The sequence below is a fragment of the Pomacea canaliculata genome, linkage group LG9, assembly GCF_003073045.1.
Source record: "Pomacea canaliculata isolate SZHN2017 linkage group LG9, ASM307304v1, whole genome shotgun sequence".
Taxonomy (NCBI): domain Eukaryota; kingdom Metazoa; phylum Mollusca; class Gastropoda; order Architaenioglossa; family Ampullariidae; genus Pomacea; species Pomacea canaliculata.
The window spans coordinates 9,040,315-9,326,883 of record NC_037598.1 but is presented as its reverse complement, the minus strand read 5'-3'; the positions used below and the strand labels follow the sequence as shown (position 1 = coordinate 9,326,883).

The 286,569-nt window shown below is 39.4% G+C and overlaps 18 protein-coding genes and 1 long non-coding RNA gene across 62 annotated transcripts in view; 8 read left to right on the top strand and 11 right to left on the bottom strand.

Moving 5' to 3' along the window:
• Positions 1-7,563, bottom strand: part of LOC112571981 (deoxyribonuclease-1-like) — a 15,654-nt gene extending 8,091 nt beyond the window's left edge. For 3 of the 10 annotated variants that reach the window (XM_025251432.1, XM_025251442.1, XM_025251436.1), the window contains exons 1-3: positions 6,454-6,640; positions 5,125-5,296; positions 3,305-3,393 (exon numbers count right to left, since the gene is read on the bottom strand). In XM_025251432.1, the coding sequence (XP_025107217.1) occupies positions 3,305-3,393; positions 5,125-5,274 (239 nt within the window). In that variant the 5' untranslated portion in view covers positions 5,275-5,296; positions 6,454-6,640. The other 7 variants (XM_025251435.1, XM_025251433.1, XM_025251434.1 and 4 more) reach the window with 7 other exon arrangements.
• A 726-nt stretch (positions 7,564-8,289) lies between these two features.
• Positions 8,290-37,890, bottom strand: LOC112571635 (transmembrane protein 209-like). 7 transcript variants are annotated; one of them, XM_025250778.1, is made up of 16 exons: positions 37,195-37,890; positions 17,816-17,974; positions 17,576-17,634; positions 16,765-16,905; positions 16,137-16,384; positions 15,016-15,127; positions 14,464-14,556; positions 13,954-14,123; positions 13,428-13,490; positions 13,076-13,172; positions 11,699-11,824; positions 11,426-11,517; positions 10,667-10,781; positions 10,018-10,115; positions 9,744-9,817; positions 8,290-9,566 (listed from the first exon to the last, which is right to left on the bottom strand). In XM_025250778.1, the coding sequence occupies exons 2-16, from the start codon at positions 17,950-17,952 to the stop codon at positions 9,515-9,517; spliced, it is 1,677 nt and encodes a 558-aa protein (XP_025106563.1). In that variant the 5' UTR covers positions 17,953-17,974; positions 37,195-37,890; the 3' UTR covers positions 8,290-9,514. The 7 variants fall into 7 exon arrangements, with proteins under 7 accessions (XP_025106563.1, XP_025106562.1, XP_025106560.1 ...); XM_025250777.1 differs by lacking the exon at positions 37,195-37,890 and adding an exon at positions 18,512-18,571 and having other exon boundaries at positions 17,816-17,983; XM_025250775.1 differs by lacking the exon at positions 37,195-37,890 and adding an exon at positions 18,512-18,568.
• LOC112571634 (TBC1 domain family member 30-like) lies at positions 22,147-61,949 on the top strand. 2 transcript variants are annotated; one of them, XM_025250772.1, is made up of 12 exons: positions 22,147-22,944; positions 28,379-28,543; positions 51,878-52,005; positions 53,041-53,166; positions 53,712-53,897; positions 54,027-54,195; positions 54,646-54,817; positions 55,022-55,127; positions 55,504-55,729; positions 57,210-57,407; positions 57,777-57,880; positions 58,141-61,949. In XM_025250772.1, the coding sequence occupies exons 1-12, from the start codon at positions 22,368-22,370 to the stop codon at positions 59,359-59,361; spliced, it is 3,378 nt and encodes a 1,125-aa protein (XP_025106557.1). In that variant the 5' UTR covers positions 22,147-22,367; the 3' UTR covers positions 59,362-61,949. The 2 variants fall into 2 exon arrangements, with proteins under 2 accessions (XP_025106557.1, XP_025106558.1); XM_025250773.1 differs by lacking the exons at positions 22,147-22,944; positions 28,379-28,543 and adding an exon at positions 37,939-38,572.
• A 406-nt stretch (positions 61,950-62,355) lies between these two features.
• LOC112571637 (gem-associated protein 2-like) lies at positions 62,356-69,683 on the bottom strand. The gene is made up of 8 exons (XM_025250781.1): positions 69,296-69,683; positions 68,876-68,960; positions 68,028-68,117; positions 67,459-67,521; positions 66,628-66,804; positions 64,999-65,067; positions 64,554-64,664; positions 62,356-62,710 (listed from the first exon to the last, which is right to left on the bottom strand). Exons 1-8 carry the CDS (start codon positions 69,448-69,450, stop codon positions 62,615-62,617), a joined length of 846 nt encoding a protein of 281 aa, XP_025106566.1. The 5' UTR covers positions 69,451-69,683; the 3' UTR covers positions 62,356-62,614.
• A 1,545-nt stretch (positions 69,684-71,228) lies between these two features.
• Positions 71,229-79,917, top strand: LOC112571845 (PRA1 family protein 2-like). Its single transcript, XM_025251178.1, has 3 exons — positions 71,229-71,424; positions 72,752-72,969; positions 73,489-79,917. Exons 1-3 carry the CDS (start codon positions 71,246-71,248, stop codon positions 73,626-73,628), a joined length of 537 nt encoding a protein of 178 aa, XP_025106963.1. The 5' UTR covers positions 71,229-71,245; the 3' UTR covers positions 73,629-79,917.
• Positions 79,838-84,562, bottom strand: LOC112571844 (pre-rRNA-processing protein TSR2 homolog). Its single transcript, XM_025251177.1, has 6 exons — positions 84,469-84,562; positions 83,987-84,077; positions 83,351-83,445; positions 82,890-83,027; positions 82,075-82,204; positions 79,838-81,136 (listed from the first exon to the last, which is right to left on the bottom strand). The coding sequence occupies exons 1-6, from the start codon at positions 84,541-84,543 to the stop codon at positions 81,069-81,071; spliced, it is 597 nt and encodes a 198-aa protein (XP_025106962.1). The 5' UTR covers positions 84,544-84,562; the 3' UTR covers positions 79,838-81,068.
• A 2,050-nt stretch (positions 84,563-86,612) lies between these two features.
• Positions 86,613-104,665, bottom strand: LOC112572566 (CXXC-type zinc finger protein 1-like). Of its 4 annotated transcripts, XM_025252304.1 has the most exons (16): positions 104,472-104,665; positions 103,381-103,634; positions 92,588-92,751; positions 92,244-92,344; positions 91,629-91,750; positions 91,384-91,470; positions 90,985-91,053; positions 90,228-90,319; positions 89,909-89,945; positions 89,349-89,435; positions 88,835-89,007; positions 88,273-88,480; positions 87,958-88,065; positions 87,567-87,710; positions 87,249-87,401; positions 86,613-87,027 (listed from the first exon to the last, which is right to left on the bottom strand). In XM_025252304.1, exons 3-16 carry the CDS (start codon positions 92,680-92,682, stop codon positions 86,887-86,889), a joined length of 1,617 nt encoding a protein of 538 aa, XP_025108089.1. In that variant the 5' UTR covers positions 92,683-92,751; positions 103,381-103,634; positions 104,472-104,665; the 3' UTR covers positions 86,613-86,886. The 4 variants fall into 4 exon arrangements, with proteins under 4 accessions (XP_025108089.1, XP_025108090.1, XP_025108087.1 ...); XM_025252305.1 differs by lacking the exon at positions 103,381-103,634; XM_025252302.1 differs by lacking the exons at positions 103,381-103,634; positions 104,472-104,665 and adding an exon at positions 93,046-93,236.
• Positions 104,666-105,962: 1,297 nt separating this feature from the next.
• Positions 105,963-158,167, top strand: LOC112571653 (protein kinase C delta type-like). Of its 7 annotated transcripts, none has more exons than XM_025250814.1 (17): positions 105,963-106,112; positions 147,340-147,562; positions 147,937-148,133; positions 148,404-148,464; positions 149,285-149,447; positions 150,044-150,075; positions 150,565-150,650; positions 150,841-150,970; positions 151,368-151,516; positions 151,774-151,950; positions 152,485-152,658; positions 152,902-152,993; positions 154,035-154,097; positions 154,292-154,430; positions 154,675-154,863; positions 155,402-155,542; positions 155,814-158,167. In XM_025250814.1, the coding sequence occupies exons 2-17, from the start codon at positions 147,445-147,447 to the stop codon at positions 155,964-155,966; spliced, it is 2,064 nt and encodes a 687-aa protein (XP_025106599.1). In that variant the 5' UTR covers positions 105,963-106,112; positions 147,340-147,444; the 3' UTR covers positions 155,967-158,167. The 7 variants fall into 7 exon arrangements, with proteins under 7 accessions (XP_025106599.1, XP_025106600.1, XP_025106604.1 ...); XM_025250815.1 differs by lacking the exon at positions 105,963-106,112 and adding an exon at positions 115,792-115,944; XM_025250819.1 differs by lacking the exon at positions 105,963-106,112 and adding an exon at positions 119,364-119,387.
• A 24-nt stretch (positions 158,168-158,191) lies between these two features.
• Positions 158,192-174,456, bottom strand: LOC112571655 (ubiquitin-like modifier-activating enzyme ATG7). 3 transcript variants are annotated; one of them, XM_025250820.1, is made up of 19 exons: positions 174,242-174,456; positions 174,038-174,092; positions 173,416-173,536; positions 173,011-173,088; positions 170,705-170,821; positions 170,074-170,217; positions 169,102-169,190; positions 168,619-168,740; positions 167,671-167,761; positions 167,262-167,406; positions 166,687-166,845; positions 166,368-166,419; positions 166,052-166,188; positions 165,336-165,506; positions 162,616-162,731; positions 162,398-162,482; positions 162,067-162,147; positions 161,478-161,597; positions 158,192-161,219 (listed from the first exon to the last, which is right to left on the bottom strand). In XM_025250820.1, exons 1-19 carry the CDS (start codon positions 174,375-174,377, stop codon positions 161,169-161,171), a joined length of 2,070 nt encoding a protein of 689 aa, XP_025106605.1. In that variant the 5' UTR covers positions 174,378-174,456; the 3' UTR covers positions 158,192-161,168. The 3 variants fall into 3 exon arrangements, with proteins under 3 accessions (XP_025106605.1, XP_025106606.1, XP_025106607.1); XM_025250821.1 differs by having other exon boundaries at positions 173,416-173,533; XM_025250822.1 differs by lacking the exons at positions 173,011-173,088; positions 173,416-173,536; positions 174,038-174,092; positions 174,242-174,456 and adding an exon at positions 171,441-171,500.
• Positions 174,457-174,576: 120 nt separating this feature from the next.
• LOC112572478 lies at positions 174,577-179,937 on the top strand. 2 transcript variants are annotated; one of them, XM_025252181.1, is made up of 5 exons: positions 174,577-175,641; positions 177,151-177,316; positions 177,524-177,589; positions 177,849-178,160; positions 178,506-179,937. In XM_025252181.1, the coding sequence occupies exons 1-5, from the start codon at positions 174,736-174,738 to the stop codon at positions 178,697-178,699; spliced, it is 1,644 nt and encodes a 547-aa protein (XP_025107966.1). In that variant the 5' UTR covers positions 174,577-174,735; the 3' UTR covers positions 178,700-179,937. The 2 variants fall into 2 exon arrangements, with proteins under 2 accessions (XP_025107966.1, XP_025107965.1); XM_025252180.1 differs by having other exon boundaries at positions 177,849-178,165; positions 178,508-179,937.
• An 814-nt stretch (positions 179,938-180,751) lies between these two features.
• LOC112572279 (host cell factor 1-like) lies at positions 180,752-206,415 on the bottom strand. Of its 3 annotated transcripts, none has more exons than XM_025251867.1 (23): positions 206,217-206,415; positions 205,047-205,268; positions 204,681-204,768; positions 204,080-204,288; positions 203,444-203,635; positions 202,841-202,986; positions 202,426-202,459; positions 201,886-202,146; positions 200,072-200,146; positions 196,269-196,393; positions 195,826-196,012; positions 195,278-195,462; positions 194,556-194,702; positions 194,089-194,347; positions 193,799-193,897; positions 193,343-193,573; positions 191,682-193,076; positions 191,004-191,125; positions 190,532-190,663; positions 189,228-189,416; positions 185,330-185,624; positions 184,478-184,544; positions 180,752-184,342 (listed from the first exon to the last, which is right to left on the bottom strand). In XM_025251867.1, the coding sequence occupies exons 1-23, from the start codon at positions 206,374-206,376 to the stop codon at positions 184,282-184,284; spliced, it is 4,881 nt and encodes a 1,626-aa protein (XP_025107652.1). In that variant the 5' UTR covers positions 206,377-206,415; the 3' UTR covers positions 180,752-184,281. The 3 variants fall into 3 exon arrangements, with proteins under 3 accessions (XP_025107652.1, XP_025107654.1, XP_025107655.1); XM_025251869.1 differs by having other exon boundaries at positions 195,278-195,456; XM_025251870.1 differs by lacking the exon at positions 200,072-200,146.
• On the top strand, positions 205,778-209,606 carry LOC112572282 (transmembrane protein 187-like). 4 transcript variants are annotated; one of them, XM_025251883.1, is made up of 2 exons: positions 205,778-205,856; positions 207,171-209,606. In XM_025251883.1, the coding sequence occupies exon 2, from the start codon at positions 207,185-207,187 to the stop codon at positions 208,043-208,045; it is 861 nt and encodes a 286-aa protein (XP_025107668.1). In that variant the 5' UTR covers positions 205,778-205,856; positions 207,171-207,184; the 3' UTR covers positions 208,046-209,606. The 4 variants fall into 4 exon arrangements, with proteins under 4 accessions (XP_025107668.1, XP_025107666.1, XP_025107667.1 ...); XM_025251881.1 differs by having other exon boundaries at positions 205,780-205,837; XM_025251882.1 differs by lacking the exon at positions 205,778-205,856 and adding an exon at positions 206,621-206,701.
• On the bottom strand, positions 209,057-236,908 carry LOC112572280 (solute carrier family 26 member 6-like). Of its 9 annotated transcripts, none has more exons than XM_025251872.1 (21): positions 236,120-236,908; positions 231,130-231,486; positions 227,886-228,098; positions 223,148-223,459; positions 222,084-222,194; positions 221,124-221,326; positions 220,454-220,618; positions 219,974-220,135; positions 219,723-219,805; positions 218,999-219,146; positions 218,603-218,716; positions 217,474-217,551; positions 216,939-217,034; positions 215,937-216,043; positions 215,698-215,767; positions 215,199-215,390; positions 214,583-214,777; positions 214,054-214,108; positions 213,171-213,292; positions 212,067-212,210; positions 209,057-211,519 (listed from the first exon to the last, which is right to left on the bottom strand). In XM_025251872.1, the coding sequence occupies exons 2-21, from the start codon at positions 231,458-231,460 to the stop codon at positions 211,514-211,516; spliced, it is 2,907 nt and encodes a 968-aa protein (XP_025107657.1). In that variant the 5' UTR covers positions 231,461-231,486; positions 236,120-236,908; the 3' UTR covers positions 209,057-211,513. The 9 variants fall into 9 exon arrangements, with proteins under 9 accessions (XP_025107657.1, XP_025107658.1, XP_025107662.1 ...); XM_025251873.1 differs by having other exon boundaries at positions 236,124-236,908; XM_025251877.1 differs by lacking the exon at positions 236,120-236,908 and adding an exon at positions 232,109-232,237.
• A 3,276-nt stretch (positions 236,909-240,184) lies between these two features.
• On the top strand, positions 240,185-248,560 carry LOC112572283. 3 transcript variants are annotated; one of them, XM_025251886.1, is made up of 7 exons: positions 240,185-240,466; positions 240,932-241,189; positions 244,110-244,242; positions 244,520-244,647; positions 245,264-245,366; positions 245,702-245,850; positions 246,571-248,560. In XM_025251886.1, exons 2-7 carry the CDS (start codon positions 241,150-241,152, stop codon positions 246,870-246,872), a joined length of 855 nt encoding a protein of 284 aa, XP_025107671.1. In that variant the 5' UTR covers positions 240,185-240,466; positions 240,932-241,149; the 3' UTR covers positions 246,873-248,560. The 3 variants fall into 3 exon arrangements, with proteins under 3 accessions (XP_025107671.1, XP_025107672.1, XP_025107670.1); XM_025251887.1 differs by having other exon boundaries at positions 240,885-241,189; XM_025251885.1 differs by having other exon boundaries at positions 240,864-241,189.
• A 406-nt stretch (positions 248,561-248,966) lies between these two features.
• On the top strand, positions 248,967-253,720 carry LOC112572284. Its single transcript, XM_025251889.1, has 6 exons — positions 248,967-249,359; positions 250,351-250,488; positions 250,779-250,906; positions 251,259-251,361; positions 251,669-251,817; positions 253,182-253,720. Exons 3-6 carry the CDS (start codon positions 250,804-250,806, stop codon positions 253,379-253,381), a joined length of 555 nt encoding a protein of 184 aa, XP_025107674.1. The 5' UTR covers positions 248,967-249,359; positions 250,351-250,488; positions 250,779-250,803; the 3' UTR covers positions 253,382-253,720.
• Positions 253,721-253,936: 216 nt separating this feature from the next.
• Positions 253,937-255,055, top strand: LOC112572286. Its single transcript, XR_003100965.1, has 3 exons — positions 253,937-254,243; positions 254,460-254,705; positions 254,996-255,055. It is a non-coding gene; the product is annotated as an uncharacterized LOC112572286 (long non-coding RNA).
• Positions 255,056-257,385: 2,330 nt separating this feature from the next.
• Positions 257,386-267,629, bottom strand: LOC112572285 (interferon-related developmental regulator 1-like). The gene is given in 13 exon segments (XM_025251890.1): positions 257,386-258,402; positions 258,871-258,960; positions 259,235-259,363; positions 260,630-260,770; positions 261,213-261,321; positions 262,465-262,514; positions 262,517-262,645; positions 263,150-263,200; positions 263,453-263,648; positions 263,944-264,024; positions 264,784-264,874; positions 265,425-265,562; positions 267,422-267,629. Coding segments are annotated over 13 exon segments (1,317 nt in total). The 5' UTR covers positions 267,447-267,629; the 3' UTR covers positions 257,386-258,315.
• A 2,040-nt stretch (positions 267,630-269,669) lies between these two features.
• Positions 269,670-274,978, bottom strand: LOC112572278. Its single transcript, XM_025251866.1, has 10 exons — positions 274,722-274,978; positions 273,964-274,070; positions 273,649-273,725; positions 272,954-273,015; positions 272,327-272,448; positions 271,898-272,041; positions 271,458-271,557; positions 270,638-270,838; positions 270,327-270,426; positions 269,670-269,922 (listed from the first exon to the last, which is right to left on the bottom strand). The coding sequence occupies exons 1-10, from the start codon at positions 274,773-274,775 to the stop codon at positions 269,801-269,803; spliced, it is 1,089 nt and encodes a 362-aa protein (XP_025107651.1). The 5' UTR covers positions 274,776-274,978; the 3' UTR covers positions 269,670-269,800.
• Positions 274,979-275,879: 901 nt separating this feature from the next.
• Positions 275,880-286,569, bottom strand: part of LOC112572350 (amiloride-sensitive amine oxidase [copper-containing]-like) — a 17,125-nt gene continuing 6,435 nt past the window's right edge. Inside the window, 8 exon segments of the mRNA XM_025251978.1 lie at positions 275,880-279,178; positions 279,361-280,052; positions 280,054-280,095; positions 280,672-280,905; positions 281,056-281,223; positions 281,225-281,405; positions 281,637-281,836; positions 282,566-282,904. Coding sequence (XP_025107763.1) covers positions 278,653-279,178; positions 279,361-280,052; positions 280,054-280,095; positions 280,672-280,905; positions 281,056-281,223; positions 281,225-281,405; positions 281,637-281,836; positions 282,566-282,904 — 2,382 coding nt within the window. The 3' untranslated portion in view covers positions 275,880-278,652.

Sequence of the window (286,569 nt, the reverse complement as noted above, 5' to 3'; positions counted from 1 at the left end):
ATACACAACTATACTGTATCTATCCTAACCTACCTAGCACCTAACTCCCAGGGGTGGGGAAAGAGGCTGAGTGACGTGGGTGGAAGGGGATGCTGGGTGGAGGGAACAATTATTAAGCAGTATCCAGCAGTACACACTGACCTTAACAAACCCTCCCACTACACTACAAATCAAAGACATTAAAGAAAATGCATGGGTTTTCGTGGATTTTTTTGTCACACAGACTGGCAAACCTGTGATTATTGAAATTGAAAGTGATTGATATGATCATGTTTATCGTATTCTGAATAATTACGTACTTTCGTGTGATTGCAATAATAGAATGAGTAATTTTAAGTGCGTTTTGTTTCTTGTTCAGTGTTGCTTTGTCGTTTAACATGTGCATGTCCTGATGCTATCACCATGTATGTGTATATGTGTGCATGGCTGCACTCACGCACCCCCTTAATTTTTTTTAAAATATGTGAGTGCAAGCGTCATTCACTGTCAGCAAGGAGTTTGTCCCTCCAAATCCATGCATTTTCCTTACACCCCTTCGCCTGTCAACTCCCTGGGCCCTTAAGTTGTTGGTGTGAGCTTTTGATGTCACTTCCTGTTATGAGTGCCCCTCTAGAATCACAACACTAGGCAAAACTTTAAAGCCTTTTATCGCCCCAACCTCATGACATTTCTGTCTTGGCAATAGATAACAGTCCCAGTTCAGTTCAAAACCAGCATTACAACAATTGAACTGTATTTACTCTTCATTCTTACCAAGTGATCAGTTTCTCAAGCTTTTTTATTGCTCATCCCCTATCCTAGTTAATCTGTTCAGAATTTTATTTTCTGTTCCAGGTCTGTCTTCAGATTTCCCCCTCCTCAGGATGGAGACTTTCTCAAGGGTCATTCAAAAAGTTCTAAGCCTCACCCACAAGGAATTGCAGAAACAAGACAGTTTTTCACAATTTTTATATATAGTCCCCAATCAATGTACTTGCTCAAGCATTACAATCCCATTGCGGAAGAAGGTGGCATCCTGGACCATCAAAAACTCCTTTATAGCATATGACCTCATCATTGTTTCCAAAATGGCGACCACGTAGGTGGAATTTGAGTTTAGGAGAGTTTAAGAGCTAATTCTGGTGAGAAAGGGGGATGAGGTAGCAATTCAAACCACAGTTCGCTGTTTCAGCTACTGCAACCCAAGCTGAAGCAGAGAAGCAGAGTGAACAAGCACATATCCTGGAGTATGTGCGCATCTGCCCTCAGCTTCTCTCTGCGTTTAAACTTGACTACTTCCTTCAGTCATGTTAATTCTGATGCAAAGTACTGCATGTCCATTGATAGTTTTTACCTTTTCCAGATAGTTTATCATGATTACGCCTTCAGAATCTCAAAAAACAGAAGCTATCACCTTGCCAACATACACTGCCTAATTGAATTAGGATGGAGAACAACAGTGTTTCCATTGTTTGCTTTGAATCTTTGATTCAGGTTCAAAGTGATGAACCCAGGTTTCATTTTAAGTTACAAATCTGTGATGGAAATTCTCAGGGTCAACCTGGAAGCGAGTCAGAAGTGTCCAGGAAATGTCAACCCTTTGCAGCTTCTTCTCTGACATTAGCATTCTTAGGATTCATCTTGCAGACAACTTGCTCATCCCCAATATCTCAGGTAAAACTGTGCAGACTGAATCAGAACTAATGTTTATGGACTTGGCTATCTGCTGGACAGTAAGACATCTATCATCCTAAACCATGAGCTGATTGACATAAATTTGAGCATCACTGGTTGAGGTTTTTGGATGACCTTACCCTATACCTTGCTTGAATTCAGCAGCCCACTTCTTCACAATTGCAAGGAAGGGGAATCCTCAGCAAGTGTCTGTACCATGTCCTCATGTATTACCTTGAATGTCATATCTTTTTTGCAGATACTTTATGACTGCACAGGCCTCTGTTTTGTCCAGTTTTAGATTTGTCAAACTATCCTTCACCTTTATATTAAAACAGAAATTTGTATTAGTTTTTCTTGTTTTATAAGAAGTGGTAGTGTGTTACAACAACAAAAATGTTCAGCTATAGCTCTTCTCTCTAGGTGAGGCTTAGAACTCTTTGAATGACCCTTATATCCATGCTTATGGCCACACAAAAAATTGTTTGACCTGGGGAAGGGAGGGTAGAAGCACACAGGGTGCCACTTCCCTTATTGTAGTTGTGCTTTGCTAGTAGCTTCAATCTACATGGCCTATCAAGTATCATCACTTCCCTCCCTTGAGTGGAAGTTTGGGCTTTAAAAACAATACATGTAGCTATATGGCCTACAGATTCTGGATTATTTTTTATGGGTTTTTTAACTGTGCAGCATAAAAGGAATATATCAATATATTTTAACACAAAAAACACTAATCAACACAAAAACACAAAGAAACCTCTCTTTTTTATAAGGTCCTGACTGCAATTTATAGGACCTGTTAGCTAAAAAATAAACACTTTAAGAGCTTATATTACCCCCTCCCTCAACTTATATACAGTAAGTACTTACGAACTCTGTAAACACTCTCACAGTACATCCATTACAAAGTGATTGTAATCCCAGGGCTTCTGCTTACGCAAAAAATTGCGTACAGTATGCATTAAAAGTTCGGAGGCCCCTTCAATTTTTGTCAATGGAGTCCCCTTCAAAGTTGGGCAAAGAACAGGGACCCCTTAAAAATCTGAAGAAGGGGTCCCTGGGACCCAAAAGAATTTAGCCTTAGCAGAAGCCCTGAATCCACTAAAATATCTCTCTCTCCCTGAATTATTACTTGTGATTACTTTCAAACAATTCACATGTAAGGGGAAACTAAGGGAAACATGTAAGTTATCGACCTTATTTGGTCATCTGTATCCTAATAATTGCCTGACAGTTATGTCCCTCAATTCAGGAAATGTGGTTAAATGTGACTAATAATGCCAGTGATGAGAGTTACAGCCTAGAATGACCTATGGTTGCTACGAGCTACAGATCGAGGCTGGGATAGAAATCATATCTCTTTTGAGTCATATGTTCACAACTGCCAGCATGAGTAAGGCATTCTGTCTGCTACATCTACATGAGAAAACAGGATACCAACATACATTAAACTACTGCATGTTGTAGCAATGAAACACTTGCATATATATGACATTACTTTTGGACATTTTTTCAGTGTTGGATTTTAAATTTGTCATTATACTCTCTTTTGCTTCCTGTAATTTGTAGAAAGGCTCCTTAGTAATAAATAAACTCAAACTGCTATAATAAGATGCACTGCACAACTTTATTCAGTCCCTCTTTCGCTTACTTTTTAATACGGTTCAAGAGTTTATTGACAGCAGTTTCTGTAGCATCACGGACCTCCTGAAGGAGCAAAATGTCGTAGCAAACTGCAATCTGTTTTTTTAAAGAAACCACCAGAACTCAGATTTTTTACACCTTGTACAGTACAGAATTTAACATCCTGTTCCACAACAAAATGATAAACAAAGCAAATAAAGTTTTGTAAGGGTCAGCAAATGAACACTGTTCTAGTGCTGACTGAAAAACATGATCACACATATAGTCCATGCATTTGCTAAAGAATGATTATCAAATGTAGACCTATATATATTGCATTCTGAAGATCACTATTCATTGTCATTATCTTTCATTTGTTTTTAAATGAGGGCAGAATGTACCATATTCTGAATTTGTTTAAAAGTTTTCTAAAACTTATCATATTTGCTTTGTGTTGATTTTGGTGCCATTGTATTGACCTACACTTTTTGATGGTGTCCTCAGCCTATAGAGGTGTCGATGATGCTAAGCTGTTTATACTAAATACACTGTAAAACATCTGGAGAAACCTAGAGCTTACACCAGGCTTCTCTTTGCTGAATTTTCTTCTGCATTTAACCCTGTGCAACCTCACTTGTGAGCGAAGAGTCTAGTTTCAAAGATCCATCTATTCCCCAATCTCTCTGGATCCTGGACTTTTTATATACTAACAGTTGTAGAAGCACTATGGATAGCTTTCTTACAAAATTTGCTGACACTGCCTTGCTGTCATTTTTGTATAACACGTTCACAGTGGCGTTCTTCCTTTGCATTCTGGTGTGATGAACACTTTCTTGTCCCGAATGCCTCAAAGACTAAGGAAATGATCTTCGACTTTCTGATGACCAATCCTGAGGCAGTCATCAGTACTACCATGATGATGCCATCGAGGTAGTTGACTCATAAATATTTAAATAACAAGCATAAATGGGACATCAACACTGACATGATCCTCCATAAAAGCCAGCAATGCCTGTACCTCCTATGCAAACTGTCAGCTCTGTCATTGTCACTTGGTTCTATCAGTCCTTCATTGAAGTCTCATCACTTTTTCTTTCATATCTTGGTTCCATAGCCTCTCCCTAAGAACAGGAACACTCTTATCTCCCTTGTTAACATCTGTTCCAAGATCACCAGAATCAGCAAATCCTTAGGAAAGCATCCATCATCCTATTTCTGACTATGTATTATCACTCTTGTGGTCTGGCTGTATGGAGAACCAATGATCACTGCAGTTCATTCACTCCATGAGCCATTTACTTGATCAAGCTCTACTGACTGTGACCTTGTACTAGCCAGAGGTGACCTAAGGTCATCAACTGTATCTACTGTTGCTGAGAATGCGTATGTGTATATGTGTTGTGTGATAGAAATTATTTCAACATATATATGTATTTATCTCTATATATTGCTAGTATGAGCACTATCGGGAATTGCCCTTGTGGATTAATAAAGTTGTGTGGTATTGTGCTAAACTGTTTACTTGCCTATGGCCTTTAGTTTTTCATCTACTGGTTTCAACTTTCTTTGGCCAGTCATCTTTAACTAAAACCATGACAATTTGTTCATGTCTTCACTATGACGGACTTCACATCATTGCCAAAAAGTCATCTTAACATTTTACTGCAATTTCACTCTGCTTAGTAATCATGTGGATACATTTTCAGGTTCACAACAGAAGACCGCAGGCTCTGCCATAAATGCAAGTGTTATGAGAAACAGTTCTGTTTGGACATCAACAATTATATGAATAAATCTCAGTCATAGCAGTTTTCAAAATGAGTAAAACTAAGATTTCATAGCATATACCTTCGCAATAATACCCAATACACGTTGTTTTCTTGCTTTTTGTTGTCCAAAGACTGCAGCATTGAAGGCACCAATTTTCAGATTATGAACTGCAAGGATTGAGCAATAAATTGCTAATAAGAAAGTTGCAATCCATCTGAACGTGATCATTGTCTTTCATTCCATAGCTTGCCTGCAAAATAAAATCAAAATAAGTTTCTCACACACACAAAAGCGCAAGAGAGACTGGAGGCACTCTGAATAATAACCTTCAATCAACTGTATTTGTTGCTTACCTGTGGTGTTCCCGTCAAAACCTGCTTGTTTTAAAAAAAATGAATGAGAACGAAAAACATGGGCAGATGGCAAAGTGTTTTGTGATGGTGTGTGTGTGGGTGTGAGCATCTCATGACTGCCACTTTTTTCTTTGATATGATGGCTTCATTGAGGAAATTCACTAAATGGTGAAGATAAGTTTAGTGATTTTTGCTGCCTGTCATATATCCTTGGCTGCTACGTACAGAGGAAGAACCTGACCATTATATTTTCTTCTGTGCTGCATGTGAAATCTTGTGAAGTCACATTTATTATGTTCAAATTATTTCTGTGATGCCTGTTGATTTGAGTCTCAGTTTTGTTCCTTTAAACCTGTCTAAATTTGTTTATTGAATTAGTATTAGAGAATATTCAATTAGAAGTGGAGTGTATTTAAATCTAAATAATTGCTATATATTACAAAATGTGGTCTTCTGTTTTTTGTTCTTTTGTTTGTCACTGGGTGCATGGTGTGCCAGAATTACTGAGCTTCAAGAGGAGTGGCAGGTGGAAAAAGACTGTGGCAGAAAAGTAGACTTGCTACAAAGTAAACTGTAATGAAAGACTTTTGTTGTGTAAGAAGGGAACAATTAGCAGTTTAATTATGTGTTTAAATGTATGTTGTGAATTAGTTAAATTATTTTTTGTTGATAATTTTTCTAATTTTATTTTTATTTCTAAAATTCTTTTTTTTGTTGATGTTTGTGTCTGTAGTAGGAACATAGCTCTAGAGATGCAAGTGATCTATATCCCTTAAATAATAAATATCACAAATGAGCTTTCTTTTGAAACTCTGTCAAATAAATCGATGTAAATATATAACTCTCTAAAACACAGGGACTGGAGAATAATAATTATACTTGCTATCAGCTGTATATATACTTGCTGCTTGCCTGTGTTTGTTACCCGAAATAACAAACATCACAAATTTTAAATCATCCTGAGCTTTTCCAATGTTGATATCACCGATGATTAAAATTTAAAATAACAACAAAAAACTCGCAGTATAGCAAAGAGTTTATAAAGTTAAAATACCTCAGTAAATGGAGTTTGTTTACTGTTAATGCTGTCTGCACATCATGCACCTCAAGGGTTCTGCCATCACTATTGGTTTTTCAAACACGGTATGTTATCTAGCCTTAATGATTATTACCATGACCATGAACGTATATCCCCAAACACGTTCATGCCATGACGAAAGATTCCTATGGGGCTATAAATAACTTACATTGACGTTCTCATCTCTTGAATGTTTGCAAACACGACCTGCATTTTGCGGGCGATATTTATAATATATACATGTAAAGGCCGACACAAGGTGTGCAAAGACTGTATATATACTTATATAATTATTTCACGAAAGATGAAGTTCTTTATTTTCCTCTTGAAATAGAAACTGGTCTCAAAGCATAGGTCTCTAGTTCTTTACGTGCCGTCGTAGCATGAATGTGTATTTATATACATTTATTTATATACATTATATACGTTCATGGTCGTAGCGTATCGACTACTCATGGCGAATGTCAGCATAGATGCGGTCTGCAGCTTTGCCACTGGAATCTTATAAGTCAATAAAATAATAACTGCTTCAAAAAGTAGCTAAAAATTATTATCACGTATGCATGGAGGTTCAACTCACAATCTTTGGTGCAGTGGCCTGACTTTTGCTGACAGAAATATCATTCCATAAACACAACTTTTTTTTTTAAACAGCATGCCCGCAGTCGTTACAATTAAACTTCCTGGAAAGATGAACAGCGTCAGACCATGGACGTGTATTTAAGTGTATGGGGATATAAGTTCGTGGTCAGACCATGGACGTGTAACAAAAATCATCTGCCAGCTGTCCAGGGGATACAAGTTTATTCGTGATCATGCTTTGAGCGTTGGCGGAGAGAATTCGTTTGTCGGCTGTTATCGTCAACGCCTTTTCTGTGTGTTGGCACAAATACTTTATTTACTTGAATGATCGTATATCGTATCACATCTCTCAGTGCTAGGAAAATTGTTTCTTCTGTTTGTAAGTGATTTACCTACTTGCCGTCTGGCCCCATATATATATATAGTGGTTCTTACCTTTTAACGACCTGCGCTTACATCCCCCACCCCCTGACAAATGCTACGCGTTAGGTCATGTGGAACCGTGTCTACTCAAATGTTTTCGCTGCGATTTGTGGGCAAGGAATGAATAGTGTGTGGAAGGAGCTAGATGACGTACATTATCTGCGGCGTCTTTTTCGATAACAAGGATAAATATTGTCATAGTCCAAGAATCGCGCTAACAGTACACCAGGGATAAAACAGACGATTTTTTTTTCCAAACTAGCTCTTTAGACAGCGGTAATCTACGGGAATTTGATCTAAGTATGAGGACCGCCTGTACTTCCACCAGAACACATTATCAGAGATCAGCGGTACATATATGTACAAGGTATTAGGTCTTGTCGATTATGTGGCGATGTGTACGTTTCTGGCGGGCGACGCATGGGGGAGCAAGTCACACACACAGAGTGTTTCACTCCTTTACCAGATTAATGCTGTGCATGAGTAAGCTTGCCTCACATGAAGTGATCGAGAAATCACAGGTGGCACAGTCATCAACTGGAGCGAAACCAGACACCTGTGTTAGTGCACTGTAGTACAAGGTAATTTTAGCAGTATGGGACTTATTATGAGGTAGTGCTGTGGACTGCTTAATTTTTTAACCATTTTGTTTAAAATTTGCATGTCTTACACTGCACTGCCTTAAATACTTTCTAGCTTTTTTTCGTTTTCATCGTTATTGAGAAAGATTAAAGACATAAATAACTGACACCTTTCACAACAAGCACCATCACATTTACAACATCAGTTCTTCATACACGCCAAACAGCAGAGGTAACCCATCAATTTATTACACAATGAAAAGTATTATATGAACTGCTGCCAGACTTCTCAGTTACAAAAGATGTTTTTATTTTTTGAATGTGCTGAAGCTGAAGCCCAGTCATATTTATAGCAAATGATTAGACAACTCATGCTCCTTGCAACATTTCAAATGAACGATAACTTTTCACTCAGCTTCACACAATCTTAATTAAAAGCATAAAACTAGCTTACCCTACCTATTTCTGTAAATTCAACCATCAAGCATGGATGCATGCCATCAAAGCCTGATATTTCAGCTGGATCTTAATTTTAAATTGGATTAGAACAAATCTCAGCAATAAGTACTAAGCTATTATAATACTTCCTTTAGCAAGATTTTATATTTCTGAACTTCATCCCGTTTCTTGCCAGCAACAGCAAAAAAGGGAAGAGTTCAATTTAAGTCAGTTCTTCAAATCTCCCCTGTCCGTACACAACCGCAATCATCTTGCACACGACATATTGATGCTCTAAATCACAGAAGACGCTCTAAGCTGTGAAAAATCATTGTATCAAAAACGTATCCAGAACATTCTTTGGAAATTCTCAAATATAATTCAAAAATCATTCAAAGATCATTCTAAGATAGTATACATTTAATTAATCTTAAGAGAGCAACTAGCCTGTAACACCTGATATGTGGCATGGTCCAGACCAGGACTAAATGTTGAAGACCCCTTTGATTTTAAACATATAAGTACCACTTATTTTCCATCTTTACCCTAAAATCCTTGTCTCCATCATTCATTATAAAAGCTCTGTTGATTAAAGCAGGCTGCAGAATTACATTCTGACAGCATAAAAATAAGTAAAGTCAAACTATGTGCATGTGTACTTTTTTGGAAGGTTCTCTCTCTCCTTTAAAAGCTGCCATACACTTCACTCATTTCTTCTTTTCCCAGCTTAAGAACTTTACAGGCCATTCGTGGACTTTTTAGATTACTTTTACTTTTAGACTTTTCTTCTTATATTTAAGATCTTGTGATCTCTGACATATGCTTAAATATCAACCTGTTAATAACAGTGGCAACTTCATCAATGCAGAACATATCGAGATCACCTGAGCCATAATCAACCTCACTCATTGCAGCTTTCAGGTCCAACTTTTTAATCCCACACTAGCAGTGGAGGACATGTCTCTCAATGGCAAGGGGTAAGGCATTAACACAGATGATAAAAGTAAACATCTTCAGTCAAAGATCCACAGAATGTTCAATCCTGACATACCAAGGTTGACACGCCTGAAAAAGACATCAGTGCATTTTAGGATAATAATGAAAGCTTTATGTCAGGAAAAAAAATAATGCACTCCTTCTCAAATTACCCAGTGCCTATTACTTTTCTGTAAAATTTGCTTTTAAGAGTGCTAAAAAAGAAACCAACTTAATTTTCCTCATAAAAAAATGCTCTTGACTCACCCTAGCATTCCACCCTCTCTGGTCTTGATGTGATAGAAAAACAGAAGAATGGCTTGGAAGAGGTTGTTTCGACCCTGTGAAAAAAAGAATTTTGAAAAGAATTTATACTGCCAAATATGCTTGATAAAATCTTTTATATTCCTTTTAAAATTACCAGACTGTCACAAAACAGCTGAATTTATGGAAATTATTTTTAATGGATGCATGTACACAAAAAGGCACAGAGAAAATCCCGAATAACTCAGCACACTTTGGAAAACTCCAGTCTTCGAACCTTAGGTAAATTGAATGTTTCTGTTCCAATGACCACCTGGAAGTGTGGTGGATTAATACTGGTTTGGTATATTAGTAAATTCTCTTTGCGCTGCATGTCTGTAACAACAAACAGATTTCAAGGTGATGTATACAATTACAGGCAGCAAGGGTAAAAAAATAAAGGAAACGAAAGGCAGCCTTAATAACTTTAGCTTAAAAGCCACAGATCCCAGCTTAACCAATTTGTTTCTCTGTGTCTCATGTGGTTAGTCTGCTCTGCCAAGAAAAGATGATGAAAGCTACTTTAGCAACATTCCAACTTAAAAAGAATTTTTTTGTTATTGTTCAAGAATGACAATGTTCATGGGAACTGTCAGAGGTATTCAAGTTATTCACACACAAGCTCTGTGTAAACATATCAATATTATCATGTGACCTGATCCGACAACATTTAGATACCATTCATCATATTCTTATAATGGCATGATCTGGTCTGGGTAGTGCCAGCCATATAAATGTTTTAAATTTCTTTTGACCTGAATTAAGTACCTACTGCATTTGTTCAGGCTTGCATGTTTATTATCTGTGATGCACCACATACATGTATTAATTATGTGTGATGTATCACTTGCATAAAATAAAAAAGCAGCAGTTGCATGCTTCTATACCAGGTTTCTCTGGAGTCTTGACAAAATGTTGAGCTGTGAACACCCTGCCATCCATGTAACGCGGCTGAGCAGGTAGGCGAGAGTCCAGGTATGTGCACAGCAGGTGCATCACCAACTATGCAAGCACAAATTCAAAACTAAAAAGGTCAACTTCTAATTTCAAGAATTGAAAGCGTATTCTAAAATAATTATCTTGCAAGCTTAAAGCCCAAATTTCTGCCTTATGATGGAGAAGAATGATTCGAGGTGAGAGGAGCACACACAGCACCGGCTACTTGATCAACTCTAATGGCCATAATCTTGTATTAGCCTGAGGTGACCTAAGGTCATTAACTGTACCTACTGTGTATGTGTGAGAAAAATTATTTCAACATGTTTATGTATTATCTCTATATATTACTAGCACAAGAACTATCACTAATTGCCCTTGTGGATTAATAAAGCTGCATTGTATAATAACAAAAGACAGATATAGAAGACACAAAGACGAATCAGGGAACAAGACTAAGACCTGAGGAAATCTGAAGAGGAGGACAAGCAGGCAGACTAGTCAAAAGACAAAAAAAGGTGAAGGGTTCGAAAAGAGACCAGCATTATGTGGACTGATTAAAAAATTGTTGGATAAGATGATGTACATGAGATTATTGTGGAAATGAAAATGAAATGCTTCCTGTACACAAATTTCAAAAAAAAAAAAAACAAAAAAAAAACCCAAAAAAAAAAACAGTTGTCTGGATTTGAAAGACTGAAAATACTCACTGCTGCATCTGTTATAAGATGCTCTCCCCAAGGCTTTCCATAATTGCCACCCTTGTTCCAGGTATATTCACTCATGCTACCTGTGCTAAGATCTGCAATGATGCCGTTGCTTTTGATGTGATAACTGATATATATATACATCATAAACAAAATAATTCCATAATAATGTATAAATGTTGTTCCATATAACTGATTATAATAAAATTCTATCCAAGTCTGTGAAAACATACAAACAAGCATATGACCATATCCAATTTTATGAAACGTGCATACCAAGTATTCTATGGACAAGGTATTCTTGGTTGGGGCAACACTCAAGATAAGGAACCACTTTGTTAAGAGACGGTACCATGCTGCCCTTGCTTAACGCCAGCTGTTTAACTGTTGCAAGACCAATTTCTGAGGCAGAAAATGAAAAGAAGATCATTATCTTCATAAGCACATCACACTACACTGATTAAAAATACTTACACATATAAAATTATTCCTAACATTTTGTTACAGTCACACAATATATGATGATCCTACAACAGACACTCACTAAGCCTTTCGTAATGGAGACTGGAGTAAAACAGGGTTGCATATTATCACCAACAATCTTCCTCAAGACCATAGACTGGATTATGCACAAGACGACCCAAGACAACTAGACCAGTATCCAGTGGGCCTTCCCCAAACAGCTAGAGAACCTGCACTTTGCAGATGACATCAGTCTCCTAGCTCATCGGCAGCAGCATGCACAAACTAAACTGGGTAAACTTACAATGGAAGCAGAGAAGACTGGCTTAAAGGTCAACAGAAAGAAGACCGAAGTGATGAGAATCAACAAGCAGGAACTCCCGGAAACAAACTGCTTTACCTATCTGGGAAGCATTGACAATAAGAACAGTGAAGTGAATGATGACAATAAAAACTGCATCAACAAGGCCAGGCATGCTTTTAACAACATACAACCCCATCTGTAAGTCCTGAGTGTTATCCTTCCACAGTAAGACCCGCATCTTCAAAATGTAAAGGTAGTTCTACTGTATGGTTCTGAAACCTGGAGAGTGACTAACACCATCAACAAGCTCCAGACCTTTACCAACATTGCCTATGCCATATTCTGGGAATAAGATGGCCTGAAAAGATCTCCAACAGTAGCCTGTGGAAAAGAACCAACCACCACTAGCCAAGACATCAAGAAGTGCAAATGAGGCTGGATATGACATACCCTGCGCAAACCAACTGACACCATTGCTAGTCATGCACTTGATTGGAACCCTCAGGGGAAGAGGAGAGTTGGGAGACCAAAGAAGACTTGGAAAAGAACAGTAAAGAGCGACGCAAAGGATGTCGGAACCATATAGACCCGACTGAGGGAGGCTGCCCAAAAATGGGTCCGCTGGTGAGGTGTTGTTGCGGCCCTATACTCCTCTAGGAGTAACAAGAAATAAACAAAACAACAGATACTTATGTGGTATTTCAATATTTTAATACTGTAAGGACTGCAAATATGACAAAAAGATTTCAATTTTTTTAAATATCGAAGTTCATGTAAATTTCTATTTAAATTTGTTTCCTAGTGTTGTTTGTAAGAAAACAAACTTATGGAGTAAATAAAACATTGCTAAAATCCTTCTCTCTGATGTTTAAATTTAAGAAACTGACCTCCAATCTGCATATCTTCACATCCTATCTTTTGCAGTTGTTTATTAATTTCAACAATCTTTCTGCTGAGTCGAGACACAATGGTTGAGCTCAGCCACTAAAAAAGATCCACAAACATATAAACACATAAATATACACAAAATGGTAGTCATGGCTTTCAGTACAAGATACAACAAAAATAAATAGCACCATTATATGAAAATAACTGAAACCCCTTCAATAAATTCTATCCATCATCATTCTAGATTAAATTTTAAAATGTGGAAAGCAAAAGCAAGTAATGAACCTAGGAAATACTAACTATACTGACTGAATGTCAATACCTGTACACAGGTGCACAAATTATACAAACCTTTCTCAATTTTTCTATCCAAGTATACAAAGCATCTTCTGTGACTCCATAACTGTTCCACACCTGTTAACAATACATACTACCATGATTAAAATAGAAAAGCCACGTCATGACTGCAATCTATGTGTAAATCTATTTAAGCACAGCACCTTTCATATAATGATAAACTGTTGTTGTTGCTACTGAAGAAGAATAATAATGTGCAAATTTGGAGGCTTTCACTGGTTTACAAAATACCATTTTTGTCATCTGGGAAAATATGAAGAAGAAATGACAGGACTTCTGAATAAGAAAAATTAAGAGTTAACTGAAAATAAGGATTAGTTTAGTCCTTGTCACTCCTCAAGGTGCATAAGGCTGCAAAAATAAGGATTAATAGCAAGTAATATATGTTTTGAAAGTAAAATAGCTTTTTTCTATCAGTTGGTATCGGCAATTTTAGTTCTCTAATAAATCACATATTTCTTTACAAATACTTTGAAAATAAACATAAGCATGCTGCCTAAAATGGGTTGTCTTAACATACTTCATCAAACCCAGACAAGGAAGTCTGGTCTGCAGCTGTGGCCTTGGTAGTGGTCTGAGGTGAAGGTGTAGCCAACTGGTATGCATATTTTCTCAGCGTGTATGTCAGGTCAAGAGCACTTGCACCAAATGACCAGAACGACGAACTAGTGTTGAGATTATCAAGTGTTGCTATTGAAAATAAAAATCAGCAAATGACAAGAATGTGACATTAATGTTAATTAAGATTCACTTGCTACTATCGACATGCATGTCACACTATGTATGAATAGGTTTCTCTTAAGATGTTAGGCGTTAAGCAGTTTTCTTTCACATTCTTTGAAATGTATTAAATTGTATGCACAAACATCACTACTTAAATCTATAAAGACAGAGAAGTAGTTCAGCATAAGCTACATAAATATTATCTGCCTCTATTTCTCCTTTCTCCCCAACCCCTCTCCTTAAATTTAAAAAAAAAAATGCAACATGTATAATAACCCCATCTTCAAAATCAGTACAGAATGTTTACACTGTTTGCAACGAAGTTCCTTCTCCTCTTCCCCCTGAAGAAAACTTTTTAACTTGTTTACATCTGTAATGTGTTCATAGGGTGAGGCTGTTACTGCAGTGCAAAGTACAAAGCAAGTAAGTAATCAAGCAAGCACACAAGCAATACAGCATCCCACCCACCATCCCAACACACATATATATGCACATACATGTAGTAGCAATGAAATCTTTCAAAAATTTTATTGGATTTTTATGATTTACACATACCTAGATTTACTACAGCATACAAAATTTGTTTCCTTGCCTATAGCATTGTAAAGCATATTTTTTTTAATATATCAAGTAACTTTCATTTGGTTTGAAATGGGAAAAATCATTACTTGTTACTAATAACATCCAATATATCAAACAATAATCTATTAATTTTCCCAACAACTAATACTTTAAAAAGCAAAAGCAACATCTACAATTTTGCTCACTTAAGCAAAAGCAATTGTCCTCCATTTTGTTATCAGGAGGCTGAAAAAAAATTATTTATATATTTAAAAATTGTAATACAGCAACAACCTACCTGAGGGGCTGTAGCGCTTAGCGTAAGCAAGATGAGATCTTGTACTGCTGTTACCTCCACTATAGAAACTTACAGGCTCTGAAGATGCAGATGTACTGAAGGACTGATAATTCTGAAATTGAACACAAACAGTACCAAGCACAATCAGCACTTCCTAGAAGTAGGTTTTGAAAAACACACACATGTATATCACATGGTTCATACTACTATGACAACAACAAAATACTGACTTTCCCTGACTTTTTCCAGGATGAACTTCATTCACCCACTCCACACACTGATACCATATATCTCGGAACGTTAATGAGTAATCAATACATACTTCTATTTGTCCAAAAATATAAAATTATTCAAGTGTTCTTCTTAGCATCACTACAGAACACCACACAAAATAATAAAAGTGAAAGCTAGCTAGCTATAGTCATTGTCATCAATAATTTTCGTGAGTCTTTCTTGTCTGATGTTTTCCCGTGTGACTACACACGGCATTTATCCCCATATTTGAGTTCCCCTTTCTTGCTGCAAAGATCACACTTATATTTGGCTTTCTCATTCTTAACTTCTTGAAGCCACAGCCAAAATTTTTTTTTTATTCGTAAGCCACAGCTTATTAAAGTCTGCTTTTTCAACATTGTAAGAGGATGAAGATGGTGACAGTTAAATCAGCAGGGGAAGTTATTCTGCAGCCATGTGTCAACTTTCGGTATAGAGAAACGAATGACCACATCAATCTAAAAAGAATGTAATGCTTCAAAACTTTCGCATAATCAATTTTTAGCAAATATGTTTCACTTTTCCATGATCTTTCCCAGACATTTTATGAATATCTTCAAATGCTGACTTTCCAGGTTGTGGAAATAATTTTTCAAAATACGTTGACTTTTCAAGTTTTTCCTGACCCTTACGGACACCGATATATACACACACATTCAGGCAATAAACTGTCAACTGAAAAAAAAAAAAAATATCAAAATATACAAATAAGCTATGATGAAAAGGTTGAGGTAAGTTATAATACAATAGAAAGTTATATGCACAAATCTTCATGCACACATGGTCTTTTCACTGTCATTCACCCTTTTGCTCACAAAGAAACACTCTCTCTCACACATTTACCTTACCCCATCAAAGGAATGATTACGTGGAGTACCATATGAGGAAGGCGAGGAAAAGTATGGGCTACGATAACGTGTCGTATAGGGTGAAGAAGTGGACATAAACCCTGGTGAAAATGACAAGGGTCGCATCAAATTGTGAGGAGAGCCCTCTCCACTGGAGAAGCTTCCATGAGGTGTAGAGAAAATCAGTCTGTTTTCTGGAGACTGCCTGACTGGTGACTGTTGCTGTGGAGGTGTGCGAAATCCATGCTCTGCACACAAATTATGTAAAGATGTCTCATGTGTATCATGACTGATTTTATCACAGGGCTTCCCACCCTTTCAGCAACTAGTAACATCACCTATTGTCAATGTTTGACTGTTCTTAAAAACAGTTTTATGAAAATGAAAAATAAACAATGGATGACTTCCTAAAACTGATTTAGTCTTTATTACATACCTGTAATACAAGCCACATTTCTAGAAAACTAGCAGGAAGGATTGAAAGAGTTAAAGGGTTTATTGTATTTAACTATACAGCCTTGTGATGACTGAATACCTCTGTAGCTCTAAAAGTACAATACTTTTCAAAAACTAATGGCCATAAGTGAATCAAGTCTCCAACTTCTTTCTTTTAAACATATTAACTTGCCACTTTCTTGAACACCAAGAAGAATCCGCTGCTGCTCAGTCAAGTCAACTGGTCTCCCAAATACAAATGTCCACAAGTACCCGATGAGGATGAAGACATTCAGGCTTATTTTAATCATCAACAGCAACCCCAGACATACTTCTGAGAACAAATGTGTATAAAATTATGGCAAAAAGTGCTTAAGAATAAAGACATTTTCAAAGATTTTTTTGCAAAAGAAAAAAAAAACATTTTTCAAAAACTTTCTAAGTCAGGGTGGAGAACCTTTTTTCTGCCAAAGATGCCATATTGGATATTGATAACATCAGTCGTGAGATGTACAAAATTACCAACTTAAAAAGTAGCCTACTATATTTGGTCAACCCATAGTTTTGCCAGAGCGTGTTAGCACCTTCACAACATGTACACTGCCAGTTTGCCCGGCGCTTACAGTCCTCTAAGTCAATGCAATACAGGCAGACAGGCTGCAAGTTGTCAATGAAAAGCGTGTGTCTGTTTTGTCATGCATTTTTATGATTCCTATCTAGTAATGGATGTTCCTTGCTTATCCCTTAAAATTTATTATGAGTCGCTTAATGTTAATTTAGTGCTATAAAGCATTCTCCTAGGTATATTGAATTTTGAGTCCCACTTGCAATTGGCTTGCCCAGGCCAGACTAAATGATTTCACAGCTGGATGTTCTCCACCCCTAAGCTATCCCAATTAGTTACTATTACAAGTCATATAATCAATCAAAACTGAAAATTTGAGACTATAATGTGTCCTCAGCTGTTATTAATAACAAGATTCTCCCACAACATTGAAGCTTACCAAACAGAAACCAGAGATGGTAGTCAAAGCCAGACCAGCTTGATACTACTTTTGAATTTCTGAAAGAAGACATTAGGAGAATGATTAAAATTCCCAACAATGAATAGGTATTGCTACTTTCATGTAACAAAATATGAATATTGCCTATATCTAACTTTTAATCCTTTAAAAATCTTAAAATTTCTAGAAAAATATCTAGGAAACACCAATATAAACTTGATTTACACTGTGTTAACTTACATGTCAAAATAAATCAAAAGAAGAAAAACAACAATTAGCGCTGATGAAAGGAGTGCTCTCCGTGCAACCATCAGCTGTCGGCGTTGCTGCCAGGTAGCATCTACAACAGGGGTGGTGCTCTGTTCAAATGACTTCATTTTTTTAGTCTTGCCCTGGTACCTGGTATCGCTGGAAAAATTCCAACATAAATATATTTCTGTTTATCACTCAATGCACAAAACGTATGCATGATTACTGGGCCTCTTTCTTCACTTAGGTATGTGTCTCTACCTGTTTGTGACCATTTTCACTCACAAAACCACGCATGCACAAAATGTCTCGACAACTACTTTATAATTTTCTTTCCTTGTGTATATAAAAATTATGTACAACTAACATAACGTAAGCAATATTTCAAACATCTTGAGGAAACTGACTTAGTTCAATAACTTAAAAAAACTGATATTATCTGCGCACAGATTAATTAACAGCAAGTCAACGACCGATTTGCAAGATATTTTCAAAAATCGTCTTTCTCATCCGACTTTCTGAGTAGTAGTTCCGGAGTCTCAATACGATAATAATAAAATTCTACTAATTATACCTCAAACACAAAGCTCCAAACTGTGTTTAAAATGTTTTATTTTAGGCCGCAATCATATCCTATAGTACTAAATAATCATCACCAGATTCCAGACGGAAAACTGATCAACTCACGTTGTCTAACAAATAACACATATCAAAAAGATGGCGCCATAAAGGGAGACTACAATCAATGATGAAGTTTAAAGAGTTATAACCCTTGGACAAAACCCAGGTTGGATTCGTGAAAAGTACTAAACATCGAAATATTGGATGAAATGATATCGATGATTGAAGACGATGACAAACAACATATGTGCAAAAATAAAGAGATGGAGAGCTTTGAGAAAGATCTGTCAAGCCTCAAACGGGCAGAAAATGATCGAAGAACTGCGCTCTGTGAAGCGTGCAAAATCACGAACGGCATATGACATCGCGCGCACAGGTGTGTGCTTTAGGGTACGTTTTTGGTGAAGGTGGCTGATCTACCTGTGAGCAATTGATTGATAGCAGTTGTTTGCATGCTTCACAAATATATTGACTTCAAATACGCCTACCGTTAGAAATGTGCGTTGAACCCGCACACATTACCCGGTACAACGCTATATATAGCTCTCTGCAAGCAATTCGTGTCTGAAGCAGAATTAACTTATCAGCGTACCATATTTTTTCATTGACATTTTTATTATCAATTTTATATGCTACTACTAGATAATAAAATGTGATAAAACTACACGACAGCAAAAAAATGTTAATTATTACGAGCGTTGATGTCGATGTTTATTCTGATAAAGCTCGGCGCTATCAGATTTTCTGTCTTCTCAGCGTGCGGTGTGCAGGAAAACATCACAGTCCATGAACAAGTTGCCACAATTTGCTGAAGTTGTCTGCTATAATTTGTTTATTTGTTGTCTGCTTATTTGTTACAGAAGGGAAATAAAGGCATGCATATTTATGAAAAGATAGAAAGACAGATTGACAGAAATATATCCAGTTATTATCGCACACACACGCAATTAATAAGGAAAATAAGTATATATAAAAAAATTAAACACACTAATTGTTTGAAATGTATATAATAGGGTAAAATAATTTTTTCTTTCAAATAAAAGGGTATGAACTTAAAAAAAAATTATTTTAAACTTTTTAGTCCGTTTGAATTTTGCTAGATTTTAAAATTTCGTTTTACTTTATTAATGGCGTATTCTATTTTTAAAAATTAATATGAACTACTTGTTCCTAATTACCCCCATTGGAGCATATAGGGCCGCAACTACACCAAATATGAACAAATTATTATTAAATATTTAAATGATGACACTAAATCTGTCAAAATTTAAATATTTATTTATATTTTTAACAGATTACACCATGCACGTGTAGGTGAAGATCGGCACTTGAAAGTAAAAGGCTTACTTAAAACTTTAAGACTTTAAAATGTCTGTGTTTCTTCAGTTCTTGTACATTATTCTCCAAGTATATCAGCGTCTCCTAAAATATGCTAAGTGTTCTGTAAAGCTGTAACCACGGACGTGTAATATTAATTCGTGCTTCAAAGACCAACACCATAATTAAGTACAAGAACTCGCGACGGGTAAGATCTCGAACGAGTTATCTCATACAGTTACAAGTACTATACATGCGACCAATAAAAATTTCAATAAATTTTATTACTACTTTAGACTGCTGGAAATTATTTGATATTGAATTTTCACCAGAAATGAGTAGCTGGTGGCAGAGAGAGAGGGAAAAAAAAGTGAAAGAATGGACTGACGAGTGGAAAGAAGGATCGAAGAGAAGAAAAAAAAGGAAAGAAAAAATTAAGAGCGGGAAGAGAAAAAGAACGAGGGACTGGAGTTTTGCTGACTTTTAATAGGATTTGCTTGCCCGACCGCCTTACTTGGGCACATTTTGTCTAGAGATTATTTAAAGTCAATAAAGAGTTTGCTTCAGTGGAGCCGCAATATGTCCTCCATCGCTTTTTCTGTCACGCCTAGGCACAAACGCACATGCTGTAGCCTCGCTTTTTTTTTTTTTTTTTTTTTAGTTATTTGGCATGAATATATCAGGTTTCTGCATGGTTGTCTTATACGTACATGTATGTATCATGTGTTGCGGGAGCGCTAGGCGGCATTTTGTGTGTGCGTATGAGAGAGGGAGATCGAGCGATTTTCACAAGGGCCGGGCTTCAGTTAATTAAGAAGTAAACTTGAGATTCTAAGCAAAGATTAATTTAGATATTCTGATAACGGCTTATGCCGAACACGGCGGATATTCGTCTTTGCATTTCCTCTATAGGACCCAAATGTGATTTAATTCAAATGACATCGACAAACATGCGTTCTTCTCTGACTTATTAATAGCACTAGTGGACGATCAAAAGGCCGGGCAGTTCCAAAGGACACTATAGCTGTTGTTCTAATAAAGATTTTCTTCCTCCCATAGAGTAATACAGTATATTAGAATGCACTTCCCAATAACATTAAATTTTCACGAAATATTAACACTTTCAAGAATAATCTGAATAATTTACCTTATGTTAATTAAAGGGTTAGATTGACGACGAGGTGTGAGGTCTGTTCACAAGAGTATACAAATGTAGCCTTTTATAATTGTTGTTTCTCCCACCCCCTTTCATATGTATTCTGGTTCCCACCTCTTATCTTAATCGATCACTTCTCCAAAAACTGCACAAAAGTTAAAGTACTTTTTTCTACCAAATACATAAACTATGCAACCAGTCACACCGAATTCCATATATTTGTATAGGTTGTCATCACATCTGCACGGTCGAGGTATGCATGCACTTGACGTGCCTACTAACATGTTAAAGCTGACGATGAGCTATAAACAGTGGGAGGCAAATCAATCGCACTGAAAGGACACTTTGGAGGCTGAACTTATTAATGCCTGTCGCTTAATTTTAAGAGCATGCGAAAGCTGGCTGCAATAGGATACTATAGGCCAGCGGCAGGCAACGATCGAGTTTTCCAAACGGGCTGCTCGAGACTGCCAGGTGTGCGCCAAATTAAATGGCTCCGGTGACCCCACAATATAAAAGCCGTGGATGGGAACCGAAACTATAGTAGCTATATGTCAGATTATTTTTGTTGTCTATATAGTCCCGCGCGGTACGTCCTCACTGCCCCCGAACTTCGGCGATCTCTTCTTCGGTAGTGGTTGCCGTCTGTCTGTACGACTTCAACGATCTAAGTTTGCTTGATCAAAAACGTGGACTTGACGGTTTGTCACCTGCAAAAGTGTTGTGACAAAAAGCTATAAATTTGCTGAATACTTGAGCAATGTACGTTATTGATTAATCTTCTGAGCAGCGTCGTTTATTTGCATCATACTTATATATTTGCTTTTCTGGTAGGACGTTTTAGGCACACGTGCGTAGCTTATATTATACTGAAAATGGTTATATGTCGTACGTGGGATTGTGAAGGTGTGTGACGTAAGCCCGGGTTTCATCAGTTGCACCTGTAAGTTAGCGTGAGTAAAAATAAGCTAAACTTCTGAAATATTGATACTGGTTGCAAAAAAGGAAGGTTTTACTGCATAGACTATTAACATAAATCTCAGCATGAACATCTGCAGTACGTCTGATATATCCTACTCAAAAAACAACAAAAATAAAAAATCAAACTCATACAGTAGCAGACGAAACATTCAAAACTTTTTATTATTATTATTGTGGTACAAAATCCTATTCGCTGCGATTAGAACAGGATTTCCTTTTTTTTCTTTTTTTCAATTTTATTTATTGATTTTGTAACAGTGCGACGGGGAGGACACACGTTTTGAAAGTTGTGATATCGCGCGACACGAAACGTGGCGTGTGCAAGTAAAGCTGGTACAGACGAGTGAGCAGCAGTGGTTTCGCACGCGCAGTTTCTCTTAGTCCTGAGGCAGACGACAACGTCCGTTCAGGTCACTGACGGAATCTGCGCGGCCACGTCCTAGTCAGCATGTCGTTCCATTGCATAAAATGACTTCAGGTGTTGTTAGAAGTAACTGGATGTCTCCGAACTCTTCCGACGACGAAATTTTCCTTCCGAATCCCCAGAGTTCTGTTCAAAACGGCCCACCGTTGCAGAAGTATGGTGACAGTTCTGCAGACGTAAACTGGGGAGCTGCTCAGTTCCCTCAACTTTATCAACTTCAGTCCCATAATCTGCCGCCTGAAAACGAAAAGAGTACCTGGAACGATTCCCAGTCTTTTTTACATGCCGACGTAACCTCTGCCAACAGTTACAACAATCGTCCCGAAGTACAGCATAGCTTTAGCAGCCGTTTGAGTTCGCGGAGTCACGACAGTGATTGTGTAGTGTCAGAAAACGCAAAACACGCTGGTCGTGGTCGAGAACGGCAGGCATCCATCGTAGACGGACTTCTGCATGAGATCTACGACAGGTGGCACGGCACACGTGCGGACAGTTTTGACAGCGACACTTTCACAGAATGCTCCAGCACCTCAGAAGTTTTTCTATCTCGATGGGATTCGTATGAGGCTGACGAACAGCGTCATTCGAGCCAGCTTAGCAGGACATTTCTGGAAAGCCAAAGTAAATATATTATTTTACAATCATAATAATCTTCGATATCGTCTTCATTATAGAATAATTATTGCTGTTTGATAAACTGCAACCACAAACACAATAACATCAATACTGCAATTAGATAGGTTACTGAGAGAGAGCAACTTTTCGTCTGATCTATGTAGCTACAAATATAGAAGATACCAAAGATAAACATAAAATTAATGGCTGCGTGGAAGACGAAGGCTTAACATTAAGAAACCGTTTTGAAAGAATTGGTTATTATTTTACTTCACAAGAAATGTTAGTGTGTAGGGTAGAGAGTTACTATATATTATTGCAAAGAGAAAAGTAGAATGTATATAAGAGGAAGACAAATTATTTACTCTTTGTTGACTTTTGAAAACTTAATACACTTTAGAAGTTTTTGCAGTTCTGTATTTAATCTTTAAAGGCACCTGAGTTTTATTTTTCTGGTTAAAGCTATTGATTCCTAGTGGTTCGTGAGTGTTAATTGTATGAAAATGGAGTTCCACGATATCTCTTTCCACACCATGTATTGTAAGAAATTTAAAAATAATTTGATTATTAGACATGGATGGCTTTCACTTTCTTCTCAAGGCATGCAATGAGCATTTTGCTTTGAAACCCATTATTATATTATTAATACAAAATACATGTACCTTTGTTCTTTTCAGGAAATTGTATTGTCTTCTAACAGTAACATGAGAACATCACTTATTAACACATTTATTAACACAGGCCATAAAAAAATTTAACTGAATATATCCAATTCATTTCTCTTGCAATTATTAAAAATCTGTACACATCCATATTACCACTCAAAATAGGAACACAGAGACAGTTATAGTCATCTGTAACATCAGTTCAAACATATATAAAATATACACCCCAGAAAGGAGTCAAGTTGTATGGCCATCTGAATTGGTGTGTATGTCCATAGGTCAATGCTATATCTATATATTATTTTTATATCTGTATGTTTTTATTTTGCTTTTAGTCTGCTTTTGCTGATGGGATAAAGCACTACATAAATCTACATCATCATCATCACTATAATACAGGGAGGGATAAATACTATTTATGTACATTTATTTATGTATATATTTATATTTTTATATAGTTGAAATTATATCAAAACTACAATTATTTATGTGCTTTAAATATGTAATGTCTTGTTTGCTTCCTTATTAAATCTATTAATAATTAATAGTTGAATGTGCATAGATTATACATCCTAAATTATTATTTTTAATTATGGCATTTGGTTAGACTTCATTTGTGGTGAACATAAAAGCACTCTGGCAAAAAGTGAGAAGAATTAACAACAGTACATTTGCTGTGTAATGGGCAGCCTGTTGAGAATCTGAGAATGGATCATGGGTGTATACAGAGAGTATACTGAATTCATTTCCAAAAACTGCTTTAGTACTTGAGCTCTGTTATGATTGATAGATCAAAATAAGAATAGGATATTGACATGTAGACACACCTGCCAGTTCTTATTAGTTATCACTGGAACTTCTACATCATAGATTTGTGTGTATATATATATAAGGCAGTTCATTGCTCATTTATGTTTCCAGTCAGCAGCTTCTGCAAAATGATTACCAGAGGATTAGTTTGGAAATGACAAAAATTTATTCACTGACTGGCAATGTAAAAAAGATAGCTGAATAAATAGAAAGTCAGCACTACATACAGTTGAACTTCTGTAAGTCAAAGGTTCAAGGGATCGATGAACAAAATTGAGTTACAGAAGGTTCAAGTTTCACTGCAGATGTTTAATTTTAACCAAATGTTAATTTCTTGTCATTCTTTTAAAGACACTCTGGCACCTTGTGGAGACAGAGTTGCACTTATCGCACACTTGTTTCCTATACAGAAAGGAGAATATGACAGTGCAGGGTTGATTGGGGAGGAGTACATGATTTTACACTTTCCGAAGTATTTTCAAATGGTTTCAACATGCTGACCAACTTAAAATTATTCGAGTTGTGGAAGGTTTGGCTAGGTTTTGAAAGTTGAACATGCATTGCTTTCACGTTCATGGTCAGGAATAGAGGGTCACAGTGAAGTCGCTTGATATTAACAAAAATAAGCATTGTTGCATTTAAATACATTTTTGTCATTTATCATTAATATTTATATTAATATTGTAACTTTGTTACTCAGTAAATTTGTATCATACAAGTAGTTCCTTGTATTATTCAGTGCCCTTGAAGTAGCTCTCAGTGTCAAAAAGGTTGGTGACCCCTGCATTATAGTGATAAGATTTATAAGTTGTAGTTAAACATAAATTGCTAGTTTAGAATCCAGGCAAAATTTCTGCATGGTATTCTGCTCTGGAATGTGAGAGCATTGAGCATGTAAGGGAGATTCAGTATGTGCTGATAATGAGTTACTTGAAAAGTACGTATGTAATGGTATATGTGCACATGATGTGTTGGTCGAAGCATGCATTTGATAGATTGATAGGTGATACAATTATTTAGCATGCTTTGCTAGGGGTTAGGGATGCAGTAATTGTTTGGAATAGTACCTTTGGAGCCCAGATGCAGTTTAGTCTAAAGTCTAATTTACTTTAAGTTGTTGTCCAAGTTATACATTTTTGAAATTTTTTCTGACTGCCTAAACAGTAATCATTCGGCCAGCTGGGATATTCAGATATTTGTTAAGTTGTTTGAATTCATAGTGTTTGTTTTATACCTTTAAATATATTTGTTTAGTGCTGCAGGATATTGCGTTTTCTTTATTGTAAAAGTAAGTGCTACCTGTAGTCTCTTTGTTTCTAACTCTAGCTGGCTTCAGATTTTCTGCAGGCCATTGTTGGCTTGAACCTGATTTATTGGGTTTTGTAGTACCATTTACAATAAGGGTTAATCAGTGTCAGCATCAAGGCATTAATGCAGTTAGTTCACTACAGCTGGCAAGTATTTATAGCTGATGGATGTAATGTAAGCAGATGATACCTTTGAGGCCCTTTCCTTTAGTTGTGTACACAATACATACATAGTAGGTATTAATAAGACACAAACATATGCTTATAATATAGTATATATATACAGCATCACATACACAGATTCATTGAAGTTGGATCTGGAGGCAACTTGGTGACAAATCACCATCACAGAAAGTAAAGTTCTTGTGTAGGAAATGAACATCTGTTGTACACTTTGTCACATTGTCTAGGATACTTAAACATTTTATCTTAGACATTTACAAGCAGAGAAAAGTTATACTATTTCAGATCTGCATTGCACTGTAATAAATGCTGTTTGATCAATTTGCTACAACACTGGCACTTGATTCAGAACAAATGCTCTCTGATGTACTTTATTGATGTGTGTGCTAGCCAGCTATGGAGGGAAGCACATGCTTACTTTACACTGTTTGTGTATGCATGTACATTCTTATGCTTATTCACGTGTGCTTATGGATTTGTGCATATCATATTCATAGATGTATAATGTGTATCTGTGTACACGCATGCAAATGCACATTGTTTTTGCATTCCAAGATAGTTTTTTTTTTTTAATTCTATGCGTATGCAAACTCTTTCTTGTTCTGTGGGAACCAGCATTTGGCAGATGTGTTTCTGCTGCTTAATCGTTTTTATAATAGCGGTTATTGCACACGTACAAGAGAGTTAAAAGTAGACATAACATCAGCTCCTTCAGTTAATGGCAGCCAGCCTCCTGGCGTAGAAGCAGGTGAAAATATTGCACACCTGCGTACAGATATGAATCAGCCTGTCAGTCCAGCTCCCTCACTACCACGCGCTATCAGTCCGTCTAAGCATGAGACATACATCGGCTTGTCACGGTGTTGCCAAAGCGAGGGATGAAGGGGAGTGGGGAACTGCACCACCTTGTGGCAAAACAAACATAACAAACTAAAAAAAAAATTAAAAAAATCGAAATCAATAGTGTGTGTGGTCGGATAGAGGTTTAAGAAAAAGGGGACATGAGTCATCGCCACATTGAACACCTGAGTGACGCTCTAGCCGTATTCGGTTTTCCTTTTTGTTTGTTTGTTATTAATTTTTTTAGGAAGGGGGTGGTGTTTTTGTTGATAGTTTTACTATACATCTATATACATGCTAAAACGTGGCTCATACAGCGTTCAACAGTTTGTTAATTTGCGGAAGAATTACATCTGTTTCAAACTCTTGTTGGAGTTTATCGGAGTAAGAGTAGCTTGTAAGTGTTTAAAGATATTATATATCGAATCTGTTAAAAAGAGGAAAGATGTGCGTGGAATCAGAAAAACAAAACAGAAAATTGCAACACAAAGAGAGCGACGTTAAATATGTTAAACATAAAATGTATTTTAAAGTTCATCGCCAATTTGGTACGTGTACAGGACACGCCGCAACAACGTGAGAGAGAGAGAGACAAAGAGAGAACGTATAAGTGCCTAAATGGTTGTACGAATTCTGGTCACGTCTAATCCCTTTTCCATTTCCGTCTCAGTGGGATCTTAGGCAAGACTAGCCGGTCATCCTGCGACTCACTCTGAGACGCTGGTATTACTGTGCATGCATACACGCGTGTGCAGTAAGTGTCCCTGTGTGTTCACGTAAAAACAACGTTAAGTGGAAAATGGGTGGAATTTTTTTCTGTACAAATGAACCAGTATCCGCTTTCGTTGCTTCATTTCGAAGGATACTTAAGCGTACTGAAACTTTCAGTCCCCTTATTTCGGCAGAACAATAGACATGTGAAAAAAAAAAAAAAGCAAAAAAACCCCACGTTTCCAAAGGCAACGTCTAAGGCAATATTATGTTGTGTGTAATATGTAAACGTGATTTGATATAATTTTCTTCACTGGGGTCGTGTCGTTCACACGGCGTGCTGCCAGATCCCACCCCACTTGCACACCAAACCTTTGAGGACCAAGGTAACAACCACACCTTTCTATATGTGATTAGGACTCGTGTATTCAGTGGCTGTCTTTTACGCGTGCATTATACAACTACATATAACACATTTCCACAGAACTTCCATGTCTCTCTTAATTTGATTCACTTCCAACCCCCAACAGGTAAAGGTAAGTGCACGTCTGTTTAACTGCATCACATCTGTACAGCAAGACCGTCTAGTGTTTCGATAGTTGCCCACGCAGTGTTAATGCATCGAAAGATGACACGGATTGCTGGACACTGGATGCTGATATACAAATCTTATTTTCTTGCTTGCTTGGAAGTGAACTTAAGTTGCCGCTAAAACCTGCTCGACGTTTTCTAAAGTTCCTTCATCATATGCACGTCTTTACACGGGGACGATCATTAGTGGGTAGACCTCTTTATTCTGAAGCGATTCTGTCTAAAGCTTACAAGATCATTAGGTGGTGCTCGACTTTCGACCATTAGTTTTTTTGGCAGATATTTTCCCCCACTTGTAACGACGACTATCAGCTTCCTTGTGGTTGTGTGCAGGTACGGTCCAGCTAAAAAAGATGGTGGCCGACATGCAGCGCAGCATCAGCCAGACCTCCGGACGGCTTGTGCGGCAACTCCGGCGGCGAGACCGACGGCTGGCCAAACTGCAGAGAAACTGTGACGTGGTGACCGCCATCCTGCAGGCTGCATCTCTCAAGCGGCGTGAGTGAGCGGTTTTCAGTCTCGCGCTATCGGCGTTTCTCTTTTCGTCCGTCTTGCCCTTGCGGGGACGAGTCTGGGTCGCAGAAGCCAGGCGGTCACTGTTTGGATGATTAGTAAAGCGTGATTGTCGGAGAGGGGCGATTTCTGCGTGGGTGGTAATGATGGCGATAGGATGTGGAGTGGGAAAGCAGCTGCAGACTGGTGGGTCGGGTGGTCCTGGGTGCCTGGTTTATTCAGGTCAAGGAAAAGGAAACGAAAGGAACGGGTTGGACTCAATCTTCCACATGCCGTGCCTAAGACTCGACAAATCGCTTATGATATACAATACTGCTCGTGCCGCCAGCCTGTTTTTATGGTGGTGATAGTCGTGGTTTGATGATGAGGATGATAATAGTGGCCATAGATTATGCTAGACGGTAGAATGGTAGACATCCAGACGCATGCTAAGAAGTTGTAGGTCCAGCATGAGGACTACGGAAGCCATGTAGCCAAGGTCTGTTTATGCATGGTTCATAGTGATGCACGGTCCGTTGTCTTTAATATACCAGCTGATGCACGTTTCGTGGTCCGTAATATACTAATTGTCTGAGGCAAAAGAGAAACGATGTGGCAGCTCAGGAAAAAGAGCGAAACCACAAACCCCAAGTGGTGCGTCGTTTTGGACTCCCTGGACGGCAGTCATGTCGGCAGAAAGGCCTCTGCCTCCATCACCCACCTCCCGTCTCTTGTACACCACACCACAGCATCCCCGATACTGATACTATTTTAGGCTTGAATTTGTATCATTGCTCGGGCAATTATTTCAATCCACCGGTATGCAGTAATTGCATGATGGCATTGAAAGTGTGGAAGGGAAAAAGACAACTAGGCAATCTTCCTCAATCTTTCTCGCTCAGTTTCGCGTAAGTGGCTAGGGCCATCTGCCTTGTACTGACTACAATGACAACGCGCGAGTACAGAGAACCGCCTAGGAGGCATGCACTATTTGTCATTAGATTCGGCTGTCTACCACATCTGGCTTTAAAGGCGGTCGTTGGTCGCAGCCAGCTTAGATTGAGCAAAATTATAACTGCATTTTTTAAAAATAAAAATACCCAACACAGAATCCATTCCACATAACATTATTTAAGGTCTTTTATTTTCTTTCACAAAAATTACGCATATTTTGCAGTATGTACGCATATTTGATAAGTATACTTGTGTTCTAAAATTACGGAGAGAACGTTGACTGCACAATTTTTAACGATAGCTGTAAATTACCACCCTGTAAATGGCGTGAATTAGCTCTGAAGAAAAAAATATAAAAAAAAATCGGATGTTTATGTAAAGAGAACCACTGCGGATTCACGTGTTGATGCTTTTAAAGCAGTGGTTCTTAACCTTGTTTGAGGTACCATTTTGAACATTTTATTTAATGGCTATAAGCCCACAAGTTTCATATGCACATTAACCGAACCCTTCTTTAGTGTCATCACGAATTGCGGATGTGTCTTGACTTCCGTGGCGGAGGCTCCGCCGAACCCCTGAGACCGACTCACCGAACCCCTAGGGTTCGATCGAACCCCGGTTTAGAACCACTGTTTTAAAGGGTCTTTGTCGTTGGCATCCATCAAGACGTTGCTGAAAAATCAATCGAAACAATAACTTAAACGGGATGTCTATAAACCAAGAATGAGCACCATTTGTTAAGCGAAACTATGAAAGCATTAGTGGGTGCTATTTGTTTCTTGCATTTAAAAAAATGTTTTTCTTCTAAAACATTCGAAGTTTTCACCTTTGTAGCTGTAGTTGAAAGACAGTGTCGATAGCAGTATTATAGGAAAACTTAAGTTTTAGTGTTCTCCGTCGGCTCTTTCTTTTTCTCTCTCTCACACACACATGCACTACCCATATACACAGAAATCTTTAAATTTAATACATGCCAACATTGTTGAGGTAGCCGAACTAGCTAGCTGCCGCCATTAATCCTGCAGCATCTGCAACACCATCTGCGCAATAATTTTCGCACGAGAGCTAGTGTCTTAAAGAGAGGTCGTCATTGTGGCGTCAGTTGTTTCCCTTGAACTGACGAGCTAATCCCAGGATGCTCTATAACGATTTCAAGCAGCCGTTTTCTTTAGAGATCACATTTGAAAAATATTTTGTAGTACATTTTAGTTTGCGTGATAATACCAGAAAGTATATGTGCTAAAGAATACTTTACAACACATCGTTTTGCTATCATCAAAGTGGACACAGTGGCCCTCATCAGTTTACTATAATCTTCGTTTTTCGATACCTTTTATGAGAAAATAGAACAGCTTTGGAAAGATGTGTTTGTGCAGTTCCACTACGAGGTCTAGAGAAATGTAATCCTTTTTAAGGTTTAAGAGTCAAAGCTCCGGAGTGTCTCAAAGCGCCATTGTATGGACAAACGCAAGCTGTCGTGTCTCCACGTCAGACTTGAGCTCTGCTGACATCGACTAGTTCACTGGGTGAATCTGAGTGAGTGATGACACCTTGAAGGTCCCCGCCATCTCATAACTTTTTTTATTTGGCGGGATGAGGTGGCGGGGAGTTGAAGCAATTGAATAATGAATCAGCACTGCGCTTGACCTCGCGCTAAAACTTCGATTCTTTACTTTATTACCTATATTCAAGCTATTGGTACAGTGATTCTTCTTTCCCCAGTACGCTTTGTTCTAGCTAGACACTTCTCACCGCACGCAAAACACACACACACGTAAGGGGTTAATGCGTTAATCTGTTAAAGACCTACCCGACTGGTGACATATCACGCTCAATAGACTCTTTCCACATTAATGGCCACGAACATAAAATCGCAAGGAGAAACACGAATATGGAGAAATTAAATAAAAACGATTTTCTCGCCTGTTGAAATCTCCCTTTGGACCAGAAGCCATGTGTGTCGCACTGGAAAACATAGGGACGGAATAAGTGGGCGCGCGTAAATTGTAATGGTCACCTGCAGTTTACAAAAGTTAACAAACATCAGCGATGTGGTTTCGTGAGGTCGTTCTGTTGGAGCATTTTGGGTTTTGGGTTTTGAACCTTCACAATTATCAGGTTCAAACACGTATGGTTTAATACCTTCCAAACTAGATAGCAGCATTTCACACTCGTCTTTGCTTCTAGCTGAAGATCGTCTAATGAACCTGATGTATTTCTCCACCTTCTAGCCATTAAAAGCTTACCGAGACACAGCGTGGACGTGATGTCGCACGTTATTCACGCGCAGCAGCGAGATTTTGTAGGACTTGCTGATTATATGTACACATCGCTAACTTTGAGATTAGATCATAAATAAACGGCGTTGTTTCAGGCGCTGAAATTTACAGAATAAATTTATATTATCTGTACTTACCAGAATCTGTTTATAGCTCGGACCAGTTGAGTAGGTCGTATAGTATTTTAAGAATATAAACACGAGAGGGATGGAGGGCTTTGGGAAGGAGAGGTAAGGAAGTGGAGGAGGACTGCTACGATTGCACTGTTTGCACACGTGCTATATAGGAAGGGTACTCTTTTTATCGAGTCGTCTAGTATAGTCTTACTTGTATGTATTGCCTTTTTCTCAATTTCGAAAGATTTTTGGTTTATTTGTTTGTTTGCGTGTTGTTTTGCAACTGATGTTAATGATGCCAAATCCCAGGGTTTGGCACACCAATATATATTGAATATAAAACAAATAGAAAATAACGACACAGAGACTGCGATGTTGTAGAAAAACATTGTGTTTCTTGTTTATTAGTACGCTGTATTTACTAATGTTGCTGGAGTCGGAACAGTAAGCTATATGCAGTATTATAATGTTCTGCCGTAATGAGAATATCATGAGATGCCACTTGGTTTTATTGACATTGATAGGCGAAGGGCCCACCGATTCGTTCTCTGCTCAGGGCTGTCATGAGCCTAGAGCCGCCCTTGGTGCGTGTATGCGTTGGGGTGAGGGTATGATGGCAATTCTGTACACATAAACAGGATGTACGTATACACTGCGACTTTCAGCGTTCTAAAGGACCTTAATTGAACACATTTATGTGATTGTGAGCGGGACATTTTTACAAGTTTGAAAGAAGCTACCAGCCTGTTCAGCCTTTAGTTTATCAGCGGACCACTTAGGTCCGAGCTCGTTACAAGACTCTCAGCAATAACGGCCCATAACTCTCCCTGAGGTAATCTTATTTTGGCCTCATCATTACTTCCCCTGGACTGTATGCCATTGCTTCCTCCTGGTTCACGCACGCACCGTTAGTAAGTGAACGCCATTATATATTCATTTGTTGTCCATTCCCTTTTCACTAGGTTTGGTATTTTACCGGCCTGCCGTATAAATTTTGAGACCGTCCCGCAAAAAGAAAATGGTTTAGATCGTCTTCACATATGTGCGATACGCTTCACGCCAGCACAGCTTGGTCATTTAATTTTTCCCCTCATCTTTCCATCTCTCTCTCCCACCTCCCTCTTGTACAAGTTGGAGACTGGAAGTACCTGTAATTTTTTTAAAGCTCATATTCTTTAGCTGGGACACGTTCTGCGTCCTATGCTGTTCTTGATTTTTGAAGGGGAAGATAAAGGAAAAGAAAGATCCTTCGTGAAGTAATTGTAGTATAGAGTTTTTGCACACCTTATGTCGGTCTTCACGTGTAAATATTGCTCCACAGCCTAAGTCAGTTCGTCCAAGCTATGTCCATTTCGTCCCAAGACCGAAAAGTCAAATTGTCCCAGGCCCGATCAGCGACGTCACCGCCACCCCATTTCGATTGCTTCCTTTCTCGCACTCCCCCCACCAGCCCCTTGTTCTGTTCACTCGGTACTGGACTAGCGGACAGGTCTGGAAATGTTGGATCCACGCCAGCTGCATGTCGTGCAATCCCTAGTAGTAAAGTAATGCTTATTGTTTCACTGTTGCAAATTGTGTCTTAATCATTTATTGATAAGTCAGAACATTGTACCCAAATCGCAGTCTAACAACCGAGATCGAGGAGAAATAACACACGTATGGCACCTTACAGGCACACAGTAACATCAATACTAATTTATATTGTGGGCAGACGCGCGCGCATTTTAGGTTTTCTTATTTTCTTTAGTTTATCTGCCAGTACTACCAGCTTTGACTATTAATCAATGATGCAATTTGCTATATGGAATTAGATAAAATACATGTTTTGATATGATACATTACATGGCATGGTCCTCTCTCTTTCAAGTAAAATACCAGCGTTGCATCCTAAATTCCATATTGCATGCACATAGATACATGCACATATAGACTACGGATCTACTGATTACATAATGCAGTCCACTTTTTAAAACTTAAAATTCATCAAGCAACAAACTTTAGATATCAGATATCGTCGTCTGTGTATAAACATGCTACTGCCAGCGTGGTTTGTGAATGAGCACCTGATCATTGATCTTCATGCATGTCCTGCGCGACTAAACCTTTGTACCTATAGGTGCTATTCAGACCGTCTCAGCAAAGAAAATTGAAGGATGCCATAAAATTCCCTTCTTTTATTTTCCTCCCTCAACCTTCCATTCGAAACCCAGACGTATGCCCAATCAGCATCTCTGGCCCTTCTGTCTCCGCCGGTGCATAAGCCCAGAGACTACTGCGTGGGAGATGGTAATACGCCAGGCTTCATGTAGATCCGCGTCTGGCTCGATGCTTCCAAAAACTCGCACAACGCACTGATAGGAAACTAATGGATAGACCAGGGCTCTGCTGGAGGTCGACTAGCCGACATAATGGTGCTCGTAAAACGATACCGCATCTGTGTTTTAGTACTATATATAACTGTCAATGTTGTGTGCTTTTTTTGTGTGTGTTCTCTCGAACTTATTTTAGTTTGTTGGTTTCAAAACAGAGGAGGTGTGTCAGTCTGTTTCTGTCTGCATTCTGGTTTATTACGTGTTGTTACGGGTTATACTTGTAATACAAGCTTTAGCGTGCACAGAATCTGTCAGGTAGTTTCAGATCAGTGATACAACGGCAAGGGTCGGACTTCAATAGACCTTACTTCACAACGTCGATGATTGTACATCCGGGAAACTCGTCTGACACAAACGACCTGCGCTTCGCTAATCGAATTCTGATGCGATGGGAAGAAAGAACAGCTTACCGTCTGGTAAACTTGATGGAAAATGGAGAGACGATAATAGAGGTTGGAGGAGGGGGTAAAGATCGTGCTGCCGTTGAAGAAAAAAAAATCCGAATTGCTGAGCAGAATTGATGTCTGACCCTAGGTACAGAGCAACCTAACTTTTCAAATCAAAAAAGTGTTTGGAGCAAACTGTGGAGTCGTTTGAGGCTGACCTGATTGTAAATTATATTTTCAGAATAAGCGAAGTTCTTTTTTTTTTGTCCGTATGCTATATTAATTACCAGAGTCTAAGCGAAGAACTTGAATCATATCACGCGATACATCGGGCTTAGTTACTGACCGCCAGATATGGACTGTGCCGTTCACTGATGTCAACTGGCTGCGGTACAAGAGCATCCTGAGCGGCATGAGGTTACCTGGCATTACCCAAACAGCTCTACTTCAGAACTACGGCGGAGATTAGTCTACTTAAGCATCATAAGCATAGCATTATCTTTCCTTTTGTGTCTTACCAGCAATGGTACTGTCTGGGACATTTCAAGGCACAACGCAGGTGCTATAGAGCAGACATAGCTGAGCTGCTGACACGTGATGGCCAACGCTCCTTTGCGCAGCTGAAAATAGCCGATAATAAATACGGGTTGTCGACAAGTCAATTTCCCTTCATCTTAAAGAGTTTTTTTTTTAAATGAGAAGAATAAGATGGGAGTGGAGGAGACAAGGAAAAAAATTGTTTCGGCATATGAGTTTATTTGCACGTGTGCACACATGTCTGGGTGTGTAGCATGTGTTTAGAGGCTTTGTAAAGGCCATGAACTCCTTCATGGAGGAGAGTGGTGTGTGTATATACTAAATAGTCGTGGTTATTATTATTGTTTGTGATGTACTTCACTGCACAGCCACAAACAGATAATTGTGCATATTAAAAGGGGTTTGTTACTACATATTTTGTCTCCTTTGGGAATTTTCTAATTATAAACGTATATATTTTACACTCACAGACTCCAAAGAGCTCCTTCGCTGTGCTTTTCATAGACACAAAGCATATTTTTCGCGCATCCAGTTACAAAAGGGCATTGTGGTGAATCAAAGGACAGCCGTACCAATTTTGTAACACCTTACAAAAGTGTTGACACTGTGGTGAAACTACAGTGTAACCAAATATGCCAGGCTAATGTTTACGTAGATAATTTTGTCTGGCCCGCGAATGATGTTAAAAATATCAAAATGGCCCTTGAATGAAAAAGGGTTCCCCACCTTGTAACACATGTATACATTTTTATTGAAGGGTATGCGAAGGGCGTATTGTATAACACGCATACATTTTTAGTTGATGATATAAGAAGGGTGTGTTATGATACACTTATTTTAGTTTAGGGGAATTGAGGAGAATTTTGTAATGCACATATAAACTATATATAGTTTACGAGGATAAAAATCGTTTGATTCGCTGTCTGCGACCTCTCGTTTTTCTAGACCAGGCGTTTTGAACCCCCCTCGGCCATCCATCTCTGTCCTGCCTTCGACCCTGGCATTCTAATGACACCCGTGGTAATGGCAACGTGTTTGGTCGTATTGTGACATACACCCTACCCATCCACTCCCGGTCCCCCGCTGGAAGTTGCTGGGCTGGTAATGAGAGTAGAAGTTGTGTTTCCTACTCCCTGACTGTGAGGGATTCTCTGCGGGTGCTGACCGCTAATTGAGGTAAATTTTGCACAACATTAGATTACGCTCTGAGCTTTGTTCGCACCTTTTTTCTGCCCCGCTACCCCCTACCCCTTTCACGCAGAAACGCACACCCATATACACGGAGAACGCTTCGCGACGGGCTGATGTGCCCTTACCGTCCACAGGCGGATTGATGGGTTTAGCGATCGAGGGCACTGCGAACCCTCCGCTACTGCTCTCTTTCTGTGGCAGATCGGTCCCAACGATTCGACTGTTTAGTAAGGCTACTCAGAGGCTAGTGACAGTGAAACGGCTGGCGTATGAAGTCACAACAGTCACAACTTAGCCAATTTCAAAAATGTGAAAGTCTTTACCACGTTCACCCAGCCTTAACCAAAAATTGGTTGCGGTCCGTATATGCACGAGTGTTGCATCTTTTTTGTTTGTTCCTCAGTTTTTTTTCCAAATTTCAAATTTGATTTATTTTCTATAAGTTCTTTTTGGCCTTTTCTTGCACGCACTCAGTGAGTGACTGACGAGAGACTCTGTGGTTCAGTCTTTGAACAAAAGATTAATATATATATATAAAACGTTTATTGTTGTGTGCGCGCGTACGTGCGAGATTAGAAAGATGGGGTGGGGTGAGGTTGTTGGATACAGGCCTTAGTCAAGATAAATCTAGTTTTCTGCGGGTGCCACAACACTAGATAATGCACAACTTATCAAACCCCACCACCACCACCACCAGATAGAGCAGGGGGAAGGAAAGAGATCCATACATACAGGTAGTCAAACCATTTTCTTGCATTAGAAGACAAGCTCAACTTGAGACTGGCAGCGGATAGTTGCTTTGAACATAAAAAAAATACTTACTATTTTGTAGTTTTAATGGATCGCCTTGTCTGTCATCACCCTGGCCTCGGAGGGTTCGCTCAACGTCGTGCTCGCTGATGACGGTAGGTCTACGGTGCACGGTCATTCCTAGCAGTCGCTGGGCTCTGTGTCGAGGCATTGAAAGGAAACAACAACAGCAAAAAAATCACAGTTCTGATTTTTCTTTTGCATTTGAAAAACTTGCGAGGTTTATTTTGGTCTTGCGTGTGGCGCAGAATAATTTGCGCCATATTCTACTACTCCGCTTTGCTGGAGAGGGGTCAAAAATAGCTTGCGCTGTCCCTCCCATTGAGGTAGAACACTTAGCGAGCAGCTGATGAGCTTGTGACATTGGTGTTTCTGTCGAGGTCTTTTTTTTTTTTTTTTGAAGTGTGGCTATGTATTGCTAGTTATAAGTCAGACACATCAAGGGAGCAGTGCAGGAAATATCCGATTTGCAAGTAGAATCAGCCAGATCGATGACACCCTGCTGACGTCACAGGCAGGCTGGCGGGGTGGCAGGCTGGCTAAAGGCAAAGTTCATGTAGGCCTGAAATAATCAGCGGTAACAATGACACCGCGTGAAAATAAATCCATGGATGACTCTGTCAGACGCCCTCAGGAAATGATTTTTCATATCGGGCAGGAGTATTTGAAAAGCGTCGACAGTTGATGCATTTGACATTTTCACTTCAGTTTGGCTTTTTTTTTTTTTTTAAAAAAAATTCTTGCCTACATCTTTTTTTCTCTGAAGAAATTGATAAATTCTCGAGTCTGATAATCGTCTTCTCAGGTCCGGTTTTTTTGTGAAAAGGTTCGCACAGAAGACAGGCATAGTCTAACTGTTCACTGTAACGTATTTCCAGCTAAGGCTGTTAACGTGGTTGAGACTTTTTAACATTTTTGAAATTTGGCAAAGTTGTACGCCTTCTTTGTTGTGACTACAAACGCCGCCCGTTCCACTGCCACCAGCCACCGACTAGTCTCGCTCCCAGTCGCAGTAAAAGGCAGATCGTTGGGACAAAGTTGTCTCAGAAAGAGACCAATCGCAAAGGGTTTGCAGTCCGTTCGATCGCCAGCAGCCATCATTCAGCAGCTGTCGGTGGATGGAGTGGGAGGGGGAAAATCGTGTAACAGAATAATGCCGGCAGTAGAGGAGCCAGCAACGTCACTCCAGGCAGCGGCCCTTGCAGGAAACATCTGACGTCAGAGGGGCTCTCATCTTGGCAGCAGCGGAGAAACTGTCGTGACGTCAATGGAGCCGTCATCGACTGGCTGGTAAACCTCGCAGACGAGGCTGGCAGTGGCATCATTCTATCTCTGGATTGTGTGGGAGTAGGCTGAGCAGTTTCAGGAGGATTTTAACGGCACGTTGCAGGTAAGTGGCTAGAGACAGTTAAGAATCAACTCTGATATATCACGTAGTTGGAAATAGGCCTAGATAACCGTCTTTTGCTATATCTTCATCTTCTTGTGGATTAAAACAGCCCAGATGGGTTCCGGAAGATAAAGGTTTTCGCCCGTCCGAGAAAGAGCATATGTGTCTGATATGGTTGCGGGTGATCAAGTAATGTTACAATGTGTAAGTTTTGTAGGTTTACTGCTTTTGCTTATTAGTTTTTTTTTAGTTTTGAACCGTTTCTTTGAGATAATGACGAGAAACTTAAAGTCCTCGCAAAATCATCAACTTCGTGAATCATAAGTTAACAGACTAGATAGTCTGCCCTGTAGTTGTTTTCGCACGTCTTATAAGTGACTTTTAGCTGCTGTGTTAATACTTGTACGGTTGTTAATAGAACTGAAAACAGTAGAAAGCGTGTCCACAGAAGGACACCGACAAATGTACTTACATGGTCACGTGCTGCCCTGAATAAAACACCTAAATTAAAAAAAAATGTTTTATAACTTTCCTCTCTACGCATAATCATTGAATTTGGAGTTTGGTCCCAGCAGTTTACAGACAACTGAATACCACTTTTCAGATGAAAGAACGCTACACCATCACACAACAGTATATTTCACAATAACGCTTCCAGATTCAGTGGGGTAATGAAGGGTATGGGCAAGGGATTGGCAAACTACAGAAAGCCTTATTAAAGGGTTTCATGCGATCGAGGCTGACGCCATCTTATGTTCGGAGAGTGGTAGCGGTGGGGAGGTGGGGTGAGAGGGTTTGATGTCAGACGGCTTCTGGCACTGTTCTTGAAACAGCAGTGAGCCTTTCTTGCGCTACTTGTCAGGCCGTTCTACTGGCTTGTGTTGTGTCAATGTCTGTCCCTGTTGCTGGCACTTTCCACGGACGGGCCAGCTGATCGATAGGCAACCACTCCTATTGGCTCTCCCCTCCTCTCTTTCTCTCCCTTCTCTGCTAGGGATCGAAATAGCTCTGCGATGAGGACGACCCCCTACTCCTTTCCTCCCTCTTCCCCCACTCGTGCTCCTCCATGTCCATTGTACTTGTAAGCAGAAGGGCATACGTTCATGAACTTCGCCCAGTTCTTAAGCCTTCGGTCAGGAGCAACCCTCGGGCTGTTCAATAGGCGCATTATCTCAGGCTCGAAGGTCTTAAGGTTTTCCCAGTTGACCTGTGTGTGTGTGTTGGTATTATTAATGTTGTAACAAGTTTGTTCCTCTACACTGATTTCTAGCAGCGAGCAGGAATGAAATAAGTGAAAAGTATATCAATCATTGTACTAAAAAAAAATGTTAATTTGAACACTGCAAGGACTCTGTCAGTAGAACGACAACAGCTTGACGAATGAGATTAGCTGGAAAAGTCGGTGAAAGTGAATTGTGGTAGCGGCGATGGAGGTAAGAGGATGAAGGAACGCGTCCAGACAATTTCCATAGAAATTATGAAAGGTCTTGGGTTATATCGGACACCCCATCGATTCCGAACACATGAAGTAAATCAATTTTAAACGGAATGAGAGTGGATTGGGTGTGTGGGTTGGCGGGGGGGGGGGGGGCTTACACATTTCAATGTCTACTGGATGGTTAGACGGGTGGACTCGGATAACTTGATCATTGGTGAATGCGAAGATAAATCTTAGCAAGACGATTGGTGAAGTACGGTGGTGTGCTAAACTTGGGACCTTACTGCGCATATCTCCATGCTGCTGGTCCCGTGCTTCGGCAGCTGAAGGGAAACGGAGCAAGTAGGCAATTAAATATTTTTATGAACCTTGGGTCTTCTTAACACGTTATCAAGTATGTGACTATAGTGGGCAGAACTATTGTCACATAAAACAATTGTCAACATGATCATTTGTTAAGAAGACACTGACGTGTTTATTCATCCGTGCGAATAAGCCAAATGACTGGAGACAACGTATGACCTATTCTGTGACAAGTACAGCTAGGTTTTACGAAGGAAGCTAGTTCGCAGTTTCATCCTTTAGCTCTGCTGCCACCAGTGGACAGGCAAATGAACTATTGGTATTAAAGCCCCCACTGCCCCCATAAACGACTCCATGATCCTACGTGATTGGGCGTGGGCTGACGGTATCCATGGTTACGTCTTCGACCCAGAAAAGTACTCCACCATCACACAGTGAGGGAGTTACGCGTGCGTGCTTCTTTGTCTTCGTCTGTTCGATATTAATACCATCGGATTGTAGACTCTCTAGCGCCTCTTCTCTTTCTCTCAATGGTTTACGTTTCCTCTCGAGCCGCACTCCCACCTCTCTCTCTAGCAGTCTCGCTAGCGTGAATTCTCTCGCTTTCTGATTGGTGACTACGCTTGTTCACCATCGTTATTTATGTAGATAACCTTTTTTTTCAAAACTACAGTTTTAAAAAAAAAAACAGAACTCGATGAGCTGTAAAATGAGGTTTTCAGCTAGTTCGTGGCGGTACCAGATCTCTTAATGTGATCGGGGTAGCGAGGGGGCAGAACGAACGTGGGCTTCACGTGCAGAGATGCAATCCAGCTATAAATAGCATCGCCACTGTCACACCTAGGGCACAAAACAGATCGTAGGCAGACGGCAGAAGTGTCGCAAGACTCAGCGCCTGGTTTACAGACGAAAGCAGTGCCATCGTCGTTTAGAGCACTGTACGAGATTTTTCTTCGCCATCTCACCCCCATAACATGCCTCACTTATAAAAATATCAAATGTCGACTGCTCGTTCTTGCTATATGAACATTATTCTTTTCCTGTTGACAGTATACATTCTTCTGAAGTCAGTTTTCGAATCAGCCCATCAAGACTTTTTTCAAACCACATTTTGATTTTGTCTTGCTGGTACCGTTTGTATGGGTTTGCGGTGTCCCTGTGTTGACTCTTCTTTGCACGAGTAGCATTGTGGGTGCGCCTTGTACCTTGAGTTGGGAGTCGTACAATTCCAACTAGTTATCTCGCGACCGTGCCTGTTGGACGACAGGTGAAAATTGTGTCATAAAGAGAGTATATAATCCATAACTTGGCGGTAGGGGGATTTGGGGGGAAATCCGTCCTACCACAAGGTGGGCGAGAGGCGGGGGCTGGCGAGATAACGAGTTGATATTATTATAATAATAAATTGCAAATTATTGTGGAAAAGATTCTAGTATTGAGGTGGACCAGGGACTACCGCTTATGCCTTGAAGACCGAGCGCATATTTTCTGTTTTAAAAAATGTAAAATGTCCACATTAGTAAGTAACAAAAAAATCTGAAACTAAAATACAAAACTTTTGACAAGGACTTCGCTGAACGATGACGCCATTCGACATTTGTTATGGAGATGGCTGGCATCGAGGCTGGCACAGAAATGGCAGCACAGTCAGCTCCCTAGTTGATAACGATTACGACAGTACCACTAAAATATCTTGACTTTTCCCCCTGTCGATAGAGCAGTTTATTATCAGTTTCTTCATCCAGAACACCCGGCATCTCCAGGTTCAAATAGTTTCAGTAGTAGTTTTCGTAGCAGCATCGTCACCAGCGTGATTTTCTGTGTCGGTTATTATTCCCTATTACTTACGCTTGTTAATACGGTTTCACATTTTCATTATACAGAATTTAGTGATAAGTTTCAATGCAAGATGCTGGCTGTCATTAAAGACCCAGTGGACCACATGGCTTCCTTGAATGACTCGGAGATGCAGAGATAGAAATTTTTCCCCCAAAAAGAATGTAATATTTCTTATTCGCGATCGATGTCTTCGTTGCTCTGCTCATCTTCAGGCACCATGCTTAAAGCACACAAAGGATATCATAGATGCTAATTAGCAACACTTTTTGACGGTAATTAAAACTGATTCTTCCTGTATGATTAGAAAAGATCGCGAAACTGAGATGCTCAGGGTGCAAAAATTTCCGAGCAGAGCTTGATTTACGCTCATCATGCCCCCACCCTATTTTTAACTTTTTCTTTTTTGTAGGGTTGGTGGTGGTATTTTCTTACTAACTCATAAGCTAACAAAAGGAAGACCTATGCAGGGTTGCATTTGGAAGCACGGTGCTTATTCACAAATGAGCCTCGCTGGCCTTCCCTTGCACCTGAGTGATCCGTTGTGACGTAGACCATACGCACCTAGTACTTTATTGAATCACAACTAGGCACTAACCAGCAGCATATGGTGTCACTGATCATAACTTCACTAGTCCTGTTGATGTCATCGACCTTCATTTCAACATCGGAGCTGTACTATTGACGAATGATTCCATCGAGCTTAATTTCAGTCTTTTTGATGACCCTGGCCTTCATTTTAGCTGTCTGGGTGACTTCATTGGCATCACTTTCACCAATCATGTAGGTATCATCAACCATACTTTCCCGCATTCCTGCGAAGTTCTGTATGTACAAGTGGCCTGTCTTCTTCTGGAACAGCTCTGGAGTCGAAGCTAATGGAAGGCTAGCGTCACGTCGAAAATATTCCTGGGGACTATGTCTGGAGAGAAGTCTGGAGACCAACAGTGGACACTTTTCTCCTGTACTTAACGATTTACCTCTAAGCCGTCTGGATTCTTTGGTTTAATTTGGCAAGATAAAAGTTGTTGTCATTATTGTGATCATTCTGTATTTTTCGCCTGCCGTTGCCGTACCACGTCAATAATGCATTTTCTGACAGTCGTGGTATTATCACACCCCTTTAAGAGCTTCGGCTGAAGATGAAGAATTAATGTTTGGCTCAGTAATAGTTCTTGAGAGGTTTCTCGTGGGTATATCAGTTGATGTATCGCATTTTAGAGCGTTTGACTGGCCACAGCGAGATTTTATATGGTTAGTTAATCTGTATTCACCGTGTTATGTATGCCTCGAGATCGAAGTGTTAATAAAATGCTTCAGAAAGCAACGTTATCTTGCTTGTCTTTGAATATATTTTCCCTGATAAGGTTATTGCAGCTTGTTTGCTTTTTCATTATTGATAAACCTCGACATACTGCTTTTTTTCTCCAATGTCTCTTTTTTTTTTAAAGAGATAAGCAATCTAGAAGTGTGTTTTGCTTTAGGCATAATCTCTGCATCAGTCTGAAGGGAGGAAAAATATTTTGACAACAGTTAGAAAGATCAGGCTACTAGACAAGACGCATCTGATCCTTGGGGAATCGCTTTCTCTTTTAAATGTTTCACAAACTGCAGGCTTTTTTTATTCCTTCAGCAGCTCGCCAATCCATCTTTAACCAACCCCACCGCCACAAAAAAGTTTGGAATGTTGCTGCTCATCAAGTCTTCGAGATTTCTCGTTCGTCTCAACAAAGTTGCTTTTTTTTTCAATCCTCCATTGTCTCGTAAGCAGCGCAGACCCAAAGATCCACCTTTTTCTGTTCACGCCTGCAGGAGGATAATGTTTAAAGTGCGTGGGCACGTCGCGGAATCGCTTTCGCTCGCCACCGATGCTGACGTGGACATCCGATCGGAAAGAGCTTGGCACGCTGCCATTTTACTTTTCTGCTCTCATGATCGGACGCGAGGGAGAGTTGAGTAGATGAGATTTGGCGGAGAGGGGGATGGAGCCCGAATCTCAAGACGATTTACCATATTTGTCTGAGAGGAGGGGGGCTGGATTTACTTGTTTCTTGGCATTGCGCATGTCTTTAATATGTTTCTCCTCTATCTAGCGCACTTCTCCCAGTTTATCCAGCTGAGAAATGGATTCCTGGCTCCTTAGAGTTGGGGTGGGAACCTATTTTCTTTCAAGGCCCAACAGGTTTAAGTGGGGGACTGAAAACACTTTGCATTTTATGGATGGGAAGGACGGAGTTGCTATTGGACCAACTCAGATTTATGCTAGTCAGCTGGGCTGTTCCCGAAGTCTTGGGATAAAAATGCTTTGTGAAAGCGTTGGATTATTAAGAGTGACCATGGCACCCCGCATTCCTACTGCGACACGGTTTCCTTTTCACAGACCTAAGGGCAGAGATGTTGCGTCCCGAATGTTTTGTGTCCTACAGCTTCAAGTTTAAGACCACTAGTACTTGTACATGCATCATTCTCGAAAGGGCGGTCCATTGGCGCCATGGTTAGCGCCTGTCACCAGTACAGTGAAGGTTGGCTATCATGGGTTCAGCTCTTGAGAGGGCACGGTGTTCTTTCTCTGCACGTGGAATCTGTCTTCACGGCTGGCTGCCTTGCCGTGATACAGCCTTAGTTACTGGCTTGGCGTAAAACAATTTTCTCCCCCCCCCCCTTTCTGTGCTCGAGACCAGCTAGTTCTCTTCCTAAAATTCTACCAGACTACATACAATGCAGCTCTGTGCTCTCATAGTTGTGAAGATACCTTCTTCAGTTTAAAAAAAAAATTATATTCATTACTACTACAAATAATCATATATAATAATTCAGTGTCCCTAGAAGACGAACTTTCTCTGAAAATTGCAGTATTATCTTAGACTACAAGTCACACTGAAAAGGTAGCTTTGTTATGGTTAAAGACGTTACTAGACTGAACGCTCCTGCGTTTCACATACTTATCACCACCCCACTTACAGTTGATTGACTAGGTTGCTATTCTATCTCATCCAAGTGTGTTGCTGGTGCTGGACATGTGTTCCTTAACTTTTTTAATCAGGCGGAGATTGCGTGATTGCACTTTTTTTCTTTTCTTTTTTATTTTTTCATCACGGTGCGCACGTAGTACGAAACAAAAACGACTGAATGTTGGATCTGTGAGAGACCCAGAGATGCACTCCCTCCGTCCTCACACACCCAGCCCTGCAAGTTTCTAATGAGACGGTGAGTGCAGTCCGATCCCCGTAAGCCGATAGCATCGGTAGCGCCAAGGCTTCAGTCGGTGTCTGTAAACTAGCGACATCACACCGCAGCATACACCATGCAAGCTGTGCGTTATCGTTCATCTTCGCAGTGTTTGTTTTCATTCTTTACAGATATTGTTCTTCCGTTCTATTCCGTATGATTGTGTCGCTTTTTCTCATTACTTCCTTATCTTCTTTCCGTATATTGACAATCTCTCACACACAAACACGAAGCAAACAAAGAAACGCACAAACGCGCGCATTCTCAAGCGCAAGCACAAACCACTTTCTGCGTATTTGTAGGTTGTTGGTGTTCCGAGATGCAATCGAGCTATAAGCAGCATTTCCACATTTCAAAAAACCTGCGATTTTGAAAAAAAAAAACCTAGCTAAATAATCACGTGGCATATTGTTGTTGTTGTTGTTGGAATGTTCATAATCTGTAAACTTTCATCAAAGCCACGTGAGGCAGGTGCAGAGTGAGAGGGGTGTCACTTACATCTGTCGCAGCTGGTTGTCGTCTTGTTAACTCAGATAGGATGCTACTTATTTTTAACTTCTACGTTGTTGTTCTCACTTTGAGCAGTGTGTGTCAGTTGTAGTACGGACGTGTAGAGGTGGACTGCTGTCTGTCTGCCGAGACCAACGCTTGGCCTCTTGGGAAGTTTCTCCTCTGTTAGTCTCGGCGAGCCCAAACAATGAATGTGACTAAACCGGAAGCTTTATATACATCATCGTTTTAGTAAATCCCAATAAACCAAAAAGTAAACATACATTGTCAAATGACTTGTAAACAAGATATCAGGTTTGCATAATTATTGGAAAAGGAAATCAGGCCACGACATAATGCATGAATTATTAAATGAACGCTATTAATAGCAGCGATTTTTTTTTAATCTGGCGTTTATTAGCCTAGAATCTGAACCTGTTAGCGACGGACTAAGAGTTAATTGCTTAGCGTGGTAGTAAACGTCGAGCCGCACAAACCGCATCTACCTAAGCATTGTCTCTGTAAGTCAAATCTGAATAAGGAGGTTCATAATTTGGCCAGGGCTCATCGCCATCTGTGTTTGTGATGGAGTGCGAATCAAACACTGGTGGGGCGCGGCACGCAATAACGCGCAGCTTTAACGTTTGGCTTGAACTTCATCGACTGAAGGCACGTGCCGGCTCCAGGTGACAGTTGCTCGTGCACATCAGCGTGTCCTTACCCGCCCCAAGGATGCACATCAGAAGACGCCCCTTCCTTCCCCATCCCTCCCTAGCGTCAGACTGACTAGCTCAGCGTTATTACCTTCATCGTCGTATGAGTTGACGCTGTCGCGTGTTCGTCGGAGGTTGGAGACGGGCTTGGTGTATGCAGCACCGGATAGATGTGGGCGAATGTAGCTTGGCAGATCTTCTGTAAGACAATTTTATACGATGTTTATGTCTTTGTCACTGTGGTTGTTGCAGTAGATTATTTTATCTGTAGTTATTTTCCTTTAACCGTGTTCTTCTGTTTCTGCAAAGTAAGTTGATCTTATCACCATCCCGCTTTACGCTTTCTCTCCTTTCTCATCTGTTTCTTTGTTTGTTTTCTGCTCTCGAGTCCTTTTGTTAGACCTCTTTCTATTCTTCTGCTTTCTTCCTGTTTTTTCTCTCTTTCTTTCGTGCTGTGTATTTGGAGACGGCCTTTCTCAGTGAAGGAGGGCCACCAAAAGCGCTGGAAGCAAGACGTGGTGGCACCTGGCCATGGCAGATAATCGATCTCCACGATACATAAAGCGACCATCCCTGTAAAACCCTTTTCTCCACTTGACTGGCACTGTGCCACACACAAGAGATCCACAAATATTCTTTGGTAAATCACATGTTGGAAGTATCCCGTCTTTTAGTGCAGTACCAGCGTGTTCGCGTTTTCAGTCCAGACCCGTAGTGTTCACTTCTGTTAATCTTGAGCTGGCGCTTCGTAATCCACTACTAAAAATGTTTGCCTCTTTTACTTTAGAAAAGATTCTGTATCCGCCCCTTGTATAATTGTAGTGATCCTTTGCCTGCTGATTTCTAGCATGGAACCCTTGTGACGCTCGGGGTTTAAGGCTTCCACTTGGCAATCCGTTTGGAATAGCTTTTCGTAGATATGTGCGGTTTTAACGACGAGCTTTGACAATCCTTTATACCTGCATTGTGTGTGAGAGAGAGAGTGTGTGCACACGCATGTACACGAGAGGAAAGAATGTAGGGGGAAGAGAATGAGTGCGCGTGTGCCTGCCTTCGTGGAATAGACAGACGCAGAAAAACAAAGACATGTTTCTAGTCCCTTCGTGTCATTATTCAGCATTAATGTAACTGCAATAACTATGTTGACGAAAGTACAAAAATACGCAATCAGTGTCATCGGTGCTAATGCGTATTATCGGCGCTCGGCATCACATCTTTTGAATTTGTCGGCTGTTTACAGATTTGTTGATTTTTCTCAAACACTAGTATGACTTCTTCCGTATAACGCCATCCATATTTTAAACATTATAAACGATTTTTGCTTGCAGTAATATTGGTAGAATTTGTTCGGATACGTGGGGTTTTTTCGTTAGTTTTTTTTTAATTACATAAATTTTTCTTTTGATTATGGATTTGTTGTAACTTTATTCTTTTGTTAAAAAATTTTAAACGGGTTTCATGGGATTCGAGTATCGATAACTTACAAAAAAAGTATGTTTGATTTGATTTCTCAGTCTGAAAGCCCGCGGTTCAAATAGTAAATGGAGAAATTCTATTTTTTTTTTTTTTTTTTTATTGGAGACGATTTGTCGCAATCCTCTCTGCCTGTAATGCTGCTTGTACTTTCAATCTTAGTTTTAGTTCACTGACGTGGCTGCTTGTTCCGGCTAATGCACGGGTTTTTTTTTTTTTTTTATTCTTGTTTCGAAAACGTTTCGTCGATGCTGCAGGCAAGCTAGACATTCGAAGGAGGCCATATGGTCCGGTCTTTTGCGCTCACACAGCATTTCCATTTACCATGATCATCCGTCTGGCTGCTGAATGGTTAGTAAGTCTGAAGAGACTGGAAGACCTTGTCTTTTGTTCCCACCCCACCCAAAAAAACAAAAAAACAAAACAACGACAAGCAACCTGTTGTGTTCGCTGTAGCGAACTGTGTGTCGACTGTTTAGAACGTCTGAACAGACCGACAAGTCTTATCTTTCGCTTGCAAGAAGTAGTTGGCTCTGTTGTCTGTGGCCAACTGTCTGGCTGTCGACTGGTGCCTACACTCCAGGAGTAATCGATTGCAGCCCACCTCTTTCCCTTTCCTTCTTTCTCCCTCCTTCTATCTCCCTCTCTTACTTGCCATTTCTTTTTGTGTGAGAAGGGAGGGTAGACGCTGCTTTTGTTAGATATATCGGTTTGGCTATTCTGGCCCGCGGGCGAGGTTTTTTTTTTTTTTCAGAATTGTTCTTTGAAGATTTTTCCGGCGTAATGCTCATGAAGCGATTAAGTCTTTACGGACATTTGCGACCACTTACGACTGATTATTTCTGGTTGTCTTTTTTTTTTTTGGGGGGGGGAGGGGGGAGGACGAGGGCACAAGAAAAGACGTCCAGAAACTTTGTTGGTAAAGATGACACGCGCCCCAATTGTCTGCTTGCTGCTGTGCTTTTGCAGACAGACTTTGTTTCTTTGCCTTGCTACGCTACCACTGGGATTATGTTCTCCTTCAGCCACGTAGATACCATCAGTATTATAGACACAGCTGATATAAAACAGACCGAAATGTTGGTAGTACTCAAGTAGAACATTATTACGGGGTATGAGAGAGCTGCGGAACTACAATTGTGTTGTGTGCAGGGTTAGGCATTCACTTGAAATAGACTATTCAAGACAACTGGATCCGCTCACGTAGTCACCTTTCGCCACCATTCGTGAAAAGCTTCCGTGCAGCACGTTCCACTTTCCATTAGATTACATACCAGCATCCACTGATATCATAGAAATATCATAGAAAGGAGCTGCCATGGGTACCCAAGTGCAGTGGGAAACTCTACACCACAGCATGCTGTCTTCTAAACTCATCATAGCGTGTATCGTTGGCAGCCATAGCAATCCCAACTGCAGTAAAAAGGTAAACGTAGTCCCGTGACTTTACACTACGGTCGTTGGGGACTGAGGCGCCAATAGACCGCTAGAGATTTTGTGAGGGCAGAGCCCGTCTCCTCGCTGATTTACCTTCTCCATCCCTCTGAGGAGTAGGTACCCATCACACAGCTGGGTCAGCTTGGGAAAAATATGCTTTATTCGTCGGGTATCGAACCGTCTAGTGTGCGCTTCTTCAGGTTGGATCCTTTAGACTGCTCCTATAACTCTTGTGCTATCCGCTTTCCCCACCCCTATTGTATTATAATGACGGGCTCGCCTCAAGTACCCGCTGCTATGCACCTCGAGTGGCAGATGTTTCGCTCTTCCCGAGTAACAAGAGAAGATTGACAATCTCATTCTGGAGTACACAGTACACTGGTCATTTTCTTGTACGTAGCAATTTTTCGTCAGCAAGCCTAGCGTGTTGAAGTCTTACTTAGCTTCACAGCGATGACTGATATAATTAAATATTTTCATTTTAATAATGTGAATGGACAAACAGTTCTGCTTGTAGCTTGAGTGCATCTTTCCCTCCTCCCTCTCTCTCCCTCTCTCTATCAAACATATGCGCGTCTCATACAAGCTGCATTAGGAATTTTTTACCTTATAAGCTGCAGCTGTTCGCCCAAGATAAATTTGGTTTTTAATATACCGTTGCGCGCCAGTACACACACACACACTTGCACACGCGCGTGTATACATGCACAACCCTCTCCTAATAATAATTATAGTATGTAGAGATACATCTGGGTCTAAGATGCCGGTCTGGGTTTCAACTGACTGGTTATTGTGAGTGTACTTGAATGCTTTCCTGCAACTTAGGGTAACATCTGGCGCAGAGAGAGAGATGGGGGATAAAGAGAGAAGGATAGAGAGAAAGAAACTGGAGTGGGGTGAGAAATAAAAAGTTGGCGTTGTAACTGATTACATTTTGTTCGTGATTTTTGTGCGCACGTTAACACATTTCTTGTCTGTGCTATTTGGAGAAAGGCCAAGACAATATGAGAAAATGCAAGAAGAGAACTAAGATAATGGAAAACAATTTTTTGAAAAAGAAAAATTCAGTTATTGTCAACTGATTGAAGACCACTTCCAAAACCAACTTCATTATTTCGTGTTTGTCGAACCTCTGTTATGGACTGGATAAACTTAGAGCCTATTAATCGGAAATTCGTCGTGTTTGTTTAGCGGCTGGTTCCGATTGCACTGTTTGTGGAGTGCTGCGTGTACGGATGGTAGCATTGAAATGTGTGTGTTGGTGGTTGTGGTGGTGTGGGAGTGGGGAGACTGGACGCAGGATCATCACAAGTCTAAAAACTAGCAGCATTTTAGTACTGAAACTGCCCCATACACCTCAGCAGTAATATATGGCAGGAAACTAGTGTGTTTGAGGATAAACCTGTAGTGCTTATGAATTCCTTCATTTGCTATAATGTAAATAATGTAAGCATATATCATGATAATGTATTACGTCATTGGAAACATACTGTAGAAAAGACGTTATAAACAACATAGAAACAACAACCCGTGTAAATAACCCAATTAAAGGTGATTTAATGCTCTGGATGAAGTAAGATGGGGGTAGTCAGTTGGGAGGGGGAGGAGTAGTGGAGAGTATAAGGCTGCTCCTTTCCATTTCGCTGTGATTTCCAAGTTTGGCTGCCACTCTGTTGTCCAGATCATAACAGACACTGACTCCTTACTATCTTTCTGGTGGTTTTACGGCAGTAAAATCAACATACGTGATCTTGTGGCCATGCGGTTGCCATGGCGACGCTGACACGAGTACAGGTGGAAATGGAAAGTGGCCGACTGCAAGCGGGTGTTTGAATGGTTGAGGGGCGTGGGTACACATGCTGGAGGGTTGTTGTGGATGAAGAGGATACAACATCCGCATTGAAAATGGGAGTGTCAGAAAATGCAAAAATAGACGAACACTCGCATCTACGTTAAGGATGGGTGTGTGTGTGAGAGAGAGATAAAGAGAGAGGTGAATTAAAAAAAATGTTACATCTACGTTAAAGATGTTAGTGTAAGAGAATGCAAAAACAGAGAACGCTTGCATCCTCGTTAAGAATGGGAATGTGAGAGGAAGAAGGACGCTTGCGCTCACGACGTCCGTGACTAGAAAGACTGCGTCTTGTGTGCTTCGTCGACTTGGGGACAGTCTGGTCTGTTAATATAACAAAATGTAAGAGTGAATGAAGTGCCAGACAACACTGCCATTTGCTATGCTGCAGTATCAGGAGAGACTTTGCACTGGCAAAAAAAAAATGTATTTGCTGTGTGCATGCTGTAGAGAGGTGCACAGCAAGCTCTGTATGTGTATGTGTCAGAGAGATAGAGATGGATACTAAATAAATTATACATGTTTTTGTTTGACAGAGGTGGACACCAAGATGAAGTTCAGCCTCGAGCCGCCGCCGGGCCAGAGTGCCTTCGAGCAGTGGAAGGACGCCATGAAAGCGGTGGGGCGCCTACCTATGGGCATTCCACCCGAGTTCCGCAGAAAGGTCAGTAAGGCGGCCCTCCTACGCGCTTTCCGCCTGTGTACAGCGTGTACTGCTTGTGATGATGCTCGCTTGTAATCGATGATGTCGAGGTGCGCTGACTGGAGCCTAATACTTGTGCGTGTGTAGATGTGTCTGCGTACAAAGGACGATGATCGGGCAGACAGACTGACCGACAGAGAGGCTGAACTCGTCTTTTAGAAGGCATTAAACAAAACTCGCCATCATCACACCTATGATTTCCATTGGAAGGAAGAGGGATAGTGTGTTCAGCTCTTGGGATATCGATTATTTATGACATTCGCCGAGCAATAACAACAAATGATGATAGACTATCCTGTTCGGTTTGCAAGCTGTTGCTTTGCTAACCGCTCAGCATTTTCTTAATTCATGTTTTGGAACATTTGTATTGCCCTAATGCTATTGTGAAAATTGAAACGGCCTTTGCCTCCCACTTCCCCGAAGTAGCCCAACCCTTCCTTCTTTGAGAGAGCACTTCCAATTTTCGTAAACTAATACGACAAATAGCTAATTACTTTGGGTTTGAAGATCGTAACAGTGATTTGATGTAAATAATCACTTGTTCACATGCAGTCCCTTTGTTGCTAAGCGTGAGTCGTCCTAAATATTTAATTGAGAAGTTTTGTTTGGAATTGTCTCTTTCATTTTGGCTGTTTTCGGTCGTTTCTCGGCTTTCCTTATCTTGATAAAAATGTCACAGCTAAAGACTTCGTAGTTGTGAGATAGTAAATGGATATGCGTTCTTCCCTCCCCCAACAGTTTATGTTGTTGATCCTACTTATTTCTCTTGGCAGTCAAGGCGGCTATTATGTAGTGTTTTATATCTTGGTTAGAAGAATTCTCTACAAGCTCTGCTGCCTACATACATTGTTCCTTTCTGTCCCAAATTATACAACCGGCGACAGTGACAAGTGCATCGTGAGCGTGAAAGTTCTTTCGTGAGCTTTTTATTATCCTTGGCGAAATTATCGGATTGCTACAAACCAAAATTTGTGATCGTGTCTGTCTGTGGCGTAGGTGTGGCTGAGCCTGGCTGACCACTACATCGGCCAGCTGAAGCTGGACTGGCACAAGACTGTCCGCTTTGCCTTCAATGAACGCAGCAACCCGGACGATGATAAGCTGGGCCTACAGATTGTTAAGGTATCATAAGGCTAATGTCCCTTTGTAATAGCTGCATTCTCCTCAAATAAGAGCCCACAGTTCACTTTCTTTCTCTCTCCATCACCAGACGTTCTCGCATACACACATCTTTCGCTTTCTCTCTGCTCTTTTTTCTCTCTCACACTCTCTCTCTCTTCCCCATTCTTCTAAGCCTCTTCTCATGCAAGAGGAATAATAAAACTGCGTTGTTTATCAACTAGGGCAAAGATGTCTTTCTCTTTTTTATATAAAAAAAATCTCTATAGTGTATAGGGTCATAGCAAATAACCATAGATCCAATGTCGAACCGTCATGTCTAGTGCAGAACTTTTCTCATGGGAAGGGAGACTAGGAGACTTGATTCTCCGTTATGTAAAGCAAATTTGAATCGATTCCTTCTTGTTTTTCAAATGTTTCTATGGGGTCAACGATATCTTTAAGTCCAGTGAGCTGAGTTGAAAATTTAACTGTCCCATCTTTTTCGTGCGTTCCTGGTGGGCAGTTTAGATCCTTTTTAGTGAATGACTACCACATCTGTGGCGCAGGACCTGCACAGAACTGGCTGCAGTAGCTTTTCGGGGCAGGACAACGAGGAAGATCGTGCTGTGCTGAAGCGTGTGCTGCTGGCGTATGCACGCTGGAACAAGCGAGTCGGCTACTGTCAAGGCTTCAACGTCATAGCCGCCCTGCTTCTTGATGTCACAGACCGCAAGGAGGACGATGCCCTCAAGGTAACAATGTCTTGCCTAGCATGTCTGCCCTATCTTCCTCTCTGGCCGGGTGTGTGTGTATGTGTGTGTGTGTGAGAGAGAGAGAATCACATTTCAATCCAGGCTATTAGAAGTGTTGCTCATTTGCAGGTAATGATTTACCTGATTGACCGGGTTCTGCCAGAGAGTTACTTTGACAACAATCTGCGAGCACTGTCTGTGGACATGGCGGTCTTCAGGGACCTCTTGCACCTGACCTTTCCTACACTTTCCAAACATCTTGATCGCCTGCAGCATGCAGCTCAGGATGTGGCAACTGGTATTTTAGTTTTGTAACATCATTTGCAGGAACTTTTGTTGTATTATCGCTTGCAGAGATGCTTAACATTATGTATGTCAGGGTTGGTTATTTTTGCAAAATATAAAAATTCATGGCAGTACAATTAATTACACAAATGCCAAATATGATTGAGAGCAAAATGTTTTGGAAAATATTTTTTTTTTGCCTTATTTATTCTGGATTTCTTCCTTACTGTACTATAACTTTAAAAAAAAAACAACAACAAACAAACCACTAACAGCATAAATCCACTCGTTAGAATTACAAAAGTAATCATAATGGATTTCACTGACACAGAATAGTCTGCATGGTGTTATTAAATCATTACCATTGTAAAAGTTACTATGCAGACGGCTGGATGACGAGTGTACATGTTTTGAAAATAAGCATATTTTTAACAGGTGTTAGAGTTATATTGCTATTTTTCAGGTGCAAACTATGAGCCGCCTCTTACCAATGTGTTCACTATGCAGTGGTTCCTCACACTGTTTGCTACATGTCTGCCTAAGGATGTGGTGCTGCGTGTCTGGGATGCAATACTGCTAGAAGGGTCAGAGGTCCTTCTAAGGACTGCCCTCTGCATTTGGGGCAAGTTAGCTAGGTAGGCACCTTTTATTTATGTCCTAGTGATAGAGCAACAGCCTGAATTTAATGTTTAGATTCATCCTTCTTTATTGTTGAATGTTAAAGTTGTATACATGCATGAGTGATCATGTTGTGTTTCAACTTCAATGACTATTTCTATGGTTTTCCAAACAAAAGTAGTAATACTCCATAGTAAATGATACTTGCTTAAATTATGCAGGAGGATAATGACTGTGACAAGTGCAGATGAGTTCTACTCACTAATGGGCGAATTGTCGTCTGATATGATGCAGGGGGGTGTCTTCAATGGAGATGATATTGTCAAGGTGAGTTCAGATGGTTAGTGACAATATTAAAATGTAACAGCTGTATAGCCAACAATTTGCTGCTGCTTTGCAGATGGTTCTGAAATTCTGTTACCTGTGTATTATAATTCCTAAATAGCTGCCTGCAGTCAATCATCATCGCCCACTTTCCCCATCCTCTTAAAAAAAAAAAGTTTCAGTGGTTCAGCTCAAGACCTAATAATGATACAAAATATCAGAACATGTGAGGGTTTCACAGATTCTCAGGTGCACCAGTGAAGTGTTATGTAGATGAGCACACAAAGCTTCAGATAGCTAATTAGAAGAGCACTTCAAAGCATCTTCAGCAAAATGTTTATTTAATTAACATGTCTTTATGATTGTTCACTTTTTTCAGGCAGTCTACACCCTAGCACCATTTCCTTTTCCTCAAATGACAGATCTTAGAGAGAAGTACACCTATAACATCCGGCCTTTCTCCAACCAACCGACACCAAGCAAGCAGGCTTCACGTATAGCAAAGTCTGTACTTTACAGTGATGAGGATGACATGGATGATGACGAGATCAGGGCCATTGCATGTATTCCTGGCATGGGACCTGTGCAGGCTGGCAAAGGCAAAGGTCAGTAAAGGTCTAATGCCTTCCTGGCATGGAATCTGTATAGGCAGGCAAAAACGCTAGTATGACTTGAGATCAAGTTAATGCTCCATGTTTCATTTCATTCAAAAATAGTTTTGATAAAACGGTGTGAATATTGTTGTGTGATGTAGTTGATGATGATGATGTAGTTTTGTAGCGCGCTAGTATCCACATCACAAAGATGCGCTCAATGCGCGGTGATCCCAGCAGCCACCAAACTGCAGGTCAAATGAAAAACTTCAAAAAAGTTTAAACAAGTGAGTCTTAAGATTTTTCTTGAAAGATGCAATACTATCAGACTCCTTGGTCGAGAGGGGAAGCGAGTTCCACAAAAGCGGGCTACATTGGATCTGAAACCCGCAGTCTTCTTATTAGCATTCCCTGACTGAACACTCGGTCGTTCAAGTCTGAAGTGTGCTGCTGAACGAAGGTTCCGCTGGGGTTGGTAACAGCGAATGAGTTCTTGCTGATAGACAGGCGCAAGGTCGTGAAGACAGCCATATGTTAAGGTTAACAATTTATGCTCAATTCGCTTCTCCACAGGAAGCCAATGTAGGTCACGAAGTACAGGAGTAATATGGTCAGTTGTTTTCTTTCCTGCAACTATCCTCACAGCCGTATTCTGCACTCGCTGTAGCCTCGACAACTCGCTCTTTGAAATCCCCCAGAGGCAGCTGTTGGCATAGTCTAATGTAGAACCGATGAGGGACACAGCAACTGCATTTGCAGTCTTCTTATTAAGACTGGGTCGGAGTCGTCCAAGAGTGCGGATATGGAAATAACATGCCTTGACTACAGAACTGTTCACTATGCAGTGGTTCCTCACACTGTTTGCTACATGTCTGCCTAAGGATGTGGTGCTGCGTGTCTGGGATGCAATACTGCTAGAAGGGTCAGAGGTTCTTCTAAGGACTGCCCTCTGTGTCAAATAGCAAATTGCTGTGTGTCAAATAGCACATTCATTTTTTTTCTATACATGCCAAGTGCCTCTCGAGGTCTTCAGAACTCAGGAGTAATTTATTAAATCTTATGACTTTCTAGAAGATAAAACAGAATATTTTTGTGATGGAGATATTTACTTTTTGAGAGGTCCTCACCTAACTTCTTTTAACCATAGGGAGCACTTAGACTACTTGATGTAAAAGCTGCAAGATAAACCTTGGTGGTGGTTTTGTTTTGTTTTGTTTTTAAGAGAACTAAGCATGTTTGATTTTAAAATATGGACAGATAATTATTTCAAAATTGGAGAACTTTGTATGTTATGAAAGTAAAGATACTTGATGTTGTCAATAACAAATTGGTTTCCCTAATCCAAGCATGTATGACTAGAAAGTATAACTTCCATATTTGTAGATTTAGATTTTGATTCAAAAATAAAGTGAAAGAATGCACAAAAATTATACAGTTTAGTGTTGAATAATGGTTTCACTTATACAAATTTAATCAGCTCTTTGTCCTGCAGGTGAAATGATTGGAGGATCAGCAGGCGATATTTCATTAGTTGGACCAGGTGTTTATGGTAGCGGCGAACCTGAGATAAACAGTGGTGTTGGACGTGATGCAGTTTGCCTAGAGCGTATGAGCACTGACATCACAGCACTGAAACTGCAGTATGAAAAACTGCGGCAGAGGCAGAGGCAGGCACATATCATCATTGCTGGTATGCCGTTTAGTTATTCAGTCATTGTCTAATTAGTTAATAGCTTATAAGTAGAGAGAATAGCACATCCCCATCTTTGAGACATTAAGATGTTAATTTTATGGCTTAAGATAAAGTACTACTTTTATAAACACATAAAATCTATTAGATCTATTTTTATAATTTGTTCCACAATAGCTCACCTTGGACCTTTTTCTTGAAGGACTTGATACTGTATATGTATAAATGCTTGCTTAGATAACTGGGCTGGTGAAATATTAATAGGCTTTTTTTTTCTTTGCTTCCTATTTTTTCTGTTAGGTCTGCTAAATATCTACTCAGATAATTGGGCTGGCATACTATTAACACATTTTTTTTCATTCCTGATAGCTGCAGCTTCAGCAAAGAAAAAAGTAGAGGAAAGACAAAAGGTTAATGTCCTGGTTCCACACATTGAGACCCCTACTGCTATGAACCATCTCTTTGTGGGCAAGGTAAGCAATGGAGGATTTTTCAATGTTTGAAACATCACAGATATCTAACAATTGACACACCACTGACATCTTTGTTCAGAAATACAAATCACCTCACAGGTGTATTAATTTTACATGCTGCTTTCAAACACAAGCTCTTTCAGTCAAAATGTTGACACAAATAAGGCCACCTGAGTAGCAAACTATTCCAAGTTGTGATTTATTTTAAAAAATTTTTGTGCACAGTGACCATTCATTGTTGTTTGCTTTGTATTCACTAGGCATTGTCAGGACGTAATCGAATGGTCACTGACGGGCCTCGTATTGCTGCTAGCAGCCTTGCAACTCACAACAGTCTTCCAACAAAACAGCTGCATACTGAGGCGACAGTAAGGACCTTCTCCAAAGAGAGACTAAAAGCCTGCGGCAGGACAAAGGGATGTCACATGCCCAATAGTTCATCTTTTCAGACAGACAGACAAATATCTTCAGTTGTTCAGGATCTAGCAGCTCCTGCCAATACTGAGGATGATTGCAAAAACGACAGGCTTCCTGAGCTGGTGGGAGATGAGGATTCAACTATTCGGTGTCTTAAAACTGATGCATCTATGGGTAGGGAAGAAAGCAGTGCAGCTGCAAGCAGCACTGGTGTGCAACAGGCACCTATGAGAAAAGCTGCTGACACAATCTGTCCAAGCTCTGGCAGCGAGGATACAGCAGGTACCAGCACTTGCAGCATGTTTGGGAATGATGACCTTGAAGCTACTGCTCAGCACCCAGAAGCCAGTCTAGGCTGCCAGCATTCACCTGCAGAGTATGAAGAGCAAATTGAAATGAAAGACTCTTGTCTGCATCAGGATAGGTTGAACATCACAGAGGTATGCTGGCAGGAAACCACTAGTCTGCAACAGATATCAGAAGATGACTCTGGTGTTATTTTATCTAGTCCCACTCAGGGGTCAGCCACCTCCAGCCCAGACAAAAGGGCAGGTAACTGCAAGGACAGTTGTCAGCAGCTGAGTGAGACTGACCTACAGAAGGCTCAGTCTCAAAATGAAAAAGAGGATGCAAACCTTTCTTGTCGAGCTTTACCTGACAGCCATGTCAATGCTGGCAGTTGTGACAGCAATCAGCAGGACTGCAACTACCGCAACCAGAATATTGCTCGCTCCCTCTCGGCACCGCAAGGGATTTCCAATCCCATGGTTCGACCGTCTACATTGCCAGTTAGCAGCAGTACTGCTTCTTTGTGTGTGCAGCAGGCATCGTCGATCCTGCTTGCTCGGCAGTATCATCCCTCTGCACAATCTTGCCAGCTTCCATCCTCTTCACCCGTTAAGACTTCACGGCCGTTTGACCCTTTTCCTGTGAAACATGTCAACACCAATCGTGCTAAAACAGGCCTCAAACTTGGTCTGTACACACCGTCAATGCTCGAGCAGATTCAGGGACAGATGTTGGGTGGACTGCAAGTGAGGAAATCTCGCAATGCCTCATCCTAGCATACCTTACATGGAAAGTAACTCAGAAAGTAAGCTTTAAGCAAGAAGAGGTGGTTGAGGATTAACATAGCAGATGATGTCAACACCCATGTTGATAGAATTCTTTTCCATTATTCCTGAAAAATTGGATAAGAGATTCCACAGCTGGGCTTTGGCTTGTGTGAAAAGTAATTTCTCATCAGCATGAGTGAGGGCAAAGTTGTTTTGGATTTGTTTTTACATATACTGTATGCGAAATAGTGCCATATTATCACCAGTCATTATCTACCAACATGAATGATCAGGAATAATACATTAAAATAGTTTTTCTGAAGTAGAAAGGTTTAGTAAAACATTTTTATCTAATCCAGTAATCAATGAATGTGTGTGATTGCAAGGGCATGAGTGATGAGGGGATTTATAACATTTCTTTTTATAAATTCCTGATATGACAAATTTGAAGTTATATAAGATGAAATGACTTGTGTGATATCAGGGATCTCCTGAAGTTTATGGTCCAAGTGTTGCAATACTTTGAAGGATAAGTCTTAGCCAACGGCGGAAAGTTTCTTTTGTTAAATGCTAATCGAGTGGTGAATTGTCACACGTTTCTTCTGTAGTGACAAGAACATTTAAAGGAAAGTGAACATTTGTAAACTAATTAATAATTTTAAAATTTTAGTGATCAGTACAGTATAAAATATAAAGGGATATTGTGGTGTTTTGTCATCTTCTGATTAAATTACCCATCTTAACATTTTTTGTATATAAGCCATTGAAAATATCAGTATTATAGCTGATATCTGACATTTCTAAATGGGTTTGTGCATATTTGCAGTCAAGCATAATTATGTGCTCATTATCACGCCATCTACTTTGTCAATTATCACAGCAGATTTGCGATTTTTAAAACTTGCAAGCACAGTTTTGAGCATCCCCAAGAAAGATAAATCACTGATTAAAGGCTACTAAAATTAGAGGATTCAAATCATAGAAGACATATAATGTGATATATGGGCTTTGGGGGAAAAAGGTTGCATGCTTGAATAATAAAGGCCCCAGTATCCTGAAGGGTGTGGTGTAGTTTTGATTTGAACAGTTTTGCCCGTGTTGTGTAATTTGTTTAAAAATCTGAAATCTTTTCATGATGTTCCAATCCCTTTTTGTGCAACTAGATTCAATCAGCTGGGGTTTTTTTTCCATCATAGTATTTTATCTTTTTTTCCAAGGCATAATTTACTATCTTTATTTATGAGTCACGTTCACTGTTAGAACTTGTCTGGAATTAACAGGGTATGGAAGATACATATAGTCGTATATTTTATGTTGGTTATCCTTGTTTGGTAGAGTGCTTGTTAATTTCTGCTGATTTCATCACATCATTGTTTAATCTGATGATGACTAGATGTCACAGACTGTATCACTAATTCTCAGTCTTCAACACTGTAGCATTATAATTCTACTTTAATATATACCATTACCATTAACTGCTGTACTACATAGCTTGAGGAATGAGTTTACAATGGTGTTACTGTGTTTGTTTTCCTTTTTCCTACATTGCCTGATTTTACCAAACCAGAAAGATGCTACAAAACGTATCCTCACAAATACCTTCGCCACACAAGATACAGGACAAACTATGCATCACTAAAATTTGCATGTCAAATGCTTCTACCATGCCTCTTTGTGTTGCATTGTGCTCTAACAATATGAGACCAGCTATTCCTGCTTGATTTCATCATTGTCTTGTAAATTTCCACTCACAATTCTAAATTTTCTGATAGGAAAATGAAGTATTATACAAGAAGTTACAAGAAAACCAAGTCCCCACATGCTCTAGATCAAGGGTGGGCAAAGTTTTCTTTTTGCGGGCTGGTGTTGAAATTCAAAGCTATGCAGCAGGCCATTAAAATACCAAAACCCCACACCAGGTGAGTACCTAATGGTTTTCACTTACCGAATTTATTGTGTAAAGTGAAGCTGTTTGAATTCACTCACAATAAAACTTTAAAACCAGCCATTCCTTTGAAGGCGGCCACCCCGAGTGCGCTAATGACGTGAATGTCAGCCATGTTATTTGTTATCTTTGTACTTTGTGTTAGAATGTTACAGATTGTCAACATTTCTAACACTGTTGTACTTGATAAATTTAATTTCAATCAAATTAACCTACGCTGAATGAAAAAAAAGAAAATAAGTGCACTTCGCATTTTGACAGACAGGCCAGTCTAAAGATGTCCGCAGACCATACTTTGCCCACCTCTGCTCTAGATAATAATGAATATCTAGCTTTACTAGCTTTCTCCTTTAGCCATGACCCATATCTTCAGTCTTTTGTACCCTCTTGTTTGCTAGTCATTTGACCAAAGCTCTATATCATAATGAATTCAAGCTTACATTGGAAAAAATAGGGTTAGTAAAACAACTTTTCAAGATTCTGTACTTTTATGTAATTGGTAGGACACAAACTATATTGCCACTGTAATGTAGTGTTTGAAATGCATTTGTTTGTGCTTTGTGGTCTAATGCAATGTTGGAAATATTTCAGAATCCTTCACACCAAAATATTTTTAACTTAATAAGCAATAAAGATGTTATCAAAGATAACAGTTGACTCTTTTAGATTCCTCAGATTAGGTGGTTGGAAAGACTGGGAAGGATGGCATGTAATTTATTTTGGTCCACAGTGTCCCAGTGGCATTTCACAGGGTCCATTCTACTAGAGGCTCACTCTTGTTGCTTGTACATGTAAGTATGAAACAATGCATATAAACTTCTGCAATTCATTTTCATGGTCTTAAGAGGTGGTCTGCCAGACTTTATGGTAATTCAAACATCAGGCTGACCAACATCTTGGGACCTGTGGTTTGCTTGACTTAATGGTAATTATCCCCAGTAGGAATGTGTATGTGTTCATGGTGCTTTCAGGTTCATCACATACATATTTTCCTTTGTTTTTAGATTATGGTGTCAATTGTACAGATGAACATTTCCTTCCTGACATGAACATTTGGAGTGAGTCCATAAACACAGTTTATTATCAGAATTGTTAAGAAGTTTTACCATTTCATCACTGTTAAACAGTTCATTACACAGATGAAATACGGCCACCTCAAACCTCCCTTTACAAAATTTTTAACAACACAAAGCCAATAAAACTTGGTATGAATTTTAAAATATGCTATATAAAGATTTTAAAATTAGATATGAAATTTAAATGAAAAAGATGATGGCTGTAAAAATTCCACTGAAGTTTGTGTAGTTATGAGGAGTGTCACGTTTTGTCTGCAAGGTCTCCCTGGTCAAAGTATCTGGCCACTATGCAGATAAGTAAATTAAGCTGATGTACTGCCTCATCCTCTGTTGACACCTGCACAGGAACAGTAACATCACCACCTCATGCAAAAACAAAAGATTTAATAGTCAACATCACTTTTCTGCGCTAAATTAATAAAGAATGCCACATCAAAGTACTATCAAAGTCAAAAGACCCTTCTCAACAGAGCAAATGTCCTCACAAACATTTCATCCAATTTGACAAAGATGTGTGTTACAGTCACAGAAAACCAATGGTTTTGGGATGTATGTTTGACATATTAAACTGATCAATATACTGTGCTTTGCCCAAATTTGTTTGTTATTTGCCAATACAATGGGCTTTTGGGGAACTAAAGGTTTGATGCTTTGTCACTTAGCCTAGTTAGAAATGGCCTTGAGATGATTGCATCATTTTTTTAACTGCCAGAAAAGCACCAATATTTGAGTGGATTGGGAGAAAAAGATTCAGAGAAATTTTTTATAAGTTATTACTAATGCCATGAACAGATTAAAATGCAATCATTAAAAAAAAACCTATGTTAAGTGTCCACCAAGGGAAGATAATCAAGCATTAATCAAAAATGACTTCCCTTTTCTAATCCTCAGCAATTTTCGTCTCTCACACACACACACACACACAGAAATTAGTCATATTCCCATTAGAGGGATTGTGGCCCTATGCTCCTCAAGGAGTAACAAGGAATAAACTTAACTAACCATTAGAGGGACATAGTAAAATGTTTGTAGTGAACATCTTCAGCATGTATACAAGTTGTGTCCAGTCAATCATCTTTAGACATCATCTTTGAAAAAAAAGTAACCTAGTCTTTTGTCACACTAAGCTGGTGTCAACATGCTAGCAGATCCGGTTTTGGGCAGCCTCCTTCAGTTGGGCCCATGTGGTTCCGACGTCCTTTGCCTCGCTCTCTACTGTTCTTTTCCAAGTCTGCTTTTGCCTCCCAACTCTCCTCTTCTCCTGAGGGTTCCAGTTAAGTGCATGCCTGGCATTGGTGTCAGCTGGTTTGTCCAGGGTGTGCCATATCCAACCCCATTTGCGCATTTTGATGTCTTGGCTGGTGGTATTCTGCGTTTGCTCTTTTCCACAGGCTGCTGTTGGAGATTTTTTCAGGCCGTCTTATTCCCAGAATATCGCGTAGGCATCGGTTAGTAAAAGTCTGGAGCTTGTTGTTGATGGTGTTTGTCACTCTCCATGTTTCAGAACCATACAGTACAGCTTTCAAATTTGTGTTGAAGATGTGGGTCTTACTGCGGAAGGATAATGCTTGGGAGTTCCAGATAGGGTGTATACTGTTGAAAGCATGCCTGACCTTATTGATGTGGCTTTTGATGTCATTGTCCACTCCACCATCCCTGCTCCCAGGTACAAAAAGCGATGTTTCCAGGATGTTCTCGCCTGGGTTGGATTAGGAGTTCCTGCTTGTTGATTCTCATCACTTCAGTCTTCTTTCTGTTGACCTTTAAGCCAGTCTTTAGGGTTAGGTTTCTGCTTCCTCCGCTATCTTGCTCAGCTTTGTTTGTGCATGCTGCTGCTGATGAGATAGGAGACTGATGTCATCTGCAAAGTCCAGGTCCTCTAGCTGTTTGGTGAAGGTCCACTGAATACTGGTGTTGTTGTCTTGGGTCATCTTGCACATAATCCACTCTATGACCATCAGTAAGATTGTTGGTAATAATATGCAACCTTGTCTTATGCCAGTCTTCATTACAAAAGGTTTAGTGAGTTTGCTGTGGTAGATAATTTAGAGGGACGAGTCTTCATACAACCCCTGGATAATGTTTATGAGTTTAAAGGTCAGGTATACTCAGACTATTCTGTCTCCTGCCAAAAGCGCATAGCTTCAAATTATTCTGCCTCTGAACTTGAACCAACTTACCAGCGAGGCTCGTATGATTGAGCACAGACGAGCAAGCTGCCGTAGCCATGAGCATGCTTCTGGCGTAAGAGGTTTCTGCAGTACTGAGAGTAATGCATAGAACCATTGGCCCTGGAACACATAAATACATGCAGAAAACATTTGAAATACACTTTTGCATGCACACTCACAAACAAAATATAGGCAGATATTTCAATCCTTCCCAAACATTTTCATCCTCATAACTGACCCACTTCTCTCTGTGATGGCATAGTCATCACACTTAGTGACAGAATTAATAACAATCCATCATTCTTGTAAAAGTCATTGCTTTTATATATGTCTTTTGGTCAATTTTTTGGTTCTAAAATTTAGAATGCAACATGAATAGAAGTCTTTCTTTATCATTTCTGCTTCAAGACACAATTTTTTTTCTTGTTTGGACTTGCAAGAAACTTAGAGCTACCTGCTTGCGGGTAAATCCTGTAGCCTCCAACCAGTTGGTGTGATATTCAAGGACTCGCTCAATCTGTTGCTATGTTCAAAGAAAGAAATCTTTTGTAAAGCATACATGTTGAGGATATCAACAATCTTTACTGAATTTAAGATAAAACTGTGATATAAGAATTTAATCTAAAAGTAAAGATTTGATATTAGGAAGTGGAGCAGTTACTTCCAAAAACATGTTTCATAGTATGGTAGTGTGCTCAACATTGAAGGGAGCTAAGCCCTGTTCACCCAGTAGCAATCAGTTTCTGACTGATCAGAAAATTAAAGTGAAAGAAGAGGAAAAGGAAGACTTTTATAACTCCCTTCAAGCGGTGGTTGATTGTACTCTAAAACGAGACCTGAAGATCATAATGGGCAACATGAATCCCAAAGCTGGAAATGACAACACAGATAAAAGACATATAATTGGAAAGCAAGGTGTGGTAATTTGCAATGAAAATGGTGAGTTGCTCACAGACCTGCTTGTTCAATGACCTTTTAGTTGTAGGCAGAGTTTTTCCACACAAAACCATTCACAAGACCACCTAGACTTCACCAGATGGACATACAGAAAACCAGATCAACCACATCACCATTTATTGCCAGTTTAGGAGGAGTCTGCTGGATGTCATGGTAAGGCGTGGCACAGATGCAACCACAGATCACCATCTGCTTGTGGCAACCATGAAGATAAAGCTGAGGTCCTTCCATGACTCATCAGACAGACCGCACCACAAATTCAACATGCAGTTTCTTAGAGACCGCAGAAAGCAAGAGGAGTTCAACTGCGAAGTTAAAAACAGGTTTGCGGCGCTGGAGGGGCTCCTGGAAGAAACAGTGGCCAACCACTGGACAGGATTACAAGAGATGTGGAAGACTGCCTTCATGTGTGTTCTGGGAAAGAAAGAGAAACAGCACAAGGAATTGACTTTAGGGACCTGGCAAAAGATAGAAAAAAAAAAAAAAAAAGAATGAGCTGAAGCAGAACATTAACCAAAGTCAAGACCAGCAGGAAAAAGAAGAGCTCAGAGCAAAATACTGGGAGATGAGCCTGCAGAGGCACTCAAGGCAGACCCAAAAGCCACAGCGGAGATGCTACACCCCCTGCTGCATAAAATTTGGGAGAAGGAGCAAGTTCCAGCCTCCAATACAGACCTGTGGGAGAGAACCAACCAAAAATCTGCCAGCCAAGACATCAAGAAGCAGAAAGGGCTGGATCAGTCACACCTTGGGAAAGCCGGCCAACAATTTAGCGAGACAAGCTCTGGGATGGAATCCACAGAGGAGACGCAGGGTTGGGAGACCCAAACAGACATGGCATGGAGGAGATCAGTCCACAATGAGGTGGAGGCAGCTGGCATGACATGGTTCCAACTAGAAAGGGATGCCAAGAACCGGATCCGATGGCGTGGTGTAGTTGTGGTCCTATGCTCCACTGGGGGTGAAAAGGAATAAGAAGTGGTATATAAGCTTTCTCATCTTCACCCTAAGGCTATACCAAATGTTTTTTTTTTTACAAAATTTCATTTTTGAAAAGACTTTCCACTCAAGAGAATGAATGGGTATCAAATATACATTAAAGTGCATTACTATGACAAATACCTACCTGGTCCATGCGTGCTATAATGCTTAGGAGTGGTGGTGTGCCAGTTCCATCATTCTGGAGCTGCGTCTCACCATGAATACCTCCAGTGGCATCACTCTCTTCCTGGCGTGCTGATGTCTTCAGTTGCAGTCGCCCAAAGCTCAGACGACACCAGCTTTCTGCATCATTTGCCAGGGGCTAATAAACAAAAGTTACAAACATAGTGACTTGTAATTACTGTTTTGTTATTCAGCATAACCTTAATTTCATAATTAAAGTAACTGAAACATTTTCCTAATGTAACCTGTACTATGAAATAAGGCTAAACTTTTTGCCAAAGTGTGGCTACATATGTGTTGCTAGACTTGATTAGTAATCAATCACAGGAAACTATTAAAGAAAAACCAGTATTTCAAAATACCTTTAACCACAAAGAACTGACAATTGTTCAACAGCAGCAAAACCATAAAATGTAAATATGATGCCTTCCACAGGTACAACTCTCTTTCTTTTTAACACATGAACTACATTAAAAAGATTAAAAAGAAACACTCATCATTCTGATTGCACAACTTTGCATGTATGGGTGCAAGAGGGTTACACTTACAACAACAATGGTAAGTAAAAATAAAAATACCAGGGTGAAGTGTGAAAAGTGGGATTCAAAGAATCAGAAGAGCATACAAAAAGTCCAGATTAGATCTTGTAAACACAAACAATCTCCCAGCAAATTAAACATCAATAGAAGAAAACAAGAACTTGAGAAGTTACTTTTAAATAAAGCACTCATAAGCCCCTTTCAGAACTACATCTTTAAAGTAAACAGCATGATAAAGTCTAACTCTTACTTACAAGACATACTGCTGGTAGTGTGACTTTTTTCTTGGTCAGCAGGGCTTTGAAATGGGCAATTTTCTGGAATATGCAACATTGTTTTATTAAGCTTGGTCTTCTTTCTTTTGAGTGTAGTACATTTAGCATTCCACCTTTTCATATAAGATATAGTATTCTTAACTATCCAGCAGACTGGACAACCACTGAACTGTATCAAATTTTAAAAAAGGATTGAAGTGTAAGTATGTAAATTTAAATTTGTTCAACATCCACAGAAGAGGAATGAAATATTTTGCATGTTGATATAAAATAAATCAACACACTTCATATCCTTGCACAATTCAAGGATGCCGATGGCAGAACATTATCAAAGACGTGTTTCGGAATATGCATTAAAATGTTAAAGTTTTAGACAATCTGTCCAAAATTCGTTTTTTTCTCAACCCTGCCATTGCTCTCATTTTTTTACGTTTGTGTGCTTATTTTCAAAATAGGAAAGATTTTACACAAAAAAGTGACATTAAGCCATTCCACCTTTAAAGTAGTAATGTTTTACTGTTGTATACAGTGAATCAAGGCCCACTTACTTGTCTCAGTTGTACAAAGTCTTCTATCTGCATCTTAACCCAGTCTGGTCTTGGACCAAAGCCATGTGGTGCAGGCATGCAGTCCTTAGTCTGAAACAGAGCAGGATACATTGCTAAATTAGACTGCCAGCTCTTTTTTTTCCATATATGTAAAATGTTTCTGATCAATACTTCTGAAGTTTCTAAAATAACTGCTGCAAAAGTTTGTTGTATGTGGAATAAAAAGTTGATAGTGATCATGACTGTTGCCTCTTCTCCACCATCAATACTGTAGCCAGACTGACCCTCGCTAAATGGCCAAAACCCGCGCGGCCCCTTACCTTAGCGCCAAATCAGTCTGTTCCTCTTTGGAGTTCCACGGAAGAGGACGGAAGTTCCCAAGGAGAATTTTCCACTAAAAATTCTAGCTCTTGTTAGTCGAGTGTGTCGTCTAATATTTACCTTGCAAGTGTTCTTTTTCATTCCTATCCACCATGCACCCGCGCTCAGCTGACCTTGTTTACCTTGTGAGTCCAGGACCAGTTCCCGTGCCGGGAAAACAGGTGCAAGCACTGATCTTTGCCTGCTATTTGTACCGGACAGTTTGGGTGCTATATCACCCGATGTTGCTGTCCATCTTGTGCTGCGCTCCTCGCGCGACCAAGCGTAGGGTGGAAGGGGATGCAGGGTGGAGGGAACAAGCACTGTCAGTGGTACACATTGCCCTAACAACACTCCCGCTACAATACATTGTGATGATCACAATAAATATCTACACAGACTGGCAAAAAAATACATTATGTGTGCTTTAATTATCAGTGCTTGCATCTATACTGCTCTTTAAAAAAAATAATAAAATTTTTTCTTACCTGGATTTTGACTGTCTGTCTGTTGTTGAATATTTTTGTATCCAAATTTGCCACTACCACTTTGGGACAGTTTTGAGCCTCCTGTCTAACAGCACAAACAAAACTCATATAAATATACTTAACATGTTAGAAAAGCTGAGAAATAGATATCAGTTATTAGAAATAAAAAATCACAAATCATTTTCTTTTTGATGTTCCACAACGTGGAGAGACTGAATCTGGATCTTACCAAACAAAAAAAAGTCTGAATATACAGAGGATTTTGTAAGAAAGTGTAGTATAATGCAAAAGCTAAAAATGCAATACAAACTCATACTGGCAGACTATTCTCTTTGCACACGCCTATATATATCAACGAAAAATTTCTTTCGATTAACCAAAGTTACATATAAGTTAACCATCCTCCCTCGTACTATTTACCTTACTCTTCGCAGATATTCGTTACCAGTTGTCGGAGGAATATTTAAATCGAAATCGGTGTCTTCATATTCATTAACAACAAGAGCGGGTTCCAGTAAGCTGTTATCCTCATCATCTAGATCTGATGAAACTTGGTTGGCATGTGCTTTTAACATTTTAAAGACAACGTACTATCAGACACGTCAGAACTGCACCTCTTTGTCCTTTTTTCAAGGATACGTCAACACATAGCGGATACAGCCCTGATCTGAAACTTATTATTTTAAGTGGGTTGGAATGATCCTCGGTAACTGTGTTCTATGTACGCACAAACTTATTTCATACACGTCCGTGATGTAGTTTACACGGTATCCTTTGGAGTTGTGTCCCCTTCGAAACTAAGCGCTGTAACTACAGTCAGCAACTCTCTAGCTGTAACTATCGGAAAGCTATTTAACTCCCTTGAAATTTAGGTCTTCTGGCCTTTTGTTTTTATTATTTGTATTTCATAATGTAATCTGTCTCTTAAGTGTATAGAAAATTTCTTACAGCGGACCTGCATTCTTAGCTCAGAACAATTTCTGACAGAAAGACTAGATCACATTGGAACACGGAACGATCGTGCAATTTCATAACTATGGACGATATTATTAAAGTTCGTGCTAAATCGATGAGACTTCATAATGTTCTCCGAGAAATGGAAAAGCACTTTAAAATTTTGGGAAAAAAATTGGATTTTTAAACATTTTTTTAAATTTCGTGAATATTAAAATTTTATGTATTAAAAAAATCGAAGATGTCTAATTTTTCACACAAAAAACTCATCTAAATCAAGAACATTCCGTTGTGTATTTTCTAATTCAGTGAAATTTTACAACAATGTCGAAATGCAAAATATTGTTTATCTTTTATATATCACCTGATATACGTTAAATATATTACTTCGCAGTATATATTATAATTATATAGTCGGTATATAATTTCTGGTGCGGCAGAAAGAGGATCGAGGGTGTTAGAGAGGATCGAGTGGTGTTTTATGCCGGCGCAATTAAGGCTATATTACAGCAAGGCAGCTACACGAAGAGAAAAAACAGCGTGCCTAATAAACGATCGAGCTGAACCCAGGAAACCCATTAACGTTCTGTGTATTGGTGTCAGGCACTTATTAACAGGTATACTAGTTATACATCGGGATTTTTTTTCAAATAAAAAACGTTTTAAACATTTTACTGATCGTTTATTTGTCAAATATCGCTCTCTTTTGGTCGGGTATTGTAACCTAACCACAGTTAAATATATCCACTCTCCTTTTTTCTGAAATATCACCAACTACTTTAGTGAGGTCATGTGTAATTAGAGCCTTCTAATTTCTGCATTAATTGGAGTGGTAACTCTTGGAAAAATACGGAGTTGTGGTTCTTATTAGTCTATGTGACCACAAGAAAAGTATGAATCGTGTTTTTTCTAAACAAGTTTGAAAGCCTCCATAGACAATAAACACCATATGGTTTAAAAAAAATCGATAGTTCTATTCGCTTAAATCCGGAATATCGTACCAAATTTAGTACCTTGTGATGCAGATATTTCACTTTTAATACGCCGCTGTATGAATTTCCCTTTGATATCTTAAAATTGCTAGCGCCTCAAGTATTTTGTGGTCGGTCCTGAATTAAGTTTATATTAGTACATCATTATTTTGCAAGAGAAAAAAAAACGTCTTGGCTAAAAAAAAAACACTAAAACATCGTGACATTAAAAATAGCAAGAAAAAAAATCGAGCAGACGATGTATTATGAAGCCAATAATAAATGAAAATAAAAAAGTTATAGGTCTAACTGTTCACTAATTTAGTTACCAATAAAATAGTTGTATCGACAACAGAGTTGCTCTAAAGTATTTAATAGATCTTTGTTCCAATTATAATATTAACTATTTTCGTTAGCGATCTGAGCGACTGACCATTTTGAGAGCATGGCTGAAATACAATTAGCGCCGTTGCGATCTCTCGGGGATTTTTTGCTGGAGTCAGCACGATTCCAGATTCCACAAGTTAAAGATCCAGACAAATGGGCCAATAGAGTACTGAACAATTTGTTGTATTATCAGACCAATTATTTCTTGTCTGCACTCATCATGTTTTTGGTGATAGGGTGAGTTAGCACAGTTTGTCTGCATAGTCTTGTGACGTTGCGTCTGCAGTCAGTTCGACCAAGTGTTGTGTGTTTGCGCATTATTGTGTGTATTAGTGTGTGTATGCGCGCCTGCGTGCTTGTGTGAGAGAGAAAGAGAAGAAAAACAGATTTTTGAGAAAAGTAAACCCTCCAAATATTATGATTATAATATGAATCGCATATTTTTAATTCTTAATTGCTGTGGAAGGAATAGAAAGAGATGTGTTTATTTTTTTCTATTCCAAACTATGAATCAGTTTTCATTTAATTAGAAGTAATTAATGTGGTAATTTAGCTAACTTGGTATTAAGTCTTCATTCCCTTGTTGCTTATAATGATACTTTCAGGAAAACTGGAAAATTCACACACCCCTCGCTGTAGACTTTTTTTGTGGGGTCAATTGCATCACACATAAAGAGTTAATTAATTATGCATATAGAGAAAATGAGGCTAAATATTAAGTTTTTTACCTGTATCCTTGTATGACAAACTTTACTTCTCTGTATTCTGATTGATAAGTTCTTGGTTAAAAAAAAATGGGCTGTGATTATTTGTTTAAATGGTGATCTCTGTGGATAGTTCTATTTCCTGTAGATTTTGTTTCTTTTACTAAACACTCCTAACAAAATTATCCTTTGATCACTTCAGTCACTGTGAGTCAGTATTCTGTATCTGAAATGTGTGCTGTTCTGCATGCTTAAGTCTATCCACACAAGCATGAACCATGGTACTCCAGCATTTGTGTGAAGCTGCATAGCACTAAGGTAGTACATCAGCAAGCTGAGGGATTGTGGTGTAAGATTATTGGTTTTGGTCATATCTCACTGACTGGACTTGGTGAATCATGTAGATGGAAATGTGTTTGCACTGATCCCCATTTGCTCTGGTGTTCCTTAAGGCTCTGTACGTTGTCCTATCTTTTTTCATCCTTTATACCAAGCTACTCTCTGCTCATATTCAAACTCACTCTTCTTGTTCTTATTCGCCCCCATTGGAGCATAGGGCCGCAACCACACCCCGCCATCGGACCTGGTTCTGGGCATCCCTTTCCAGTTGGGACTCAAACTTACTCTGCTTCTGATCAATCTTTCACTAACAATAACATATGTCAGCTGTTCTCCCACTCACAAACACATTGCTATCCAGAGCATTCAAGATTATATTTCAGATGTTAGCATGTTATTGTTAGCCAGTGTTTTTATGTCATTTCTTTATAGTCATTGGTCAGTGCAAAGAGTGTGACATGCTTTGGTGCTGATGCTGCATGATAAAAGTACTCTATTAATAATAATATTTTCCCTTGTAGGTTGATGCACCCAGTGAAAATGGTGTTGGGCTTTACAGCAATTTCAGTTGCCTTTGGTGGTTATGTATATTGCACCAACAACCAGTGGCGGGCTCGGCAGTTTAAAAGAAACCATCCATTGGTCAGCGTGATCATCATTCTGGCGGCTGGGTACCTTGTGGTCTACATGTTGGGAGCAGTCATTGTTTTTATGTTTGGGATCGCATTCCCACTTTTGTGTAAGTTTGATGTCTTTGCATAATAATAGCATTTTTATTTAGAATGTAGCACAGTCTGTGAAAGCTATTTCTAATGTGCAAAAAGTTTCCTGGAAGCTCAGTTGAAAAGTAGTACCATTTGAGCTGTTAAGTCCAACAGCATGTGCAACTGGACCAACATGCAGGATACTGACAAATCTTTAATGATTTTTGTGCAGTGTAAATTATTGTGTTTAACAAATTAATTTTTGGACGTGGCAGAATGGTTGTATTCTTTGTCTGACAAATGTACTTAATATTCTGTCGAGATTAATAGATATGCATTTTTTCTGTCTGTAGAGTTATAAAATGGGTTATCTTTGGAAAAAAAATCAAACTGAATTCTGTTACATTTTAAATAGTCATCATGTGTGAAAGTAATGTTTAAATTTATAAAGCTTTAAAAAATAACAGAAATTACTAATGTCATTTTTTTCATATTCCTTCTATTCTAGGAGTTGCAAGACTTTGATGTTGTTTAACACTTTCCCTTTCTTGCAGTGATTTTGATTCATGCATCTCTAAGAATGCGCAGCATCAAGAACAAGTTCACCAATAAAATGGAATATGTAGGACTAAAACGCACCCCAATGGGTATTATTTTGGAGGGCCTTGGGCAAGAGCAGGAGGCAGGGTCCTAGATATCTGCAAGTTCCATGTGTCAGGTTTTCCTTCTGAATCTGCCTTTCTCCAATATTTCTCATTTTTTTTTTTTTATTTATTTATTTGTTTGTTTATATCTTTTGCTGCAGTTCATGTCAGATAGAATCAGATTTTTTTGGTGGAGATTTTTTTGTGGTGTAATCAGAGGCTAAGTGGAAATGGTGCTGTTGTAAGCTTTGATGTATTGAAATAGTTGGAATTGTCCTATCAGAAAACATTTTTTTGTGAAACATTAGTATTCATTTGATCATGTTTGACCACCGTTAAAATGTTTACAGCTCCAAAAACAGTGGGATTGATTGAAGATTTTATTTGCCCTGGAGTAATGGGTTAGCTGCATGTTGTTTTGCAAGATAAGGATATAAGCTTATTCAGGAGTCAATGAAGAAATTGTCGACCAGCTGACTGATTGCAAATTAATTGCTTTTTACATGGTGCCACCCATGATAAAGATTTTTAAAATATGAATTTTGTCTTCCAGTTGAAAGTGGATAGCATGCTTTTTAACTTTATCTGGGATGTAATTTGTTGTGCTCTGCCTTGTTTGAATGGGTTTTTTTTTTTTTCTTTCTTTTTTAAACTTTTGTCTTTCAGATACCAACAAGAATGATGTATTCCAAGTGAAATGGGATGTTGTTGATGTTTACAGAATTTTGATATCCTTTCTGCAAATGTACATTGTGTCCATATGTGTGTGTGTCTCCGCACGTGTATGTTTGTGTGTGTGAGTGCACACATGTGCATGCATTTGCATATGTGTTTGATTTCCTTTTATAATCTAATATTTCACTATTTTTGAAGAGCACAGGGGCCAGAACAGTGCTCTGCTTACCTTCCTCAACAATTGTGATTGTTCTACTGTATTTGTTTTTATTACTGTGCTGAGCAAGGCTTATCAGACAGTACAGTACCCATTTGTATTTTGAGCATGGCCTGAAAACATTTTATGACTTATTTTTTGCCCCCACCACTTCTAATGACCTCCAGAAGTAATTGTACGTTGTTCACATGGGATTTGTATTCAAATTTTGATGTTAAGCACAGTAATTGTGTACTGTGCTAACACTGTTTGATCTGCAGACATCTAGTCTTCCTGTTTGCAATAACGCATCTTGTCTTTTCAAGAGCCTTCTTAGTAGCATCTTATTCAGGTTGGGCAACTCATTCCTTAAAGAACAATGTTTATTGTTGTGATTTGTTTATACTGTTACAAACAAGCTTTTATTTCCATTATGTCAAAGGATGATGACATATGCAGAGGCTGTTCTTTTATTCTTTGAGGTGGGCATTTTTGCTTTGGTGGAGGGGGAATAGGCAGTGCTATTTAACTCTCTTTTTCACAAAAGTATGTCTTATTAAGACTGGATTGGGTAATTTCTGAACCAGCATTTTTTAGTTCCTTTGTGCTAAAGGTGCAATGATTTTGTTCTGAAATGTCACAACATCACAGGCAGTGTTGAATTTTTTAGGCCACAATGATATTTTTCAACATTTAAGTAAAAAAAAGTAAGATTGCAACAAAATGGTGAATTGATATTAAGGGCATTATTGATGACCAGAACAGCATGTGCTTTTCCTCGGTGTTTGGATTGTTGATCATTTCTTTGGGTGTTGGCCAGAAGTGATTAGAAACTTTGTTGCATAATGATGTGATTGATTAGCATCTTGTTATTGGTTGCCTGTGTTTACCCTTTTTTTCCATTGTTATTTATATTAATATTATCAGATGTCAGGTTGTCTAGTAGAAACACATTTGCTAATGCCATTGCATTATCAACAGGCTTATTCAGTTGTAAAATAAAAATAACCTTGAATTTAACCACAGGTTTTTTTCAGTTCATTAGGGGAGGAAAAGGTTCAAGCTCAAGTGCTTTGTACAGTTATGATGTAATTCCTTGTGTCATGTCCACATATTTGGTTTTGCTCAAATTTTTCGTCTGAAAGGTAATGGCCTGAATTTGTTATGTGGTACATCACAATGATGTCCAGATCACGAAGATGATTAAGTCTAGTTCTTTCAGTCTCATGCCACATTGAAATCGGAATGGCTAAATATGTGGTGTTTTGTCTCATAGGTAGCGCTGTTAATCTCAACAACAATTATTTATAAAGTTGCTGAGGCTGCTGCAAGCCTTGATGAAGATACAAATCAAAATGCTTATGAAAGAGCTGGTGCCGTTTGAGTCAGGATCCAGGTCATCTTTTAACATAGAGAACAATAAAATTAAGACATTCTTTTTTGATCACTTTCGTTTAGTCAGGGATACACCTGACGATAAGAGAGGATATGTTTGTGAATATGCAAATTGTGCTGCTAGTACCAACTACATAACTAAATAAACAATTAAAATGTTAAGCAAGATTCAAGCTATTGATGTTGATTTTTTAATTGAGAGCATTTATTGTTTTCACATTAGTCTCTGTAGATGTTCCAGAGGATATGATGCTGAAATCAGAAGTAGCTGTATACTTTATCATAGAAAGTAGCAGTTAATGTTGATGACTATTAAGAATTTGGTATATAGATACACTGTGCAAATAATCAGACCTAATAAGTTTTTTTTAAAGCTTCACAGCCATGCCTTAAAAATATAAAATGTTTACAATTTTTAAACTGTTAGCATTATAAGTTTGTAGGTATAAATAGATGAAAGCATTTTTAGTGTGATAAATTATGAAAACATTTCATGTTTTTTTGATTTAAAAATCTGTTAGACTTGTTTACCAAGAGCCTGAACTAGTCAGTTGTCACATTAACTATCCTACCTTTATTTTAAAACTGGATTACTGATTGGGTATTTGTGTGTGTGTATATACACACATTTAAATGTGTGCCATTGAATGGTAGTATTTGTAAACAAAACTGCAAATCTGTTTATTTTTTTACCCCATTTTCTTTTTGCACTTTGTGTATTTAGTGATTTTGTTTTGTGTGCGTTTTTTAGTCAGTGTGTTAAATTTTGTTCATTTCTTTTATTTCTTTTTTATGTAATTGTTGTTGAGTTAGATAATTACGTGCATGCTTGTCTTTTAGCCTACTTTAAACTGTACCTCTAGAAGTGCATTTGAATTTTACTTGTGTTAATGAAATGGTTTTTCCAATAACTAGATATTCTTTGCCAGTATTTCTATTTGTACCGGATACTGTGTGACATGAAAAGATATCAATGTCAATACAGATCCTGTTACTTTTTTGTTAGATCTGTATGAGTGTGGATTCTAGATTTCTATTCAAACCCATCAGCTTAGGTTATGGTGCTAAAGTTGCATTCTAATTATGAGCAAATGGGATTTATTTCCCATTCTTTTCTAACAGCTTCCTCCTTGCTTCATACCCACAAAGCTAAGCATCAGCAGTAATCGTTAGTCTTTCCATTTTCTCAGAAATTGTAATTATTTCATGATTCTTTAAACAATGGCCCAAATTTATTACTTTGGCTGCAGGTTACAGTCATTTTTGAGGAATATTGGAAAATTAGAAAAGGACCTTCTCAGTTTCTGATGGTGACAGTCTTTCATAACTGAAGGTTACAATGGTTTTCTGAACAAATATTTAACAAACTATAGTAAGACCAAAGTGAAGTATCAAAGAGCATGTTAATGTTTTGCATAAAAGAGTTAAACTGCTAGTGACTGTCAAAGCATCTTTTATACTCTTGATTTTTTATTCTTTGCTAATCTAAGCGTTGATGTCAATTAATTTTGGAGAGTTGATGACAAGGCTGAATTCATGCTAGACACATTCATGCCAAATTTAAAAAAATGTATTACCAAAGACTGTATGCATACATAGTTGCTAATCTCTATTTCATGATGCTTAAAAAACTTTGCTTGAAGCTTCTGCATTGAGAATTCATGTCTATCAGAAAAGATGTAACAAGTAGTTTCGAACAAATAAATCTGATTATGTGCAATATGCTTTTCACCTTGCCCCCATATTCTTCCTTCACTCACTTCTGTGATGCTGATTTGTCACTGCTTTAAAAAAAAACTTTTTTTAAATTAATGCCCTAATATCTAGTACCCTTTTTTGATTGACTTATATCGTACAAATGTTCTTTCGGATTATGAGGTTTTTAACCAGCACAAATACTATTCTGCTAATTTCAGGATGTAGGTCAGGAGTGGGGAACTGCTGTTTGAATATTTATAAGATCATTTACAGGCTGTACAAAATTATCAACTAAAAAATTAGCCTGCTATATTTGGTCAAGCTGTAGTTTCGCTGCCTTGGCAGAGCCAAACCAAACGATTGCATGGACCGAATGTTTCCCACCCCTGATGTAGGTAAACATAAAAATTGCTAACGTTTTTACAAAAAATTGCCAGAATTTCTGAGCTCTTTTTTTTTTATTATTATTATATAGTAACAGCCAAGGGAGGTACTATGGTTTTCACCCAACACATTAATAAAGGATATGAACTAAAAAGCTTCATTTTTTTCCCCAGATAACATTTCATTCTTGTCTCCTTGAAAGTACCAACCAGTTTTGAGTGGAAAATTTGCTGTCACCTAAGCTACTGTCCAGAAACTATGAGGTGGTGTTGGGTTCAGGGAAATATATTTAGATATCTTATATTGCCAGATGGTATACTTGGCTACTTAATTCAGAATCATTGTCGCTATGTCCATAAGTCATGGGTAGGAGAGAGAGGAGAGGCTAGTGTAGCTGGCAGCAGTCCTTTGTTGGAAGAGGGGGAGGTAAATGTGATGTGTCATGAGAGGGAGCAGACAGCAAAATTCTTATTCTCCCCAACACACACACTTTACCGCCTGTTTAAAAGGTCTTGTTTTTAATTTGTCTTACTTGAGATCATGAAAGGATGGAGGACTTCCAGTGAGCTTCTTGTTTAATCTATAGCTGTTTACATTTCGAGAATAAGAATAGTGCTGGAAAAGAGTGAGGAGTATCCAGAATTCAAGATCACAACCTCTCTGGTTGTGCCATTGAAAAATTATTTACTAACCCTACACTAGCCAATACATAATTGATCAGGCTTCAGTGGTAATATATTCAAGCCTAAAGATGTTAAGTTCTAAAGAAACTGCCATATTCAGTTATTTGCACGCGCATTACATTACACTTTAAAATGTGTATCTATATATTCAGGTTATTTTGACATTTACATTGTGGGCTTGCAAAAAATAATATAAAAAAGGAATCATGCGTGTTAACTTTATGTAAACAAAGGAAAGAGTCGTTCATCATCTGTCCAAAGAAAAAAAATGCAGTTGTTGCATTCCTAAGGTTGAGAGAAAGATTTTTGTCTTCAATCCCCCTTTCCCCCACCTCCTCTCCCCAAAAAATCCCATTTGAATATATGTAAGATTTTTTGTCTTTTGCTACCTACATTTGCTTTGTTGCTAAGGATATGCCATGGCTCAAAAGTTCTCAGACCAATGCTGTATCTCCTCATTCAGCCTTTGGTATTTATGGTATGTTGTTTTCTAGGGATTGGGAAACATTATTATGAGCTGATTTTTGTTTGGTTATTTATATCACTGCATTTGCATTTCTTTGATCATTATTGTGCAGATTCCTGTTTAATTTTTATGTTGTCGCATAGCATGCTTGTCGAACTGATCAAAAATTCTAAAAGCATTTCAGTTGTGCTTCATTTCATAAGGTAAAGTAATATGCCTTCATGCTGAATTATGAAAACATGTTGGAATTCCACCCCCATCACCTCAGACCACTGTCTTTTTGCATGCTATGAAGCTATAATTAGTAACCAAAGGCACCATCAAATTTTTACAATCACTTTTTCAGCATGTACAACAGAATTGTTCAGTCAGCGACTGTTTTTCTCCCACACAATGCACCCTATGACATATTATAAGTCATCTAGACTGAAATCAAGCTACTGTGCATTTTGTTGCTGTAAATATTAGTGATCTGCCTAGTTTTCCTGAGCCAAAAAGTATTTTCACATTTAAATTTTTTTTCTAAACAAACCAGCTTTTTTATGTTTGAACTCCTGATTAGACAACTGTTGTCATTGATTGAGACCAAACATAATACCATATCACCCTAAATTGCTGCCTTTCCAAACAGATGCACACAGAGGCCTGTAAAGATTTTGAAAAAAAATCAGTTCAAGCTTCTTTTTTTAGCATGAATACGTTAGTGGATAATACCAGCCCTTTGATGGCAATCATATAAACTCTAAAATAATGAATAAAAAATGCAAGTTCATCTAGTTTATTTTACTGCACCCAAATTATGTATATGGCAAATATCAATAAAAACATGGTGTCTGCCATAAGCAAAGATGTTTGTTTATTCTTAATTATTACCTGTACTTGTGTGAAATGGTCTGAAGAATACATCTTTTTTAAAGTTCTTCAGGAATCTGTTAAATATTCTCATTTTCTACTCCACTCCAAATAATGAATTTGATGGGGAAAATAATGTAAATGCAATAAATTTAAATTACTATTCATTATTTGTGGACATTTCATAACATTTTGCTCACACAAGACAAGTCAGTTACTTTTAAAAACAGGATTTGGCACAGATTTCAATCTAAACCAGTCACAGCCAGATTTTCAGGGCAAAACATTCATCTATGACGAGCAGTTATGGTGGTCTGATGGTACTGGTCATCGAGAGAACTGGACAGATGCAGTGGCTGACAAGACTGGCCACTTAGGCCTGTGGTGTGAAGATCCTGCATGGAATGACCAGTCCACTCCTTCACTTGTAAGCCAGTTCTTCGTCTCTCTTGGTGGTGACATTCCTCAAGTTTTCCTGAAGAACAATTTTGCTTGCCATTAGAGTGATTTGCTGGGTCACATGGCTGAACCAGACCAACTTGTGCCGCTTGACTGTTGCAAGGAGTAACCCACGAGGGTGGCAACCTTGCTCTGTACAAAGTCACTGGTTTAGTGCATCATGTAGGATTTAAATTTATTTAGAAGGAGCGAGCTTTCTCAGTTTTCATAATGTCTGTTGAACAGTCATTAAGGGCTGAAATTACTACTAACACTCTGCAGTTGAGAGCTTACACATCCATTGAATAAACTTTATTTGACTAAACAGACTACTATATAGTCTGAACTGTAATGAGTACATTATCAGCCCATTTTGTAACACTGCATGGTACCAGGTTGGACAACAGAGCTGCAAAAAGCAAACTCAGTGCAAGGGTAGTTTGACTCTTACACATGTCCTAATTTTACTGTCCAACAAACATTGGGGTGTGGGGGGGGGGAAGAGGAACCACTTTGTACAGGCCAACAGAAGCACAAAAACTGCTGACAACAAACTTGTTCTTTGACTATGCAACAAGCAACACTTGCACACCAATCCAAAGGATGCTCAAAGAGTGGCAGCTTGTGCACACAACATGGTAGCAAATCAGACTCCAAGCTTTTTATGAAGCTTTTGTTTTCTCAAGTGGTCTTTTAATTTTCATTACTTTTTCTTCTTTCCCCGCTGTACCACTTCCCATCCTTCTTCTTCTACATCCATTGCCGAGTCTCCTGCAATCCACATTGTACATGAGAATATAACATGCACAGGCATACACATGCTTGCATACTTTTTAGATCTAACATAATCTGTTCTCATTTTGCAAAACTGCCAACTGCATCAGTCTTGACAAAGTAGAATTAACTGTTTTTTTCAACCATCTAAAATACATTCTAATACAAGACTAAAAAATGTCTCCCATCCCCAAATTAGAAATTCAAATTTATAGACCAATGTTTGATATTGCATTTGGATTTTCCTATGATTTAAATGCTGCTAAATTTGAGAGTAGCATTAAAGCATTCACTAATGTACAGTACAGCAGAGGTTATTCTAAGATTTCAAAAAGAGGAATCCAGGGGGCCATTCAAATGAAACATGGGAGCCCATTGAAATCAACACTTTCACTGTTTTTTTTCACACAAATATTTGAATAGAACCCAAAATATTTTATCAAATGAAACAAGATTAATCACACTCAGATTTTTTTTCTTTTATTGATAAATCATCTTCCTTCATCTGTAGTCTGATCAGAGCATCCTAAATTTGCAAACCAGTTAATCTCTGTGTCAGTCTCACTGGTGCTATAAGCTAACATTTACACATGGGGTGCAGGTACATAGTTTTTTTTATACTTCTGGTCTCAGTCTCTGACTGTCTCCGATTTGTTGCTTACATTTACAATTCCACACATGATTTCTGTGATGCACTCTGACTCACAAGACAAAGTTTTTGTTTCTTCTAGTTTTTGTCAATAACTGCTTTCTGAGGCCATGAATGAAAAAAATCAAACAGTTGCTTTTACTTCTTTTTTTGGCTCGCTTACAATACTCTTAGAGCAATCCCCTTCAATTCAAATTATTTCCTCTGTGTGGGTTTCTCTTAAACTCTGTAACCCTTTTTGCAGGAATCTCACAAGGCTGCAGCCTAGAATAACTTCTGAACTCACCTGCATCACCTTCTCCATGCTCGTCATTACTGAGGGAGTCCTCCGCTGTGCCTTTAGGTAGTGAGCCTTGTGGGTGTGATGCAAAAGAAGACCCCTGCACATCACTAGCTGCCACCAGGTCATCTGGCATCTGCAGACATGAAGACTGTCATTTACATGTCACTCTAATCACCCTCAAACCCTAGGATGGGGCAGCCATTAGAGTAGTACTAAAAAAGAAAACACTCCTTTGTCACCACTTCAGTGAGGATAGTAGATGTTCTCAGTTCAGATCTCATTTCAGGACACATGCACTTTCTCGAGTATTTACTGGGCTGATTATCAATGGGTTTTTTTATAGATACTCTCATACCCTATACACACACTCCATTATTCTTCCCCCTTTCAGAGTGAGATCACCTCGAGGTGGAATCAGAACCATTTCTACACCAAAGAAACCAACCACAGACCAGGTGCTCATGCTAATTCACTACACTATACATTCATTTATAGTCAGGAAACTGCAGGAACTACTGAAAAAATTCTTCAAAGATTGTTACTGACACCCAGACATTGGAAAAGGTCATTATGTATGACAGGTGACTATTATTTTGGGGACATTGCTTAAGCATTTATGTCACCTTTCCATTCATAAAAATACACATTTTTCATATAAATTTATGGGCACTTTCAGGTATGACATTGCCTAGCACATAACTTCATATGCTTTAAACGGAAAACCAGATTTTCTTGACATTCTTACATTTACAGAAGACTACAAACACCCAGAGCATATGCACTAAGTTAATATGTGAAACAAAAAGATCTACACTCACTTCTACTTCCTCATTAGAAGTTTCAGCCTTGCGACACTGTGCAGCATTGACTGAAGGCAGCCGCTGCAGTATCCCTAAAACTTCTGATGCATGACCAGTACCAATTAGGTTGTAGCTTTGACAGATGTGGCTTGCAACCTGTGGAGCAGGGTAATGAGTTATATATACTAAACCTCATTTTTTCCTGATAATTAACATAATTACACTTTTCATCTGAGGATCTATTCAGCAACAATACTGTGAAAAGCAAAAGCCATGTCGAGGAATAATCAGACTGCTGTTTAGTGTTTAGAGAAGACTAGATGGAAGCTACATAGAACTCTAAATCCAACAACCTGGTTTACATTATGGGTTTAAGTACAAATCTCATAATGCCATGGATGTACTGGTAACAGATTACACTTAATAATACAAAATCCAAGTCCATAAAGCGACATCTCTCAAAGAGTTTTACAACCAACCATTTGTATGCTGTCATCTTCAATATGTAAATCTTCAAATACATCACCAAGCACATCCTCCAAAAAATCTACCAGTTCATCTGGTTTAATGTCTCCTGAAAAAAATGGTACAAAAGTGGTATATACCTCAGACCATCTTTAGTTTATGTGCAACACCAACACAAGCAATACCCATTCTCACTACCTCACTGTGTGACAATCGCACAGTCTATTACCCCTATGTCACACTCACACAGTCTATTTCCCAACCAGTTAAGTAACACTGAACATTCTTCAGCAAAATATCAAGATTAAGTAAGCGATTCTTATTTGATTTATCCACATAACTAATTCTTATTCATAAATGAAGTTCAGTTAGAACGATATTAGTTTCTTTCTACTGACATTTATATAAGTACTCAATTATATTTAATTTGTTCAATTACTTAAAAAATGCAGGAATCAAATCATGTCAATTGGATTTGTTTTTAAACGTGTATAACAGCATATAGTTCACACAGATGTGCCACCGATAATGAACCAGTTGTTTCGAGAATAATATAATCTTCATTCCCAAAATTTTGAATGAAAGATATCATATAATAATCAAGAAAATGCACTGCCCTCAACAGTAAAGTAATTTCTTAAAAATCCTACTGTTTTCGTTGAACCACGTGCATATCGCTGTTACCATCCATTCCGCTTTCTCTCTGCTTTCGGGTCCTCCTATTCCGTGATTGACTGCGAACTGTGGCAGACACAGAAACAAGATGAGTTTGACATTAAAGATTAAAAAAAAAAATAAAGAGTTTATTAACTCGAACTCTGAAAAATAAAAATCTACCCTATAAAAATCACACTACTGACTACACGGATGTGGAACTGAACAATGAGTAAAGTCGTTCTCTTGACTAAAGCAAATTTCTTAATCTTACCTAAATTAAAAAAAATTTACAAAGACTGCCTATATAGAAAAAATATTAATAAGCAGCTTCTACGAATTAAAAAAAATATTAGCCAATGCACCTGTTGTCCTACATTTTCACACGAACAACCTGCGAGAAGGTAGTTATGGGCGATCTTACTGTCGTCTGAAACATGTACTATAAGATCTGTGAACAGTTGAAAATCTAAACTACCTGCAATGCTGTCCAACTGTTCAGTATTTTCGAAACTGCTTGTGTAAACGGCGTGGACTCGAAGGAGGCAGCCATTTTAATGTGGTAGTAATGTCCCTTGAACTATGTCGCCGATGTAATTATAAGATTAAGATAAAGTTTTGTTGAAGTACTTATAGTACAATTTTAAGAAAATGCAAATATTAATATAACCGTATCAATCTACAACTCCTCTTTGTCAAAACGATGCTTTCATACAAAATAATAATAATAATAATTTTAGAATGGGAGATAAGGATGCAAATCCCTTCGCATTCGAAGAGTTTTGTACCTTTAGTAAGTACAAAGGGGATGCCTGAAATCTGGAGTCATTACAAACTCTTTTATAGGGGGTGGGCGATATGGTAAAATTGCAGGCATGATACATTTTTTTAACTGTATTGTCATACAGCCTTTTTTCCCCATTACCTTGGAAAAATTAATATAAAATCTAGAATGAGAATAGGAAGATGTGATATATGCCTGTATTGAAAACCATTTTGAATTTAAAGATATGAGTGAAGCTTTTAATAATAATAGTAATAAATTTATATAGCGCTTTTCCCCAACATTAAAGGTGGGATCAAAACGCTTTATTTAAAAGAAAAACACACAAACACAATAGCCAGCTGATTCCGTTCAAAAAATACTGGAGGCAACCATTAGCATGTTGGGGTAGTCAGACTGTTCACAAGCGCTGGCCGCCTACGACTGGGGAGAGAGTTGAGGAGGCCAGTGAGACATACCTGTCCGCTAGCTGATATTAAAACATGGCTAGCCTTCACATCCCTTTATGATACCTCTGCTAAGCAAGTATTCCAGATCGAGCCTGCAGTATATATAGCAAGATATCTATATATGACTGCTAGCTCCGTCAGATAACGCGTGAAGTAGGCATTCAGCGGATCATCACTAAACGACATCGCTACAGAAGCAACGTGCGTGGTTCGTAAACCGGCCTTTCAGGAATAATAAAAATGGGTACTTGTAATGCGCAGCACCACTACCAAGCTAGATCACACTTGCTGCGCAAACCAGGAATGATAAATGACCAGATAGTGGACGGTGAGATATGTATAAGAGGCACAGAACGTAAAGCAATGGATGAAGGTATGAAGGATACTATAAACAGTTGGAGCCGTACTTGATGGTTAGACAATTATTTCAGTAACGTACGTAGTGGTGGGGAGGCTCCTTCAAAGAACGCATTCCATAGAGTTGACAGCTTGCAGTCTATTTTTCCTATGCTAACTCTTCCGTTACAACTTCAGTTTTTCATCTTCGTCCATCACTTTGTTCTTGTTTGCCACAGTCATCCGCGATGCTTGCGTTTCTTTGTTGTACGATCGGTCAACCGTTGATTCGTTTGCGTTCTTCTATATCCAGCTCATGAAGTCAAATCCAGAAGGGGAAATGAGTGCTACAAAGCAAATGGTTACTACATTTTAAATCCTCTCGAGTTAGCTTGCACATACTTTGTGGTAACGTGTGTCTTCTTTTAGCTGCCATTCTCAATATTCATTTATTCTCAAGCATTTAATCGTATTTTATGTTACTGATGTTATGTGCAGCGTTATTTGCTGTGAAGACATGCGAGACTGCCGTTTGTACTCGACAAAAATGACTGCCAAGTGTTGTCTTCTGGCTTGTCGGTTAGAAAAGCTGTAGCAGGTCAGTTTTCTGTTAGGACTATAAGTTATATCTCTGTCTTTAATTTTTCAGTAGTAGCAGAAATTAAGGTTCTGGACGGAAATGACAACATTCAGGGGTAGACTACATCATTCATTCAATCGATCGCAGTTCCACACTCACACAAACAGTAAGGACATTGTTAAAAAAAAAAAAACCAAAAAACCCCCACTGATAGTCAGCCCTTCAAACTGTTGTCACATCCAAACAGAGGTATATCGGAGATATTAACCCATGACACCCAATTCTCACTGGCGTGTTGACAGGCGCATTACCCACTCTGCCGCCAACCGCCCTAGGTCAAAGAGGGGACAAACTAAAGGACAGCCAATCCTCACTGTATTGGTGATAGGCGCTAATCATTGTGTAAATCCAAGAGCTGGTCTGTAGTGTAACTTCAACACACATATCATCCACATATTGTCACAATCATACACTGATAATCCCAAACCTGTTTATTATACAACTTAACAAAGAAATATGTGGTATATAATGAATATGGGACCTACACACAGCCAAGAACAGCAGCAACTTGCGAAAAACTTTCTTTTTTAAAGCAATTTCAATCAGTCCTTTTATTTCTTGTTTGCTGCATTATTCTGGTTTTCATTGTAGGTGTAGACTGTGCTTGTTAACAAAATTTAAACATTTTGCTTTTTCTCAACAGCATATTATCCATTTTCATAAAAATGGAACATACATTAGTTCAACTTAGGCTTTAATTGGAGTCATTGGTGTCATTGGGTCGTGGTCAATTGTCTGGTGCAACATAAGACCAAGGACTCCCATGCGATTGGACATAGCCATGCGAATGTTGCGTTCCTGCTCAAAAAGTTCATCTAGTTTCATCCACTGAAATAAGACAAGGCATTGAAAAAATTAGTTAAACGCAGAAAGAATATTTTTGTAAAATGACAATCTAGTAAAATGCAATCCAGTTATAAACAGTGACTTATGACAGGCTAAAACAACAGGAAGATAGGAACACTTGTTACAGTTACAAATGCTTTATAAAACATTTACTTTAGGTATGCAAGACTTTTTTTGTGAGCAAAAAAAGCTTTTTTCTATACCTGTCGTAGTCTTTCCAAATCAATTTCTGCTCGGCGAAGTTTTTCCCAGCAGAAGTGCTTGGCACATTTGCGTTTTGATATCCGGCAATATTCATTCTTTTCTTCAAACACGTTAGTGACTAATGGACAGCCACAGACTTCATCTGGTCCCACCTGAAGAAAAGAGGCAAAACTCTATATGTGTTTCTCAATTAAGCAGATTAGTAGCAAAAGCAAGCAGCAAACTGTTCAAAACTATGGATGTTAATGATCGTCAGGAACATCGTGAAAAAGATGACAGTGATGATAAATGAACAGTTATTGTTACTTGATACTAACTTTCCTTTCTTTGGTGTGTTCTGGACAGAGAACCTTTAGCCGCTTGCAGTAGGTTTTTTGCTGGGGGTTATAGTAGTCACAGAACATAGAGTTGCCCTCGATCCGTGTCTTGTATATGGATCCAAAGGATGTCTGTGCCTCAAACTGCCAAAACATTTGAAAGAAATTTTAAAATATGTTTGACAGAAAGTGTGATGGCAAATTCTTAAAGGTCACACAAATCATATGCACAACACTGAAAGGTAATATGTACTTCATAAGAGTATGGGAAAAAAGGAGATAGTTAAATAATGTGGCTAAAACTGAAAGCTCAAAACAAGTCTTAACAAAGAGGAGACAGCTATTGTGGCAAAAATTGAAAGTTTCAAACAAGTCTTAACAGGAAGCTGACCTTTGTGAAGCATTTCTCCATGTGTTTGATAGCACCTCGTTGGTTAATTTCTTGCCCACAGGTCACACAGTACACACTCAGCTCTGCCTCATCATCCCCATCAGCTCCCTGGAAATACAATAATAGTATATGGGACTGCAAGTCAGCTGGCAACGGGATGGCAAAGTAGTCCTGACAAAGGCATATTGATCCACAGCTGATGGTGATCAAAAGCCTGGCTATTGGCTAGGACTGAACCAAAAGTCACCAAAATGACAGGAGAGTAATAGAGAAGTGATTGAGAAAATTATCATAACAATATAAATGAAGACTCACATCCAGATCTGGGTCAATGGGGACCAGCTTGCACCTTTCCAATAGCGCATCCAGTTCCTGGTGCTTTTGGTCTAACTGGGTGATAATTCGCCGCGACTCCATCTGTTCTCTCCTCACACGTTCCAGGGCCCTCCTGTTGTTTTCTTCTCCTACACAAGGGCTGCTCTGCCAACGCTGAATCTGGCTGGGTAGAATCTCATAGATACGTCTGCAAAATGCAATTTTTTTTTAATTTTCTTGAAACAAATGGAAAAATAGCTATAAAGCTCAGTTAGATAAATACTCTAATTTTTTTAATTTCCTAATACATAAAGAAACCTAGTTATACAGAATAATAATTAACAAAAATAATTCCCTTTTGTCAGTTAGGATTTCATGTGTATCATAGACCCCCTCATAATCATGGAGCTTGGAGGTGAGCCTAGAATGATTACATCACCCTCTCCCTTCAAACAATTGTCATCTCCCACTTTAGTACTTTTTTTACCTTGAATCTTTGTGGATTGGTGGCCCATGGAATGATCTTAGCGAGACTGTAAGATCTCTTGTTTTGATGCCTTACCTTTTGGCAAGTTTCATGCCGCAGTCATCAGAACAGTATTTAGAGCCTTCTCTAGCTTGCTGGACACAGCCAGGACCAAAACATTGCCGAGGGCCGTCTTCCTCCACTTCACCCACCTCTTCTTTCTCCTGTTGGCTTCTCCATCTTGATGACCCTGACCTCTGCTGTAGCTTCTGCAAGACACATGCATATTATTCCATTACGTCTGTGTCATGTCTGTGTTAAATATAGGGAACAACCACTCAAATATCAAGCTAGAATGCAAGGCTGCTCTCATTTCTCAAAATTTACTGACAAAAAAGTGATGCAAGGACATGTGCATCTACTAAAAATGTTCTGTGTGTGTGCACATGTGTATGCATAGGATATGAAAAAAGAGAAGAGAAAGACTGAATGAAAAAACTTGGGGCTTGATTTGGAATGATAGACCAAAACAAAAAAAACAAAAAAACAAAACAAAGTCCCCCAAACCCAAAACCTTACGAAATGTAATCATAATTATAGTTGTAGTTACCTTGGATTTTTCAGGGGATTTCTTGAATTTCTTTAATTTTTTCTTTTCCTTCTTCTGTGAGAGCTCTGTAGGTGTCAAGTGTGGTTTCTATTGCCAAGACAGAAATGGTATACAAGCTAATAATATTCTGATTGTTGTTAAAATATTGAAGCCACTATACACCCAATAAAAAAATGAGAAATAAGATGGAAGTCAATGATGGTAAAAAAATTTCTTTAAATCTGCTTTATAAAACCGTGCTCTCTGTTTTGTAATTCTAATTCTGCATTAACAATCCACAAAAATACTTCTAAACAAGCAATTAAAATATAGAGATTAAAACTTAAAAATAGAGCTTTTATGTTTCACTTTTCTTTGGATTTGAAGTAAATTCTGGACAGACAACACCACATATGAAACAAAAATGAGCTAATAAGTGGCTAAACCATGAAAGTTTAGTACTGTGAGTACCACGAGAGAAAAATGATACTACAACTAATCATTCAAAATATATCGGTTCTACTAAAAAACAAACTACACTTCACTGATTTAAAAAAGAAAAAATTTGTTCACTTTCTCACCTTAGGTTGTTCAGGAGCCTCATTTTCTGATTCCTCTCTATCCAAGAAAAATACAATCCAAATGAATAACAAGTCTATATATTTGTTGACAATATACTGTCATATAATTGCTATATGTACAATTTTAATGCCTAATTATTCTGTTCATATCACTGTATATAAATCTCAAAAGCTTTTTTCTCTTACCTTACAGAAACCCTTAGATTGACTAAACTAACAAACACCCAGATGAATGCACAAACCAACACTATATGTCAACATCAGATAATCCTAGTCCTTTCATACCAACTTCAAAAGAACCTAAGGATGAGGAACATACTCTGAGAAGGCTGGCAAGCCTGCTTCCTGGGATTCCTCTGGGTCCAGCACACACTCAACAAACAACTGGCGTTCCTTAGCCACTGATATGCCCTGAAAAATCATAAGTATTTTATGTAACAATTTTTTTTTTGGTGTTTATGAAGAACAACACAACCCCCAAAAACATTTAACGGATGTTAACCAATCTCCCACATCAAATATTTCAGTACTCATGCTACCATACATCAGATTTCCAAACACCTTGAAATGAAAATAAAGGTTCAGCAAATAAAAATGCAGGCTGGCACCACTAGTAGATTACCTAAGCTGACAGCAGCAATGATGTTGCAGTGGATACCCTTACTTTGATATTGAAGGACAATGTGCAGGCTAACGGAATGTCTGAAGACGGGACAAAAACAAGGGCAGAAAGACAACAGCTCTGCACAGGCCACCCCAGATGCTAGACAGTTACCACCTGTCCAGATCAGACAAGGTTTTTCACCCCAGTACAGGCCACAAGAGGTTAGTTAATGCATCATGTATACCAGAAGCAACACCTTGTTATCTACAGTCCACGCAGCCCATCTTACAGCAGTGTAAGTTTCTCCAGAAACTGATGTCTGAAGTCTGATCTCTGCTGATGCCCCTGGACATCAACCTGGATAGGTCTGTGGATGACTGCCAGCTTCCTCTCGAGTAACATCAAGGGAAAAAAAAACCATCACCCTCCCTAAATAAAGATTAAAACTAATTATTGTTATAATGTAACTTACAAAGTTTTGACACTGCCGGAGGCGACACTTTTGTCTGATTTTGTTGGGTCCCCCAAATTTCCGCATGTCCTGTAAGAAATCCCATATTGTGGTCACAAATACATCTTAAACTAATTTTGACTAAATAAATCCCATTGTAGCTGGTCATTATAAATAAGCACTAGGTTTAGTGTAGTTTATTCCTTGTTACTCTTCGAGGAGCATAGGGCTGCAAGCACTAGGTTTGGTAGGTCACAAATGTCTAAAACAAACAAAACTCTTCAGAAAAATAATTTATTCCCATGGAATTTTATAATAATGAAATTGACCAAGAATAACCAGATTAACAACATAAGTTTACTTGCAATATTAAATAGCTTTCCTTAATAACTTAAATGTGAGTTGAAAATGACAGCAAACCTTGCAAAAATCGCAACGTCCACAGTCGGCTTTAATGTGGCAAGCTGTGCACTCTCCACACCGTCGTGAGGACTTCTTTGACTTCTGCTGGAGATAAAATTGTAAACACAATAAAATTCTTTCCTTTATGAGCAGTTATGTGGGTACTGGTTGTTGTGGGAAACAACTGGATAGCAGCTGACAAGGGTCTTGTACAGGTATTTAACATTTAAGGTTCATAAAAAATAGTTTTAAAAAGCAAATACCTTGTCTTTGTCCCTCAGTTTGGATCTGTATTCCTTGGTAACACGTTTTTCCACATCACTCGATTCACTTTTCCAGTCATTCTTTTTCTTTTTGTATTTGATTTCTAGAGATGGATTTTTAGCTGTGGAGGGGAAAAAAGAACCCTGTCCATGACTGACTGATTTTAAAAAATTCTGGCTACATTGGAATAGTAAAACTTTTAGGTGTTATATTTATCTTGGATTCTAATAAATCATCAACCAACACCTGTTAAATAATTTATAAGCAGAAATCTGACTTCTGGTTGCATGATGGTGTTATCATTCAATCTACTTTTTAATAATCAAATAGCTGCCATAAAGCAATACTTTCTTTTTTTAAACCATTTTATCATAACATCTGATAACTGATAAATTACTAAAGCAGTTTGAACTGGAAACGTCTAATGTATTCTGAAAACTTCATTCAAGTTTCAGAAATACAAAAATGTACCTAACACATGAGAGATAATTTTTCAAATTGTGAATAATCAACTGTTTGACTTTTGCTTAAGATGCCAGTTATTTACTTTAACCTACAAAGTATGCCTCCACATGTATGTGGTTTGGTATATACAGTACTATAACTTTACTAACCTCGACAAGCATCACAGAAGTATTTTTTAATGCAGCGAGCATCTACCTGAGTGACTCCAATACAGTCGCCATGATACCATTCCTCGCAACTGTCACATGCTCTATTCAATAATAAAATAATAAAGAGCTCTATACATATTTGAACTTTGAAAGAAGTGCAGTAATACAAAGGCTTGAAAAAGTCTATAAGTAACAGAATAATCCTTTGACAAAGATTTAGTTTGAAAACATTCATACAAAGTCACCATGATAGCTTAAAGTGAAATGGTTAGTCTCATAATGACACTAAAGGCATAATCGAATGGGAAATGTAAGTAGCACTATATTTTCCTATGTCGGCTTACATCATGAAACGTTCGCAATCAAAAGAACGGCAGATACAATAGCGCTGGGGATCACCAAGTTCGTTGCCATCTATATCGCCGGCAGCTTGTTCCATGGCCCGGATTAGAAGGTTCACTTTGGCTTGTCGTTCTGGTAGTACAAATCGCTGTGCAATCTCCTCTTTCTGTTATTAAACAAGAAAATCTTTGCCAGCTCTTTGATATCATTCATCATAAGTAACAAATGGTGTGGCAGTAACTCTCTTCTTGGTAAAATAAATTTAGTTTCTTGGTTTCCACAGCCACACGAGGTAAACTATCTCTAATCTAGCAGTACGTATTGTCGAAGACTTTTTGTTGTTGTTTCTTCATTCGTAAATACACACACAAACAGAGAGAGAAAACAAACATGTCTTAGTATATACACAGCACTATCAGCATACGTTACAAATATCTGTCATAACAAAGTGAAATCTCACCGAGCGAGATCCTGTGTTTTCAATTTCCGACATGTTTGCTCGCTAATCTTCTATTTCCAAAGCAAACAAAAGTTACTTTTTTTGTAAATATGTCTCCTGTTTTGAAGTAAGAAAATCTGCAAATGCTGAAAATTCTGAAGTTGTGTATGCGCCACTTCTTTGTGATAAAGCTACCCTTTTAGGAATTGTCGTCAAGATGAACCATACGAGAATTCGCTACTTTGAGAATAAAATGTTGAACCAATACGTAAAACCGTAATAATATTAATTTGATCATTACCGATTATTATTGCTGCTACTGCTCCTCCTATGCAGTTGAAACTCAAATTAATTACAATTTCAAAAACATCAAAATATGCTTGTAACAAAGTGTACGAGAGAGGGCATCGAGTGAGTTTGTAAATAAAAACAAGAGATCGAAGAACTATATAAGACAAAGTGAAGGATACTGTGGAGGGGAGGGTTGCGGTGGCAGGGACGGAGAAGAGGAGTATCAATTATGTTTAGGAATGGTATGAAGACAATTATCTGTGACCACGCTTTATATAATAGTAAAGCGATAAACATTAAAGGCTATATTATCTCTTACACACACATACACGAGCGCACGCGCGCTTGCACGCGCTCGCCGAGTATATTCAAGCACCAATGTTAGTGGTTACATAAGCTAAATCAGGAATGCAGCATGTCAAGGCGACCTGTCAGTGCCCTTCACTTTCAAGACAGACCGGAAAGCAGATATAATCTGTCTCTTGGGAATTTTTATACACCATCTATATGTGCGTGAATTATTCCCTTCCTGGGTTATAGACTGTCTGATGGCTGTCTGACTGTCATTGTCAATAATAAACCAAATTATTTATGTTGGTGCTGTTTGTGATGAGCTGGCTTACTAACCGTAATTTAGGCCATAGACAACCCCCCCCCCCCAGCCCTGAGAATCATTTTTCGAAAAACTTGACAACCTCGATCACTGCACAGCAAAATTACAATTCACCTGCCTACTTCGGCGGATGACATTTTTCAAAGAAATTGAATCTGCCGGATCCCGCGCCTCAGACGGGAATCCTTTGCGATTGCCTTGAGCTCAGCGAACACTAATCTGGAGCACTTTTCAGCATTCACGAGTTGTGCTTAGGTGGTCCATTAAAATAGACAGTCAATGCCCCTTCTTTGCAGTCATTTGTGTTGTTTGCTGTAGGACTCAGGGGAATATTTAGTAACTTGTGGAGCAGACGCAAAATCGAGGTTGCCAGCCAACCACTGAGGTTACCTGCCAACCTCAGAGATTTCAGCCTGTCAGCCAAGAGAAAGTCCCGGTTTAGCTTTCTTCAAAGAGCTATATATTCACGGTGGAAAAAAAATTGTCTGTGTGTGAGGCGAAACTCTCGTGGGTCTGCCCAGTAAGAGAGAGAAAGTGAAGGCTCAAAATATGCATGGTTGGTCCAAATGTCATTTCGGGACACACGCACTCCTTTATGAAAATTATTCAGAGTGCTTGTAATTGGATTTTCTCAGTTACTCGAGCCTTCATCTTTTATACTCTGCCTCCATCATAAAGTCATAGTATAAAGTCACCGCAAGGTAAATAAAGTTGAATGATGGCAACCAAGCAACCAGACTAAAAAGTTCATGGCGACTCCAAGGCCGAGGTCCGGTAGGTACTTACCATATGTTTGGCATGGAAGCGGATATAATCTGAAATATTAAACTCGCTGTAAAATAATAATAATAAAAAAAATACGGTCTGGGTTGCAGTGAGCCGTAGTTTTGTTGTTTTTGTTTTTTTACGACGACGACTGCATGTGTGCTGGACATAAAAAGAGAAGCAGGCATGATTCAGATGCTGCACCAAAAATAAATGGCTATAGCGGGAGCAGCAGCAGAGGATGATTTGCAGAAGAGATGTTTTGAGTTGCAAACATTTTTGAGAGACAAATATAATCAATTGTAATCCTAGCTATGGACAGATGTGTCAAACTATAATCCTTGTAAAGAGATGCACCGAGTTGTGATCCTTTTGTGAGGCACAAGCACGGACACGCACGCGCGTGCCCACACTTTTATGCGTTACAGCAGACGATTGTTTTCGTTTTTAAGTCCCACGGCAATCCTTTTAATGATTTTGTATTTTTTAAACAATAAAAATTATTCAGCATGCATCTCTGTCCCTGGGGAGACATCTGGCGAGACATAAAACCACCTAATCTGTTCAGTTGATATATGACTCTGCTTAGTGACATTTTTATACAGTTTTTAAACTAAACTTTAAAAATCGTCGTATCTGCACTGTTGTAACGGGATCAATATTCTTATTCCTCGACGTCTTTCATAACTGACAGTCACACACCCGTGGGTATTGCAGTCATGAATATTCAGTCTTTGGCGTACGTAAGCCAGTTCTTCCTCTGGCTTCGACCCTCCCCCTAGGTACCAGTACCTTGAAGGACAGTCTTTGACAAAGTGTCCTGCTGAGTCACATAGACAAACCGGATCTTGCTGTATATGGCACGACAAAAACAGGGATCCCACCCTCTAATGAAAAGCTTCGTGTAGGTCAAAGTTATAACATTTCTATTTTAGTTTATTTACTGCTTTCTTCTTAGGTGACCAAGGAATTAATCTTAGGTTTTTAATACCATGTTATGGTAAGTATCTCGTAGACCTTGCTAAATATATAACAGTAAAAAGCAGGCGAGTGTCTTGAAGACGCCCTATGATAGGAAGACCTACGAAAATCATCTCTCTTTTCCGACGGTTTGAGAAGGAATATACACTTGTAGTTTATAATCATCAGTGTTTCCGTCAAATTAAGATAGAAATGGATAAATAAACATGATTGCATACATGCAAAAATGCAGCTACAGAGAGAGAGTGAGAACATTCTGGAAATTCGTTTCCAACACTTTCTTTTCACCAGACATTGAGAAAATGTCTGTTGTCAGGGGGCAACTCCATTATGGACCAAACACCTCGACAGCAGCTAAGAAATGGAGAAGACAGAGTCATTAGTATCACAGGCCGCAGTTGCGACATAATGACACAGAAAGAAGATCATCACGTGACGGCGCACGATGGCGCAGAACGAGAAATGGCGCCGACACAGCCTGCTAGGCCCAGAAGAGACAAGCTGGCATCGTGTGTCAGTCTACATTGGGAAGGGGTGGGGGACAGAAAGCTGGCTTCGCTGACCACGAAAACAACTTAATTCCAGCTGTCCACATTTTTATCTTCTTTCGCTGGACACGAGGCCAAGTCAGCAGTCAACGCAAGGTCCATTGAAACTAAACATGGATCTGTATCTCTGCAGTGCAGTTGGGCCACACGGCGGAGCTCCATTGTCCGTCTAAATTCGTCTTCGATTAAGAGAGGGAGACAATTGCAAGAAACGCTTCCTGCGTATACATGAGAAACCGGATGCGCCCAACGCTGGGGGTCTGTAAAAGCGCAAATTATGATGCATTCTCACTCCCGCAGAATTTAGACAGAATTCACTTATTCACGCAAATTCTGTGGAGGTCTGACTTTGGTTTTGCCTTCTTAGTTCTTCACAGAAAGATTCAAAGAGCATTGCTGCCAGACGACTAAAAACAGTATTTAATTCAATCCATTCTATCTGTATTGGCTTCCTACTTCTTTCTCTTTCCTCCCATTCTGTCTTCTTTCTGTTGTAATCTGTCAATCCATTTATTTCTTCATTCATGGGAGCGCTGTAATGGTATAAACAGTCGTAGAAGTGTTTACAGGGTCTAATAAAGTAGTTGGGGTTTTGAAAAGTAGCCCAGAGCTAGTGACTTTGATCTTAAGTAACTTAATCTTTTGAGTCAAGTACCTCGCACTCTCTCCTCATAACATCGCAGACGTCTGAACAAAAAAAAAAAAATCCTTGTGTCTGTAAAAAGCCCTGGAGGCAGCAGGCAGTAGCAGACGTCAAAAAAAAAAAAAAATCTTCGTTGACCCAAATATTTTCCAGAAGAACAAAAAGGTAGGCTTAAATGTTAAAAAGGTCTTAATGTGAAAGTACAACCATTATACTGGTCAAAGATCAAGATTGTCATAGAGCTATGTTTTTTTTTTCTTTTCTATGCGTTTGTTGCAGCCGTGTGATGTTTATTTTCACACGAAGATATAAAATTATTCCTCCCCATCCCTCGTCTCTCTTTCTCTATAGAACATCGTTGGCAGAAGAGCTATGTTTAAATATTTTAGGTTCGCCTTATTTAAATCAATGTCGTGGAGCATTTGAACAGGTTTGGCAACGTGTGAATGTCACCGGAAACCAGTGGTTTTGCGGCGAACGTTTGGGACAGTAAAGCTTTGGTCAGCATGCTGAGATAATCAAGACTTGTTTGCCAGTTCCTTTCCAATACGTTTGCCAATGCAAGTTAAACGTTGTGCACTTCGGAGTTTAAACGTTTTGGCAATATTCCAGGTTAACAACGACCTTTACTGAACGTCCATGACACTAAAATGCACCCATATGAGAAATAATAAGAAACAGCAGATAAAAAAGAAATTAGTTACATTAAATTTATTGCTGCATGAAAGACCTCAGAACTGTGTAACCCCATCAAACCGCAAGCACCTGAACATTATGAATCCGTTCTGAAAAAGCTAACGAGTTCAAATTGTTTTCCAGTTATAAGACACTAACTCCCAACCTCTTGACAAAACTCTGTCCCATTCTTGAAAGAAAAGCATTTAAACATCGCAGTTCTCACGCGGGTTTTGGAAAGAAGAAATAAAAGCTCACTGATTGGTCAATGCCTGATTAGCACATTCTCAAAGATTTTGCATTGGCTGCGATCTTTGAATGCTTATGTAAGTTAGACTTTAAGTTTTTCCATAAGCCCTTGTCTGAAAGAAAATTTAATTAAATATTGGTATCTAATGATAATTTGTTTTGATAATTTGTCAACAGTGACCCTAGACACAATTACCAGGATTTAATTTCACGTTTGAGTCTGGGTTAGTTTTACAGATTTAGTACGGCGCACAACTTTATTTATATCTAACTTGAACTTAGTACAAGGTTTAACATATCCACCCCGTTGTCGAAACATACATTTACCAACATGACATTCACACAAAAAGGTCACATTCGTGACGTCACGATTGTCCACAAATACGCCTAACACACAGACCTAGTTCTCTCATTGGCTAAAGTCTTGACAACAACGTAAGCGTATCCATGCACAATCCTGATGTTTATATTTGTGATCTTTCTTGTGAATGGGGATGTTAGTAAGCCTGTCTCTCCAGAGCGGAAGGAGAGGGAGGAGGGTATGCACCGACATTTGGGGAACATGTGTCTTGCACTGAGTTCTGCTCTGTTATTAGAAGAAAACCTGTGTTAGCAGATTGTAGAAGGAAGGGAGACTTCCATTGGTATCGTGTGCATGCACACCTTGCTGGCATGAACTCGACTGTATACAGGGGGAGAGCACCGCTTTGCACCTTTCCGTGCGCGTACTTAATAGTGTTTTCACACCTTTTCTCTGCACCAGTCGCCCTCGCTGTCTTACGGCAAGACGTCATCAGGGAGGGCAGAGGGGAGGACATCACTCACTCCTTCTGCCTGTTTTGATTACTGCGAGCAAAGCAGGGGCCCGGTGTACAATTTGTCAAGTCAGGAAAGATCGCTAAGGAGGTTCGGCACACACAAAGGAGCATGATGGAGAAGGGTGGGGTGAGTTGTGTGACTGGGAAAAAAGACAGGAGGAGTAAGTAGGTGGACGTTTCCAGACACCCCAGAAGTTCTCAGTTATTGGATTTAGATATTGAAGAATTTAGTCTCTAGAAAAAGTTTTTTTTCCCTGGGATGTGTGGTATCTAAATTGAATCTCGATATCGCAGTCTCGAATGCACATATCCACTTAGTGACGGCAAAAGCCAGACTCCGCAGCGCCATCTTGATGCTCACCCCCCTTTACTCTTGCGAACAGTTTAAACACGAGCGCAATCAGTTCAGAGGGTGGAGGTGGTTGAAATTGGTGCTTTACGCCAAGAAATAAGTAGAAAAAGAAGAGTGGGCATGCCTGAGTAAATCTGTACCCGATATAGCCGCTGCTCGCTGTTATCAACCCTGATGAAGGGGTGGGGAAACGAACCGACCGCTTGGTTAGCCTGATGCTCGTGACTGTTCTCGGATATTCGTACCAGTGTATAGGGGTGAGTAGAGCAGAGATAAATGTGGAGTGGAGGGTGCGGACACAACTCACTGCACTTAACGATCGTCTTTTCTACCCGCTTGACTTCAGAGTCGTACAAACTGGTTCATTTAAAAAGCAACATTGACTTTTCTCTTCAATTTGACTACCGAGCCGTAAAAATTAGTTTAGAAAGCAATAAGGCCACTCCACTATAATTTCTAATCCACAAGTTTTCAGTTTTCAAGACACCACTAATACGGGACCTATTCCAAAGTTTCACATTTTTGCTGCATCCCATATTTTTGAGATGCCACTCTGAAAACTCTCACGGGAAGCGTCCAAACACGTCTTGCAGACCAATCAGGTTGGAGAGAGTGTTTGTTTGTGTGCGTGCGCGACGGTAGTCCCTCTCCCGACCATCGAACACCCGTCCCCTGCCCACAGCCACCCCACACCCGGTGCACCGTCCGAGAGCCAAAACAAGATGACGTCAGCCAGACAACGCCCTTCATTGTTTCGCAGGGGACACCCACCAGTCGATATCCCGACAGTCTACACGCGCATGCTTCTGCTCATTCAAAAAAAAAAAAAAAGCAACATTACTGAGCTTCGTTTCCACAATAAGCGGCAACCTTTTGAAATCTGTCATTGGGGATAATGCTAGCATCATCGTTTGACATTTAGCCAGCAATGCCAGGCGGCCAAGTCGTCTTTGAACAAATAGAATGGATGAAGCAGGAAACGTAGAAATCAAACAAAACTGCAGCATGTTGGGGCTTTTATCGTTATTATTTTTTTCCCCTAAAAGGGTCATTACGGTGGAAAAATACTGCAGTTAGACGTATTAGTGCGACGGACTGTGATGGGGTGGACTGGGGGATGGGAGTGGAGGAGGGGAGCTAAATGATTATGCACGGGGACTCTGAGCCGAATTCTCGAACAAACACAAAAATCTGTCAAAAGCTGCTGGGAAAAAAAACAAACAACTGGAGCTTGCAAGCCAAGGAGACTAACTTCTTGAGTTCTCGTTGTTTTGTCAAAGCGCCTGACATTGAAGTATCACACCACGTCCACATCATTCAAAGACAGTTTAGTTGTTCACTCCTCCCTCTCTCTCTCACATACTCCTTCACTCCCAACAACTCGTGCCAATGCTTAATCCTCGACACCGCTCATTCCGTTTCGTCTATGGCTGCTTGCAGAGGTCAGAGAGTGCGAAAGGAGTACTCATTGAATATTTCACCTCAGGCAAGATACGGAACACAAGGAAGTGGTTATAGTTTATTGCGCAAAATAATTGCACTTGAAATCCATGTACGTGTATAGGCACACGTGACCTGCAACATACGCATACACGCGCACGTCCCACGCATTTAAGAGTGCTTACATCGCTTACGATCCTACGCCATCGTCACATCTTTTACCCCCAAAGAGGGAAACATAATACAAGGACCTACTGTACTGATTTGTATTCCTAACTGTAAGCCAGTTTCCAGGTGACCAAATTTTTGCGTGCACACCAATTCGACAATTCTGCAGAAATCATGGACTCAACAGTTTGTTTGTTTGTTTTTGTTTTTTTTTTTTTTTTTTTTTTTTTTGTTGTTTTTTTTTGGAGGGTTGGGATGAAAAATTTGCTTCGTAACCTTCAATTCTGGTTTAGCAACAATTTAAGCGGAAAAAGAAAGACCTGTACATCTCGTTGATACTACTGTCTGTCTATTTGTCACACTGGATACAGGGTATTGCTTAAGATCCAATCTCAACGCACTAAACTGACCGCGAAATTATACATACCTCTCCTCTCTTCTTCATTAAAGTTTTAAAATTCAAGGGTTGCAAAAATTATAGAAAGATGTGTTTGTTTTTAATCTTTGGACGATACGAAACATTCTTTTTTAGTGTTTGAATTATTCTGATTTTTAGGAAATAAATGTTGCGAGAGAGGAGGAGCGGATGAATCAGCAACAGCAGCATCAACAACTGAAGAAGACAGGTTAACCAGATATGCATTCGCATTATTTTGAATAAATAATTTCACGTTTTCAGTGTCATTTACAAAATACCTCTCTCTGGAAGCCGCTGTGAGTGGTCGATGCCCATAATGCTCTGTTTCCGTATGTTGTGATGTTTTGTCAACACGAGAATAGCATCCCAGTTATTTAAAAAGCAGACAAGCGTTTTGGGTATCTGCGCAGATATCCGGTTACCTTCCTAGTAAACATTTGGATGACGTCACCTGGTTCGACCACTTGCAAACGCCTGCTTCTTCGTGCCAGGGGATCCAAGCTCCATTGAGCGGTCCATGCAGATGGTTTCCTTCGGCACATCTCATTTGTACAAGTTTGTGGTGATGGTGTACATGGAAAGACCTGCACAGTACTGTATACTGTACTGTATACGTTAACGCAGCCTTGTACAGATCAATGACTAACGGCTGAAGAATATTCGTTACTGCACGGTGGGTACAGCAGAACTGGTCTATCCAAGACACTAGACCTCACTAGACACCTGTCTGTGAATTGTCATGTTTCGATAATGTGTAATCCAAATTATATGATGTGTACAAAAGCTATGTTTTATGTAATAAACAAAATAGCAACAGGAGACGGTTATTTAACCACCCAGTTTTAGGAAGTAGAAAAGGATAAGGCTGATAATAGGGGGCAGAATACATCAACCCTACGGTGCCACCACCTATCCCGAAAAGTACACCAAGAATCTGAACAAATCTTCTACAATGTACACAGTCCCAGAAAGTGAGAAATGAGGAAAACAATCCAGCAGTACAATCTAAGAATACAGCCAAGAAGACACAAAAAAGAAGCAAACAAAAAAAAAAAAAAAAAAAAAAAGACGTGAAAAAAACGTAAAAAAGACGTAAACAAAGTCGTAACAAGCAAGCCTGAGCCTGCGTGAGTCAGAATCGTGCTGTTTGACAAAGCATTTTCCACACAGCATTTTTTCTGTCGTAAAATGAAAACGACAGTCAGTGCTGTTTAGTCAGATAACGACTTCAACAAACAATCTAACTGGCAAGTTTGAAGAATTTCGCACCTTCAGAACACAGAGTCTGTAGTTTCAACACCTGTCTTAAAAAATTCAGCGTTGAGAAACGTCTCCCGACTTCTGCTCATACCAGTGCAATGACGAAGTCCATAACGCTCCCCGCGCCCGCCCCTCCCCCAAAAAACCTGCGCAACTCTTACCTTTGACCTGAGACAAAGACGATAGTATGACACAACATCCTGAGTTCTGGAGAAAATTAAAAAAAACAACCACATTTACATATGACAAAGCCTTTGAAATGGAGCCGTGACCAGCCACCAATGATCTTGTGATAAATTTAGGACAACTCGTGCGCAGGGACATAACCAGGGTGCTGTATATGTTTGATTCCTCTCATAAAACCTCGATGTTAACCCCTACCGTGAACTTCGTGCGTCAGACACAAAGCAAGCTGCTACTGTTTCACGGACGTGAACGTCAGCGACACGTGAATGTACCGTTGATGATGATCCTTGGGTTGGTGGGTGGGTTTAAATGGTAGAGGGGGTAGGTTAGACTATTTAGTAACCCGGATATTCCGTGTGTGTGTGGTTTTTTTTTTCAGTTATACGGGAAGTTCATGTTGATTTTATTGCCAAGAGCAGAAGAGTCGAGTCGAAAGGTCCACAACCGCAGATGCATGATTTAGAAAGTGTGAGCGAAAAAAAAAAGTTTTGATTTATCGAGTTGTTCCGTTTAATTATTAATTTCTTGCATTCGCTGAGCTAAATGCACACGTACGCGCAGATGCACAAGATGATGCTTCAGAAAATAAAGAATGACTGTGGCAGGAGAAGACTTCATTGGACATTGAGAAAAAGGAAGAGAGTTTGAGAGAGAGAGAGAAAAAAAAGAGAGAGAGACGGAAAAACCCCAATCTCGACTTAACATGTCGAGAAAGTTGAAAATCCCTGGTATTTTATTCACTCCTAGCCGGTGTCATGACAGCAGCACTTTACAGCAGATAAATTATTGCTTTAAACTGATCGCACCCTAGCCTCTGTCATGACAAGGAATATGTCAATGTACACACCAGCCACACTAGACCTACTTCCCTCCTTTTATGTTGTTGTTACTAATAACGGTAATCAGGTTTACAGTGTCACTAAAGCAATATCCTCCTTCTGCCACCTACCTTGAGGTCGGCGTAGTCGTTTGAAGGTGGTTTCACCGTCGACTAAGACACCTCAGCCTGTCAACCACCATCAGCAGCCGACAACAGATGGATGGAGAGTCTTCGTCACTACAACAGCAGCAAGAGCAGCCAAGCAGATGCCGATCAGGGTGCCATCTATATCGTTCTCACCGGGTGTTTCCATCCGAGCCAGCCATTGAACGGGTGGGTGCGTATCGCTGTACGTGACTCGCGGCTCGTGTAGGTCGCGTGACCTACCGTCGAGTATACAACGATCTGGGATTTTTTTTTTCTTGCTGCTTGGAAAAGGGAGATTATTGTGGCCTAAGATCTTAATATTCCTCCCATATGACCAAAAATAGAAGGAAGAAAGAAGAAGAAATTGGAGCAAACAAAGCTGAGTAGCCAGATGGAATGGAAAGTCACATGTTTCCTTATCTACACACCTCTCCGAATTTAGGATTAAATGAATGTATATACCACAGACAATCTGAGATAGAAGCTGTATGATAAAAATTTGTACATGAAGACACAAACTCATGCTATGTAGACTTGTATGTATGTGTCATATTAACACCTATTCGTGAGCAAGAATTCGTCATTGATATACCTCCTTGCATATCATGTAGACTGGTAGACTAGTAGTAAATTAAAGCAAGAGGGATATCTTATTACACATCGTAAAAAGTACCATGACCGTATTATATTATTATAGGTTTCATCAGCAATTTAGTTATGCCGAACTGTTGCGATATAATACGATCGCTTCCCCTCTACTCCCTTCCCACAGAGAGAAAGAGGAGAAGCCCCAATCTCGATTTAACTAACTTGGCGAGAGAAAAAAAAATACCTGAAATTTTATTCACTCCTCCTAACGGGACCTACCCGATGTCCTGACAGCAGAGCACTGAAGCAGATAAATGGCTTTAGACTGATCACACCCTAGCCTGTGTCACGACAAGGATCATGTCGAGGTACACACTATAGCCACACTAATCCAACTACCCCTTCGTTTATGTTGTAGTTGCTAATAAAAGCGGTCACGTTTACAGTGTGACTGAAAAAAAAATCCTCCATTCTCTGTCACCTACCTCGAGGTCGGCGAAGTCGTTTGAAGGTGGTTTCACCGTTAACTAAGATACCTCAGCCAGTCAACACCATCAGCACCCGACAACATACGGGTAGAGAGTCTTCGTTACTACAACAACAGCAAGAGCAGCCAAGCAGACGGCGATCAGGGTGCCAACTGTATCGTTTTCACCGGGTGTTTCCATCCGACCCAGCTATTTCAACGGGTATCGCTGTACGTGACTCGCGGCTCGTGTAGGTCGCGTGACCTACTGTCGAGTATAGCGATCTGGGTTTTTTTCTTTCTTCTTTTTGCTGTTTGGAAAAGGGAGATTATTGTGGTCATTAGGTGCTAGATCCTATAGTATTCTTCCCATGTGATCGAAAATAGATGAAGGAATGAAGAAAAAGAAATTGGAGCAAACAAAAGCTGTGGCCAGACGAATCCGAAGGTCGCAGCTGTTTCCTTATATCCACATCCACGAATTAATTTAGAATTAAGTGAACGTATAATGCCATCAGTATTCTGAGATAAAAGCAGTATAATGAAAATTTGCAAATAAATGCACAAGCTCACGCGACCACACACACACGCGCGCATACATACTCTCACGAATTTATACATGTTATACAACTACCATTCATAATAATGATTTCTAAAGCGTCTGATAGTGCTGTAATAGTAAGTAAACAAAAACATCACATACATACATCAATAACTGTTAAAAAGGTTCCTAATGTATTAGAAATTCATCGAATCATGGCAAATACTCTATTGGATGTTTAGAACGATCATTATATATAATTATATCTTACTCTTTAGATTGGTTGAAATGTAGTCTATCCCGCAAGACCATAAAGTAAGACAATACTAATTAATACTAATTAGACTAGACCGCAAATCTACAGCTATATATATAGTAAATTTGACTAGGAGTTAAAAAAAGAAAGGAAAAGTTTACAATCAAACACAGTCGTCGAGCTATTTACACGAATAAAAACTTCTGTTATGATTGCTTAAAATAAATAATGAGACGAGCCTGTTGACTACACCTCTAGCTCTGATATCACGTACTTTCATGCAGACAATAAATTTCACACCCCAATTCCTGAGCAAGAATTCGTCAGCAACACACATCTTGTCTCCTGTAGCCCGGTAGACAGTGAGCAGATATTAAAGCAGGAAGAGTCCCTAATGGATATTGACACTACAAAGGCTAAATCGGGTATTCAGGTGTGTCGAGCTGTTTCAATATTATATCCATTCACCAAAAACTCTGCACAAGTCAAAACAAATGCTTACGGTCCCCACAACACACAACGCACATAGAAACAGCGGTTGTTGTGTTTGTTTGTCTGCTTTTCTTTCTGTCTTTCTGGTCATTATCACAAGCCGAGCTATCTTGAGATGTCCTCGTCACAATGGCTTTACGAAAATAGCCGTAGGTTCGCCCAGTCACGATGTTCCTTATATGGAAGATATCGTTAAACTTCCTGGTTGACGTCACACGCACGAGCGCGGAGCTCCCTGTGCTCGGGCCGCTGGCCTTACACACCACACGAACATGGTGGCAAGCTGTTGATAAGAGTTTACAGCGGAAAGTTGTGAGAAGATCGTCGGAAAGACATTCGTTGGACACCGGACGTGCTGTATCTGTCTGAAGGTAACGTTTACAATTTTTCTTGGCCGTTGTGATGTGAAGATGGTATTACTACATCCATTTAAATGCAGTTGTAGACAAACAGTTGCGTTAAAAACTTCTTCAAATACTCGATACTGTTATTCGCCGATCGACGGTTTGGGTAGAGCGGTATCCACTGGTGGCAGTAATGCGTTCCGGACATGCCGATGTACCAGGAAGAAACTGCTGTTTTAAAATAGATTAAACCATGAAAAGCAAAAAATAGTGCATGGTGCATTGCATTGTGTGCTGACCTTATTTTTATTTATTATTGTACATTTATGTACATCTATTTATGTGTTATTTAATCAATTAAATAGAATTAGGCCACGCTGTTACTAAGTATATACTGACCACCAAAGCATAGAGAGTAGAAGCAGCCGAGTACACTTATTAAAGTAATCGCTTAATTCATATCAAAAGGTAATACAGTAGATATGGTTATATTTACTGCATGCTTTGTTTGCTGAATACATTCAGTGTAGTTTGTTGTTCCATGTAAGAGTCATTACATATGTGCAGTAGCATAAGATCGTTATCGATAACATCATAATGTGATCGACTGTCACATTGTGTATATATATGTATATTTTTTTATTTTGGAGGGAGAGTTTTTTTTAGTGTCATTTCAGCTGATCTAGAAGCTCGAATCACCTGTTGACGTCTAGCTCAAACACACCTGAACATATGTTATATAAGAATTATATAGATTTTTGGAGATCAGGTTTTTTGGCGTCATTAAAAAGAAGTCATTGATTTTATAATATTCCATCCAAGGTGGAGAAATTCTAGCTTTACATTATTTAATACATATTTTTCAAAAGCTCTCTGTTCATTCCTTGTCAGTGTAGCTTTTACTGCAGACATAGTTGCCGCTTTCAGAAGGTACCAATAGCAGGTGGGAGTGGAAAGGACATAGCTATGATATAGTTTATAATGGTAATAGTCATTCCTATATGTAAATTATATCGTAACTATGTCCTTTTATACCTATATATTAATCATTATATTATATAGTGTATCATATTCAGGGCTGTAGAATGTCCTGAAAAACAGCTGATAAATTTAGTAATCCACAGAGGTGGGTGGGAGGCATATAAAAATGTTCTTGCTGAAAGTTTTTAGCAGTGCACAAAAACGTACCTTTGTGTGGTTTGATTGTAATTTTAAATAAGCTTCATTTTTCTGGAAAGCGGCCATTTGGGATTTTGTGTAGATCCACATTTTTGTTATGTAGCAAAATAATACCCAAACCTTCTTCAATAATAAGAAGGAATTATATACTGGGATATAAAGACAAAAAGTGTATGGGTTAGGGTTAACCATGGGTTGTATGGGACCATGTCTCCTCACATCCTACCCTTGTTTATGAACCTCAAGGCTTAAAAACCCATTGAGATAATTTAATGTCTGGAAAACATGAGGCTTCTCTCTTCTTCATTCTTAAGGCAAAAAAAAACCCCATTGAGATAATTTAATATCTGGAAAACATGAGACTTCTCTTCATTCACAGTTTTTCTTTTTGGCTTTGTCTTCTTGATTATTTTTCTCAGTTTATTTCATTGTTTTCACAAGAAGCAGTTTAAAATCTGATCAATGTTTGTGGAGAAAATTTACACTAATGTGAAGTAAATACAGTGACCTACAGTAACAACAGATTTTTAACTAGAAAAATAATTACACTCTTGAAAAGGAAAAAAAAATAAGGGACAAAAATACTGTTTTAATTTATGTCATGCTATGTATGTATTACATCAGTCCATTGTTAAGGATAATAGTATACGAGCAGATATTCTGTTTGGTGATCTCATTCTTGTTAAATGAACCCCCACCAACAAAAAAATGGAGCAGTAAAATTTCATGGTGAATTAGAAAGTGCAGTGTTGAAGGAATCAGAATGCCTAATAACAAGACTAAGGTCTTAGGCCATAAACAACCATTTAAAGCATTGCTTTTTTGGTCATGAGTACTTGTTGACAGTACTGCATGACCTCCCTGAACTGCTTTCCTTGCCATTTACTAAAATATTTGCAAGAAAATTAGATGAGGCCTCTAGAGATACCTCCCATCTCCAGGACCCTTGTAAATGTCTGTTTTTTTGTTTTTAATCCACCACTTTTATACATATTCACCTTCTACTCTCCTTTGATAGCTTATCTTATGTTTACTATTAATTATTCTTATAGTACTTAAGTACTTTATTTACTTCATTTTTTTCCCCTTGTAAAGGGTGAGGGCTAAATGGAAAAATGACAAATCTTTACAGAAATTCTGCTTAGATAACTTTGTGAATAGAGAATATGGCTGTTACGACAGTTCTCCATGAAAATTTGATGACTTTACCAGGATAGTAGTGAGAACAATGCTGGCTCAAGAACCATAACAAGACCGTGACTGCCATTTATCTGTTGTGTGAATGTGTCTTCTGTAGGAGATATATGCAAGGCAGCCAAATAAAAACCTTGTTTATCTCAGTGCTGTGAATGTGCTGACTGAACACTTAACCCTAATTTAATATCTTATATTTATCTTTAGCCAACTTCATTGCATGTCAGGGCTTAAACTGAATTTTTTAATTTTTGAATGCAGCTGCCTCCATTAAAAAAAAAAAAAAATCCATCTTTCCGAATATAACAATTTACTGAATTTTGTGCTCATTTTATCTCGCTAGAGAAATTTTTTTTTTTCCAGAAAGTTAACTTCGTAAAAAGTCCATACCATCAGTTTAAGTGTAATCTGCTAGGCTGTTGATGTTAAAAATGAAATGAGCATCACTAAAGTAAACTAGTTTAATTTTTGTTTTGATTGGTTGTTGAGAGTCATACAGGCTTTTGATATGATGAAGAGTCCTTGAAAGTTTACATCTCTATGGAATTCTAAGTTCTGCTACATTTCCTTAAAATCTGCTATAAATTGTTTTAAATAATGTTTTGGAGCTTTTTGAGAACCCAGGTATTTTCAGATGTTCCAGGTGCAGATATTCTAATGAGGTACTTGATAGTATAGTAGTTAAAGCTTGTCACTACTGCAGTGAGAGGACCTAGGCTCAGATCTCCTCTCAGGCCACTCTCTGAATGTGAATCCTGCTTCAGGTACTCCGGTTTCCTTCCCTTCCCTCTCCCCTATAGTGGAAAATCACCTCAAGGTGGAAGCACTTCCCCACTAAATCAACCAACCAACCTACATATTCTCATATGTGTACTACAGTACACTATACAATACCAGTACTAATAGGATGATAGTTACCATAATGTGTTAAATGGAGACTTCATTTGTTTTTATTTCAATTCATGCATGCTTATTGTACAGTTTTTCTTGATCAGTAGTAGTTTTAGACTTCTGAGTTGCACACCCTTTTGTTCTAGTAAAAACAAAAAACAATAAAAATGAAGAATCCAGTTTTCTTTTTTGTTTTTTTTTCCCCAAACAGATCGAGATTTATTACTACTGTGATTACCTGGCATGGTGTCTGATAGTATAGTGTTTTTTTCCTTGATATACCAATATAAGTATAGTACTGATCATTGTGTGTATCGACATACATCTGTTTATAACCCAATTTAACCCTTTTGTTAATACTCCTGACACAGATGGACAATGAAATTAGATAGTAACTTGAGACTTGGAAATATTACTTATTTAGGGTTAGAGATAGGGTTAGTCTTTAGGGTCATGATTTAGTTTAAAAGTGAGGTTTAGGATTGGTATCCATTGGAGGAGAAAGATGAAATGACATCATACAGTTTCCCTAAATACATCCCTGCTCTGCTATTTTTGTCATGGCCAGATTAAAGTAAATTTTTGTAGCGTTGGTATTTTGTTTTCAGCACAATACTTTAGTTTCTTTACTGCTTTATGAGCTGCTTTCCAGCTTCAGGAAAGGTTTCAGCCACTTTTCCTTCATAGAGGCAGTTCTGTAGCAGACCACAATTTTTTTACAACCTAGCCAAGGAAAAAATGACCTGAGATAAGTCTTGCAGATTTATGACACAAGGTTCCAGCTTTTATGGATTTAAAAATGTTGGAGCTATCGAACATTCGCGCCAGGCAAAGCTACAGAAAGTTCTGGTTGCATACTTAGTAATCTCCCTTGGCCTGATATGCACGCCAGCTCTGATATATGTATATATATTTTAAAGACATCGCTCGTTTGCTCAAATAATTTTCACTTGTCCAATGGTCTTTATAATTTGCTTTCTCTGCACGCTCCTTAGATAGTGCGAGGCCCAGCAGTCGATCGAAACTAATCATTCGCACCTTGCAGCTATCTCACACGGTTTCATCTTCTTGCATCCGTTTCATCTTCACTCCCATCTCGTGATCGCCTACTGTCACTCCTTTGCCCTACCAGCCACACTTTTTCACCCCAATAGGTTCGTTAAAAGGATTACATTACCTGATGCTACTGTAGTCCGACAATGCGCATAACAAGGAACGTAATAGTGCGAGAGAGAGGGAAGGAGGCCGGGGAAGAAAGAATAGTGCTCCTTTGTGGCATCTGTACTCTAAATCAGAAAAAAAGCGAGTTTGATAAGAGCGTCGTGTAATGACATGACTGGCAGGAACTTTGTGCACCACACAGGTGCGCACGATCAATCTGGAATGTTTTCATCCGTGACGTGTCGAAGGAGAGAGAGAGAGGGCGGACTTGGCAGACAAAGCAAACACGCATGCACAGAAAGAAATGCGAGCAGGAAAAACTACTGCAGCTGACCTAGGTGATTCACTAAATATCTTTCGTGCTTTGTGACCTCGCAATTTTGGCGTCCCTCCTTCTACACCTGGCTTCATTGATGTGTGTGTGTATAGAGCATGTGGGACATAGCGAAGCAAATGTGGGTTTAAGTTATTCTGAGGTCAAGAACTCGTTTACGAGGTGAAAGCTTTGTGACATGCGAAGCTCTCCTCTGGGTTTTCGGGAAAGGTCAAGACCTTATTTCCCAGGTCTTTCACTTAGATCGGTATCCTATGGCAACATCCAATCAGCATTTAGCAGTTTCTTAGTGCCGTGCGCAAAAGAAGGCACGTGGTTTAGCTTATGACATTTTTTTCACCGCGAGAGTCAATCACGAACCACAATTTCAGTGTTATTGATGCGAATAAAAAAGCGATTTGAGTGAAAGAGAAGTTCAGAGTCTGACAAAGTCGCTTTCACAGTTGCCTGTTCATGCCGGAGTAATCATTTCAGATAGTAGGTAGCAGAAAAAAGCAAACCGTTGAAAGCGGGAAAGAATCTGGCGCGGTCTGTCTGGTTCTTCCACCTTTGTGCACAGACGGTGAGAAATTTATCGACTGCTGATGTCGCCAACACTTCTCTTCCTCAATGAAGCGAACTGGACAGGAGGGATGGAGTGGGTTGAGAGAATAATGAAGTTTTCACTCATTGGAACTGTAGATGTACGGCTATGCACAAACAATAGTTTGTTAATTATCGCAACCGTAAGCCTAATTTAATACTTGTAAGTTCTTAAATAATTAATCTAGTTTAAAACAATAATAATTAGCTGACGTATTTCTTTGTTTTTGTTCGATATGTAGTTAAATGTATTTACATGATATACGGACAAACGTTTGATACTAAGAAAGTTATATTTCCTTTGTGTGTGTAGGATGGCGGCTGCTCGTGGACATTGTAACAAAGCATTTTTTTTTTTAATTTGTTGCTTTATATAATTTTGATGGTTTAGCAATCACACCACGGGAGATTCAAACGCAGCAAGCAAGATATCACTGCACATTTCTGTCTCTGCAACGGAACATTCCTGTAAAAATATACTGTGTGACAGTTTTATGGACTTTTTATTAACGTATATCATGTAACAGCACTCATTTTTTATACTTAAAAAGTTCTCTTCGCCAACTCTTATTTCAGAATAAATGCCTGATGCTTCAGCTTACATCTTTTACACTACTTTTCTCCAAGCCTGGTAAGATGTTGGAGTTTACTCTGTAAGCAGTTGTTTTGCTCGTCACGATGACGTTTGTGTTTTCACCGACTTTCATACCCACGATGTAATAATGGGAGTTGCTTGCTGATTGAACATGGGTCATTTATCAGAAATCCTGATACGAAATGTCGATTGCTTACCGCGAAGTTTCTTTTGTATTGCTTGCAACCTCAATTTTTATCTTTCGAGTTTTTAGGTTTTTAACATCAGGAAAGTAGATGAAACTAACTTTAATTTTGTCTTTCAGTTTTTTTTTTATTATTTTAATGATAACAAAACAGCGATCGTCTCCACCCATCTCATTAGGTTTGCATGTCTTGGTAAAGGCATATTTGAGTGGCTAATAGTTGGTTGATGCTGCTTCCACCTGGAAGTGGTTTCTCACTATTAGGGGAGAGGGAGGAAACCGGAATACCCGACGGCCGGCCATGCTAGCAGGTGTCACATTCAGAGAGTGGCCCGAGACAAGATCTGAACTCCAGACCTTTCCTGCAGTGGTGACACTACCTGGCGTCCTGTGGCTCAACAGATCCTCGCTTCCGTTTAAACCACCGACGAATGTGTACGGCTCATGAGTTGAATAACTGACGAAACACCTTCAGAATAACACTTAATGAACATGTTCTTGAAGGTTTCCCATTGGCTGCAGGAAGAAAGGTCCTCTATAAACGAAGAACACATATATTTATATATTTTTGTAAAAAAATGATTGTGTCCTGCAATGTGCCCACAACTTTGAGCTGCACATTTTTGTCTCGGGTTTGCCTTTAAGTTCTTACTTGAGTGCGTGGTTGATGTCGGTGGTTTGTAGTGAGTCGAATGAGACGTCACCTGACCGTACCCGCGGGCCATTGACCACACCCACACCCATGAAACATCGTGCTTTTAATGTCAAGGGATGTATGGCAGCTGACATTTCTGCTATACACATTTCAAGGGCTGAGGTGGAAAATGGCAAGACCGTCCTATGGCGGCATTTTTTGATAGTATATTTCACATCTTTCATTGGCATGCCCGTGGTCGGATGTGTCGTGCGAAACTCACATTAAGAGTCGTCTGACATGATTGAAATGCTCGGGGGCATTTTATGGTGTCACAATGACACACACGAAATCACAAATAAAGAATTTGAATGCTGGCGGTAGCTTAAACTAATCTGAGTGGTTTCTTGTACGATTTTTTTGGGGGGGAAATTAATTTTGTTATCGGATTGACATCGCAGAGCTTTACCAGAGGTTTGACAGGAGTGGCATCTATAGGAGCAAAACAGAAAAAGAAGCAAACGGCGAGCGATGTGTGGTCGCTCCTGACATTATTTGTGTGAAACTGCATCAGATTAATCTTTAAAGATGCTGCGTCAAGGTGATCGATCTTTGCTGGCAAAAGAAAGATTCGCGCTGAATCATGGGTGATGTACACAGAAACGATGCGGGGAAGGTCTTCTCCCTGGAATGGAGTTAAGGGAGATCAATCTGAGAGGCACTGTGCTTTGCGTACACCATCGTTCTAAAAGGCTCCCATGAGTCACCGATTATTTCTGTGATCCACATTCGCCACCCTCCTCATTTGTTAACAACCTATTGGAAAGATTCCGCTGGTCCACCGTGAACTCCACCGAGTGTTTCTTTTCTCGTTTACACCAGAGATTCTAAACAATTCTCACCTGCAAGGGAAATTTTTTTGTGTGGGAATCAAGTTTTGGTTTTAAGCAACACGATTTATAGTAAAAGAAGTTGCTATCGAGTGTTTGTAAGCAAGAAAAATATTCTCCCCTCATAACCATAGACATGTCGTAGATGGACGTCCTTTGGTTTCCTTACTACATGTACAGCATCCATAAACGGGTTGTTTTGATTTTTTTTCAGTTTTGCTTGTACACTTCTTTCAAATGAAAATTTTAATATTAGTCTTTATAATTAACAGCCATCACCTCGCACAAAGATGACATCATTTCTTCGATGTGGTCACGTGACAGTGTTTGTGTTGCTTCGTTAAGTTTGGACGTGGGATAAGTAAACCAAGAATGCCTGACAACTGATCTGTCCACGTTTGATTTGGGGTTCTTATACATTTTGGCGAAGTCAAACGACCTAGTAATATATGCCTGTAAATGTTTGGTTTTTTGGTTGTTGTTAAATATTTATGTGATTCGTGTTTCACTCGTATTATGAGATAATTTATGTGTTGATAAAGTCTGAGTTCGAGAACCTGGCATTAATATCCGTAAATCGACATACAGTGGTACCTCGACATACGAGTTTAATTCGTTCCGTAACCTTGCTCGTATGTCAAATTGCTCGTATCTCAAAGCAATTTTCCCCATTGAAATTCATTGAAATGCCATTAATCCGTTCCAGCTTCATTTGTTTTTGTTAAGTGTTTTGAATAAGAAAATGTATTCAAGAAGAAACATTTATTTATGAATAACAAATACATATTCTATAAAAACATATTAAATTTTCGTTTGTGAAGTGTGTGGGATCTTCTTCAGCAAATCACCATAAATCGCTCGTGCCTTCTCACACATGATGCTTTGTGTTAAGGTTCCTCCTTGAAGCTGCTTCTCTGTCACCCACACAGTCAATATAGTTTCTCCATCTTTTCATGGAGAGAAGTCCGGAGCTTAGAAATTATTGTAACGCCCCTAGCTGGCGTTGTACCCTTTATCAACTCCTGTTTAAGCTCAGAACATATCATTGATGTGCTACACCCGTACATCCTCGCCAAGTCAATTACTCGTTGCTCATGTTTTTCTACGATTTCGCGCTTTAATTCAATAGACATCATCTTCTTCTTCGGACCCATGGTTACAAAAATAAGTGGGATAATGTTTTGTAAAAGTACAAAAAAGCAAAAAAAAACGCTAACCCCACTTATCAAAAATGCTTCGAAAACGAGGGAAACAAGCACACAGACTGAGGTCTAGTCTGAGGTGGGAGAAACTGTTAGACGCTGCAAACGACCCCAACATCCGCCCCGCATGTGGGGGTCGTGTGCAGCGGTGTAGTGTGTGATTCCTCGTATCTCAAATCTTGCTCTTATCTCGAAGCAAAATATCGCTCGCTCGGCGGCTCGTATCTCAAAACACTCGTATGTCAGGGCACTCGTATGTCGAGGTACCACTGTATTTCATAGATGTGAGCTCGTGGCTGTCTGGGTGTGTGCATACCTCTGACGAGCGTGTGTAAACGAAAGATTCCCTATAGTGGTTTCGGTTCAGATGGGAGGCCTGGGTAATGACAGAGAAGTGGTTGTTCTCTGGGCTCTGACAGCAGGCTTCCAGTGGCATGAGAGGAACCTCCCCGCCTTCCTCCTTCCCCCAAAACCGCAGAGGGAAAAGTGGTGGAGAGGTGCCACTGCCACAGGCAGAACATATTTGCAGCTGGCGTTCTCTGAGGACATTTGTACTCTCAAGGTAATAGAAGGGTAGACTATAGACGAGTGGTTCAGTCGAAACTATCCCCCTCACTCCTCTGTGGGGAACGGGGGATGGGGGTGTGTTTGTGTGTGATGGGTGGGGGAGCATCGCTGAATGCTGGCAAGGGCAGTAGAATCTTTATCAAATTTAAAAGAAAAAACCCTCTGGAGGAGTCTTTGAGATTTAACCCTCGACCGGCTTTGTCGCTATCTACCCTCCCCTCACCCATTACGCCAGGTACCCACTCTTCCCCTCTACCTGGGCATGCGCGAGGCTTACGTCACTAAACAAGCAACGAGTAAGGGGCCAGCATCCGCGGCGCCAGCGCCAGGAGTCGTGGGGAAAGTGTGTCGCAGTCATGCATGGGCCGACAGGTTCGTCCGCCAGCTCTCGTGGCTAGGTAGTTCATCGGATACGAACCAAGCTTGTGGCAAGGTGGTAGCAACAGGTAAGTCGGATGAGAAGCACATAGTCTGTTTACGGATAGTTAGATATTAGTGCATAGTGACGAATCTAAAGTACAAGAACGACGTTTGTTTGTTTGTTTGTTTGTTTGTGCGTATGAGTGAGAGAACGACACAATTTATCAATGACGATTGAGTAAAATCTCAACTTTTTAGTCTGTACGCAAAGAAGGGTTAGACAGTTACCTAGCCGTTATTTTGTCCTGTCTCCTGTCCATGCTTAAGATAAGTGCTCTCATCTCATCTTCTGGCTCTGATAAGATTCACAGTTGTTAACCCAGTTGAAGTCATTCTGCATCCTGTTGTTTCCTAATCTAATGAGTGTTGTCAGCTATCGTCTGCCTGTTGTGCGATAAGGCACGAGACGTTGCAAGACAAACACCAGCAATATCTGGCCTGACGAGTGTGTTGCCAGCTTACCTACGATGGTGTATTTTGTCTGCTTGATAACACGACCAGAAAATCCCCGTGCAACTCCAGGCGCAACATCGACGATGTTCGTAGACGGGACTGCTTGACTGAACATATTTATAGAGGCATGTGGGATTATGTTGGGCGAAATTTTACGCGAGGTTCCGATGGAAATATTTGCCAGACATAATCACGTGTTTGTTCGTATGAGTCCTTTAGCTCACGAGACTGTTAGTGCTCGGCTGATGCTATTTATATCTCAAGGAATGTTAACAGACCTGGGGTCGGGTGCACAATGCACCGCTAGCAGTAGTCAGAAGTACAAGTCCTTGCTTTATCGTCACTTAGGTCTTGGAAAAGTGCGACTTTAAGCAAAACAACGAAACCAATTTTACCACCGGCTGATTGATATACATGCCGACTAGAGTTAAATACCTAAGGTCTTTCTCTGGTGTAAAAAAAATCGCCCACATAAAGACAAAATCATGTCGAAGAAACCGGAATAAACCCACGAGGAGAATGTGGAAACCTGTGGTCCCGATGGGAATCGATTTATTTTCATCAGCTTTATAACGAAATGATTTTGAAGAAAACGATGTTGAGGACTTACTGTTTGGTCGGTCAGCTATCCATGGCTATCCATGGTTAGCGCCATACTGTGCTATACTGTAACGTTGTGGAGGGCTCAGCGAAAGGAAGAGCTGTGATCATATGTAGACTTGGCGCAGCTGTGTATAATCGTGATCTCGCAATTTTGTCTCCTTTCTGTGCACGGTGATATTGTTCGAGAACTAAATTTTGGGAAATAGTATCTTGCATAGAACTTTACCCAATCATTACAAAAAAAAATTACACCATACTAGTTCTTTAATACTACTCGCGGTTTCGTTGTATGAGATTTGAACATTTGACATGGCGTAAGGTTTACTTACGCGCGGTTCCTCCAGTTGACACAGGTGCATAACTGGTAGAAGCTTGGGTAAGAAAAAGTGAAAACAGAGAGATGGACACCGCCCCTGCGCAGAGAATAAATACGCAACGACAATGACCCAGCTTGTCACTGAGTTATTCTAACCGCTAATGCGTTACCGTTAGGCAGTGACCAAAAGGTCGTTTGACAGTTACAACTGACATCAGTAGCCAGGTCGTTAAACCCACGTTACCCTCTGGGGCATCCCGGTTGCAGGTGACATCATGATGCATGGTCGTTCTGCACATTGCACAAGTACATCACATCACACCACAGGAAGGGAAATAATTCGGCAAATCCAGAATGAGTGGAATTGTGACTGTAACAGCCTATGACCGACTTTTTCTGGGCTTCACCTCCCAGGTACCGTGGTTGTGAAGCACGAGAAAGTCGTTGCCCCAGGGAACTTGAGGAAAAGCGTCTTGTCTCCGAAGTTCATAAGCAATATCCAGACCCCAAAGGCATTACTTCACATTATTTTATACAAGGACATCTTTGCCACGGCTTTTATAACTACGGTTCCATGGGTAAAATAGCATCTGCGGGGTTGGACACGGCTTTATGATTTCGGAAACAAGACGCTTGTCCCTGAGTTCCCCGTGTTTTCCCAGGGCAACGACTTACCCTCGCTTCATAACTACCGCCCCTGATGTGCTCAGCCTGAATACCAGTCTGTATATCTTGGCACAAGTGCTGAAAACAGACACAGTCATCCGAGCAGAAAATGGACAGCCAAATGAACCTTGGTTAACGGCGGGAGGGTATGGGGCAAAACTGACTGCTGGCTGCCAGAAGACTTGTTTCTGAACACATGTGCCACGGACACGATAACAGCACCGCTTTGTTATTATTATCATAACTATTTTAACTTTTCATCTCTTTTTTCGTTTTCCACACTCCCTCTCTTGGTTTCGTTAGTGCACGGCTACATAACAGATCCCCAGCAGAGCCTTTAGGGGCGCGTTATCTAAAACTCAGGGGACCGCGTTGTGCCTAAAGGCTGACGGGACGAAAAGCATTGTTGGAAGGCGGAAGTTACCTTCACCACTTACAGTAGTCTTTCCTGACCTCATGCCACAAAACAATACCAAGTCCCCCACCCCTGTGTAAAAAAGAACATGTGGCCGGTGCAGCCTTATCGGCCTGATAAGTGGAAACAAGACTTGCTTGTGGGGGATATTGTTTGGACGTTAGCTAGCCGGAAGTAGGGGTTTTCTCCTGACGTAAACCGACCAGGCATGGGACAGTGTATGAAAGTATGCTAAGTAAAGTATACTTTCTCACGAATCTTTGCCTTCCTTAAAAAGGCTCAAGACCTTTCCACCTCCGCCTCGAAGAACTGTTGACCAACTGCTCTGGTCACACTGAGGTCGTTCTGAGAAGTCTCGAAATTTCAACGAAAATGGGTGTATTTAGGCAACATTTGATCAAAGTTATGGCAAGATCAGTCAAGGTGCATGTGCAAACGGTCACTTGGATTTGCTGGATCACGTGTTACCTAGTCAGCAATAAATTAGAAACATAGGTTTGTGGCTTCTATCAGCAGGACTTAGCGCAGTGGAACTGGACAGGCGGAAGGACCACGATCTGAAATCTAGCGAAACATCGGAGGAGTCATCGCTAACCCTCCTCCCACCACCACCTTCTAACGGTCGGCATAGTGTTGACATATTAGCAAACTAAAAAGGGAAAAACTATCCCTCTGCGAAGTTTTTTCTCTCCCCACCCAAGTTAACATGGCACAGAGGGTGAGAGAAAGAGAGTAAGGGTAGAACTGCTATCTGATTCAACACTACAACCCCTCCCCCAGCACAAACTGTATATATTACGTTAGAGGAATGATAACATTACAGGCAACTCGAACACATGCCAGCGAGGGCGTGTTTGTCGAGGACAAAATTGTCTGTGAACAACTTCGTGCATTGTTAGAAAAACATCCTGCTTGGCAGGGCTTTTGTTTTTGACGAATATCTTTGGTCTGACTAGAAATTGAAGCTCGCTAGAAAGTTGTTTTCAGGAACATGAAAGGAGTATGTCACTGAAGAGGTAAGAATAGATTTTCTTTGAAAGGGATGTAGTTCGTTTTATTTTTCGATCACGAATTTGCGATAGTAATCACAAATGGCACTTGCTTCATTTGTAACTGAAAGATGTAGCTTATTTATTGTATTTGAATATTATTATTATTTGTTTTTAAGGATTTAATTATTTAAACAGGTTGATTTGAGAATAATTTTTGCACCTATGGTAGCCTATAACATTTTTTTATTATCTCACCCAAAGGAAAACAAAAACCATGTTTGCTTCAAAATTTTCGCCAGTCATTCAAGTAGCTCTATTACACTTCCATTTTGGAGGAGCTGGCTTTAAAACACCAATACAGAGAACCATAGCACGAAACAGGACCAGGTGTGTTATGTCATCTAAGGACAAGAGAAAGATAAGCGTATTGTTTTATCATCTAACATGATATTTTGGTCAATCACCAAGTCTACACAAGACTCTGCAGCATTTGCATCGCTCAGTGCGCGAGAAGAGACGAGAGTTGTTGCAGGTCAAATCCACGACAATGCACCTTCTCACACACCATGAACATCCGGCAATTTTTGGCCAAGAAAAACATCGCCGTACTGAAACAACCTCCCTATTCATCTGATCTTGCTCCATGGGACATGTTTCTTTTCCCCAAAGCTTGAGGGGGGATCATCAAGGGGACCCTTTTTGAAGGCGTGGAGGCCATCAAGAGGGGTATCCCAGAAGAATCCTTCCAGCAGAGCACAGAAGCATGGCGGAGAAAGATGGAAAAGTGCGCTAGACCGAGGGGGATTATTTTGAAGGGAAGACCATGTGGTTTTTGTTTGAAATGGAAGTAAATTTCAGTTGTGTGTGACACCAGGCCCGTTATTTTTTAGACAATCCTCGAAGTTGGCTGTGACACCACTCAGATGACCTGCACCTTGCACCTTCTCACTGAGGTGTGATTGCTCATTCGCAGCTGCTAAAGCTCTCAGGACTCTTTGAAGACTATGGATCCTTATGTCCTCTTCCTTTTGCTTGCTTGACTACTTTTTTTTTCAAAAAGGAAAGGCACAATTAAAACTGCATTTTTTAAATCTTTAAATTTCTTAAGGAATTAAATCTTCTAGGGAACATGTTTGAAAACAACATCAACGGGTAATTCTTTGATACTTTGATAGAGTGGAGTGGGAAATGAGAGAGAAGGGCAGAAGGAGGGTATGAGGGAGGTATATTTAAAGAGTCTGTTTTCTTTTTTAATTCTAAAGATTGTGAAATAGATATCCAGTCTTGATACCAGACCGCGGAAGACAAAGACAATATGATGTATACCTGTAAACTCAAGTCTCGGGCAAACATCCGTTAAGCGTAGTCCTCGCTAGTGTGAAATATAATTTCAGGCGTTCAGGTCTGATTTATTAAATTTATTTGTGTCTTGAATATTTGTCACATAATTATAACCAATACAACATGTTTGTGCACTATATAGACGAACTCTCGTGGGCGAATTCGAGTTGTCAAAAAGCGATGCTTGATTTATCGTTCATTTTACAGTATACATATTGTTGCAATTATTTTGATTTCGTTTATTAAGAACCGTTGCATAGTTTTTTTCATAATTCTTGGGTTTTCCCCTACAACACAGCAGCTGTGCTGACCTCAGACACAGGGTACAGGTGAGGAGTTGCAGGACACTCATCTCCGTAGAGTGCTCACCTTCCCTCTTTCCATCCACCCCTTACCGGCACACCTGGCGACCGCTGGTCGCACTGTTTGCTGATAACTGTTTATGTTCACTGTTCAGGCGTGGTCTCCCTTCTCGCTGTAGATCTGTTTACTATTTTCTGGGACTGGTGTAGGCAAGGGCAGATAAACTACAGCGTTCCGTTTACGTACCTCGCGGCCAAAGAATAATAAAAAAATAGCGCCCGTCGCTTGGGAAGACTTTGGCTCTGTGAAGGTATACCTCAGGGATGGTCCTGATGATGGAGCATTAGTCTGTGATTTGTGGAGAAAAGCGAGGGAGTCTGCGCAAAAAAAACATTTAATTCTGGGATGATGGAAGGAGAGGCAAGCGGGAAAGGTAGATAAGAAAGACAAAGAGAGTCGCGAGCAACTTTTTTTTATGTCCAGCTGTTGTTAATTATGACTGTGTTACAAACTTTCGGAATAACCCTAGCATTTAGTGTTTTTTTTTTATGTTAATGTGATCTTGTGATAATGGCTGCCGAAGTGGTTGTGTTACGATGACCTTTGTAATGAGGAAGTCCACATATGTAACGAAGGTTTATATTACATGATGTTCATTGTTGTCCACACAACCTGTAAGCTCTATGGATGTGTGTTAGGTTTGCTGTATTTTGTCCTTGGCAGTTTATGAGTATGTATTGACTTAGTATAAGTGGGTCCAAACAGGTAGACTTGAAGAATCTCCATTGTGCTTTTAATAGACTCGTCTGTGAAGCAGAAGGTCGCTAGTTCGAGACCCGCTCGAGTCTGTTGCTGGAAAACTCTTCCGTCCCTAACCAGTAGGTGTTCATAAAAAGTGGTTTGCTCATTAATAGGGACAGGTAAAGACAGAAGAAGGAGAGGGATTGCCGTACTAGTTTGGTTCACTTACTCTTAGTCTGTAGGATTTTTTAAACCTGTGCCTGTAATAGGCGTGTTTGCCTAATCTGTACGGGTACATGCCGACCTAAATGGTTGTTTTGACCTCGTCCCTATGCGTGCCCGTAGAGTAGAAAGCTTTTCTGCAACACTTCCTGGAATTCTCCCCACTTCCATCATCCCCAACAATTTTTTTTTCTTGTCTAAATCAGACACAGCCAGCAGCAATAGCAGGTGGTCGTGTGAGCGCCAAGAACAATTTTAAAGCAAAGTTTTAAAAGAAATTCTCGTACTTTTTTTAGACGCAGCGTGTATAGGTTTCATTGGCTGCTGTGTCGATGAAGACGAGTAAGCTTTGTCTGCGACACTTTTTTTATTATTGCCAGATTTATACACCATACACACACGCTCCCTATTTCCTTTCGACACACTTTAGAATGGTCTCCCCAGTGTTGTAGTATTCATCCCCATATTCTTCGATGACCGTTGTATTCTTTGAGAGTAGAAGCCGCCGGTCGTCTCCACATGCACATATAAAGATATACACACATGTACTTATATATGCACACATGTACTGCTTGATCTGGGAGTAAGCGTTTGACACAACAGCTTTGACTTTTTAAAGGGTCTTGGATGAAGCTGAGAAACATTTTCCCTGACATTGTGTAGATATAGGCTAATTGTTCATTTCTTAATGACTGTGGTATATTAAAAACGTCACCACCTCTACAGTATTAAAAAAAATATTTCTACTTTACCTCTTTAATCTTATCACTTTCTCTTTCTTTCTCTATTGCTCTCTCTCTCCTCCAACCCTCGCGTGGATCTTCTGACCTGACATCTTCACCAGAGATATATTACTAATTATTATGCACAGTTTTATCTAGTCTTGCCACCCACCCCATCACGAGAGATTCGGGTGCACCTGCTTTGTTTCCTGGGCGCTGCAGCTTGTGGGCGGAAGTAGTCGATGGAAAGTCTCTTCTCCATAAATAACGGGTATCGGCCAGAGTGTGTTGCGCAGTTTGGGCTGCAGGCCATCCTTCCGTGATTCTAACCTTTTGAATACCTTTTTTTTTCTCTCTCTCTCTCAGTCTGGTGTTTGGGTTCCTCTCTGTCTCTCTGTCTGTCTCTGTCTCTTCGCCTGTAGCACTTGATTTGAATGAAATATCTGATACGAGGTTCGGCTGAGCGAATTTGCTGGAGGGCAGCTTATGGTTGACTGGGCTGACACGACACTTGTCTTTCAGATGCAGCTGCAATCATCCCTTTTTTTGTCTCTTCGATAGTTTGTGCACCGGACCCCTGGGCCCTTGGCTCAACTTTTGACCTATGCAGTTGACCTGTGGGCCATTTCTGCAATCCGTGTATGTTTATTTGTGTGTGGGGGCGCACGTGGATTTTTGTGTTTATTTCTATGCCTGCGTTGGGGGGTGAATGGGGGTGAATGAGAAAGAGAGATGGAGGAAGATTTTTTCACAGTTTAGTCGCTCATCGCCGTGTCTTACTGCCAGTTTGTCCATAGTTTGTTGTCAGTCCTTCGTCATATCCTGTCTTCGTTTTCTTTCTGTCCGTCTTGTCCTGTCTTCATTGGGCATTCCGCGCTTTGCCTCCTGCTGTCGTCCAGTAAAAAAACCCTTTAATGCAGACGTTGGAAGGGAGGGGACAAGGGGGCTAATGTGCTTAACTGAACTGGCCGTTAACCCCCCAGGGACCGGCTAGTTTACAATGGAAATGGAATTTAGCTTGTCAGACCGGCGCTTGTCAGGTCGATGGCGAGCGAGGGTACTGCCAACATATTGCCAATATCCTCTCCAACGTCTAGTGTAAGACTGTCACTATATTGCCAATATCCCCCTTTCCCCTACAAACGCTTACTTTATTATCGCTGGCGCTTTTATGTTAATTTTTATGTACCGCCATGACCTTATGGTTTTGGATCAGTGTCTGGCACCAGACGTCTCATTTACAGATGTCTGGAACTTTGGGCCATTGGTCACTCGATGGTCGACATTGCTTGCTAGCCGCGTTGTGTGCCAAGTCTGCTTTCTGCCTCAGGCTGTAAATTTACTGGACGGGAGAGAAAATTTGTATTCCTGTTTTGAAGACGATTCGGGTCTTCTCCAACCCTACGATCCACCTTACTCTCCTCCACTCCCGTCTGCCACTCCATGAGCCCTAGTTAGGAAGCAGAGGTTCATCCCTAACACCAGGTTTGCCTTGCCTCGCCTCAGTAACTATTTCCTTAATAAGTCAATTAAGAAGATTATCAGCGTGTTTCCAAATACAGGATTCTACAACACTTCCGGTCCAAAACCAGGGTAACCTTTGAGGGAGATGAGGGTAGATTAACAGTTGCTTCAGAATGGTCTTAAACCACCTGCAGGGTGTTGTCAAGAGACATCTCACCTTATCTGCGACACTTCCTAAACATTTGTCGCCGCTTGTGTTGCGTGACTAGTGACAAATTAACTGCTGACTGTGGGTTAGATAAGTGCGATTGTGTGGTATTAGTCTTGTTTACTTTAGCTTTACATCTTTTCCTAGCGATAGTCATCTTGATGCAGAGGCTTTGGTTCAGGGGATAAAAGAACTTTGTTAATGTCGGATTGAATGAGTAGTGTGCATAATTGTAACTGAGTTTGTTGTGTTTGAGTGTGTGTGTGAGTGAGAGAGAGAGAGAGCACGTGCATGAAAGGCATCCGGTATGATAGTAGGAGCATCTATCGACTGACTTCAAGAAACTTGATTTGTTATGTTAAGCCCGAGCTACACGTCGACCTGGGTGTTATTTATGCCAAGATATTCCACCATCTCACATATTTCAAAACCAACAGACATGAGACACAGTCTGGGCAGCCCAGGACTTGGAGAAATTTGATAACCATACCAGTCGAACGGTCTCACCGTGGTACTCTTCATTGTGGCAACATCCTGCTCCCCAATGTACGACATAATGTAGTAAGGCGTTTCAAGGGGAGGAGGTATTTCATTTTGGAATATACTGGCTGGTTAAGTGGCCGTCTGCCGTTTTCTCTAGCGATATTTTTATGAGTTTCGGTAAAGAGAAACTGTATGAGATTCACATCAAACTGCGAGCCTTCTGGGATTTGTGTGAATTCATCTCTCCCTCTCTCTCCGTGAGTGTGAGGGAGAAAGAATGTGTGAGAGAGAACGGTTAAGTTTTCCAGTCCTATCCTGTTGTTGAGGCTGCTGCAAAGCAACACTATCCGCCTTTTCGTAATCGTGCGCGAAAAATATGCGCAAAAGTTGATTACTTCCGGGTCATACAGTGTCGGCATGGCTGAAGCACAAACAGTCCCCACCTCCTTAGTAAATTGATGAAATTTTCAGTCTGTCCTAAATATTTTGTTCAGAGAGGATAGCCATCTATTTCCAAGATGTTCCCAAATTGAGGAAAGTGCAAACTTCAGCTCAGAAATAAGAATTTAATAATAAAATATAAACTTGACATATACACGAGAGTGAACCCATCGTAGAGTAACAATAGAACCCATCAAATTAAATTAAGACATAAAATAGAAATAAAAAGCATTCACCTGATCTCAAGCTGGCAAATAAAATTAGCATCTTGCCACTTAAAATGTCAAGCAGTTAAGACAGGCAACAAGTAAGCACGCAATAATATAAGTCGTCTGCAACTTTTTTCACGCTTCTTGTTGATAATGTTGTATTTAAGAAATACTGATGTGAATACATGATATGTTGAGTTGTAACATTTTTTAAAATTAAATCTATCAGAAAAATTGTTATTTCTGTAAAGTAGGCGACGCCTGTTGACATTTTTGTTAACTTTCTTTCAAGTAGGTCAAGCAATTAAAAATGGGGTTAGGTCCTTGGAGGGTTGGGGAGGCATTTTTTTTCTTTGGCGAGAAAGCCATATTTGGATTTTTTTTCATCTTTGCATTTTTGTAAGTATCGGGTTGTTTACTCCCGTAGTTTAACAGTTGCATGTTTTTACCTTTAGTTGTATCCCACCTAAAACTTTTATATACCTATAACCTCTTAAAATTGTTTGAAACATAATTACCTGCCACTTTAATATTTCTTACTCACCATTTTCATTAATGAAGCATGGATATATCGTGATTAAGAACGGGGCAACACATTTTTAAGGAATTTAATTTTAGCGTCAGGTTCAGTTCATCTTTGCCAACATTTTTGTTTGTTGTATTTACAAAATTTCAAGAAAAACAAGTTTGGGCTTTTGAAACTGTGTGAAGTTGCATGTAGTTTGCTACCAATGTTTCGACGACGTATAAATAACCACAGATGCTGTTTCAATGGTCGAAGAATGCTGACGTCGAAACCGGAAGTGGTCTGCACTACAAATTGAGGTGGAGATCACATGCATACATAATTCTCCGAAATCATACACATACCCTGTACTTTCAAGGGTCGACATTCACAAACAAAGTGTTTCCGCCTCGGAAAGTACCAAGTGCCAAGTGTCATGAGGGTCCAGAAGATGAGAGTCGCACCGCTGTCCTCTCAGAATGTCGCGTGTGGCGTTGCTGTACATACACACCCTGTGGTCAGCATGACCTGCACCACTCAATCCAATCATTCTGATCGAAGACCGGGGATGAGAGTCAATGACCAGTCGGGGCGGCAAAACATTGGGGAGAGAGAGGAAAGTTCGGAGTATGTCAGATGTGAACACGCTTCACGGAGCAGAAAGGAAGTGAATGGTAAAACATGAGCTCACTGGGTGAACTGTGACGTTTGTTCAACTGTGGAGCAGAATCGGACCTTTGAAGATTTTTGTAATTTTTTTTCCCTTTGACGTGAAAACTTGAAAAGATCGCATTTCATTTTTCACCCTTGTGTCTGTGGGAAGCGACAGTTATTGTGGCGATACACGTCGCTTATAATTACTAACCTTTGACCCGCAGCTTCCCATTGCAAATCGTGTGCAGTCTCAATAGGAAGTTTTCAACTTTATTCGGTCGAGCGAAGTCCAGAGCTGGCAATGCCAATTAGTCTGTTCTGATCTAGGCTGTCAGTGAGAAGAGGGGGTGGGAAAAAATAATTTGTACGATGACTAAATACGGTTTTCTCGAGAGGAGAGGGTTGGGAGAACAGAGGAGATTTGTTGAAGTTTGCGGAGGTTGGGGAGTTGATGTAATGGTCAGGCGCAGTTCTCTGATGTGTAACTCCCCCAACCACCACAAGAAACTCACCCTCCTCACACATTCTTAACCGTGTGAGATGCTGGGCGAAGTGCCTGACGACCACTGCAGTTCATCAGGGCTGAACTCTGTCTGGAACTGACGTCAAGAGAGGTCTGGCGATCTTATCGCTAGCCTTGTCTTGAATAACCGACAATTGTTTTTGAGGATTTGTTTTGGAAAAATGAAACCAAGATGCCGCACAGACACTTCATACTAGAGAGAAGGGTCTGACATCTCGGCTTCGCTCCATCACCAGCCTGGGGGCAGCGAGATGCACGTGCAGACACCGCGCAGTATCTTTGTACAGACGCCCCTCTGTGTAATACAGACACACCACTGTATGTTTATTCATATCCATGTAAGTGCAGACAATCATACAGAGTTGTATGATTGTTCAGACAAAGCTGTATGTTCTCGCTGAGTTGAAGTGAGACTAACTCATATGTCGCTCACTTTACAGGCCATCACCCTCCACCGGACTAGATGTTATTCTCATTCTCTCTCCCGCTCTAGCTCCGCGGCTAGCTAAACCTGACGCCTAAAGAGCAACGGTAATGAAGTATGAAACAGTATTAAATAGGGGGATTTATCCACTTAATTCATCTGAATGCGGAAAGGGAAATTGCGAAGACCGTTGGCACAATTTGACTGGGACTCGCAGGCATTGTCAAGCCGACTGGATGAGCATCAAGCACGACCAGTGCTGTGTTTGTTGGTATTTAATAATATTGAGGTTTATATAGCTCCTTTCCAAAAATTTGCTTATAACGCTTTACATAAATCATACATAGACAAAATCATTAACGATCATGCAAGAAAATAATTAATATACATTTTTCTACGTTAAGGGAGCGGCGGATTTTTGGAATATTGTCGAATACGTGATCATTATTATTTTGTGCAAAATGTCTGTATGACCGTGATGTAGAGCTTTGCCAGGAATAAGTGACATACTTGACAACGTGCTGCGATACTTTTTAATGAGTTCACGTACAGCCGAGAGAAGCTTAATACTAATGTTCTGACGGACACATAAAGTCTGACGGTTACGACCCGCGAGAGTGTGCGACCCTGGATAAAGTCAGACTGACGGTCCTAATCATCGACACCCAGTCTCACCACCGCTGCTCCGGCGGGCAAACGACCACCTCGACAAACTCGCAGACATCGCGATGCCAACGACGGTGGGAGTAGAACAGGGAGGGTGGGGAGCGCCGATAACGAGGCGAGGAGAGAGAATCGCGGAAACAGGCCTACCTCTTTTCTGCGGACTGAAAAAAAAAATTATAATAATATAATACGGGTGGGGAGAGTTGTAGAAAGTTCTCGGTATTTTTGGACAACACGATAGAGAAGAAGACAATGACAGCGACGATGAGGATGACGTCCAAGAAGAGGTAGAAACAAGAGCTCAAGTGTGTACGCAATGTCTGTAGTATATAGTTGATGATGGAGGTAGTGGTGGTGAAAATTCCTGGTGGCAGTGTACGTGACGAACGTGTGCTCCTCCATGACGTAGGTGATGACAGCAGCAATGTATTGACGTTACACGTGCATCGAGCCTCCTATCAGCTGTCAACACTGGTTCTTCAGTGCTCGGTATTATTGTGTTTACTTTAATCTACCGGGTATATATGCTCCACAGGTAACGACCGAATGCTTTTTCAGAATTTTATCATCCTTATCTTCTCATTTTTTGTTTACTTGCAGAGTTGTAGGCTCCCTTCGTGCGCTTCGACATGAACTTGGCAGTGCCGCTGTTGTTTCTTGACATTTTTCTCCCCATTCCCCTTTCTTGGCGGGGTGCGTGTGTACCTAAGACCACGGTATAGCAGTTGAATAGTTACAAGAGAAAGATGGGAATTGTGATATATTGGTTCTAGGTAATGCCGATGGTCATTGTAAAGAAACGAGCAGTCGAACGGTTACAAGAGAAAGACGGGAATTGTGATATATTGGTTCTAGGTAATGCCGATCGTCATTGTAAAGAAACGAGCAATCGAACGGTTACAAGAGAAAGACTGGGATTGTGATATATTGGTTCTAGGTAATTGTGCGTCATTGTGAGTTATCGCTGTGAATAGCGAGACTTGTTTAGTTTAAGGATTGAGGTCTATGACGAGAAAGTTTTCATGAACATACTAAGTGTGGATGAGAATGAGAAGAGAACTTTTGAAAAGCTTTAGACTGGGTAACACTGTATTGATAAGCTACCTGCAGTATTCCTAACATCATTATAAACATATTGCATGTTAATATTACTCAATTTCCTCACATCATTCCGGGCACAAAACGTGTGTAATTGTAGCCGTAGTTGACGAGTGTAAAAGTGTTTCGGTTTTCGCGATACATCGTGATTCTTTGTACGCTTATGTTTTGCGGGTATTCGTGAACGTGCGTGCATGCATGAGTTGTGTGCGTTGTGTTTGTGTTGTACGTTTGTGGGCGCGGCTGCACACTTGCACGGGTAAGCTGAAAATGTTTTTTTAGTCTGGGATGCACGACTGTACATGTTTCATGTTTCCAAACATAAAAGTGACCATAAATTTCATAGGAGTGAATGGTCTTTACGGAAAGGAAAGTGCTGAGCAGGAAAATCAGTCAGCGTGCATCCCGGAGGTTTGCTGACACGAAACCTTCGATCTCATCTTGCATCCGGGCACTCGTGGGTTGCGTCTCCCACATTCTTATGTTTACAATACGCACAGGCAGAAATATGGGTGTTTGCACAGCCGTTTCCTAATGGCGGTTGCAGGCTATAGACGACTTGTGGAGAGGGTAGTGAGAGTGAGACAGGAGGATATAGATATATATACAACCACACACGATATCACAAGACCTGGTAGATGATTACAATCTCCTCTACTGATGTCAGAGGCTTTCACAAACTTACTGAAATGATGTAGAGGCTAGGGTTAGGGTTATTGTGTAGTGTGGAAGTTAAAACTAAACAAAGTTGCTGACCGATGAGATAGTAAACGGGGTTGTAATCGATGACGCACATTTCAAAATACCTTTATATCATGACGTAATCGATGTCGTATATATATCAAAATACCTTTACACGAGTAAAGGTTATCATGACGTCATCGATGGCGTACATTTCGAAGTTCCTTTATGGCGTAATCGATGACGCTATATCATTTTTTTAGTATATGTACACGTCAGAAGGTTTATTGTGACGTCAGTAAGTAATGGTCAACAGTAATGGGTTTGTTAGATTTGCATAAGCGTGCGTATGTGCGTGTGTGTGTGTGTGTTCATAATTCAAAATAACAGCTTCAGTTGTCTTTTTTCTCTCTATTATCCTGTGCATGCATGACCGCGTATATATATATATCAAAAGACGTTAGAAGGCCAGCATCGCATATTTTGTTTTTCGAGAGCCTTATGATTTCTCATCCGTCAAAAGTAATATGTCACAGATGTCCTTTCCTCACGACTCTGTATCCAAGCCTGCTATTAACTCGTCTGCAAATATTGGCCGAGACGAGGGAGCGACTGATAAAATGGATATTTTCCTGTTTGAACGGCGAGATTTCTGACGCGCGCTCGATGCCACAGCGATTGAGGGGAAGACAAAGACACTAAGTGAGCAGCCAGGGTTAGTTGATGCACTGCTCACGTCGCTGATGTCAGTGTTTCCCTCAGCCTCTCCACTGGGCTTTAAATGCTGAGTTCACTTCCCAGTGGGCAGTTAAAATATAGACAGATTTGCACTGCGGTTGAATGTCGAGGATTTTTATTTTTGTTGAGTTAGTGCGTGGAGATGTGATGATGTGGTTTATCAGATGTCCTTCCGCGAGCAGATAGAGTCAGGCTAGTGAACTCTTGTCTCTCAGCTTGAATGAAAGAGGAAAGCGAGGCTTCGACATTTTTCTGCAATATGAGGAGTCTGCTGGGAGCATTCAGACCAATGGAGAGGGAAAGTGGGTTGTTTAATGTATCTATCTCTGATTGTCTGGGTGTCTGACTTTTTGCCTTTATTCCTCACACACGAATGAGAGACAGAGCGTGAATGAGAGAAAAAGAGTGAGAGCGTGAATGAGAGGGCGTGCGCGTGTAACGTGAGCAGTGATTACGTCACTAACCCTCCATCCATCGTTTATAGCTATGGTGTTCATGAAATCTAGTTTCAGTCGACCCCTTTCCGTAAAAGAGTTGGGTGTAAAGAAAAAAAAAAGAATAAACTGGAAACAAGAGAAGAATTAACGTCTCTAAAGAAACGAAAGCGTGAATTCACATAAAAAGGAAGCTGCGTCGACGAAAGAAGATGCTAGTCTTGAGCTGAAAAGACCTGAAAACGTGTCGCAGGGAATTGTCGTCAATGCCAGCAGACTGGAGGGCTGTCGTTGTTGGATGACCAATCCCGCACGCTCATCGTCCGTCGTGGTGTTGGTGTGGTGGTGGTGGTGGATGGGGTAGGGGGGGTCTGGTATGGGGTGGGGGAAGCTGTGTGTCCCTTGTTCGGCCCGCCGACAGTAGAAAGGGAAGAGGGTGAAAGGGCTTGACTGCTGAGGATGGGGGCGACAGCCAGGAGGCGACAAGCGACACGTGCAGCGCTGTGCGCGTGCTGTGTGTGTCGGGAAGTGACGAGGGTGGGTAGAGACGGGTGTGGGGGAGCGAGTGGAAGAAAAGCTGCTGTGGCAGCGCGCGGAGGGGTTTTCAAGACCCGGTTCCACGTCTGGCTGGGTCTGTGTGTCTGTGGTGTCTGAGACTCGACAGTCCCTCCCTCTATCCATTCACAGCTCCCACACCCCCCTTACCCTTCCCACCACATGCAGCACAAGGGAAGCTGAGTACTTGACCAACACACATCGGTAACAGTAAGTATCCTTTAAGATTTCGGTTCGGTTAGTGTTTAGAAACTCTATCTTCCCCACCACCACCACCATCACCACCACCATCACCCTCTCCGCTCGTCTCTTCCGCTAGACTGGAAGTGTAGGAGTTGTCGCTGCTGTCGCCAGAGCGCACGCGGGACAAAGCACGCCCGAAGTTTGGAATCAATTTTTTTGTGGAAATGAGGAGTTGGAGACGACTGGAACGGGTCGTGTCTGCGTGAGTCATGTGTGACGTGCGAGACACTGGACCTTGTAATCCCTCCTGTAATATCAGCAAGGTTGTGGCAGTCTTTGAGCTCCACGCCTGCTTCTTCTCCACTTTTTCTTTTAGACGAGAATGATGATGAGCCAGGCTTGCTACGCGGCGCGAATCGCACTCTGCTGAACTCTGAAGGTAGATGATTATTATTATTATTTTTTTATTATTTACTAGTAAGCATCGTCTTAAAAAAATACCCGCATTGGACACAGTTTGTTGTAAACGTTTTCTTTTGCATGTATTCATTCACATGTACACTTGTAATGTTGAAAAAAAATTGGGAGGGTGGGTTGAGGACAGAGATGACTATTATGGTTAATTATCAGTGGGTTTTTAAAATGTAGACGGATTAACCAGATCGTAGCCAGACTTTTAAATCTTTTATGCGTTTAGTTACATGGGGATGTGTTTTGTGGTCATTGGTCAAGATACAGATTACACAGAGTTGATAGACTGTGCGCATCAGACTACGGTTGCTGAAGGGGAGTGTGAAAGGTCTGAAACGAAATAGGGTGTTGTTGGAAAATATGAGAGAATGGATTATACGCTGACATTTTCTTAAACAAGAGAGAGATTGATTTGAAAAACTGCTTTCTCTTCATTTGTACAGCCTTACAAATCCATCATCATTTTTTAATTTTTTTTTTTTTTTTTTTTTTTGAGCTGTTTTCTCGGTCTCTTCCTTTTGTTGGTATGTATGGCTAGATGTATCGGGTTGGCATTAATTAATTATCGAATAATAATTTTCCACTCTTGCACGCGTGACGGCTTTTGTGTGTCGAGATGACAGTTGCTCGTCCCACGCGTGGCGGACTCACTGGAAGAAAGGATGTCGCTGTCGTCTGCATCGAACCGGGTGGTCGAAATAGTCGCGTTCCTGTCTCCCTTCCTGAACACCGACATTTTTTTAATTGCATCCCTATGTCAAGAAGACAAGAGAGAATCCTTGCAGTCGAAAGCGAAGGCGACACGAGAAAATCCAAAAAAGAAACGTCTGCGTGCAAAACAAGGATAGACGATAGACGACAGACGACAGGGGGCAAGCCTGCGTTGTCCGAACACTCCGGGTATCATGGCAACTTCGGAGACTTTAGTGGGATGTGCGGTGTTTTTTTTTAATGAATTTAACAGCTGAATAATATTGAACGAAAGGCCATTTGAAAAGCGGGTAATTAGAGGGACAAAATGTTGAGAACGATGACACATTGCATCGCAGCTTTTTGTCAGAGTTGCACAACAAATCAACTGACAATGAGAGAGGCAGGGTCAGGCTAACACCGCCATGCCACTCATGCAAAACAGTGCTGCCGACTGAAAATGAAAGCCATCAGCGGAATCAGAGTAATTTCACGCGTTCAATATTGATGAAACTTAAAATATGCATTCCAGGAAAAAGCGCTTTGAAACGCCGCAGTCCACGGTATGATAGCAAAACAAGAGGAATTTACTGCAATTAATGAAAGTCAGAGTCATCGCCCAAGGCTGGTGCAATGAATAAATAAGATATAAAATATAAACATAACAAATGGAAGCTTTGGGTGAGAGCGTTGTGAAGAGCGGCTCTGCACGAGATGAGAACAATGGTTCGCTGTACCCGCCTTCTGTCATACAGACACAATCTCCTTTGTTTCCATCAGGATCGCAATTCCAGTCTCCTGCAATCGCTACTTTATTTATGACTAGCTTCCAGCAACGAAAAATAGCTATAAGCAGGCAAACGAGGACATTCTTCGACTGGTGAACGGGTGGAATGAGAGGGAGGAAAGGGGAACAGTTGAGGGCACCACGTACACTTTACTGTCCACTGGCTTTGTCAACGCTTGAGTGGACATCTGTCCGGGCTGCTCACCCCCCAAAGGACATGTCTGTGTTTTGGCAAGGTTTTAATTTGAAGGTTGTATACAGATTTAGTCGAACATCATCGCATATTTGACGAAGTGTGTCCGGATAAGAACAAGCTCTGATTGTGGATGTTCTGTTTCCGGTAGGAGGCGTGCACACAACACTTCTTTTCTCTTCTGTTACAAATTTAATCAAAGGATTTCCCGTCTGCGGTTCTTACAGCTCTGAGCCCTGAATGAGTTCGCAGGAAAAGCCTCTCTTGTCCATTCATCCGGAATTTGCACGCGTTGGATGGACATTGTCGGCGCTTATTTAGGGACCAGCGAATCCTGTCGGTTACGATTGGTCCAAGAACGGGTCTTACAAATACAAAACATCTTTATTCTTTTTTTTTTCAAGGAACTGCTGTATCCGCCGACTGTAACTTTACATAAAACATCAAGAGAGGATATAAAAGAACATCGAATGTCTGCATCCAGTTTGTAGTGTTTTGCGTTCATCTTCTGATGCGATATCATTATTATACTTACACTAGAGATAGTAGCCTTGGTAACGACTTCAGCAGTTTCCTGACGAGGGCATTGCGTTTGTGTACATTTCTTCTGATAACTCTGGAGGCGCGTGCCATTACCTGTGACAGCACTAGTTGGATGCTAGTTGAGCATACAAGACAGGTAAAGTGCTAATATTTTAAGCTTAGTTTAGCTGATTGTTTCACTGGGGAGTAGGAGCCGTGTGCACAGCGACACCAGCTGGTTGCTATTTATTTTATTTATTTATTTTTTTGGGGGATACTAAAAGCTGAACTGACTGTTTATGAGTTAAGATCCGGTTGGCACGACCGTGCACCCGGCCCCTTGCCCCAGGATGCGTTTGAAAGGTGCCCAGAGATGAAAACGCTTTACTCACTGGTTTTTCTGGGAATGGAGGAAAGAACGAGGAAAATCCTGATCGAGGACGGTTTCTGTTATAGGAGAGGTCATAGGTGAAACGAACTCTAGCGGTAGAGTGCAAAGTGTGTGACGTCAGCTTACGAGGAGTGATATGTACAATCTGTTCTATATTTATTTATTAAGGGAAATCCATCATATTTAGAACACGTGTTTGCAGTGTGTAGTATCCACGGTATGCATGCAACACATAATTCATCCTATTTAGTTGCACATTTCCACGATATTGGTAGAATCAATGTTTAGCATGCAAAATCCACGGTATTTTAGTAAAATTTAGTAGATAGAATCCAAGTTATTCATTACTCAGAATCCACGGTATATAGTGTGCAGAAGTCGTGGTGCTAAGCACTAGTCTCTACTGAATGGCTGGTCGCCATGTCGAGTGTGTGGAATGTATGTGGTCGGCGCTGATGGATGTAACCCTTGCGAGTGTCTGCGGCTCACGATCCTCCTTGGAGTGGAGGACACTCTGTCATTGTGTCAGTCGGTGTGCATTGGCTTGCCTTTAGTGCACTCTGCTAACCTCGAGATTTCATTCTGTAACGAAGAAAAGTGTTATGTGTGCCTTTAAAAAAAAATGCAATTTATGTAGAGAGCAGTATCACTTTCTATAGGAGCTTGCACTCCGTGCTTGATGCAAAACATGCACACAAAGATTGAGAAGACTTTGATAAGGTTGAAATACAAAAGATAATGACTACACAGAGGTGACAGTAATCGACAAAAAGGTATTAACACATGGGTATAAAAAGACTTATCAAGAGACACAAAAAGAGAATAGTGGGGAGGAAAAATGGCCGATTTTAACATTCTTCTACAGTTTTCACACACCATCTATTCTATCTAGACCATTTCTATTTTAGCGATGAGGAAACCGTTCATATGTATCGTGTTCAAACGTTTCTCCAGGACATGTAGTGTAATAGTCTTACACTCACTCACTCCTGCATTCTACAACGAATTACAACGAAAAACTTTGGTGAACACCTGCAGATCAAGGTGAAGGAAAGCAGAGATGATTGATCTTCAGTTTACTACTAAAACGAGGCAGGTTTGTACAAACCTTCCGGTTTATGAACATTTCAGATTAGCTACTAAAACGAGGCAGGTGTGTGCAAAGCTTCCGGTTTAGTCACGTTCATTGTTTAGGCTCGCCGAGACTAACAGCGGAGAACTTCGTAAGAAGCTAAGCGTTGGTCTCGGCAAACAGACAGCAGTCCACCTATTGAGTCCGTGATGAGGGGTTTGCAGACCTCTTGTTAGCCCTATAAACCCACGATTGCCGTTTGTGCAAGTTTTAGCGATCTTGGGGTACTTACAGAAAACAAGATCATCGTATTTCTTTATTTCTCTCCCTCTCTCGTTCTTTCTCTCTCGTATCATGCTTCATTCACCCTCGTTCCATCTCGTTTTACGATGTTACCTATTTTTCATTCCGTCTTTCTGTCCTTTCTCATTGTCTGCCTCGCTTCGTCTTTTTGTCTCATCTCACTGTCTGGGTCTTTCCATCTTTCTGCCCACTTACGTCTGTCCCAAACTCAGAGACTTTTTGTGTTAGCATAGTCGCTGCACAGCTACCTACCCTCCTACACAGAGATAGAGAGAGTGGGGAGGATCGAGAAGAGAAACCTTAAAGCGAAATCTCTTTCCCTAACCCACACACCCACCACATCTTCTTTGCCAGTTCCGTTCGGAGTCCGTAGCCTTGCAGGTGCGATCGAATAGACAGAAGAAAGAACTCACGCAAACCGTTAAATCCCTAGTGAATAGTTATTATACTTCTTCAACCCTCCACACCTCTCGCCGACGATCTTCCGGCGTGGGGTTGCTCTGGTGCAAGAGTCAATAAAAGTTGTTTCCTGTGATGTGATCGCTTTTTAACACGGGGCTGCGGTGACGTGCTGGCCTGGAACACGAGACTAAGGTGACGTGCTCATGTTGAACATGGGACTGCGGTGACGTGCTCGTGTTGAACATGGGACTGCGATGACGTGCTCGTGTTGAACATGGGACTGCGGTGACGTGCTCGTGTTGAACATGGGGCTGCGGTGACGTGCTCGTGTTGAACATGGGACCGCGGTGACGTGCTCGTGTGAACATGGGGCTGCGGTGACGTGCTCGTGTTGAACATGGGACCGCGGTGACGTGCTCGTGTTGAACATGGGGCTGCGGTGACGTGCTCGTGTTGAACATGGGACCGCGGTGACGTGCTCGTGTTGAACATCGACCTTCTGTAAATTCACACAGACTGTGGATCCATGTTCCCTTTTGCCGACGCCCCGAAAAGGTCTTCCGTATAGGATTCTCATTATTGTCGTACAAGATAATGATAATTGGGGATAATGGTACGCTTGATGGCGCAATGGTTAAAGCGCCTGTGACAGCGACAGTGAAATTCGAGTGTCGTGAGTTCGTGAGTGGCAGTGTGGAGTGATAGCGATAGTGACAGTAGGATTGTGAACAACTATTAAGCAGGGGCCCGGTGACAGTATAGTTATGAACAAGGTCTGTTCACATAGCGACAGTATGGTCATGAACAAAGCAGGCACTTTGTCTCTGTTCATCCACCAACAACATGGATGACATGGCGGCGCCCCTCGTTGTTTCTCACTATTCTCCACTTCATTCATTAGTCTCCGAAGACAAGTTTGGTGGACGATCGGAAAGTTTTGTTTGATCTTCGAACCAGAAATCAGCTCCTTGATGATGATTATCCTTCCCTTAATTTGTTGGGAGTCAGAGTTGGTCAAACCTTCGTCAATTACCTTAATGTCTGAGGCACGTGGACAAGGATAGAGGACAGGGCTTTCTAAAGTTCATTTTAGGGATGGACTGAGAAAACTTATAAACACCAACTTTCTGGAGAGGAAAGTTGCATTGAAACCATCTATTAATATAGACAGGTCATTGTACACTGTCAGGAAAAAATTCGAGTGGAAAAGTGTTCGTTGAGGATTAAGTGGGCCTGACAATTTATGGAGTGAAGAATATGTATATCCTGATGCATTGGCTGCTTGAAGTGGAACATCCGCCACATGATCGCAACCATCGGGTTGAGGGGGAGAATGGTGGGTGAGGGGAAGTTGTACTGGCAGATAGATGTATCATTATTGGAGAGAGGTGCATTATCAGCGATACGATTTATTTCTTGATGTATTGGCGTGTAGATGCCAGTAGTGTGTTTGCTGCAGCACGAGGATGTGTCGCATTATGTGACAAGTATGTGTCACAGACTGACACACACCTAAATGCTCTTCTAAACAAGCATGACTTGTAAAAACTTTGGCAAACGTTTCTGCGGACATTTGTCCATATTCGCCAAACTTTTGCTCGTATTTGCTCGATTGAGAAAGGCCTTTAGACGGGATGTTTGTATGTGTTCGTGCGATGGAAATAGTCTTTATCTGAAACGAATTGTGCACAATGCTAGATTTTTTTTTAAAAGTGGATTTTTAGGCCACATTCGAAAGCTTTGAATGCACAGGTCAAAGAGCAAGCGGCGGAGCAAACAGTCAAGACTACAGAAGGAGAAGTTCTCTCGTCTGATGAACAGCAGGTCGACCGACTCAGGTGGTAGGTGTCGGTGCTCAGACAGGTGTGAGGTAGGTGGGTGGGAAATACATGAAGACTACAGTAAAACAATGATTTTGTAATCATTGCGAGGTCGATTTGTCAGCCAGTGAAGCTGTCGAAGGATGGGTGTAGCTTTCCGACTATTTTAAATAAATAAACCATCAGGGAAAGAATATCATCGTTGTTGTTGTTGCTGCTGTTTCGTCAGTCAGTTTATTCTGTACATGATTTTTTTCCCTGATAAATCGAAATAATCAGATGATGACACTCAGATGCTTCACATTGGTCTGTTATCGTGGCAGTAACACTAGATTGTTGTTTTTAAAAATGCTGTAAAAGAAATTCTAAAAAAGATAAAAGCGTGCGTCATTACGGATCGGATTTAAAGGAAACTGCATCGTGTTACACGAAAAGCACATTCACTACTGGCAGGATGGGTGGTGTAAACTTTGTGTTTAGTGGCTTGGAAAATCCACCTGTGTAAACAAGGGTAAGGAGAGAGTTAGAAAGGGAATCCCCCTTTCGCACCTAGCAAAAAGAAGAAAGGACGGGGAGGTAGCTAGCCAGGTATCAGTCCCGTAAAATCTATTAAATCAAGTGGATCATGTTTGCATTAAAAAGACAAACAACAATAAAACACGTATCCTTCAGAGGGTGACGGAAATGTGTGAGGTTCAAACACAAAATTCTGCGTTTCCTTTTTTCAACAAATATGAGGTAGGGATGGCAGAAGACATTAACTAAACTGAGATGAAATTTGCAGTGTACAGGTGAGTTACCATCCTCACCTCACCTTTCCCAACACGCACACACCATCATTCTGCAAGTGTTGTCTGTGTAGGAGAACGCGCATCTGTTCCGGCAGGTTGGGAGGTGCAGAGGGGGGAATAGAATAAAACGCTATTTTATGAGATGTTTTGATGCCGCCTTCCTTTTGAAGAGTTCTTGCTGCAGGTAAAACGCAGGCAGATCATGTTCCACAAACTTAATTGATTGTTACGGTCGCCTTTTAAAAATGCTCTCTTTCTCTCTGTAGGCCTGCTCATGTGTGCACGCGCTTGCACACCTGTCTTTTCTTACGGTTAGCCGTATTCGTTACCGGGAATCTTCAGATCCTTAAAATTGCGGGAGATAAGGCCTTATAAAAACATGGGATGTACTGATAACAGAAAATACACAGTGTTTTTCTTACCTTGCTATCTTGGATTTCTGCCATGCGTTTATTTTCTGGTTGGACAGAAGTAAATTGTCAACAGTGCTTGCGAGATTTATGTTGATTGTAGGGAAGGTAATCACCAGTTCGTAAATATCTCACTGCCGAGTGTTTCTGTTCAGGCCGACAGGTTGAAAACTGCGAGGCAGAAAGTTTGGTATTTTTACTTTCTCTCTCTCTCTCCGGGCAATCAAAACTTCGAAGGGCAAGGGCAAGTAATTCAAAAATGTTGAAATTCAGGGTACGAAAAGCCTCAGGACATGCACCGTCAGATAATTGCTTTTGACATTGCTAAAATCAGACAAATCTTGTCCGCCGTTTTCTTCTGTGTCTATGATTTTTTTCCATAATTAATGCATTTATTTTATTTTCATAGACTTGTTGGATAACGGAGTACTGTATTCCTTCAGTTGTTAATCAGATGGCACTACACAGTTCTCCCCACTCCCGCCTCCCCGCCGTTCTCCTCTTTATTTTTTTTTCCTGTCGTCTTGGTTGGTTTCTTCAATTTCTCCCTATCATAATTATTATTGTTGCTATAATTTGTAAACGCCATAAACTTGCTTACAGGGCTAGGATATGGCGCTATATTTAAAATCCTTCATTATTATTATTAGCTGATACTATAGTCACTAGCATCATTATTACCCATCTGCGACAAAAAGTTGTATCCTTCCTTACCACTTCCCCTTCCACGCCTTTAAAAATAGTCCCAAGTAAGCATAAAATAGACACACTTCCCTCTCCATGGGAACTAACTGTAATCAGAGACTGAGCTTGTGGGTGGAAGGTATTCTTTCTTTTTTCTCTCTCTCTACCCTGCTTCGTGAGTTTTTTTGAATGTCGCGTTCAATTAGCTCGACAGAGATCTCCTGTCCTACTCCCACAGTGATTTCTTGCTTTGTGTGCACCAGCCCTACCCTTGTTCTTCACCCGAGTCAAGAACGATGTTTTCTTTTTTTGCATTGTGTTCACTGGGGAACAGGAAAGATGCATCTGTCCTAAAGACCATAGCCACGCCCAGTTTAGGTCGAGAAAATCCTCCTCTCTTCCCCTCACATCTTCAAAAAAAATCATTTCCTTCTCGTTTAAAACCCTCCAGGGGACCGTTTCTAATCACTGAGATGGAGCCGGGTGTCAGAGTCTATTTAGTGTATTTACAAGACTATGCCAGACCCTCACGCAAGCTTCATTCATTGGAAGTTTTTTTTTAGGGTATGTGTGAGTGATTTGTGGGCAGGGGATAAACCATGGTTTCACTCGGCAGGAAATTGACCAAACTCGTCATCAAATAGCTCTTGTCCATCACCACGTGACCTTTCTTCGAAGTCTGGAGTGCGTTTACCCGAGGTACATATTTAGGCAGTCTGATGTTCCTGAACATCAAGGCAATTTGGTGCAACCCTGTTCTGATCGTCGCCTCTTACACCCTCGAGACAACTGGACATTGCTCTCTGAATGTTGTCTCTGAGGCAATCTGACGTTCCTCTGGTCTGAGTGTCACGTGGTACACTGAGGCAGTCTGACGTTCCTCTGGTCTCAATGTCACGTGGTACACTGAGGCAGTCTGACGTTCTTATGCACTGAGGTCCAACCTCATTTCCAAGCACACATCACCACGAACAAAAGGGTGTGATGGACGGGCCTGAGACCTGCCCACCTGCCAGCACGTGTCCTCTCATGTTTTTGCTGTATGCACTTTTGTCTGTAAAGAGGTCAGTGGTTATTACTCTTCACTCGCATTTGTCGACAGCCTGCAGGGGCAGGGATGGAGGTTGTAGGGTGGGCTGGGCAGGTGGAACCTTCTGTCCCTTCTGTGCTTAAAAACAAACCTGCTCCCGCTTCTTAGCTTCAGAACGAAGGAAGACTTAAAAAAAATATTAATAAATAAAAAAAATGCTGGTTTCGTTGCTCTGGCTCTTGTCAGACTTGGCAGAGAAATGGCCGGCGAGAAGGAAGAGGAGTTAGGGGAGGGCGAGTCTGTGATTTTGTCTTGACTCACGGTTTGAGTACTCTCTCGGCGCCTTTGAGTCCGATTACATATCTGAATACAAACCTGTGTTCTGATGCAATCACGAAATGTCGGCATGGGATGAAAGAAGAGGAAAACATGGACAAAAACTGAAGTTGACCTGGAAGCCTGTCTACACGTGCCCGCCTGGTATGAAAATCTCAAAGGCTCTCACTTTTCTCGCACGCAGAGCCCTCATGAAAACAGTTTCAGCAACATCGTTTTTGTTCTTATTGGCCTGTCAGTCACTGCACGCCCACCTTACCAGGAGCCTGGACTCCGAGGGCCCACGCGCTGACATCTTCACTCGCCATTACGGCGTATCAAGTGTCGGTGGGCTTCCACCTCTCCCGCGAAATCTCTTGGAGATCATTCCTGTCTTACACGAGAAAATTAGATTCTGCTCTTGTTGAAACATTACAGAGGATGGGTAGAAGCGGGGTGGATGGGAGTGGTGTAAGAGGGAGGGGTGTGAGGGGATGGAGGCGCTGGCAAGTGCGCTCGCACCGCAGCAACCTACCTGACGCGGAGCCAGGTGAGCGGCAGCTATGCGCGCTGGCACGAGCACCTTACTTTCATCGCCGTGTTTGATATGAGTTACCTGGGAACTAGACTGTGCGTCAGAAGCAAATATTTTTGTGAACAAAACTGTGAATTGTGTGTGCTCCGTGGCGAAGGTTACAGCTGCGACACCAAAGAATGCTATTCAAAATAAGTTGTCAGTGTACTTTTGTACATATTAAATTACTATATATATATATCAATATATCATTTATCTTAACATACTTTGTGATATCGCCTAAAATGTTTTTTTAAAAATTGTATATGCGAGGGATTTCATTAGCGTGTAAATCGTGAAGGGTTCGTCACGAGTACACAGTCCTTGATTGGAGGAGGGGGAGGAGTTTTTGCCGGCAGCTGTTGGAAGACAGGTGAATCAGTGGGAGGGCGGGCAAAAACGAAAGCTTCTACTGGTATTCAGAGGGGTGACCGAGTGGTATTTAGATAATATTCCGGCGTGAGAGAGTGAATTAAAACATTCAGCTAGAATAGTACGGCACAGGTGGTGAGGGTGAGGAAGTGCTGGAGGACACAAGAGAGATGATGTGTCGGGACGAACAGAGTGTTGCAGTGACGTCTCGTGGTGTCATGTGTAATATGTCACGACACTCAACCGCTTTTCTGACCCCAAACCGTCTCACACACACACTCATGCAAGCACATCTACCCTCTGTCGAGCCCGCACGTGCACTCACACGCGTGCAGTCCTCATTAACATCACCAAACTGTCGCCCAGCTATGTGTATTAAACGAACCCTTCACATTTTGCAGGTGATGAGGGCGACAGGTGTCGTCTCCGCACGTGCGTGAAGTATGAGCTACCTGGCGCGTAATCTACACACTCAAGCCGCGTTTTACTCGGTTTTTATCACTCAGCTTTTCCTCCGAACCTTATCATCCTCCTCCCTACTCATCACGTGTGTGTGAGTGTGCGCGCGTGCACGTGCGTCTGCTCCTCCACGTCCAGGCATCCATCGATTCATCGGTTAATTCATCAGAAGTGGCGAAGATAGAAAACGTCACCTGACCGACACGTCGATGAGGATGCTCGGTGATTGCGGTGTTGGCCGACGCCGATCTGTGTTTGCACACGACACTTTTCCGAGTGCGCCCTCGGCACTTTCCGGACTCCGACGGAACACGAGCGAGATTAGATAGCGTCTACCGTGGAGGGTGGGTAAGCCGGGTGCGATGAGGGGTGGTGGGTAGGGGGCAGAACGTCGTGACCGAAGCTGTACCTCGCAGCTGTTGACTTTGTTCCTACTTATTTATCGTCCATCGATGCAGACGACCCCAATCCGACTGTACAGCTTCGTTTGTTGGGTTTGCATTGCCTCCATCTTCTTCCCCCATCTCTCTCTCTCCCTCCTTGTATTTGAGGGGCCGGTGGACGAGGGTAAAATCGACAAGAAACCAGTTTCAGAGAGATCACGTGGAGGGTGGGGCACATTAATGGAAATAAGTCCCTGGGGATCATTCTGGACCGTCGGCAAGCGTACCTGCTGACCCCACCCCATTTTCGTCAGATCGCAGGGTGGGGAACGTCCGGCCCCGTGGACCGTATATACATCCCGCGAAATCATTTGATCCGGCCCGCCAAGGCAGCCGCAGATTTCATTAAATATATAAACTTTTTCACGGCAACATAAGTGTATATTAAGTCAATAAAAATAACTTATGGAGATAGTCAGGACACATTCGAGTACGTGACGGGATAGACACGTATGCTTCTCGTGGACTGTCCGTGGCCTACATGGACGATTTCTGAGAATTGTGTATGAATATAACCTTCGCCCAAGCTAAGGGTAGACATTTCCAGTTTGAAGTCGGTTGTTTATAAGCGTACGTAGCGGTTTTAATCCAGTTATAAGAAGTGATTGTAGAAATTGCTGTGTACCGTTCAGGCCTACAAGTGTTTATTCTTTCCGGGATTTCCAAAGGACGGACAAATGAAAAGGCTTTGGCTGGTAAAAATTCGTTTGAATGAGTTTATGCGTGCATTGCGCAAGCATGTCTCTGTTTGTATACACTTGTAAATGTATATACTTTCAAAAAAAAAACAAACAAAAAAGCGGGTCATGGTGACTCGGAGAATAGTAGTGCCAGGCAGGCTGGGATTGTACACGCTGCAAAAGTGTTAATACATTGTGGTGAAACTTTAGCTTGACCAAATAAAGCAGGCCCTTATTAAGTAGATAATTTTGTGTGGCTCGCTAACAATGTTATAAATATTTAAATGGCCCTTGGAGAAGGGAAAAAGTTTCCCACCCTTGCTTTACAGGCACAGCATCCGAACTGACATATTGTGAGATGTACGGTCATCCTTGCTCAGGCCTCACACATTCATTCACAGGTAAAAGGGTTAGTGTGGCCAAGATTTTAGATGGAATTATAATGTTTATTTATTTAGGGCCTTAGGGATAAATAAACAACAAAGGCGGCGTCAAGGCGCTCATAAAACCATGGTCAAAGGTTAGTTCATATTCGTCCGTTGTGCCGGAGTAATGACGCGATGCGACGCGAACTGCGATGTGCCGGATGCAGCGTCGTTGTTGTTGATGCAGTCGTTGTTGGCGCAGTTTGTGATGTTTTCTTTCCGAGGTAAGAGTGAGTGACGATGTCTGTGCAATCACCTCTGTGGTGCGATCGGCCGTTATCGGAGTCGAGGGCCGTCGCGTCAGAGATGAGACACCAGACGTTCTGGAGCGATGTCTCGTGAAATAAATCGCCCTTGTACCACGCTGGCTGGCTGACTGGCTGGCTGACTGGCTGCTTGGTTGATCGGTTGATCGATCTGGACGTCGGGGAAAGGATTTGCCCCGATCAGCGATTTCCAGCTGCGGGGAATGGAAGAAGTGATCAAGACGGGGAAAAGAGGGAGTGAGAAGATTTTAGTATCCAGTCCCCTACGCAAACCCCAATAGGTCTAACAATCATAAAAAAAGTTTGTGAGTGCCAAGGCAAGATCTGAACCCAGCACTTCTTACTGTCGATGACTTCAGAGGGTTCGACGCGAGTTTTGGTTCAGATATATCGTAAAACTCGTACTTCCAGTTTTAAACTTTTTCAGTTCAGTACTCAGCAGATTGAGATAGTAATCACTTAATAAAAATAGGCTTTGTGTTCAGATGTTTGCACACAGCTGTATGCTAATGCAAATATTCCAAGCTCCTTGAATGTAAGCCTTGCTAGGATGTGATGTTCGGTAGTTGAAGTTCTTTTAAATGCATTTTCGACTCTAGTGAAGCGGGATTCAGCGAGGTCACTTGTAAGAGGATACTGGGAAGTGGGTTTTGAGAGGAGGGGTAGGCTGGGTTTTTTAATTATTCCGAGCAAAAGGGTTTTGAAAAGAGCACTTCAGATTCGAAACTGAGTTGACAGTTTGTATTAGTTTTGGAGATCGGACACCTAAGTGGAATAGTACGGAAGTGAACTTTGTGACTTGCATGCTTGGCGGACTGCCATTGTGCAGTCAAGAGGAAAACAAATTGAAAATAACACAAAGAGCAACAGAGGATAGGGAAGGAAGTGCATGTGTGTGTGTGAGAGAGAGACAAGGCACCAACCCTACCGTGGTCAGCACCATTAAAGAAATTCGACTGTGGCTGAGCAGTGATCACTCAAACCTGACACAGCTTCCTGGCTGTGGTTAAGTTGCAAGGATGTAATGTCTTCGTTATCACTTCGTGGCTGCAGTTAATGATCATACATGAACGTAGTGTTTTGCTCATGTTTGTGTGTGTGTGCACGTATCTATATGTAGTGCGTTTTCTGTGTATGTGCATGCGTGTGTGTGTGAAGGGAGGGGCATGTTATATGCCTTCGTGGTCAAGTGGATAAGAGACACTGTATGTGATGTTGTGATAGTGAGAGTACGCAAACAGCGATTGAGATAAACTCTTATCATCCACCCCCGCCACCATCCCCAAGGGCAGTGTATTTTTACACTAGAAGGCGGTTGATGCATGATGGAGTAAGCAAAGAAAGTGATTGTCAGTATCATTTAATGACTTACTGATGGTTTGATGTTTTCTCAAAATTTGTCATCAGTTCCTTCGTACTAGTGACTTTACCGTCAGTCCTTCACCAGTTTTCTGGTTTCTCTGACTTCTTGTGCAGAATGAGAAACCAGCCCGCTTTTGGGTGTTATCTTTCCATGTTGTCACTTAAAAAAAAAACTTTGAAAAAAAAACTCTCTTCTTCAGACCCCATCACTACAATAGGACATTTTGCTCTTATTTCAGCTAGGACAAATAATTCATAAGGGTACCAGGTGGAGAATTTCTTTGAGACCTTGATTTTTAAGCAAAGGTATAGAATCTTGATGCAAGCATCCCAACAAGTAATACAACTGTACTAACAGCCTTATGCAAGAAGAGATCTGTAATATCTAGGTTTACTGATAGATAGACAAAGCTTTTTTCCAACTTTTGAACTCTCAAAACACTTCCCAACATGTGAGGACAAGCCAAATCAGAAAAGACTCTTGGTTCATGACAACCACAATGTCTGTAAATGTGAACAAAATGTGTAAAAAAACATAGTATCTATGAGCATCCACATTGATATAACGCCTTTCTGACAGAGAAGAACAGACATGCTACTGGCACTCCTCTTGCATTTATTCTGTATGATACACACCCTGTACCCCAGCATCACCCTCTCTGCCTCTTCATGCTGCTGTGGCAGAAACTTCAACATGTTAAGTTTTGCATGTGTGAGCTGATACTCCTAAAAGGCTTCATATCTTGCTTGAAAGACCAAGATAATTATTATCTTGAAAGAGCGGGGGGAAAAACTATAGACCAGACCATATATATCACCTGTCGGATGTGAAACTACCTTTGAATGTACAAGCAGCTGGTTTTATTAAATCATTTCTTATATTGTATAAGACTTTTTTCTTGTATGTGTGCTCTTTCAGGTCATATCATCACTAGGGAAGACGTGCGAGTGTCCAAGAAGTGAACATCAGTGGAATATAAGTGAGCTGTGTGGCCAGTCAGGGTCACAGAAAATTGACACCAAGATGCCAGGGGTTGGGTTCATTCGCGTGAAACTTCTGCAAGCAGAGACTGGTCCGAATGGCCCAGCTTTGACTGACCCTTTCCTAGCCATTAACATCAAAGAGGCTGTGGAAGTCCCAGGCATGTTTATGCTTAATCATTTGTGCAAGCTAAAAGCCAGATGATAACGAGAGGGAAAAAAATTGTTCTGATACCAGCAGATTCTCAGAGACCCCCTAGTGTATCTATAGTTTTTTGCTTTTAATTTTGTGATAAACAAGGTATATTATGTGAGATCAAAGAAAGTATTTTCTTGAGGTCTTTGTTTGTTTATGGCAGGATAATGAATTTCAAGTTTGGCTTTATGTCAGAAAATAATCAGATAATAATAAAAAGCAGATTTATCATGTTCTATTTTTTTAAACTGCCTATAGGATGCCATCAGGTATGATAATGGTGTGCGGAAGTGTTCTGGTCATATGAGTACAATGTCTCTTTTTCTGCCAAAATATCAGGAAGAGGTACGCAGCTGGTACAAAAGAAACGAACCCTGTACCCAGAATGGAACACCTGTTTCGATGCTCATTTGAACCATGGTCGTGTAATCCAAATGGTGCTCATGGAACGTCCAAACACATCACTGGCTGATGTCAGCATAGGAGCAAAGATACTGGCTGACAAGTGTGCCGATGGCAATGCAACCAGAACCTGGGTATAAAAAAATCTTTCAGTGTCTGTTTCTCTGTTTCATGTTCCTGGAAAAAATTTTCCATGATCAGTTATTTGTTTTAAAAAGCAAAGGAGCATATAGATTCTTTAAAAGAAATTCCTGTCTAATCAGCTATTGTGTCTTTTGTTTTGATACTGTTGCTTTTAATATATTTAAATCAGGGACTTTCTTGGATAATTGAAATTATACATTTTTTTTTACTGAAATATTTTAGGCATTAGAGATGTCTACAGTGCTCTAAATATTTTTCAGCTTGACTTAAGACCACATGGAAGAATAGAGGTGCAGATACGTTTCTTCAAAGAAGATGACAGTAAGTCGAGAAAGTATGCGCTGATATGCTTACTTACAAATCGTAGGTAACAGTAAAGCCTGCAGGACATTGTGCAGTAAGCTATCCATTGGGAAGATGTCATGAGTCTCTGTTGACATGAATATAATGGTCATGAATATGGTCCCGTGAGAACCTTCATGGCTAGAAAATAGAAATTAACTCAATCATGGCATCATGTAAGAATAAATTTCAAGGTATGTAACTCTAGAGAGAATTTATTCAGCTTTTGAATTTAGTATATAGTTCCTTGACTGAAACAGCAGACAGTTCTTAAGAAGAAAAAATTTTTTTAAATAACTGCAAATCTAGCTGTTAATCTGCATCAAACGGTCAGGCTCTATTGAAAATGATAATGCCATGGTTAAAGGTTTATGCCACTTAACCACTCAGTTGATGTAAGGTACACAAGGTAAACTGCTTGACTTACTATCATCCACATCACTTTATCTCAGTTTCGGTAGCTAGATGAGTTGTATCTCTATAGACCAGTCCTCGAAGATTTATGGCAATTTTATGATAAGCTCACACCTTTTTTATATGGATAGCAAGAACAGGAAAAAAAATCAACATTTTTGAAAACCATAAAAGATTTCAGGCTCACAGAGAATTTATTATAAACAATATCCAGTTATCCTGCAGACTGTGAGAAGCTTCATTTTACATAAAGTTTAATAGAGTTAGACACCATTAATAATATTTTTTTATTTTGCATGTTTGTAGAATATAAAGAGGATTGTGTTGCTACAATGATTTGCTTGCAGGAGAGATTAAAAAAAATATTTTGTTTTGTTTCTAATAGATGGCGCCATTTTATCGCCCAGTGTAACTGGGAGAGACAAACCAGGTATTGTTCGACGTGGTGCCATGAAGCAGCAAAAAGTCCATGAGGTCAGAGGTCATCAGTTCATTGCTAAATTCTTCCGACAACCCTCCTTCTGTTCGTTTTGCAATGAATTCCTCTGGTAAGAATTGAAACCTTTCTGTGCAATTGTTTCTTAATTATTGTTAACACTGTTATGTTATGTTAACAGTAACAACCTGATAATGACATGGACATTTGATAATTTTTTACACTTGTTTAAGAGAGAGGGGAGTGTGTGTATATACCTTGTTACTGGACATAATTTATGTAATTTGTTACTTGTTATGGTCATGTGGTCAACTGGCAGCAGCTGTCTGATAATATTAGGTGCTGTGCTGCTTGTCATTTGTACTATGAAGAGAAGATGTCTTAAATATCCCGTAGTATGATGGAGATTTTGACATCACCAGCTATCATGTCCTGGTGCTGGTGGTGGCTTTCAAGAATGAAGTTAGTGTTTGTTTAGTGACTTTTGCTTTTATTGGGTAAGCAACACAGTTGGTGAACTGGATATACACTGGCTGTGCTGGTAATGATGAGGCATTCTTTGTGTGCTGGAGGTTAATATTAACCGTTTAGTTAATATTTGCATGAAACTTTAGATCAAGTGATGCCATTACAAAAGATTGCAAATTGAATGTATCAGCTGCATAGTTTTAGTAGGTATCTAGTTCATTATTTTTTAATTTTTTTTAGGGGACTGAACAGACAAGGGTACCAGTGTAAAGGTAGGTCTATGATTCAGCTTTAGGAACAGATGGCATGTGAGATGTAGGATTTTCTTAAAACATAGGCTTGGTAAAGTTTTGCAAATAAACTTGCTACACAATAACTTTAATTTCATAATCATCATCAGTTTTAGGGTCTCCCCTCTCTATGTATGCATTGTGATATCAGTTAAAGATCTTTGAGAGATTGGCAATGCCACATTCAAGCTAGAGCAGAGTATTTAATCTCTTGTCTGTGTTTGCCACTGCCAGTCTTTTGTGTTGCATATTCATTCATCTCACGCTCACTGCAGGGGAGGGGAATGAAGATGGGAGACAACTCAAGACTGACATGGAACTTTATGAAAACCACGGACGTGTATATAAGTTCACGATAAAAACATGCAGTTTGTAATTTTCTAAAAACAAATTGAAATGCTGTAAAAGGTAACATCACTGACTGAAAGCTGTCTTTCAAGAACCACTGGTTCATATTCTGACATGTTACAGTGTGCCATTGTGCCGTCCACAAGAAATGTCATGACAAAATTCTGGGGAAGTGTCCAGGTAGCGCTAAAGAGAGCAGAGAAACAATGGTTAGTCATTCTGTTTATGTAAAAATTTATTTTGTGTAAAATATCTCAAATTATTTAAGAATTTTTTCCTAACCCTAGTCTTGAAGCATATTGCATTAGCAGCCAGTTTTCATTTGTATTGCTGGTATTGCTCATTCGCATCAAGACCATTCTGTTTATATTTCCTCATTTGTTTTCCCTTCTTTGACAGTTATTGACAGAACGGTTCAACATCAATGTACCACATCGATTCAAGACCTACAACTACATGTCGCCAACCTTCTGTGATCATTGTGGCTCAATGCTGTTTGGTCTTTTTCGTCAGGGTCTTAAGTGTGAAAGTGAGCTACAGGCATAATTACTTTCATTATATTGTCATTTCAGAAGTTTTCTGACATTTCAGAATGTGACAACTTTGCTTTCTCAGCCCTCCAATTTCTGAGTTCATTTTAGAATGTTCCAGCAACTTTCCCAAAAAGAAGAGATGGTGATGAAAAGTGAATTTCTAAATGTCCCACCAAAGGATGCTGGCTTCCTAGTACAAGTCTGGCATCATAGTGTGTGTGTCAATTTACCTCTTTACAATCCTTTCTCCTTATTCTATATATACTCAAAGAACTTAGTCCAGGTGTCTCAGCAAAAACATTGTAAGCTACCAGAAATTTCCTGTCAGAATCATAATCAGTTTAAAAATTGTTTATATTTTTCTGATATCTGGGCACTTTGGTTTCTGTGCAGTCTGTAATACCAACTGTCATCACAAGTGCCAAAAGTTTATGCCCAACCTGTGTGGTGTCAATCAGAAAATGTTGGCAGAGGCCTTGCGACAGGTTCGCATCTCATCATCTGACCGGCGGCGTCCTACACTTCCTGGCACATCTCCCACAGTAAGTCTTCAACTGTGTTCTCTTGTAGCTTGTATCTGGTATTTCTTTGAGGTCTTTGGGGCTACATGTGTGTGAGAGATTAATTGAGAGAGAATGAGGATGTGTCAGTTAGTGCATGCATACGTGTACATGAGAGGATAATGATGGGGGTGTGCATGCATGTGCATACATACACATGAGAGAGAGAGAGGAAAAAGTGAAGGGCAGTGTTGACAATGTTGATGATAATGATGATGAATCATGGATGAATGTAATAGGGTGACATGCCAGAACCAGATGAGGATGAAAAGGAGGAGAGTGAGGATGAATCATACCAGGAGATGTGGAGCGAGTCGGAGTCTGGACTTCCCAAACGTGCTCCGACTGTTGTGCGGAAGTTTACACCTGAAGATTTCCACTTTCTCAAGGTTCTTGGCAAAGGCAGTTTTGGCAAGGTTGGTCAAATTTTCTGAACCGAATGCAAATAAGAGACTTCTTTTTTACATTTTGAGGGGAAGCAAGTTGATTTTTTTCTGCATATAGCTCCATTGAACAGGAAGAAATTAAACTTGGCAAAATCAAGTCCTTTAAAACAAAAAAAAAACTTTTAAAAACAGGACAGTGTATATGTTATTAAAATTTGAATCAAACCTGTCTGGTGATGTAAAATAATTATTTTAGTTTGGAGATTTTATATTTGTCTCTGTGTTTATTTTATATTTACATATTTATATATTGGCTTTATGAAGAAGTTTGATGTTTACAATTTTTAATCTGTATTGAGAGAGTGTGCACCCTCATATGTCCACATATATATATATGAGCAGATAAAAATGCAAGATTGTATATGCTATGCATTGTGTTGCCAAGGTTTTTAAGCAGCTACAGTATCTGCCCTGGGTTTAGGTCTCAAAGTCTGAGATTTTGTGATTTGAAGCCATTTCTGTGATAGCAAATAATCAGCCAGATCTGTTCTGTTTGCTTCACAGGTGATGCTGGCAGAGCAGAAAGGTACAGGAAAGTATTATGCCATCAAGGCACTGAAAAAGGATGTGGTGCTGGAGGATGATGATGTGGAGTGTACGATGATTGAAAGGCGTGTCTTGGCGATGGGGAGCAAGCATCCTTTCCTTACTCACCTTCACAGCACCTTCCAGTCACCAGTAGGTCACCACGAGATTGTGGTTGTTTCTTTATTTTTAATTTTGTTACACTGTACTAGCAAATCATCCACGTATATTTCTAATCTTGTAGACATCTAAATTTTAGTCTTTAAGTCTCATGAATTTAGTGGAATGGCAGGTTGGGGTCAGGGGGAACAACTATTTGTCTCCATTTATGGCTCCAAATGTTTGCAAGTTTATTCATGCACATATCTACATGTCCTTGTTTGAACACGTTTTCAGAGTCATCTCTTCTTTGTGATGGAGTACCTGAATGGAGGAGACCTTATGTTCCACATACAGTTGTCTGGAAAATTTGAGTTCCAACGGGCACAGTGAGTAACTAATATTTAATATGCAGCAGTTTAGATGCTTGATGTTGATTTTATTTTAAGCCTGATACATATCACTCAAAACTTTGGAAAGACCAGTTGTATAGTCAATCACTGTTTCATGCCAATAAATACAAAAAGGATGAATCAAAGCAATTCTTTATTCATTAAATGAAACTGAAAAATGAAACATTATCAGCCAATTTTATAGAAATAAATCATTTTATCAACAAGAATTTGAGCTTGGACTGACATATCACTTTTCTGAATTTTGAAAACATGGGTTATCAAAGAAAACGAAAGTCAGTATCATGTGTGTCCACCATTGGCCAAAAATGCAGGCAAGGCACCTTTGTCTCATAGACTGAACCAATGTTCGCAGAATTCTTTGAGAAATTGCCATTCTGGGTACAGCTGATTGAGGTCAGCTGCTGCCTAGTAGTCTATGCCAGATGATGTCATGCCCCATGCAAGACAAGCAGCATGGTGTGCAGTGCTAAGACAGAGCAGACAGCGGGTCGCCTTGACTGAAGATAGCTCTCCCTGAGCCAGTTGTGAACTGTCTGTTAAATTGGTGGCTGTTTGCGGCTGTCCCTTGAGCATGATAGCAGCGGCTGTTCTATGTCTTAGAGCTGACAGAACACTAAACCTGTCCTGCTGTCTGGTAGATTACCATAGGCTTCTGAGGTATCTTTGCTCTGCAACACTGCCCGTGTGCATTATAGTGGTCTCAGAGTTTTTATGACAGACTGAGCAGCGGCATATTTTTTTTTTTTAATACCTACACACTCCTCCAGCCATTCAGTGACCCACCCTTGGGCAACAGCACTTAATTGTTTTCTCTAAGGCATGATTAAAAAGGTGCATGGAAGCCAGCAATAAATCTTCCAAGGGCAATAAAAATGATGCCTTTCCATTATTTTTAGAAGTATAGAATAGGTTATGGGTAACCTTTCTACAGTAAAGGTGGTGGAGAAAAATGGAAGATCTTTATGCATAATGGTGTTGGGGTACACAGTGAAAAGTTGTGCAATTTTTCTGCAGGTTCTATGCAGCAGAAATTGTGTGCGGCCTGCAATTCCTGCATTCTAATGGTGTCGTATACAGGTGAGTTTTTTTTTTCCTTGCCAGAGAGCTAATTTAACCTGTGCATAGATTTTATCACTGAAATAACAAGCATCCTTTCTTGGATCATCCACTATCATTGGTGAAGAATTGAATTTCTTTAAATTCACACTGGTTTGACATCAGCTTTTTTTCATGTTTTGAGACTTGCTTCACTGTCTTTTTTCATTCTCCAGAGATTTGAAACTGGATAACGTTATGCTGGACAAAGATGGTCATATAAAGATTGCCGATTTTGGAATGTGCAAGGAAAATATTTTTGGTGAAAACCGAGCATCAACATTCTGTGGAACACCGGACTACATAGCTCCAGAAGTAAGCAAACTTTTAAAGAAGCAAGTGTTAACAATATCAATAGCAAGTGTCTCTCTGCTGTAGGCTAAGTTATGGTATAATTTTTTTTGTCATTGCTAAGTTTCAGGAATATTTATATGCCCTTTGTAAGCATAATATACGCACACACACAGAGTCAGTTCCTCTCCCTGAATCATGATCTTGATATGAAGGCACGCGTGGCCATGTTTAAAATAGACTGCTAACACCAGTTTTCTCTATGCAGATACTGAAAGGTCTTAAATACAACTCTTCTGTGGACTGGTGGTCCTTTGGTGTGCTGCTCTATGAAATGTTGATTGGTCAGTCTCCCTTCCATGGTGATGATGAAGATGATCTCTTCCACTCCATCCTACATGACACCCCACGCTACCCACACTCAATGCCAAAGGAGGCAGCTGCCATGCTTAGCCTGGTGAGGAGACCGCTTTTGTGTTGTCCATATCAAGTGTAGCACTCTAGAATTTACCAAATTTTACTGCTGAATGTGATGGCATGAAGAATAGGTGTCTGCATATATATCAAATACCCTTCTAAACAGGAAAAATATGGACAAACCTTTGCCCAAGTTTTGCAGACTTCTTACATGACTTTTATAAAGAAATTTTGCCAAACTTGGTCATTCATTGATATTTGTCCATTTAAGTAGCGGGTTTAGAGTTTGCTGCAAGAGCGGGTGATAGTTTCTGGCAAAAAATATTGTGCAGCCTTGTTTCTGTTTGAAATCTGTGCTGTTTTGTCATATTTGTTTACAGTAACCATTAGGTATATTGTGATGACAAAAATCTCAAAACTCTATGCTTATTTTTCTATCCTGTAACCAAAAGTAGTTTCATAATTTTGATTCCTCTTTTTTGAATATCGTGCAAGAAGTTTGGTGGAAAGCCTGTGTGGAAGCAGCCATGTATAGTGTTATTAGAATATCTTTGCTAATTTAAGTTCTGTTCCTACAGTTGTTTGAACGCAACCCTGTTGAACGTCTGGGCATGCCTGGATGTCCTCATGGCCCGATACGCTCACAAATATTCTTCCGCAACATTGACTGGAGCAATTTAGAGGCTAGGAAAGTGAACCCTCCTTTCCGACCTAAAGTGGTATGTATTATGTGGATGTGCAGACATATCCATACACAAGTGCATACATGTGTCCTGAACAGCTGACCATAATGACTATTGTACACTGTCCAGTCCTGCATCTAGTTTTAATATTTCAACAGTGTTTCCAAACTTTGTAAATCCATGTTTAATAAATTGAAAAGAGAACATGCAGCACTGAAGAACATTATTAAAACTATTTTGTGCCTTTGCTTGTGATACTATCACCACTGGCTGAATAAGTAAAGACTTTATCCTGTTGTTTGTGCAGAAAAATGATGGGGACAGTTCTAACTTTGACTCTGACTTCACTTCAGAACGTGCCCAGCTTACACCCCCAGACAAGGAACTTCTGAAAACAATGAATCAGCATGTTTTCAAACGGTTCTCATTCACCAGTGCAGAGGCACTTGCATCAAACTGACCGAACATTTTGCTTGCACAATCCACTATTTTCATCACTATTGACACAGTTGTAGTCATATCCCTATCAGCCATGTATATAAATCCTTTTTAGTCTGAGAGCCCTTAATGTTTCATGGGCTGTTTGACTGGTTGTGTTTGCAGCATGAAGAGTAAGAGTATGGTTTTATCTCTTGAAGGCAAAATGCTTTTTTCCTTTTAACTGACAAAAGTGAAGAGCACTACCTAAACGGATGACAATGTTGTGGACTAAGAATTGGGCATAGTGGAAGATTCTGGATATCTGAGAACTTCTGCATCTGAAGATTAAATTTATAAAACCCCATTTTAAACTGAGGCTGTAAGACATGCCATAAATGTGTTTTCATAACACTCTGAACATCGATACTGATACCCTCGATAATGTGATTGTTTCCCCATCTGGACGTGAAATTTACTTGACATTTATAACCTATATGATGTGAATGTTTCACCTTTGGATGCGAAACCTACATTAGTTTGGGTGTGTTTTCACAGGTTAGTGTTAATAAAGTGTGTGTGCAGATGTAATGTATGTATGCAGCAGTGTGTGTGCGTGGATGTAGACATGCATGCAATTGTTAACAAGGACTGAATTCTGGTATACTGTCCCCTTGTGCCATGTATAAAAAGTGCTAAACTGCTACCCCCACCTACACAACAAAGCGGGACATGAAGTATATTTTTATTGCACATCTGAGTAAATGGTGTTGACAATTTAGAATTTTAACTATGTATACAGTGAAAACAAGCACTGCACAGTATTTCCTTTTGCTTCTACCTTTTTATGCTTTCATGCATGCATGTTTTTGATGTTTTATAACCACTAACACTATCCAGAACTGTTTTAAGGACATAACTCAGCTACAATTTCCACCACATCTTTTGTTTTTTAGAACATTTTGTGTGATGAAAACCAGTGTGATTATTACAAACATTTTCTCAAGAGCCATAGAAATAAATTTAAGCCACAACTCACCAACCACATGTGTCCATTTTGTCTTTGAGGGCAGATGCAGCGGATCTGGATGTTGAGATTCGCTGTTTAGGCTGTCTTCACACCGATAGATTAGCTATCATTCTAGCAGTTTGGAGTTTTCTTGCTCTGCGATATTCTATAAAAAACAGAGTTGCTCTTTGCTGTCACAAAATTGATATGCCTAACACCTCTTGCTATCTGGATAACTACATAAATAGAAAATTTGACAAAATTTGCTTGCTTTTTTAAGGACAGTTTACTGATAAGTGGATAAATGAGCAGTTAAACGCTGGTATTCAAATCACCACCCTCACTAAAAAAAGCTAGTTCCAGGATAAGTGCAGTCTTAAATATGCCTGAAGGATTGTGGGACTACCCTCATTTAACCTTTGACAATTATCAGTATAATTACTAACACTCATCAGACAAAAACAGCTGCACAAGAATATTTCTGTCCTACACGCAGGCTGGCCACTGCTCTGCAAGTTTTATGCATAGGTCTTTTATCTCAATGTCAGACCAAGTGTACTCAGTTATGATAAATGATCTTTCGAAATACTTAACTTCACTAAACAATAATTTCAGTTTGGAACAAGCATTAACTAAGCACATAATAGAGATAAGCTCGAGATGAATAGTATTCTTTGTTTTTCTATCAGATACCAGAGGCTGAACAGGTAAAAAAAAGGAACATACTTTCAGGCACTTGACCAGATTTGAAACATAAATTCTTTAAAGTTAAATCAAACGTACATAGCTGGAAAACCACAGTTGCCTATTAAGAAATTCAAATGTAAAGTGTAAATGTGCTCAAAATACAGCAAAAAGTATTATTCAGATAACCAGTATTCACGCAGAAAACTTCCTTACATACTGTTTTCACCTGTTTTGGCTCTAATATTTGTTGTTGCTGAAGGTCTCTCTCGCAGAGTGATTTATATTTTTCTTGGTGTATGTTGCTTTGCTTCTGCAATTTTTGCTTTGATTGGAAGCCAAATAATGTAAAAAGTGACAAAATTCAGGCATTTTGCTTCTTTGTGAATTGTTAATGTGATACCTGCCTTTCTGTGTTTAAAAAATTATATTTACATATAGCAATCTTTACATATATGCCATTCTTGCGCTGTTGTCGGCAGTATGTTGCGTGTACGGTGTGGCAAGCTCTTATTTGTGATGAATTCCAAATAAACATCACAAGATTCTGATTCCTCATTTTTTTTTTTTTTTGAGTCTGGTTTTTGGTGACATTTCCTATCCTTAATTTACTAAGGAGGCTGTTGGTTTTGATGTGCTCCCTTGAATCTCTTGTGATTTGAAGTGTGACATCAATATGATAAAAAAAAATTAAGAGACAATAAAAAGAAAAATGGGAAGATACCATCTGTCTCAAGGACCAAAACCAAGTCTCTGAACGCCTATGGAAGGAAAGTACCTATCCCCAAAATGCAGACAGATTAACACCAAGTGAATTAAACCACAGCAAGCCCACTCTATGGCACCCTTATATTTGAATTACACTGCAGAAGGCATCATAATGTTCCGTTTAAAATGAGTGTTTTATTAAAAACCATTTTCATTCCATTATTGTGACTACATAGACATCATTTTGTGTCTTTGCAGTGCTTTTCCCTCAATTCCCTCATCCCTTCTTGTTTGTTCTTGTAGGCCACCACATTGTGTGCTTTGTTTTCAATTATCAGTTGAAGGTGATGTCTGCTTTTTTTAGAACCTGTTGCTCATCCCAAGTTTAAGTTGTTGAACAGGGATTTATTTTTAAAACAGCCCTGTTTATACTGAAAGGTCAACATTTCTAGTTTTTGTTTTCAAAGGTACTAACATTTATGCTATTATATACTTAAACATCCACAAAAAGAATGCACCTAAGTCATGTGTGAAAATTATGAGTAGATAAACCTTTACAGATAAGGCCAATATGGTGGTTGTATCAGAAATGCATGTACCAGCATCACAAGATTTCAACAGGTTTTAGGATGCAATGTTAATTTTGCTCTCCTTAATGAATTTAAGAAGACAACTTTCTTGTTTCTATTGTTGATAAATCAAGGTTCTCAAAGCCAGTTCTTCAGCAGATTGTTTAAATATCCTTGTGTACACTATATTTATGTATATCTACAAATTACAATCACTAATTGAATTGTGTGGCACAATGAATTGGGCATCATTTTTACTGTTACATTTTACGGGGTCTTTATCTGTAGTTACTTTGTTGCACAAGTCAGTGTTTTCTGTCACAATGTTTGTAATGGACAGAAACATTTTTATTATAGTTTTAATTGTGCACAATCTTTCTTGGCCAAAATATTTAGTAAAGAACTTGACAAAATGGCTTTATTTTAGATAATTATGCATTCATTTATGCATAGTGGCACCTTTTACACTTGAAATTTCAGAGTTAAAATGGGAGCTAGATAAGCCAATTGCATGGGAAAGAGAAAACTCTGTTTCACTGGGGATTCCAATGGCACAGGAAAAGTACAGGCAGTCAGTCTTAAATTCTGGTGTGTAATCCACTTGGATAAGCAGGTGCTAGTTATGTTCAATTAGTGGTTCCAGTAGGTAAAGTTTATGTACCACCTGGGAATGCAGCCAATCTGTTCTCACCTGTCATTCAAAGCTATTTATCATGTATACTTGCTCTCATGACTGACAAGTGGACTGTTATATGTTTTGTCACAGTTTTAACTGATATCTTTAAAAAATAAATATTAATTTGTTCTTGGGTTATAACACGAATAAATCCATTGTAGGTGTAAAATATTTTCTGTGTTTGACTTTTATTTATTGAAATATTGTGTCAACACTTTCAACAGAGGTTAAATATAAAAGTAACAACCAAATCAGGCAAATATATTTCAAGTATAATTTTTTTATTTCTAAGGGAACATTATTAGCTATGACTCTTGTACTGATTCAGTTTATCCATGAAGAGTATAGATAACGCACACACATGCATACACATATATAATTATGCTTTTTGTGTAAGCACTCACAAACGAATTAAAGTGCAACACAAAGTTATTAACATATTTGTATATTTTTATAATACTGTTCATACATATTCAAAGAACCAATGAACTCAACCATACCATAGAGGTCCAACTTGATAGGAGAAAACATCCATTCATCTGTAAGTTCATGTTCACACAGCTGTGCAGAGGTTGTTATGCTGGCTATATATGATGGATCTTACCCTTCTCCCACAATTCCATGATATTAAAAACAAGTCTAAAATACACCACCATATATGGAGATGAACCAAATTTAGAATACAAGTATTCATTTTCCCATGAAAGGCACAGCAGTTTTAAAGCAGGTTGAAATAAAAAAAAATTCATACATCCAAAGATGCAGTGTACCACTTTCTGTAAAGAGAAAGAGCTCCTTCTTAAACATCAACTGCCACAGCATTAATTCTTACTCTGCACAATATCTTTATAGCACTTAAAAACACTAAGTGCAATAAATCAAAATATTTATCAGACAATATAAGCATGCTTCCAGGCTATGTGAGCCAAGAAAATATCAGGCCAGGCCTTTTAGAAAATGCATCTAATCTTTTGCACTTTACTGAGTGGCATTCTTCTCTCTTAAGTTTACAAAAAAAAACCAAACCCATTCATTCTGTCCACGTAAATTGAATATACTCAGCTACATAAAAAATCTGAAATAAATTAGGTTTCATGGGGATGACTGAGTAACAAACAATAGCAATACAGCATGTTCTATGGCTGATTAGTATCATCAGTCTACCTACATTGGCAGAAACAATAAAACATTAGTGGAAGGTTTCCACGTATATGGTCCCTTACTGGAAATAACAATTTTAAATTATACATTGCACCTTTGATGCCAAAAGCCATTGGCATAAAACAAATCCAAGAGAACTTTCTGCCTCTTTTGTCCACTTAAAGTAAATTAAACTAAAAGCTAGCACACAACATTGTTTACAGTCGTTATTCAGAAATGTTTTGGAAGGAGTAACACAGCAACAGAGACAGAGTACTGATTAAGAGAGATGCATGCTAACCACCCCAAACATCTGCTTTACCATTGTCATGATCCATGTCCTCTTTACATCTCAAACTAGTGATCTATACCATTTTTTGGTGGATAGGGTGGAAAGGTCAAAGACTATGGGCGACAAGCTGATTTAGCAGATTTGTTGCCATAAGGATGGTGAGGATTTTATTCAGCCTCCATGCTAGAGAATTCCTCCTCTTCGCTTAGGTCCCAGACCTGTAAACAAATAGCCACAAATGACACTACTACATCCAAAAGATGAAAAAATGCTTGTTTGAAGTATATGGAATTTACATTTCATCTCAAGTAAGCAACATTTATATTTATTAAAGAATCTTGCAAACTTCCAACCTTCAAAGCTCTTTTTAAAAATGTATGTTGCTTTCTCCCTTTTCATCCCCTTTGACCACTTAGCCAATCATCTTCCTGTCCTTGACCAACCATATTTTATGTATTCCGTCACACAGCACTGACCTCAGCTTCTAGTGTCTCCTGCTGCATCTGTTTCAGTCCTGTTAATTCTTCCAGGTAAAGCGGCTCATTAAAGGCACGCCGCAGAAACTCAAATCCTTCCTGTCGGTAGTGGTCCAGAACCTGCAAATTTGCACACACTTTTACACCTCTGCAGCGATTGTGTTCAGTGGTTTCCACACTTTAAGCCATAGGTTTATTTAAAACACTTTAACCCATTTATGCCACACGTTCCATTATTTGAAAAAAAAAATTTTCTCTTCAAATTCTTATTCCTTGAATATCTGTAGGTCACATACATGAATTCCACGTACAAATTCAAAAATTTCTATCTCCAGCATAAATGTGTTAAATAGTTTCATGTGCTGTAGCTCAAATGTGAAATAAAGTGCTACAAGGGATATGAGGATAAGGTGCTTTTCTGAAACTGAAAATGACCAGTTCAAGTTCCCCTGATCTGCTCGAATGATGTAAGATTTCAGAAATTAGCTACAAAATAAAATAGAAACGATAAAGCCATAATATTATTCACAAGATGTCTGAGGGTTACTATAGAGCTTTACAAACAGTGTCATTACAGTACTTTACTCACAGTATTACTACAAGCTGTGCACTTGTCAAATGCTTGACCTGCAGGAAGAATCTGGTGAAATCTGGACAAAAACCCTCGGATCTGATGAAAGTTTAAGTAAATTCTTTAAGACAAAAATTTTAATAAAGTTGAAGAAAAAAAGCATGTCTAATATGATACACATGAAAACATTAAGAAGTCGATGGCTTGCCAGGAAAAACATAACTAACAAGCAGCTGCTATCATCATAAATCTTCTTTCCAATAAGGATGTTAGCAAAACCTGACGAATAAATGCTGTGATATAAAATTCTAATTCTATAAAGTGCAAGGTGCTATAGCCTCTTGGATACCTGGTGAGGCACCAATCCAAGAGAACTCTCTGCCTCTTTTGTCAGGTTGTCTTCATGTGCACTTGTATCAGCAGCTGCATTGGCACTGAAAAGAAAATATCATAATCATAGAACATGTTGTGATATAACACAGGTAGTCTCAAATGTTACGTCTGTGATATGAATCTAACTTTGCTTATTCCCGTTGTTTTATAAAATGAAAAATAAATACAACTTACCCTTTTGGATGTTGTAGCACAGATATCAGCAACTCCACCGCCAATGCCGATGCAATCATAGAAACACCAGGTCGTGTAACTGTGCATTGCTGATCCAGTGTGCGGTCTCGCATCGACTTTATACAAAAAATCATCAATAACCAATGTGGTTTTTTTCCCCTCCAAAAATCTATCTATTTCCAAGATTTATGTTCTTTAGAAGGTGAATCTTCTAAAGGCAAAGGCTATAGAACGATAATTCAATTTGAAATCTTTTGGAAATCTTAATTAGTTAAAAACAAGCATATACTCTCTCATAACTGTGGTTCATCATTCATTTTCTCCACAATCAGTCCTGAATTTTAGTAAAAGGTAAATTCAAATGATGTATATAAATTAAATGTACTCTCATTAAAAACACCACCCAAGTATATTTTGTTCTTCAAATGACAAGGTTTAGTTCAATATTTTGGTATCAAAATTTGAGCAAACTCCATTCTATCCATGAGAAATAAAATTTTGAGAGCAAACGCTCATTCGTTTACACCTGATGACACGACCACAGGAGATAAACGGTTACACTCATTCTTTAACCATCGAAAGTTGTCTCACCTGACAGAACCATCACGTGCCTGACGTGCACAGCGTTCTCCTGGACAGGTAGGCAAATGCCCTCTAACAGCTATAAAGGTCAACGCAAGGTCAATACAACAGTTTTTTTCCCAATCAACTCTCCACTCAAACAGCGGGGAGGTAGGGAGGGCCTGGAAGTCATGTCATCAAGAACGTCATCTGGCAAGTCATCGTGGGCGCACAAGAAGTAACTCGGATGCCTGTGGCTTAAGATTGCCACCATCTTTTAAAGCCACAGACTGTTATTGTTCTTAGCCAACGTCTCTAACACGGACCGGTGTCCGGGATTCGGTGTTGTCCGTCTCTCTGGTGGTTCTGTGGTTGATGACGCACCGACATTACTGGCTGAGAGTTGTTTGCCTTTGGTGCCTCAGCAACCTCTCGTGGTTCGGTCCTTGCCAGTCTCTGAAAAGCGCGATCCAGCTCGCCTGCATGTCCGACCCCGGGCTATCCGCATTTACCTGAGGCGATCACGGTTAAACCGACCAACTCTTTCTGCCTCTCGGGGACGACCGTGAAAATGCGTCTCCTCAAGCCATGTCGTCCTGGATTAAAGCAGTGATAAAAGCGTGGCACAACAAAATATCACACCGAGAGGTCCAGGAAGAACATAACCTGCTAAAAACTCTTCAAAAAACTGAAAGTGTTTCGAGAAAGCAGGTCCAAATGGCGAAACAAAATCCCCCAGCAATCCAAAACGCAAATGAGGGTACAGAGAGATTCTCTGGTACTTCTCTAAAATGAAAAGCGAAAATCTTCCCACCAGCGTCTGTTTAACCCCCGCAAACGTAAAGGCGGCGGAAGGGGGGGAGTGACCGCCGGGTCGGAGAAACGCTGACGAACAAAAAAGTACAGGTGACCCAGCAGTAACAGGTACGGGAAAAAAGGACATAAGGCGAACTACAGCAGCCTCTTGTCATAACACACCACGAGCGAGGGGAGGGGTAGCCACACACATGTGCACGATCACTATAGGGGAGGGCGAGTGTCAACCTGCTTACACGAGATAACATGCTTGAGATGAAAGTTAAATCTCGCCTTACCTGAAAGCAGAAGAACCCTTTTCTCGTGTTACTTTTGGTAGCAACTGCATGAGGCGGCTTGACACATCAAGCTTTCGTCTGCTGCTCTTCGGATATCAAAGTGACATTGGTCCTCCCACTGCTGGTCAGATATACAAAACTAACACTGCAAACAGCAGAGTGGGTGAGTCCGACGACGTCCCAGTCCCACCGTTTGAAAAGGCGTCCATACAGAAGACAGCAGGTAGAAGTCCGCTCATCGAAGCATGGAAAATGTTCAGAACACAAGCTGTTTTCCGACAAAAGCACAAGCTGAAAATCTCTGTAACTGTACAGTCTCTCAGCAGTACAAAGTTTCGACACAGATTAGCCAAAGGGAAGAAACCTGAACACAAGTCACCAAGGTGATTGAGTGCAGCACGGGGTAAGAGCAGAGCCAGTGAATACCACTGTAACGATCAATGAAACTGCCTTCATAGCTGTTAGAGGCCATACAGTTGCTCACCTGACCATTAGAGCACTGAACGCCTATCACGTGCTAGCTCACTGCCAGGGGAGACAACTTTCAATGGTTAAAGAGCTAGGATAACCCTTTATTGCCCATGGTCATGTCATCTGGTACAAAGAAGAAACAAGCCTTCCACAGAATAAACACAGGTCTGTGATGTCATACTGGAATATACATACATTTGTATTTTAATTCCTGCTATTGCTAATGTGGGAGTTAGAAGTATATATGAACTCAGTCCCGATGTACTAAAGTACCAGTTTCATCAGAGCATGGCCGTTTGCTCCTGACCAGCAGTTGGGTTTACAGCCATTTAAAAAAAATTGTACTCTATAACTACCCATGTTCCTAGGGAAGGAGCTGCTTCATTCAAAAGTGGTGGCAGAAACTGAAGGTGTATTGTATATCTCCATATTTCCCATCATATGATTTGGACCTCTTTCCATGCATAGATGAAAATATCTGAAGGATGGTCAGAAAAAAAAATGTTCACACAAATACAAACTATATTATTTAAGCCTCTCTTCACAACTGTGAAGTGGACACAGCACAAGAAATAAAAGTGTCACTGAACATACATTCCCAGGAGCGACAACATCATTGCAGAAGTAGCAGCCAAGCTGACTTCCTGGCAAACCTTCAGCACTGCAAGAGCTGCTTGTTGCTGGGATGGAAGTCATCTCCCCTGATTTCACTCCATGACGAAGAACAAGGAATGTATCAAACCCAAGTGCTGCATTGATGACTATCTGGAAAAAAAAAAACTATCTATGGTTAATGACAACTAAGCACAACTCTTTTGACAACACAATATTTGTATCGACAGATGGGTTATCATTTCTAGGATAAGAAATCCACTAGCCTTGTCTAATACATTCTTTAACTTTTATTTTCTTATATTCTAAACATGATAAGAAATGTAACATTTCCTAAAAGGATCATGTTTAAATCATGTTTCAGCTCCATTGATGTTCTTTATCTCTGCATGAGGCACACATCAGTCTAGACCTTAACTTTCACAGGATTGCTTCTAGAATCATTTGTATCTATATTGTCTGAAAAACATGTTATCACATTTCCAACCACTCTGCTTCCTAGGATGCTGTTTGAGTAGCTACTTGTGCAAAGCAGCAGTAACATCTCCTTTCAGGAAAAACAAACTCTACCTTTTGCTAAGCTTCATTTATAAAATTCAAAAATTACATTCTGTGAAAGATATAATCCCCTAATCCCAGGCTCTGCTGTCAAGATTAGAAACTATCAGTGTGACACAGCTGCATAGTCCTAACTCCACCTTTTGATGGGCGGCTGCTATAAGTGTTGGAAGCCATCGACTTTCTCGGGTGTCCATCAGAAGAAAGACAGCATCATGGTCATGAATAAGCTGCTCCAGTTGCCGAACATCCTTTTCTACTTGCTCTTCAACACTGCCTTTCAACAGAGGTGACAATCACAAATCTACTTTATGTAGAAATGGAAGAGACAACAATAAAAAGCTTAAAAGAGGCAGGCTAATTTGGTCAATAACAATCTGTCTTTTCTGGTGTAAGTTAAACCCCATCAGATATTTTTGAATTTCTTATCAAAAGACTAAATGAGATTAAGCTTACTTGATAGGGAGTGTCCTGGCATTGGTATGGACAAGGAAATGCCTTCAGACTTCTGAAATGACAATTATTCACATACAAAGACAAATCAGATTTTGCATTAGATCAATTCTGAGCATCTTGTTTGATGTAAAACAGAACTGTTTTCATGTATTCCACAGTAGTGTGCAGTTTGTACCCAAACATAGCCTATCAAAATCACACAGGGATCACACACACACACACAAACACATGCACCACACACACAAGCACATAAATATAGAAACAAGAGATTGGAAGCATACAGAAAAAGGAAATTGAAAAATAAAACATGCATACTAACCACTCCGGGAAAAATCCTTTTCAAAGCGTTAGCTGCAGCTTCAGCTTTAGGCTTGCCACCATCAAGGCAGTCTTCAAACGTGAAGAGAGACTGGCGGACTGGATTGGAATAGGAAACGCGTGCGTTGTCCACAAATGTGACATGACGAATCCCCCAGCTCTGTCAGTGAACAGACTGTATGACTCACCATGAAACCCCAGAATTGTCCCCAAATATGATATGCCATAATGCCTAGCTCTGTATACTACACGACTTGCTATGAAACTCCAGCATTGTCCGAAAAGGTGACATGGCATAATGCCTAGTTCTTGTACATACTGCAATTTTTATGGTGATTCTAAAGACAGCATCTTAAAAGTTCTGAATTATGCAATACTCAAAAGACCATTAAGTTCAGCTGAAATCAGTGCCAGAAAAGTTAAAGCAATGTTGTTAAATATACATGCACAAATTAAAATACAATTTATTTAACAAAACCTCTTCCAGAAAAGGAGTTAACACATGAAAATCTAGTTAACAGTCAACAAAACTTAGTCATGAACATTAAAAAAAAAAATGACATATGTTAGACTGACCATGAGGTTGCGAGCTACATTGCATCCAAGCGTTCCTGATCCCAGCAGGAGACATTTTGTGGCAGTAATATCATCTAGGCGCAAATCTGGCATGAGGCGCCAGCGCATTAACCGTAGGTTTAAATCAACAGCAGATTCAGCCAGCCTTTGAAAGACGAAAGCGAGATTTTATATCATTTCACCTTTAGCTGCAGATGAAAATATCTAGGTCTGAATTGTTGTGTCAGAATGGAGATGTTTACAGAAACATTAAAAGTTGAAAATTTAGCTAAGCCCAAAACAAACAACAATATAAGAATCTCTCACAAACCCTACATGCTTGTTAGATCACCTTCATTATAAGACTTTACAGTGCATATCAAAGTTTTGTCTCACAACATAATTAAAAAAAACTTAAAGACTTAATAACCTTTTTGGATCCATGGTAGCGCTAAGGTCAGTCATACGAGCACCAAGCTTGTTTCGTTCGTTTCTCTCCCAGCCCACCACTTTTGGGGTGTCTGTCATTAAGAAGTTTATTGAAAAGTTGCTGCACGAATGCATAAGAGTTATGAAATATTTCAGCAATTGTAGCAAAAGGTACCTAGTCCCTTATCTATCAAGGATGAAAGAACTTTTTTTACAGGCAATGCTCTCAATTAATAGTTAAATGGAACAGCAAACCATATTCTCTAAAATGCAATGCTAGTAACAGCTAAATGCTGCATTAGATAAAATATGGAGATTAAAGGCTTCTAAAAAGTTTAAAACTATTATTTAAGCTAGTGGATGGAGGCTGATATTACCTTAATCATGATAGTCCTTCTACCAGATAAAATGCTAATGCTAGATTGAGGTTAGAGGCTATCAAACATAAAATATTATTATTTAATAACTATAATGAACAGGATTTATATATTTCCTTAGCATTATTTTGTTTAGGGAAGCACCTGTGTGTGCGTGTGTGTGATCAAGGTGTAACTTGTTATCTTTTATTTATAGTTGTTTTTGTGTAAAACAAGGACACATTTCTATTCTAGCCTGTGCCTTATACAATGTTGATTGATTGATCACATTTCCTTACTTAATAGATGGCTCAAAGCACTTTTTCAAAATACACAAAAGAAAACATATGCAAAAATTGCACAACATATATAATGACAGCATAAGCTGAAAAGATAATTCTAGGAAATATAGAGAGTAGCTATTAGTGTACACAAACTCAGACTCCCAGTGCAAATTGCAATGCATCTCATTACAGCAACCCATGAAGACAAGATCACATCTTTTATCGAGAGGTCCTACTTTTCCTACCAAATCTCACAGCTGAAAGCCTTAGATTAGTTTTATTACATTATTTTATCAATATTAGACCTACCTGTGAGTTCAGCTATGGATGGCAGGTTGAGGGACAGGACTAGACTATGGTTGAACTCTCGCTGACCTTTGCGGCTGCGATCACGAAAGCACACTACTTCCACTTCCTGCAGATCCTGAGCACTGCAGTAATTATGGTGACCATGTGATATAATGGTTTATCTTTTTGCATTAATAAATTACTCTTTTACCAAGTCATAGTGGATCTGCTCTAGAAAAGTATTCTGAATATACTTTGTCAATGTCTAGTCTGACTTCCTCTCAAGATTTCCAAATTATGAATGCTATTTAATGTGACAGCAACTCAAATAACTTACAATATTGAAGCTGTGTTCAGTTTAGAGATTGATATCATACAAATAAAAATGTTAGGTTCACATTAGAGATTGCCAACATGAAATATTACTGCTAAATAGGGCAGAAAAACACATCTTTTATTACTAAATAGTATATTACACTCTCAGATGAAGAAACATTTACACACCAGTGATATGCCAGCAGTGTTAAAAGATTCCGGAGAGGCCAGCCAGGGTTAGCATCCAAATTGCTTGGATCACAGAATCCTACCAACAGCTGTAACCAGTCCATCAATTTCATACGTGAGCAGCACAAGGTTGACACAACGTTTAGCAGGCAGGCAAGGTATATATTACATTTATCAACCAGGCAAACTTTACAAACTATTTAAGTAAATCTGGGCAAACAGCAAACAACTCAAAAGCTCGTAACCTGTGTATAAATGCCCTCCATGCTTATAAACAAGTTTCAGATTCTTTTCTTGTCAGTGCATCTGCCAACATCAAGATGACAATATCCTTCAATCACTTCTTTATTTGTTCCATATATTGACTTTCATACATATGATGAGTGTATTGTGACAGGCGACAGAAGAGCACATAGCTTTCACTAAACTCTGGCAAAAAGAGAAATGCAAAACTTTCCTAGACCCAGACCTTTTATGGCTAATGTCCACCTTTTCACACCCATCCATGGTGCATTAATGTAAACCGCTAAAGTGCATAGTTGTTAGTACATAACTTTTTTCCTTGTCTGCACATTAGAAAAATCGGAAAGACTGCATGGCAAAGCTAATATTCATTCCACGTTCTGTCTATAAATCAGTTGCTTGGAAGTCTTACCTCACCTCTTTCCCTACCTGACAAAATCTAATATTCCTTCCACTTTCTGTTTACACAAGTCAGTTTTTCTAATTGTTCCTTATCTTTTATTTTTCCTTTAAATAATTTGAAACTTTAGCCCCATACTATTAGCTATACCAGTCAGTCAAAACTTTTGTACTATTCTGGACTACTACATTTCAGCAACTACCATTCCAAGCATCTGCATCATTTATTTTTAAAACTTGTTATAACTGTTCAGATGTAGCCATCCTTTGTCAATAGACAGACAAAAGTTTAATAATAGCACATCAACAACAAGAGTGTTCAGTACATACTTTTTTATTATCTAAAAGAATCTCTTTGATAGAACCGATGTCCTGCACTGAGATTCTATCAGCCTCTTCTGTAAGAAGAAAGTAATTCTGAAACTGGTGCTGCTGGGCTTGGTAGTTGTCATATGATGCAAGGAGGCTGACAATCTGTAAACAAACACATCCGTTCTTGTTTAATGAGGAAACAGAGTTACAAACTGACAAACTGTAAATATACTTGTTCATTCTAGTTTACAGAAAAGAGAAAGTCGCAGAAACATTGAAAATCTGTCTGTTGTCACAACAGTCCCTTAAGATAGGAATCCACATGAAATTCTCCATCCAAGTATGCATATCAGCATGTGCAAGCACCATCAAGGTTGAAGCAATTTCTTACGTTCTTTTATTTTAGTGAATAAGCTTGTCTGGTGGTGGGAAAGGGAGATGATAATTCCTTTGTGAGTCAAACACAGGAGGGTAGCTATGCATTGTCTTTCTTTTACTAACAGCTTGTTTTGATCTCCACTTTTTTCCGTTGATTTTTTTGTGGCATTTCATACAGGTTACTGTTGTCTTGTATTCTAAACTGAATAAATACAAAGACTTCCTACTGTTCTTTGTTGAAATATATAAAAAATAGAATAGTGCAGCTTACCTGCTCAGTATTAAATCTCTGGTTTAGCTGACAAGGGGGTTTATTCAGCATTACTGATTCTGGTGCCAGAAGACATGGACTAGCAAACCAGTAAAAGAAATGGTACTTTTTCAAATCCTGAAATGTAGACAGGTTGTGTTTTAAAACAGTGGCTCAGCTAGAATTTGAAAGAAAATTCCACATGATCATTTGTAGTGGACAGTCTAAATGCACTAGAGTGCATGTGCAAAAAATACATTGTCTTTGCAATAATAAGTACTGTTGCATGTTTTGTGGCATACATCCAATAACAAGTATCAATGACAATAGTATTTATAGCATAAACAAAAGCCAATAACATCTTGATATAAAGATGAAAAATTAGTCCTATTTATCACCAAAGAAAAGATTAAAGTCTGACAGGAAGGGTCCTGGGAATGCTAAAGAAAGGAGAGGAATGGTTAAAAGCAGATATTTAAACTGATATTACAATTTTCACTATGGTTATAAATGCACTTCGCGCTTCCCCTTTCACAGCTTCCCTATTTTGCAGGTTTTTATAAGAAATTAATTGGAAAAATGATTCGTGAATTTTCTGCGAAATTCGATCAGTGGAAAATATATATATTTTATGAATTTTCAGATGAATAAAGCATAAAGCGTATAAAAATATATTACTAATATTAATTCTAACAATAAAGAAATATTATAAATAATAAAATTTATATGAATTACAGCAAATAGTATAGGTATTTACTCTGAAATGAGAACCAGCATCGCTTGCCTGAAACACTATGTGCCTACTCACAATAGCGCTTTCCAGGGTTACTAAAAATAGATTGTGACGTCACGCAGCAGAGCATCATGGGATTGCCTGCAAACAAACACTGCACGTTGTTCTGTGTATTCTACGCTACGGCGACTGACAAAAAGCGACATTTTTATATTAATCTCTGAAACAATGCTGACAACTGGAGGAGCCAAACACTGCTGTTGGGGTTTATGTAAATCGGACTCCAGATATCCAGAGGGGACATTATTTTATTCCATTTCCAAAGCCTGGTAAGACCAGTGACAAAATGACTCTGTGGGAAAGAGGACAGGCCAAGTTAAAGACTGAGAAAGCAAAGCGCTGGCAGTTTTTATGTGGGCGATCTGATTTCCAAAATGTGGAGAAAATAACCAGGGGCACATATATCTGCTCTCTGCATTTTCTTGGTGGAAAAGGCCCAACATCTGAGAACGACGAACCAATAGTAGCGACGCTTACAGACGAGGAAACACAAAAGCGACAGAGACGCAAAAGGAAGGCTCCAGTGCAACGTGGCGACCAAACTGCACATTATCAACGTGAACGTGGGAGAAAAAAGCTTCGGAAAGAAAACTCATCATTTCCAGAATCCACAGAACAAAGTGACAACATAACACTTGAAGACGCAGGCGAAGCCGTGGCTGAGAGTGCATCTGCTGAATGTAAGTCGGCTAGCCCAAACCACAAAGCTACACAAACATCTTATGATCAGTACATGCTTGGAGCTAAAATCGAAACTATGATCATGAGAAACGCTGCTGCAGTGAAAAATGATAGAAGTGAACCAGAATTTAACAACAGGATGGACCCAAGCTTTGTTTTAAAAGACACTGATCCCCCTCCTTTTCAGCTCATACCATTTACCGTTGTCTACCCCTGGATTAACTTTTATACCCAATGCAATACACGCACGAACTTTTTCAACTGCCTCTCGTAAAGTCACATTCTTACTCTGTCCGTGGCATTCGAGCCATCGTTTCAGTTCTGTTAGCCGGTATTCAGAGGGATCGCCGACAAGGAAGGCTCCAGGTACATCTTTCTCCGTTAAAACCACCGCTTCCATTTGCATTTTCCAATTTGAAACTGTATTTTTTTACACGCTCACGTTTTGTTTTGTTTTTTGGAACAATAAACTGCACAGCAACGCACTCGCTGCAAACGCTAGTGTAGTACATGCGGGGAATATATTTGTATGCTTTGCATTCCCAGAAGCCCTTGCGCGGCTAGACTGTGACGTCATCTGTGGAACGCGCTATTGTAATCAACAGTGTGGGAATGGTTATTAAGGAAATGGGAAAGGTTTATGTCGCGTAAAAGTATGGGGGAGGGTTTATAAAGCCTTAATATAGTGTATAAATATATAAATAAATATACCGTTTCTATTTCACAGATTTTCGTTATCGCGTGTGGTTCTGGAACGTATTTCCCTCGATAAACAAGAGATTACTATATATATAGAAAACTTAAATGCCCTGTAATTATTAAGATCCTGCTTTAGAAGTGCACTGCAACTTACAGGATATGTTAGCAGTAAGAACCTTGATAACAAGCTGGGATCTTTTAGTGCAGCTCCACTTTTTATATCATTCCATATCTGAAAGTCAAACCAAAAATACCAGCTTCTGCATTCAGTTGTTTGTTATAATATACAGGCAGATGAAGAGTTTAAAAAACTCACAACCAAAGAAATCAATGAAACTGAAAGTGATTCTATAAGGACAGACTGATTTCACACGTTTTTATTCTTAGTGAAGTGAAAGAAAATATAAAGAATCTTTCACTGAAACCACCAACATCATCTTTAAATAATCAGTAGCAAAGTAGAGTCTGTTGTCGTAGTCATGTACCTGCATTGTTTATACAATGTGCTTGTCAAAAGTCAGCAAGAACAACAATTCAGAAAATTTTAGAAAATCTATACCTCATTGCCAAGGGAAGCAAGTAAAAGCTTCTTGTCACACTCCTTGAAGGCCTCCACTGTGTTCATAATTTTGAGCACTCCATGTGATACAAGCCTGCGTGGGGGCACTTTATCATTGCTGCTTAAGTCCAAACATGATTCAGAAAGCAAATTCAAACCAAGGAAACATGTCAGAGAAAACTACCAACAAATCAGCATTTAAAAACTGTGCAGTTTCCTAGTTAAACATCATTGACTATTGTTTGTTAGCGTCTAATTGGTGGATGCCTAAGCTGAATGGCCTTCTACAGTAACATTTTAAAATGTGTGTTCAGTTGTTCAAAGCATATTGCTCATACCTCTAAAGAGGAAATAAGTTTCACACACACACTCTTCTTTTCACTCTCCTTCTCTCTCTCTCACACACACACACTAGACTGATCAGCAATAACTAACTTCAACTTATCTGAGTGTGTCATAAACATTTTGATTTTTTTTTTTTTTTTTTTTTTGCACACCTTACGTATGTTAATACACACTAAGAATTATTCAGTTAAACTGATGGGTAAACACATAAATCATTCACAGACTAATGAAGATTCTGAATATATGTCTAAGCACTACTTTTAAGTCAAAATCTCACATATCAAGTGCCGCATAGTCAATAGTCAGCATGGGTGCGATGCCCCCTGGATCGCCTGAGACAAAAAATAAAATATAATGCATGATGCCTACCCACACAATCACACGAACGGCTACATAAAGCATTAAAATGTTTAACTTACTCTTCTTCCTTTAAAATTAACCTGCTAATAAATACATGTAACTGCAAATGAACCGGACCCACCATTGTAGTAGAAACCTTTAATTTGTCTTGGTTGATCGTCAAGACCATAGACATTGAGTTTATTTTCAGAGACCTTGTGCCAGAAACTAGGTTCTATCATGCTAGAAAATGGCACATATTGTAGAACTAACGTCATTCTGTGCTAGGCTCACGTGGCGTTGTTTTCACCCAAACACAATAGTTCTGTGAAAACTGGGCGTCTGCTAGAGCACTCGGTCACATGGATAGTAGACTTCCGCTCACTTTTCAACCCTGTTATTCATCGCATCAGCGGATTGGACAATTGATTTGAACCGTTGTGTTATGGCTTCTGATTCGACCAACCAACCGGAAGTTTTGATCAAGGGTTAAACGCGCTTTGGACAAAGATGTTCCTCATCAAACTTTTGGTTAGGTACTGTCACGTCTTACATGACCGTTCGCTTTGGAACTATATAAATACGAAGAACTAATCGAAAGTAATATAACATCACTTTCCTAAGATTCTGCCAGTCATGTCGATGACTTGTTTTTGCTTCGTTTGTCTTGTTTTGATCATGGCTTCGGAACTTACACAGGCATCGCTGCCTAGTAACATCGACGTAAGTACTTACGAAGAAGGGAAAAGGCAGTTCGAGTTGATCAGACATCAGTCACAGCTGCCTCAGTATGGACAATGTTGGAAGGATGCAATGGATTTTATTGACAGCGGCTGTAAACAGCTATCGGACGATATGCAAGGAAGATTGTCTCTGGCATACCTTAACTGTTTTTTGCGCTTACAAGGTAGACAACTTTATGATTGCGATCAAACAAAGTCTGTTGAAGAGTGCACAAGAGATATGGCTGATGTGGATCGTGGGTCGTTCACGACATTCTTCACCCACACACAAAGTATTTGCTACTTTCTGCAGGTACAGATCTGGAACGAGGAGACAGAGACTACCATTTCGCGATTGGCAGAGACGTCTGCTCACGTAGCATCTAAGATCCAGCAGTCTTCTGTTCTCCAGATGGAAATGATACGACAGCAAAACTTAACTCTGAAAAACCAGGAGATTCTGATGAAGAGTGCAACAAACCTGTCGCTCCATCTTGCTACATCAGCGCGGGAGATGGAAGCGGCGTTTAGTAATGTTCGCGAAGCTACTCAGGCACAGCGCATACTCATGGCAGATATGTTTGACCACTTAATCAGTCTGAAGCAAGTAATTCATGGAGAGTTTTCTGGCTTCTATGCAATCCTCTATTACTTCTTCTCCATACTGGTATCCTATCTGTTAACATCTACTGCCAGAACATCTGGTGCTCGATTTTGGCTGTTTGGCATAATGACAGCCAGTGCCATTTGTGAATACTCCATACAGATGTGGGCACCACAGTTTCTCACTTGGTGTTTGACAGATTTTTCAGAAATGGATGTAAGCTATTAGCATTTTATAAATCTTTACTGAAGTTCCTAGACTTAGTCAGTTTATGCTTGGTTAAAATACGCACATATCAAAAGTATGAATTTTTGCAGCATATTTGTATTCTTTGTGACTGTAACATGCATGGGGTTGGTCCAATAGTACAATGAAAGACTTGTAAATAAGATAGGGTCATAGGTTTAGTTATGGTCACCAGCCCATTCACCATTCGATTTTACCACCACATCACCATAAGTCAATGCAACCACTGCCTAAAGTTCATTTTATCATATCTATTATCCATTCAGCTACAAATATAATTGAACTTTGAACTTGTCTCCTTTATTTTATGTTAGAGATATTTGCATACAGTTTTTGTAATTTTTACTAACTTAAAAAATGCGACCCTACTTTATTGTTAGGATTAATCTGCACCTTTTGATCTCTTCATTATGTGAGTGAGAAAGTAATTTAATGAATCTGATCTATGAAAGCCTGGATGTCCATCAACAAATTGAAGATGAATGATGACAAACCTGAGGTCCTTCCAAGAATCTTTGCAAATAAATTGAAGTTTGTGCCATGCTCTACTACTTTTACTTTCTCTGGGTGTATATTTCTTTTTCCCAGACCATCCAGAATCGTGATGTTATCATTAACTCATCATTATCTCTTAAATCTTACATTAATGTGGGATATAAGTCTATCTTCCTTGAGCTTTCAGGATCAGTCACATCAGACTCTTCTTGTCAGTTTCTGCCACCTAAAGTTCATGTTTTGTGTTGTCCTGGGTGGATTACAGCAACTCTCTATTTGTTGATTTTCCTAACTGCCTATGTAATCAAAAGACTAAGTTATAAGAATAATACTGCTTGCATTGTCTTCTAAAGGTGAAAAGCAGACTATGTTACACTCCTCCACCATCTTCACTGGCTGCCAGTCCAAGCCTGCATTGATTACAAGATCGCTACACTACTACTGTTTTTATTCACAGCCATGTTCCAACATACCTGTCTGAGCTACTGATGCCTTACCACCTTTAGTCTTTTTGTTTTGCCCTCCTGTCTGTGCCACACAGATGAGGAAAATTTGGCAGATGCATCTTTTCTTTCTGAGACCTACTTTGAATTCTCTTCTCCTTTCTCCAAATTGTGTTTACATTCAAAGCCGTCATTCCAGTTAGGAAACCCATCTCTTTCAGAAATAGCTTGCATAAACAATAGTTCTGCCCACTCCTCAATTCTTCATCCACAAACTTTTTTTCAGTGTCATTTGTTTACCGACATTTTGTGTGCTTGACTTTTGGTTTGTTTGTAACCTTTTGAGTGCATTGCACTGAACTCACATCCACATAAAGAAATCCACTTTAAAAATTTAATTATTACTCTTTATTAGGAGTATTATGCTTTCTGAAAACTTTTATTTTGTGTTTTTCTATAACTGCAGAATTTTGAAATGTAATAATACACTTTTAATAAGAACATCATGCTGTCTGAGAATTAAAATTTTGTGTTTTTCTAGGACTGGGTTTACTGGTTACGCCAGAAATGTCGGAAACTCTGTTTGTGGTGTGGTCTGGTGTTGCTTGGTTTCTTCGTGTATAGATATGAAGATATCAACACTGCTAACCACAGGCTTTTGATGGAGATCAGGAAACAGAACTCAGATCTCAAACACCTTTTGTCTGGCTAGTACACTTGATGTTTATTATTTAATGATGAATGCAGTTTGATATTTTAGACTAGCAGATCTATTGATGGGCCACTCACTTTTTGCTTTCCTAAATTGACATTTTTAAAGCATATGTGAAAAATACCCAATTAATTGCATAGTGTTCATTATCTATAATCCACACTATAATCTTTGCATGATTTGTGTTCTTTTCTTCCACAAGGTCGTCACTTTGGTATACAGCCTCAGATTAAACCAGGAGTAACAGAAAATTTTGGAACCATCACAGGTGTGGAAAAGTATTTCACTTTTGATGAGTCATATGATTTAAAAACTAAAGACTCTTCTAAAGAGGAAAAAGCCACTCAAATAGGTAAAAAGGGGGAAAATGGACAGCATAGGGGAAAGTTTTATTTATTGTGGCTTAGTGGGCACGAAAGTACTTTTTGAAGTATTAATTTCCTGTTTATCCTTTCTATAAAGACAAAAACAAAAATTCATTTAGCATCTGGGCAATCATGTTCATTTTCTGGCCATTTCTGCTGCAGGTGATCGTACTTTAGATGATGGTAGTGATTTCAGCAGCACAGAAACTGCATGTGGAAGTGTGGAATCAGATGAAACGTACATACACCACGAATCTGAAATCACCACCTCAGAGTCAGACAGTTACACCACAGCACAGACACTGCAAGGTGATGCTGTCGATTCTAATGCTGAAATTAACTCATTGCTGGAAGAACTAAAGGAGCTGAGGGGTGTCACATCTTTGAGGGAGATGTCAGGCCATGTGGAACAGTGGGTGATGACTGGAAGATATCCCCCTTCTTCAGCTGCCGTGTACAATGGGCCAAAGCATGATGAGGTGAGAAAAAAAAAATTTAATTATAACAAAAATGTTGACATGAGTTTGCTGATGTTTATCATTTTTGTGATTAGTTGTGATTTGATTCTTTATAGATTAATTACATAAATTATTGCGTTGCAAGTTGAACACAAAAGAGGCTAAAGCAAGCCATGGTCTATCCAACCACACCTTGTTTTAAAAAAAATTGTTTAACATCAACTCCTTTTACATCCCCTGCTTTTGATAACAGGAAGCAGCAAATGTATCATCATTTTAACACAATCCGTTCATTTCTAGACATTAAAGACATTGTAAATTCATGCAGAAAAGCCTAACAAACCAATGTTTTGACTTTTTCAGAGTAATTTGCATTTGAGTTCGCGGTATCTGTTACGACCACGCCAAGTCAGGATTAACCCTGCTGTTTCTCCAGCAGTAGAGGTTGAATCGCCTCATAGTTTTGCCAAGACAGTCAGGCAGCTGGAGAGGCTGGCAAAGCAGAACAGCAAGCTGGTCCGTGTTGTCACAGCAAAGAAAGCTCAGATGTGTTAATGGTTGATAGAGAAAGATAACATGAACATTGAGCACATCACTATGATAATGTGTAAACAGAGGGTGTCAGGGCTTAATTATACAGGAAAAGTGTAATCAGTAGCACACACCTTGTAGAATTAAAGTCTGATCAGCTAATCCTTGGAGGAAAGATACTGTGAATGTATCCTAATAATAATCATAATATTAGTAATATATAAATTTGTAGAATGCATTTCCACATGCAGAAGTAAGCGCAGTGTGCTGAGGGCAGAAAAGATACTGTAAAAGTTTTGTCATGATAAGGAATTCAATCAGTACACTTCTTACTGCAAAGGCAGAAGGGAACGAAGATCATTTGGTCAGGACTCTAAAGCTCTGACATCTCTAGAAAGGACAAGAAGAGCTGATGACAGCTGGAAGGGGTTGTTAGAGAGGCTACCAAAGCAGAACAGCAAGCTGGTGCATGTTGTCACAGCAAAGGAGTTAGAAAGTGTTAATGCTGACAAGGAGAGATGGTATGAACCTTGGGCACAAGTCGCTATATGTGAATGGAGGGTGCTAGAGCTCAGAATGGTTCAGGAATTGTGCAAGATATTTGAATAATTGCATTTTTCATCCTTTATTTTGTTTTACAGCTATTTTAGCCTTAGCTTTTACTCTGGCTTTGTTTGAGGTTAATGGTTCTCCAGGTGTGCAACCTGTGTGAGATGTTTGTGATGATTTTAACTGTGCCATATACAGTATAAAAATTGACTACAGCTTTAATTAAAATCATGACATAGTTGAAATATGTTTAAGGGAATAGTTGATGCTCATTTTTTCCCAGCCCATACATTTATAGTCAAAATACAAGATTTTTTAAATGAAACCTTTCCCTACCACTTGGGATTTTTGAGATACATTTTTTATATAATTGTATGAAACCAGTGGATAGACTGAAAATCAAGCATGATTTAATTAAATACAGGGAATAAAATATAAATGCTATGGAAGATAAAAATGATATAGGTGTTGCATGGGGTGGTTTTATAGGGAGCATGTTTGTCATTAAAAACATTTTTTCGTTTACAAAAATGTGAAAAGTTTAATTGTAAATTTCATGCTGATGTGCCCTTTGTATGAGATTCTCTGCAAGATCAACTTCATTATTATCAATAAAATGTGTAACAACTTAGACATCTGTCACCACAAAGAAAACAAAACTGTGTTCAAAGCCGTATCAACAGTTGAAAGCTAGACATGCACAATAAAATGTGAATTTTCTTTAGATGGAATGGATGAAAAGGATTAGAAATGGGATGAATGACTGAAACAGTAAGCTGTGCTTTAGGGCAGTGGTTCTCAAAGTGTGGTCCGCAGGCATAAGTCAGGTGGTCCACGGCTGAAAATCGTCATGTCAGCAAAGTGATGCATTCCTCGCATTAACATTTTAATGACAAAGAACGAGGTATAAGTAGTTTTATGTCAACTTATTACTATACTACTGTCACAGAAGTACATTTAGTTTTGAATTGTAATGAAACAAATGTGGCAATTTAAATTACTATGGTACAGTGATTTTTTGGCCTTGGTGGTCCGCCATATTTTTCCCTTGAGTAACGTGGTCCGCGGTCCGAAATAATTTGAGAACCACTGCTTTAGGGCATCTGTTTAACTGTGAAAAATATTCTTTCATTTGTGTTGTGCCACTTCAGTTCTAATTTATAAATGCATGTCCTGTCTCTCTAATTCACACAGTGACAAAGCCTTTTTCCTAAAGGATAACTCATGTATAATATAAAATTTAGCTGGAAGTTTTTGGCAGGTAAACAGTGTTGTCATTAGTCTTGCAAAATAAAATGGGGGCGCGGGGGTGTCAAGAATTCGTAATTCATGGTTTTAGAGAAAAGCAAATTGAAATGCTAATGTGATGTCACACTAGGGACTTACATTTTCCGAACCTAAATAAAATTCAAAGGCTTGGACTTTGTGAAGAATAAGCATAAATTAAAAGCCAGTCATTTGGGTTAGCCTTTCGCACCATATGCATAGACACATGCACACACACAATGACAACCAATTCCAAAAAAAGAAATTTAAATGTTTGTATTATACTTTATCTCACAAAAAAAACCCCAAATGCTAAAAATAAAATTACTTTCTGCTCTCAACATGCTTCTTACCATAAAATAGTGTAGGCAGAAAACCTGCAGTTTGAAAGGGAGTCCTTCAGGTTGCAAATACTATTAAAATGTACAAGAAATGGACCAAGTATATACAGCTATTACAAAATATTTTTTCATACCTTGGAGACTTGTATTCTCCATTTGCTATTAATGGTAATGCACTGAAAAGGGGTGTGGGGTGAGGAATTGCTGTTTTATGTGCAGCCAGCAACTAAGGCTATATCATGTCAATGTAGCCCTGTAAACAGATGCCACATGCAGAGAAAAAACAGCGTGCCTGAGATGAGAGCTAAACCCAGAACAGCTGACCTTCACTGTATTGGTGTTGTGCACTAACTGTGGTGACACTGGACCGCCCTGTGTTACTGCACTGAATGTTTGTCTGAGGGAGTGATTGCAAAGAAAACAGGTTATATAAATTTGACACATGTATGATCCTGATCAGATACAATGTGGTACATTTGTAAGTCAATTGCAAAGTTCAGTGACTAGTGGTCTGAAGCTGGTCTTTCTGCTGCAGACTTAAAATGTTTCAAACAGAAGGATCCAATCTTGAACTACTGGTTCCCTTGACAGCATGTTCTTTAGCACTGATACCATAAAATATCCAGCTTACTCCAGGAAATATTCTCCTCTATCATACTGAGTAGACCTAAATGTAAGCTCACCGGGCATTAACAACCCTTAGTTAATGTGAATCAGCAATTTAAAAGTTAAATCCTCGAGGGCTGCAGCCACAGTGTGTAATCCTCTGCTGTGTCCGGTCAGTATGTACACCTGCAGTTAAAGTTGGTTGTTGGGGTCTTAAGCTAAGGCATCCACTAGGTACATCCCTGTCTGTGAAAAGGTGCAGATTCACTGAAGAATTTGAATGCACCCCCCAGAAGCAGCACTTGATCTATGACCAGTTTTCTTTACTGAAATGGTAAGCAGTGATGACAGGCATCATGGAATGATCAAAATAATGATAAAGCCATGGCCAACAAATATTAAAGCTGCTAAATTGCCCTCCAAATCTTTATTCATAATGTAGAAATCTCATCTTTCAAGTAAAAAAACAGGGATGAAAGTGAGATCATGCATACTCTTTTATGCCTACCGTGCTATGAAAAGCCAATATTTTTTAAGTCCAGAAGAGATGAATGTCTTTAGCATTTTTGTACCAACACATGGATTCAAGCAAAGTATTTTCCTGCACCGCAACATGCAAGACTGGGTGAACACAAGCCCAAATATGTTTTACCCTGTTGCTGTTAATTTTAATTCATTATGAGTGCTGGCTGTGCTGTAGAAAGTGAAACCAATATGTCAAACTGATTGAGACTTTGTTAATGCTTACACAAGCTTTAGACACGTGCTTCACATAAACAGTTACTTTTGCTGACATTTGTAAACATAAACAGTCTTTGCTAAATACAGATTAATAATATCAAGTAATAAGCCAATTTCACTTTTTTGTGAACAAGACCTTTCTTTGCCGCAAGATTGGGCTGTACTGCAATAATAAGCAGAAACCAACTACTGCACGTAACATCAAAACAAACACCAACAACATTTATTTTTCTTGTAGACAGCTAAAATAAACTGAGTAAATCTTACACAGAAAGAACACATTTTTAAAGATCATTGCTTGTCTTAAATAAAAAGGCAGGAAAAAAGTTACCAAATGAAGCTTTACTTAAATACTCTTGTATTATCCAGCATGGAATTATCAAACGTAGTCTTTATTGCATTTTGATTTATTAAGTATAGATTAAACAAAAATTCAGCATTGCCTTTACCTTAATTGGTGACCACCAGCTTTCCCTCTTCCCAGTAACAATAAAAATAAAAGGTGAAAAGGCCATGGCATCTTCAAAATGGTAGAGAGCAAATCATACAAGATAAATGGCTTTGTGAAACTGCACAAGAATGTGTCAACCTCCCAGAATAAAGCCTCCTGTCATGTGGACTACTATCATTATCACTTATTTTTTAAGACTATGAAACACGCAAGCCTTGTCCAAGTCTGTCGTTGTCTAACAAATCTGACGGCTGTTCCAACTGCATAGAAACTGAACAAGGGATGGCATCAGGCACAGTTAAGGTGATAATCTTGTGCCTCTCAACACAGATTGGTGACTGCATCAGTACAACATGACCTTGAGGCTAACAGGAAGTCTTTACTAAGGCAGGGTGCTAAAAGTGCCCTTCAGTATGCCAGTTCAATCCATAACAAGCACATCATAGTGATTATGAAGAGGGTAAAGAAAATTGCTGTGAGACGATATACTTGACAGATTGTGGAATTCAACTACAGAGTGAAGAAAATATTTGTAAATAAAAATTTGTTTTGTTGCACAATGGCAACTAGCGATGAACATGCTCAGATACTGCTCGACTGACAGCTGCCTAGAGCTGTTGTCACTAAAGTACTGAGATCTTCCTCTCCAGCTAGCTTGCACTTTATCTTGCACAAGGAATTTTATTTTGGACTCCATATGAGATTATGTTTCATCGCTGTCTTTAAGCCCCATCTTGCTCCTCATTTTTGCCACTTAAGCTGCCAAATTACATTTTTCATATTTATTAACCATATCTGCTATAAAACACACAATCTACACTTTTACATCTCAAAATGATTCCGTAAAATCCAACTGTTCATAATAAAGAGTAGTAACAAGATAAGTGGAAGATGAGTACACTGAATTATTAAAATAATATCCAGCACATCCAAATGTTTGATATAACATGCAGCAGTCATCAACGACCTCAATAGTCAATGCATTATAATGCTAAGTCACACTGTCAATGTACTTTCAAACATTAGATAACTTTTTGTTTTTTTTACATATGAAAAGAGAATATGAGTTGCCGGTGAGATGGTCATATTTTCTATCATGTGGTATTCTGGATTCCTGTGAACATCTTGAAATTCATTTAGCTAGTAAATGACATTATGCACCCTGTTGCATCACTCTGTGCTGCTCTTGGTTTTTTGACCATCCTAAGCAGTCCTTGCTTAAAAGTGAACAGGGGTGGGGACATGTAAAATGTCTGCACTCTCAGATTTGTGTAACATTCTCCTTACAAATGAAATAAACTGTATAACAAAAGGATATTGGTCTGTACAAAACAAGAAGCACCAACTCTTGTGGAGGGGATGGTGGATGTATCCTTGTGAACTACTCAGATATTGGCCATATATCCTTAAAAAAAAAGAAGAGAAGTAACGTGGTGGCTGTATCATCCCACCTTTCTCTTTGATCCAAGCCTCCTTGTCTCTATGTCATGCAAATGGAATTGCTGCCATTAAGTGAATGTGAGTTGTGTGCACTGTACATGTGATCTCCATCTTGGAGAGCAGGCCTATGTACATGCGGAAGGCAGTGCCATGTCTTGCTGGAGTCTGTGCAGCTACATTATAAAACACTCTCCTTTTTGTGCTCGAGGTCTCTACTGATCATCTTCCAGCTTGATCTTCTTAATGACAGAGCCTCCTGCAACTGCAGGTTTGCTGTGGGACAAAAGAACAAATGTTTAAGCAAAAATATGCAAGTCATCACTGTAACATTCATGTCAATTGACTTTTTAATGATGAAAAAAAAGTTTTAGCTGCCTAGAATAAGTGATGCATTGTAGGAATACGTACACATCACCACCCGGTGATCCCCGCTTGAGAGCAACTTTGCCACCAGCTTGTGGGCTTTGAGCCGCATCTGAAATGTGAACCAAAAAAAAATTACACACCAACCAACCTTTCTTTTCCAGAAAGATCAAGGAAAAGCATACATACAAGTAATAATGTATCATAATCTTTACTCTGTCAATTTCATGTTTAGGACTTTCCGTGATGGTTGTCAAGAACCTTGTTAGCTTAATGAGATCAATCATCTTGAAAGCTGAAGGTTAAGAATACAGTCTGCAGATTTAGATGTCCTGTGCATGACAATAAATGGAAAAAAAAAATACTTCAGCGCATTCAGTGATGATTTTTCTTTATGAATATTTATGCTTTTAAAAAGCCTGGTTTTAGCTTTTCAACATACTTAAACAGTCTTGTTGCACAAGCACTTAAACACACATGTTTAACACAGTCTTGTTGCACAATCATTTAAACACTGTGTATAACACAAACACTTATCAACTGACCACCATCTCTCACAAGGATATAACAATGGCATAAACAAAACAAGCAGGTAAATAAAATTTATTCTGCTTCATAAATACTTAAGCATTATATATTTATTGGCTACTGTAACAATCTTATCCTTTTATGCCTTATGACCCAATCTACCTAGACTGTTTCCACTACTTGCTCATAAAAGCTTCTGGGGGATAGTGCAGGACATCTGACAACTTATATGGGTTATCATACATATGTGTACAAGTAAAATACAAACACAGTAACAAATAATGACATTACATTACCCCTAGTTTCCTAGTAATAAAAAATTAATTATCCCAATAAAAACACTCTCTCAAAATAATACTTTCTCTTTACCTTGAAGCCATCTGACTTGTGTGGCAGGCCCATAACCTTTCTCATTGCGTGCAGCTATGCGAAAGATGATGGCTGGCTTGGTAGTGTAGTCAATGTGTGCTGAGGCCAAACTTGTATTGCTGACCACACATGAGGGGCTGGGCCCACAAAATACTCGGACGAACGCCAGCTGAGCAGGTGTGCCAGGCTTTGGTTCTGATGCGGTGTTGCGCACAGCCAGATAGACTGAATACTCTGTGATCTTGCCTGCCGTATTCTGGGGTGGCTCCCAGGATAGATGTGCACCCTCTGTGCTCTAATCATCAATAGAAGACACATGCATTCAAAATCTGTGATGCCGACAGTACACAAATCATCAAAGAAAGCAGGTGGTGACAATTAAATGTTATGATTATATTCACCCGATTAATAATAGTAAGTGCACTTATACAGCACACTTTCTTTCTCATTTAAATATAGATCAGCACCAGGGATGGGGAGTAGCTGTAGCCGAGCTACAGCTACTGTAGCTGGCTACAAATTTTGTAGCTTGTAGCTTAGCCGGCTACAAATTTTAAAAAAGTAGCTTTTAGCCGTAGCTACATTTTAGAAAGTAGCCGTAGCTTGGCTACATGTTGGCTACTTTCACGACCATTCGTCGACAGCGTGTCAGCAAGACGACGACAGCCACTGCTCTCACTGCTCGGTGTGTTGACAGCTAGACACCCACGTGTCTCGTACGCTCAGTAACCGGAAGTACCGGGTCGTCCAAGTGGCGGGAGCGGTATTTTGTTTCATTTGAAAAACGAAGATGGACGTACCCATCAATTTCCAGCCTTATTTGAATTTTTTTACATTTTGCGAAGCCACAAAATGTGGGTATAGTTTCAAATGCAAGAATTGTTGAGAGATTGTTCAGTCTGGCAGGACTTATCATGACAAAGCTGCGCACTAGGGTGACAGACAGCAACTTCGAGGCCAAAGTTCTGGTCAAATTCAATTCCATGAAGGACTAAAAGAATGTAGATTTGTTTTAAGGTTACCGGTACACTCCAAAAATTAAAATCCATATTTTAAATATCTTTAAGGGTTTTAAATATAGAGTAACAAAATAACATAAATATAGCACTTTAAAACCGTTTTTGAGTACCTAAAGTGAAAATTGTGACTTTAATCAACGTTTTTGTTTCAAAACGTACAAGCATTTTAAAAACAAATTTACACAATACCATAAGTCATATACCAAAGGTTTTGGGTTTTTTGTAAACTAGAGGCACTGATAAGAAAACTGATGCATAAGGCGTTTTGATATCTCAAGATTTCTAGGAGATATAAAAAATCAGACATGGTACCCCCCGACTCAGTGTGAATGTGGCAATTAAATATTTAGAAAATATTTAGAAAAATGTTAATTTTATCAAAAGTAATGTTTATACCATATTCTCAAATGCATCACTTTGTAGCTTATGCATTTCTAAACAAAATTGCAAAATGTTACTGCTGTAGCACAAGCCAATCTTGAGAAATATGTTTTTATAGTTTAGGACTGGATGTCAAAAACGACAAACAGAGAAATTCAAGCTTAAAGATTTAAAATAAATATATCTTGTATCAGATCATTTTTGAAAAATATATTTCAGTGTTTATATGCTACATTTGACATCCTACTATATAATTAAAGTCTATTCTAGTATGCCAGGACTATACTTTTCACCCTATCAGCTTTTGGAAACAATTAGTTTGTGTTCTTTTCTTTGTTTTCAGTGTCAGTGTTAGAAAATTAGATTAAGCAGTGTTTTACTTATATTCCATGCAAACTCATTTATTTCAATGGTCTGTTGTTCATTGTCACAGTATTGATAAGAGGTTGACATTTTTCATCACCACATAACCTAATTTATTGAAAATTCCACCAGGTACCTGATACTTAAGCATCTGTTTAGTTTTCATTTCTAAGTAATAGGGAACAAATAGTTATAGAAAACAAATGTATATCTGAAAACGTATATAATTTCTTTTGTCACTAAAACAGGATGAGGAAAAGATCCAGAAATGTTTAATATAATCGTAAATACGTGTACTTATTGTGTGAAAAAGGCCGGGGGAGGAAGGGGCAAGGAATGAATGAAAGCATTTATGGATTCACTAAATAAAATTGTCGGTATATCGCAGTTCTCCGTTTCATTATTATAATAAAAACTTTGTAAAGCAAGTAATAGTGTTTTGTGTGTAATGTTGATGTTTGTGTATGTTGCTACAGCCAGCTGGCTACAGCTAACTTGTTATAACATCACGTTTTAAAAGTAGCCAAAAGAAGCTGGCTACATTTTAAAAGTAGCCCAAAGTAGCTGCTACTTTTTTGGAAAATTGTAGCTGTAGTGTAGCCGGCTACATTTTGGAAAAAAGTAGCTGTAGCCTAGCCGGCTACAAATTAAAAGTAGCTTGCCCATCCCTGATCAGCACCTTCCAGAAATAGTCAAAAACACAAAAAGTGAAATCATTGTTAAGACTGTGACTGTTGGTGACAAAGAAGAGGTAAGTGTGGCTGATCTCAGAAAGGATCTTCAGTCTTGGCATCTTGACATGTTAAGGTCACAGGTTATTTTAGGATTTCTAGGGTCCTAGAGGCCATCTTTTGAGGGAAAGGGGTCCTTCAAGTGAACCAAGGGGCCCAACAGATCTCAGTGCTTTTTCTAATAAATATTTAATATAAAAACAGAATACAGTCTAAAACATTAATTACACGAAACTTAAGATTAATCACATTCAGATATATTTTTCCTTTTCTGATAAATTATCTTTTTTTAATCATTCATCCAATCAGAGTTTCTTAAATTTGCAAACCAGTTAATCTTCATGTCAGTTTCACTGGTGCCATTAGCTAATATTTACACACTTCCTATCTTTCCTATCAATGCAGAGGCTGTATCTTGTCACTTGAAGTGTCTCACTATTCTACTACTGTGGTCTACCTAGTTTCTGTTTCTTGCAGTTTTTATTACTGTTTCTGTTCTCATTTTTCTGGTAGGGAATGAAAACAGTTTTGTCACTTTCTTTCACTTAATTTTTGGCTTGGCTTCTTCTTATACCCTTGGAACAATCGCCTTTAATTCAAATTACTTCTGCTGTTCGTGTTTCACCAATTTGCTTTTTAATGCGATGTTTGGAGATGGCTAGGTAGACACAACTGGTCAGTTTGAAAACTTTCCAACCAGTGGCATCAATTCTAGATGGTTAGTTTCAAACCAGTATGAAGAATGCCAGCAACAAACCGCCTGTTTAAAATCAAAATAGATCTAAAGTTTTATTAAGGGCATTATCTGCTGTTCTGTCACAGTGAAGTCAAAGAAGCTTAGCCATTATGGCTGTAGGTAAAGAAAATAAGTCATCAAGTAGAAAGTTTAAAGATGTAGATGAATAACAATAAAAAAAATTAAAGAAGACTAGACTATAAAGAAACAAAACAAATTTGAAAGCAGGCCTCGCAAGCTGATTAGGCAAAGGGAGATCACTCATGAACAAAGTGCTCGAACCTCTAGATCAAGAATTTACATATTCTATAGCAAACAGACATTGCCTCATTCTAAGTCTATCTCTAATGGGAAGGGGTGAAGAAGAATAAGAAAATGCATGCCCATGTTGCTGTTTTTGTTCATCTATGATCTACAAAATATTGATTTCTACTTCCTGGAGTACCATCTCTGAAAAGGTTTCACAGTTTTGCAAGTCATAGTTTTCTGAAAATGGAAGCCAACATGGATTTGCTTTGCTGTTTGTTAACAAAATCATTTGAGAACAGACCTTTTCTTTTGGCACAAGACAATTTCTTGAAGGAAAATCAACAACTGTCTGATAATTCTGAAGCTTAATTAACTAAAGATGAACAATAATACAAAATAAATAAGAAGACAATGCTCACCTTACTAATCTTGATGGCAGATGGGGCACCAGGAAAACCTGGGAGGCATGTCTTAAAGGCAGAAACCTCACTAAATGGACCTCGGCCACAGGCATTGATGCCTGCAACCCGAAACTTGTAGGCAGTGCCGGGTTGTAGCTCCTGCTTCTTGAGGTCACTGTGGTCTGGCACGTTAACCACATCGATGTCCTGTAGTAGTCACAACACTTTCAGGTAATGATTCTTTGGAAACCCAAGAGTTTAAAAAAAAAAAATCTACCCCCTCTAAGCAATGAAATCACAGTCATCACAGCTTCAATTTGGCAATCAGCCTTTCATATGGTGTTTTTATCAAGAAAAACCTTTCATTAAGATGATAGTGTTCCTTTAAAGGTTGGATTGTATCATTTTACTTGTCACGACCTGGCCAGACAAATATGTGCGGCTCCTTCAGCACATATTAAAGTATTTTCAAAAGATTGTATATAATTAACTGAACATGGTAGGAATATAAATCAAAATTGTAATTTATAGTTTAAAGTTAAGAAAAAGAGACAGTTTGTCCTTTATTCCATTATGAAATTGCACTTGTTAATTCAAAGGAAATTACAATTTTGATATAGGCTTACACACAAGTCAATCATCACTGCAATGTTTAGTCCAATATTCAATGGATTTTAATGGTTACACACCATGTAGAAATTTAAAAAAAAAATTTAAAAAAAAACCTCTTGATGATGTAGAACAACTTTAGTGTCAGAAATAGGTTTAAAAATATGGTGGAAAATTGCTAGCTGACTTGGAGTACGCACTCTTGTTGCCACCGTTTTTTTTAAAAGCACACTACCTCTGGAAAAATTTAAATCACCAAACTAACATCTAGCTGGTTCTGTGTTAAGGGATGTACTCTTTTTAAATGTGATTTACCTAGTCAAATGACTGGATTTTGCCCCTTTTCCCTGATATAATTTTGTAGTGAAAATGATCAAATATGACAGACATGGGTGTAGGATAGAATCAACGAGCTAGGAGGGCAAAGGGGTGTAAAGACTAGAACTAATGCCTTTCGCAAAGGCTAAATAATACCGGTCCTCTGCCAATAAACAAGCTGCACTGATGTAAATAAGTGTAAAATATGGACCCTTTATAAATAACCACAGAGCCAAATGCAATAAATGAAGCAGTCCTTGAAAATATGAGTAGCTTAACTTTAGTTTATGCAATCATCAGTACCCGAACTAACCTGAACTATGAAAACCAAGTTTATGTTACTAGCTTTAAATACACTTGTAAATAAGCTTGGTGAGATATATAGGACAACTTACATCTCCATTGCCCTGAGAATTTTCTGATGGAAGATGATAGTGCGAAACAACGAAGGAGGTGCTCTTAATGATTCCCACATCAAACCACTGTGTGGTGTCACGTTTCACAACAGGCTTGTCAGGCTTCACCTCCTGAGAAAAATGAAAATAGATTAAATGAGTGTTGTGTTAATAATTTTACAGCTTTCTCACAAAGTGTAACAAAAAAGCCTACCAGACTGCTTCAGTGGCAAGACAGAGCAAAAATAACCAAAAAAAAAAGAAAATAAAGAACGTGACAGCTAACAAACAAACAACAACAAAAACAAAAGGGTATCCTTTTTTTTCCTAAAAAAGGCAAGAGAACTGTGGATAGTTTTGTTATAAAGTGATGTCAATGAGTTACCATTAAAACCAGGTCCTCAGCAATGTACCATTTACTACCATTTCCAGGATTTCACAACATCATAATTAAAAATAACTGATTGCTTACTGTTTTTATATCTGCTTCCTTAATTTGTTGTCCTGAACTGGCTGTGGCATCGTGTGATGTGCTAGATGATGAAGTAGCACTAGCTGTAGAGATAGCAGCTGATGCCAAAGTAGCCAAAGAATCTTCAAAAGAACAAAATTATCACTCAGTTATAACTGCTGACCACATCTCACACAAAAAATATTAATTTGATCCCAAAAAACCTCACATTATGTATATTTGATGCTGAAACAGTTGTTGGGGCAAAGCATGGACAGACATGGCAGCTGATATGGCTTCCCACTACTCTCGCCTATTTTGGGCAATAGGGAGCATGTCCTGTACAGAACAAACAGTCCAGTCTTTGATATTTGTAAGCCAGTCTTTTCTTTGGCCACTGTGGCACCGACTACCCTCCAAGGTGCCGTGAAAGATAGTCTTCAATAAGTTGTCAGGCTAGATCACATGACCAAAGAAAACCAGCTTACATTGCTTGACTACACTGGTGTCCTACGAGTGTAGCAATCTTGATTCAAACAAAGCTGTTGGTTCTATGACAGGAATGGTTATTAGAGAAGAGCTTAACAGGCAGGCTAAGAAAGAATCTAAAATTTAACAGATATTCTGAAGATCACAAAATCTTTAATATTCTGGGAGGTGCACAAACAAATGCTTGCATAAACTGACAGAAAAGCTCACCTGCTGCATCTGCTCCCACAGATAACCCTGCTCCACTGCCCACAGGTGTGTTTAACTGTCCAGCAGATGCCTGCAATGAATCACCCTCTGTTTTGATTTCTGGAACAGGTGGGATGGGGACAGCCACGGCTGCAGTGTCAGGTAAGCCTTCATCCATAGGTTCATGGGAACCGCCTTGCTCTGATTGGAGAAGATCAAGAGGTGGTGCTGCCATGTCTGATGATCCCCCACTCAAACCCACGCTGTCTACTGCTGGTGCCACAGGCACCGTCTCACTGCCTTCACCTGTTTCCATGGGAATGGCCTCCCCAGGCATGACTGTCAGCCCTGATTCTGCACCCACAGGCTGTTCTTGTCCTTCGCCCTGATTTTCCTCATTAGCTGGGCAGCCATGCACGCCATCACACTCTCCGCTGGTGGAGGGCTGGTCATTTCCAGGACAGCCATGGATCCCATCACACTCATCACCTTTTGGGGGCTCATTGTTTCCAGGACAACCATGGATTCCATCACACTTATCACCTTTAGATGGCTCATCATTCCCTGGACAGCCGTGAATACCATCACACTCGTCTTTTTTAGCTTGCTCCTCATTTCCAGGACATCCATGAATTCCATCACACTCATCTTGTTTAGGTGGTTCATTCCCTGGGCAACCATGAATGCCATCACACTCATCTTGCTTAGATGGTTCATTCCCTGGGCAACCATGAATGCCATCACACTCATCCTGTTTAGGTGGTTCATTCCCTGGGCAACCATGAATGCCATCACACTCATCTTGTTTAGCTGGTTCATTTCCTGGGCAACCGTGAATGCCATCACACTCATCTTGTTTGGCTGGTTCATTTCCTGGACAGCCATGGATGCCATCACACTCATCTTGTTTAGCTGGTTCATTGCCAGGGCAACCATGAATGCCATCACACTCATCTTGTTTGGCTGGTTCATTTCCTGGACAGCCATGAATGCCATCACATTCCTGTGAAGCCTGGATCGGTGTCTGTCCATCACCAGGACATCCATGGATTCCATCACACTGGTCTGCCTGCTGGGCAGGCTGGTCATTGCCTGGACATCCATGAATGCCATCACAATGGTCATCCTGCTGGGCAGTCTGGCTGCCACCGGGACATCCATGGATGCCATCACACTCCTGGTCAGCCTGTGCTAAAGAACCAGTGTCTCCACCATCACCAGGGCAACCATGAATTCCATCACACTCTTCGGTGCTATCTCCAAGCATCTGCTGCTCAGCTGCTGCAGTTACTGATGTAGCTGTGACGATTGTAGGCTGAGCTGTAGGAAGAATGTTGCCAGCAGCTATTGTCCCAACAGCTTGAGTATGTGATACAGGTGTGATCGTGATCTGCACTGGACCCTTGGTTCCAGTACCTGGAAACAAACAAAGAAAAAAAATTTAAAAAAAACCCCATTGTTTTACTTTTAGGTTACTTTCAGAACATGACTGATGGGGCAAAATGTCTTTATTTATCAGACATGACATTTTTCCATGCACAGAAGAAAAATTATCAAGTTACAAATTTACATGTGCACTCAAAACAAGGCCCAAAAAAAAAAAAAATGAAAAAAAAAATAAGGCAGTGGAGAGGGAATCATGACCAAGACAAAGAAAATAAACACAGCTGCTAATTCCTCACCTGCAAGTGACATCTGGCTTGGAAGTGTGACAATCTGGCGAGTTGCTATTGTGGTAGGAACTTCCCCAGCAGAAGGCTGTGCAATGAGAGAGATTGTTGGGGAAGCTGTTGCAGTCTTCATGACTGGTGTCCCAAGAATGGATGTGACATTTGAGGCGATTGATTGCCCAAGAATCTGGGCTGTTGCTGGTGCTGTTGGTGTAGTTGCTGTCATAGTAACTGTCTGCCCTCCTGCAAGCAGAAATTTTAAATATTTTCCTTTTTCTTGATGCAAGGCTGCTTTTCATAATTAAATGTAATCATAGTAAATTACCTCTTGCCATCAGAGCCCTTGATCGCTAACAGCTTAACTTCATCTACACGAGACACAGCCAGAGAGATAAACAATTGTTTATGCTTTATAGCTGAAACTCTGTCTCTAGCATAGAAATAATTTAGAAAATCTGTGGGACCTACCAGCAGATAAAACGCTGATGACGGGCTTTGAGGTAGGAACCACCATTTGTGCACCTGCACTGCCTGCAGATAATGTTGTCACGGTAATTGGTTTACTTACTGAAAACACATCAAACACCATCATCTCCTGACTGCTCAACATGGCTGTCCCTCATTTCCACACACCAGTCCCACAAAGATTCCTAACTCAAGAATTCTACAAGCACAATGAATACAAATTACAACAGCCTTTCATTTAAAAAAAATTGTTTTGCAAAGATTTTGGGGGAAAAAAATGTCCCCTTTCTCACCTGTGTTACCTACAGAAGTGGCACTCTGAGGACTGACAACAATGAACTGGGTGTTACCAGCCTGACCACCCAGCTTGGGGACGGAAGTGATGATTTTGGTGGGTGCTGAGAGAGCACCTGCAGTACCTTTTGGAGCTGCAATAACAATGGTTTTTGTGCCCACTTGTGTGGTTGTGACACCTGTTCCAGGTTTGGCAACCGTAAGCATAGATGATGGGATGGTCTTAATGAGAGTGGTGAGGGTACGAGATGTGGCAGTCTGCAACATCAGAGGCAACACTTATACATACAACAAGTATATTTATAAGTTAAAAATCAAACTATTAAAAGCTGAGTATTTTCTTGTAGCAATCCCTCTCAATGAAAATTGTTACAAGGACAAGGGTCTGTTTATAGTCTCACAAAACAAAATTGTGTGAAGCAGTTACAATCTTCATAAAAGCAGTCTTTATAATAGCAAAACTCACACTGGGTTGCACGCTGCTAATGCCCAAAATGTTTGATGGGGTGTGGCCAGCCTGTGAGGAGGAAATGATAGTTGCTGGTTTGCTGCCACCTGCTTGGGTCGTCACCAACTTCACGATAGTTGCTCCTTGAGGAAGTCCTCCCTTTGTCTGTCAAAAAAAATTCCTCAGATTATTCATCCAGCAGAATGACCATGGCTACTTCATGATATATTCATAGTTGGTCTCCATGACGTCAAACAATATTCTTTCTCAACACACATTTATCGACACGGAAGTCCAAAGCATTCCTACTAATTACAGCATTTCCAATCCATAAAACAAGTGAAATTTGTGGACTCTCTGTAAGGTTACTTTTTTTTTTTTTTTTTGGTTAGAGAGAAGTCTCAGATAAAATTACTAGTCTTGAACTAAAAAAAATCCCTGAAAAGACACACATTAATATATATATTACTTATATTATAATCTTGATCCATGTTATCAAGAAACTCCTTTAATTATTAGTGCTATGTTTTTTATGCCAATAATGCCAAATTTCAGCTTTCATAGTTTGGTTCATTACAAAGTGTTGGAGCAGAAAGACCTGAACACTTTAATGGTTTCACACTACTAACAGCAAATTATTACCTCCATGGAAAATTTTCTATAAATGTTTCTTTTAATGTGATTTTCAAACATTTGACATCATCTGTAATATGGTGCTAAGAGAAAAAAAAGCAACTCACATTTGCAACAGCCATCCCTTGAGTGGTTTTGACAAGTGTAACAATCTGGGGCTGGTTGGTGACTGTGCCACCTTTGTGAACAGTAATGATCTGCTTTCCAGCCATAGCGCCTGTGCCTGGCTTGAGAATGGTGGTGCCAGGGGGTGCAACTCTTACTGTCTGAGTTATTGGGGACGGAACTGTTACTGAAAAGAAATAAAACAAAAATGAGCATCTTACACAATCTTAAAAAATCTTCACATGTAAAAATTGCAAAGAGATGCATATAAATGTGTTGTGCATACTTATATGTAAAATACAGATGTAAGTCCTACGCTCTTTGAAACTTGTTTGACACACAATAAAGCACTCTTGAACTATAGTTATTCATACGAGATAGTAATGAGCACTGAGGGGTCTACAAGATATACAGCCCTTTGGCTGCTCTTGTTCTGTGGCAAGTGTACATGGTTTTCCCAGCATTACATCTAGACACAACAGAAAATAGATACTTGAACATTCAAAGTGGGTAAATCCGGATAAAACAGTTCTCTCCACTGAGCACCCACCTTGCTGGCCCTGAATTTTGCCTTGGACAGGTGTGACCTTGACACCTTGGGTGACAATGGTTGGTGTGACCACTTTAATCCCAGAAACAGGTGTTGTGGTGACACCCGATGTACCTGGGATCTTTTGTGTGGCAGCAGCTGCTGCCGCCAGTGCTGCAATTCCTGTCATTTGACTTCCACTTCCAGACTAGAAGAGAGGGAAACATAAAAACACTGAAACTTGTCCAACAGTCTAAGACAAGCAGATGATAAATCATCATTAATTTAGGATTGAATCGCCAGAGAAATTTAATATTTGCTTTAGAAATATGATGGCTACAATAATGCATCTTTTTATGTTAAGTGTGAGCAAAAGCGTAAGAGCGCATCAAAGGTATAACAAAAGGTATTAAAAAAAAAAAAAAAAAAAAAATGATGAGGAAAGAGAGCCACACCCTACTTACACCAGCTGTGTTGACAACTGTGGCACCCTTTGGAGTCTGCGTCAAAACCTGAGAAGGTGTGACGCGTATTGCTGTGGAGACTGGGGTGATGGTCATAGGGTTCTTGGGGCGAGCTGCAGTTGTCACTATACAAAAGAATATAAGAAGACCTCCTATGAAATGATGCACAGGACATGCAGATAACCCAGCATTAAGGCTTGTGTTCAGCATGCTGATTGGTACTACATGGAAATTCAAACTAGGCATTGTGTCTGCAAACTGACATGAAATGAACATCTTATTTAATTTGCATTTTACAATGCAGCCAATATGATAAAAATGAATAAGGCAGAACAGTTAAAATGTTCGATTCTGTTTGAGTTAGTCATACCAAGTGATGAAGCTAAGATACTTAATTCAATCTGCTTTTACTGACTCATATGGACTCTGTAAATTGATGTTTTTGTAAACACCCTCCAGATTATCCACGCCATTTTACCATTTCCTGATTATTTCACTAAAGCTGAGAGTTCGTAAGACTTGGCTCATTTCAAAAGGCCAAGGGTTTAGAAAGTATGCAAAACTTGACATTTAGCCTCCATCTGACAACAAGCTGTACTGCTACATTTTCGGACAGGGTGGGCTTCCTATCCACTTGCTAAACATTTTTCTTCCTTGCCCTCTACTGACCGGCAGGGACTTTAAATAATTGACACATGACACCAGATCACCAAAATAGCATCTCATGCAACCAGCTCTTTACATTCCTCTTACAACCTGATTTCTGTCAAAACTTGTGTCTTTTGGAGAACCTCCTTTCACTGCCACCTCTCCTCTTACCTTTACAAGTGCCTTTTTCAACTATTTCATAAACTTAAGCTTATGTACAAAATTGATGGAGAAGAGAAGTTTACTTGTGATAGAAAACAGGTAAACAAACAAACAAACAAACAAAAAATTCCAAAGCGTTGGGAAATAAGTCACCTTTGCTCTTCCTTGTACAAACCACATTTTATACCTGCATAAGTGACATGATGGATAGACATTGCTAAGTAAATTTTCTTTTTACTCTTACTTCAATAATCTTTTCTCGGTGGGGTGAAAAGCAAAATGTTTGCTATCATTTTTTTTCTTTCATTGGTTTTTCTAATATAAAAAACAAAATCCACATTCTGCAGCAAAGATAACTTGATAAAATGTGTAGGCGATTGGAGGGACATGACAGTAAAAGATGAAGTAACACAAAAAGCAAAATTCATTTTTGGAAAACATCATTTCCTGTGTAAGATGACTTATTGTAATAAATTAATGTTTCACAGGGTACTCAGCCTCCCACTCTCCCACAAAAGCATTTTAAACCTATTATAAATGAATTGGTTTGTAGAAACAGGGATGAAAACAAGACAACATATGTAAATATTTCAATGGTAAGCAAATTTATACAGCTATCTCTAAGGATAACTGTTAGATGTCACTAGGTTACTAGAGAGCAGAAATTGTGAAACTTTTTCAAATTAAAAAGGATTGAAATAGGAGTTTTCGGTATTTTCAAAATTGTTCAGCAGCTGTCAGCGAACATTTTGATCAATCTAAATATTGCAATTCCTAAATTCTATCTCTATTTGAGTTTGTTTTATAAGTTACTCCAAGGTCTTTCTGTACTTCAATGCCAAATCATATTTCAGTTTCAGATTTTTTACATCTTGTCTTTTGCATTTTTGCTGCAGTAATAAAAGCTGAAAAGAAACTCCACACAAGTGCAAAGGAAACAGACTTTGCATGAAATTTAACAAAAAAATTAAATCCTCATCTTGCATTAATTTAACAAATCATGATAACAGAAAAAGAGTGATATAGTTAAGATTTCAAGTCAAGAGAGGACGGAACTTTTTAGCTTGAAGCTCACACAGAACTACAAAAAACATGCAGACACTAATTCAACAATCGCTTCACACAGGGAATGCTGGATGAGTACACAGCTGTATTTGCGTGTATGTGCAAAATATGTGCCATGATATATTTGCAACTGGCTGGAAATACATTTTTCTATAAGACTTTGTGCACCTGGTCTGAAATTGCCAGTGCTGTTTCATGCAAGTTGATGATTTCAATTGAATAGTTTTTGTATGTTCCTCAGTAAGCAATGTTTTCTTCAAGTAATAGGATTTCAGAATTAACAATGGCAGTGATAACTCTAAATTAAACATTCACTGAGGGTTACATTTATTCCCCCAGTCGCCTGGGAAGAAAGTGCTGCCATTAGAATGCAGCAGAACAGACCACCAAGAGGTACTCAGACTTAACACTGCATCTGATTACCCCAAGTAATAGCTGAGATTCCTTTTCCATATAAAATGCTGAGCCTGAATAATGCTTCGAGCTAATAGAAAGGTCAAATCAGTAAGAAGCAAAGTGCCAATCACTTTGTAGTGCTGCACAAAAGCTTTTTATCTTTTTCTCCAGGAAACGTGTGCCTGGAACAAAATTTATCTGACACCCAAAGCTTTTAATGATGAAGAAAGCCAGCTCACTCAAGGACCCACCGAAGTTCTTAAATAAAAGAACTTCAATTCAAAAGCCACAGGAAAAAAGTCTCCAGATTACAGTTCTGCAGTGGGTCAGGCATGTTCTGTCTGAAAAGTCAGTGCAGCTTAATGTATGCATAGCACAATTTTGGACCAGGCGATGAACTTCACATTTCTCTTGAGTGACCAGATGACAATTAACTGTTAGATGCTCCGCCTTATATAGTGACATTATAACCAATCATTGAAGCTTTGACTAGACTGAGGGAGAAAATGAAGAGCTACTTCACCTGACTTTAGAAAAACAACAAACCAGATGTCTAGCAGCATCATGCTTATTGACTTGTTAAGTCTGTAATGAGACAATCATAGAGAAAAGATAAATCTGGGGGTTGTGCAGCTTGATTGACCTGTTCCCTAAAAGACTCAAGAACAGACAAGTAACAACTTGAGGGAACTTTGATCCTTTTGTCACATTTGATGTCTTCTTCTGTCGTAGGACTTTGTTTAGATGTATTTTGGGTTGTTCCTGCCACTGGATGTGATGTCCCATTCCATCTCTTAACAGGGAGATAACGACAAATAAAAATAATTGCCAAAGTTGCATGATAGGGACAAGAGACTTGCTCAACAAGAAACCATGTTTGTCTATGGGTGAGCCTTTGGGTGGAGTTACTAGCGGTTAATTGTTAACGCTATAAGAAAGCTAGTACAGGTGGTCCTCGACTTACGATGCTATTTTGTTCCTACGTCGCGTCGTAAACCGATTTTTGCTGTAAGTCGGAACATACGTACATACTGTACATAAATAACATACTGTAAGCACTTATCCTATCCTAACATAGTAATTTTCAAAAAGCACACATAAAATACATTTAATTCTTCCGCCACACACCAAACACAAAGTTGGCTTTACGACATTTACGACGCAAAACCACTTAAGTGGAAACAAGGCCTTATACAGTAAATGGGAGATGTGTCGAAACCATGAAACATCATAACTTAGGGCTGACGTAACCCGAGGACCACCTGTAATGTACTTTTTCCAAAAGGTTTTAATACCATCCTTGCATTCTGAACATTCATGCCACATAAACTTTGAGTAACATTCAAAGCCATGCACGTTTAATAAGCATATAATGCAACACAGTGAACCACCAGCTAAATGCCTTGAACAATGCTCAAAATGCATGCAAAACACAGGGTGAAAAAACTCTCGTCTCCATCATGCCAAATGACAATCTGCTGGATTAACCTGGAACCAGCAACATGCAAATGAACAAAAACAAGTCAAAATACCTCGGACAGTCTGTGGCTGGGCCACCCCCAGGCTGGACAAGGTGGAGCCCAGCAGAGGTCGCACCAGTCCAGTAACTGACGAAAGAAAGTGCAGGTAGTAAAGAAACAGAGAAGAATGAGAAATCCTCTTGTGACAATACCTGCATGTATTTTATTAACATGCAAGAAGCTTCCCCTCGCCTAGTTATTTCGGTCTTAGTAATGGCACACAGCACAGATATAACTGCATTTGATCCACCCAATGTCAAAATTATCGATACTTCACAGATTTTGGTTCCAATACCAGAGCTGCCACATTCTATGGATGAAATGATAAGAAAAAAAAAAAATACACATTTTCCCCAACCATATCTCCTAATCCTGCTCTCTAATACCATCACTCATCATGCCAACCTGATCTCTCAGAAGTTCACAAAGCAATTTTATCCATAGTAGTCCAAAAGGACTTTAAAGTCAGCGAGGGGCTGGGATAAGAAAGAAGAGATGGAAGCAGCTGAAGAGTGTTATAAAAAAATGTATCATGGCCATCCCAGAAAACTAGCTTTAACTTGAGAAAAGGTGAAAATGCAAACATAGTGCATGCTAAAAAGGCTTATGACCTTTCCAGTGTAGTAACCAATATAGCTAAAAACAATCTCAAAATAAGTTGGGTATATTAGGTGGTTGTAAATGAGGGAGTGGGGACTGTTAATAGGTCATATAATTTCTTAACAACATAATGACTCCATGAAATATGAAATTATCCGTGTAAACTTTCTTCCTTTGATACTTACCAGATGAACTGACTATTACGATACAGTTACTCTTTAACTCAAGAAATTACTGTCCCTGGTCAGTGGCATTAGCAGTCCTGGCCACTATTGGCTCCACCCACCACAACCCGTGACCACTATATGAGACAAGATGCTCATCAGTTTTACAACAATGCAGCTGCAGGAAAGTCTAGAAGGGTATTATGTTGGGTTGTCTGGTAAGATTTCACAAGGAAAATGTTTAGTTCATTAACATTACCTAGATGACCACATGACCTAACTACTAGGGGTTGCCAGCATCTACACCAAATGCACTGGTACCTTAAATCAGCAAAATGCCAGCTGTTTACAAGCATCCTTAGTGACAGGAGTCTGTAAGGAGATGCACCTAAGCTAAAAGAGTGTGATGAAATCTAATTGTGCAGGTAATGTAGCCCCTGAGCCAAACAAAAGTCAGTTAGGCTTTATTTACAGAGCCTTATATAGTGTTCAAGGGTGGATGCATCTGAGTACAGTAAAGAATGTTACCACTTGCCCCACGGGCAAGGAACAGTAATATGTTTGGTTAAGGAGTAGATCAGTTCTTAAACTCCTAATAGACAAATCATCTGGTAAAGTTAATGAAGAAACCAGTTTCCAAAGAATGCCTGCTGGAAATTACATAAAATGAATAATTTTCACATAAATCTGTAACCTTTAAAGATGGATGATGAGCTTAATGCTTGTCTTAAAATGTTAAAAGTATGCACAACAGTCAGCAAGTTGCTCTTTATGCAAACTGAGAGTTCACTAAATTCCACTCAATTTCTACTATGTTGAATTTATTCCACTTTGCACACACAAACTTATTCAAACAAGTTTCACTTTGTATATGACTTATTCATTCTAAAATTGACAATTAAAGTAATACTTACAACATAATTATTTTTTTTAAATATTGTGTAAATGGACTTATCTATTGTAGATGCAATAATGAACAATAATCTCTTTTTGGAAACTACCAACAACAAACATACAAAATATAACATTACAACACAATGCTGAATGTATAAATATGCTTACCTGTTGTAGCTGTTCTTAGTACTGTGGGTGTGCCAGGAGTTGCTGGGGTCAAGGGTCTCACGGCAGGGATGCTAGGAGGGGCAGGCGCAACAGCAGCAGCAGTAGCAGCGGCGGTGGTTGGAAGGCTCTGCGCTGGTGGCAAATCGTATTTCTGTAACTGCAGCAGGTAGGCATCAGCAGTAGGAACTGATCCCCAGCAGACCTCCAGTGTGTTGGTACTAGCACGTACTAGCTGGACCCTAGAGGGTGCTGGAGGCTTTTCTGCGAAAAATAACCCATAATGCACACATATGAGCAACTACCCTCAAATGAATAAAAACCCTGCAAACCATTAGAAGCATGCACAAGACAATTAAAAATAGTCGCAATAATGTTTAAAACTACAGAGGCCAAGGTACAGAGCCTGGTAATGTATGACATCAAAATAAACTATACTTTGCAACTACCTACTACCCAAAAAAAAAAAAAAAAAAAAAAAAAAAGTCACGTTTTTAAAGATAGCATATTAATCCCTGAGAATACATGAAGGGAAAAACATACCAGTTTCCAAAAACCAGAGATCTTTGAAACACACCTGGAATGAACAAGAACTGACTCATGAAGATACTATTACAAATTTAATGCATTGCAAAACCAACACTTGTTGAAATTCAATTATTAAAGCTCATCCAGAATTACTTATTATTAACTCCCTCAACTGACAATTAGATCAAGAAGAAATTTGTCCTATCACAGAATAGTAAAGCTTATGATAGGAGAACCGCAAGTGGATGCTGATGGTGATGAAATAAATATAACATCATGAAAGTGATTGTCAAAACATTTTTTGCAGCCTCGCAAGTTTGAGCCTGAATGGGGAATTGAGATGAGATGTTAGCATGAGAATTCAGGTGAAATGCAATAAACACTCATATAATCCTAAACATCTTATCCATTCCTACAGTGCAAAACCCACTTGGTTGTTCCATGCTTTACGATATCCATCACGACCACTCCATATGTACAAGCGTGTGTTGATTGCCACTGCACAGTGACCTGCTCTTGCTCTAGGCAACGCGTCCTCAAACACCTCCATAGCAAGTGGCTCCCATGTCATTGTATCTATTCAAAAGATTTCTATGAGTTATTTCTTCTGAAGTTTTTAAATGATTTATATTATCTCAAAATGCTTCTAAAATTTCCACGTCACTCAAACAAAAGTGCCCTTAAATTAAAAACTATCAGCCCAATCCCTTCCTTGCAGGTGAACAACAAAACCCCAAATATTCTCATTCATTAATCAAGTGACTAGATGCAATTAGCTTGGTAACATTTTTTTAAAAAGCTAAAAGTAATTTTAATATGCTCGGGAAAACTGTGACCGCCACTTACAGCCACTTTTAAGCAGTTTATCAAAGGAAGCAACTTCTGCATTTTTTATAAAGCTTGTGAGCAGCTAGTTTCCATTTTTCATACGTTTGACTTTGTAAAAAGCTTTGTAAAGGTTTTAAGAGACCCAGTGGTCAAGAAGAAAAAGTTAAACAAGAAAAGGTCTCCCATAAAGAAAATGCAATCATACCTAGATTAAGTGAGGCAAGACTGTTTGTGCACTTCCACTCCTTCTCATGGGTAGCAACCTTCACATCGTCCATGACCAGCGGCACCCAGCCACCAAACACAAACATGCGGTTGTTGACTACTGTTGAAGAGTGGAGGCTCCGTGGAAGTGGTGGGATGCCTTGGAGTGAAGGCTTTGTCCAAGCCATTGACTCTGCAAACATCAAGACCGTCCCAACATGTAAGGCAATCTGAACGCTAAACATGTTCCACATTTTATTTCTATTCAGCTGCTAAAAATAGGAGTATAGAATATGTTCAAATAGCCCATGTAACTTATTTAACTTGAGGCTTGGGAAGTGGGAGAAGAAACAAAATTAAATTCTCTGGGATGCAGAAGATACTCGAAGTCATCTCCCTTGTTAAGACCACATAGACCAAACCAATCTTGGACACATCCTCTAATCACAAAAATATTTCATCAACTTAAGCCCTAAGGCAGCAATTTACTACAGCCGTTAAACTTAACCATAATTTTATTCAAATGGCTACTCTTGCATCTTTAGGTCCACCACAAGAGTTTCATGGCATGAAAAAGCAGAATCATGGTATCTTGCTTAATTCATCTTTAAGACAATAGTCAGTTGTACATTCTTACCAACTTCAAATTGCCAGAGATCACCAAGTCGGCATCCACTCATACCACCATAGATAATGAGTCGTGGTCGACGGCCATCTTTCTCTGTATAAGCACAGGCAGTGTGGGACTCACGAGGTGGAGGAGGCTGTCCACTAACTGTTGGCAAGTCCCATGACATCTGATTTGAGAGTGGCCGCAGCTCCAGGGTATACAAGTCATTTAGGTAACTGCAACACACGGCCCTAATGTATTGACATTAAAGCAAAACACTTCTCGCTATACTTCAAAAAATGTGAACATAACTTCTAAACAAAGCATTAAAGTAGTGTAGGACTACAACTACACAGTAGTGATGAACTATTCTCAGTCACACTTGCAAGACAAAAATAGCAAAATTAATTAAATTGTACCAACAGTGACATTTTTCAAGAGTAACATGTTTCTAGAATTAGTAAGCAGATGATCATGACTAAGTAGCATATCTAGCGATTTAAACATCACTTTGCTGACATGTGATGACTGTCAGTCATGGACCACCTGACTTATGCATGTGGCCCACAAATGGTCTGGACCAAACTTTGAGAACCACTGCTCTACACAAAGTATATTTCAGGCATACCGAGGAATGTTGTTCTTGGGATCCTCGCTATCATTTGCCAGTCCACCAAACAAATATGCTTTGTTACCAAGCAGTGTGAAACTGTGACCTGCAATTTAGATTGAAATATCATTTCAACCTAGGAAGGTAGTGGTGATAAAACATTAAATGGCAGGAGGCTATTGTATCAATCAGATGCAACAACTTTCAGTTTGAAGGTTCTCAAAAAACTGAAATATGAAAAGAAGCAATGACATGTCTGCATATATAAACATACTAAAAAATCCACGTAAACAAGAAACCAGTGAGAAAGATTTCTACTTAACCTAGCCAAGACATTTCAGTGTGCAAAGAGAGAGGTTTTTCTTTAAAAACAAAAAAACTGACCAAGACGTGGACAAGGTGGAGGACCACTTTTTGGTGGTTTTGGTTTGAGGCGCTTCCACTCCCAGCGACTAGCTTGCAACTCGTATAGCTCATTTGAGTATTTACCATATTCCACCATTCCACCAAATACCAGGATCCTTGTCCCATCGCATATGAAACCATATGCTGCACAACCTGGTGGAATATCGCCTCGAACTGCAGGCACAAACCACTGGTTGGTGCCTAAAACAGAATGTAGTGCAGTCAGAAATTATGTACTGTATGGCATTAAAAAATGCTTTGGGCTGTATTAACTATGTACCATGTGTTAACTTCAGAACTACAAGATTTTATGAAAATACTGATCATCTGATGTCTAAGGGCGTACCATTTTGTGCAAGTGTGTCACTCAGCAGTCATAAATAAGGAAACCTTTCAGGCTAATTTTTCTCATTTTAATGAACAAGACATTTATCCATAATACTAAATGACAACAAAACTACAAAAAGCGGAAAATTCATTTTTCGTCTGTTGCGGCCACTAAGAGTTACGTCCCTGCAATATTGCCTAGATGTCGCTATTAATATTCCATCAGCATAACTATAGTTGGAGCAATTTATGAGTTTAGATTTTATCTTAAACAGAAAAAGGCCAAAATGATTCTAATTTATTTTAAAATACAAGCTATTTCTGTCCATAATAAATTTTATGTATCACATTATCTCGCCGAAACGATATGTAAATAGCCAAAACAGATGGCGGCCATTCAACCTCCATGATGCCGATTCATCCGCATTTCTTAACTTTCACAAGTAAAGACGTTATATATATGTAAGAGAAGCAAAGAGATGCAACTCCTTTTTAAAATGTAATCAGAAAAAAGACTCAAGCAGAAAATAAAGGACTTTGCTTTTAAGGAAACCTATACATTTTCAACACCAAAACAAATGTAGGGGGCCGCCATGTTTAAAACAGTTTCCAAACATGCTCATCTCGAAATACAGAAACACCAGATCAAAATTGTTTTTGACAAGCAAGAGCGAAAACCGTCGATCTCTATTGAAATTATTAAGCTCCCAAGTAAATTTAACAAATTTTAATGCAAAACCAATGACATGGCGCCAATTTTTCGTTCATCCATATAAGTCGCCATCTTGATCTATGACGCCGAGCCCGATGGAGTTGACTTACTTGTGTTGTAAACATGTAGTTCATCAACGATTCCTTCATTACCACCGCCAAAGACAATCATCAAATCTTTGATTGCCACAGCTCGATGTCCATGACGCGGTCTGGGACAAGGTCCCGTAGTATTGGTGACCCGCTTCCATTTCAAGATGGGAGCGGCCATTTTGAAGTTACCCACAATTCAGACTGTTAGCTTAGCGGCGATGTTGCCCGGATAGAAAAACCAAGCCGTTGGGTGATCACGTGGTACTATTTTTTAAAAAAAAAAGGGGCTTAGTTTTGTATTATATATTTTTAGCTATTTTTGTGAATACTTTATGAAACAAACAAATTAATTTCTTTATAAAGATAAATATAAACTGTTCTTTGGTTTTAAGTTTACACTAGTGATAGGGGGGAGTACTCAGCGGAATCAGATTTGTTTATGAATTGCGGCCCTTAGACACTTGGACTATGCCTAGACTTGCACTCACAGAGTACTACAGCAGGTTGGATACTTCTGATATATATACACCGCTTGTAGCTTAATTTCCTTTTTTTCTATGAAGCTGTCTATACCTCATCTATTACTCCGTGCTACTTTGATTACTAGTAATAGTGAACGGGTGCAATGATATATATGATCATTGAATGGTAGCTGGATATCTAGACCTAGATTGCTTCTTCTAAATAGAGATCGACGACTGTCATGAAATGGTAAAAAAAAACCTTATTTTTTCGCACAGTTTTATATATTATGCATGGATGTGTGTCTGTGTCGCGTGTACGAGCCTGCCAGTGTTCGCGCGTGTGTGTATTCTCACTGGCTAATTATAGATCGTGCGTGGGTTTGGGGTGGTGGTCGGCGAAGTAGTGGACTTAGAAATCATAAGAAAAGTCAGACATGCGTGTTCAAAGTATACAGTCGAAGACAATGGTGTCAGTCCAAAAGTGTCCCATTTTATTTTTATTTTTCAGCTGGAAATTGCAGAATGGCAACCAAAGTGTCCAGAAAAGGAATGGTCAAAACAAGGTTTCAGCTCCCACGCCCAGCTCTTCAGCAAGCAGTTGTCACTGTCTTACCAGTAACTGTGGGAATGATTCTGCTTTCATGGCTGGGAGTCTTTTCATCAGCAACATTTGACACTGGAGTGGAGAACTATGCAGAAAGATGGGAGGGAGGGGTGCCTTCCTGGTTGCCCATGCCACTAAACACCATTGTAAATGCTGGGTACATCCTTGTATGTGCATATTGGTGCTGCTTGATTTGGCAGGCTAACAGGGTGGGGTTTGTTAAATGCCAGGATGCTTTCCTTTTCTACACCTTCAACATCATGGGATGTCTGTATGGGTTGATTCAGGCTTATCGAATACTCTATCAGTCACCAGCAAGTGCCATCATTGATCAGTGGTACACTCTGCCATTTTTCATGATGGTTGTTGTTTGGGCTCAGGTTTTTCACCATGGATGGTCCATGCAACGCTTTGTCATTTTAATGTTTATTTCAGTTGCCAGCTATAGCCTGTCTCTTGTAACGTCGTGGGGGTTTGAGATAACACTTGGTTGTCATATATCTTTAGCTATTTATACTGTCACCTGTGCATATAGAAAGTACCCATCAGATGAGGCACTCCAGTATTTCGTTTTAGGGACCCTCAGCTGCTTTGGATTTGTGATTTTAAAACTGTTGGATTTAATTTTACCCCAGTTCCACTGGATTTTCAATAAAATTACTGGACATTTCCTATCCAAAATTTGTGATATTTTTCAGATTTATTATTCAAATGAATTCTTTTTTACAATGATCTTTGACAAAGCTGCTGCCCATTCAGTGCTGCCCAACACAGAGTAGGTGTGCAGGCCCTAGGTCAGTGATAGGTTGAAGGGAACTAAGGTTGTCCCTGTATAATAGTAATCACTTACCACCACTTTCATTTTACCATGAGAGGACCATAGTTTTTCACTTGTATTTTTTTAAAATCTATTGGATACTTTCCTATTCAGCTAACTCTACGATACCCTCAATTCTTGTTACCCGATTCCTCTTTGCATTTTCTATATTTGTCTTTTATTAGTCATCAGTAATGTTGTTCATCCTTCCGTCCTTCGTATGTTCATGTCTAGTTTGTCTCTCATGCTAAAAGCATAATACTTATGAATGTGAGCATGCTATATAAATCACATGTTTATTATTATTATAACCTATAAACTGTGAAAACTGAAATTGCATACTTGCTATGAATGATAATGTGACTATTTATAGTGATGCATATGAAATTATAAATTGCACGAGTGATTTTGATGCATGTTTTAAAAATCGAAATTCATTGGTTGCTTGTACCAAAACCTTCTATGACTAATGGTAGTCAATTCAATTCATGTTAAGCCATGTCATTCATCATTCATATTTATACTAATTACAAATCAAAGTTTCAAATAGAGCCTATAATTTTAGAATTATGTTTCCATTATCCTGCTTTTGGCATAAAAAGGCAATTTTCTCTATGCATTTTTATGCAATTTCTATGTATAGTGACAGGAAAATGCATGGATTATGTTTCATGTTATGGCAAGCTAAAATATAAGGCATGCATCTCAACACATGAGATGCATGCCTTATATTTTAGCTTGCCATAACATGAAACATAATCCATGCATTTTGCTGAAAAGTCACCTTTAGTTTCACGTTGCAACAATGATAGAACTTGTTTGTTTGTTTGGAGGAGTTGTTGGTTGGTAACTCAAGCAATGCCCAAAGCCACACCTACCATATCAATATTGGAAAAAGATAGCTTCTGACATTAGTGAAACGCCTGCCTGATAAACAGCAATTTGAAGTCTAGAAGAAAAAGAAAAAATGATGTTCATGCTAATGCCCATACAGATGTGCACTTTATAAAACTATAAACATAAAACAGTATAATGATTACATGTTTCAAATAAATTTTGGCTTGGAAAAATGTACAGTTTTACATTTTGGACATTTTAAAAGAAATGTATTAATGACATATATAAAATTATAAAAATAAACTTGACAGAAGTATATATTTCAATAAGTAGTACACTGTAATAACTTTTTCTGATAATGTGCCTGATAAAGCTGGCAATGAAAAAATAACCCATCCATCGTTTTATTTTTTAAATCATGCTTTTTACCCACAAAAGATGGTCAAGCAATGAATTTTTTTTTATCCTCAGGGAAATGAAAAAATAAAACCCACAACTGAATCCCTAATTCTTTCTTAATTATTTGAGAAAATAACTTTGATGGAATACATATTTTGCTATTTTGCAAAAATTAAAACATTATAAAATGCAAAAATATGCTGTTCTTTGAAAAAAAACCACTTTGAAATAATATCCTGCCTGCATAGATTTTAACTTTGGCAAATGCTATCCTTAAGAGAAAGGAAGTCCAGTTTTTGTTGTTACTTAGCAGAGAGAGAGTGAGAATGAATCATTGCTGATATGTAAGCTAGAGGTCAGGAGCAATAGTGCATGTGGGCATTCAGAATGTGAAATACAAAACATACAAAACATTTACTTATCAATGTTTTATCCAACATCAGGAGACTGCATAAATGAATAGTTTCTATTCATATAAACACAGACTCCCTCCACCACCAACACCTCGCATACACAAGCTTCCAGCCATGTGTATCACCAATGGTGCACGAGAGACAGCAATAAAAACAGCTGGAAAAAAACTGTTCAATAAATTTTCTAGAAACATCCAACTAAACAAGTGCCATTAAAATCTAGAGTATGTCCATCACAGATATGATTCAAATGAGTTGCTCATATTTTTCCTTCTAACATAAGCATCTTGAAGTAAAAAGGCCAAATTGTAGAGCTGCCCTGATATAACAAGTGAAGCATACATAATACTAACACAAAATATTATGTTATATATAACATATACAGTGTGAGTGTGATTGGTATTTGTTGACTAAGTGGCGGCCATCATCAAGCCAAATTCTTAATGCAATGTCACTTGGCAAATAAATGAATTCTTCTTAAAGTTTATAGTTTTATTGGTGATAAATACATTCAGTTTTGATTATCTGACAGTAACATTACTCATTGAAAAACCAAACTTACAAATGATGAAAGTCATGCAAGGACTAGACATCATCTTTCTTTGTTATCTACCATGCTTTTCCTTTGATCTTTTTCTTTGTTTACATTTTTGATCACGTTGAAAAGAAAACCCACAAATTTTAAAAAAGTATCACAAGCAAGACAATAAAAAATATGCTTGAATAAAAGCTTAACAAAATCACATCTGAGATAATTCACACAGAAAATACTGACCATTTTTAGATGTTAGTCTGCATAAACACAATTTTGTAAAGTATTTTCTCAGTATTTTAGTATAACAAATCATAGGCCCTTTTATCCTTTCACAACATAAGCAAGCATACAATTTCATCCTTGCACATATTTCGATAAACAGCAAATGACTCAACATCTAAATAAATAACAAATTACTCTGTCCACGTCTTCTCATATCCTTTTCACTCCCCTACCCCTAAAAAAGAAAAAAAAAAAGCCCATGGTGAGGAGACTTCATCAGAATATGGAAAGACTATTGCTGAATCAATCTCTCAATGAATCATTATCAGTCCTTTAGTACTGATCGACTTGCCTTGTGGACACTGTGATGATGTAACCTGCAACTCCAGCCATACATGGGATCTCATTTATATTCGCTGGTTGACAGTCCTGCTGTGTACCTCAGAAGGCTAACATTAATGTAATCAGCAGCACAAAACTGTGAAAAACTAACAAGTCAGTCTCAGAAGTGTTGATTGCTGCGGGACAGCCAGCTGCACAATAGTGCAATAAAACTGTCATGTAACCCTGAAGCAACTGCCCTGAACTGATTTTGCCTTTTTTTGGTTGCTTGGGGTGGAGAGAACAACTATGCAAAATATTCCAAACCAATCTATGAAATTTGCCTGGTAATCACATTTGCAAATGTAGTCTTGTGGAGCACCTAGCTTTACAAGCGGTTGAATAAAACTTATGAATGAAACAAATAAGCATCCATCTGCAGTAATGGTGAAAGAGAATAACGTTTAGATACCCTGCAGCATAAATGATTGAGAAGTGTTCGAGAACAATAGCTGATGTCGACTAAATCCACTTGGATTCTCTTTTAGCAAGTACTTTTGTTCCCAATCTCTCCTTTCCTTTTTTTACCCCCTCCCTTGATGTCTGATGTGACCATGTTTGCTTGGAAAACAATTTTAATGTCAAAATGTTTTCACTGGTGGGCTCACCACAAATGGAAGAAGTGTTGATAACAGTCATAGCATCAAGGCTGAAAATAAAATTAAATGTATGGTTAGCTATATTTTCCTTTAATTGTTCCAAGTCCTTTCACTTTAATGCCAGTTGATAGTTCTGACTAAGGCGAAACCTTCACATGACACACTCACGCTCTCAATGAGTCGTAGCTCTCGCTTCTGTCCACCTGCCCTCTTCACATTCAACTTCTCTCCAAAATATCCCCTCACCTCCATCCTGTTACTAGTCACCCCCTCCTGCTCTCCTTCGGTCATGGGGTTGTCACCCAGCCACCACCTACCCCCCACTGCCAAGCCTGTACCTGTCCTGTACGCGTGAGCGTGCATGCATGTATGCATCCATGTTCCATACTACCATAACAACTACTATAATAAGATTATAACAAACATATTTCTACTACAAACAGGAGACTAAAAAAAAAGTTCAGTAGAAAAAAGCACAAAAAGAAATTATTCATCTTTTGTGGAAGATATTTAAAAATAATTTTTAATTTACACAAAATTCTATATAAGCATGATACATATGAACATTATCTCCCACACTCATTCACACACTCTTACCAAAGGTCTGTTGGTTTCAGATGCTGAAACCTTACTGTTGTCTACTGGAGATAATGTATCATGTTCTTCTGCTGAGCTTAGTTCGTGTTCTTGTATGCCCTCCAAGAAGACACTGTTTTCATCAGCACATGTTTCTCTCTCCTCCTGTGAGGTTCAATAACAACATGCAAATAAAAAAAAACGCATGTCTGATGCAAGCATTTAAGTACAAACAAGTAACTTATACACTGGTGCATGCATACACAAGAATATATTCATGGGTGTAATACATTAGGACACTGCAGACAACAGGACCAAGGACTTTGGTGGTGCAGGGGCTAAAGTACCTGTCACCACAACTGAAAACTGGGTGTCATGAACTCATATCTTGGCTTCAACATATCTTTTTCTGTGGTTTTCTTCAGGTACTCCAGTTTCCTCCACCCTCTTTTGCAGTGTGTGCTGCCTGCATGCTTGCATGTGTGTTGTGTACGTTTCTATATGAAGGTGTATGTCTAGTCTAGAAAGATACCAACACTCCTCCTACGCATTTGTGTATGTTGTTTGTACATTTAAAGTGCTTTGAGCCTGATTTGGGTGCTAAGAAGGCACTATCTAAATCCACTGTATTAAAGACCTACCCAATTGGTCCGAGTTATAAGGATTCTGGTAGGTAGAGATAATATAAATATATTCTGTAAATTTCAGCACTTGAAATAGTGGTTTATTTTTTTTTATCTAATAAATAAATTATCTGTTGGTGGTGTTTAGCAACTATAGTCAACAAGTCCTGCACAATTTTGGCCCAAATGTCGCGCTACCTCACAGCCGGTGGCATCTGTGGTATGTCTTGGTAATCATTTAATGGTCAGAAAGTAAGGCAATATATTAGATTCATCAAATGATTAATTAACCCACACCTTCTCTAGTAATGAAGACAAGTGGTGCTAACCCTAAACCGATTGCTCAGGGAGCCTATGATGAAAAATGGACTTCAAAATACCACATAGTAAGCATCGTTAATGTTCATCAAATTTTGCAAGCTGCGTGTGAACTAGTTCTAATGACAACAAAAACTGATTACTGATTTATAAACAAATCTTAAAAGAGTGAATTGCTGCTTACCCCTGACACAATCAAAAGCAAACGCTGAGCATACCGCACTGCATCATGCACCGAGAGAAAAAGGCATTGCTTATCACTTGTTCTGTAGAAGTCTGTTTTCTCAAACATTTCACGGACTGCCGCTATTCCAGTCAGAAATAAGTGACAAATTACGAAGCCAATCAAAAAACATAAACATGAATAAATATGTTATGAAAAATGATAGAGAACATCAGTTTTGAAAACAGGAAAGTAGTCAAATGGGTGAGTAGAAAGGTGCTTTAAAAAACAAGACTTCCAACATAGTCAAATAAGACAGATGGCTTGCACCAAGTATATTGTTCTTGAAATATGACACATTTATAGTGTCAAAAATACTTTGACACATTTGCACTATGACAATCACATTCCTGGCCATTCTGGTTATATTTACATTAGCAAAAAATTGCAAACATTTTAAGCATGCAGCCATCAGACATGAACTTTGAAAAAAAATAAAAAGTCAAGTACCTCTTGACATATTAACATACCCAAAATGCCTAGTCTAGACTATACTAAGGATTACTGTTAAGGTTTCCACTGGCACAATAAGGATAGGGTTAGCTTTGATATACCTTAAGTCCTATGTTTCTTCATTAAGCATATTAGACTGTAAGCAAGAATGTCTATAAGGTTTCTTTATCTCTGAGCATAAAATATTTTGTATTATTTATTTACTTTGTATTGTCTTAATATTTCTGTCATGGCTTTTAGCCAACAAAAAATGAAATGAGACACCTTATATAAGAAAAGGATAATCAAATGCCAATGCAACCACCCCTGGAAGAATTGATTTTCACACAACCCTGTACAATGTTTCACAAGCATTAACATGGATGCAAAAAACAACACTGACGATGTTTACCTTTGCAGTTTGCTAGAAAGACATTGACAGAGTAGGTCTTTAGTTCAGTGACAACCTGCACAAGGAGTAATTGGAATGTCTAAACAGAACATTTTTTACGTGTTTAAGTGATGAGCAAGTTTAACAGTAAAGTGATCATCAGCAAATGCTGCTGGTATTCAGGCTGTCAAAATGCCAAAATTAAATAATCCCCCTGAAAAGGCTAATTCACCACAGAAACTTGAATATTTTTGGCTGAACTTAGTTATTTAAATGTCACTGCAAAGTCAAGAAATATGTTACAACTATGCACTTTAGCTGTAATCAAATATGTAGAGTGGATGAGCCATGTCTACTTGGCATGTAAGCTAGAAACTTGAAACTGTTAAAAGTTAAATAAGGTACAATGTACATGATACTTTCTGCTTTCCATCACCATTTAGGTAATATTTAAAAAAAAATGAAACTACGATATCATTGGTTGAAAAGTGATGATAGCTACAAAAATAAGCATTTATATTTTCGCAGTGAGTTCTGGAACATATCTCACCTGTTGGAGAACTTTAACACCCACAGAGTCTACATAGTTAATTGCTCTGCAGTCTATGATGACAAAGTAGATATCTGTGAATGCTGGCAGAATAATTTGATAGTCTTTGTGGTCTGTTTCTGTACAGTCTGCTTCCTGGGTGTCACTGACCTCTTGAATCTGATTTGTGTCCATCCCACTGCTTCGGCCTGCTTGCTATTCGTCACAATGGTGCAAAAGAAACAAAATAAATAAAGTGCAATTAACTGACTGCCTCATTTTAGCTTTAGATAATTAATGGATAGGTTTAGGAGGCTGAATTTTACAGGTTGGTTTTATATCACCTGTATCGACTGATATCTGAAAAAAACCGCAAACCGTTCAGGTTGGTCTTTAAGGAAATCATTGTTCTTTGTCAAGAAAAAATGTATGATTGTCTGATTGATGTGAATGTGAAAGATGCATCCATATTTGTGACAAGAAGAAATTCAAGGTTGAAAAAGATACATGACGATGATTTTTACTTGAATCTGCAATGCTAAACTTTTCATGAATATGTGATGGAATGTGCATCATATATATCATATATGATATGACTGTTAAAAAAAATACTACATGAAATAAAACTGATACATACCATACAGCACAAGTGGTTTGTGCTTGGAATGGAAACAGCAAGCCGAAGCTCTCTTTCAGACTTCTTCTTCAATTTTTTTAGACTGTTTGGGTCAACTGTCATTTTGTACAGGGTTGTCTTGAAGTATTCACTGTTAGCAAAAAATAATGCAGCATCAAAACGGAAGATCTTGATGTGCTTTATTTCTGTTGCCTGCGAACATCATAAGCAAAACAGTAACTTAAAAACCTGTATAAACATATCTGAGTTCATGTATTTGTGTACATGCCTATTTAAGTGTACATGTTGCTGACATTGACAATATCAATTTGTGTGGAGACCTCAATTTTCGTATCAGAATAAAACCAAACACAAACTGTGAATAACAAATACAACATTACTCATTACCTATCACTCAATCTGTCTTAAACCCAACAGAAAAATTTATTTTTTACTAACCGCTATTGAATGATCAACTAATTTAAATAAATGTCCTATTTTCAATGATGACAAAACTTACAGCTTTGTAGATAGCAAGATCCTTGTAAAGATCTGTACCATTGACTTGACCAAGCAGACACACATAAGGCCTGTAGAAATAACAGAGTAATAGAACATTAGTAACATAAACCCATCAGCATCACCAAGCTAAACTTTCAAATGCATTCACTGCTTGTATTCTGCAGACTAATCCAAACCTTTTCCCACACACCCTGACTATTTTGCCTACTGCATATTTTATGCCCAACAAATATTCACCTTTGACTGCGGATGATGACAGTAAGTAGAGCAAAAAGGACACCCACCAACAGGCCAAGGTCAACGTCCAGCAGCACAGTAGCAATGAAGCTAACAAGCCACACAGCCTAGCAGACACAAAATTATATCATGATGATTTCTGAACTCTGGATGGATGATGGATGGGTGAACGGATGATTGATGATAAAGATGATTAATGGTGATGATTTTTGATTAGGTCATGGCGTTTACAAAAAAAAAAACTAAACTTTTAATTCATGGGCAATTCTACCTCTTTTAGACAAGCAAACAGATACTATTGACTGCTAGTAACCCCACCTTTTACTCTGCCCATCAATTTTGCATGGTACATGCAGATTGAACTAAGACAAACACAAAAACTTGTCAAGGGAAGCTTCATGTGACTTTGGCGATCATTTTTATCCATTTAAGATCAAATTATGACTATGCCATAGGGTACTTATACATCTGCATGCTTTAAAGACAAATAATTTTTGCTGTTTAAATTAACATGTGTTTTCACATGAAACTTTATTATTTGAGTACATGCAAAGCATCTGATGTGTGTTACACAAGTCTGTAGACCTATGTAATAATTTATGGTAATGCACCTTGGTGTTAGCAACATTATGTGCATGGATGGATGTTAAATGCTGTGAAAATGTGTTTTTGACAACCTAGACATAACCACAACCTTCAGAAAAGAACTAGCATATTTTGGACACGGTGTCCTAAAAATCAAGCTTCAGGAAACTTCTAAATACTGCATCAATTTACTCTCTAAAAATTACCGTGAATCACTATTCCGCACATTTTAAACTTAAAAAATTGCAAGTATGTGCAAATTCTCCCTTGTTATGAAAATTAAAAAGGGATTATGCAGAGGAAGAATCAGTAGGAATCAGTAAAACAGCGAACAGCTGCAGCTAAAGACAGCTGGTCAGATGAAAGAGGAGAGGAAGTCAAATATTCAGAAAAACTTGCATTGCCTTCATTACTTACAAAGTCTATTACAGAGATATTCCAAAGCCTCTTGAGTTCTGCAAACTGCCTAAACATTCCTCTTAAAGCTACCACAATGATTGAAGCCAAAATGCACTGCAAGAAAACACACAAGCATAATCAGCATTTCTTAACAGAGCAACGACAACATCTCTCAAAATAAAAACACTTCTACTTTATATATTTATAGCTATAAATATACAACACATACACATATATATAGCTACGTATATAGATATTTTTTATAAAATCTGGCGCATTATGTCATCTTTCAGGTGTAATCAAGAGTAGAAATTCCTTAATCAAAAAATTAAAATTTATTACAGCCATGACATGCCTTGTCATGGAACTGTTTCTGCTCTGAAAGCCACACATATTTCTGTATTTGATTCATTAATCTGCTGTGATTTTGGTCTTTTGACCAGGCCCATATTCACATTTACACCCTGTTTTACTCATTTATTTAATCTGTGATGTGCTGACAGTGATAAAAAATCTATGACAAAAAAGTATTGCTTCATGTTATACAACTCACGTTTGGCAGAGACTGGAAATAGGATCCAAGAACTAACAAGACAACCAATAAAAGTGCACTTGATACCAAACCAGCCACCTGTAAAACAAATAGCTTTGTCAAATCCTCCTGCATTCACCCTCAATTTTTTTTGTTTTCATTCATGCTCATTCAGATCTTTTTCATGTAGCTATAAGCACATACATCCCACTAATAATAGAGGTTGCTTATATAGCTCATTCCCCCCACCCCTTCCACCATACAAGAGAGCTCAGTGTGCTTGAATACAGTGCAGACTGGCAAATCCACTGCTTAAAATAAACAGTACACTTATGTAAATAACATGCAATACTACTGCCGCAAAAGTGGATGTCTATCAACAAACTGAAAATGAACAACAACAAAACCAAGGTCCTTCCAGTAGAAGTGAATCATTCTACTACCCTCCTCCATGAGCTTCACTGACTGCCAGTCAAGATCATTATACTGTGGTACCATTGTTTTCACAGCCTTGCCTCAGAATAACTTTGTGAGCTACTGACACATTATGACCTACGTAGGTTTCTTATATCTGTTTGTTACCCTCCTTGCTGTGTCATGCATCAGATGGGAGACATTTGGCAGATACTCCTTTTCCCTCTTGACTACACTTGAATTGTCTTCCCTTTTCGCCTTCTTTGAAATGTCTACATCTGAATTCTTTAAATCTGGCCTCAAAATATCTTTTTAAGAAATTTCTTGCATAATTAAGAGTACTGTTCTGTGAACTACTTAATTTATCTGTGCACTTTTAATTTATCCATGCAATATTTTTTTTTTGGTCTTGCTTTTATCCGGTTTTTTTTATGCTTATGTTTATTGTATGGTTGACTGTTGGTTCCTTTGTAGTCTTTTGTATGCAGCACATTGAGCTTGATTCAACACAGAGAAATGCACTTTATCTTTTATTATTATCCTACAATTAGCAAAAAGAAAATCTTCCTGTTAGGAATGGCCCATTGATGATCAGCTGAACACTTGAAACAAATGTTTCCTCATTTTATTGGGATTGCTTCACTAAGTACATTTTATTCATTTGTTAAGGGGGAGGGAGGAACAACGTCAATATTTTACTTGCATTAAGAGATGAATAACTATTTAGCATTCTAACCTGTGTTTTCCCACCAACTCCCTCCTGAACCAGGGTGCGGGACAAGGAGGCAGCAGCACAAAATGATGAAAAGAATGAACTGGCAATGTTACAGAGTCCATAGGCTATTAGCTCCTGCAAAAAACAGTACAGCTCTCATACAATTGCTTAAAAAGAAAAATTTCAGATTCTAATCTGTCTTACAACTTCAATTTAAAAAAAAAAATCCTAAGCCTGTGGAAAATAATGTGATATAAGCATTCAAATTCAAATAAACATGACCAGGCTACAAACAATGTCAAGTCAAAGAAGAGCATAGTATTAAATCAAATGTTTTAAAAAGGTCACGATTTCTAGCCGAAAGTTGCTAAATGTTTGGGTCAGGAAGAATTAAACAAATGAGTAAAGAAGGTGCACCTGATTTGAGTCAACTTCATAGCCATGTTTCCTAGCCTGGATCTTTGCCATGGAGACAGAGATGGCAAATGCTACAATCCCTAATGCAATAGCATCAGAGATAACGTCTGTAATATAAGGAACATGGGCAACCGAAGGTGGAGGAATTCTGAAAGAACACAGACACACTGCATCAGCAAAATCAGCAATATCATGTAAGCAATAGGTGGGGAAATGTTCTACAATTATAAATTAGAAGAAGGTACTTATTCCTAAAGTCATTCACAGCATGAAAACCAAATGTTCAACAACAGTGAACAGATGAAACACTTTTGCATAAACTGGTTCATGTGAGGTAATGACAATGTATAAGCCAAGACCTGTTTTGTATGATAAGAGATCCATGATGAAAGAGTAGCAAAGCTGTGGTTTACAATGGACATAGCTTATAGGTATTATCATAATTTCTGTCACTTCTGATAAAAATTTTTGTGCCGACCAACACTTCCCAAGAGTATAGCTCCTTTAATTGCTGTTATGTAATCCAAACATTACCAATACAAAAATTCAATGCTTGAACACTGCCTACTGAATGGATTTCTATAACCCACATGGGACAGTGTTTCTTGGAAAGTTACCTACTTTGACTCATTCAGCCTTAGTAAGCCTAACATAGTTATCTTTAGACATTATAGCTTGGCTGAGACTTAATGAAAACTTTTTGGTACACTGAAATAATACTAACCCTGTTGGAACATCACCAACAGTCTTCACTTTGTACTGTTTATTAAGCTGAACAAAGTGGGAAATGACTGTACCAAGCACGACCTGCAACCAGGCGACAGAATTCTTTTTAATGTAAAGGGCATAGCCAAAAAAAATGTAAGAGTCTAAACAGAAGACTGTAAATCTGAATGTGAAAAGGTATCTAGAGTCTTATATATATATTTTTTTTAAATGTACATAAGTTGAAATATCTAGCAATTTCAAACTTACTACTATAAGTTCCACAGGAACTGGCATCTTTAGCTTGGGTTTGATCTTTGGGTTGTCATTGATGTATGTCTTCACCACAATCAGAAATGTAATAGTTACTACTGAAGCAATCAGCGTCACTGAGTTTGTGGTAGGGATCTTCACAAAGAAGTCTCTGTAAAACTGAAGACAACACTGAACATAGCTAAAAATCTTGCAATTGTCTATTGACAGCTACTAACGTCATCAGTTCACTGAAGACCTTTGATATTTAAGATATGTTACTTTTGAAGCCACTGAGCTCAGGCTGAAAAGAGGGAAAATAAATCTTTATTTATTTGTCTTTATTCATCTGTCCTTTCTTTTACAAATATTTGTTACTTCTAAAAAATGTTCAAGTAATCCAATTAATAAACTATGATTTGTGACATCAAACAGGCTTCTGTATTATGGATGAGAGTTCATATATTTTATGTCTAGAAACAAAGTCTGGCAACTTACATAGATCAGATTCAGAGGACCATTGTAACGCCCAGTTGTGACACCAAATATCTGGTTGATCTGAGAGGAGAATACAAGACATGCTGCTCCTGTTGTGAAGCCACTGATAAGTGGATCTGATAAATACACTGTCACAAACCCAAGCTGAAATATTCCCAGCAACAGCTGCAGAAGATATTAAAACACATATAGTGCAGTGAAACTGTCAACAGTCGAAGTACTTTGGTATCTTGGCCAAACGAGCAGTGAACTGCATGTGGTTCAAAGTGTTTAGACATGATTTGTAGAGAAACCTCTCCTTCTGACATCTTTATCCTTCCTTGAGAGGAAGCTGATCTTTTTAAAACAAAATAGTTGATCTTATCTACAAACCATTTTTGTTTTATTTTCAATGTTCCATGTTCAGTAATGAGATGAAAGCATAGTAGATGGCTTTACTGACACAAACAAATGCCCATGCATGCCTGTTTAAGATTTACCAGTTGTTAACTCAGGCAAGATATATTTAAAGGGGAAACTAAAATATTCCATGTATTTAAAGCACTGTTAGTTTAAAATATGCTACATTACAGAAGGTAGAATATAAAGTGAATATTTGTTTCTAAGGTCTATTTGTTTTTGGTCTATTCAGCAACAGAAAAATGATAAGGCAGCTTTTTTCATGATGTACCTGAACACAGCCAGCAGCAAATGTAACAGCCAAGGCCAACTGCACCCTAACGTGCATGACTTCCTTGGCATTAGTGACTATCTGATATGTGATGTTACCCCCATCTTCAACAGTCTGATTCCAGGACTGACTGACAATGTTCCTGGCTGACAAACCCTTGTCCACAGCATTAGCTACCATGAGACTTATCACAGCAAATGTTCCTGGGAATGGAAATGTGGGAATAAACAATAATGAGCTTCTTCAGAAATGATGTAACTGATGCACACAAAAAATACATTTGCATTAACATTACACTGCTATTAAATCTCATTAAATCATTACATTTAAGACCAGAAGAGGTCTGAAAATTAAAAAGCTAAGATTTACAAGATATTATTGTTTTGATGTCATTCGATTTTCTCTTGATTCAATCTTCAAAAAAGAAAAAAGCTTTTTTTGAACATGCGATGCAGTAGGTCTCCATGAAAAAGATCCAAATGGTGCTCAAACAAACAATTTTAAAATCTTATAACTTTATTTGTGTTGGGAGAAAACTCCAAAGTCTGTTGGAAATGATTACCTGAACAAAAAATCTACATTTTTATGTAGATTTTATTGTTTTAGGAACTTGTTAGTAAAAAGGTACGTTTCTCTTTCAGAAAAAAATGATTTAAAACATTATAACTTCTAAAATACTAACTATACCAGCATGAAAAAGTTTAGGTACATATCAAGGACTCAACCAAATTTTATGACTGTATCATGTCGAAATGAAGTTATAAAGTTTTGAAGTGAACAAACCATAACAAAAATAAGAAATTGAGAAAATGAGTAAGGAAAAGTTAGTAGTAATTTTGTCATAAAAATTGAGATTTTTGTTTAATTTCAGGCCTGTGATGGCATTAAAAAATATCATGTTCAGATCAAGCATATCCCCTTCAACACTTTGAATAATAATGAAGAAAGAACAATGCTTACCAATTGATATATGTCTAGAGGTTCCAAAGAAGAAGTAAAAAAGGACGGGAAAGAATGACACATACAGTCCATAAATAGGATCAAGTGTCGTCAGCTGACCATATGCCATACCTGAGGAAGAATCATAAAATCACTTATATTTCTAACTTTACATCATTTTCTTATGAAAATGCTCTCAAGAGATCTATGCTATGGTGTCCTGTTTCCTTACAACATGAAAGTAAAGGGTAAGGTACTGGGTCCCATAGCTTAAAGACAATAGATGCATCAGTTTAACCTACAGTTCATGATAATATGAGAAAGCTCAAAATTTGCTGTTTGGGAGTTAATTTCCACATCTCACACACACGGGGAGTGGTCGTTTCGCCCCAGGACCCCAAACCCCAAACTTGATTAACAAGTTACAGCTGTCAGTCTGCCTATTATGAGTTACATAAGATCAGTGCAATTCGTCACTCTTGTCTGTGTGTTTGTTCTTTCTAGGCTTGATTACTGCAACTCCTTGCTCCCAGGCTGCCCCTCATACCTCATCCATACTCCAGAAAGTACAGAACTCCACTGCACCTCTTGTGCTTAGAGCTAAGAAATGGGACCATGTTAACCCTCTCCTTCATTTTCGGCACTGGCTACCAATCTGCTCTTGCATTTAGTACAAACTGTCTGTACTGTTTTAATTTCTTTGCAGGCTACTGCCATGAATGTTTCTCTGAACTTTAAGGGAGAAATATTACAATGTCAGGTAGATACAAAGATAATATTAACCTATTAGCAGTTTAGGACAAAAATCACACCACGTTCAAGAAAACACTATGGATGTGAAAAAAATCAGAATGAGGCTGAACCAATCGGGTGTACCACATTCACCTCTTAGTTGTGTATGCAGATAATGCATGATTTTTTTTCACACAGACAACAATATTGAAACAAATATTTCTAAGTATCCAAATACTGCTAAGTAATTTCTGATAAAGAAGGCATCCTAAGTAGCTTCAATTAGTAATACTAGTAAGGCAACATTTATTGAAACATAGGAAACATCGGAATTTGGCCAGGTGATAACTTACCCTGAGGAATGTTCATAATTCCCACAGTTAGCCCAGATATGACATCTTTGGGAAAGTCTGAACGCAGACTGTAACCCTGCAGAATTCCCACAAATGGAAAGAGCTTCATAAAGAAGCTACCCATACATGTACAGGAACATTGAAACTTCTTGATGCGACTCCTTATCCACGTCTTAGGGGATTTCTTGGGATGTTGGAATGCTTCAAACCCACGCTCAAAGGCTAGTTGTGTATATATAGGTCGTTCCACTACCACCATGTCATCCACAGTAAGGTGATCTTCCTCATCATTATCATCTGTGTGAACCTGACCTGCATAAATGGATTAATAGTTTTTTATACTGAGACAGGGGAAGCAATGATGATGGAGGTAAAGAAGAGCGTGAAAAAGGGTTTTTAAAAAAGGTACAGAAAAGCAAAAGATTAACAAAATAAGCGGGAAAATTGTATGTCAGCAAAGCATTTTCTCTCTCTTTGATTTTGCTTTTGCATAAAGTATTCCCTTGCTCTGTATGACAAATTCTTGGGGAACCAGTGTTTGCTTCTTTAAATTACAAAGGTCTGAATATAATACAAGGGACATCATTTCGCACTGAAATCAATCTGTGGGTAGCTCTCCTCATGATGTATCCATGAAGAGTTTTGTCTTGTCTTTGCCAATGCCATTTCAATGAAATTTCTGATTAGAATAAAAATATATCTTCAAGAATTCAAGCTGTTTAATTACTGTTAGCATGGTACAGTCTGCAGAATGTGTGGATTGTAAATGCTTGTAAGTTCATGCTCATTTGTGTTCAATGCCAAATGTACCATTTATCTATGACATATGACAAGATTGATCTATTACAAAAGTCTTTAACTTTGAAATGGATAAGTGTATTATAGACACAGACATTTCATGTAATATATCACTATCTGAAAGGAAAACTGACATTCAAATTGACATTTAACATTGATAAGAATTCACTTAAACTGATAATTTATTGAAAATGTTATGTTAGAAGCATACCTTGTGTTTCTGAGCAGCACATAAAAATATCCGCCATGACAAACTATGAACACTAAGTAAGACTATTTCTTCCACTGCTTATGCACAGCTGGTTTACAATCCCTTTACTGGAGCCTCTCATATATAGAGCATGAAACATTACCATTAACTAACATCAGTTGACACTTGCTGTTTCATCAGACTGATCGAGTTTTCATCATACTGTGATTTGAAATAATACGTTCTAGTCCCCTCCTCTTTACTAAAGGTGAAGGTTAACAAGTCTGAGTGAAGTTCACATTAGCTAAAAGCAAGGTCACATAAGATATCATAGCAGCAATTAAGGCAAAGGGTGGTTTGGGGGTTTGTTTGTTTTTGTTTTTTGTTGTTGTTGTTTTTGTGTGACAATAAGCACATTATTCATCTCTCTGATAGTCTGCAGAAATGAGTTTTGGTGCAAGAAGAAGAAGCATCACTATTTTTCAAGGTTGTTGACCTTTATGGAGTAGAAAATACCCCCTTAGATAACTCGATCCTTGGACAATTACATGACTGATTTGTATTTATTGTGAACCAATAAATTTTACTTAAATTATACAGATGAAACAGCACCTATATAAAGATACTTCTATTACAAAACAACAACAACAACAACAAACAAACACCAGATACATTGCAAAGCATTGTCTTCGTTGACGAAAAGATACTATAAGAATTAAGATATTCAACGGTTTGGTAATTGTTTAATTTCTACATTGAATTCTACGTTACTCGTTCGCGTGTGTGAAAGAATGACTTTCATGTATGTGTTCAGGAAATAAACAGTTGTATGTAGCTGTCATCTGGGTTGTCATATACCCTCCTAAAATTATAACGATGATCTTCACGAAATTTCTTTTCGCGAGTATTACATTTAATCTCGAGTGTTTGGTATTAGATAAAACGATGAATTATCTACCAACAGATTCAAATGGTTGATCATGCAGATCAATAATGCAGATAACAATTGAAAAAAAGCACTCGGTGGCGACTGTAGATTATTTTAGAAACGGGGATGAATTCGAGTTCGTCCATTACCCCTTGTGTCACGCTTGTGTATGATACGCAGGGCTATTGTGGTGCGGCGCTCCTGGTCATTCATATTGTGAAAAAACGACTGAAGACGCTCAAAAATCTGCTGTAGGAAGTCCTGACCGACACTGTGGTCATCTGAGCTAACTGGACGTCAAGATGGCATGCCGGCTGTACAGAGGTCATTGCTCAACTTTCACGAACGTGTTGTTTATGCGCACGATGTTCGAACGTGACACAAGCACTCGCACGCGCAGCGGATCCGCGCTTCCAGTCTTGACCAATCAGACAGCTTCTAAAATAAGTAACACTCTGACCTGGGGTTTTCCGTTGTCAAGCACGGCTAGGTTACGCGCACTGCTTTATTTTGTTGTTATGATTGATTGTGTGGTGTTTCGCAATGTTTCTTTTAGACTAGAATGAGGTCTTTTCTGTTTACACAGATTGTGTATCGATCGCGGAATGTGTGATCAGGTTTTTTCATTTCACGATTGTAGGAAAAATGGCCTCATGTATGTCTTGGGGGTAATCTTAATTGGGAAAGATATATACATGTATAAAGCCTATATTAAGGGAGTAAACCCTTACAGAGAATCGTGATGCTAACACGGCATCAGCGGACGAAGACTTTCCACGACGAAAGTACAGGGCAGGGTCCAGTGCCTGCGTGATCCTATCGACTGTGGTTCACTTGGATAGATGATCGAGCGCTACCATTGTCCAAGTATATATATGCTCTTTCACGCATGAGGACAACGATCAGTGGAATATCTAAAAAGGATATCATCATTGTACTCGGTGACTGGAACGCCAATGTCGGCCCAGACGTATACCAACAACCGACAAGGAACGGTGGGTAAATCTGGCTTTGGCGATGGTACACCAATGACAATTAAGGGGCATCAGACTTCTAGCTTTGCGCAGTGCCATCGACCACCTTACACCTTAGCCAACATCTAATGGAGGAAATGTCACCGAGTCTTGGGCGCAAAGAATCCACCCTTCCCCTGCAAAAAACAACAAATAAAAACAAAAAATGGACGCAGTCATTAGTTGTACCTCTCTTTAAAATACCACACCCAGCGAACACGATGCACACACCGCTTAAGGCATTTAACTGTTGCTGAAGAGCAACACGCTTTTTGTAAAGGGCCACTCACTGTTTTCATTTGCCGGAATGCTAAATAACCGACGACAGCTGCTTCTTGAAGAATTCCTCTTTATGCTCGGGTGTACGTCCGACAGACTGCTCCTGCGGAACGCTGGCCACGCTCCATCGACGATGCGACTCAAGTCCGACAAACTAATCCGTCGAGGTGCGGTGACCGAAGAACCAGTGACATTGCGTCCATTGCTGTCCATCTGAGACAGACTGCTCCTGCGGAAGCGACTGACATCCAGACTGTTCCGTCGAGCTTCAGGCCTCACGACGAGAGGAACGTTAGCGGCATTGTGTCCACTGCTGTCCCCAACTGCCACTCGCCGCACACTGCTTCTCGGATCCATGCTCACGATGTACGACACAGAAGAATTTTAGGTTTCTTTAAGAGATTTGGATTCCTGGAGAACACTTCTTCCACCTCTTTCACGCATTCGGCCTCAAGATCTCTTGACCTTTTACCTCCGACCTATTTCATGAGCTCATCCTCACGACTGAATGACTATAGCTTGCACTAAGTGTTACCAGCGTGTACAGACAGACAGCATCAGCCTCTACACTGCAATACGCTGACAGACAAACTGTACACGAAGTGAAATAATGACCTGGTAAGTTTCCTCCCACTTGCGCGCGCAGCACCATTAATACTAGTCCCCACCTCCGCCTCTCCGTACCCTTCATCTTGAGACATGAGCTGTGTTCTCCTGAAGAATTAGAGTTCCCCTCTCCTCAAGCTCCCGTTATAACCTCTTTCCTAGCGATGACAGATTACTTGCCAGCCTGCTGCTGACATGCAGCACAGAACAAAAATAGTGCAGAACAAAGAGAAGACAGTGCAAAACATGTTTGTTTAGCAACGAAGCGTCGTTACAATAATAAATGTCAACAGAAGGAGATGAAGTTACAATTACAGACTATACGCTTTTTAAAAATTACATATTTACAGACATTTACCAAAGAAGACAGAACCGAAACAATATATAATGGATTTAAATATTTACAATGCTAAATTTAGAAAGGAAGAAAAGCGTCGTCTGTGCGGCATGTGTCATCTTTCAGAGAACAGCAAGGACATCAGGCATGAAGCGGAATAATAACGAAACCGGGGGCGGGGGATAATATGAAGCTAGCATCGGTGCCGTTTCCATATTCAGCAGCAGAAAAAGACAAATGATATCCCTTCTGGTCTGCTTTCGCGGACTTGTCTCTGAAACTGTTGCAGCCTGAAGTGCAAAGTGCTCGAGGTGATAACAACTGACCGCTGTCCAGAGCCATTTGAACTCTTTATAAAAGTCTCGGCAGCTCAGATAAGTACCAATGATGGTACTAAATTAAACAGTCATTGACTGAATGATTACCCAGAAGAAGAAACAGAAGAAAACAACAACAACAACAACAACAACAACAACAACAACAACAACAACCCCAAAAAACAATCAACCAAACCAAAAAAACAAAAAGGAAAACCCACACAACAAACAAGCAACAACAACAACAACAACAACAACAACAACAACAACCTCTGGATCTCGTGGAATTATTCAAACTGTTCAACGAGTTAGACGGCGCATGTGTAAAACGTTGGCGGTTGCTGCCGTCGTTTTCATTCTCGTCGTCGCTGTCATAGGCGGGGTTGAGGGTGCCCGGAACGGAGGGGCGAGATCTCGATGCCGATCCTGAAATCACGTGACGTGAAGGTCGGCCGATGGCGGAGTTATCGATTGTAGGAGTCCCTGCAAACACGGACAATGAAATGAGTAATTTGTTTAAAACAAGCAATTAAAAACTTTTGCGCGATCGTAAAGTTAGTGGGCTTATCTAGGAAAAGTCGACAAAATGCAGAGTAAAGTGATAAAAGCAAAACCCAGGTAAATTGAAAGTTCTCGAGGGTTTCTCAATGTTCTAAACCAGTGGTTCTCAAAGTATTTCGGACCGCGGACCACTTTACTTAAGTAAAAATTATGGCGGACCACCAAGGCCTAAATATTAGTGTGTACTATGTATTTCAAATTTAAATTGCCGCATTTGTTTCATTACAATTCAAAACTAAATGTCCTTCTGTGACAGTAGTATAGTAATAAGTTGACATAAAACTACGTATACCTCGTTCTTTGTAATTAAAATGTTAATGCGAGGAATGCATCACTTTAAACATCACTTTGCTGACACATGACTGTCAGCCGCGGACCACCTGACTTATGCCCACGGACCACTAGTGGTCCGCGGACCACACTTTGAGAACCACTGTTCTAAACTATGTGACTTCAAACTGGCCAGAGTTACTGATGTCTGTTACTTGCTAATGTCCTAAGGGTTGTTCCGTTTAACCTTCTACCAATTCTGTTTTGGAGTTCAATTCCCGACTGTTGAAAGGAGGCTGGTTAGATGCGATTAGCTACACCTTGACAGAGAACGGGCGCTGTCTGATAGTCTCCCAACCAATACAAATTGTCGTCAAACTGTTTAATCTGAAGTACCGTTGAACAGCAAAAATCCCATACTCTGCGAGTTCAATAAGGTTATTTCGTCGATTATTCAGCGCATGCGCAGCACGCGCTAGTTGGTGGTTAAAGCGGAAGTGGGGGTTCGGTCTGTTATCCCCGCAGTTATTTTTTACCGAGACATATGATTCTAAGGAGATAAGGGAATAAAGCATCTGTAGAACAAAAGACAGGAGAAAGTTAATATTATCTTCTTTCTTTTTACGTCTAAAAATTCGGAAAACGAAAATTGTGGTTTCAAACGATACGAGGAATCAGTGTTCAGTCAATGGAGATTAGTAGCATAAAAGATTATCAAGCATAGATTGCAAAATAACAGCTACCGGAGAGAACCTTAGAGTTTTGAAAATTAACACTGTTGCAAATATATGTTAATACATTATCCGTAAAGCTGTCTCAATGCATATTTTTGATCACAGGTACGAATCCTTGTAGAAACAGAGAAATATGCAAAGTAATGTTTAGCCTACTGCCTTTAAATTTCACCGCGATGTGCTTGACTAATCACCAAAAATACACATCAAGCAGTAAGTACGAAATAAAACTTAAAAAGCAAGCAAGAAAGAAATAAAGAAAAGAAGAAATAAGAGGTGGAGACGAAAATACGTAAGTAAATGTTACAGACTTTTAGAAACTAAATTTAAACAAAAATCATGTTGGGTCATTGTCGCGAGTTTCTTTTCACTACCCTTTTCATAATAACAGAAACAGTGTAACAGTCATGATCTCTGGAATGAGAAAGAAAAAGAGGTTTCCAGTAAGTTATTTACCTTCATCAGCTCCAGCGTTCTCGATCACAACATCCATTATTCACCCAGAGCGACAGAGAAGCATCGAGAGAACACTCCAGTCATCAGAAGCGATGACAAGAAAATAAAGCGGCTAAAGGGTTCTTGGCAGTCAGCATGGTTCCTTGAAGGTTGTCAGGTCACCGAGAGCTTCGCACGTTCTACATGGTGTGCATTTTCCATCGACAAAAGCTGAACGTGACGACTGCTATCTCATGCGGAACGAATCTGATCAGACCTTTGCACACTAAATATTTTTTAATGGGGGTTAAGAGACGAGGGTGAGTGTTAGCTTTCAAGGCCTAACACTATAGTATGCACTTTTGTGTCGTACTGAATCCATACTCAGAATTCAAACTCAGGTAGTTTTACTCATTCGTTGAAATAATTTCTTCTCCTCGGTCTATCACGCAAAGTTGATTCAACAGCAGTCATCACTGGGAGATCCCGAAGTGGTTGATGAATGATAAAAAGAACCCAGCAGCATCCAGAAATCGAAGACGTTAACAAACAAGAGCGCAAAAATTATTTCCGAACGACTTAGCTATAGGTTTTAGTTTATGACTAAGATACGAAATCCCCGGAGAAATCTCTCTTCGTTTCACGAGGCGCAAGATATGGACTGATCATAATTCTTAACTGCAGTTTGGGAGGCTACAAAGACCAAGAGGAAGTGGAGAGAATAACAAAGTACCTGAAAGATCCTTCCATGGCTGACCCTGTGGGAAGCTACATCATTTTGTTTGATAATAAGAAAAGGCATGGCTTTCTATTATATCAACACTTCATGGCTTTAGTGAAGCCCTCATTAAAATTAAGGTCACTCCATATAGGTCATTCCCTTCCCACTCTTGCTATGCCAAAAAATCCAAACTAAGCAACCTTTTTTGTGACAACACAATGAGAGCTCTATGATTTTGTTATTCTGCCAGCAACTTCTTGAAATTTTATTTTTGACGGGTTAGTCTTTAAGAGCTCCCAGAAAGTTTCTACAACCCAAATGAACTGCGTATGTAAAGAAGATCTGACATTCACCTCCCTTTAAGTGGTAAAGCATGTTTACTGTACACAGGCGTGCCTAGCAGTCCTTGAGGACAAAGATGTCAGAAGAATTTACACAAGGCTGATACAACGTGTTCTCTCAACCAGTTCGATTTTATAGCTATGGTTCAATTAAGCCTTGACAGCTGAACCCAGGACATGACATAGATGCTATCTCTACCTGGGGAAGCATTCACGATGGCGGTATAAACGTATAAGCATCCCTTCAGCTAGTACACCCCTATTCCCTGGCTCCTAGGCGCGGATTATTTCTCTGCATTTGACGATCAGATAACTGAATAGCCAGAAATAAATTACAACTGTTCTGTGGGGATTTAAAGAAAGAAAGAAATTTAAAAAAAAAAGAAAGAAAGAAGGAAAAGTGGAGGTTGAGGGAGGTGAATGAAGAAAGAATCCATCCGAAAGCAGCAAACCTCTGAAGTTCCTGGAGCCCACCAAACGTTCGACTTCGCTGGGACTTTTCTTCTCTCGGAGGTAATGGGCAGGCCGGCAGCCACGTGATCTGGTGCCGAGAAGTCGCCGAGGGTCTAAGATGACCTCCTGAGTAGGTTGCCACGGCCACTTCTTTAGTTGCCCGGGTGTTGCAGGTATGAAATCTTGGTCATCGCTGCTGACGTCCCCCGCTTTGGTATCGCTGACGTAGGTGGGGTTGACGGTGTCCAGGACGTTGGGAAGAACGTTCCAGGATGGGCCTGAGGTCACGTAATGCAAAGGTTTGTTCTCGTCTTTTGTCGACTCGTCCATGATGGTGTTCAGAACGTGGAGGTTTCCTGTGCAAGGCATATAGTATAACGTGAGAGGCAGCTGAACTTTATTAACCAAACTTAACTGTGGAATTAGAATAGTTCCGTTCTACAGCTGTATGCTGCGAATGTAGTGAAAAAAACAGCGATTCTGCGTTCAATAAGCGATTCACGCCTAGTATAGACTAATATACTAAAAACACAACAGACCATAAAGCTTGAGCTTTTGTACCTCCATCAATACAAGAGTTTGCATTGTCCTTCTTGGTGTTTATAGTTAAACCGGAAGCCAAGTTTTGCTTTGGTCTCGTTCTAGAAGTTAACACGGGGAAGGGGGAATTCGTCTGCAAGCACTCTAGAAATATATGTCCCTGGTATAAGCATACTTTGCTATGCAGCTGACCTGAAGGCAATGATTGTTTAGCAGCAGCTTCAGAATGTCGTAAAGTGCATCGGGGTCAGAGGTTATTAATTTATCTGCAATTTAGCATGCTGTCCTGTCGGTGTCCCGGAGTACGATCGCAAAAAGTTCAGTTAAGTTGCAAGTGTAGTCTGTGCGTGTGTGTGTGTGTGCACTTTACAGATAGTGTCATCCAGACTTTTCTCACAGACTCTCTGGTCTATTTCACATCCCCAGGCGGAAACATACGAAGCGTTGCAGTCCCGCCTTTGGCTGCACAGGCAACAGCGGAAGCGTCTCCTGACCTCTGCTGCACCGGAAACAGACAAGTAATCTCGAGGAGTGAGGCTGATGCTGCTCCGGAGCGTTGCCACCATATTAACCTGACTATCAGCTGGTGACCTATGCTGCAGAATCATTTTCGGGATCAGTAACAGAACACCCGGAACTGCCCACCGTGACCAGATTCAACAGCATGACCAGGTCACGAGAAACGCCATGACGATATCTGACAACAGCAACGACTCTTAACCTACATATTCGAGAGAATTCAGTCGCTATAATGTGGAGCACCTTTCTATTTTTAGTCCGACCTGAAGCGTGATGATATAGCCTTTAAATGACAATTCTTCGTTTCGCGAACTTTATAACAGGATGTCTGTGAGAAGTTTTCCCCTCTTTGACTACCTTCGTTCGGTTTTCCCTGTTCTGACAGACGCTGGTTTGAAGAGGGCATGCGGCAAACGGATCGTAACCCTCTCCTTCCGCCAGTATTGCCTTCCCTAGAACGTTGGTATTCTAGGTTTGTTGACGATAGTTACATCACGTGACCTGGGAATTCTTGGGAAGTGGTCACGAAGTGTTGTTGAAGTAGTCGTAATCTGTATGAGTACATCAGTGGTAACGAGTAGGGACCGGGAGTGAGTGTCTTTAACAAATAAGATTTTGGCGAAACTCTGCTGTCTAGGTATTTTCAGACTTATAGAAGGGAACCCTTGTCTATGTGTGCAGGTGCGTGTTAGCGCGTGCGTATGTGCGTTTGTGTGTGCGATGCAAATTTAAGAGCATAATTTTTTTTCTGTTTTTCACAAAACTTGCTTGTAGTATCGGGATATGCGTTATATCAATTCCTGACGACAACGACGACGATGATAAAAAAGTTTCTACTCGCCAGCTGGCATAAAGGACAAAGCTTTCAAAAAAACCCAACTCTATTTTGAGATTATCTAATTCTCGCAGTCTCTCGCAGCTTCCTGTCTGCTTACGCAGCGTCGTTGTCACCTCTGACCTCGATCGCTTATCTTCAGCTCAGTGCCCTAAGGTAATGGTAAAGACACGAATGCTTGCTCCAAACTGCGCTTGACCCGTCGCTCGCCGAGAGATGGCGAGAGTTCAAACTCTTCAGGGGTTAGGGTGGGGTCAGTGTGTTAAAGACATACTTTAGAGCTTGATGGTTTTAGTCTAAGAATGTGATGTATGCAGCATAAGCTCACTTGTCAAGTTTATTATGGCTGCTACGCCGAATGGAACATTCCAAGGAAGACCAAAGCTTTTGTGATGTAACATGATAAACATAATTGTTTGCCTTACTGTACTTTAGACGCTGAGTAGAATATTTAAATGAAGAGGAAACTTTTGTAAAGTAATGATCATTCTTGTTCAGTTAATAACAAATATTTTTGTCTGAATAAAATATTTTCATGAAGACAGAAGCGTTTGTGATGAAAAGCAATAAACTTTGTTCTTAGTTCATTATGGCTTACAAGCAGAATTAAACATTTTAAAAAAAGAGGGGAAGTTATGTGATTTGTAAGGGAAGACGCTGTTATCTATATAATTATATGTTGTATGTGCAATGTCGTGGCAGGATTGACTCGTTTCTGTCAACATTATATCATGTGACCTAGAAATCTTTCCGAAGTGGTTATCAAGTGGTTGAAATCTTAATCTGTCAATGGTAACTAATAGCTGCCTAGAACGGATGCCTCCTTCCTTTGTTTAGCACACACACATCCAGGCGCTCGTGAGCACACTCATACATACACAAACGCAAAGTGGATTTATACTCACATACACCAACTCACATACACTCAGCCGCACACTCACATACATACACAGAATCACGCTCACACCACGCGCGCATGCACACATACAGACTATAATATTTTATTTTCTTTGCATCTTACATGCTACACACTTTCACTAAGATCGTATGCACACTCGTGTATACATTGTTTACGCGCTCGTACGCATACACAAACACCCACTTTCACACTCCACACTTTTTTTCAAGCATGCACATGCACACGCACGTGTGCACACACATACACACAGTCCTGCATTTTCTTTATGCTCGCAGTCACCGCACCCATCCTGTTTTTTGCGCTTGTTTGTTCTCGTCTGGTTTCGAATGACCTGCGCAGTACTCCACACTCTTGTCATTTATTGTCAGGCGAAAACTTATTTGCGCACCTCTGTCGATTCCGACACCAGAGCCATGTGACAGGCCTGTCAACAATCCATACAACAACGGCAAGGCACACGTCTGCGTGATGTCTTGTACGTGTCAACATCACAATCAGCTGCAGCATATGTGCGTGTTAGCAAGGTTTGGTCAGGTAAGTCACGGGTCACCGACACCAGATCCAGTCACAGTCGCGTATCACGCTATGTGTACTCAACACAAAACAAAACAAAAACTTTCTTTTTACCGAAAACCGCTCTCGTTTCTGACGTCATTAGCACCCATCTCAATACTCCTTTGTTCGCCGAGGCTGCGTACAATTATGACGTCACAACGACAGTGAGGCAAACAGTTCAGGCGATCTTTGACGTTTACTGAAAGGGTTCGTGGGGTTGAGGGGAGAAGGTCGACTGACTCTGACAAGGGCGCCATGCACAACAATGCGCAGACAGAAAAAAACTATGACAAAGGAGAGACGATCATGTTTCATTTCTTTCCGAAGTGATATTGCACATGGAACATGTCTTGATGACGGCCGCCACTTATTTGAAAAATGTCCACTATTATATTTACACCCTAAACAGACTCATCCACACACACGAAAAAATTCATGCGCACGCGCTCACACACATATACAAGCTTTTTTTCTCTCTTACAGATACACTAAACACTACTCACACATTCAGACATACCAAAACATAAATATTCGGGCTCACTCGCTTGTACTACCCATATCCCCAAGAAAAAGTAAAGGTCCTGTCTTCTGTTAAAAGAAACAACTCTACCTCCTGGTTCCTTCTTATAGTTTCTAATTAACATATACTGTCTTTGTCGTGTAACGCTGTGTATGACAAAAGCTTATAAAAAGCACGCTAACGGTTAAAGGTCACGACCCCAGAGGGGAAGGTCAATAAGATGGAGCCGCCTTCCTGTTTACGGCGCTCCCCGGTCGCCTTTCCTTGCTCATCTTTGCTTTCAAAAGTTGAGAAATAGACTGCATGAAGTAGTCGTAAATAATTCCTTCAACTTTTCTCAACACATCTTTAACCGGCTGGTAGATCGGTAGCCCACTGTGGATTATTGAGGTAAAGGTCGGAGGCCATGTCTCAAAATTAATTTTCAAGAAGTGGGCTTAACTTATTAAGACATCTATTTTACACATCTGAGCGAAAAACTGCTACACTAGTGTGGTGCAAAATTTTAGACATCGCAGTTTTTACCTGGGTTTTTGAAAAGGGTCAAAACTTTTTTTCGCTGTGTGGCGCCACTCTTATGTTTATGTGTGTTTCTTTTTAGTAATAGCACTTTGAGCCCGCCTTGAATGGTGGAGAAAAAAGCTATACAAACCAAATTATTATTATTATTTTTATTATTATTATTATTATTTATTTTTTTTTGACTGCGGCTATTTGTGATACTCGTAGTTAAAATAAATTCAATACTCGAGTGCCTTTGTAAATAAATAAAACCCCACAACATATTTTAGGGGGAAATAAACCACACATGACCTTTTATGATAGTAATATTTTTATTAGCTAATGAACTAATACCACGCTTAGTTCTGGCTAGCATTGAACCTTCTTGACCTCGCAAGGGGTAGCAAGGAAAGACAAAGGAAAATAATGAACTTATAAAAAGGGGAAAAGCAGGAATTAAAATTCATTAAGATTTTTTAGCAGATGCTTATTTCATGTAACAAAGAAAATAACTAAATGGATAGGAAAGAAAGAAAAAAAATTGAAAAACTGAACAAAAAGAAAAAAAAGAAAGAAACAAAATCACGAAACGAAGCCTACCTGCCTTTTCTGTCGGTACCAGCAGTTGTTGTGTACCTACATCGAAGCTTGTTTTGCTGAGTTTCAACCTGAATACAAGTGTACCCCTAGACAAAAGGGCGGCTAACAAAAGGGAAGAGGTGTGGTCTCCTGTGACCTGCGCGGTCGCTGGGTGGAGCCCAAACACCCTCCATCGAGTCCTACCCGGCGATAACCCTCGACAACATCAACAATCTTCATCTATGTGGCTCAGCAAGACCGCCATGGCAGTGAAAGAACACATAGCAAAACGTAGCAGCGGGCTAACGAGGTCGTGTCCTCAGACTTGGCTGTTGACATCGCAATGACACATCGATGACTTGAGTGTGGCGGTACCTATATCAAGTTCTTTTGATCTCACAATGCCTTAATTGTGATGTGCGTGTTGCCAGGCCTGACGACAGGTAGGGGCAGGGAGGGATGGTGTACTCGGGCCCGCTGCTGTGGAAGGCCCCTTGGTCAGTAATTTTTTTTTTTTTTTTTTTACAATTAGACAAAAGCGAAAAGAAAAAGCATCAGAGGAAAATGTTTAATCTGATCACTATGGCCGTTTTGATAATTTCTTGTAATTAATTTCAGGCGCTTTCTAGCTGCCACCAGCAGTGTAAATCATGTTTTACTGACATTCCACTGTTACGACACTCTCTCCTTTTCCCTTCACAACACTTCTGTGTTATCATAGTTTCAATCGTTATTAACGGCACTTTACCTTCGTCACTAACAGTACTTCCTTGTCATCAGTGACACATACCGCTGGTCAGTTCCGTCATCTACTAATTTCATTAATAAAACTTTTTACTGACAGGACTTCCTTGTGATCATCAGATGGGGTTGTTTTTTTTTCAGAGCTGTGATAACAATTACTGACTCATCAAAGTGACTAGTGCTATGAATATGTGTAGCTCTGTAGTGACACTAGGATCAAGTGTAGAATACATCTCTGTAACATTCATTTGTTATTTGTGTGTGTATCTGTAGTACTGTTATTTATTGTGTGTTATTTACTCACAAGAAATGAAAGTTTCAGTATTATCGCTTATGATTTCTAAGTACTCTCAATTGACACCAGCTTGAAATTATGAAAGTAGTAAACACCGGCTGTATTCTTCACAAGCATAAACATCCACGCACACAGACACATATGCACACAGAACTATTTCAGGCCTCCATTGTCCTGCTTTTCATAGAATATTCCATATTTGCACGCCTCACAATGATAACGGCAGTACAGAATAAATGCTCAAACCACATTATTTGCTGTTACTGTTTTGTCTTTGCTGGACGCAAGCATCGGACATAGATTTTCTTTTTGAATTTGGCTTAAGTTGTATTATTGACAAATGGTGTAATGTACTTATTTTCATCAATATTAAAGAAAGCTTTTGTCTTATTCAATGATGAGACAAAACGAAGCACACACGTGCACGCACAGAGAAACACAAACATATGCACGCGCACGCACACACACACGCGCGTTCCTTTGCTCATTCTCACAGGGAGAGAGAGTGCGTTTGTGAGCGTGAGAGAGAGAGAGACTGACAAAGTGAAACGGAAAACGAAGGAAAAGCGGTTAGTCGAATTATGATAAAGTGACATCAACAAGAAAAGCTGAATAATTGTCAACAGGCAAGATCAGAAAACAAGACGGTTGTTTTCGAGTTTCTGTGCATGAGACTGGGTACTCTGAATGCTGGGATTTCGAGAAGAGGGGTTTCCTGCGGAAGGGTGATTCTACTACGCGTGAACAGAACAGTCTTTGTGTATCAGGACGCGACCCCTATAGCCACCCACATCCAAACACACAGAACCAATGCAACAGATTCTCGCGAGAAACAATAGCCATTGCCGTGATGGGAGACTAAGGGTCGAGTGTCTGTTGTAGGAGTGGCGCCCTGGAGGTCTACCTTCGACTCCAGCTTCATTGCTGGACGCTGTCATGATGTGTGTGTGTTAGTGTGTGTGTGTTGAGTGGGGGGGAGTGTTTGCATGATTGCAATGCTGATGACGTGTGAGGGCGAGCTTGTCGATGTCCTCAGAAGAAGACAGCAAGATGGATGAAGGTTTGTGAGGTGCACGCGTGCAGATGACCAGTCCAATACCAGGCGTCCCCTTGATGATTAGCCTATGACCTTTGCACCTCGAGCGTGGGAGCGAGGCTGTTTACCCAACAACTGCTGTTATATTTCCGCTCTTTATTTCTCATGCCCTTTCTTCTTGTAAAATATCAAATGTTCTCACGAAATAGAGCACGGAGGTAGGTGATGTTTTGATTACCACTTTGGGAGTCAGGTGTGTGTGTGTGAGAAAGAGAGAACTGTGGTAACTGAAAATCAGTATATCCCCTGTGTCAATGTAACTAACATTTCTACAGCAAATCCAAAATAAAATCAAACTTTAAACAACCATATCAAATTAAAAACAGCAAACCAAATTAAACAAAAGATATTAAAGCTAAACCAAACCGAAAAATCAACCAACCAATCAAACCAAACGAAAGTAGAGCAAATCCAATGAAAAACAACTAAACAAAGCTAAAATTACAAACATCCCAATCAGTCAAACCTTACGAAACAAAAACCAACTGGTGAAACCAAACCACCGAAAAACTAGAGATAGAGAGAGCGTGGAAGATGCAGGAAGAGAGCAGTTTGGTGATGGTGAATCTGAGACTATTTGAGTTCTTTCCCTGGAATTCTTGCTTGCTTGAGTTTTTGTTTCGTTGTAACGCATTTTAATATTAATGTCGTCGTCGTCGTCGTCGTCGTCGCTTAGATGAGCAGTGGCATAGAGACGAGAGATTGCGTCCTTTGCATGAACGAGAGGACTTTGTTTTAAGGGCAAAGGGCATTTCCGATTTTGTTTTGCTTCATCTCTGAACGCCCCTTCTCGCTGCCGATGATTAAGCCCACACTTCATTTCTCCGCAGCCGTTCGATCCAATGGAGACCTCGGTAGTTTTCATGCATCTAAACTGATTCAGTCATCATCAGCGCCCCTCCCCGTGCAATACAAAAGTCCTCCGCCGTCATCACGGCCCGACTTCGTCCACAGCGCTTTATCGGCTCCATCCAGCGCCCAGGGTCAAGATGAGGCCGGAAGTCACCCTTTGACCTATAGAAGAGTGCTGTCTTCCATTATGCAGTGTGCAGTGCACGAAGCTCGGTGACTGACACTCGGTGGCCGATGGTTCGTTAACCATTTATATGCTGCGCATGCTCAGTCTCAGTCGCAAACCAGCTGGCTGTATCGTCCATAAAATGAAAGAGAGAAAAAAAAAGTACTAATCTGTTAATACGGGGTGGGCGTTCATGTATGCTTCCTTCCGCACGTGTTTGTACATTTGTAAACATACGTGTCTTTTTTTGTGAATGAAAAAAAAAAAAAAAAAACTTCAGCAGTGTGTTGGTGTGTGTGTGAGAGAGAATTTGATAGACTGAATTTGTTGAAGAAGCCTTCGGCCTATTTTAAGAAGAAAAAGAGCAGGGAAGAAGAAGATTTCTTGTCCATTTATTTACTGAAAGAACTAAACTCTGTTTACAGTGAAGCGAGAAACAGTTATGTAAAATTGATGATGTAAGCCTGACCTCCAAACATTTGGCATCCACACGACGAAATAAACACAAACGAAAGGTAGTGTGACACAAGCTAGAACATGATGTGTAGCTGCGCTTATATCAACATTGCAATTGTCAATGTGCAGCTGTTTCGCCCACTCACCCACTTCTCTTTCACACACGTTTTAAAGGTTTATTTATTGTAGAACTGTGGCTCTTATATTTAAATTACATTTTAAGACAATGTTCTGAGCATAATATATACTGAAATTGATATACAAAAATTGAATGTAAGAAAAATGTTCAAAGAAAAATTGCATATTATGTTTACAGGAAAACAGACCATTTTTACACATACCTATCACTCAAACACAGTCTCTCTCTCTGACACAACACATATACACACAAAAATAGATACATCGCGCGAGCACAGAAGTTGTTCGAGGCTAACAAGGGTTAACAAGTCCTGCCCTATAGACTTAAATATCCTCGCACTTCACCAGGCATTTGCAGTGTTACCATTTAGGCCGAGGCCTCTTTGTAGCAGCATCGTACAATTGTATCCAGTCTGACGAACACGTAACTGGCAGAATTTCTTAACGACGACCCCCTCAACATTCTTGTGACGTCACCGTGCGCCTCAGCAACTGCAGCAGCAGAAGTTGCCATCGACAACAACAACAATAATCACAACAAGAAGAAATCAGACAGAAGGTCTACTGTTGGGAGTGGAAAGCCGTGCCTCTGCTGCCCCTCCTCCTCCAGCTTCGTTAGCTGTAAGTTTTGTGTTTGCATGTGCGTGCGTTTGAATTTGATGTGCTCATGTAGTAGAGCGAGAAAGTTTTTGCAAGTGTGACAAGCAGCGTGCGCTACGTATGCGTATGTACGAGCGAGAATTAATGTGTGTGAGTGTGTCTGCAGCTGTGCATATGAGTGTACTTTTGTGTGTGCGCGCGCGGGCGTTTGTGTGTACGTATTCAATGAGTGATTTATTTTAGGGAGACAAAAACGTTTTTTTATTTGTATATTATATATATATGTGTGTGTGCACAAATGAGCTTAATAAGCGAGATAAATGCCAGGTGAATAGCAAGCATTTTAAACAGATTTAAAACATATACCACCTTCATACCTTCATCTGTATACCTTTTACCCCACACCTTTCGCAAACAGCCCCTTCCCCTCTCTTGTTAGAGAAGCAAGAGGACCGTCCCTGTCAAGGCGAACCATTTTTCTGACAGACGTAACACTGCAGCTTGAGTGATCAGCCATGCTCTGGAGCGGAATTCCGCATTCTTCTTCCCCATCAACACAGCTTTATCGTGGATTCCATCAGCATTGACACATCATTGAATGAAGAGCTGGCGATCTGAGGAGCATCCTCATAAACGAACTACAGCTCGGACGATCTGAGGAGCATCCCCACAAACGGCTGTTTCTCGCATGAGCCACGTGGACAATGGCGTTTTCTGCCCCCATCTTGTACCTGTTTGCTGTTGGTAAGTGGATTGTGCCTCTTTAGGTTCTTCTTAACCCGACACCTTGACTGATTGTAATTATGCGTGAAAGAATTGTTATTGACACTAAACGAAAGAAGTTACCCAGAGAGAAGAAGACTCTTTACATTAGTCGGGTAACAGGTAACAGGTATTCATGCCAAGTCCAGCAGTTATAATCAGATTTTAAGCATTCATAAGGTCTCTGAAAAAGTTCATTAAGGTTTCCTTTTGCCCTTAAGTACGAATAAGTCGGAATAACCCAACATCATGAGCAGAAAATATCTACACGAATATGAAACCTTTTCCCTTCCGTCTCCCATGTTTTGGCTGGGTGTGTGGGTTAGGATGAGAATTTCAGTATGAATACCATCCATGAAATGTTTACAAAAAATGTGTAACAGGAAATCAAAAGGACCAGAACAGGCATATAGTAAAAAGCAGCTGCTGATGATGGCAGCTAACGACTAGAGACGTCTTCCAATATGATGTTGAGCAGATGAACTGCACAGATCATTATTACTTATCCCCGTCTTTATTATTATTATCAGCCAGAGGCGTGAGCTTTGTGTGCGTGTGGGTGTGCGTGGGTGTGTGAGAGACACTCACTTTGCATGGTGATCTTTGAACTGCTTGCTGTAATCCTTTATCAGCAGAAGTTGATGTGTCCGATGACCTGTAATCCAAGACTCCTTAACGCTAGTGTCAGCATAACCGTTGTGGGGCAATCTGCACCACAGTCTGATCACGTGACGCACACGTCATAAGGCGGGTATCGGGCAACCTCAAGTATCCAGGGCTAGCTGCATGTTTCTAAACCTTAAAACTTTTTGAAAGAAGCAAAGGTAGAAAAGCTTTTTTAAAAATCGTTCCTATGTCATTTACATGCATTGCACAGGCGCACTTGATAAGTTGTGCTTACAGGAACAAAAGTCTGGCTTCACCAGTTTTATATTATTTTTAAAATAGTTTTTATAAGTTCTAAATTTGCTTTGCTCTGTGTTTTTATAAAACTGATTAAAGAAACAAATTTAGGACTTAAAAGTGTCTAAAATAGGAAACGTGTTGTGCAACTTTCCCCAGAACTAAATTTACGCTGTTGACCATGAGTGTACAGCTTCCCCTCCCTCCCAGTAAAACCATTGTCAGGCTCCACACTACTTCACAGAGCAGCAAAGATCCAAGTGGTGATTACAAGCCTCATGTCAGGCTCCACACTACTTCACCAAGCAGTAAAGATCCAAGTGATGATGCCCGGATGTGGCAGCCTTAAAGTCCGAAAAATGTTTGAAACAAACGTGGTCATGACACCAACGATATTTAGTCAAGAAAACTAAATGATTTATACAGACTGTTGTAAAAAATGAATATAAACAATCTTTAAAAGCGACAGAACTTATCATTAATATCAATAGTTATGTGGCACCAGAACCAAAATTTCAAATGCAAAGATATATAAATATACTTAAGATTCAAAAATACCAAAGTATATTTAGTTAAGATAAACAAATGTGATGGTGTATCATGTTAAGACACACAAGCAATATACAGTTAAGATACAGAGACCAGAGAACTATAAACGCTGGTTACGACATACAAAATACCATAAGATACATACAGCAAAGACATTAGACCTGCAAGCATCGAAGGATATCAAGTTATGACCACACACATCTCGATGGATGACACAAACAGCAGGGAAGTAAGTGCAGCTACCGACAGATGTCCCGGCGATAGTCAGTGAGAAGTGGATGTTCCCACACCGGAAACGGGGACTGGCAGTATGACAGTATGACTGTGCCATGACAATCAGTACTGTGTCATAGCTGTCAGTAGTGTATCAAGACTATCAGCATTGTACGATGGGGCTGAATGGTATTGCTAGTCAAACAGAAGAGTTCTGCAAGAGTCTGGGTGCCATGATGTAGTAATCCCCTTACGCGGTCCCAATCAAAAACCCCAGTCAAATACCAAAAAAGGAATTGTATGACAAAAAATAAAGAGAAAATATATAATTTTTGTCGGAAAATATAAGCCACTATGGCTTGAATAATTAATGCATATTCTAAAATATTTAACCAATCAGGCAGCGTTATCATGGTCACTAGGCTAGACTGTTTTATTTGAAAATAACTGCGACTGGTCAAAGCATGTGGCCCCCAGTGTCAAAAGAACAAATGAATCTGAAAAATGCTAATGTCTAAGATAATAGCTATGAAAGGCTAAATATTGCTAGGTTATGGATAGGGTTAAGTGTAAGTCCATTCATGTCGCTCTGGAGTCCCATTCTAAAGAGAGGCTACAGGAAGATAAACACTACAGACGAAGCAAAATTAGGCCAATGAAAGGGGATCAGGAAGTGGCTCACCAAGAATAGCCCTCAGCAAGGCACATCCTTGCTAGCTTCTTGATTTGGAAGTCATCTCTTTATATTCATTGATTTAACCTAGACGGCTAATAAGTAACATCACGAGTCTAAGGAGTCGAAGGAAAATAGTCACTTGTTCCAGGTGTCTGGCTTTGGTTTCAGAGTTCCCCCTTTCCCCAAACACTTATGAAATCATTTTCATGGAAAATGCGCTGTCGACAACCAAAACGCGTTTAAGATGATTGGTCAAAGATAAAGCTAAAATCAACCGCTGAAAAACTGCTAATGTGATTAATATTATTATTAGTATGATTATTTTGTCATCACTGACCTACATAAACTGGCCGATGACACTCCACCGGTGAGTTAAAGATTTAAGTAAAAAAAAGTAATTTATTTTGTGCATGTACATTTATAAATCAATTTATCTAGATATAGGGTTTATACTCTCTACCCTATAAGCTAAACAATAATTCTAGACTAGAATCATGTGACTTGATTTGGTAGTCTGTTAGAAACGTGGTTTACTGCATTCACCACCCGCTTGTTTGACAGGAGTGCTCGTCCAGGTGACCCCAATCATGACCTGTGACCCAGGCCAGGCGTCCGGGTGCCCGAGCTATTCGCAGTCGACACAATTATCTGTTATGCCAATTCCCGATCCAGAGGACCTAGACGTCACCTGCAGGTAGGTGCATCATCTCCCTTTTCTTGGTTTAGGTCTTGGACCTAATTTGGTACTCATATATTGTTGTTATGGGAGCTGACTATACACAGCATCCACGTCCCGTGTGTGTTTTGTGTGTGGAGGAGAGGGGTGGGGTTGTGAGGAAATGTGGTTGTTATGATGTTAATCCTACGGATGCGCATTTTAACGGCGGGTCGTGCAAAGGGTTAAGACTGTGTGTACATTTCTCGACACCGATAACAATTGAATAATAATCTTTGATTATTTTTGTCTGCAGGAATCTCCAGTCCGGCCTGGCATGTCTGCTCGGTCCTGCTGTGCTAGGCGGCTGCACACCCCAACAACGGGCTCCTTACACGGCCATGAGTAAAGTCTTGAACATTCCCTGTCATCGCTACAAGCAAGGTGACGATGCCTAGTCTTTCTGGGCAGATGACATATTGGTGGTACTCACCTTCTCTACCTACAACTGTTTGTCCTTCCTGTATCAGCTTATCACTGCATTTCTCTTCGAAATCGGGGTTGAGATTAGTGTGTTTCACGCAATCCACCCCGAATACATCTCTTTTGGCGAGCGGGCTTAAAAGTGCATTGTCCCATAACAAATAGTAACAACAGTAGTCGTGGTGGCGATGGTGATGGTGTGATTTTGATAAGATCTGCTCCTCTATCGTCTTTAGAGCTCCTGCACTGCACTGCGTACAAACTTGTCATGATATTGACTTTGTTCTATGCAAAGTCATGTTGGTAGGTGTGCATCGATAAGAAGTGTAGTGTTCACACAGATTTGCGAAAAAAAGTATCTTTCACTGACCTTTACAAAAGGGGTTAAAAAACAGTTGCATCACACTAGTCATTTCACATATCTTCCCTCTTCAGGTCTCACGTTAGATGTAACCCAACGGGCTTGCTTTTTCTGTCTTCCTCGCCAACAAAAAAAAAAAAACTGTCGTTGTCATTTTATATTAGATATATCCGGTTCCACATGAGCAAATGACTGTTTTATTTCTAACTTCCACAGAGTACCTCAGGGGCAGCACATGTTGGAAGTCCAAAGATCTCACTGAAGTTTTTAAAAACTGCTACTCGACTAACATAGTAGAAATAAGTACAAATTTCTGCAGGTGAGATATATTCGTTTAGTTTTAAATATGGAGCGGTTTCTTCAAACATTTTTTGAAATGATGGAAGAAGCTTTTTAAAACTGAAATTTTTTCGACATTTGAGTCACTCTGTGTAAGAGTAGCTAGCTGCAATTTTTGCCCAGACATTGAATTTCAAACTTTGCTTCTTTTTGTCTCTGTTAACATCTCCACACAGTCAAGCACAGCCACCTTACCTGTACTGTTCTTTACGTGAGCGGAGTTAAGCTCCACCAGACAATCTTCGTGCTCTCCTTTTGAGAAAACGGCTTTTAATAAATATATAGTATATATATGTGTGTGTGTGTTGAACGTAGCGGAGGACAGGTGTTCCGGACCTGCATAATTAGCGACATCAAGATGTTACCCGGATGTGATATCAGCAGTCAACGTATACTTGACATCATGGTGACGACATGGTACAACACTGTAGGAATAAGTTTCCAGCCAACCTGCCCGGAACTGGGTGAGTGGTGATAAGCACCAGTCTCTTTGGTTTTTTCAAATAATCTCCGTTTTTTCCTATCCTACACTGGTGAAAAGTCTTGCTCTTTCGACCCTAGGTCTCAGCGAGTATAAACAGGATGATATATTCTTGTATTTCCTTTGCATTCTTTTAATCGTCATAGTAGTCATCATCATCATCATCATCCATCAGCAAATCAAGCCATCTAACTCAGTGAGTAAACTGGTGTTACTCACACATCACCAACAACGCCCAATAAGCAGCCGTTCACAGACAATAAAGCTGGACACCTGCCTGTCGAGTCTTGTAACTGAAATAAGATTTTAAGTAGACTTTTAAGGACATTTCTCTCCAATGTCCACTCCACTGTTTTGTGTACTCGTACGAACAAATTGTTTGTTCCGATAACCAAGTTATTGACATATTTCATCTATACATGTTAAAATGTAAATACCTAACCTGAACTAAAATATCAAATTACCCAGCATTCCAAAACTTTGTCTCGTTCTCGTATCAAATTATCCACATTTCAAACACAATGATCCCTGTTATAACAATAACATGTTATTTTGACCTGAACTGCAGACAATATTAAGTGTATATAACAACTTCAGACCATTTTTGTTCCTGGTCTTTTGTTATCTTGCTATTGACACTCCATAGAATTATATCGTGACAGCTGCTCAAATGTTTCCACTTACTGCCTTTTATTGCGAGCAGCTGTTCTTTCCTTGTCAACTACAACTACTGCAACTACAGTGACAACAACTACTACACCGGAACCTGCAACGACAACCTCTCCGGTGGTGACTGTATTAGCTGACCTCGTAAGTCTCCATACCGAGCCTGGGAAGACACATCAACCAAAGCAGCAGAGCACCGCCGACCTCCAGTCACCAGCCTTCGCCGAGAGCACCGGAAGTACTGGCGTCGCCATGTTGCGTCAGTGTCACACGCAACTGATCATTTCTGTCTTGACAACAGTTTTGGCTCTTGTTCGGTTGAGTTTGAACTTTCGGTGATTTTATTTCGTGTGTTTTGGGAGGGGGGGATGGATGGGAAAAGCAAGAGGGCTTTGGCTGACGTTTGGTTTTCTAGAGGTATGTGTGTGTATATATATAGAACTCACGAATCGTATCCTGTAAACAGTGGTTCTTTGAATACTGCAGATCTCTGTGGTCAGGTGTAAGTATTTCAATCAGTTAATGCCAGGTTGATGTCAGCTAAATCTTTATTTTATGAATAACATCAGTATTATGATGAAATCGGTGGACGCACACATTGCAGCAAATGCTGCTGGGGCAAAGTTGTTTTGTATATTTTTTGTTCTTCACCCTTTCCTCCCGTCTTGATACATATGCAACATTTATCAGGATCTTTTTATTATTGCTGCCTCGGCCATTTTCTGGTGTAAACGAATTGTAACACAAATTGAGAGTTGCTTGGAAACATCTTAAAGTTTTTATAGGTCTGTCAATAATAATGTGGAAATAAAATCCAACAGATGCAGGCTAGATTTTTCCTCCTGGGAATTTCCTTTTTAAAAAAATGAATGCCTAGACTCTTTTTCCAGACGAGGCCTACATAATACGAAGACACCGAGAGAACTTCACAAGCTTGTAACCCGGCAGAAGAGTCCAAACCGTTTCTGAATTTTTAACAGAATAACTATTTGCTAAAGCCACATGAAAAAACAGAACCATGGCCATATTACCCGACATCGGACCGACGCTGGTTACCCAGAAGATTAGCAAAGGTAACCAACGGTAGCAGTAACTCAACCGAAGGCCAACGCCTGCATTTACCAAAAAAATTAATTTGTTTTCCTTCGTGGACTACCCTTAGACCTAAAATAAGATGGATGAGCGCTGAGTTTCCGCAAGCACAAACACTATCTTCATATCGACTTTGTATTTTGCATTTCAGTTCAAAAATGCCGTTTGCTAAATATTTCTACATTTGTCTACATTCGTCATGCTATTTTGTTCCATGGAAGAAAATATTTTTCCAGTTCCTTTATCAGAAAACATAACTCACTTTATTGAAAACATTTTTGTTTCTTTCTTTTTTGCCTGAAAGAGTTCCACAGAAGGCATCTACCATTTTCTTTTTTTTTTATGGTTCCCTGCAAGACATATTATTTCTCCTACCTCAAGAGGCGTCGTCTAATGAGCTTCTGTAGACTGCATTTACGATTAATCACTGAATTTTACGTGTACTCAAGACTAATCTTGCTGACTGCATGGTCTGACTATAAATATAGTTGCCGAAATCACATGTTCCCCAGTTACAATGGCGCCGATTTTCAACTGGCAATTTTGTAGTCTACTTGCTCCTTTTCCTGTGTCTTTAAAGAATTTATCGACATAGGTCACCGAGACCGCCTGAGAATTTTGATCATGTACACTATCACTGCCATTTTTATGTTGGACATTTTTGCTAATAAAATTTGTGAATTTACTCTTTAAGGCGAAGGATTCATACTTTGCAAGTGTAATGATCATGACAATCAGTATGATCTAATAAAGCAACATATGTACGTGTGTAAATATGTATATGTATGTGGTTATTTTATGCAGATGTTGCTTTCCCACTTTCTCTCTGTGTCAGAGGCCACCGAGACCGCCTACAAACCTTGATCATCTACGCAATCACTGCCATTTTTTATGTATGACATTTTTACGAATAAAATTTGTGAACTTACTCTGTACTGTGAACGATTCAGATTTTTTATTTTACTTTTCAGGTGTAATGATCGTGACAATTTTTATTTTTTAAGAAAGCAGCAAAATATTACGTGTCATTTATTTCATGTGGATGTTGCATTCACACACAGAGAATCACAAACAAAATAAATGCGTACTAATTAGCAACAAAAATAATATGCATGCATTACATGTGTATAAAGCTGTGCATGTTTGTTAATGTACAAAGCGGTATCGGGAAATCTGTCACACAACACCTATTAAATAACCCAAGTACTCTCTGTCTCTTTTTCTCTCTCACTCGTGCTCGCAGACCTGATGGTGCTGTGTCAAAACCACGCAGCTTGGCCGTTGCTGTTGTGGTGGAACTGCGATTCTGAGGCGGATGTCTGCACGAGAGGGAGGACGTGTTTGCACGCGCAGACGTTCCGTGCATGCACATGTGTGTGTGTGTGTGAGAACTGTGTATGAGTGAGCCAGCGAAAAGTGTCGCAAAGAGCAAACAATTTAAATACATGTATGACAAACCTCATATGAAGTACAGTTACATCGGAAGTCCTCTTAATGCCGGAAGGGGAGGACAGAATGTTGGGTGAGGCATTTTGTAATGCTGGCAGATGCTCAGACCTCCGTTCTAGTGGTTTTGGATTCTGCTCATCATTATCCATACGCCACTGACTGATGATCAGTTAACATCCTCCCAGACAATCAATAACATATTGCGGGCGATATCATTACTAAATGAGTTTTACGACCAAATGAGAATGAAGTTGTCTGGACTTGCTGTGTGTTTGTTCACCATCGGTAAGTAGATTGCTCCTAAGTTGTTCTTACCAGGACAAACAAGAACGAATGTTTGATGAAGTTGAGGGTTGCCTAAAACTATGGAAAGCTACGATGATAGGATTAAGATATACACCAAGTAAAACTATAGATTAAGACTATCAAAAACCACAATTATGATAATGGCATTGCTGTTTTGTTAAGCATGGTGATAAGATAAACAAATTTTTGTCTTTTCACATCTGATCTTCAACCCTAAAGAGGAAGCAAAATGCCAAACTACAATATTTTTACAATAGGAAAAGGTACACCATAAGATGGACTTAAAATTAACATAGGAAATATAGGACATACAAACGTTCATTAGATACAGTGATGTATATATATATAATAAATAAAGAAGATATTTATATCGCTTTACGCACAATCAAAAGTAGGCTCCATGCGTTCTACAGAAAAGCAAAAACACACAGACACAACTGCAACAATGGACGCTGATCTCAAAGCAAAGAGTTCATTGTGTGCCCTCGTAGCCTAGCTACTTATATTGAGAAGGTGAATGCCATTAGGATAGATGTGGTCTACAGCCCTTCCACCGAATGGAATCTTTGATAAAATGTTATTCTTCAGAAAATAAGTGAAAGTTATTATGACGTTTGTATGGAAGCTCATTAATATGCATATCGATAGCTACGGTGAACAGGCACGTGGAATGGAGGTAGGTGTAGTAATTAAGCCCTTGCCTCCGGCTAATTACACTCTCACTTCTCCGTTACCTCAACGACACATGGGTAAGCAGTACATCACACTAAGCTGCTACGTAACGTCTTCACCACTGACCCTAAGCCTGCCAGCGCACGTCCCCAATAAAGAACTAAACGCAACGTGTAATGCGTTATTAATACATGGAAAATAATTTACGATTACAATTAAAATGGGCCCAGAGAGGTCGACGATTTGGTAGTCTCTTAAAAATGTGGCTTACTGGATTCACCACCCGCTCGTTTGACAGGAGTGCTCGTCCAGGTGACCCCAATCATGACCTGTGACCAGGCCAGGCGTCCGGGTGCCCGAGCTATTCGCTGGTGCTGTCGACACTCTCATCTGCTATCCCCATTCCCGATCCAGAGGACCTAGACGCAACCTGCAGGTAGGTGCATCATCTCCCTTTTCTTGGTTTAGGTCTTAGACCTATTTATTTGGTGCTCATATATTGTTGTTATGGGAGCTGACTAGACACAGCATCCACGTCCCGTGTGTGTTTTGTGTGTGTGGGAGAGGGGTGGGGATGTGAGGAAATGTGGTTGTTATGATGTTAATCCTACGGATTCGCATTTTTACGACGGGTCGTGCAAAGGATTGAGAGACACATGACCCTGTGGACATTTCTCGACACCGCTAACAATTAAATAACAACCCATGATTAATTTTTTTCTGTAGGAATCTCCACTCCTTTCTGGGATGTATGCTCGGTCCTGCTGTGCTAGGCGATTGCTCACCCCATCAACGGGTTGCTTACACGGCCATGAGTAAAGTCTTGAACATTCCCTGTCATCGCTACAAGCAAGGTGACGATGCCTAGTCTTTCTGGGCAGATGACATATTGGTGATGCTAACCTTCTCTGCCTACAGCTGTTTGTCCTTCAAGTATTAGCTTGCTACTGCATTTTTCTCCGAAATCGAGGTTGAGATTAGTATGTTTCATGCAATCCACCCCGAATACATCTCTTTTGGAGAGCGGGCTTAAAGGTGTGTTGTCCCATAACAAGCAGTAACAGCAGTAGTCGTAGTGGTGATAGTGATGGCGATGGTTATCCGATTATCCTCACCAACAAAAACAAACTGTCGTTGTCATTTTATATCAGACATTATATACGGTTCCACATGAGCAATTGACTGTTTTATTTCTAACTTCCACAGAGTACCTTATGAGCAGCACATGTTGGAAGTCCACAGATCTCACTGAAATGGTTAGAAACTGCTTTTTGATTAACGCAGGAAAAATAAGTACAAATTTCTGCAGGTGAGATATATTCGTTTAGTTTTAAATTTGGAGCGGTTTCTTCAAACATTTTTTTTCTTTTTGAAACTGAAAGTTTTTCGACATTTGAGTCTCTCTGTGTAAGAGTAGCGAGATGCAATTTTTGCCCAGACATTGAATTTCAAACTTTGCTTCTTTTTGTCTCTGTTAACATCTCCACACAGTCAAGCACAGCCACCTTACCTGTACTGTTCTTTACGTGAGTGGAGTTCAGTTCCAACGTACAGTGCGTGTAATCTCCGTGCTCTCCTTTACATATACACTGTATATATATATATGTTGAACGTAGCGGAGGACAGGTGATCCGGACCTGCATAATTAGCGACATCAAGATGTTACCCGGGTGTGATATCAGCAGTCAACGTATACTTGACATCATGGTGACGACATGGTACAACACTGTAGGAATAGTTCTCCAGCCAACCTGCCCGGAACTTGGTGAGTGTTGATAAGCACCAGTAACCAGTCTCTTTGGCTTTTCAAATAAGCTCCCTTTTTTGTAATCCTACACTGGTGAAAAGGTCTGCTTTTTTTGCCCCTCGGCCTCAGCGAGGATAAGCAGGGTTATACATTCTTGTAATTTCCCTACATTCATTTTTTTTTCTTCTGAAACGAAAATGGTTACCCTCGGCATAAGTCTACAAAGTCGTCCACATAGGCTGCAGGCGGCCGACGAGAAGCATACGTGTCTGTTCCATCATGTACTCCATCGTATTTGTCCTGTCTATCCCGTAATGGACATAATGCTATACAGAGTTATTTGGAACTAGTTGGCCGTGCAATCAAAATAAAGGATCTGTCCCATCCGATCCTTTCTGTCAGTTTCTGCAGCCAAATGTCTGGATTTGTATTGTCCTGGATTCCTGCAGGCCTTAACCTAGACCAGGGGTGGGCAATTAATTTTCCCAAGGGGCCGCATGAGAAATTGGGATGGTTTTAGAGGGCCGGACTAATATAGTTAACTTAGTTTTACCCACAACTGTATATATAGTATATATATACTGGCGGGCGGGCTAGCGGGCTGGCCGGTCAGAGACAGGAGGCGGGCCGAATCCGGCCCGCGGGCCGGCCTTTGCCCAGGTCTGACCTAGACTCATAAATTGAAGCAAGGCGTTTAAACCAGAAGCGTTTCTGTGTGCCATTCATCTAATTAAGTTAAACTTTGGAGTCCTCCTATCTGTCAGCTATATATAAGTATACATAAACAAAGAAATATTTGAGAAAAATATACTAGTTTTTTTACCAACCAAAGCTTGTTCGATCGTTTTCTCATACTTTGGAAGTCCATGAAAGTATAATTTGGGACATATGTAAGCCTGAACTGCACACTATATCGACAAACACTTATTTTAATGATATAATCCGATATCGTCCAAAAACACTACTGCCAACATCAAGCCAGTTAGGATTTGAGTTAGGATTATGGGTTTTGATTTTGTTTCAGGGTATAAACCATGAGGTCTTTAACAGCCTGTGATAGCAATGTATAGCTGTTCCTACCCTCGTGAGATACATGCCTACAGGCCTCTCCAAGCTTAGAAAGAAGCCAAGAACACTGACGTCAGCATTGTACATGAATACGTTTACCGCTGTGAAGACCTCAGATAATGGGAGAGCAGGGATCAAACAGTTTTAAATAGGATGTAAGAATACATAGTTATTGTTTGAAAGTTTTGCGCACAGAATCTAGTGCACCGATTAGTTTAACGGTCATTTTTTTTCTATTCACACTTCTTACCATCGAATAATTTCCAAACAGCCTCTTAATAGTGGGGAAATGCTCCTATTCTTTCTCTGTGCAGCTGTTTCTTCTTTGACCAAAACAACTAGTGTGGCGAACTCCGAAGGCTGGACCTCACAGGCAGGACAGCACGAAGAAAGTACCTCTAGCGGGGACAATCTACAGCCACCGAGTACAACAGGAGCACCACCACATTGCGTCAGTACGATCTGTCCTGAAAATAATGACCACACGACATGCCAAATAGCATTAAGCCGATAGCTGTCGGATTAAAAATTCGATCTATACGTCGAGTGCGCACGCAGACTAAGGCAGCCGTTGCCCGCCAACTGCCAATGTCGGCCGGACTATATATATAGCGACCGGAATTTCGCGCTCTACATGTGCGTATCCCATGCCCGCCATTTATATAATTTTGTTTTTACACTTTTCGCAACAGAAAATCTTCTCTAGTGATCAATTGCTATACCGATACATGTGTTCTACTCTTCGATAACAGTACGTATCATTTATATACTCTAAAGCAGTGGTTCTCAAAGTATTTCGGACCGCGGTCCACTTTACTTAAGTAAAAAATATGGCGGACCACCAAGGCCTAAAAATCACTCTGTATTATGAATTTCAAATTTAAATTGACGCATTTGTTTCATTACAATTGAAATCTACATGTCCTTTTGTGACAGTAGTATAGTAATAAGATGACATAAAACTACTTACACCTCGTTCTTTGTAATTAAAATGTTAATGCGAGGAATGCATCACTTTAAACATCACTTTGCTACCATATGACGACTGTCAGCCGCGGACCACCTGACTAGTGGTCCGCGGACCACACTTTGAGAACCACTGCTCTAAATTAGCATAATTATTGAGATTTTAATTTCAGAAATGTCCAAATTCAATGAAGAATATTATGCAAAGAGAAGAAAGTTTAGAGTGCAAGTTAAGAAACAAATGAACGCAATAAATGCTGTGCTTTTGATCTTGATTTGGGAAATCTTATTTGGCTACTTTTTTAAATATTTATTTCCATACAAGAGACAGAAAAGTCGGAGGTGGAGAGAGACGACAAAAATACTCCCACTGAACCAAAAAGGATACCAGTAACTCCTATCAGATTTCGGTCTGTTATTATATATATTTCCTCTTCTTAATTTTATGGATTTTTTTGTGTGGGCATCATATAAGGACACAAGGCTGTGTCATCTTCCTGGTAAAGTAGCATACAGTGATAAACAAATTTTGTGGGTTTTTTTTAATTTAAACAACCTATCAGCAGCTTTTAGTTTTAAATTTACTAAGCTGAATAAGTTAATGCAAATGTATTTATTTGACACAGGGATGCACAGCTAACAGACAGCGAAGGAGAGAAGGATGCTGAGGAATCACTGTGATTCAGTTATGCAGCAGTGTGCTCTACCATTGCCATACTCTTTGCCGCCAGTGGTTGGCCATCTCTAGGATGTCCACAAGTAGCAGCTTTCGAAAAAGCCGGTGTTTCACCTTTGCCTTCACGCCTCCAGTACTTCCGATTACATTGTCTGGTTTTTGCCCTGCCAGCATAGGGACCCAAAACCCTTCGAAGGTAATTTGAAGTCATTTTGTTTATAAGCATTTTAGCATTTTGTTTCTTCTTACCCTCGGCCAGGAGTTATGAACAGTGTTTTGTGAGATATAACCAAAAGTTGAAAATCCCAGCCTTCTTTTGCCATAGTGAAAAAAATTGAAACAAATATGTATCACATATCAAATAGATATGACAAATGGAAAACAGTAACTAAAATTAGTGGTATTTTCCAGGCATTGTGAACTATAGCGAAGCCAGCAAAGATCACTATTTTACGTGTTTTATGCTATTGTGTTCTTTGGTTCCAGCTAAACTAGAGAAATTTGTGATGCAACAACTGTCTCTTCTGGAAAAGATGAATAATCATATAAAAGACCCAGGGCCGCCGAGAGCCAGCCCGGGCCCCGGGACAGACGACCTCTTCGGGCCCCTTGTACTTGTAATCGTAAATTATTTTCCCAGTACATAATGTATGTCTACAATTCGAATCTCAATATCTACACTCAAACTCAACTTCTGCATGTGTAATGCTTGGGTGTTCTGTCCTTAGACCTTTCTTTAAAAGAAAAAGAAAAGGAGAAGAAGAAAAAAAATCCACTGACCAAGGCCGGGTCCCCCTTGACAGCCGCGGGCCCGGGTACACCAGACCCCCCTGTCCCCCCCTCTCGTCAGGCCTGAAAGGACCTTGAAAGGAGGATTGCGCGGATGGAGGAACAAGACCAGGAAAAGCAAGTGACGCGGGGAAAACTGCCAGAGGGGCTTCAGTTTCCCTTACAATCTTCAGAAGATGTAGAGCGTCTCAAGTTTGAGCTGAAGACAGACCCAGAAAAAAAGACACGCTTGGTATGTGCTTTATTCTGATTTGTTAGTAGGAGTCAAAGATATTTTTGTGATTCCCTTTAAAGGTTTCCATACCATTATATTGTATAATACAAATGACATTTCTGAAGTACTAAAAGCTATATAGATATAAGTATACATAAACTAAGAAATATTTGAGAAAAATATACTAGTTTTTTACCATCCAAAGCTTGTTCGTTTGCTCATCCTTTGGAAGTCCATGAAAGTATAATTTGGGACATAAGTAAGCCTGCACTGTACACTAAGGTATACAGCAATATCGACAATCCCTTTTTTTAATTATATGAGCCGATATGGTCGAAAAAAACGTTACTGCCTACTTCAAGTCAGTTAGGGTTATGGGTTTTGTTTTTACGTTTTCAGGTTATAAGCCACGAAGTCTTTAACAGCCTGTGTGAGTGCGTGACAGAGCCTGTCAAAGCTGTTCCTACCCTTCCTCGGTTCGTGAGATACACACCTACAGGCATCTCCAAGCTTAGAAAGAAGCCAAGAACACTGACGTCAGCATTGTACATGAACACGTTTACTGCTGTGAAGACCTCATAATGGGAGAGCAGGAATCATATGTTAATTATGCGTGTCTGTGTGCATAGGTGAGGTCCCTAACTTGACCAGTGCTCTAAGCTCTAGACATTCATTACGACAAAAATTCCGCAACCCGATGATTCTTTCAAGATTTGTGTTAAAGCGACTCGATGTCTTTGCTTTAGGCTGCACACATCAGTGTGGCAGTCGGTTATCAAGCCGAACTATAACTGAGATCATATGAGTTCTACAACTTCAGGCGGTACACATACATTAACGGTCATATTTCTTTTTCTATGCAGTTCTTACCAAGTCATTTCCAAACAGCCACTTAATAGTGGGGAAACGCTCATGTTCTTTCTCTGTGCAGCTTTTTCTTTGACTGAAACAACTAGTGGCAACAGCGAATGTGGTAAATTCCGAAGGCTGGAACTCACAGGTAGGACAGCACGAAGAAAGTACCTCTAGCGGGGACAATCTACATCCACCCGAGTATGTCAGGAGCACCACCAGATAGCGTCAGTACGATCTGTCTTGAAAATAGTTTTTGCTCATTAAGCGTGTGAGGTAGTGGGGAAAGGGGAAGAACCCAGCTAACACATGTCTCGCTGACATGATTATTATAATTCATGACTATGAAGTCGTCGTTCACTAAAAATAGATTTACAGGCCCGTGTTTGTAATTATATTTATTTTGTAGGTTGTTAAATGACATAATGAAATGCTGCTTTGTCAAGCAATACAATTGACAAAATTTGAAAAACATCTATATATGTAAATGAATTGTGTTTCACTCTGTACCATGAATTTCAAATTTGTTTTAACTAAATGCACTTTTGTGACAATAGTATAGTTATAAGTTTACATAAAATTACTTCGCAAAGTTTTTAATTAAAATGTTAATGCCATTTTTGATGAGATATTAAGGCGATAAACATCACTTTGCTGATATATGGTGACTGTCAGCCTCAAAACACCCAACATGATGTGTACGGCCCACAAGTGGTTCGCAGACCCCACTTTGAGAACCACTGGATCAGAGCAAATCATTCACTGTGTGTGTGCGCGTATCAGTGGTGGGAGAGATTTCAATGCCTGGTCTCTTCAACGACCTCACTTCTGCTGAAATATGTGCTGTTCAGGATTATCTGATTGGAGTGGAGAAGTTGGTTTGATCCCTGTGGCAGAAGCAGTTACATTTTTCACGATAGGCTTGCAAGTAAAATGGGTGTACTGTGTCAAAAAATGTGATTTGGTGATATGAAAAAAAGATGGTCAAAAGCAACTCTCAATTATTACATTATCAGGAAGCAAAATTTCAAAAATCTTTATTTTCAAGGGGGGAAAAAAAAAAAGATGAATGCATATTATAATTAGCTACTAAAGCAAAATATATGTGTAACTTTTGTTATGCATGCAATTATATGTATTTTGTTCATTTACAATTTGGAAACACAACACATATTAAATATTATCTTCATGGTTTAAAAGAAAGGATTAAATCCAAATCTTGTGCAATACACATGGCCAAACTTATCCACATTTGTTTTAATGCAAAGCCCGTTACAGCATGATTCAGATATTATCTGTACAGTTAAGGATTCAGCCATCTCATCATTGCTTATGCATGTGTTATTTGTAGATTCAGAAAGGGTATGGGGGTGGGAGAAGGAGGGATAAAGAGATTTCTTTTCCAAAACAAATGAACATTTGACAGGTTTGGTAGGCCTAAAACTATTTTTTTAAAGAATAAGAAGTTTTCGAACTGATAAAACTAGTCATTGCCACAGTGCTCTGAATTTAAAAAATAAGTTTCATCAAAACGCCTTAACCATATTCCTCTCCCATCTTCAAGAGAAGTGTTGCAATTGAGGGGTGGCTATTAATGCCACCCCCCCCCAAAAAAAAAAGTATGAAGGAAACAATTTCTTTCATCTGCTGCAAGCAGCATAACAGTGGTGAGTACTGACAACCCCCATCCACCATATCCAGCCCCACTAGATAAATGTGGTATTTACACAACAGCTCATTTTATCCTTGCACACATGCACACTCACTCTAATCCTTCTATACCACAGACCTCCAGAAACAGCTCAAATAAATAAAAAATATATACAATCCTTAGCACTACAAGCAGTAAGTACAACCTATTTATGTTTCCCTATGATCACAAAATTGATGTCATTTTCAATCCACCATTTTCTAACAAGTGTAGCCTTAAAAATTCTTGACAAGATCAGCCTCAGAATCCAATTACCACTGAACGTTTGTCCCTGCTGCGAGCTCTAGCTTTTGTCCTGGCTTTGTTGGCAACGTTGTTATGAAAATTCTGCAGCACAAAATCAGATTCTGCATGTGAACTGTTAGTAAAAATGCAGATCCTTGACTTCTACATTTTTTCTGACCAAAAATAGCTTATGGCAATAATTTATGACTAATCATGCTATGCTGCAGACCAAAGAGCAACATACTTTGCAAGAGGTAATGGACCAAATAACCTTTCCCACCTTCCTCTTAAATGGTCTATAGCCTACAGGTCTGTCCTGGACAGACCATGTGGAAGGCAGAGACCAAGCTTCTTTTCCTTACTTTAAACATTTTTTTTTATGAAAGACCAAGTGCTTATTAATAGATGGACAAAGGGAGTTTTCTTGTCATTGTGAACCGTCAACTATCTGCTCTTCATTCACTTTATCACTAGCATGGAACCTTTCCACCTTCCTTTTGTACAAGCTCTATTCACAGATAGAAGCGACGAATAGCAACATAAGATATATGTATACAGTTTGTTGCTCACCCTTTCTACTTTTGAAAGCTTCTGGGTGGGTTTGGCACCCACAGGCAGTGGTGGCCCCAGGTTGAAGAAATCTCGCAGCATGACATTTTCCTAAATTAAAAGAGTAATTAAATAATTTTGAGGGCAGCACTTGCTTCAACACCTAACCTCCTATAATGTTACATGTTAGTCTACAAAAAGAATCTTTTCCAGTGGTCCCATTGGTGGTGAACAATTACCTCATCTAATTGAACTGCTACATGTTCTGTGGCTTCAACCTTGACTGTAGCATCATGACACTCGTGATTTTTTGAAAGACTACTGCAACTGAGCTAGTGTGCACCATTAAGGTTGCTTTGTTGCTCCATTGATGTCGGTATCCTACCTGCAAGTGAATGTTGATGCCAGACCCCAACACTTGACAAAAAGCATCATAATGCTTCTTCAGCTGCCATCCTTCCACTACCAGACTCTCTATTCCCATTCGTATTGTTGCCTCTGGCACCTCCCCAGCCTGTTAAAGAAAACAACAACCAGTTGTAGTATAATCTGATCTTAATTACGCAGATATTCATTTTAAGTTATCTTTACTCAAATTCTTCCATGCAAGGATAGCATAGCATGATACTTTAGATAAAAACATATGCTATTATAAAAACTGATTACATCCTGTTCATTTATGCTGGCACTTACAGTCTCTCTCAGAAGCATTAAAAATCTGTACCCATCTGTAATAATCTGCTCAGGTCTTTCCTAATTCTTGGCAACATTTGGCTGACCTTATATTTTCAGCTAAAAAATATCTGTGTTAGATGAAAATGTAAAAAAAAAAAAAAGCTACACAATGGCTAAAGTCAGGGCATGCTCTTTTTAAACAAGTTTTAGAATTCTGCAAAGCGATGGGTTATCTCCATCATATCTCCGTCAGCTAATAGCTCTTATTTCAGTTCCTAGCTCTGTCAATACAATTCTTTTTGTCAATTTTCAATACCGCATTGGCACTTGTGTCAAAAAACAAAAGGTCTCTTCACTTCCAACTATTCATGATGTTGACCTGCTACCTATTTTCTGATTTCCTCCAAGATTGTGCACAATCTTGTCAAATCAGTACCATCAGACTGTACCTTGATGTTCAGTCAACAAAAGTACATGCTTGTTTACCAGTTCTTTCCATACTTGATTATGCCAACTCTCTATTTGCTTGAGGCACATCACGTAGCTGACAAATGACCGTTAAGAAGCCTTGTTCTCAAGTCTGGTCATGTCATGCCTCTTCTCCAAATGCTTTTTTCATCGTCTGTGCAAGCCTAAGTTGATTAGAAGCTGGCTGAGATACGTGATTAGCTTTATCTGTGGCTCCTATTTTGCCTTCATTGCCTTTCAAACATGATCATTCGAGACCTTTATTTTCTTAGCACATTCTCTTCTTCCTGCCAAATGTTCATACCAACAGGTCTGGCAAGCGATCATCCTCATGAGGTAAATTCTATGAAACTTGCTGCCATTTTCATTTCAAACATACTCTGCCCCTCAAAGTTCCAAGACGGCATTAAAGACTTCCTTGTTTTTGAAATATCTATTGCAGCAACTCTATTCTTGCTGAAGTCCTGTGTTGTATGGTAAAGATGAATGGACTGTGTGTGCATATACACGTGCATTTCATGTTTTAATTTTAGAAAAGTATTATTATTTTACACAATAATTATTACAACAACAATAACAGATTTTGTGGTCCAAGTTTTAAAATCAAATGTGTCCAAATTAATTTATCTTGACAAACCTCCACAGTGCGCAGGATATCACGGAAACAAGATCGCTGTGTTCGACGGTCTTTCTTTGCCATATGCTTAGTACTCTCAGTGGAAAGTTCCTTCAGCTGAACACAAAGGCGCTGTGTGGCCTCATCGTCACCACCAAAATTCTGTCAAATGTTGCAGAAATGATCTCAGACTTGTGACCATAATTATAGGGAAAAGAAAGAAAAATTTGGATCAACCCTAACAAGATAAAGGAATTGTTGCTTGTGACCTTTGACTTCTATATAAATAATAATAATAATAATTAAAAAAAAAAATGCCATTTGTAACATGCATGCATAAACACCTCTAAATTGTTGTTGGTCACTTCACCTTTTACATCAGGAAAATTCTTGAAGCTGATCTTGCCTTTAGTCAAATGCATAAAAAGACCACAATACAGTCTTTGATCTTGCCACTATCCATCCAACAAAAATTTTGAGCAAGTATATGATCCATATCTAGGATAACTTTGGGGGATATCCATTTTCCACACAGCATGGCAAAAGGTTGGGTCTTAAGATTATAGATTGAAACCTTATTAACATATACGTGTAATTTTCTTACCTCGTCAATGCAGCGTGACATGTCATACAGCAGGGCAATGGCCTCACCAGCAGTGATGCGTAACTCTGTGTCACTGCTGTGGAGTAGATCTCCCAAAAGACTGATGTGCCTTTTAAACAAAAAAAAAAAAAGAGAGAAAGTGAGAGACTGTTGAATATACATGATATAGAAGAAGCAAATTAAATTAAAGCAAACTAACTGTTTTGAACGAGAAGAATAAAATCACAAACACTACAGCTTTGTAAAAGTTTTATACCATATTAATACTCAAAGATGGCCTTAGAGATCCCCAACAGCAACCTGTGGAAAAGAATAAACCACAATGTCACTAGCCAAGACCTCAAAAAGCGCAAATGGGACTGGATAAGACACACCCTGCGCACACCAGCTGACACCATTGCTAGGTAGGTACTTGACTGGAACCCTCGGGGAAAGAGGAGAGTTGGGAGACCAAAGCAGACTTGGAAAAGAACAGTAGAGAGCAAGGCAAAGGATGTCGGAACCACATGGGTCCAACTGAGGGGGGCAGCCCAAAACCAGGTCTGCTTGTGAGGTGTTGATGTGGCCCTATGCTCCTCAAGGAGTAACAAGGAACCAACGAACGAACAAATTCTTTATTAAATAAACCTTTTGGTTTGTTTCATGGGGGTTAGACAATTTCAGAAAAAAAAAAAAAGAATAAACTAAATATATTACTGATTTAAAAAAAAATACAAACTGAATATATGCAGCAACATTAATATCCTACACTTGACAATTCCAGGTTTTCTCTCTTTAATGGAACATGTAAACAAGGACAAAGAAACTCCATATTTCTTAAAACTGTCTATATGTTAAAAGCCTGTCTTAGCAAAATCTCCTGACAGACTGAAAGCTTTCTCATAAGATTCTGCCAACTGCCGTTTTACAGATTTTTATAATTTGTATTTCACAAAATATAATGAAATATATGTTCAGCTGTAAAATGTTTTAGGAACTGGCTACCTACTAAAGAAGAGAAAGAAGACTTGTTTCAATTAGCAAGGACTAGGGTAATGAAATAGGGGTTGCCTTGATATGTGCTTGCAAAGTTCAAGCAAGAGCTGAAAACATCAATGACTTTGCACAGAATTTAGTCATATCAGAAATAATCCCTTTCCCAATAACTATCAGTCCTGACTGCTGGCTGGTTTCAAGAACAAAAGGTGGAAAGAAATGAAAGAAGAAAATGCATATAAAAGAAAAAGCTATGTGCAATACAGAAGCCTCTTACGTCATAGCCAGCTTCTCAACAAAGAAAGGCGGAGATGTGGTGACCAGCAGGCGGACCATGCTGCCAGGCAACGGTTGTGCAGAAGGCTGAGGTCAGGGTTCATCTGAGGCATTGTGCCATCACCCTTGCGGTAGCATTGGCTGAAAATGTCTTCCAATGATGACATAATGGTCTGCGTGTCCTGTTAACGGTACAGTGACAAGTCAAGGATAAAAGTTCAGGCACCAAGAAAAGCAATATCTAATAACAGGTCTAAAAGCGGGAAAAAATGGAGGATGGATAGTAACAATAACCATGATGATGCTGATGATGCCAACATGCTAAGCCTTCATGCAAGATAGGTCTACAGAAATAAATTTATTCTAAAATGGGTGTTATCTTAAAATTTCCTAAAGATCTAGGTGGGGTAGGGTTTGTGGGGTTGCGTGGGGTAGGGGCAAAGAAAAAAAAGGGTGCTAATTTGAAAAATAAATGCCAAACACAATAGTAAAATGGTGGACATTTTAAGTACTACTGCAATATTATTAACAACAGAATGTTTCCATAAATGCATGCAATAATCTACACATTTTTATAAATATAGCTTTTCAAGCATGTCCTTAAATTGAAAATGATTAAGTAGGATAAAGAATTATGTATGCATGTCTACACTCTAACTGATGCTATTATCTTTCTCTGCTCTTACTTCAAAATCATCTGTAGCCAGAAAACAACACATGGCCAGTGTTGTGGCACACTGAAATAAAGGAAAGGACATAGAGGGTTTGTGCTTTACACACAATGATGACCATCATTTCTGAAAATGAAATGTCTGTTGAGATTTTCCAAAATTCAACCTAAATCAATAAGTCTCCTAAAGAAAATAAACCTTATGTACCTTTATGTTCAGCATTTAGCTTCTGGATGTGAAAATGTGTACAATGATGCACATGAGTTTGTTAGCATTACTGTCTTCTACTCCTTTGGAAAAAAAAATTAAAAAGGTTACCTCAGCACGAGCTTTGACAGAGGCAGATTTGTCAGTCATGACAGTAGTCAAAACAGCCTGGATGTTAGGGTACTGCGGGCTAAGTTCTTCACCAAGCTGTACGGCCAGCAGACTGAGGCAAATTGCTGCTAGAACAACCTCATCACTTTTTCCTTTCCTCACACAGCGCAATAATGAATCTGACACAGTCTCCTTTCTGGACAATGCAGAGGCAAGCAAGCTTTAGCACTTTTAGACATATATACACACATTACAGAGAAGAGAAAAATACTTACTACTCTCCTCATATCCACATGCATTTACAGCCATACTTTGTCACTTAATGAAAGCAATTTGTTAAAACAAAGCCTTGCAGAAATACTATTAAAAGCTATTAATATATATACAAGTTTAAAATATACTCAGAAAAACCTATTACTATGCAACTACTGTTAAAATACTACATCTACCCAAAACACTACAAAAATGCTGAAAAGCTGAACTTGTCTTACCTTTTGTCCAGAAACTCTGCGATGTATTTCTTGCTAAAAGCTTTCCTTAGACCTTCTAAAAATTTATTGCGCTGTGGACCACTGTTATTAAAAAGAAAATATATACACATATAGAGCTAAAGCATTATTTCAAAATAATTTTCAACTGCACTGATTTAGCCTTTATTTTAAAAGCCATGATTAAATGTGAAAGGAACAAATATTTTGTAAAATCATCAGTAAAGTTAAAAAAAAAATCCCTTATTTACCAATTCTTTTCACCATTTTAAGATTTTCAGAAGGCGAATGTTTTTTATCCTGTTAATTTTGTGCCCTTTTTGGCACCTTAATGCATCCCCCCCCCACCTAAAAATAGTTTTATTCAAAAAATGGGTAGACAGTATCATGTAAGTGAATAAAACAAAATATGTTACTTTCTACCGGAGGTTTTGGGGATGGAGGGAAGGATGGGTGGGAAAGAATTGGTGTTTTACGCGGAGCCGGCAACTAAGGATATATCACGGCAAGGCAGCCAGCCCTATAAACAGATGCTACATGCAAAAGAAAGAACAGAGTGCCCAAAAAGAAAGCTGAACCCTCTCTGTTGCACCACCGACCGCCCACTGGAGGTTGCCGTTGGAGAATGAAATGGTAGGATATTTTACCAATGAACAAGATGTCACTTCAATAACTACATGAGACACAGATGATTTATATTAACCCAGAATAAGTAAAGGGTTTACTTTGCTTTTCTGAAATCATAAATCTATGTGAAAGGGGGGAAGCAGAATGAGTTTTAAGGTGTGCAACAATGTTCGGAAAGATTGCATAGAATAAATATGCATTTATCAAGCCAGTTACCTTTTGGAAGCAATACCCTCGATGCACTCCGCCAACCTATCTTCAAAGTTCTCTTGCTCTGTAGTGTCTTCAATCTCCTGCTCATCCGCAACTGCAATAAAGAAAGAATAAAGAAATAAAGAAAGCTTTACAAACTGAAGGGATTGGCTATCCTTGATTTTATTTCTGTGTGGTGGTCATGCTTCAAATTGGATAAAAGTTGGACCTTTCTCAATATCATTTCAGTATTCTCCTGATGTCAATAACCTTTATTTTGTGGAGTTGTTATTGCTAAATCTGCAGTGATCGCCCACTGCTGCCGGAATGTGAGTCTTCGCATTGCTCTTTGTTTTACATCTCTGTTGCTATTTTGTGGATCTTGTTTTGCAAAATGAGCTTGCCTTTGGCTGAGATATTGTGCTATATAAATTCTCGCTTATTATTATTAGCATGACTGTGGAGAAGATAGGTTTGTGATTCATTCATCAAACCTCTGTCCACTTTGATATCTGCTTGAACTGTGGCTCTCCATATCCACAGTCTTTAATCTGTTTCTTTTGGAGTGCATATTTATTACTTGATTAGTGAAAAGCAAAAATGTTCTACTTTTTTCTTTTAGCTAGGTGTTATTTATTATACTTTTAAAAATTATAAAACCTCACCTGAAGCAGATTCACACCAGCTGGAATCATCAGATGCAACACTGACAGTGCTCCAGTTGTCTCCAGTGCTATTCTCATCATCGGTGGCAGGTCGTGAACCCAGTCCTGTCCCAACCCCTTGGGCTTTCTTCTGAGTGCCTACAGAATAAAGGTTAAAAACAAAACTGAATGAGTATTTTTCAAATGCTTTTCATCACAAAAACAGTTTTTTGGTGGGAAGTGAACAATTTACTACCAGGACCATAGCAGTTTCTACAATCATTGAGCTGAAATACTCAGAGTTTACAAGATTCTTTAGCAAAAGCACTGTGTGACTTGCTGATACCTATTTTATCAGTGCGAGATTACCACCCAAAAACAGAAAGTCCTCCTTGACTGGGTGGTGTGTGCAGCTAGCTGATGTATTGGCTGTGACCTACTCCCTGTGGACACAAACTATGCCCAGCACAGTCCATGCAGTGCGGGCAAGATTGTGGTGGATCCTTCCCACACGGCCAATGTCCTGTCTCATGCCCTCTGGGGTCAGGTATAGACTCGCCAGGGCCAGAACTTCCCAGTTGAGAGATAGTTTCTTTGCTGAAGCAATAGCCTTCCTGAACTCTGCTGCAGCTCATGTTAGGACCAATACTACAGTTGGACCTTGATAAGTTGCCTTCCCTAAGTTGAAAATCCTCCCTATATCGAATTAATTGTTAGTTCCCGGCCAAATATCCCTCACTCGAAAACTCTGTAAATCGATTTTTTTTCCGGGTCCCTTACAGTTCAACTTATCGAGATCTGACTGTAGCTGAATGCATCCTTTTGCAGTTTGTAATGGTCCTGTACAGTACCTGTGGACAGCCAAGCATCCATTTGTGCCTGCCCACATGTGTTTTGTTTGAGTCTGCAATGTGTGGGTGACATCTCGTCAATGTGGGCAGTGTCTGTGTCTGTGACAGGAAGAGAGTATGGAAGATAGAGAGCAAATGTGGGAGAGGGGTAGTGTGTATGGATGTGAATAAGTATATGATTGAGCTGATTATTCTGTCTTGTGTTCCCTCTCTTTCATCAAGTCATATTCCGAATGCAATGTCACTTGGCCACTAAAAAATATATATTTTTATGTGTAAATTCTTGGGTAGGAGTGGGCTGACTACTTAAGTTTAAACCAGTGGTTCTTAACCTTGTTTGAGGTACCGAACCCCAAATTTCATATGCACATTCACCGAACCCTTCTTTAGTGTCATCACGAATTGCGGATGTGTCTTGACCTCCGTTGCGGAGGCTCCGCCGAACCCCTGAGATCGACTCACCGAACCCCTAGGGTTCGATAGAACCATGGTTAAGAACCACTGGTTTAAACATAAACTGAAAGTTTTTGTGTTGAGGCAAAAGAACTGCTAAGAATCGTTGTAAACTGTAAAAATGGCATTTCCGCAAAGTAGCTTGGACTTCTTTTCGTCTAACAAGGATTTTGTGAAACCTTCTCGGCAGTTCAAAACACAAATCGTTACCATGGTGTGCAGTTATGCAGGAATATGATCGTTAATCGACTGACAATGCCATATGGGACAAATTCAATATTGTTGAACTAATGCAACTTCGCTTTTTGTTGGCTAACAACACAACTATATGGAAATAAACATGTTAATCTGTTCACAGCAAAAATATATTTGATTTCGATTCTTCTGTAAATGTTCTTAATCTCAAGCTGAGCGTCATTCTTTCCGGAAACAGTGATGGTTGTCAGCCACCGAAAGTGAATCACGCGTGTTAAGTAACGACGCACTTGAGCGTACTAGGGAATCTGAATCTGAATTTTACCAATTAATGGCAAGTAATCTGGTAACACAGTAGTACTAATCAAGTATTTCCATGTTACTGCTATGTTATCTACATAAAAATTTGAAATAAAATAAAAATAAATCAATGACCATATGTGTAATTCTTTAGCAATTTCCACGTGGGACATGCATATTACGCCGGATGCCGGGCACAGAAAATAACCTTCGACTTACCCCGTTTTCTGTTCACTTTAGGCATTATCTCACTTCTTTTCTCTGACCCCAATCAAAAGTATGATATCCTAAAACTTCTTTGTCACATATATGAAATCCAAAATGATAACCGATTGTTGTCTGGAAATAAAAATTTCGTGACCACATAGACATCGCTCAGGTGGGAAGTGCATGCAAGAGGGCGCACTAAATATAGAACGTTGCGGACTCTTGAATATTACCTCACTGTAAATTTAAAAAAATTAAACGTATCGTCACAAGAAGAAACAGTATCAATAAAATAACTTAAGCTCTTGACAGGTTCTTACATTTATTTTGACCACTGAATCGTTCGAATTTATTCGAAGTCACACGACAGCCTGAGCACCAAAAGATTACAGTCGATCCGATTGGTTGTAGGAACCATCCAATTGCATGTACATGATTGAAAGCACGTGACAAGGGAAATGTTCGCATAGCGACAGAGAGCCTCGCAATTGGGACTATATTGGGCTTTATGTATGTTTGGCAATGCATTTACGATGCCATAAGGTAAAACTTGGCCCCCCCCAAAAAAAAAAACAAAAACCAAACAAAACAGTAGTTGACAGCATATGTTCGGTCGAGAAAACCTTAAAAGCGGAAGACAAAACATATGGGATGTAGCACTTGTGTTAAATTATTTACGATTCATCTATTGAAATAGCAGTCGTACATATGCGATTGCTTGAACACAGCAACAGCATCTAGAGTGTGTGTGTGGAAAGAGAGGGGAAAATCACCTGCATATCAAAAACTGGAAGGGAATAACGTAACTGACGTTATTACTATACTATCATTGTTATTAATTTATGAATGTTTACAAAGCGAAGGGAGATATGTAAAAAAAAGTATAGGTCCGACAAAAGTAACTTTTGTCTTTTTTAAAAGGGTGGACATGGCTTTTTATTTTGATACCAAGAGAAATAAATCCGTTTTAATAGTAAGCAATTTTGTTCTTTCTTGAAGTAATGTTAAACACAGAAGAAAAAAAAAATTCATATAATTTTTATAGGAAATAATAAAAATACATTCAAGAGATGCACTATATTTACCAGGGTAAATATTTAACATAAAAAATGCATGGTATTGTCAAAGTGTAAATTAATGATTGATGCAAATTTTTCGCCATTTATATTATGTGCTTGTAAGAATTTTGAAGAACTCACTGCATGCATATGACAGTGAAAGTTATAAGTGCAGTACAACCAAGAAAAACTTAAGCAAAAGTTAACGACAATAGGGGCATAGCCCTTGAAGAAGGGATGTAGGGCTGAGAATAAACTGCTCGATTGAGGTTCATGTATAACGGGAGTATGTCTTTACTTAAACCTTTAATTTTGAAATAACGAAGTTATATCTCAAGCCATAATTTTCAAAAACTGGTATCCCCCCTGCCGCCAAAAAAAAAAAAAAAAAAAAAACATGATGAGAAAGAGTCCTGATGTGCTCAAAAGATTTTGAATTACAAATTGTAATTGTCCATGTATTTATGGATTATGATACTGAAACTTGCTGATCATGCAGAGTTGTATTAATAGCAGTCAGAACTGTGTAATAAATCACCAGCACCTAGTAAATTGATGGTGGTTTAGATCAGTCTTCCTCAATTATTTTCCCAGGAGGAATCCCTGAATCACTAGATGCTGGTGATGTATTACACAGTTCTGAATGCTATGAATGTGGAGTGATCAAGGGTCACACGACATCCCTAGCTGCATGCAGGATCTAGACTGTTAACCCTCTTGAGCACTTCTTAAAAGTATTACAAAGACCAGCAAATAATTGAAGAGTGTGAAGACGACAGTAGGTGAAGTTTGTTTTTTTATTATTGCTGCTCTCAGGTAAACAGACCAAGAAACCTATACATTTTTGGAAAGAAGAAAGTTTGAACTTTGCAATAAAAGTAATGAAAATCCCCTTCCCAGTGCTTCTCCTGCAAAAGCCACTATCATGCCAAAGGGTTAATAAACACTTTTGCTTGTCTGAATTTTGCCAAATTATTTGAAAATCTGTCCAATTCAAGTTGAAAATTTTAGAGCAGAACATGCCTGCTTCCAGATTCTGCGCAATGTTGATTTACCCTCTGGATTTTATTTATATATTAGACACGGTCACAAAGATTTCAGTCTGCACTTAGAGTTTGTTGGAAGGGATGCATATGCATACATACACTTCTTGTTTTCCCTTACTAGTCACATCCTAGGGCACACACAGATTAAGACAACTATTTCCTTCTTTTTATTACAGGCATCACTGGTTATTACTCAGTGTGTGAATAAATAATAGGACTTAACAAAAATAGCTCGTGAAAAGCAACAAGTTCATTTACTGGTCCCACACTGGAAATTCTGCAGATATCTAAGATTTTACAAATGATGAGCATAGGGAAGTTGATGGACTTTGGTTTTGCCGTTGCACAGAAACCTCCAAAACCTCCACACATTTCTGAAATGTCTTTGCTGCAGCTTGGCTTGCCTCCTCTGTTAAATGAACAAAACAAAAAAGTATATATTAAGTACTGCATGATTTGATGTGGTTACTTCTGGGAGTCTTAATGAATGCTATGAGTTTATAATTCATCTTCTGATGTACAATTGAAATATACTCCATTTTGTGATTTGAGTTTAATCACACTTTAATATTAACAGATATGAACAGTAAAGGTGGGTGAAGAATGAATTATTTGATAACAATCTGTATGATTTAGAGCTCAAATATATAATAAAAGCTTTATGATGCTCTTACTTTTTTTAGAAAGGCAAAACAATGATAACATCCAAATAGAAATGTTACATAGCAATACTCATTTTCTATTGGTGTACAAAAAAACAAAAACACAAGCAAAAAAGTTCTGCCATCTAAAAAAAAAAAAAAAAAAGATTACCAAACAGCTCTGTGTATCGACTGGATTTAATGTCTTTACTGATGTCATCTTGACTAAGACTGGTGCATGTCTGTCGGATCTGGTGCAATGACATCAGCAACTGTAATAAATATATTTTAAGCATTTTAGTAAAAAATAAGAGTGGTTAATGCATTCACTTTCCCAGAATTTTGCTTTCTATATTATATATACACACACAACAGATTAATGTTATTTTTTAAATTGATAAGATTCTTAGGCTTTGGTAAGCAAGACTATTCCACCTCCTGTTTTTATAAGATCTGAACACAATAACAAAAAGTCAAGTTCACCTGAAAGAACTTTTGCTGGAGGCCATGGACTCGCTTAAGTGTTGGACCCAGGTGTGACAACTGTGGCTGAGGCCGATTACACCAGGGCCGCAAATGTGTCTCACAGCTCAAGGTAAAACTTAAAGTCAGCTGCCCCAACTCATGCAATACTATACTTAGTGTACGACCTGCAAGTTGCATTTGCCCACTTTCATATGCTGGCTGCAAAGTAGAGCATTCAGTATAAGATGGCATGAAGTTATGTCACAGATTAAGTTTAATGAATTTAGAAACTTCATTTGATAATTTTTTGACAGAACTGTAACACCAGTGTCTGAAATCACTTAGAAACACAAGTTAAAATATATAAATAAAATTTGCCAAGGGGATCTGAAGCAAACCACTTGGCATTAGAAGTCTGAAAGCCTAAGACCTCAGGTTGGAGGTTTTATCACATTTTGCAATAAGGCAGACATATGAAATTTCATATTTCATTTTGCCTGGATGAAGGAGGAGGGTTGGGCGTGGGGCTAGCAACCCCACTTTGTAAAACAACTCATGCTACAAAAACCGCAAATGACCAGACCTATGATCCACTGGTGATGAAAAGGAATAAAAAAAGAAGAAGAAGAATGATGATGATTATGATGATGGTTGTGGTGGTGGTGGCCACTGCCACTGTTGTTGACATATCTTTTAATGGCAGCACATTTATGGAAAGTGCCAGACACATTTTAAGCAGAAAATTTGTAAAATGATTTTGTGATTCTTTTGTATATGAAGTTTACAGATGCAACACTTTTGTTCCCTCTATTCATATGGTGAAAAATAAATCACTGACCCTTTCATGTAATTTGACCAGCACATCCAGCTGGCGTTTGATACTTTCTTCCACCTTTCGGCATGTTACTAAAAGTGACTCAAAGCTGGGTGGTTGGGGACTGAAATAGAAATGCAAATCAAAATATTTCCTTAAATAGCAAATGTAAACCTAGTAATGGCTATTTATTTTTTCTGAGAATTTGTTTTGGAAGAGTAGGGAAAGGAGTTAGATATAGTAACTTCACAGAAGCAATAACTACAATGCCTATCATTAATAAAGATTATTTAACTCACCTCACAAATATAAAAATGTTATGATAATAACAATATGTTTAAACACATTTGTGGACAGATTAAATAGATTAAAGGTACCCAGAAAATGCATACATAACATACGTATGTACATGCAATCGCAAGTGCACAGTATGTGCTGTCTTAAATATTTAGTGCATAACTAACCTGTCTACTGGCATAAGGCGCTGGAGGTCAGGAGGAATAAGGTCAATGGTTGGGGTCACCATGCATTCTGATAGATGAGATGATGCAAGTGTGTCTATAAATCGTGTATCTGCATTCAACTGTTCTTCCAGTGATCTTGAAGAACTGTAATTAAAAAAATGGAAAAAATGTGTTTATAAAAAAAAAATAGCAAATATAAATTAAATATTTGATTCTTCCTTAATTGATATATCTGTAGTATTTCATTTTCCTGGTTGAGATGGTTAAGTTAAATTATCAAGAATCCAACCATCGCTTATAGTTTTTTCTGATTCTTGCACATCACTAGCTTCTAAATACAAGCAACAACTCCTGGACTGTTGCAACAACAATAATACTCAAGTTAAATGTATCATCAAAACACAATGTACTATTATGAATTTACCTCACCTGACAGTTCCAGGTGTTATCATGTGCTTTGTTTTGGGATCTTCAGCCATATCACAAATTGTAACAATATCCAGCAGCCGGTTAAAAAATGCAGCCTGTCTCCCAGAGGCTGATTCCATGCCCTGTAATCAAAAAGCAAAATTGGTAGCCATGTAATCAATGTGAATCCTAAAACTCACACAGCACCATGACTGGGTAATTCATAAGTTTATGACTTTCACCCTGTCTCAAACACATCATAAAACGTCTTGGTGTGTGCAATTAAATAATCTGATACTCATTTGCTGTATCTGCAGCGTTTCGCTTTGCTGGTTGAGATGCTTAAATTGAATTATAAAAATCCAATGATCATTTTCTATTTTTGTTTCTCATAAGAGCCTCTAGTTTAGTTTTACAAAATGTTGATTCTTGATAAATGTCTTGTGGCTTGATTATTATATTGATATTTTGATTATTATTTGTACTTATTAAAAAGTAATAAAATTTTCTTATGCTGAATCAAGTCCTCTTTGTCTAGACATAGGTGATGTCAGAAAACAGTATGGACAGCAAAGTTTGTTCCTAAGACTGATACTTTATCTGGCTCAAGTGCCAATGGGATAAGATCACAACAAAAGCAATACTAACCCTAATGAGATCAACATCATTGTAACGACACAACCCTAGGCTGCTGGTAATATAAAGGATCTCTGTTGACACAAATAACAGAATTAAATGACATGGTGAAATATTTAAAATATATTTCAAAAAATTCTTATGGTTTTATTTGGACTGGGAAAATGATACAGTTATGTGCTGCTTAATGAAGATTCAGTCAACAATAGAATGCATTTACATGATGGTGATCTTAAAAGATTATAACGAAGCTGAATGATTCCTATCAAGACATTATAGCCATCATACCACATGCGTTACTCATGTATTTGTGGTGATGATGGTTTAAACAAACCTAGCTACTGTGCTGCCAAACAAGTAGAGCAAGTATAGTGTACAGTACATATTACTTGATAATGATAAATAAATAGGTATATATAAGTACATTCTAAGGTGTTTGCACAATGTTGGCATTGTCTAATGACACATTTCTCAGCATGCATATCCAACATTAAGCAATGCATGACTTAAGAATTTCTGCCAGTTCTGCTCTGCTTTGATCATTACCTTTACCTGTCTCTAAAACACTGATACATTTTTAATAAACAGTTTAATATAAAAACACACCTATTTAAAAATGATTAAAGATTAGCAATTGAGGAAAACTTGCATGTATTTAGTTTGATTTTTTCACACAGAATTTTTTAGAAGCTTCTATTTCTTCATACTTTGTATTCTGGAGTCCATTTTAGTCTCTGCAAATGAATGCTGGGTATCCAACAACTCCCCTGCTTTGGTGTCAAACCTTCGTTGATAAAAAGCACAAAACAAAAATGATAAATTGTATGCTTACACTTATTAAGAAATATTTATCAAAGATATTTGAAAGAGCTTAATAAAACTGTTAATAAAAAAGGGTACGTTTAGATTATAAAACCTGACCTATGTATGTTGAGCTAAGCATGGACGAAAAATACATTTTTAAATTGACATTGTTTTTAAATCTGCTTTTCTCAATAAATTGTTCAAAATCAATTTCTCACTTTGACAAAAGCCATTGTAAAAGTCGTATTCTTGGTTCACCAGGTGTGAAGACAAGCTCCGTAACCCATGCTTCATCTGCATCCTCTACATATGGGCAGGCTAACGCCTGTTGAGAGTAACATAAAACAAATCATATAATGACATAGCATGACAAACACTATTCTTGAGTGTATGAATGTATGTGTGTGTATGTGCGTGCATTCATGCGTTACCTTAAATGCAAATAGCACTTAAAAGTTAGTGCGTTATTTAGATGGCACACTAGACGTAATGCTAAAGTGCTTGTACAAAGCTGAGATTTACTGGGTATGTCACAAATGGAGCTGAACAGAATGAAGCGGGGAGTGGAGCTATATATCGTTAATAAACTGCCTTTGAAAAACCAGATGATAGGCTGATTTTTTGCATCGGTTAAAACTAAACCCTATAGGTTTCTTTATAGGAATCATGAGAAAAACTGAAATAAAAGTTAAAAATATTATTAACTAGCACGTTATTTTGAAGTACACTGTTTGGATCTTTTGGCTGGATTCCATTCCAACATGCTTCACAGTGAGTTCGCCTTTGGCTGAGATACTGCGCTTTATAAATTCCACTTATTATTATAAAGTGTTTTAGCAAGAAACTCTCTTTCCATACACTTTAAAGAGACAAAATCAATCATAGTTTGCTAAAAATCTTAAAACTTCAAATGTACTAAAGTTACAACTCGGAATTCTAGTTTGCTTGTTTGTTTTTTTTTAAATACTGAACTTACATCCAGACGATCTTTTACGCTCTTTCCAAATTTCAACTTCGAATCTGACGCCATTTTGTTATGTCCGACCAGGGGCGGTAACTGTTACTGAAAGAACACTTTGTTCGTTGCGGTCACCACAAGCATATATATATTTTTTAAACTTATGTTGTGTTTTTATGCAAGGAAATTGAAGCGACAAAGAATTGTAGGGTTACCATATCCGCACTGTTATTAATTTACTATACTTATACACAGAAACAAAAACACGTTTGATTTGACTGTTGGAAACGGTGATCATTCGATTTGTTCCCCTGAAAACAAAGAAAAAATATGACAATGCTGATATTAGTAGTTTCATTTTATCTTTGTTCATGGAAGATGTTTCTGCTGGTCATTGTATCATACAGTTAATTGCTGCTACTACAGGAAAGCTACGTGTGTATGTTCTGTCACATCAATTTCAGCTACACCTGTACACAACCACACACCCGGGCATTATCAACCGCTCATGAAAAAGTGCACTATGTTTATAAAGCTTATATTTTGTAACTTCAGTTTATCTTTTTGCTGACCACCCAATGTTTGAGATGCGATTCTTCACAAAGTACAAAAAAAGGAGAGAGAGAATCTTTATTTATGTGAGTAACAGAATATATAAGCAACTAAAAGGTTATATATGCCCTTTTACATATAACCCTCGATCTAAAGAAAGAAAAAACACCCCTTTACTGCAAAACAACAACAACAACAACAACAAAGGGTGTTAAAGAAGACGCAGGAGATTTTTTGGGAGGCACACTGACTTGTAAACCTTAAATGTGATGAATACGATAGCCTATATATATATCTTATTGTGAATATTACATAATTTCTTGTGATTGTGATAACCGGGTAAGTCATTTTCAATAAGTTTTGTTTCTTGTTAAGTGTTGCGTTGTCGTTTAACACTGAAAGTAGTGTATGTTGTGATATTACCACCGTCTGCGCGCGCGTATGTGCATGACTGCATTCATGTACCCCTTATTTTTTTCGTAATGTATGAGTGCGAACATCGTTCACTATCAGCATAGAGTTTACCCCATAAAGCTGAGCATGCATCTTCCTACATCACTGACACACACACACAAAGCGTCAGATCACTGGACGATACAACTGAAGAGAAGAACGCCGCAACAGTAATTTCTTCTGTTAAAAAAATTTATTGATTAAATAACAAATTCCGCTATCTTTCTTTGTCCAGACGACGGGAGGGAAAGTAAATGAGGCAAAATGATTCTTGAAAGCGAAACAAGTTACATGATCACCTTAACAAAGGTCATATTATGAGCAAGTGAAGTATCGGCACGCATGTAAGACCAAATGAAAATCCACAAGTAACAGTTCTTGGCAACAGGCGTAACATAACAGACGTATAATAGTGAAAATCTTATCACAACAAAATAACAATTAAGGTGAGCAAGGCACAGGCAATGTGGTGCTAAATCTTAATCTATGAAGATATAGGTAAAGAAACGATTGAAATGAACGTAACTCTATGATCGACCAAAATTTTGTCTTTTTCTCAAAACAAAGCTTCAGATTTTCTTAATTTGATAAATGAGAATTTTAGAAAGATGAATTCTTTGTAATTACCAATCGGCATCTATACCTTTAAATGCTTGACCTCTGAAACAGTAATGAAGACGTAAATAAACAATATCTGATCAGAAAAATCATATATTAAGATGGAAATTTCAAGAACTTTGGAGCGCCTTGAGAATAAAAATAACAACAAAATGCAGGGCGTTTCCTCGATGCACCAAACATTATCGGTAAAAATTGGAAAGTATAAAAATAAGGAAGATGTATAACTTTCTCGCGAGTGCACGGCACACACACACACACTCATTCTCTTCCACACGCACACACTCGATCTTACTCACATTCACACACACCCCACACACGCTGTGAAACAACGGGAGGAAATTAGAAAAGGGAGATAAGGTTTCACTTAATTACCACCCTTTGTACAGGAAAGACAAATAGCTCGCCGAAAAGGAAAGAAATCTGATTAAGGAAGTCACGAGTTACAAAACAGGAATCGCAATAAAGCCACAAAGGGGAGAAAAAAACACAAAGGGAGGAAATTACCGGATGTTCGAGAATTAATAATTAACGTAAAAAAACCATTTCCGATAAAGCACCAGCATTTTCCTGTGCCACAAAACATCATTTCCGTGATTTCGACAAAGCTCCTGTTTTTTTATGGCCGAATTATTGTACGTAAGTAAAAGAAGAACTGGAAAACAGAAACACATCACTTGTTTAATCCTGAAACATTTTGAAGTATGCCTGTGAAAAATAATTTAAGCCCGACACGCAATACAAAACTGGAATGAGAGCACTTTTCAAGCTTAAAAAGTCGACGAAAAAAACAAAAACAAAAACAAAAACAAAAACAAAACAAAACAAGCACACACCTCCCGGCACTTTTTTTGCTCTTCTAGCTTTTTCGTCGAATTACTACATACAAATATGGGCTATTCTAGTACAAAATAAAACTTTTATATTCTAATACTTGAACGTTTATGATAACAGAGAAATAGTTATTAAATATGTGATATAATGTAGCAAAAGGCTTCTAGTAAATTTTATAAAAACCAGTTTTCTTCGGATTTTATACTTACTCACTGGACTGGATTTTTTTCACGGCAAGAATCGGATGTTGTTTAGTGCTAAAGAACCAACCAGCATGCACTACATTTATAAACAAATGTAACAGCAAAATTGGATAAAGATATATGTGCAATAATCGTAATTCTTTTAGTCATGCACATTCGTTAGCAGTCTAAAGATAATATCACACTGTAGAAATAAAGAAGCGAGTTACAAAACCCTAACACATATAAGAAAATTATAGCATTTAGATAACCTATACCTGTCTTTCGTTAGTAGAAGCATAAGATCTCTGGGTATTTGATATATCTGTGTATACCTTTATAAACTATCTTACAAAGACTGTTGGGAAAATACGCGTTTATTTATTATTATTACGGTTAAAGCGTATTTATGAGTACACGTGAATGACATTTTAGGATGCAGATTGCATGAATCAGATGTCTGCCCACAATTTTAGAGCTCACTGTAATATATATGACGGTAGATACTGTGTGTACACACCAGGTCATGCAATTGGGGCTGTGGCCGAAAATGAATGAAGTTCGAACTATAAACAAACGTAAAACTTTCCATCTTTCATACTGCCAAACTTGTGTTAATTACTTTTAAGTAAGAAAATTATGAAGACTGAGATAAATTAATAAAAGGAAACCCATATGCATAAAATGATCGATCGGAAGAAACTAAATACCATGCATTTCACAAGTCAGGGGAAAATAATAGCTCAAGTTGAATTTTACAAATTTTCCAGAAAAGAAAAAAGGAGATCAAACTTCACCGTTACAGAATGTGTCTCTTGATTATAACTCAATCACCAATTCCATGGAAGAAACCAGTCATCCTTCATGCGTGCACAGCATTTCCTACACAAAATGCAACTTCTGCTGACAAGCAAAGCCAAGACATTTCGTTCTCCGTTCTTCATACTTGGAGTTCCACAATATTGAATGTTCACAATAAATGAAGTAAATTAAATTTAAGTAAATAACAAAATAATTAAAAATTAAGTAAAACATCCAACATTTGTTTTTGTCAGCAAAACACACGGCTATCCCAAATGGAGCCATTGATGCCGGAAACTTTTCTAATCATCATCAAACATAGTGGCTTCATGTTGCAAAGCTCTCGACTAATCGTCCCACATCGACAGCGACATCAACACGTCAGTGACGTCCACAACTGACCCGATGAGCGAAGAAATGGATAGAGGATTCAGTTTTCTTTTTTTAACACTTTTATCACAAGAATGAACCTTTATTTATTTTCACCAACAATCCGTCAGTTTGCATAGTTAAGCAGCGTCTGTCCTGCCACGAAAGTCACGAAGACTAGATTCTCTCTGTAAACAAGATGGCTGGGCAGAGGAGGTACCGAATGTGTTTATTCTTAAAGTGCCTTCACCCCCTCCTCCGCCTCCCACCTCTCGCACAATATGCACAGCATCGCTGATGACAGTAGAAGGGCAGTGATCGAAAGAGTTGTAGGGAGCTAGCATAAAGGAATACTTATTTACCGTAGTCGTTGGACTAGGCACGTCCTCGGCGTGAGGAACGGCCGTGCTGCCCAGCGTGGCCCATATAACTAGATCCTCGTCCACAATGGTGTTGTTGTCTTCTAGATACATCCTAAAGTCTATTACCGGGTCCCAAGGGTCACCCTGGGCGTAAATGGAGGAGCTTGCATCCTCGATGTCTTTGTATTTAGTTATGACCAGCGGGTACGATGCCCATCCAGCAGCCTGTCCCACAGACGAATTCTTGAGCACAAAGCTTGTCGGAGACAGGTGAAAAATTCGGTAGCCTCGACGAGTTTTATACCTGAGAATACACAATGATCATATTAATGAAGGTGACGAAGTGTCAGTTGTTATTTTCATAGAAACCAACTCATTCCAGAAAAAAGAAGTGCACTAGATATTCAACATAAAAGCATCAACACAATATAGACGCCCAGAAATTAGAACTAAGTCGTTATGTGGGTTTAACGTCGGCCAGCCTACCTGTTGGCGAGCTTATGGTTGAGGATGATGTGGTGCTGCAGGTGACTGTGCTCGAGGTCCCAGATTGACTCCCTCTCCGTTTCCACCAGCGTTTCACGATAGTACATCTTTGTCGTGTTGATGCTCGGGAACCAAAAGTTGGGTTCGGCTTTCTCGTGGAACGTTAGCTTTTCGTACCGGTTTGCGCTGCCACCCACATCCACGTCGATTTTGAAATGGAAGAGGTCCTGGTGAATGTTGCCGATGACCTCGTTGTGCACGTGGTAGCCGAACGGCCGTTCTCTGGGAAGAGCGAAGGTCGTCTGAAGGTAGCCCGTGGTGGCGACCTTGATCTCCAAGCTGCCATCCAGGTAGAAGATATAGTCGAATATATAATCTTTGTTCCAGATGGCGGCGATCGTCCTCAGCACCAGACAGTTGGCCGTCGTGCCGCCGTAGTAGCGGAAGCCGCCGTCCGTGTCGTAGGTGTAGTGCCGGCGCAACGGGAGCCCCATGTTCAGCTCGAAGGCGCAGATGGAGTTACGGTAGCGTCGCGGCGAATCGCCGTCGACGAAGTGGTAGGTGTCAATGAAAGCCGCGGTGGCGGGGCAGTCTACCCCGGGTACCAGCTCGAACGACGAGGCGCCAATGAGCCAGGAGGACGCGTAGAGAGCCATGGAGCTGACTTCAGGGCTGTGACCGGAGTAGAAGACAGGTGGCTTCCTGCAGCCCGATCTCATAGGCCACTCGACCGTCCTGCAGCAAGCACACACGGGCGAGTCATGCTTACACAATCACATGCGCATCTGGGTATGATATCGAGGTATATGGGTATCTGGTGTCAGTGTCTGAGATTCCAGTTGCCTGTATTGTGTCTAGGTGTCTGTGATTAACGTCTAGCGTCTAGGTGTTGGATGTTTATATACGTTTGAATGTCTGGTGTCTACAAATATATGCATTCGGGCATTTAGTGTCTCGATACTTTTGTTGTTAGGTATTTGCGTGCTCATATATCTAAGCATGTGCGACTCTGTTATCTGGGTGTCTAGTGTCTATACCTACAGGTATTTAGCCACCTGATAAATTAAGGAAGGAACTAATAATGCAAACACGATAGAACCGATGATTTAGTTATTCTAGCATCATACACACATAAAAATCGAGTAAAGAATATGAAAGAAGTGAGCTGTATTCCCACCGGAAGTGCATGGATAACGTTTAACAGTATAACAAATCAGTAGACAATGACATCACCTAAGCTGCGGCTGCAAACCTTGCAATGTAGGGGAGCAATACAACCTAACAACGAATCTCAGTCCCTTTGGCACTCACCTGGAAGTTGACGTCAAAGAGCTGTATTCCAGTAGCAGACCGTGACCGGAAGTTGAAGCTCCAGCCGAAGTACTCCACGAACTGCCCATCGATTCTGAAGCGCCGACCGTCTGGTTCGGTTTGGCGTGGCCCTTGACCAGGAACATCAAAACGTTCGGAGCCTCTTCGTTCGTAGGAAGAAAACTTTTGGTCGTAGACATCCATTACCAGGCGGAGCCGGCGAAGCGATTCTTCCTGGAAACCACGGAGTCAATGTGTTAAGAATGCTTCAGGTCTTTCTTTTTATAGGTTGCAAGTAGAAAGTACTTTCGTAAAGAACCATGAAGTCCTCTATATTTGATTTACGGTGTAAACCACACATCATGTCATCAATCTCTATTTTACCTTGTAGCGCTCCATCAGGTCCTCTGTCTCGTAGAACATCTGTCCATTGTACATCACGCGGGTCACGTGCCAATCTCTGACGTCGGTGGACAAGTGGTCGACCCGCAGCGCGAAGCCGAGTGGATGGAGAGAAGCTCCCTCCACCTGCCGGTACCCCCAGAACCACGACGATCCGCTCGCCGCTGACTAGCCCCCGGGGAGGGAGGTCCACCAAAAGCATGCAGTCGACGCCAGCGCTGCAGTTGTGGTAGCTCAGTCCGTAACTGTTCTTCAGCAGCGGGTACAGCTCGGCCGTGACACCCTTCAGGAAGGTTCGCAACTCCCGACGCTCCACCGAGTCCACAGGCCGGCTGCCGAAAAAACATTTTATAAGATATTGAGCTTGAGTTTTTGCTCGCTAAATTTTTTTAACCGGACACACACACACACATTCGACACGTGTCGTTTCAAAAAAAAAAAAAAAATGGTGTGTGTGGGGATGGTAAGGGCCCAAAAATTTAAAGAGTTATCTACCAAGCACACTCACGTGACTCAGCGCTTAATCAATCTATCTGAGGCGAAAAGGTGGAAGGGTGCCTCACCTGCAGAATGGTATAGGGGTGTGGCGGTACGCCGGGTTAGTCGCACGACGATGGTACGTGGGGCGGGGGAGTGGCCCTACGATGTGCTCCTCTACGCGAGGAGGGTCCAGGTCTCCCCTGTACAGGACAGCAATGGCAGCCCGCCCTGGCCGGCGCCTGCCGCTGTCTATAAAGCCCAGTACGGCTGTCTTGAGCGGCACCTGCACATTTTTGGAAGGAGAAAGGTAAGAAGGGGTCGGGGTGGACGGACAGTGGACAATGCAAATGAACAACTACGCTTTTAATGGTAGTTGCAGAGTAGGGTGTAGGAAAAATAAAAAGTTACGCACACATCATTTCGATCACCTCCTTTGACCGATAAAAGAGAGAAGACAGGAAAAAAAAAAAACGAAAATGGAAAAGGATAGAAAAAGAAGGAGAGGGATAAAAAAAAAAAAAAAGATAACAACGGATAATTCAGATCACAACACGCTGAGAAGTTTTTGCTGTTTAAAATACGTTCAGCGAATTTCTTTGTAACTACACCAGTAACTTTTTTTTAAGGATCGCCAACGCTCTCCACCAAGCAAACAAACAAACAAACAAACTAATATATAAACAAACAAAGAAGCAAAGTCTCAGATGAAGAAACACATGGTGATAAGGGGTATTAAATACTTCTTATGCCACATTCACCATAAAGTAAAAAGTGAGTGTGGCTGCCTTTTTCTTTCTTTAAAGGCAGGCTTCACCGCAAGACCTCTATATCCCTCGTTCCCTTCAACATTTGCACAACCCCTCTCTATGAGTTCTAAACAAGAAAACACACAAGGATCGTGATTCTACAATTTCTTGGCACTTTCAGATGTCTTTCGTATTAACAAGTCTCTTTTTTTCGACACAATCTTTTTCCCGTGCCAGATAAGCAGGCACGCGCATCCGTTTTGTACCTGCAAGTCTATCATGTAAATGTAGCTGCTGTTCACTGTAGCTTCTGCCACAGGGACCAAACCCAGCTCCTCCACTCCCATCAGATAATCCCGAACAGCACGCATTTCGGAGGGTGTGAGGTCGTTGAAGAGACCGGGCGAGTTGAAGTCCCTCCCGCTGCTGGATCGACCCAGGGAGCAGTGGGGCAGCGACGTGTGGACGATGGCCAAAGCGACAATGGCGACGACGAGCGCCACGATGATGACGACAAAGGTGATGAGAAGAATGCGCAGGGACCTCCATCGTGACGGTTGGTAGGTAGACGCCTCGATGCTGCAGGCGTTCTTTGTGGCCATTGTCTGAAATACACCAATACGCTCTTCATGACAACAGAAAAGCTGGAAAACATGTACTGCAGTTCATAAATGCATTTCTCATTCTTTTTCTATCCTATGAATTTTGCCCTTAATGCGTCTTTCCTTCTCAGTTCAACGCCCTCACCCTCCTCTACATCTCCCACATGTATCATATTTTCCTGGTGGCTCCAAAGGAAAATTAAAATAAATCCTTTTTCAAACATTTTGATGTCACTAATAATCAACGGCATATTTTCATGCCACTGATATCGACGATATTTCACAGGATGCTTTATGACAGCAAGAAGGAATTGTGAAGATAGAGCGAGGGGGAAAAGGACCAAAAACAAGCAACGAGGCTTCAACTTCAACCAGTGGAAACAAACATCAAGAACACAACAATTTCAAGAATAAGAATGTTTCCTGTTTCACTACACTGACATCACGCATGTTCATTAAGAAATCGAATAAGCCTGACTCAAATGAAGTGGTAGAGCCGGCGTTGATAATAAAACCACAGCTGGAAGACTTCTTAGGAGAACCTGGGCAAGGCCTTGTCGCCTTACACCGCTATAAGAGCAAACAGATCCGTTGTCGAGAATATACATTACAAGTCTGACAGCGAACGAAAAATGCATAAATCGGGTGCACCAGACCTTCATTCCCACGCCCCCTGATCCTCTTTCCTCACACCGTTCGTACTCGTCAGAGATGAGAACAAAACCACTCATCCCCCTTTCGCCCCCAAACCAGCTTGATACACAACTCTCTCTTTGGCAGCAATCCACCGGCCTGAAAACTACTCACGTATGTCATCAGCATTGCTTCTTAGTCCTAAGGACCCATTCTAGTCGTCGGCCACAAAGCAAAAAGTGAGATAGTGGAGTGGGAAGAGTGGGAAGAGTGGAGGGCAGTGGCTTTATTAGCGAAACTTCGACCACTCGCTGGCTCTCAGGTACTGTCTTCATTTGAGTGCTGCCAGAGAAGACAGTCCAGTCGTCCTTCTTCATCTCCTGAACAAAAATGTGGATGGATTGGTGGCTTCGTGGACAGAGTATGGAACGCAAGAGGACACCAAGAAAGAAACTCATCCTGTACAGGACCTAACAATTTTTTTTACCAATCGGACTTATTAATCACTTATTAAGACCCATCGTATCACAAAGAAGTGACATAATAGTTGCTTTAAAATTTTTATAGCGAAACGGCTTAGAACATCGGACAAAATTAATTTCTTTCTAAGATAAACCAAACTCCATTCTCTATTTAATATTTAACCTTTTCTGCATTCAAAATAGAAATATCCTTCAGTACTTCAGACGACTTTGCAATTGAAAGCGGAAGAAATGTAGAAGACGAAAAAATGTGTGTGGCTTTTTCTTTGTGAGTAAAGGAATGAAATATGCAAGGACTACGGCAAGAGCTGGAATCCAAGAAAACAAATTCTTGTCAAAAAATCGTAACAGGATATTCCCTCAGCTCATAATCATTCTTAGGTACAACTGATTACTTCAACATTTAGCTAAGGAATGAACGGTGCTCTTTGTCTGAACTGGTTCTGGAAAAGAATGAGTCTTTCTAAGCATGAATGCACTTCATGAAAATGATCTTTTAGTGCACAGGGACGCTGATGGCTAAGTGCTCTTTGTGGGAACCGTGAAAAAAAAATGCATAAGAAACCGAGGGAAGCGGATCAGCCTTGGAATGTACATCGGCCAAAGAAAGATTTCTTGCCGCGGAGTAAGGCGTAGGAAAAGCAGAGTTTGCGTGGCGAATGGGTGTGTCTGACAGGCGAAAAATAAACACCACACTATTCCACGCTAACCCCATCCATGACAGCAAAGGAATCACAGATGCTTGTACTCTTTCAGCATTTCTAGCTATTTTGCCAAATTCCTGTAGATTATCATGTTAAAGTGCATTTTCAAAGCACTCTAAGGTCGGGCTGGTCAGCTAAATTTAGGAAAGGTGAGCAGAAACTGAATGTAATCTGCATCCATATTTGTTACTTTGGGTTAGTAACTTTTTTTTTAAAACCGAAATTTAACCTGTTTCTTATCTCTCCGCTCTTTTCAACTCCCCCCAACCCAAACCTGGATCCAGCAAACACCGTAAGGGGGGGGGGAGGAGTAGGGTGAGGGGGGAATTTGAAAATGATCAACTTCTGTCACGTGATGTGATGGCGTTTACACCATTCAACCCATTCGATTCGACAATACATGCACTCGTTCAAAAATTTTATTTGACTTAGGAGAGCACCAGCTGAGGTCTATGACAGAAATAATCTCCCGGCGGATATCATGTCCAAGATACAAGGATTCCAAGAATGTAAATGGAAGCTCGAGAGCTAAAAGCAAGTTTTGCAGACCTTTCTGTCTTCAAAATTCTCCTCCACTAGACTGTTACACAACATAAGCCTTACAGGAAAGCCACAAAAAAGAAGAAAATAAAATAAATAAAGACAGTAAATGAAAGAAAGTTACAGAAAGAAACAAAGAAACCGACGAAGAGAGAAGAAACGATCAAAAAAAAAATAAAAAAAAAAGAATGAAAGAACAGACAAAAAAGTGAGAAAGAAACGGTAAAAAAGAACGAAAGAACTAACAAAACGCGAGAAAAAAAGAACAGAATGAAAGAAATAAGAAAAAGAAATGGGGATAAACGAAAGAAAGAAAGAAAATGACGAAAGTATGACATACGGAAAAAATAAAAAAAATAACGATGAATGAGAAAAGAAAAAAAGCGACAATAAAGAAAAGGCAGGAATGTGGAAGACTGAGAAAGTAGTAGCAGCACCAACAGAGGGAAAAGAGTTGACAACGACAACAAAAACACGGGTAGGCGTGTACTAGACCCGCCCTCACCGCTGCAGCTGCAAGATGAAAGCGAGCAAGGTCGTGCAAGCCCACCCGATCCGGGTACCGATAGCGCAGCCTTCTGCTTTTTTTTTTTTTTTTTTTTTTTTCAAATAGGAGAGTGGGCATTTCTCAGGATGGTGAGAGTTCGTGTGCAAAGAATATGTTCCCTGATTTGTCAAGCTTTTTTTTATTTATCGAAACATGTCAAAGCTGATACAATATGTTCCCAGTAACCCTTTGTGAGATTTAAAGAAACCTGGCACTTCCAATTTTCTGACAAGGCTAGCCAAGTTTTCAATTTCAAAAGTGTCGACCATGTTTTGGGAAGATGATGGAGGCGTACAAAATCATTAACCAGCTGCTTCCTATTAAAAAAATTATCATGGACTTTAACCTTTGATTATCTGTAGATACTTCTCACAAAATGACACCGGTTTTGTTTGGACAACTGTTATTTACAGTTCTTACAGCAAAGAGATGCAGCATCCACAGTTTTAAATTACTTTGGCACTGCGGCCCGCATATCATCAGTCGGGTCAGGGGAACCCAAAAGATAAGGGCACACCCATCCTCCAGATGTTGGTGGATCTACTAAGAAGTATGCGACAAGGCGGGATATGATACCCGAATAGCAGAAATCTCTGTGGGGAGGTACAAAATGTATTTATAGCCAAGCGAAAATCCACGCTTGACTACAGTTGGCAGGGAGCGTAAGCCGCTCGTTAGGGAAGAGGAGTAAAGGAAGAATTTATAACGACAAAGGAAAAATATATTCTAACAAGTTCCATCTGCAGCAACAGACCATAGTGC

Bases quoted from the DNA above. Each gene is read 5' to 3' on its own strand.
- LOC112571635 (XM_025250778.1), bottom strand. From the start codon at position 17,952: ATGAAGTCATTTGAACAGAGCACCACCCCTGTTGTAGATGCTACCTGG. The intron at 16,906-17,575 runs GTAAGCTTCAAT...ATTTGTTCTCAG, and splicing joins CCATCTCTGGTTTCTGTTTG to AAGTATGTCTGGGGTTGCTG. The intron at 10,116-10,666 runs GTATAGAAGCAT...TTGTTGTTACAG, and splicing joins CAAGACTCCAGAGAAACCTG to ACATGCAGCGCAAAGAGAAT.
- LOC112571634 (XM_025250772.1), top strand. From the start codon at position 22,368: ATGACTTCAGGTGTTGTTAGAAGTAACTGGATGTCTCCGAACTCTTCC. The intron at 22,945-28,378 runs GTAAATATATTA...GGTTGTGTGCAG, and splicing joins GACATTTCTGGAAAGCCAAA to GTACGGTCCAGCTAAAAAAG. The intron at 57,408-57,776 runs GTATGCCGTTTA...CATTCCTGATAG, and splicing joins GGCACATATCATCATTGCTG to CTGCAGCTTCAGCAAAGAAA.
- LOC112571637 (XM_025250781.1), bottom strand. From the start codon at position 69,450: ATGTTAAAAGCACATGCCAACCAAGTTTCATCAGATCTAGATGATGAG. The intron at 68,118-68,875 runs GTAAGAAAAAAT...GCTCTGTTTCAG, and splicing joins GACAGACAGTCAAAATCCAG to ACTAAGGACTGCATGCCTGC. The intron at 66,805-67,458 runs GTAAGTAAGAGT...TTTGTTTATTAG, and splicing joins CACTACCAGCAGTATGTCTT to CCCCTGGCAAATGATGCAGA.
- LOC112571845 (XM_025251178.1), top strand. From the start codon at position 71,246: ATGGCTGAAATACAATTAGCGCCGTTGCGATCTCTCGGGGATTTTTTG. The intron at 71,425-72,751 runs GTGAGTTAGCAC...TTTCCCTTGTAG, and splicing joins ATCATGTTTTTGGTGATAGG to GTTGATGCACCCAGTGAAAA. The intron at 72,970-73,488 runs GTAAGTTTGATG...CCTTTCTTGCAG, and splicing joins GATCGCATTCCCACTTTTGT to TGATTTTGATTCATGCATCT.
- LOC112571844 (XM_025251177.1), bottom strand. From the start codon at position 84,543: ATGGCTGCCTCCTTCGAGTCCACGCCGTTTACACAAGCAGTTTCGAAA. The intron at 84,078-84,468 runs GTAGTTTAGATT...TGTCTGCCACAG, and splicing joins ACAGTTGGACAGCATTGCAG to TTCGCAGTCAATCACGGAAT. The intron at 81,137-82,074 runs GTGAGTTCAGAA...TGTGGATTGCAG, and splicing joins GCATGGAGAAGGTGATGCAG to GAGACTCGGCAATGGATGTA.
- LOC112572566 (XM_025252302.1), bottom strand. From the start codon at position 93,078: ATGTCGGAAATTGAAAACACAGGATCTCGCTCG. The intron at 91,751-92,243 runs GTTAGTAAAGTT...TCCCCTCCACAG, and splicing joins CTTCTGTGATGCTTGTCGAG to CTAAAAATCCATCTCTAGAA. The intron at 91,471-91,628 runs GTATTTGCTTTT...TTTTATCTCCAG, and splicing joins AACTGAGGGACAAAGACAAG to CAGAAGTCAAAGAAGTCCTC.
- LOC112571653 (XM_025250812.1), top strand. From the start codon at position 134,755: ATGCTAGTTGAGCATACAAGACAG. The intron at 148,134-148,403 runs GTATAAAAAAAT...AATATTTTTCAG, and splicing joins GCAATGCAACCAGAACCTGG to CTTGACTTAAGACCACATGG. The intron at 150,651-150,840 runs GTTAGTCATTCT...CTTCTTTGACAG, and splicing joins AAGAGAGCAGAGAAACAATG to TTATTGACAGAACGGTTCAA.
- LOC112571655 (XM_025250820.1), bottom strand. From the start codon at position 174,377: ATGACGTTAGTTCTACAATATGTGCCATTTTCTAGCATGATAGAACCT. The intron at 167,407-167,670 runs GTTATTAAGTCT...CGTCTTTCAAAG, and splicing joins GCTACCATGGATCCAAAAAG to GCTGGCTGAATCTGCTGTTG. The intron at 162,148-162,397 runs GTATCCAAGAGG...AACTTTCATCAG, and splicing joins TTGGATTGGTGCCTCACCAG to ATCCGAGGGTTTTTGTCCAG.
- LOC112572478 (XM_025252180.1), top strand. From the start codon at position 174,736: ATGTCGATGACTTGTTTTTGCTTCGTTTGTCTTGTTTTGATCATGGCT. The intron at 177,317-177,523 runs GCTAGTACACTT...TTCTTCCACAAG, and splicing joins TCTCAAACACCTTTTGTCTG to GTCGTCACTTTGGTATACAG. The intron at 177,590-177,848 runs GTGTGGAAAAGT...TTTCTGCTGCAG, and splicing joins AAATTTTGGAACCATCACAG to GTGATCGTACTTTAGATGAT.
- LOC112572282 (XM_025251881.1), top strand. From the start codon at position 205,801: ATGATGCCGATTCATCCGCATTTCTTAACTTTCACAA. The intron at 205,838-207,170 runs GTAAAGACGTTA...TTTATTTTTCAG, and splicing joins GCATTTCTTAACTTTCACAA to CTGGAAATTGCAGAATGGCA.
- LOC112572279 (XM_025251867.1), bottom strand. From the start codon at position 206,376: ATGGCCGCTCCCATCTTGAAATGGAAGCGGGTCACCAATACTACGGGA. The intron at 202,460-202,840 runs GTGGGTTTTGCA...TGTTCATTCCAG, and splicing joins GTAAAGCATGGAACAACCAA to GTGTGTTTCAAAGATCTCTG. The intron at 193,574-193,798 runs GTAGGTCCCACA...TTCTGCTTGCAG, and splicing joins CATCAGCGTTTTATCTGCTG to GAGGGCAGACAGTTACTATG.
- LOC112572280 (XM_025251871.1), bottom strand. From the start codon at position 231,715: ATGCAAACTCTTGTATTGATGGAGGTACAAAAGCTCAAGCTTTATG. The intron at 223,460-227,885 runs GTTGTTGTTGTT...CCATTTATGCAG, and splicing joins TAATTCCACGAGATCCAGAG to GTCAGGTTCACACAGATGAT. The intron at 220,136-220,453 runs GTAAGTTGCCAG...TGTTGTCTTCAG, and splicing joins GTCCTCTGAATCTGATCTAT to TTTTACAGAGACTTCTTTGT.
- LOC112572283 (XM_025251886.1), top strand. From the start codon at position 241,150: ATGGCGTTTTCTGCCCCCATCTTGTACCTGTTTGCTGTTG. The intron at 241,190-244,109 runs GTAAGTGGATTG...CTTGTTTGACAG, and splicing joins CTTGTACCTGTTTGCTGTTG to GAGTGCTCGTCCAGGTGACC. The intron at 244,243-244,519 runs GTAGGTGCATCA...TTTTGTCTGCAG, and splicing joins GACCTAGACGTCACCTGCAG to GAATCTCCAGTCCGGCCTGG.
- LOC112572284 (XM_025251889.1), top strand. From the start codon at position 250,804: ATGCTCGGTCCTGCTGTGCTAGGCGATTGCTCACCCCATCAACGGGTT. The intron at 250,907-251,258 runs GTGACGATGCCT...TAACTTCCACAG, and splicing joins CTGTCATCGCTACAAGCAAG to AGTACCTTATGAGCAGCACA. The intron at 251,818-253,181 runs GTGAGTGTTGAT...TTCTCTGTGCAG, and splicing joins GCCAACCTGCCCGGAACTTG to CTGTTTCTTCTTTGACCAAA.
- LOC112572278 (XM_025251866.1), bottom strand. From the start codon at position 274,775: ATGGCGTCAGATTCGAAGTTGAAATTTGGAAAGAGCGTAAAAGATCGT. The intron at 272,042-272,326 runs GTGAGGTAAATT...TTTTAATTACAG, and splicing joins ATAACACCTGGAACTGTCAG to TTCTTCAAGATCACTGGAAG. The intron at 270,839-271,457 runs GTCAGTGATTTA...TCTACTTTGCAG, and splicing joins TGGTCAAATTACATGAAAGG to CCAGCATATGAAAGTGGGCA.